The following is a 282,790-nucleotide window of genomic DNA, read 5'->3' on the forward strand; positions in this document are numbered from 1 at the left end:
TTCCTCTAAATTTCAAGATTTCAGGTCAGACTTCGGGATTTCACGTCGGATTTCGCGATTATGCAATTTAAAGATTTCACGTCGGATTTCGAGATTTCCCCGCGGATTTCTGAATTTCTTGCCGCACTTCGAGATTTTACGTCGGACTTCGGAATTTCTCTATTTCTCCTCGATTTCGCGATTTTGCAAATTTCTTGTCGGATTTCGAGGTTTTGAAAAAATCTCAAGATTTTGAAGAAATCCAGGCTGAATTTCGGATTTCTTGGAAAGTTTAAGGGATTTCTTTGAATGTCCGACACCTCGGACCAGGCTCTGGGCCATGTTTTGGCCTATGCAAAATAGACAATTTTTTCTAATGCTAAGTTTATTTTCAGATCTATATGCGGTTGTGTAGCAAGGGTGCACATGCCCCCCTCGAAACGTATCCCCCCTCCCAAAACAAAATACTGACTACGCCACTGCCTGTATGCCCATATAAATTACGCGTCAATAGGCTGATAGTATATTTAAACGAAGAACAGAAAATGCTTTATTCTAAACAAATGTCCTATTAACTTACTCGTGGGTCCCATGTTATCTTAAAATCCATTATGTCCGCAGGTATTTCGTTAATTTTTTTTTATTCAAGGAAGAAAGGGCTGATTGAGTCTGAGAAGACCGCGAGCCCGGCGAAACACCATCTGATTAATCAGGGCGAGATACGTGTAACGGCCACGCCAACGGGGGGATACGTGGGGACAGGGGTGGGGACACCCTTGGCGGAAGTATTCCGACCACCCGTTGGGGAATTGGTAGTCGTCCTCAGACGACCATCCACAAACTCTGCCTCCCGGAAGGTATTTCGTTAATAAACTGTATACGAAAGATATGCAATTCCACCTAATTTCCCAACAGATATTGTCCTCCGTCAGTCACAAATCAGAAAATGTATTGTTAAACAATTCCATAAATTATGCCAATATAATTTACTAATTTTGTTAAACCAAATTTATAATGAAAATAAAGTAATTTTAAAGTTTAAAAATGTTAAATATTTAAATTATTTATATCATATAGTAACAGATTAAAATTGTTGATAGTATTTTAATAAAATTTATATTAAAATTGAATTATTACTACTATAAGAAAAAAATATTTTTCGATTTAGAATATACTCCCAATAAAGCAGGATTGGACAAAATCGTTTTTTTTACGGAAGAAATAACAAAATCCGATTTATACTATAATTATCCGATTATTTTATAATTATCCGATTTTTTAAAAAATAACAAATCGGCGCCTTTTTAACGATGTTAATTGTCAAATTTCAAATATAAATAAAAATGACACTTTGAACTTTTAATCATCACTCTGAAATGAGACTAATTACATAGCAAAAAACTTAAAAATTGATAATATTCAATTTTGATAGTTGTAAGTATAAATACTGCTGTATATACTTCTTACAACCGGTAAGTTAGTATTGCTTTAAAATTAAACTCGTACTGCAAAATCCAACTCAACATGTGTGTCGCAAACTTTTGAATTTGATAATTATCATGATTTTTTCATCGGATAATTATCGATAATTATCATGATAATTATCAACCAATCCTGCAATAAAGGTTTATGTGACATATAAATAACATAAAATACTCAATTGATTTATATATATCACCCTCTGGTTGCACTTGAGCCCGAGAAGCTAAAAATCTGATAAAACGTAATTGTCTTACGACCATTAGGAGGTAATTAGATGAAAGCCCGCACGTCCGGATGGTAATATTACCCCAGGGTATTAAATAATACCCCGTATAAAATGAGGAGGCTTGCAAATAGGAAGGGGGGGGGGAACTGAGTACACGGTTTATGGCGCCATTTGGGGTTCTATTCGGGGCCAGCTAATCCCCCAATAAATCGTGTAATCCCCTTTTCGCGCGGGACCCCACTCTCGCTCGGCACCCCTCCGCTAAATTCCGGGCGCAATAAAAGCATATTTACACCCCGACTTGCCGCTTTAATAACAATGGCATTGATGAACCAGGGGTGGTGCGCCCCTAGAACCTCCTGTCCCCTTCCGTTTAACCCGGCGCGTGAAATGACTTTACAATAGGTCTAGATCCTATAAAAAATGGTAGTGGATTAAGAAGAAAACTTTGGAAGACTGCCGCGCACCTGTTCCTTTCAATGAGTATGCTACGTTATTAGAAGAGATGACATTTTGCTTCTCAAATGATAAACTACGTTTTGATACTAGGATTTTCGCTATTGAGATTTTCCAATGACCTTATACACTTGCAAATCCATAAGCGTGACAGTTTTTTTGGGAAGGGTAGATATTTATTTTTCTTGTAATACCCCAATATGAAAAAATATGGTTTTGGACTAGTGTTGTTAATTTTCAGGAAAAATAAAATGCGGAAAAATTTCCAGAACATTTTCCGAAAATCGGAAAAATAAAAAATTTAAACATAAATTACTTTTTAAAGGCCTAGGTTATCTTCTACCTGTCACCCTTTAAATTTATTTTCCTTCCAACGTGTTCTGCTGTTGGCCTACCACCAGGGTATTTGTTTGGAAGGAAAGTAAATTTATAGGGTGACAAGCAGACGAAAACCTACGCCTTTAAGGGTTTTTAATGTTTTTTAAATTTTTATCGATATAAAATGTCTAATAACCGTAAACATACTACAAAACATTAATAGTGTTACATTGTTAATCAGTTTAAACTAGTCTAGATTTTTAGTTTTACTTTTAGATTTGAAAAAATGATGCGAAAATGCCGCTTTATATATATATATAATCATGGAAATAATTTTTTTTCGGAAAAATTTCCAGAAATGCCTTGGTCATTATCCGGAAAATTTCCCGACTTACAACACTAGTTTGGACAGTGGCGTAACTAAGGACTCTTGCCGAATGAAAATGTTTAGGAAATATCCGTTAATGGAAAACAACGGTAAAAATGTTACTTCTCAAACTTTTTATCACGAACGCCATGATCTATCTCTAGCTTAAACCTCAGATGAGAATACGTCGTGGGAAAATACTCCGGCCCAAAAACCTGTCACGATGGCCAATTTACAACCCTCGTCATCGGGGCGCTCGGTCAAGGTTATCTCGAAATTGGGCCAATTATTACGGACGTGACCTTGGGAAAGGGACGCTTTCTTGACCATCACTTGGGGGATCGTCTGAAGACGCCGCGAAAGTGTTTTCCGGGATGCTGGTGACTGGCGCCTTGACTCCGGCGGGATGCGCTTCGAAAGGATTATCGGCAGGTAACTCTCTTTCTCGCTTTTCCCAGAGAGACCACATTATCGAAACAAAACCGACCTCGAGCAATCCGCTTCTGTTGGGAATTACAGTTTTTTCCAGCGGACACGATGAAAGCCTATTATCGCTGATACTCTGACCTTCGCGACCAATGTGTCCCCCTCTCCCTCGTGTTTAAGAAACAGAAGTTAAATCGGTTTTATTGCGAAAACAAGTTGGAAAAACAGATAGTGTCATTTCACTTCTGAGCTATGGCTATACACAGAAAAAAAAACATTCAAATATTATAACCGTCGAAAACTGGGTATAGAGGAAATCTTACAAGGAGACATCCCGAAGTGTAACCCACCGATTTTGTTCAAACTCGGGGGATTGGTAGACCTTCATGTATCATGAAAAATCCTAATTTGAATTTATTCAATGGGCAACCGTATTGCCATGGCAACGAAAAATGTTTTTGACAACACAAAATATTAAATTTTCCCATTGAAAACAACATGGGATTTTGACCTCAAATTGATCAAAAGTTGATCAATTTTGATGTTTTTTTGTCAGTTTTTATCTATTTTTTCTATTTTTGGCATTTTCGAAATTTTGAAATTTCTTAAAATCGGTCAGAATCCCATGTTATTTTCAATGGGAAAATTTCCATTTGTTGTTGTCAAAAAAATTTTCGTTGCCATGGCAAAACGGTTGCCCATTGAATAAATTCCCTTTAGGATTTTTCAAGTTACATGAAGGTCTACCAATCCCCCGAGTTTGAACAAAACGGTGGGTTACACTTCGGGATGTCTCCTTGTTAGAGGGAAGGGCCACCGTGATTGGTTTGCTTTAGATCGTAGTACACGCATGCGCATTTAAGATTTTTATGTTTTTATTTAATTAAACATGTTCTGGTAGCCCTGTCGATGAAAAGCTGTCTTCCATACAGTACCTACTATCCTACTGTTAACTCTATTAGTTTAAAAAAATAGTTGATCACTTTTAGGGCTTTGTGATTTACCATTCATTTCCTTAGTATTTCAGAGGACACAAATATTAAAGGTAAGCTTCATTAGTTTTTATGTTTTATGAGTTAAAAGCTTTAAAGGATCAAAATTAGGAAAAGTACACGGGCTAAAATGGCAAGGCTTAGAATCTACAATCGCTCAAGTGGTCTCTATGCCTCTGCTACAATGTAATCAGCTGGGATTCCCCTGGGAGGAAATATTCTTTTTTCATCCTACTGAAAGCTAGGAATATAATACTGCGTATTTCCATCCTCCCAGCTGAAAGATCCTACTAAAGGTGATATTGGGGGGGTTACCCAACATAGTCAAGGTGACTTTGGGGCGGGAAAATAATAAAAATAGTAGCCCCCAGTGGCCCAGTCAAAAGCGCCGCAAATTATCTATTCAGTCATCGGTGTTTTTTAACTGAAGGTGGCCATTTTCAAGTAGTAATTATAATTAAATCATTCTATTCATAATTTCATCGATATAATAGCAATCATCGATGTAAGAAAATTTGCTTTTTTAAACAATGTATTCATCCGCGTTTTACCGCCTAAATCCATGAAAATGACGCCTTGTCAAAGCCGCCTTGAAGGTGCGTGAAATTTCATTTCAATAGGTGGGGTAGTTTCTGAGGAACAGCGTTGCAGACATTAGGGATGCACCGATATATCGGTAACCGATATATCGGCCGATATATCGGCTAATTTTTCAAATATCGGTATCGGCCAATATCGGCTTAAGCGAGGCCGATATTAGCCGATATTTCTGGTATTAGAAAAACATTTTCTAGTGTTTCTTTTTGATCGCTGTTGTAGGAAATAATTATTCGCGTCCAAAACGGTCAGGAATCATAAGTGGTTTTTAGACTCCAAAAGCCTTAGATCATATCATTTTTTAACAGGTGGTTACGAGAGTAAACAAAAAAGCATAATATTGTGATAGGTAACTTTGTTAATATCGGCCGATATATCGGCTATCCTAGACCGATATATCGGCCGATATTATCGGCCACGATTAGCCGATATATCGGCCGGCCGATATATCGGCTGTACCCATATCGGTGCATCCCTAGCAGACATACAGACATTTGACTCACTATAGAGAGGGAGCTTCGACAAAACACTTGTCAATTTTTTTGCAAGTTGTAATTAACGAACAAAATTGGGGTATTTTGGATGTGAACGAAAGGTTGGTTTTTAACGAAAAAATCTTTACGTTATAGTAGTTTTCGTTATTAATTAGTGTTTACGAAATTACAACGAAATCGATAACTTTTTAGATTTTACTTTAACTTATTTTGTAGGGTTTCTTCAGTTTATCTACTTTTGGTCCTGCATCACTTTTGGTAGTTTGACAGATTTGTTTTAGTCAATTTCCATTGATTTAAGACGATTCTAGTCGAAACTTATTTATTTTAAGTGAATACTGCTCTTTTTATCCAATTTTGTTCATTGTCAATACAATTAATTCAACACGATTCTAGTCGATTTCATTTATTTAGCCCAAATTCCGGTTTTTTAACCAAATTTCATTCATTTTATTCAATTTCAATCATTTTTAGCCACGTTTTTGGCTGTTTTACCCAAATTGTCTTTTTACCCAAATTTTATCATTTTACCAAATTGTAGCCGATATTAGTTGTTTTAACACAATTTTACTCAATTTTGGTCATTTGGACGAATTTTGATTATTTTACTCAATTTTATTAATTTTTCGCTGGTTTACTCAATTTTATCACTTTACCCCAAAATTTTATCATTTTACAACATTTTAGACGATATTAGTTGGTTTAACACGATTTTACCCAATTTCGGTCTTTTTACCCAATTTTGGTCAATTTATCCAATTTTGGTCGATTTAAAAAAAAAATATTTGACAATACCCTATTTCGGTAAAATTTTGCAAATATTCCTTTATTTATCAAATTCATTGAAATTTTCTCGATTTTACCCAAACTTGATGAATTTCACCCAAAACAGTTCAAATTTAGCGTTTTAGATGAGATTTGAAATTTTAATTTTGTTTTATTTTTCGAAAAATTTCCCAGTTAAGTACTCTGTGAAACCGAGAAAATCCCATGCTTTTTTAAAAGTAGATTTTTTCAATTTAAGTTGTCAAAAACATTTTTGGTTGCCATAGCAAAACGGAAGACCAGCGTAACTTTTCCCTTGGTGAAAATTCATGTTACCCCAAGGTCTACATACCCCCCGAGTTTCATCAAAATCGGTGATTAACACCTCGGATACACTCCTCGTAAGTAAAGTAAGTTTAAGAACCATTTATTTGTAAAGTCAAAATTAAAGACACAATTTGGATATAGTAGCGCTCACCAAAAATTAAAACTAAAAAATAAACTACCTTTGAAAGGAATAAAAACAGCAGTGTCGTTAAGCGAATCACTCGCGTTGAATATTGAAAAATTAATAAATAAATAAATTATTTCGCAAACAAATTACAGAATTTTCTGATATTAAATAATTTGGAGACCCATATATTAAATTTCGGAGGCCCCTTAAGACGACTTTTGGAGGCCCCTACCAAAATTTCAAGCAGGCCTGTTGCTGGCGCCGCTACTGGTCATATCCCACGAACAATATTTATTAAAGAAAATGTTTTTATGGCATGCTTATGAATTGTTAAGTTACATATGGTATAGGTAAAAATTGTATAATTAATATAAAAAGTATTTTGTAACTATCATATTCAGTCTAAATTGTATTTTGTAACTATATATCATATTCAGTGTAAATTGTATTTTGTAACTATATATCATATTCAGTGTAAATTGTATTTTGTAACTATATATCATATTCAGTGTAAATTGTATTTTGTAACTATCATATTCAGTGTAAATTGTATTTTGTAACTATCATATTCAGTGTAAATTGTATTTTGTAACTATCATATTCAACGTAAATTGTTTATAGTTTTGTAATATCCGGTGTAAATATATTATACTTATTAGTTGAAGACAGTGTTGGGCCCCGCTCCTCTCATTGTAGGCGGATTTGTTATTATGAGCGAAAATGAGCGGTAACATATCTTTTTAAAAGTGCGCAAAACCCAAATGAGAGGAGCGCCAATTTTACCGCTCAAAAAAGAAGAGCTGAAAGAGAGGAGCGAAAATTTTACCTCTCAAGAAAGAGCGGAAAAGAGTATCGAAAATTTTACTGCTCAAAAAAGAGCGGAAAGAGAGGAGCGAAAATTTTACTGCTCAAAAAAGAGCGGAAAGAGAGGAGCGAAAATTTTACTGCTCAAAAAAGAGCGGAAAGAGAGGAGCGAAAATTTTACCTCTCAAGAAAGAGCGGAAAAAGAGTATCGAAAATTTTATTGCTCAAAAAAGAGCGGAAAGAGAGGAGCGAAAATTTTACTGCTCAAAAAAGAGCGGAAAGAGAGGAGCGAAAAATTTACTGCTCAAAAAAGAGCGGAAAGAGAGGAGCGAAAATTTTACTGCTCAAAAAAGAGCTGAATGAGAGGAGTGAAAATTTTGCTGCTCAAAAAAGAGCTGAAAGAGAGGAGCGAAAATTTTACCGCTCACAAAACAGAGAAAAGAGAGGAGCTCTTATTTTACCGCTCAAAAAGTAGCGAAAAAGAGATGAGCACCAATGTTACCGCTCACAAAAGAGAGCTGATATTCAAATGAGCTAAAATCGAAAAAAGCGCTCCTAAAAATTTTGATTTTTTATACTTACGAAATTACGACGTTAGATATAAAGATTTCAATAAATAAAGTGGCTAAAATGCATACAGTTCTTTTAAAATAAATTGAACTTACCGTATTTTGAACCAAGGGAGTTTTATTGAAAATAAACTACATTCAAGGTTATTAAAGGGAAGGGCTATATGTTATTGATAACTAAAACACTTCGTTTTTTGTTCAATATAATACTCTTTTTATTAATTCCCGAAAGAGGTGTGTTACATGATGTTTCGGGCCTTTTCCGCGATGGCGTTTACGCCGCCATTCTCAAACGCGTATTACAAATTAAAATTTGTTATTTGATTTGTAATACGAGTTGGAGAATGGTGACGTAATCGCCATTAAAAATCTTAACCAGTATTTTATTGTAACATTTTTAAATAAATATTATTTTAGTTCACTTTACTCCTACGTTATTTCGCGATAAGACTGTGTATATTCGAAAAAAAATCAGCATTAGCAGAATAAATTAAATAAATAATTAAATTTGACAAACACCCCAAAAACATTTTCTTCATCCTAATAAAACAAAACTAGAAAAATCGAACAGCCTAACAAACAAAGTACGATTTCAGCACCTCCGTCGTTCTCGGACCTAACTCGGCGACTCCAAAAACTCCGTCGCGTTAGCCGAAAAGTCGAGCTCGCTCGCTGGGGGTCCCGGGCCAGTAAAAATCTTATTATATGGCGATTAGCGTCCAGTTTTCCCAAATTTTAATGGCCAACGAGAAGAAAAGAAAACGTAAAAGTGCCTGGAGCAAGTGGCGCCGGGGAGATCAAACGAGCAGCCAGAGAGAGCGGCGAGTGTCCCGGGGAAAGATGGCCGAGTGTCCCCAGAGAGGACATCACTCACGCCACGGATGATGGCGAAGAAGGTCCCAGTTAACGAGTTTGTGCCTAAGAGAGCAATTTCCACCAAACGGCCAATAAGGGGTCGGAGCCATTTTTCACAACGGGACAATGACGACTGCCGAATGGGTAAATGGCATCGATAACAACCTTCAATCGCGATACTAAAAGTTTCGTTCTGCCTCAGCGCGGGGACGCGATCATCGCCAAAACGAAAATCCTATTCGCAAGAAACGAAAAGCGATTAGAAGTATAAACAGAAGTATAGAATCAAAAGTATATAGTGTAAGTCTTCCAAGATAAGTGTCTATCTAGCTATCCGGGCAGTGGTGTAGCCGGGGGGGGGGCACATTGAACAACGTCCCACCCCTAGTAACGTATGATTATACCAAAGAATATAAGGCCCCAAGAATGGAAGGTGTAGCTCCGTCTAGTGGAGCTTTTGTGCCTCTCGTTTTTAAAGAGAGACCGGGTTGCCTTAACCGTTTCCGGTTACTCTGATTTGCTTTGCCGGAAGTTTCTATGGCAGCCAAAACACGCGGCCAATAATGTCAATCCTTCCATTCCTGGGGCTTTATATTCTTTGATTATACGTACAAATCGTTTTATTTTTTTACTTTTTTTCAATAGTGTATTTCCCCTTCCCCCGAACCAAAATCCAGGTTCCATATCAAATCACGAAATCCAAAATATTTTTTTAAATATATGAAATAAGGCCGTAACTTTGAACCGGGAATTAAAGGGAATATAACCTCAGATATTTGGTGTGGAACACCAACGTTTGCCGCTCTAGCTGCTCTTGCCTTTGGCTTTAAAAATGTTTTGGCGCCACTGTACAGGCTAGGAATATAAAAATGTTTTGGTGCCACGGTACAGGGAAATTTGAAAAATTGAAGGGGTCTTCCATAAAGATTGCTTTGCGGGTTATATACTCTATTTAAATTACCCTGTACAGTGGCGCTAAATTCTTTTAGAGCCAAAGGCAAGAGCGGCCAGAGCTGCAAACGTTGGTGTTCCACATTAAATATCTGAGGTTATATTCCCTTTAATTCCCTTGAGGTATCCTCCTTTAAATTTTAAACTAAAGACAAGTTTATCCGTCTTTTTTAAGATATAGTTAATATATGTAGTTAATTTTTGAATTTATTTGGTCGTAGTGAGGGCCATTGGGTATTAGCCTAGCTGATTATTGTTATAATTAGTATTATTATTATGTTACTCTTGATTCTAGTCAGCGTTACCAAATGTACGATAATTATCGTACACGTCGATAATTTCGAACTAATATTTGGGCCGAAAATTTTAATCGCGAACTTCATATTACGCATTTCACTATTTCCACCAAATTCAAATTGACCACCAGTTTTCAGGCGTACCAGGGATGTGGGTGTTGAAAAAAATTCAAATATTTTAAAGGGAATATAACCTGCAAAGCAATCTTTATGAAAGACCCCTTCAATTTTTCGAATTTCCCTGTACAGTGGCGCCAAAAATTTTTAAAGCCAAAGGCAAGAGCGGCCAGAGCTGCAAACGATGGTGTTCCACACCAAATAGAAATCTTTCCAATACTTAGAAGTGAAGAGAAGCACATTGTGAAAAACTAGAGGTCGGGGACGGTTAATCATTATCCATGATTAAATTGATTTTTTTCGGGAAAAGAATGTAAACAAAGAAATTTACCGGTTAATATTTCGGAAAATATTTAAAAAAACATGTATTATTCGTAAAATTTGAGCTTTTTATCGAAAAAAACGTCGTTTTTCCGATTAATTTTACAAATTTATCAAAAAATTAATCGGATAATACAGAAATATAAATTATTTGATCAAAACGTTTTACGAATAATTTTGAGAGCTTTATCTATTGAATAAAAGTTAACCATCCCCGACCTCTATGAAAAACTAAATGAAAAGAGACTTAAAACGGTTGTAAAAATTCCAGAAGAAGGAGGAAGAGTTCCTCCAAAACGTTGGATTTTTAAATAAATAAATTGTGAATTTTAAAACCGTTTTAAGTCTCTTTTCATTTTCCGATACTTGACAAAATGGCTCTACAAGCGGCGCTGCCGTAAAGCACCAAGCGCGCAATTTGGTTTCGGGTCCAGTAATTATTCGTCCAAGGTCAAACATTCATAAGGGCTACAAAGCCACGCCCACGACATTAAAACTATATTAATTTATAATAATTTATTAAGTCAAAAGTCAGTCAACCATCTCCCTAAAATCTACTATTTTTTAATATTTTACTTTAGTTTCTCTCCCCTCCCCCCGAAAAAAATCCCGGGTACGCCACTGAGGCGTACGATAGAATTTTTTTCCTGTAAGCGATAATTTTTTGTCTCTGAATCTCGCAATTCTGATTCTAGTAGACACATTGTAGAAGGTAAATGAAAAACTCCGGGCAAACCGAGCTTTACAGTTTAAATCCCACAGATAGTTACGGTATAATCGAAAAACATTTTATCGCGATGAATTTGTCTCGAGCCAAACAAACGCGCGGAAAAGATAAAATTATCTGAGACGGAACTCCAAACAAAGATTCTCGTTTTATTGGAAGGATTATTATGGAGAAATTTGCTTCGCTGTTATTCCGTTATATCGAGGAAAAAGCTTTCTTCCCGAAAGAGGATTTGCAAATTCTCTACGTTTACCCGCACGATTTTATTACCAAATCAAAGACGGCGAGAAACCCGAAGGTGGCGCCCAATAGCGATCCCCTGTCGGTCCAACCAAACGGGTACAGCCTGCTCCACCTTATACGGGCCAATCCTTTATAACTTTACGACCTTTAAATCCCTTAAGGCCTTTCTGTTTTTCCTTATAAAAAACGTCCTACGAAGACAGTTTTTTGTCGCTTTTCATAAAATTAATTATCTAATCATTAGGTACCTTAATTCAAAGCTGATATACATTTTCTTTTAAGAATAAAAATTCAGTTTCGAGTTCGACGAAAAAAAACGTTGTGCTAAAAATATAACAGGCGCGGTTGTAAAAAATGATCTCTCAAAAACGTTTTTACGACGGTGGTCTTAAAAACATTTAATTTAATATTAATTTCATTCTCAATTTTAATTTAATATTAATTTCATTCTCAATTTTAATTTAATATTAATTTCATTCTCAATTTTAATTTAATATTAATTTCATTCTCAATTTTAATTTAATATTAATTTCATTCTCAATTTTAATTTAATATTAATTTCATTCTCAATTTTAATTTAATATTAATTTCATTCTCAATTTTAATTTAATATTAATTTCATTCTCAATTTTAATTTAATATTCATTTCATTCTCAATTTTAATTTAATATTCATTTCATTCTCAATTTTAATTTAATATTCATTTCATTCTCAATTTTAATGTAATATTCATTTCATTCTCAATTTTCATTTAATACTCATTTCATTCTTAATTTTCAATTAATATTCATTTCATTCTCAATTTTCATTTAATATTCATTTCATTCTTAATTTTAATATATTCATTTCATTCTCAATTTTCATTTAATATTCATTTCATTCTTAATTTTAATATATTCATTTCATTCTTAATTTTCATTTAATACTCATTTCATTCTTAATTTTCAATTAATATTCATTTCATTCTCAATTTTCATTTAATACTCATTTCATTCTTAATTTTAATATATTCATTTCATTCTCAATTTTCATTTAATATTCATTTCATTCTTAATTTTAATATATTCATTTCATTCTTAATTTTCATTTAATACTCATTTCATTCTTAATTTTCATTTAATACTCATTTCATTCTTAATTTTCATTTAATACTCATTTCATTCTTAATTTTCAATTAATATTCATTTCATTCTCAATTTGCATTTAATATTCATTATCTAATCATTAGGTACCTTAATCCAAAGCTGATATATTATCTTTTAAGAATAAAAATTCAGTTTCGAGTTCGACGAAAAAAAACGTTGTGCTAAAAATATAACAGGCGCGGTTGTAAAAAATGATCTCTCAAAAACGTTTTTACGACGGTGGTCTTAAAAACTTTGCTACAACGAAATACCAAAAATGGACAAAAATATGGAGACTATTTCTCAAATATTCCGCACAATGCATCGAGGAAGATAGAGCAATTATATTTTTTTTCTCCACTAGAGGGCTATAGAGACAGCTTCCTTTTATAATAGATAAAAATGTTTTCCTTTTATATTGTTAAAAAAAGTTTTGACTGAGTATTTTTTTGTCCCTCGTGAATTATGATCGTTTTACCGTTCTTTTATGCCCTCGTCTTCAAAAAGGCAAGAAGCTGTCAAAACGTTTTTAAAACGGCAATTATAGCGCCATGTGACTGCCCCCGCTAAAACGAATACGAGGAAGATTTATCCTAATTTATGATCAGTGGCCGAAAATGCTGTTTCAAAAGTGATTTTGTCGCGTTCTTTTATCGATTCGAAGAAGGTCGTTTTTTTGCCCATTTTCGAGGATAGTTTTGGAACTTGGAAGTGGATAGCTAGCTCGAAGATAGGTACAGTTTGAATAGCTTCACCGCGTGATATAGATCGACAGGGAAAATCGTTTTACAGGGGTAACGCCATTAGAGGTCAACTTATAAATATCTAAAATCTTGCCAGATGGCGCCAACAGTCTGAAACGTGGAAATTCTTAATTACTTAACTCTAGGAGCAACAAAGCCTAACTGGATATATCACTCTAGCGTTCCGCGTGCATTTGCTAAGGGTTTGTTACGGGTTCTGCCTTGTAGAAGGCTACGTGTTACGGGAGTTTCGAAAATTATCCGTTAACTTCGCCGAAGCGGCGCTGCTGTCGCAAAAGCCATTTGCTGGTCAGGTTTCTTCCAAGTGATATATCCAGGTAGGCACTACTATTGTTAATCCAAGGTTAGACGCTTTAGCGCCTGCTGCCGCCGGAAGGGGGAATTCGGAAATGGTCTTCCCCCTTTCCGTAAAACGCTCAGCGGTAAGGTTCGTCCAATGAAATTTGTACACAGCCCCGCGTTAGCGTTTTTAAAGGTTAGCCGCGTTCTCCTTGTGTTTGTTGCTCCTAGCTTAAAGGTCACGAATTGTTCCCGTGTTTTTTTACAGTTGGTCTTTTGTTTATATTTTTTTTACAATAAACTTTGTTTAAAATACGGTTTTAAGTAAAATTTATTTCCTACCCGCTAAAATTGGCGCCATCTAGACTCTAGTTCGAGCCATTTTAGCCTTTCAGTAGGCCTTTGGAAAAAATTTATAATTCACCGACTATTCGGACCTTAGTAAGTTCGTAGGCTCTATATTATAGGGTCTACGAACTTACGAAAATTTTAGGAGAAATTGGTTCCCCTCGCTAAAACTCCATATTATAGGCCCTATAATATGGAGTTTTGGGGAGGGGCTAACCATGTTTAATCCATGGGCTAACCACTTCTTTAAATTTTGTTCACCGATTACGCCGGATTACGCTTAGATTAGCACTGCCAAAGGCAGGGACTTCAAAGATTACGCGTAATCCCATTAGTACAGTCAAAGGTACGGCTCTGTACACCGATTACGCGGATAAATCAGCCCCTCAAGTTTTAGGAACCAATTTCTCCTAAAATTTTCGTAGCCCCTAGGCACTTTGCCTAGTCTGCCTTATGGATAAAACGGCCCTGCACCTAGTAAACCTAAAATCATTACAATCGAAACTAAAATGGCTTCGCTCTAAATGTTTGTTTCCGTGCAATTTATGAATTGGTATATTTAATACTATGCGTGTTTAAATTCCTTACAACAATATTTATTTCCGTCGAGATGCCGGCGTTGGTTCGGAGGAAGAGAAAGCTACACCAAAAGCTATGACGTCACGCAAACGCTATATAATTAACACTGGCTCGATGGCTTTCCTACGAGTATCGAATTTCGCGACAAAAGCGTTACAAGTAGTCATAATTAAGAGGGTTTATTTTATAATAACACTCTTTAGTCTGCAGTCTGTCATTAAACGAACTGATAAAATGTAACACGCCAATCGATTGTAAAAACCGGGAAGACGGCTCTCGCTTAGAAGAGACGCAGAAACTGTCAAACAGAAGCAGAAGTTAGTCTAGGCGTGATATAATACGCCGCGGGAATATATATTACGCCCGTCCCACCCGACTTCTTCGCGACTTGGTCTTGGCAAAGACGCCGCCGTGTCGTTAAGGAGACCACGGAGCACCAGCGTAAGGAGTCGTTTTGTAAAACCATTTTGACGCGTCACTGTATGTCACTGAATTGCCAGTGGGATGACAAACAAATCGAAAAAAAGGTTTATGTTGCCATCTACATTCGTAAAACCGAACATTTGGAAATAATATTTTAATTATTAATTTAATTAATTTCACTCTCAATACAGTCCATTCTCAATTTTCAATTAATATTCATTTCATTCTCAATTTTCATTTAATATTCATTTAATTCTTAATTTGCATTTAATATTCATTTCATTCTTAATTTTATTTTAATATTCATTTAATTCTTAATTTTCAATTAATATTCATTTCATTCTTAATTTTAATTTAATATTCATTTCATTCTTAAATTTAATTTAATATTCATTTCATTCTCAATTTTCATTTAATATTCATTTAATTCTTAATTTGCATTTAATATTCATTTCATTCTTAATTTTAATTTAATATTCATTTAATTCTTAATTTTCAATTAATATTCATGTCATTCTTAATTTCAATATAATATTCATTTCATTCTTAATTTAATATAATATTCATTTCATTCTTAATTTCAATATAATATTCATTTCATTCTTAATTTCAATATAATATTCATTTCATTCTTAATTTCAATTTAATATTCATTTCATTCTTAATTTCAATATAATATTCATTTCATTCTTAATTTCAATATAATATTCATTTCATTCTTAATTTTAATTTAATATTCATTTCATTCTCAATTTTAATTTAATATTCATTTCATTCTTAATTTCAATATAATATTCATTTCATTCTTAATTTCAATATAATATTCATTTCATTCTTAATTTCAATATAATATTCATTTCATTCTTAATTTCAATATAATATTCATTTCATTCTTAATTTCAATATAATATTCATTTCCTCCTAAAATTAGTTTTTTTTAAGTTTAACCTCCAACCCCACTAGATAGAGGGCTCCATATTCCTAGAATAGACGGTGACAAAGCCCTTTACATATTGCCAGTCAGTTTGCAGATATCAACCAAAACCAAGGCTGAGTCGATAAAATTTCGATTCGGACGATTATATTGATTAAATCTAATTAAATGTTTAAATCTGATTAAAAAGGTTAGATCATGATTAAAATAATTAAATGTCGTTTAAATCGTGATTAGAGTGATTAAAACATGATTAGATTTTTAAATCTTGATAACCCTGAATTAATCACGATTACCCTGAATTAATCATTTTACTATGATTAAGACGCACCCAAAATGGAAGTGATCTGCCCCTCGGGCACTGGGTGAAAACTCGGAAAAACTTATTCCGCGTTGAGTTTGCAAGTTTTCTCCCCACTGGTGTAAGGGGTTTCCCCCGAGCTCTTAGGTTCCCCCTTCCATAAAAACTTGTTGAAGTTAACGGTAATAGTAAGTGTAGGGAGCTGTTGGCTCGCGTGGCATGCAGGGCTTGCCACCACCCTCCTACGCGTTGTAACCCGGCCACCTGAATTAAAGGCTTCAAAAGTCGCTTGATGACTTAGCCTTCTTGATTATTAAAAAAAAAACTTCTTCTGAAATGGAAGTGTAAAGGAGTAAATCGGATTTTGTCGTCTACTAGCCAGAATTAACTGTTAAAATGGCCACAGGCAGCCATTTTGGAAAAACGTTTTTACCCCGTCTCAAACAACTCTCCACCATTGAATCGGAGTAAAATGACGTCATAACGTTACTCTTCCTACCCTACTCCGAAATCAGGCGGGGGAAAAACCGTCACGCGATAGGGATGAATTAAAAGGGGGTAAGCATCGGGTAATTTTTCCGCGCTTGATGACGTAAAACGAGCATCAACTTCACTCACTCTATAGCTGTAATGATCGTCGCCTTTTTGTCAGCCCCCACACTCCCACACTCCCACACTCCCACACTCCGGCTGCTGGGTTAAAATATTTGTTTTACAAATTATCTCCACGAGATGGCTGGAGGATCGCCCCACTCTCCGACGGGTGGGCTGCATTTGGCCGACTCCTCATATGTCGGAATTCCCATTTGGCCGACTGCTCATTTGGCTGACTGCTCATTTTACCGACTGCTCGGGCAAATGTGCAGTCGGCCAAATTTGAATTCGGACATATGAGGAGTCGGCCAAATGAGCAGTCGGTAAAGTGATCAGTCGGCCAAATGAGCAGTCGGCCAAATGAGCAGTCGGCCAAATGAGCAGTCGGCCAAATGAGAAGTCGGTAAAGTGATCAGTCGGCCAAATGAGCAGTCGGCCAAATGAGGAGTCGGCCAAATGAGAAGTCGGTAAAGTGATCAGTCGGCCAAACAAGCAATCAGCCGAATGAACAGTCGGCAAAATGTACTGCTCATTTATCCGGCTGCCCATTGGTCCGACTGAGAAGTCGGCCAAATGGACAGTCGGACAAACGAAACTCTCCCTCTCCGTCTGGCGTTCTCATCCCCCCCCATTTTGTCAGCCCCCACTTACCGACTGACATAACGGGGACGCCTTAAAATACATTTCCACAGCGACTCCGGTCATTTCCTCCGCGAGATGGCGGGAGGATCGCTAAGAGGGGGCGGGGGCGGAATTGAGGCGTCGCGAAGGCGTAGACGCGGTGACATTACGCGAGGCCTTTAAACGCTTTTTATAATCATTCCGTAACAAGGCAAAGCACTTATGCCCAGATGCCGCCAGTTTATCCGCATTTGCGCCGAAACGTTATTTATCTGGCTCGTCTCCATTGACTCCGCGGAGTCACTCCCGTTATGAGAATGAAAGAGATATTTGGGATTTCGATCATGTCATCCGTTCCCGACGAAGTAGCGCCGACGGTTCCCGCGCTCGCAGACTTTACTCTAACGCCGCCCTCGCCTTTCGCTGTCCATTACCGAGTCCTTATCTTCCCCGAGAGTCGCTGGAATAACGTACCCCTATCGGACAAGTTTTCGCGCCACTTCCGGTCAACGAGATATTGTCAGTCTATTAATCGTAGCGCCGAAGAAGCTAAAAGGGAAGTACTTCGGGGAAACGTTAAAATGCTTTTGCACCCGCCCTAAACCGACGTTTGTTTCCCACATTTAAAAAAAAGATGAACACGTAGATTTGGAACTACTTTCATCCGCGGGGACTAGTATGCCCATAAGTGAATAATTATCTTTCACATAAGTGTCTTAGTTCCCTATTTTCCACGTACTTAATTTTTACTGACATTTAAAAAAAGTTGTACCCGTAGTTTTGGAACTACTTTCATCCACGGGGACTAGTACGACCATGAGTTTATAATGACAATCTCATAAGTGTGTCGGTTCCCTATTTTTCGCGTTTAATTTTATCGACATTTTAAAAATATGTACACGTAGATTTGGAACTACTTTCATCCGCGGGACTAGTACGACCATAAGTGAATAATTATTTTTCACATCTGTGTCAGTTCCCTATATTCCACGTACCCAATTTTTATTGACATTTAAAAAAAGTTGTACCCGAATTTTTTTAACTACTTTCATCCGTGGGGACTAGTACGACCATGAGTTTATAATTACATCCTCATAAGTGTGTCGGTTCCCTATTTTTCACGTGTTTAATTTTATCAACATTTTAAAAAGATGTACACGTAGATTTGGAACTACTTTCATCCGCGGGGACTAGTACGACCATGATTTTATAATTATATCCTCATAAGTGTGTCGGTTCCCTATTTCTCGCGTGTTTAATTTTACTGACATTTTAAAACGGTTTTACTCGTAGATTTGGAACTACTTTCACAGTGTATGACCATAAGTCTCAAAGTACGATCTTCATAAGTGTGTCAATTCCCTATTTTCCACATTCCTAATGTTTACAGGAAGCCATTTCTAGAATGACCAAAATGTTAAAAATATTAATTTATCGAAAAAATAACTACAAATGATAAAAACATTTCATAAAAATTATTTAATTTAATTTTAATAAACACGAAAACCAACGTAGAACATCTCCAAAAAGCTTGACATTTTAGCTGTACATAAATTGATATGTTTCTTTCGTGCATTATTATTGCTGAAAAGCCAACTTCAAGTGAAAAGGTTGAGTAAGCCAAATAACAATATATAAAACAATTATGTAACATTTTTTAGTTTAATAATAGAAGCTTATTCTTGGATTTTTCGAAAACAAACAAAATAGGTGCCTTCAAGAAACTATACACTTGGAATGTCTAAGGTTCCATTGGGACAGTGATACGAAAGCGCGTCGAGAAAAAGGCGGGGCTTAACTACGTCAAGTGTAAGACGTAACACGACATTTCAAATTCATTGGCTCGAGGTTTGACGCGAAAAGAATGCGTCGTCATGGTAACAAATAGGCGATCTTCCCGCGCAAAATAGGCTTATAAAACAATGGATTTAAAAACCTCCAGGTGTATACCTATATAGTTTCCTGGTGCCTAAATAAATAGTGTTGTTAATTTTCCTCGAAAAGTTCCGGAAAATGTTTCGATTTGCGCAAATCGGAAAAATGAAAAATTGAAACATAAATTACTTTTTAAGGGTTTTTAATGTTTTCAACTTTTTATCAATATAAAATGTCTAATATCAGTAAACATACTACAAAACTTTATTAGTGTTACATTGTTAACTAGTCTAAACTAGTCTAGAGGTTTAGTTTTACTTTTAGATTCGAAAAAATGAGGTGAAAATTCCCCTTTCTTTAAAGGACATGGCACACTTTCTATGGGATTTGGCTTTCTACGGATTTCCGTGAAATTGAAATATATTGTTAAGCTTAGTTAAAGGAGCAAAATTGTCCATGAGCACTTTTCCCTAGCGCCAACGGATTTTCCAGTATCAACGATTAAAGTTTGGTCACTTGTAGTTGGGTCTGGGATTTGCCATACCATTGTTTATAGTCTTGAAACTAATCAACCTTTAGCACGCTTTAAGTTGGTAAACGCGCTATCGATGTACCTACAGAGACCCGGGTTCGAATCTCCGAAAACCTTTTGAGATTTTTCTGGCGAGTGCTTAACAATTCGTTAAGCTGTGCGTAGGTTTAACCAATAATAATAATACTTCGAATCTCTGATTTTATTTCTTTTTGATGCTTAAAACGGTAGTTGCTTACGTAAAGATTATAAAAATAATAATATCTAATAGACACTTGCGTATCATAAAGTCAGGTTTTTGAATGCACATGGAGAATAAAGTATAGTCACTAGTGATACATGTATTATTATTATTAGGATTTTGGTTAATACTACGCAAGGATGTCGTATTTCAATTTTTAATATTGATTAAACCTACGCACAGAAGCCACAAAGGTATTATTTCATTGTTTTTATAATACAAAAAATCTCAAAAGGTTTTCAGAGATTCGAACCCGGGTCTCTGTAGGTACATCGATAACGCGTTTACAAAAAATTGAACGGGTCTTCCGTAAAGATTGCTTCGCGGGTTATATTCCCTTTAAACATTACTTGCCACAAATAGAATTGAAATTGAATCGATCTATACGACACATAATTATGATAATTGCTCGTCCCAAATAGCTGTATCATAGTTTCAAATAAATCCTAGTGTATTCAGTTATTTCAGTCTCACGTGACACGACGTCATCCATGCTTTTTCGCATAGAGAAAAAAACCGCACAAAATGGCGTCCATAGCCAAAGCTACGATGTTAAATTACTTAGAGGTCGGGGACGGTTAATCATTATCCATGATTAAATTGATTTTTTTCGGGAAAAGAATGTAAACAAAGAAATTTACCGGTTAATATTTCGGAAAATAATTAAAAAACATGTATTATTCGTAAAATTTGAGCTTTTTATCGAAAAAAACGTCGTTTTTCCGATTAATTTTACAAATTTTTCAAAAAATTAATCGGATAATACAGAAATATAAATTATTTGATCAAAATGTTTTACGAATAATTTTGAGAGCTTTATCTATTGAATAAAAGTTAACCATCCCCGACCTCTAAAATTACTCTTAGAGCATAGCGCCGATTTGGTTTGGGTCGGCGGCGGCGTTAATTTTTCGGCGGCGGCGGCGCGAAGGGGTAAAAACATCTCCCCCTTTGGAAAATTTGGAAAAAAAATCAAAATGTTTTTGAACGAAAAAAAAATAACGCTACATAGAAAAACTCAAAAACGTTTCGGTGGCGGGATCAAATTTTATCGTCGGCGGCGCGCCGAAAAATATGATTTGGCGACGGCGAAACTAGAAGTACAAGTAGGCTATTTCCATTTTTGGTTCCATGTTTCATAAATTATCTGGACGGAAAAATATTATCTACGTCCTTTGGACAGAGTTGCCAGGCTTAAGTGATGTTTCCTCCAGCACAAATGCAAATAAACTAGCCCAAAAAATCACCCACCGATTAATATTGTTCTAATTAAAAAAAAAATCCAAATTCTCAGCCATTTTTAATTGAAATACAGTACAATCTTTTAAACTAAGCCCAAATTATTACCAGAAGCATATAATATATAGCTTACGAGATAAGTCTCTATATACATGTTTCATTCTTACGTCCTAGATAAATATTTATATTGTAATATATATATACTTCTGTAATTATAAATTGGAAATTTTATCATTAGAAATATTAAAAATAGTTACTGTAATAGTTCTTTCTATAAAGTGACATGGCCTTCTTGTTTTAATTTTGCTTACTTTTACTAGGAGTAGTAAACACAACACCCCTACCACAGGAGTGTCAGCTTCGGAGAAGGTGACCGAGAGAAGGGCAGACTTATCTTATTTGTCTCCTTAAATTCAAATATTAGCCAATGAGGGCATTTGTTTATAAAATTTCTAGGCACGTGTTAGATCGGAGTTTATTTTTCGAGGTCGCGTTTTCGTGGCGTTGTTGTGAAGTTATTTATTACAAATTAGTTATTTTGTCAAGTTAGGTTTTGTATTTTCAAAAAGAATGGCGTTATTTTTTGATGAGTCGAGTAGTGACTCAATAGATGCGTGCTTATCAACTGATAGAGAATTAAAAAGACGGAATTTCTTTAGAAGAAGCCAAGGCTTAAAAGGAGGTATGTAGCCGATTGTGGTAATTTTGAAACTTTAAAAGCCCCAAAATTTCTTAAACGTTTATATTTTTTCAAGATAAATTTGAAATACTATTCAAATGAGCCTTCTTATTTGCTGTGAGAAAATTAAGCAACTTGGAAAACTTAGCTAATGACCAACAACTTAAAACCTAATTTCCCAAAATCATACGGTAGGTTTGTCCCAACAACTTAAAAAAACATTTTGAGCGTAGAAGAATAAACAGACGAAAAAATCAACCTATTAGAATCGAGAATCATTTCGATTTGAGCTTGACCAATAACAGAAGTCTGCCCTGTCTCCTGTAAAGGAGATGTTATATGCTGACACTCCTGTGGTAGGGGTGTTGTGTTTACTACTCCTAGCTTTTACAAGTCTACGAGCGCGCGCTACAGTCACCAGAGGAATTTTGGTTTTTATAGCGCGCGTGCAAATAGCTCGTGCGAAGAATATACTAATAAAGCTGTGTCTTGTGACGTAAGAGCAACGTATTATATTTTGTACTTATTATTAATTTTATTTCATAGAAATATCTATTATATTTACCCGAAAATATATAATAAGATAAAGATAATACCATAGCTATTATAATTAGCTTTTTTTCAATTTACGTAGCGCCACGTAGTGGCGAACACGTGAAGTTCATAAACTACTGGATTTGTCAGATTTGGCCTCGAAATAAGCCAAAAATCCGCTTCCCGCCCAAGCATTTTATTTCCCGCCCAATTGGGCGACAAAAGCGTGAAACTGGCAACTCTGTCACTGGGAAGATGAAATATAGGGAAAAAGCTCTTAGTTTTTGATTGACAGCTAAATACGTCGTCGGATAAAGACAGAAGAAGATGTTTAGCCGCGAAATGAGATTAGTCATTCGAACCGTGCCTGTAAGGACGAGTGGCGCTGCTATCGCCCAAGTGTCGCTAATGCTAAAACCGAGCCTCCAAAACTCAATTTTCGTTAGAAAGCATTTAGAAGTCGATTAACGTTATCTATAGTGGCTCTAATGTACAAATAAATACCGCCAAAACGCGCCGATGTTGCGTGTTCGGGGAAAAAACACCCATGTCAGCTTAGTCGGCATTACGGATGAAAGGGGGGCTTTTGGTAGGGTTTGTACCCTGAAAATAGCCTTTCACTGTCTAGTAGCCCTGTCGCTGGGGCCATACGTCTATCACCGACTGTAGGCGTAAAAAAATATATAAACAAAGTTAGGAGTACATATTCTATTACTACACAAATTGTTATTTTTTAGTTGCGTATCCTGATAGATAAGAAAACGCATTACGGCAACCATCTTTTCCTTTTAAAATGACGTCTTCAACCGATAAAAACTATTATTATCACTATTTCAACATTAAATATCTCTTTTTCAACAGTAAATATCTCTATTTCAACATTAAATATCTCTTTTTCAACAGTAAATATGTCTATTTCTACATTAAATATCTCTAATTCAACATTAAATATCTCTATTTCAACAGTAAATATCTCTATTTCAACATTAAATATCTCTTTTTCAACAGTAAATATCTCTATTTCTACATTAAATATCTCTATTTCAACATTAAATATCTCTATTTCAACAAATAATATGCCTACTTCAACATTAAATATCTCTATTTCAACATCAAATATCTCTATTTCAACATCAAATATCTCTACTTCCACATTAAATATTTCTACTTCAACATTAAATATCTCTATTTCAACATCAAATATCTCTATTTCCACATTCAATATTTCTACTTCAACATTAAATATCTCTATTTCCACATTAAATATCTCTACTTCAACATTAGAGTAATAGAAACTTAATATTTTACATAAAGGTTATTTATGCCACTTGTAATTTTGTTCTTGAGTAGACGCTTCAATAAAACATCTTCTAACCAGAACCTGAAAGTTACTGTTTATATAGTGCTTGTTGAAATAATGGAAACTTTTCACGTGTACGGTATGCAAGGAGTATTACCTTTTACCTAGGTAGCTTTTTTTTTACTTTTTAAACTTTAACAAAAACACGACGTTCTGTTTACAGGTGAAAAGTTTCCATTATTTCAACAAGCAGTAACTTGCAGGTCCTGGTTCTCGGACATATTACTTCTTGGCCATTTCCTTGAAGGTGTTTTATTTAAGCACCTATTGTCTCTTCGCTACTATCAAATTAGTGGAAAGATTACCAACTCCATAATCCGTAGATTTTGTGTTTTTTTTTATTCCCTATTAGTCATTTGGTCAGCCAAATTCAGCCAATCTAATTCTTGGAAAATGTAGACAATAGTCTTAGTCGATAATTCAAAATAACGGTCAAAAACGCCGCCGTTCAGTTTAGTAAAATATTTTCGGCGGCGTAATCGTCAGCCATTTTCGGTATGGAGATACAGGCCGGAAGGCAGGCAAGGCTGCCAGATTTCGATAGACCGAAAACGGCCAACTCTCTCAAATGTTTTCATTTTCAAAACGAAAATTTAGCCGCGTAGCTATCGACTAAGACTATGCAAACTCCCCGTGAAATTAATTTAGTTCTGAAATTAAAAAGATTGAGTGTTGATAATAATACATTTTATGTTCCGATTCTATTGTTAATTATTTTTTTGCTAAAATTAGAGTTAGATTTAATTTTTACGAGCATTTTAAAATTAGCATTTACGCTCAGATATTATCAGATCATGTGATATGGGTCAAAATGCAAAACCTGAAAAAACAGCGTTGCCAAATCAAAAATTTGGAGCCCAAAAAATTATCGATTTTCCTGGAAAATTATCGCACATTTCATTTTGGCGCTAAATTATTATTATTATTAACGGAACTTAATATGTTTAATATATTACCTCTCAACGTCAACTCCGTCGGACTCCCACGGAGAACAGCCGTAACAGCTAGGAGTAATAAATTTATTAACTCACACTCAGGACTACGCCGCACGTTCGGCAAAAAAATATGTATATCATTCATATAAAAAATTTAATTTTAGGTTTTCCAAAAAATCTAAAAAATATCGTACATTATCGTACGTTGAGGCAGAATTATCGAAATAATGGTACGCCATGATAATTATAGTACGGCCAAAAAATTTCGATGAAATTATCGCTGCCTGAAACCAATCTGAATTCATCCGAAAGCCGACAGACAAGGTGGGCCGATTTCAGATACAGGTATCGATTTGACATAGCCAACGATTACATTCTGTTCGAGATTTTTATTTTATCTTTTCTTTTATTGGTTTCCCCCAAGAAAATATATATACTAAACGTAGAAACAAAAAATGAATATTATATATATTATATATATTATATTATTATATGTGATATTATTTATTTTTCGTAGAAATCAGATAACTGTTCAGCTATCTGAATTTTATGAGGTTATTTACAGTGGCGTAGCCCTTATTTTGGTTTGGGGGGGGGGCACAGTATTGCAAAAACGAGTAAATATAAACAGATTTGTTTTTATCAAAAGTAAAAATTTTAGCCAGAGATTCCAACAGTAGACCGGTTTCGCCCTTTTGGGGCTCATCAGTACTGTGTAGGAACGGAAGCCCGAGCGTAAAAGATGTCTGCTGAATAGCGACTGCCATGCAATAATTGGTGAAGAATTTCATTATAAATTGCAATGGACTGCTCACACATAGGGAACTCTGAATGTTTATTAGATTTGTTTTTATTTAAAACAGATCAGTTCATATCGGTTACTTGTGATAAGGAATCAGGCAAGCGTAGCTTATTTTATAGAAGGGCCTTTTTGAAATAGTTCTTTTTATAAATAACTGTGGCTCTTACTTTTACAACGCTAAGAGCGCGCGCTACAGTCTCCAGAGGAATATCGCTTTTTCTAGCGCGCGTGCAAATCACTCGTGCGCAAAATATACTAATAAAGCTGAGTTTTGTGACGTAAGAGCAACATTTTAACATGCTGGGCAAGACCACGTTTTATTTTATAAAATCAACTATTAGATTGGTGGGTGAGGGGAATATTAAAGATAAACCTGATCTGACAAACTGATTATCTTCATTTGGCTTCATATATCTGAAAATTACGACCTGATCTGTTGATAAAGAATTAACAATAGGAGACGCTACATCATAGGCAGCGTTGCCAACCTGATCGAATAGAATTATCGTACCAACACCTGAAAATTATCGTATTTCAGTCCTATTTATCGTACGCTTCAAAAATACCTAGAGGTCTGACTAGCGAGTAGAAAAGGGGGGCAAAATTAAAAAGGGGAGCGGTTCTTCTCTCTCTTTAGAGCACTGATGGCGCCATATTCTATGGCAAATAAAATTACCGGCAGCGTTGCCATACGTACTATAATTATGGTACAAATAACATAATTATGACTAATATTATAAATGGTACTATTTTTTTGAGAGCGTACTATAGTTTAATTGTAAACATTTCTAAGAATAAACTTCGATACCAAACCTAGCGTCAAAACGGGTATTTTTCAACAACGTACATTACAAAAATTCATTCCTACTGAATTATCGTACAATTGTCAATATTGTACATTGTAATATCGTACATCCTACTGAATTATCGTACGATTGCCGATATCGTACGTTGTGATATCGTACATCGTACGGAAGATGAAATTAACGTACAAAACGATAATTGTCGTACAGGTTGGCAACGATTATTCATAGGAGATACCTCGGAGCTTCGGAAGAACGTGGCGCCATCTATACCCGTTTCTGTCTCGAATTATATTATCGGTAAGCTGCTACTGACAAGGAGACATCCCGAGGTGTTTCTCGGGGGTTGAGTAGACCTTCATGTATGTACCTTGAAACAGTGCCGGATTAACAAATAGGCTAAGTAGGCTACAGCCTATGGGCCCCGCGCCTTTTAGGGGCCCCGCGACAAGTTCCGATAACTGATCAATATTATAGCAATTTAGTATGAAAAAAATTGTACAATGCTTTTTTCATTTAGTGGCCACTACGTCCCCTACTTACATGTAGCTCAGTTCAAAATTATTTCTCTAAAGCGAATACACGACAAACACTATGCAACGTCGCTCTTTATACAGGATTATTAAACTTCTTAAATTACTTTGTTTTGTATCAACGACCGCTATTTTTGGTCATTTAAACCATAATTAGAGCCGCTGCCTCGATATTTCCTTTTTGCGCTTTCCCATCGGTCTAAAGGTCAAACCGCGGCTTTGGTGTTTAAAAAAAAACAAGCTCTACTCTCGCGAACTATCAACGGTATTTTCTCGCACGTAGCCAAGAAAAAGTTTCAGTTTAGGTTTAAAATTTTGTATACTAACACAATCATTTTTAAACGTAAATAAATTATAATTGTTACATTAATTTACCGTTCAAAGTATCCGCTAATGAATTTGTCTCTGAGTTGAAACCGGGTTAGAAATAGTTTTAAGCTCTTCATATACCCCAAATGTCAGCACCCAAAAAAAGTGGTACCAAAGTGGTGCAGGAAAACGAAGAAAACAGCTAGATAAATAAAAAAAGCTTAATGATGAAATAAACTAGACGCACAGTCTGCTCCAACTTGGCTTTGCATGTAAATCAACAGAGGCAGGGGCGTAGGAACGTTCTAGAAGTTGGAGGGGGCAAAGTGAAACCAAAAGGGGTCTAGAGAATGGTTTTGAATTTTTAATGGAGTGTAGCTTCTCCGAATGCATTTGTACATTTTACTACTATATACATTAGTGGGAAAAGACTAAAATTTAAACACAGTTGAGGTTCTATAAGCTTTATATGCTTTTAAAATTATAATTTGAGCCTTGCGAAGATTTCAACTGACCAAAACGTTGGAGGGGGCAGTAAGATTAGTTGCCCCTCCCAGTAAAATTCTAGGGAGGGGCATTGCCCCCCTTGCCCCCCCTGGTTCCTACGCCCCTGAATAGAGGATCAAAATGAGCGTTCCGAGGCCTCTTCGAGTACTTCTGACACTGCCAGCAACGTGATGATTATAGACCAAATTCCTGAACAGATTTCTAAAGTTGTTGATACTATCCACTTATTGGGTGCAGCTTCAACTGAATTGGAAGTTCAGTCACATCAAAATAGAGATAGCCTGGGTACAATCCGACCAGAGTATCAAAGTGACATTGGGTTGTGGCGAAACATTACCGATGAAGTGCGTAATTTTTGGTGTAATAGCGACCCTATGGAATGTCAACACTTTAATGATGATTTTTCAGGCAGTGTGAAAACCAAAAAAGAAATTTTTCTTGTTCCATGATATTCCGAAAACATGTGAGTGGTGAAAATATCAAAAGAGAATGGCTCATGTACTCTCCGTTAACAGGAAATGTGTACTGTTTCCCACGCGTTCTATTTGTTGGAACACAAATAGGCCGAACTCAATTTTCAGATAGGTTTTCAGATTGGAAAAACGCCTCGCAGCGAATGAAAATACACGAGGACGGTGCAATACATCGTATATGTGTACAGACATTGATAACTAGACGACGCGAACACGGTCGAATAGACAGCTCTTTGGAAATTCAGTTCAACAAGGAACAAGTCTAGAGTACTGGATCAGTTATCAAATTCCTTTCATCACGTGGATTAGCATTTCGCGGTGATACAGAACTCCCTGGTTCTCAACATAACGGCAACTACTTGAGTATTTTAGAGGTAATTCTTGAGTACGATCCTTTTTTAAGGTCTCATTTAGCCAAAGATGGTAATCAAGGGCGAGGAAAACCCTCTTATTTGTCATTAGGGATTGCAATTGCTGGATCCCTCATCCAGCAATCCAGCTGGATCCAGCCCCACGTGCTGGATCCAGCGATGCGGATTCGCAAGTAATTAACTTTTAAATAATTGGCAAGGGAATCGCGATTCGCGCGCCGCGAATGGCACAAAAGTGAACGTTGCTGCTTTGCTAGGTGCGCTACGGCCCTGCGTGAGACAAGACCATCAATACCATTTGTTTCTTGAGATTGTATTTACAGAAAAGTTTAAAAAAAGGCCTCTTGTATTAATGTATGTAGTTTAATATTTTTTTAAAAGTAGTTAGTTGCCAGTATTTACAATACAGTCTGGTTTATTTGTAATTGTCTGCATTATTCTTCCAAGATGTCAACAAGAATCCCCTTAACTAGTTGGTGTAGATAGATACCCCCAACCCACGTTCGTTTTCAAATTATACAAACGTGATTGATTTAATCCTTTAAAATACTTCAAGACTAATATTTTATAACTCCTACTTCTAATAAGCCTTTCCCATAACAGAGTTCCCTAGGAGGGGTTTTACAATTTTGTGGTGTGTCTGTTGGCAAAGTGTATTTACCGCGTTGGCAGTTTCATGAACTTTGGAAAAGGTTCACCAGGGCAGGTGTAACGGCTAAACTCCTCGTTACATCTGATATATTTTTTAACGTTAACGCACACCGTAACGACAGTTTTGACTTACTTGTTAGTGTAAACCAGCTTTTGAACGTTTGTATTCGAATTCGTGCTTTTGTAATGTTTTGTGTACTGCGTGTTTGTGTTCAGACATGGGTGAATGTTGTGTATGTTCTGTAAGTATGGGGCTTCTTCTCTCCAACTCCTATTTTTTTTTCATTTTGGGACGGGCCGAGTGCTTAGGGTTACGGTAAATTATGTTGCAACGATACTTATACAAACAACTTTGGGAAAAGTCCGTCTTCCTTTATGTTTTTATGAACTCATTAACGTCATTTATTCTATATTATTTATTATATATATTCATTTAATCAGCAAGATTTTTATTATTTATATTAAATTAAAATTAAATGATATAATTAAAAGTACAGTTGCGAACAGGAAACGAGCAGGAGCTATATTTTTAACAAGTGGATCTTGGGGTTCCGGGGTGGTAAATACCAGGTGGAAAATAAGCTTTAGTCCCATTCGACCGAAGACGGTTTTTGAGGTGTCCCATTCGACCGAATTCCGCCGAAACGTGCGGTTTTTATGTGTCCCATTCGACCGAACGCTTTTATGTGTCCCATTCGACCGAACGCTGCTATATAAATTGGCTTTTGCTATGTTTTCAATTTAGTAACTGAAGTCGTTTGCAATGGAGCGGATAGCTAATAAAGGAGGGTATTTATACATCAATAATAATTATTTATTCCGTTTTAATAAAAAGAAAGATACAAATTGCTATTTTTCTTGCCGAAACGCGATGTGTAAAGTAAAAATAGTAACCAACTCTAACCTAACCTAACCTAACCTAACCTAACCTAACCTAACCTAAACATGGATCTTCGATAGTACATACCTTATAAATAAAATACCAAATCACCCCGCCAATTGGGCTACATTTTAAAATTCTTTCGGTCGAATGGGATTTCGGTCGAATGGGAATAAACGGGAAAATAATGTGGCAAATGGTGGTAAATACCAGCCTGGCCAAAAATGTATTTAGTGGAAAAAAGTGGCCAATATATTTTTTATTTTATTAAGATTTCAACATTGAAGTTTTTGCATTTTGGGCTATAAAATACAAATATCTAAACATAGTTGCCAGAATTTGGGTTGGTCCAAAACTTTATTATTGATAACTAATAATTAGATTTTTAACTTATTCTCTTTTCAAAAGGCTATTTTCTTAATTAGCCATTATTAGCCACTATTTGCCAGTATTTGCCAGTATTTTCCGGTATTTTCCGGTATTTTCCGGTATTTTCCGGTATTTTCCGGTATTTTCCGGTATTTTCCGGTATTTTCCGGTATTTTCCGGTATTTTCCGGTATTTACCGGTATTTTCCAGTATTTTCCAGTATTTTCCAGTATTTGCCAGTATTTTCCAGTATTTTCCAGTATTTTCCAGTATTTGCCAGTATTTGCCAGTATTTGCCAGTATTTGCCAGTATTTTCCAGTATTTTCCAGTATTTTCCAGTATTTTCCAGTATTTTCCAGTATTTTCCAGTATTTTCCAGTATTTTCCAGTATTTTCCAGTATTTTCCAGTATTTTCCAGTATTTTCCAGTATTTTCCAGTATTTTCCAGTATTTTCCAGTATTTTCCAGTATTTTCCAGTATTTTCCAGTATTTTCCAGTATTTTCCAGTATTTTCCAGTATTTTCCGGTATTTTCCGGTATTTTCCGGTATTTTCCGGTATTTTCCGGTATTTTCCGGTATTTGCCAGTATTTTCCAGTATTTTCCAGTATTTGCCAGTATTTGCCAGTATTTTCCAGTATTTTCCAGTATTTTCCAGTATTTTCCAGTATTTTCCAGTATTTGCCAGTATTTTCCAGTATTTTCCAGTATTTTCCAGTATTTGCCAGTATTTTCCAGTATTTTCCAGTATTTTCCAGTATTTTCCAGTATTTTCCAGTATTTTCCACTGGCCAGGACAAAAATCCAAAAAGGTGGCTTTTCAGGAACACCGATCTTTTACAGCTGAGCCAATGAGAAGTTTAAATTTGTCACGCTATTTTGTAATAAGTACGACAGCCAGGTGACGCTAGCATCTCCTTTCAAAAAAACTCCGGTTAGTTCTCCATGGAAAACTTCCGAGGAGAGGTATATTTTGGGTTTCTAATTTGTTGGTCATTTTTGATAAAATTCTTTTGGTTTTTTGAAAAATATATAAATTGCTGGATCCGCGTTGGATCCAGCGGGATTGATGTCGGTCCAGCAAAAATCCAGCTGGATTGCAATCCCTATTTGTCATCCACAATTTGCGAACAACTTATCGAAATAATGGGAAATAAGGTTGGTTCTCAAAATCATTGTTAACGATATCCAAGAATCTAAGTACTTTTCTCTTAGTGTTGCTTCGACACCTGACGTATCACACATTGACCAACTGACTGTTGTTCTTAGATATGTTGGATTGTCAGATGGTGAAGTGGTAGAACGTTTTCTCACATTTATCCTCATAACCAGCCACCCTGGAAAAGCGCTTGTCGAAACTGTTTTAGCTTTCTCGCACAAATGCGGCATTGACATTAAAAACTTGAGAGAGCAGTCTTAATCAATGCAGCAAACATGTCAGGGTGCTACAATGCTCTTCAAGCGCATATTGCCAAGGTAAATAAACTCGCTTAATTTGGTTGGTGTATGTGCTGTAGAAAGCTGTGTTGGCGCAATCTCATTCTTCGGGCTTGTACAAGCAATGTTCAACTTCTTTTCAGCATCCACCTACCGTTGGGCGGTTATGCTCGAAGATCTTGAGGACAAAGATGGTGAACGTCAGCAAGGCACTGCAATAGTTTTTAAAAGATCCACTGACACAAGGTGGTGTGCAAGGGCCGATGCAACCAAGGCTTTATCTAAAGGATACACCAGCTTTCAGAAAGCTTTGCGTATCATTGCTGAAGATGTAAATCAGAAGCCAGACACAATTCACGAGGCCAAATGTCTATTAAATGACCGGTCAAAGAAGTAAAATGCCATAATGGCAGGCTTCTGGGCTGTAATCCTAGACCGAATAAACGGGGTCAGCAAATCCCTACAAATGGAAACCATAGAACTTCATACGGCCATTGAGCTTCTGAAATCATTGGTCGATTTTTTAACATCACAAAGAGAAATGTATGATGGATACGAGAGGAAGGTAAATGATTTGATCGATGTAATACACTGATGAAAGCAAGCACAAGAAAAATACATCACGAGGATGGTGACGCGGAGGAGGTTGTTCTTCGAGGAAGAGAAAAGTTCAGGATTGAAACCTACCTACCTATATTAGATAAGTTATGTGCACAGCCTACTCGTCGTATCCAATCATAAGAAGTTCATTCTTTATTTGGATTCCTCGTTGAGTTCCCTACGAAGACAGATGCCATAGTTAAAGAAGCTGCTCAAAGATTTATAGATACTTATCCTGAGGATATCGAGTTGGAGTTCGCAGAAGAAATGGTTCATTTTAAGTATTTTGTATTTCAATTAGATGATTTCAAAGCTGATGAAAATATACTAGCATCACGATCGTACAAACTCATTTCTCAAAGTATGATAAAATCCACTTTCCCAAATGTTATGACAGCGTTAAGAATTTATTGGTGTCTCATGATCACAAACGCTACTGGTGAACGAACTATTTCAAAGTTAAAACTTCTGAAAAATTTTCATCGATCTTCAATGACGAAAGAACGACTTAACTCACTTGCCATTATGGCAACTGAATACGACGTCTTACAAAAGGTAGACTGCAAAGATATCCTGAAAGATTTTACTACGGAAAAGTTAAGGAAAGTTAATATCTGAAATAGTGTTGGTTTGTAAAAATTACTGAATTTTTTGTTAAATAAAATTTTGAAATACCGTTTATTAAAGTTTAATATTTTTCTTAATAATAGCTTTAATAATTTTTCATGTTTTTATTAAAATTATCCCTATAGAAAATCAAAAAGTATTAGAATTAAGGTGACAGTGGTCGGCAGGGGCCCCGAGATTATGATAGCCTAGGGGCCCCCATAGGGCTTAATCCGGCACTGCCTTGAAAGCTCCCGAAGATAAAAGTTTCAATGGCCATTCGTTTTGCCATGGCAACCAAAAATGTTTTTAATAACTCAAATTTAAACTTTCTCTACGTAAAATTGCATGGCAAAATCACGGATTGTAAGGTCCACCTTTGACATTTTCAAAAAATTAAAAAATTAAAATAATTGGTTAAAATCGATAAAAATGGTTAAAATCGATAAAATTTCGGTCAAATCGTAAGGGTTTATGCTATTTTAAGAAGAGAAGGTTGCAGTTTTCGCCAAAGGGCAAATCACAACTGAAACACAGACCTTTGACAAGTTTTTTTATTACCTTCGAGTCACACCCCTTTCTATTTCTGAGAATACGGTAAAGACGGTTTGTTTTATTCTTTCTTAGTTGATTAATAGTTGTGTTGTAGGAGCCACATTAAACACACTGTCTTTCAGTTCAACAATTTGGATAACAAGTGTAGCTAACTTTATTAAAAAAAATAAGGCCACTAGGGCGAGTTAGTAGTAACAAAATTATAGCGTGAGACACCTGGCGACGAACTCTAGAATTAGAAGAGTAAATAGGGTAATCACTGCGTACGCAGTTTCTTAGAATCAGGGAAAAGGTTTTTCCAAAAGCGCCCTCTTTTTGTCATTGGGTGTAGTATAATTTATTAATCGGCCGGGATTCGAACCCGAGCCCTCTTGAACGACAGGTGAGCGTTCTACCGCAGACCCACGGATACTTGTTGACTTATATATTAACACGGACTTATATAGGGGAAGTGATGCAGAAGTTAAAGGGGAACGGGCAAGCTTTTCCAAATATGGCCTTAATTCAGTATCAAAAGATTAACAAGACGTTCAATATACTAACACGTACCTTTTTTTGTCTTGAAAAAATAGCTTTTGGCCCAAAAAGTTGAAACGAAAAATAACGCCAGGTGTTTGGGTTTGAATTTTCGCCGCCATCTTAGGGGCTGCCGCCAGCGCCCCTAACCCCGTATGAGCGATTTGCGAACTATCCTAACTTTTAAAATCGCGCAATTGACGGCTTAGGTCTCTTATAACTGGAACGCGCCGCGCGTGCAAAATAAATTTTTGGCGTCTTCAGCAGGGCGCGCTTTTACGTTGTTTTTCTGTCTCACCGACTTCTCACCAGGTGTCACGGCCGACGCGCGCTTTTCGATTTCCCGAAATTTCTTTATTTTATTAAAAATTAACCACTCAATATTTTTTTATGCGATTTTCGCCATAAATTTTAGTTTTTAATGGGCTATAGGGCTATCTAACCGGTTAAAGCTTGTCCGTTCCCCTTTAAGTATTGAAGTCTTACAAACAAACTTCTTGAGAAATTTGGGTTAAATTGAGCAAAATTTAGAGGTAGCTCAATGAGCTTGAAAATTCCCTATATTTTAGCATTAGAAGAAATAATGATTTTTCATTCTTATAAATATTTGGCGAAAAAGTGAGGGGTTGTGGCTACTTTCTCGAAAAAATTCCAAGTTTAATAATAAATCACTAAATTATCTAGTTTCAAACTGCCTTGTGTAATTTAGTATTAAGCCTCTTTTTCCTAGATCACTACATATTTAAAGCCAGTCTATTGGACCCATTATCATACGTAAAAAATAAGTTTGAAATTAGTGATATATTAAATTAAATTTACCTCTAAATTTTGCTCAATTTAACCCAAATTTCTCAAGAAGTTTGTTTACATACATTGAAACTAATTAAGAGGGTAAAACTTCAATATTTAAGAAATAAATAAAATAAGGAGCACCGTAATGCGGCACTGCCCCGATTAAAATTGATCCAAGTAAATCATCCAAATCAAAATTTAAAATTACATAAAATGATAAAAGCATAATTTTCATAAGTGTATTTAAACGTTAATGTTTGTCGTCATTAGTCTCTCTGTATCAAACATTTATATAAAATAGTTATTAGCTGTTACATTTCTACCTCGCGTTGTGAAGTAGGATTGATAAGTGCAATGCATACACTATAACTTTTAGAAGGTAAACGATACTAAAATGTATATGACATATATGATATTGAGTTGCTTATTCAGTTAGTAGTGGGCTCTAATGTAAGTGTTCAAATAATAAATAACTGATTCTCCCAAAACTGCTTATTTGACACCAAAGCCATAAAGTCTCCATTTATTTTTTAAATAATTGTAATTTAAATAATCATTGCCTACTTTTAAGGAACGACGTTTTCTACCACAAATTGGGGTAGGGAAAGTACCCACAGTTGTCAGTACTACGTTTTATAACGTTGTCTCTACCTTTCTATATAATTGAGTTTAAATATTAGTACTCAGATCCTTCAAACATCGTTACACTTAGATTTTTATGAATTTTAAGGGCTACATGAAATCACGCGTCAAAATATTTGGAAAAATTGTTGAATCAGTTCATTTCCAAAAATGCAAAGCGCAGTACAGTTTTTGCATTGCGCAATTAATACTATGTAATAATAAATTTTAATAATACTAAACTTTTGTAGTTTTTAGCTCTATCAATTTCTCTTAATTAGTATTATATAGGCCTATATTTTTATGCAGGATAACGCAATAAATCACACCTTCCTTGAAAGTCAACTTCAAGGTTCAATTTTAACACTTTTATTTATACCAGAAGTAAATGAACCGCAGTTATCGAAATAGCGCTCAGAATCGGAGGGCGTTTTCCTTATGAAAATGATGAGAAAATCGAGTCGAATTAAAGCTAATAAACGCTGCTTCAATAAATCATCTCCCCAAGAAATCGCCAAGAAGTAATATTTCCGAAAGCCAGGACCTGGGAGGATGATTTGTTTAAACGCCTATTTCCATCCCAGTCTTTTGTCGCGATAGATTGCGCTTGTGAATTGTGGGTATAGCTATTTCTATGTATACAAAATGGTTTCATAAAAACAAAAAGTTTTTTTCGACCTAGGCGCGCGCACATTTTCAAATTCGAGGTCAAAATATAACTTCACAAGGAAAACGCCTCCAACATGGGGATTATACGGGATTATAGCAGTCTGATAACTTTGGTTCATTTACTTTTGTTTATACTAGATCAGTGGTGCCAGATCGAGGGAAATTTTTGCACCTCGATAATTCAAAAAAGTAGAAATGGAAATCAGACCAAACATTCGCTAGAAATCTAGGGAAATTCGAGGTCGGGATGATTTTAAAGCGAAACTGTTAAAAATTCACAAGATCTGACAAAATTGATTAAATTAAAAAAATAAAAACAATAAAATTAGCCACTGATAGTGTTTCAAAGAGCCCAAATTTTGTCAAAAATTCAAAATTGGTCCCTTACAAATAATATTTAAATTTTTGTAATAATGAAATAGTTCACACACGATTTATTGTGAGCGACACGTGTAGATAACTATAATTTTTCGATTATTAGTAAACGTTCCAATTAGTCCATTTAATATTGTTTTTTAAGTTTCCCTTTGCAACCTTTGGATAAATTTGGGTTTTAAAATTTAGAAATCAATAACTAAATTCCTAGATAAAATTTGACTAGGAAGAATTGTAGCAGAAAAGTCCTACCGTTAGAATTACCACTTGATAAAACTAATTTGCACCAATAATTATCATAGAAACCATATTAAGTTAATATAAATTGTACTAGTAATCGCTAGAGGCTCCTAGAGCACCAAAAATATCAGATACCAGAAATAACTTGAACCCTTTCGAACAGAAACCAATTTTTCTCGATAAAGATAAATTTATAACATTTAAGATTATAAAATTAAATTAATAATTTTTTAATCCGCTCTCTTTTTTAAGAAAAGGCTTTCATTAAAAAGATAAAATATGTTTAAAAATATTAAAATATTTTCCCGAAAAGTTATTTTCAGAGAACTTCATTTACTTTTCATTTATATCATTCTGTAAATTAGTTTTACCCAATTTGCCTTTCTATAAAGTAAAATTGGCCTTCTTGTTTAGATGTATCGGGCGCGTCACTCGTGACGTAGAAGTGACGTTTCACTATGATAGCCAATAGACGCTAGCATTTAACTCTGCCTTATTCAACTTGTTTAAAGTTCCACGCGCGCGCCTTGATATTTTAGCGCAAATGGGCTCGAGCGATTTTGTGCGTTGAACAAGACACGACGAGTCGCCCTTTTTATAAAGATCTAAGCTTCATAACTGAACTGAACTCCTACGTATCTCGTGACGAAAGCGATGCATTAAAACAAGGTCGGCTAGCGTAATGACTTTATAGAAAGGCTTATTTATTAAAGGCCTAGTTTCACTTTGAATCTGGAAAAAAGGGTTCAGGCGGGTATGTGGCTATCCATTCATTGCCGGCTAATATAATTTATAGCCAAATATGGCGGTTTTAGCCTACCTTTTTCATAATATTCTTCAATTTTTAAAACACAACTTTCTCCAAAGGTTGCGAAGCGAAACTGAAAAAAAATATATTACACGGACTAATTGTAAAATGCGTCTCATGTAAACATGCTCCAAAATGGCCTTTTGCAACTATTAAACTAGTTGTAACTATTGTTTGAAGTGTTAATTTTTATCCACGTTCTAAATTCGCTAATATCTATCGAACGACACCAACGAAAACCCTGTGCTCCTTCAGGGAAGGTAACCTCGCCGCTAGGGGTCGTGGCTAAAAACGTTTGGTGCCGCGTCACTCTCCATTACAAGTACATATTATTTGTAATGGACCATTATTTAATTTTAGCTAAAATTCGGGCTCTTTGAAACACTGTGTGATAGCTAATAGCAACAACAAACACAACACCCCACACAAGGAGAACGCAACCCGTCAAAAGTCGTGCATTTTCTTGTGTACAGTTTTCATTGGTTAGATGCTTTAGCGCCTGCTGCCGTCGGAAGGGGAAAATTCGAAAATTGTCTCCCCCCCCACCCGTAACATGTTCGGCGTAAAGGTTCGTCCAATGAAATTTGTACACAACCCTTCGTTGGCGTGTTTAAAGGCCAGCTACGTTGTCCTTGTTATTCCTAGATAAACAGTAACTTGCAGGTCCTGGCTCTGGGAAATATTACATCGTGGCAATTTCCTTGAAGATGTTTTATTTGAGCGCCTATTAAATATGTTATATAGCATAAAATGAACCACGAAAAACTTTCTATTTTTCGCGTTTTTTCGACAATTCCAATTCTAAGTTTCAAACTGCTAACGCCATCTATTATTACTTCATGTATTTAAAAATCAGCCTCTAATGGCGTAACCCCGCGAAAAGTTCCTCTCCATTTACAAAATGGGAATCGCCCTAAATGCCATTGTAGAAATATTCCGCCGGTAAAATAACGACGTTAACGGAAAAGCCAAATAGCAGGGGCAACTTATTTTAAAACGGGCTGAACAACCATTTTAGATAGTTCAATATATCAATCTAAGTCCCGCGTGCACTAAAACGAATTTATAAATAAGTAAACAGTATCATTCCGGGCGGAGAAAAACTGCTCGATCATAGCAATTCTTATTAACGGCTCGATAAATCTTAATAAAGGCCCGCGAAACGAGAGACAGGGTCTCAGCCGTCGAATCTCGTTACCTAATAAACGGGAATCCGGGAGAAGTAGTTCCAGGTAGAGCGCACGAGGCGACGGATAAAAGGGACATTTCCCTCCCGCCAGAAGCCCGAATGAAAGGAGTTCTCGCGGGAATCCCTTCAGGGCAATATATTATTGGCTATAACGTCGCCCAGTTACGGGGGCCGTGATGAGTCCAACGATCAATTAGGGACGTAATCGTCCCAAATCCGCTTCCTCAGGAATGATTGTTTTCGACACCCTACCGCGCGATACCGAGTCGCCATCTAGCGGAGGCGAGGGGAAACTTCGTTCTTGGCGGATTCAATTCGATAGAGCCTATTGCTCGGGGGAGCTAGATTGAGCTGCCAAATGCTCCTTTTAAATCTAAAGGGGGGAGGGGTATCCCGCTGATGCGAGGGCGCTGGTGTCGTCGCGATAGATGGATCAGCGTCTACGCTCGGGCTTTATCGCCTTCGAAGTCTCATTGTCTTTTATACGCGGAGGCGCTGCCGTCTGCCGGATAAAGGCGCCAATATCGTTTTCGCGGACTCCGCTATAGACTATAGCTTTTATATAGAGTGAATAATATCCAGTTCCGAGAACGGGGCGACTAGAGGGGACAAAATCAAAATTATTTGGGATACTTGGAGGGCATCTTCCCTGCAATTTAACAAAGAAGTACCCTCGTATAATGGCGACTCGAAAAAGAGCCCGCCTTTAGAGAAATCCCCGATTCCCCCAACGAAATGTTTCAAAGGGTTAAATTGGTCAGTCCCCGACTCTTTGTCCTACGAAAGAGATAATAAAACAGTAGCCCCCCCCCCCTTCCGTTCGCATCGTCCACGAATATTGGCGCCCATTTTTAGCGATTCCAATTGGGTGGATTTAAAAGGATTTCGAAGGTATTAAGATGGAAATTAAGTTCCCGTTTGTCCCAACAGCGAAATATGGCTTTACTTTGTACCGGATCAAGCCACTGCCTACGTAATTAATCGAGACCCGCGAATGCTCGAAAAAAAATGTTTTGGTCGTTTAAATTCCCGCTAGGTGCGCGTCGAATCTACTGCTCAGGCCTTGTCTATAGCATAGGCCATGGTGATTTAAAAAGGTAGGCTACGCAGCTTCGTAGGACAGCGTCTAAAGAATAAAACTAATGCTTAAGTATTTTTTTTTATAAATCTCAATATTTATAACTATAAGTTTTAAAGTTTTGTCCTTTTATGTATTTATTTATTTATTTACTAGCTTTAATACCCGTCTTCGCCCGCGCTCTTAGTTTTAATAAATTAGATCTGATTTGTACGTAAGAAAGGTAAACGCTGTAGCAAAACGCAACACGCTGTAGCAAAACGCAACACGCGTAACAAAAAGTCCTGAACTACTTAAAAATCCCAACTAAACCTCCCCTTCTACGAATTCCTTTCTTTCACACTAACCCGTTAAAAAAGTTTAAAGGTCGGGACGGGCCTGGCTCGATAAAAATCAAAATAAATTTGGTGTGACCCGGCCCACCCGATAAATAATCAAAATAAATTTCGCCGGACCCGGCCCGCCCGAAAAATAATCACAATAAATTTGGCTCCGACACGACCCGGAATAATTCCGGCACGACCCGACTGAAATAAAAGAACTACTAAATGGTTACAATGTTGTACATTCCGATGCCCCCGCTAAATTCCAACAAACTTACCAGCTGCTATGTCTGTAAGGGTCAAACAAAAGAAAATAATATTTAATCCGTAGGCAATTAATAATTTTCAATTCGGATTTAAGCCAATTCGCGGGACTGAACAATCAGCGTATGCATTGTCGAGAGGTTTCAGTTTAGTACCAATTCATTATTAATAATTCAGCGCTATTGAAATCAACTGAAATACCCTTTTTTGGAAAAATTGTAAGATACAACAAAATGTTTATTTGAATAGGAGTTTTGCGCGTGTTGCAGCCTACTTCCAGGGGCTAGTAGGCGGCTGTAGGCCACACTAGAGGTGTGCAAATACCATTTTTTGGGGATCGAATCGAATATCAAATATTTTTTTAAGGCACGTCAAATACCAAATCGAATATTTATAACGTCAAATAATTTGGTCGAATATTTTTATAGCCAAATTTTAAGCCAGTTAACTGATCAAATACCAAATAGTATTTCGAATACCAAATAATTCGACGTATTTGGTTTAAAAATAACCAAATTGTTTGCATATTTGTCAAAAAAAATCACTGTTCACTTTACTTGCAATAGTAAAATACTAAACCAAATGTATAATTTATAGTTTATTTTATTTATTAAATTTAAACTATAAAACTAAACCTTTTCAAAAAAAACTTTTACAAACAAAATGTAAAATACACATTTTTAAAGTTTAACTACCCCAGGTCCAAGTCAGCTAGCGACTTTTATTCTTTAGTAGTAAAAACGCGAACAAGTAAAGAGATCAAGAAGTGGGGAAGAAAACTAAGCTAACTACAATTAAAATCAAAGGATCTGCTATATTTTTCATGCTTTGCAAACACTTCATTAAAATCTCGAGTTTTTAAATATATGTAAAACACGAAGGAGCAGATCTTTTATTACAAATAAAAAATAATATTTAATTTAATTTATAATAATTTTAAACCAATAATTTAGTGAACTCAAAAACTCAAAACCGAAAATTCCAAAAAGTTACTTACTTCAACCTTTCTCCCAGTTATTAGTTTTGTTTTGAACTCGGTTTACGTTAGTTTTACTTTGCTATTCTAGAAAATTCCATAACAAAGAACATGCGAATAATTTAGCCAATAGGCGCTAGAATAAACAGCTTCTGCCTTTCGCTAAAAAGTTTTAATACACACGGTATGAATAATGGACGTATAAGGTACTCTTTATATGGTCCTTGTCACTGTGGCCTAAAGAGAGGTGCCAGAAATAAGCACTAGTTTGGAAATTTCACAGCGTTCTCCTCTGATGGCTTTGAAACTCAACAAATTAGAAAAAGACCCGCGGTTATTCGACCAGTTTGCCAACTATTTGAAAATACCAAATACTTTTTTCCTATCTTTTCGAATATTCGACTATTTGATCAAGAAAAACGAATATTCGCAAACTTTACCAAGTGCTATTCGATTCGATGATTCGAATATTCGATTTGGTATTCGATCGAATTATTTGGTCTAACCAAATATTTTGCACACCCTTAGGCCTTACTTAGAAGCTCTCTCATCGTAGGAAAATAGGAAAAAAACAGGCATACTTTTCAACTCACCCACTACAACTCCTTAACATTTTTGCATAACATTTGAAACACCCTGTATAAGAGGGAAGGGGGATAAACCATAAAATTGCGCATTCGAGTTATGATGATAAGTTTCGCAATTATTTAAGTATTTCAGTGTCTTTTAGGGCCAAAACGGGGTTAAAGGGGGGTCAAACGCGATATAATCTTCGATTTCACGTCGATATACCTGGTTGCCTATCACCTGCCCGTCATAAATCTAGGATCAAAGGCTTCAAAAAACCCAAGTCAACTGAAAGAAGCAGGGGCGAAAAAAAACAGAATAAAAACCAGACTTTGCGAAAACATTTTCATGTAGGGAATCTCGTGATTTGGTATTCATTTTTATTTCGCGCACGATAATTCCTCCCGGGGATTTTGAGGCAAGGACGGGAGAGGGGGGGGCGTGAATTGGGGGCGGGGCGCGCGCGCGCAAGACTAAATAAAAGATAGACGGCGCTAAATAGGTTGCTCGCCTCCCGCTTTACGACTCGCACAATTACTTTTATTACGCGTCATGGCGCGGAGAAAAGCTCGTAGGATCTCTTTGTTGCTTGTTGCGTGTGGTCTGATTTCTCGACAATGTACGGGAAGGTCTTATACGCATTTTTAAAGCGTTCTGGGTTCAGTTTAGATGACGAGATAACCCGGACCAGTGCCATTACCATCTCGTCATTGCCCCATCGACTGCCCAATAAAATCTGTACAACAAGTTGGCCACTTGCCCATCTCTTAAACGAAATATTTTGAAAGTATAAAATGTTCAACGATATTAGGCGTAAAATGATCGTAGAACGAAACACGATTGTAGCAAAATTTATAAAAGCTTGATAAGTTACGTTATCGACTTAAAATGAACGGGAAAGTCTAGGGTTCCTCGACGCTTTGTAGACGTATTGCCAAGCTAACTTGGCAGCGCTATAGAAGAAGCTGCAGTTCCAGATGAAACTTCATAAATACTGTTGAGTAACATTTTCGTTTCTTACTCGGGTAACCAGATGGCGCTAGCAGTCTGAAACGTAGAAATTTTAAATTGTTTATAGAATTTTTTATCGTAGCGGCTCCTTACGCCTTACAACATCCGCCATGAAATAATTCTACGTCACAGATCACGAGACAAAATACCACACGAACCCGTTTGGCAAATAACCGCGTGACCACCATAGGCGTCTTAATGTCATGGCCGACACACACTCGTTACCTTGACAACGAAAATAGGCTACACACACGATAATCTTTTTACAAAATTTCAGGTAGCGTTCGTCGTGATAGCATAAGTACCATAATAACAATAAGGATGACACTTCCTATTGCTTTAATGCTAATTTTCTAACCAAACCTTTTTTCGGCACTGATACCCTCTTCACGCTGTGACTTGAACTCGCGACTTACCGTTTTGGTTGACTACGTTTTGATAAAAATTTAAGCCTAATATCGGAGAGCTCGTTCTGGAGTCGCGAGGGGCTTTGGCTTTGTTTTGAAGCCCGCGTGCGAATCACGCGTGATAAAAAAACATGAGCTCGTGGCGCCGAGAAAAACTTTTTTTAATTTTTATAATTTTAGCCTAATATTCCGCCTATCTATTGGAAACCAGATATTTCGGCTTAGCGGAAGTCTCGCGTATTTTAGACACTAGAGGGCTCTGTGCTGAGAAAACATCTTGATTACGCAATCACAATGAAAATCAGTTTGGTTGTAAATCTCGTTAATTGTCATACTTATGGTTATTATGTTACTTATGGTGATAGAAAAACGACCAATCAAATTCTGAAATTTTTTAGCCCTATTTCCGGAGAGGAACGCTTGAAACTAGAGAACATTGAAGAATTCTGTGGCCCTTTAAGCAAGCGAAATGATCAAAGGCAGACTAACGAAAAATATATCCCGAAATTTATGGCGCCGAGATGATCCTCAGGGGAATTAAATTTAATGGGATAACGAGTTTATTAAAAAGGGTTATGGCTCGTAAAACTGATAAAGACGGGGAACATTTTAATGAACGCCATTAACGGGCATAAAAACTAACTATCCTTGAGTTAAATATGGCAATTAACCGAAAAGTTGGTGTGTTCCTTTATACACCTATAAATTCCTTCGTTTGACCAGTGCCGTATGCAGGGGAAATACATTTCACCCCCTCTACTGATCAGGTCGTAATCTTCCAATATTTTAAAGCAAGTGGCGGCTCCGGTCTAGTTGCATTCGCTCGCACTAGATGTCGTTAGTGAAATAATAAAAACAAGTTGAGGAAGCATCAAAATCTAGCCTAAATCTGGCAAATTGAGAGCTTCTCGCGTTGATTGGCTTTTCGTAATTATAGGGGTTCCCCCCCCCCCCCCGAGTTCTTCCCATAAAAACTTGTAGAGGTTAATGGTAATATCATAAGTGGATAATAAACATAAGTATGGCACAGAACGAATTCGGTTAATGATTGTTTGTCGTGCAGTGATTGCGAAATAGGAAGTTTCCGAACAGGAAACTCGTCCCTTCCTACTCTTTCCGTTGGCAAAATAGTTGGCTAGTTTAATGGCGAGAAATACGAGCGTACACGCCTTTAGGTTTGAAATTCCAAAAAAACTAACTTCTGAAATGGAGCCAGTGTTTAATATAGTTATTTTTATGATTTTCCAAAAGTAAGCGTTATAAACACTTTTGAAAGCATTTAAATTTTCAATAGGCCTTGGCTGGTCCGTCGATAGGCTGACGGCGGACCGTCGCCGATTTTCCGGGCTTCCTCCAAATACTATAGCAGCAATTCGCGGAGAGTTGTCAGTCCGTCGGTAAGTAATGGTTTACGTTGTCATTGGCGAAACAGACTATCATTTAAAAATTTGCATTGGATGAATAGGAAGTGTCATACTTATGTTTATTATCCACTTATGGTAAAAGTAAGTGTAGGGAGCTGTTGGCTCGCGTGGCATGAAGGGCTTGCCACCATCCTCCTACGCATTGTAACCCCAACACCTGTTAAAAGGCATTAAAATTCGGTCGATGACTTGGGCCTAGCTGATTAATACGATACAATTAAGTTCATAGATTACAATATGGAATTTTAAAAAACAACGGTTTTTATTGTGCACAATAATGAAAATCAGTTTATTAAAAGACCGACTATAGTTTCTGCTTATCTAGGCCATCATCAGGGATACAATGCAAACGATAGAAAGGTACGTGGAAAGACATTTTATACTGTTTATTATTATTTTTGTTTTTTATATTTTTCTTTTTATTTTAATTTCTTACCGTTTCTTTTCTCGATCCAAGAGTGAGCGATATCACTCGCTGGTCCACCATCACGGTTTAAAGAACAATTTTTCGAAATAGCATGTTGAATTTTTAGAAACTCGCGTACATCAAGGTGTGAAGAATTTTTTAAACTAGTATATTTTATATCTTCAAAATTTATTTCATGGTTAATATTATTGGTCAAGTGTTCTAACAGAGGTTTTCCCGGTGTTTTATATTGTAGATCTTTCACGCGTTCGTTAACGCGTGTTTTGAAAGTTCTATTGCTTTGGCCTATATAATTACTTGAACACGAACAAGGTATTGAATAAATACCAAATTTATCTGTATCTAATAATTTATCTTACCTATGAGGTTTTGTATTTTTGGTAACGGAGTGAAGACGGGTTTACAACTTATTTTTGAAAAAATGTGGCCAATCGATTCCGTTATACCGGGGAAGTAGGGTAGAATACAACATTTTTATCTTGGAATTTTTTAGATCTAATTAGAGTTAAATTAGTGTTACTTTCTATGGAATTTTTTATTTTAGCTTTATCGATGATTTTTTGAATGAGGGGTACTGGGAAACCTCTGTCGTGACCAATATACTTAATGAAATTTAATTCGTCATTTAAATCATTATCATTATCGCAAATTTTAAAAACATAGCCCTTAAACGCGCATATTTTTCGTGACATTGGATGGCAGGATTTTTCATGAGCGGGGCACACACGCAGCAAAAGACTTACGATATACGGTGGTGCTTAAGGTATTAGAAAACGTTTTTTTAACGTGTACGTCAAGGAATGGTAACAAGTTATCTGTTTCGACCTCATTTATAGTAAATTTAATATTTTTGTGAACGGAATACTTCAATCGCCTCGTCGATAGGAACACTTGTAAATACCGCCTTTACTCGAATGTTTTTAATTTTGTCAATAAAATCATAAGAGTTTTTTACACTATAATTGTTATTTTTAGGCAAATGGCTGTAATTACCCCTCCTAGGGGACAAAGTCCCCTAGGAGGGGTTATACAACCACCGTGTCTGTCTGTCAGGCCTGCGAACGCGTTCGCATTTTCGGTGCAAAGTGTAATCACTGCGTTCGCAGTTTCTCAAAGGGTTGGCAAAACCACCGTGCGACGGTGAGCGTTAACGGATTCATTTACGGTTTGGTTTGGATGGTGTTTTTTCGCTCACCGTCGTGACGGTTTGGTGTTTTTGTAGTGTTTATACGTAGGTTGTGAGTGTTGAATTTGTTGTATTTGTGTTCTGATGATTGTGCATGTTGAGTCTGTTGTGTTTATATGGGCGTTTTCTCTCCAACTTCTTCTTAATGACTTTGGAACGGACCGAGTGCTGAGTGTAATGCTACCTCTCAACGTCCAATGGCAGGGTTTCCACCAGTTGTACACGGTATTCGTTTTAGTATCAATTTGCGATCGCATCGGGCGGGATTTGAACCCGAGACCTCCTGCTTGACAGGCGGACGTTCTACCACAGAACCACCGACACTTGTTACGCCTTATTGAAAATTAGATCTTCAGCTTTATCGGAAGCGTATTTAATAGAGTACGAAATTTTGGTTTAATTGAAATAGAATTGAAATTGAAATTATTGCATCGAAGAAATTCTAATTTAGCGTTTCTCTATTGATTAAAATAAATGCGCCACCCAGGTTTCGAACCCAGACCATACGGCTTGGCAGTCGAGCGCTCTACCACAGAACCACCGATAGCTCCTTAGGTTCACTGAAATTAAGACACGCATCGTAAGCATAATAGGTAATAAAGTCTTTTTTTATTAATGAATTTATGAAGGCCTAATCTGGTTTTTTTAAAGGTTAAATCTTGTTTTAGCGCAGTCAGCCGAGATAAGAGGGTTAAAGGGTAGACCATGTGGGTGGTCCACTTTGTTAGTTTTTTTGTTATTTATTTACGGGTATTCTTAACGACCTATATATAGTTGTGTTAATTCAAAGGAGATAATTTAACGTTAATTGCTTTAAGAGCTGGCGGTTAGTCAAGTGGCTGTCTGTGCTTTGTTGATGGTAAGGTTTTTGCTTCTTGTAAATATATTTGGTGTGGATATTTGGATATCTACGATTTCTAACGCAGTCAATGATTTCCTGGGTGTGCGAGTCATTATATGATATTGGAAATTGGACGGCATTCGTCTTTTTCATGCGGTATGTGTCACAACGTCAACTGGAAGTCTACGAGCGTTGAAATAAAATGAGCGTTAAAGATGCGGCAAGTATTTCGTAAGCGAGAAAAATACAAATACCATCTGTAGATATTTCTTTCGTTAAAATTTGCTTAGTATTATATTCAACTGATAAACATGTACTGTAAAAAGGGTTAAATTCAATTGTGCATTGTTTTAGTAAGTCTAACTCGCTGTTGTAACTACTTAATTTATAATATTCTGAATAAATTAAACTCGATTGTTTAGTCTCAATTATTTAAATTAAAATTAAAATTTTATACCGGGCAGGGTTTGAACCGAGAATACGTTTTTCGTAAATAACTCTGAATTGCGGAAATATCTTTGGGAGTCGTGTCGAGAAATTAATACCACTAGGGACCATTCTTCCGAGGAGAGATATATTTTGGCTTGCCAACTTGTTTTTAACGATGTATTGCGCAATCCTATAGCTCGACGAGTTTATATTTGAAATTATAGGCTGAAACTTTAGAGTGGGTTAGAGTGTGCAATAACTGGTGGCTTTACCGGGGAGTCGGGGTCCGGCTCTTGTAACCCATAAGGGCGGTGGCGCACTGGGAGATGTTAGCTCCGATCAAATGGTCCTATATCCACCTCCGACTTCGGTCAGGTTTGGGCTGGATACTGAGCTTCGGCTCAGGCTAACGGAGAAGGTCCGTGCAAACTGGCCGCCTCGGCGGATTGGGTAGCCTGCTGTGGGGCGGCGGGCCTCCGTATGAGGGCACGGCGGTCCTGTTTCCCGGCCTTCTGGAGTCACACCGGGATCTCCGGTGCCGGGTTACTTGGGCTGCTGTGTGCTCGTCGTTCCCCTTTAGGAGCTCTCTCCAAAGGGTTTGAATCTGTACCTACGTAGGTAGGGTGTCGGCTGGAGTTGCTACAGCATCCACTCTTAATCCCACTGCTGTGTGCGAAGTGGGGATTGGTCCACCGATTGCTGCACCTTCAGCTGGGTTGAGTGGCTCGCGTCAAAGGTGCGACCATCAGTAGTAGGGTACTGCTACCCATGCTGGATTTGTCACCTGTCCGGGCTAGGTGGACGCTGGCGTAGGGCACTATGATGATAGCTATGATAGGCCTCCGGTGGTATGGTCTCTGTTACTAGGTAAAATCGAGGCAAAATGTAGTAGGTAGGAATTAGAGCGTCTTGTTTTTTTTTCGTGAACGATAAGCAATGCCTGACAACTTTTTTCAGAGCATTGTGGACTTTGTCAATTGGGTTGCGTTTAACAATGTAATATGTGGGGTTTTTTAAACAATCAGATACACCTTGGGTGTAATCCGAGCTATCTAAGATCACAGTACATCCACCTTTGTCAGCTTTGCGTATGATAATATCCGGATTTTTAATTAGTCTAATTAAAGTCAAATTTTGTTCCGCACTTAAATTATGATTAGTTATATAATTAGCATTCGACGTGTCTAATTCGGTTTTATTCAAGATATAAGATGACTTATTCACTACTTTCGGGTTCAGAGCTAATTTTAAATGCGTATCAGAGAGGGACCCTCTTTTCCTTGGCACGGTTAGAGTTGTTTCTTCTTAAAAAATTGTACTTGGTACACAGTTTAGTTTCGTAAGCGCGAGTTGGAAATCTCGTCTATTGTCAATGGGTCAGACGGGTCGTCGAAAAGGTTTACACACGCAGGGTCACGCGGATGTAGACGATATACTTTGCTTTTCAGTATAGCCACTTAATCACATTACGAAGAATCTTGAGTTTGAATTGTTGTACTAGTTTTTTAGTACCTTGTAAGTTACAGTTGCGGTAGATGAACTTAAGGATAATACGATGATTCTTACATCTTACTAGAAATCGAAGTTGGGGGCTGTTCACAAATTACGTAACGCAGAAAAACCACTTTTTGGACTCCCCCCCCTCCCCCTCGTAACAAAGAGTAACAAATGGAAAGACCCTCTTCTTAAATTACGTAACAAATATCGACCCCCCTTAAATTATTATAGTACGTAACAACTAATATGCTGGTAATAAAGTACTATAAGATCAGGTACTAAATTTTGTTGTTTGTAATTTACATTTGAAATTACAACTGTATTTCTATGTAAACCAATGAAAATGCTTATGTTTTTAATAATTGCGACTTTTTCTGAAAGTGATGAAAATTTTATTCTACGATATTAAAAATAAGATGTGTTACGTAACATTTTAGTGAAACCTCCCTCCCCCCCACGTAACAATTCGTACCGCTTGCCAAAACCCCCCCACTTTCCAATCTCCCCTTTAGTCGAAGGAATTGGTTAGCCATTTTCCCGGTAACGGATAGATTACGATAAAATTAAGTGTAGCTACTTGTGCATAGATTACAAATTTACAATATGGAATTTTGCTGCGTGTATGCCCCGCTCATGAAAAATCCTGCCATCCAATGTCACGAAAAATATGCGCGTTTAAGGGCTATGTTTTTAAAATTTGCGATAATGATAATGATTTAAATGACGAATTAAATTTCATTAAGTATATTGGTCACGACAGAGGTTTCCCAGTACCCCTCATTCAAAAAATCATCGATAAAGCTAAAATAAAAAATTCCATAGAGAGTAACACTAATTTAACTCCAATTAGATCTAAAAAATTTCTAGATAAAAAATGTTATCTTCTACCCTACTTCCCCGGTATAACGGAATCGATTGGCCACCTTTTTTCAAATGTAAGTTGCAAACCCGTCTTCACTCCGTTACCAAAAATACAAAACCTCATAGGTAAGATAAATTATTAGATAAATTTGGTATTTATTCAATACCTTGTTCGTGTTCAAGTAATTATATAGGCCAAACCAATAGAACTTTCAAAACACGCATTAACGAACGCGTGAAAGATCTACAATATAAAACACCGGGAAAACCTCTGTTAGAACACTTGACCAATAATATTAACCATGAAATAAAATTTGAAGATATAAAATATACTAGTTTAAAAAATTCTTCACACCTTGATGTACGCGAGTTTCTAAAAATCCAACACGCTATTTCGAAAAATTGTTCTTTAAACCAGCGAGTGATATCGCTCACTCTTGGATCGAGAAAAGAAACGGTAAGAAATTACAATAAAAAGAAAAATATAAAAAACCAAAATAATAATAAACAGTATAAAATGTCTTTTCACGTACCCTTGTATCGTTTGCATTGTTCCCCTGATGATGGCCTAGATAAGCCGAAACTATAGTCGGTCTATTAATAAACTGATTTTCAATATTGTGCACAATAAAAACCGTTGTTTTTTAAAATTCCATATTGTGATTATTTATATTTATTATTATTAATAACGTGTTTATTAACTTATTACACGTAGTCTCGGGAAGCCAATAGATGGCAGACAATTCGACTTTCGCGGAAGGTGCTGCCACCTAGAAGCGCTATTAGTAGCATTTTTGTAAACTTATTTTACTTTTTTTTTTATTGAGCCGCCTCTTGCTTTCAATTCAGATCAGAACCAGAAATTTGATTCCAAATTGTATCTGATTTCCTCAAGTAACCCATCTGAAATTCTGAACTGATCACCAAAAAATAATCTCATCAGATTCAGTTAGCTGAACAGTTATTTGACTTATATGTAACTCGATTCCATCAAAGATAATTTAAACTCGTACCCTAGATTCGAATACTGAGAGCTTTCCCATTGACGGTTTTGTTACGAAGCGTTTACCCTTTTCCGGCACGTGACCTCAGAAAAATCGGGCTCCATCGGTTGCGGTAAGGCGCAAACCATGGAGCGAATTTTATCTGAGTTCCAGCGGGAAGTGGGTAAGCGCTATCGGCAACGCGCGAGAGAGTGACTTCGAATCTAGGGTACGAGTTTAAATTATCTTTGATTCCATTGAGCGCAAATTTACTTATCACGGTTCAAAATGTACAAGGGCTATTACTTCACCAAGTGGCGTAGACTGCGTAGCTAATCGCGAAAAACGTAATTATTAAGTACCAATGAGATTGCAGTATTATTTGATTTTATTAAAGCGGAGGAGCATATATAGTTTGCATCCCTACGTCATCAATGACGCAGTTCCAATAAGAACCAAGAATAAATATTTAATTTGAGCAAGAATGAACGGTTCTTTGCCGCCATTTTGAAGGTGTAGATTTCTTAGTAAAACGGGAGGGTTAACAGTTTCAATCGTCTGTTTGCGGATTTTAATTATTTTCAAATGATTAAGAAATTAGTTTCACGTTAAAAATGGTTATCTGCCTGGTTAAAAATTGTTCGAGTAGTTCAATTACCAAGGGAGAGCGAAAATTGTTTATTTTATTCGATAGCGAAGGTAATTGTAAAAAGGATGACCGCAAAGGCCTAACTTTGATAAGCTTTGTCAACTTCTTTTCGTAGATATTTCTGTCGTAATTTGATATTTTATTTAAATAACCCGGCCTTAGAATCTTATCTGGCTTTGTTTAGGGCCCATTTAAAATTTTAAAGCATAAATCTAATACGTTTTGTAGCTTTGACGAGATTACCAACAAAACGGCTACCTATTTAGTAGCTACGCGCGAAATGGTTTGAATTTTTGATCGCCCTCCCAGTTTCCTTGGAGACCATAGGCCCCTCCCTTCGGTGCAAACTATGTATACCGGGGCCCCAACGGGTGGAATTGGAAAAACGCTAAAAATAATCTCGACATATTCATTCTCCCTGAGTATAAATAAATACATTCTTGCTCTGCACAACAGCTATAAGTTTCAACCGAAAAACATTGAAATTGAAAAGTAGTCTGCTATTTCTTCACATATTTAGTTGACGGATATTAAGGTAGATGGCGCTATATTTCCTAAGCTCGAAGGCTGTTGTTTTAGACTCTTCACCTACCATTATGTTTTTCTTCCGAAACATTTTTTGAACAATCGAGGTATTCTTTTATGTGAGGAGTTTACTGTTAGAGCGCCAAAAATTGTCTCAACATTCTCGACCGAAAACTATCGCTACACCCCCTTTCGTTTGATATTGAAACCTAGATAGGTAGCGGCTAAAGCAGATGCTAATAGTTTTCCTCATCGTTATTCGTAAATTTGACTTTATAAATAAAGATACTTTAATATTATTTTTAGAAAAAACGTTCTTTTGACTTTTTAATTTGTCTGTAGCAGACGGTAGGTCATAGGCGCAGCCTCGGAGAAGCTAGCGCCGTTACGCCACCTAGACTCGTTTCGGTCGCGAATAGTCATTAGAAATAAATACATGATATTCTTGGTAAAAACTAAGGTGTCGGCTCGAACATGTGTTTATCCTCATATTCTTAAGGAATATTAAAAAAAAAGGTTTTAATACAAATCGAGGAATATATTCCTAAGAGACCAAAAAAAAAGTTATCATGTTACCAAGAATGCATTGAAGTAACGATAACATTGCCGGCATCAAATATGTTCATAGCATATTGCATAAGCCTATCATAAGGTCCCCATGAGCAAAGGTCTAGGACAAATTTTGGACGATCACATACCCGTTATTAAAGGGAATATAACCTCAGGTATTTGGTGTGGAACACCAACGCTTGCAGCTCTGGCCGCTCTTGCCTTTGGCTTTAAAAATGTTTGGCGCCACTGTACAGGGACATTTGAAAAATTGAAGGGGTCTTCCGTAAAGATTGCTTTGCAGGTTATATTCCCTTTAAGAGGGTAGGTATTCAAAATCTGCACCTCCTAGTGGCTACGTCCTCAACTATGCGTCTGAAATAAATTTCGCGAATGCGCGCAAGCCGTGCTTATTCACAATTTTATCGCTTTAAAACTTAAAATTAACACTTATCTTTGCAAAATGATTCATCAGAATCTAAGACTGGCTTTTAGAATTAAGAGAACTTGTTTCCGAAGGTATTTATTTTTCAAATTTGAGATTTAGACGCGTTTTGTGCGGCATTTATCAACTCGAGCGTGGCTGCTCTACCAAGTAAGAGAATATTTTACATGTAGAAATTTTGAAATATAATATGTCACTACTGCCCTATCGTCGTACGTTAATTTTCTTCTCGAATGGACAATGCCGTAAACATGAGATCCTATGGTAGACCTTACTTATGGGGACCTTATGAAAACGGCCTACCCATTCGCCGAAATTCACGCTATAAACCATGTTATTTCAGCGCCCCGCTCGTTTTTATATTGGCTTCAATGCAAAAACTATTCTAAAAATAATTTTCCGCTAGGGGCGCTCAACGCCGAGAGATATTTTTGTTCGTAGGTTAACATAGAAACTTCAACGAAGGGCTGGTCGCTATTGCGCGAGTGTCAAAGTTGGCCGTGATCGAGTTAACGAAAAACGCTTATCTCCTGATTGGCTCAAATGATGACGTAAAGCGCAGAAAGGCACTGCATATCTGAGCCCCAGATGATATAGATTCTACGCTAAGGGGCATCTAAACACCAGATGGTAGAAAGGGTAATGATATAGATCCTACACTAGGGGGCTCTGTGCTGAGAACTAAACCTAGATTGCGCGATAGCTCTGGATATCAGTTCGGTGATAATTTCTCCTAATTGACATACTCACTGTTATTATGTTACTTACGTTTCTTTGTAATACATTAACTATTATATTTGAGGTCCAAACTAATCCACGTCTCCAGACCCCACGTGACTGTAATGAGCTACTAGAAACATAGTATAGGTTGTCCTTCGCATTTGACTAAGCATACGCAATACGAATAGGTCAAAATGACCTTTGACCATTTGAAGAACGGAGGGTTATAAAAGTGGGCCAGCTATTGCACGGAGTCAGGCCAGAGATTCCTTGTAATAGGGGTAGACGATATAATAGGAAACAGAGATGTTATTCAGGGACAGCACCAAAATTCCAAAATACCTGAATAAGACGAATTGAATGGCGAAATATTCGAATTGGTGCCGCAGATGTACGATTTCTTTGGACATTTATTGAAGGGCGCGTGCCCTTTTCGGGTCCACGGAGGATTTATAACGTAAACCACGCGTCTCCGAATAATATGGGGGCGGGAGGGGGGTGGACGCGAAAAACCAGAGTTGTTCGACATTGTCAAGTATATATTGCGGGCTCCCCGCTTATTTAACTTCTAACCGTCTTTTCACGGATAGCTTCCGTGACGACTTTTCGCTCTTTTCTTCTGGCTGGATCTCTTCAATGTTCAGCGGGGTCTATCCACGCAGCCTATAAATTGATTTGGCCCCTCTAAATCTCCCATTTTATCCCCGCGCCTCCACTTTTACCGAGGAGCCGTTACCCTCAACGCCTCTTTGATATCTATTATACTTTGACGACCGCTATCGCTACCGCGTGGCGAGACTCCAATGAAAAGGCGCGACTTACGAAATTTATTCGATACGGGCTTCGAGAGACGCAAATCCCCTCAATGTTGACAAAACGGAGAGTTTCCAAATTGACCCTCCTTTTGCTGATCAAAAACTTTACCCACAAACATACCGTCGTCTTAAAATAAATGCATTTACAAAGTGTGCTTTTGAAATTATACTACCCGGGAAATTAATAAGCCAAAATAGTTAGTAGATACACGTTTAAGTTGTGTTTTCATAATTTCAGCGTTGACGAACGTTTGAGAAGTTTGATTTTTACGCTTTTATTTATACTAGATGATGCAAATTTTATCTTTTTGGGAAAAATTCGTCCTAATAAAAAGCTACACAAAAACTTTATTTATTTCACGCTTTTTAAATAATTTAATCTGGTAAGACGACTTCAGTCAGGTTGTTACCTTACCCTATGAATCTGTTGTAAAATTGCGCTTCTTTATTGTCAATATCTTTATATGTACAGCTGTACACTAATAAATTTTTTCTTATTATTAATAAAATTAAAAACAATTGTGAAAGAATCTCCTTCCTTGATAATTGACGCTTCAATAAATCATCCTACCAGGAAATCGCTAAGAAGTAATATTTCCGAGAACCAGGACCTGAAATATACTGTTTATAAGCTTCGTGCGTAGTTTAAACTTTGGTCAGAAGTATCGCCGCCTACCGACTGAGTTTTAAATCGAATGTGTGAAAGCTGTCTGCTCATTCAATATTATCTCGATATTCAAGTGGAATGTTTCAGTTAAAGATTCAAAGAACATTCTTTTTCAAAAGTCGTCTGCTATTTCTTCACACATTTAGTTGACAGGTATTAAAGTAGAGGGCGCTATATTTTCTAAGCTCGAAGCCTGTAATGCTTGAAATAATGGAAACTTTTGACCTGTACGGTATGCAAGAAGTGTTTCCTTTTAAAAAGGTAGCTTTTTTTTGACATATTAAGGCTTAACAAAAACACGACGTTCGGTTTACAGGTGAAAAGTTTCCATTATTTCAACATGTAGGTCCTGGCTCTCTGATGTAATACTTCTTGGCGATTATCTTGAAGATGTTCTATTTAAGCACCTAATCCTTCTCGCAGACCCAATAATAGGCGCTTAAATAAAACATCTTCAAGGAAATCGCCAAGAAGTTATATATCATAGAGCCAGGACATGCAAGTAACTGTTTATACAGGGTGTTTCAAAGGTTATGCAAAAATGTAAAGGAGTTGTAGGGGTGAGTTGAGAAGTATGCCTGTTTTTTCCCATTTTCCTAAGATGAGTTAAAAGAGCGCCAGAGAGCTTCAAAGTGTGGCATACTAGCCCCTGGAAGTAGGCTGCAACAAGCGCCAAACCAAGCAGCAGGGACTTGAAATACTGTTTAAGTTTACTTTTTTACGCTGATTACCTCGATTTGTTTACAAAGTCCTTTTTTACCTATCACACGAACCCAGGGCCGTCTTCAACCTATTGGAGGCCCTGGGCACATTAGGATAATGGGGCCCTTATTACCTTGATAGAGCACTATTTTGTTAGAATAGACAAAGAAAGTAGATAAGCAAAAGCTAATAAGCAAGTACAGTGTAGGTATTGTAGTCAGTCATTATCGTTTGATTTGTTCGAAATAAATATCGGTTATCGTTTGATGATCTGGCAGGAACTAGGGGGCCCCTATTGATCATGGGGCCCTGGGCACGTGCCCAGTGGGAAAGAGGGGCCTGCACGAACCCAAACCTTAATATTCGCGTTTCCCTGCTGCTTGGTTTTGCGCTTGTTGCCTACTTCTCAACTCACAGCTCCTTAATATTTTTGCATAACCTTTTGGAACACCCTGTATGCCTTATTACATCAATAAAAAGCTGCCTGGTTAAAAGGAAACACTTGTTACCTTATGTAGGCATTGGATGCTACGGTGGTCATACCCCATCTCATGGCACCTAGAGATATTTAGCTAGAAAGGAGGTAAAAGGAAAATGTTTCTATCACTAAAACTATTGCTACCCGTTAACTTTTTCCCTAAGCTTCTGTTTGTGTTACGCAAAAGAGCTGGCGCCATCTACGTTTCGCCTCGGGAATGTGCATGCGCTAAATGTTATAGCTTTGCATAATAAAAAGTTTTTTTTTGTATTTGTGAAAATGGTGCGGAATTGGTAGTTATGTGGAAAACATTTAAGTTTAAAAAAAAGAGCCTATAAAATAACTTTATTAAAAAACCACTATCTTTGGATGGTTTACAAAAAAAACTAAACTGTTTAGAGATAACACATTAACTGTATAAAAATATGTACATTTCACATCACGATCATGTTATTATTGAAATCCCTCAGAAACGTAATTAGGATGAACGACGAGCAACGGGTCATCAGTCTCGTCCTTTTCTTTATCTTCCAAGTTCGAAGACAAGGCTATAATGACATTGTCCTAAAATACAAAAATGCATTTGACTCGAACTGTTTTTAATGATAAATCCATACAACTCCTTACATGTTGAATAAGCCTGTCTATGACTTTCTCCACGAGCATTTTCTTACGAACCAATTCAGTTTCACTGTCAATGTCATCCTCAATTTCATGAAGATACCAATTAATTAATTCACTTTTCTTCATTCCTTCTCCTTCTTCCTCTATGAAATTTAATGACAATTGTTGATTATTAGGGTTGGCTAATATCGTAATTTAACCGATTCCGATTTTTTTACATATATGGCAAATCGGTATTCAGTATAGATATACGGATTTTCCCAATACCCAGAAAAACACGTGAGTCACCATTCATGTAACCGAAGTTTGAATTTAAAACGCGGCGCCATCTATCGCAGGTTTGAGATCGGTTTGAAATAATTGGGAAAATTCGACGCCATCTACCGCAGGTTAGAGAAAATCGGTATCCAAAGTTTTTTAATTGATAATCCGGCAAAATCGGCATTTTAGACGTGACGATTAATCGGAAAAATCGTGATATCTTTGACCAATACCGATTTCCTATCGGTTTTTTCTGTAATTTATTTGAAAAAGGAAAATTCTTTACCATCCAAACGGCTCTCAATCTTTTGAAGTTGAATGATAAGAATATTTGAAAGAGCTTTGTATTCTTCAAAAGTAATTTTTTGTTTTTGTTGGCCCGTTGCTGGGGCATCTTGCTCCATTGGAGTTCCAGTTTTTCCATCTTGCAATCCTTCAACAGCATCTAAATATAAATATTTGAAGTTATAAGAATCAAACTCGTGGATTTAAAAACCTCACCTCCTTCAGGTGGATTTTCAGAATTTTCCTCTTCTTCTTCCTCGTACAAGTGAATATCAGGCTGTTCTACTCTGATAATGGATTTATTTAACAGTCTAAATGCTTCTCGTACGTGTTTTGGTTGTACCTACAATGATAATTCTGATTAATGGAGCTCAAAAGTATAGTTTTTTACAAAATTACCAAATCAGAACAGTACATCTTGGCCATTGCTTCCGACAAACGAATCATGCTTTCAAGTTGTCTTACAGTAATCCTCCAACACGATTTTGAAAGACCAGCTGTGTCTCTTTGTCTTAAATGTTTATACTGATCAACTAAAAACTCGACAGATTCCTTGACAATTTTTGGTTTAAATTGGCGAGCGAACAAAATATAACGTAGAATATCATCCACAGAATATACTCTATCAATGGACAGCTCATTATTACTATGAGTATCAATAATACGACGGGCAATTGCGTAATCGGTAACCTATTAAAAGAAGAATTTAAAAATCACAGGCTAAACAAGTAATATGATCAGAAGTAAATGAAACAAAGTTATTGGAATTGACCGGAAAACTGAGAGGCATTTTCCTTATGGAAATCTAGTTAAAACGAAGCTGATGTATAGCGCCATCTACTTCCACGATAAATTGCACTAGAGAATTGTGGGTAGTATATTCCCTATGTAAACTCTGTATATAATTCTGCGATTTAAGCGCCCGCTCCAAAAATTATGTGAAAAATTGTGAGCGTGCATTTTGAAATTATGTAAAGACAGGCATCATTTCAATATCACGTGTTATTTTATCCATTGAAATGTAACTTAAGCCTAACAATGGGTTACAACAGTACGGTGCTTAGCTGTTTTCTCCGAGAGATGGTAGGTGGCGTTATGAAACTTAGGCTCGATAGCTACTTAGTGCGTTCATTTTAAAGGATACTTTTAACTATGAATCCTTAAGGAAAACGTCTCCAAAATGGTTAATATAGCAGTCTGATAACTTTGGTTCATTTACTTCTGATAAGATATATACCTCATTATATTCGTCAATAAGAATGAAGAAGAGATCGAAACGGGACATGATTGGCGGACTCATAGCAATGTTTTGTTTCAAAGACTTAGTTCTGTCATAAGATCCACCAATTGGGTTAGCTGCGGCGAGAATTGAAGTGCGGGCATTAAGGGTGGCTTTTACCCCCGCTTTAGTAATAGAAATAGTTTGTTGTTCCATAGCTTCGTGAATAGCAACTTGGTCCTTTAGATCCATTTTATCAAATTCATCAATACAGCATACTCCCTGCAAGGAAAAGTCATTAGATTTAATCTGCAACCATTGATCTGGAAAACAATAATAATAATACATTATCAGCCAACATAAGAGCGCCAGCTTCAATAACAAATTCGTGCGATTCTTCATCTCTCACTACAGCAGCTGTTAAACCTGCAGCACTGGATGCTTTCCCACTCGTGTAAACGGCTCTTGGTGAAAATTCTGATACTTGTCTGTAAAAAGAGCTTATTTAGTGAATTCAAACCATCATAAACAGCTAAAACCATATTTACTTCAAAATTTGACTTTTGGCTGTACTAGGATCTCCGACAATGCAAATATTTATATCCCCACGAAGGGATGTTCCTTCTATGGTCGTTTTTGGAACGCCACCAAAAAGCATTAACAAAACACCTCTTTTAATTTCATCATTTCCTGTATTTAAAGTTATTTTAATTAAGAGCAATGAAGTGCTAAACCCACATTGGAAGTTATTCATAGTGAAATCATACCGTGAATCGTAGGAAAAAGGCTGGTTATGAGATTTTGGTAAAGGTTCTTGTCTTGACTCATGGTGTAAACTTTTTCCCACTCGCTAGCTGTCATTTGCTTTCTCAGATTATCAGCTGTCATGTCCTCGGGACTAATTTCTTTACCACCAAACCTTGGGTTAGTGGGAGTAACTGTGCAAGCTAAGAAGGCTAGTCTATAAGATAGTTCTCTGACACCAAGGGCTTTCAATCCTTTGATGCCTTCAGTTTGAAAACCTTCGTTTCCCTTCGTTGAACGATTGGCATTTTCTGTTCGGACTCCAGGGGTGGCTAACTGGCGTACATCAGGTATTACTACCAGTGCCCCAGTGAAATCAGACCTATCCCCAGCTTGGGCAGTTTCCACAGCTTCAGCTCTCAAAATAACATCGACACTTCTGGGGATGCACCCTCTTGGAAGTTCAGCCTGAGTTTCTTGTATTCTCACTTTTTGAAAATCTACAAACCTTGATTTGTCAATATCAAGAACGAAACGTGATCGGTTGTTACAAATTGGATTACGACAAATTGTTGGCTATTGAGAAATTAAAATTAATTAATGTTCCACAAATACATGTTTTTTATTAATACCTGAGTGTATTTGAATTGTTGCTCTATATCTTTGATGACAGTTTGACAGTCAGCGCAAGTAAAAGTTGCAGAAACAAGTTCTGGGTGGACTGGATGTGTTCTAACAACTTGGCCACTTATTCGCAATAGTGTGCCTATTTTAGTTGTGGTTAGCTCTCTAACTTTATGCCTAGTGGGTACATCAACAAAGCTAACATAAAACTCTTTGTTTTCAACAACATCAACTCTGTCATTCACAAAATTCCTAACTGCTCGGCATAAGTACGGAAACACTCTGTATCAATATATTAAAACATTAATACATAATGGTTATTTTTTTTTTTATGAATGGCTACCTGTAGTATTCTTCTTGTATGGTAGTAGAAAGGCTTTGATTAAACTTTTCAATATCACCGAAAGAGACCTGGAGAGTATTCCTCTCTGGTTTAACCAATTCCCTAGCATCTTCAACATATTTAACTTCACCCTTTTCAGACTTAAATCTATTTAGGACGTTAAAAAATAAACAATGGGTGTATAACTTAAGAGTTAGAAACGAAAACAAAGGAAAGGTTTGTTACTCTTCAAGAAAATCTTGAAACAATTTTTGACATCTATCCCCCACGTCATCTTTAACCCTGGATTGCGTTGGTTGATCTCCGATATCCATAATTTGTTAATCAAAAGTTATTTAAACTAAAATTAAAGCGAAACGCAAAATGTACAATAGCGACGCAAAATAGCGGGAAACACGCAGCAAAACTTTACGCGGGAAATATTTTGCCGGTCATTGGCTAATAGTTGCGTCGCCTGCTACTAAATTAGACCAATGGCAGCGTAAATTGAGTTGGGAATATTAAGCAGAGAGGTCGAATAAAAATGTCAGATTTCAGTAGCTGAAAACTATTCGTGAGTTCAGGACTACGTTCAGCAGCAGTCAACGGGAAAAAACCCGATGGATTTGATATTTTTCACCGATGAGCTTTTTCGTCATAATGACGTCGTAAGTTGCTGAACGCTTTTATTCAGTCATCGGTGTTTTTTAAAATGCCGTAGCTTTTATAATAGTTTTACGTCAGAAATGACGTCAGTCATCGGAAAAACCGACTCTTCCAGCCGATGACTTCGGTGAGTAACCGATGACTATCGTGACGTCAAAACCGGAAACGCAACAAAGCGTACAGTAGGAAACCTATGTCACCGATTAGTAATCGGTGAGTCCGATGAGCTCTGCTGAACGTACCCCTGAACCGTTAAGAGAACGGCTTAGGACTAAGCTGTGACGTCACGCAAAAGTTCTGGATAGTTCAGAACGTTTGGACGAATAGTTTTGATTCGTACGATTTGACGTACGCAGCCCGATGTGCAGACGAATTTTAGAGATTTCAACCTTGAGTTCCGGCCAGTACTTGCTCTTGAGCAGGTACCATTTAGAACGGTTCCGAACGGTTCAACAAGAGGTTCTTGTCTGCGAATAGTTTGCATTTGGGTAGTTCTAGAATTTGTTTTGCCGAATAGTGCACATGGGGACTGGTTGAACGGTTCAGAACTCACGAGTCAACCAGTTGGTTCGACCTCATTTCTCCGACTCAACCTATCTCTCGAGGCTTCATTACTCCGACTTCCCATTACTTCGACTTCCCATTACTCCGACTTCCCATTACTTCGACATCCCATTTCCCCGACTTCCCATTTCTCCGAAACGTCTTTAGTTACTACGGCGGAGGGAAAACTCCATCGACTGGGATGATTGGGATCGTTCGGTCACTCATCCGCTCTCCCTGGTGTCTTAAATAGCTTTCCCTTTATATAATTATATTTATATTAATTATAGGACATATAGTTTAGTATATTTTTTTAATGTAAGTTTGTTGAAAAATGTTTTGGTAAATCTAGTTTATCTCTTCTTTATTTTTATAACTAGTTTCATAATTTAGATGGCGCAATGTTTTCGCATAAAGGCTGGTTTACACTAAGGCAAAACCGCCGTGACGGCGGGCGCTAACTTTTGAAATCCTCGTTAGGCCTAATAGAAAATTTTTGCGTTCACGCCCGCCGTCACGACGGTTTTGCGCTAGTGAAAACCAACCCTAAGTCTATTCGCTACCGAAACTTATGCTTTTGGTCGAATGTGGCATAATCACGATTTAATCAATATAATCGGTCGAATCGGGAATTTATCATTAAAATCAAAACTAAAGTACGATTTAATCATACTAATCACGATATAATTTTTAATCAGGATTTAATCATTTTAAACAGATTTTATCATTTTAATCAGATTTAATCATTTAATCATGATTAAATCAGATTTAAACATTCTAATCATGATTAAACGTGATTTGATCAACTTAATCGTGATTAAATTGAATTTGATCAACTTAATCGTGATTAAATTGAATTTGATCAACTTAATCGTGATTAAATTGAATTTTATCAACTTAATCGTGATTAAATTGAATTTGACTAAAATAATCACGATTAAATCGGATTTAATCTTTTGAGGGGTGCGTCGTTAATCAAGGAAGTGACCTGCCCTCGCTGTGAATAGGTCAAACAAACTTAACACATCAGAAGGATTGTGTGTATTCTGACCGTCGTACGTGTACGTCTTGTTTCTAATTTTAAGTGTCCGCAATCACAAGGAAAATATTGTATACTACGTCGGTAGTTTAAATCGTTTTTAAGGTATTATTGGTTTTAACATAAGTTTATGGTTTTACTAATTAAATTTACATTTAATTTTTTTCAATTGTCGTTTCGTTTGTTTACTGATTGATTTTATATATGGTAACGATATTACATTTTTAATTCAAATTCTATTTTTTACTTCATTTTTAAGAAGTGTAATAAAAAAATGTTTTTATTTTTCTGTAGGTTCACATAATAGTTTCACTGCTGTGTTAATCGTTTTTCGTACCTTCCGATCAATTGATAGCGTATAGGTGGTATTCACGAGAAGATGGCGGCCATTGCTCTAAGGTAGATAGTTATTGGGGAAAGGTGGATGACACTAGCCTTCCACTACAGTCATGATGACGTCACTAGAATACACCCTATATGGATAAAAAAAAGTGGCGTAACTAGGAAATCCGCCCCCCCCCCCCCCCGCGCAAAACGACTCGGGGCCCTTTCAAATAGCGCCGATTTTAGGCATACACATTTGGGGGGCCCCTAGTTCTCGCGGGCGCTATTTACGCCACTGCATAGAAATCAAACCTTGGGGGGAATGGTAAATTTAAGTAAACCGAGCCATTGTTAAAATCAGTTGATAAAGACTAGAGCCGCGAACTCGAAGATTACAATAAATATTTATTTTAAAATTGAACAATACTTCCATGTGCAATTCTTTTATTTTTTTTATATTTATTCTTTTAACTTTACAATCCATGGACAACAATAAGTTTACAAATATTTACTTTCATTTTTAATTTATTGGGATTTTGTTTACTTGGCAATGGAAATTCCGAATTTACATTCTCAAGGTTATAGCAATTAGAAGACGACCATAGCGAGTCAGCGACGAAGTGACTAAATATCGAACGAGTTAAACTTATCGAATGTGACTTATGGTAGTATGCTACTAACGCATTCATTTCCAAGGTCAAATTTCCTATCACGAAAAAAGACGAGGGACAATTCGCGCTTTTGAACTGTGCCGTCTTTAGCTCTAGGTCAGAAAACGCCAACTATATTCCCAGTTGTACCTTAAAAAATCTATTCTTGGCCAAATTATAAGAAAAGCCAATACCCAAGTTTCCGCGCTAACCTTTAGAATACTCTGATATCACTGTCAAGCTAAAGTGTCGAGACCACGTTTTTGTATATAAATTTGAATCGGCCTGCGAGAGAGACGCTTGGTGTGACCAGAGGAATAGTTTCATATGCGTACGTTAATTTCTATATACGAAATCAATATTTAGATAGTGGTTAAAACCAATATTGAAAGATTTTTTTGTTTGCAACCCTTACATTAAAATTGGATGTAAGAAGTAAATGTAATCTTGCATTAAATTATTTTTCATATTATTGTAGAAACCTAGCTATAGATGAATATTGATTTGCATATGTCTCCACACATTTCCAAAATAAATGTCACGACTATGTTTATGAAATTTACTTAAAGGGATCCGCAACCAGCTGCATTGCAGAAATTTGTGAAAAGTTGGGTATTGTGGGAATACGAAGTAGGCGCCGAAGCTACGCAGAGGGAATGATTAGCATATTTAGGGTACCTTAAATTCAAATATGCAACGTAAGTTGCGGATCCCTTTTAGTGTTTTTTTTTTTTGGTTTTTGCCGTAAACATTCGATTTCTTATTTAAATTTAAAACTGATTGAAAGTTATATTTTTAGCTAGTTCTTGGCACATACTACATACGGACCGGTAGAGACGATATCATTTAATTTGAATTTTTAGATAATTTTTAAGCCAGTCAGCGGGACCCCCATCGTTAATTAGGTCGGCCCTATTCGTGGTAGAAAGGAAAGTGGTGGGTTGATAGGAAATATCTAAACTTAACTACTTTTCTTAGTTTTAGATCGGCCCAGGCCAGAGGCGTATTTTTTATTAATTTTTTAAATTAATTCCAGGTGTTTTAATTTTTTTATATACATTTTTTGTACACTCATAAATAGTCATTAAAATACTAGTAAGTTATAAATGATATTTTACGTTTAATTTAACTAGTTTGTACACTCCAATTCGAATTCACCCAATTAAAAACACTTAAACGGTTAAAAGTTAAAACACGCTATTCTAATGTAGCAGACGACGTGCACTGGTCATGGTCCAGTTTATTTATTCAGGGGGTCACTGGTCACATGTCCACTTTAAAAAAAATCCTTATTTCTAACCCTGCATCAAACGTTTTACCGCGACGGACGGACGTTATTGAAAATTAACTCTGAGCTGATTTCTACCTTCGATATATTGTTTTCTAGCACCAAAAGTTTTCCGACACAACCTATTTTGTTACAATTTTTTGTAACCAAAATTCGGTATTAGAGGGGCCCGTAGGAGTATTCTGGATTTAGGAGGTATAGTTTAAAAGGCGAGTTAAGTGCTAAAACATGATGTCATATAGGGCTATGGACGTTACACAGTGTCCTAATATTCATGATTTTTGAGTTTTTTAGCAAACGAAGATGGGTCCCTGAGTTCACGCTAATTGGAAGTCTGAGCCGCCCCCTTCCTTTTTGACATTGAAAAATGGGCCATAAAGGTTTGGAGAAAGATGCGGATATGCGGCTCGTCAAAGGAGCTTAGGGGCACTTTCGTGGGACACATCGTCCCTCCTTTTAAGCAATTCTCAGAAGAAGTCGTTAAGTTGTAAAAGAAGGGGAGAACTACAATGTCATCTTCATGTATGACGGAGACTAGAGTTAAAAAAAAATAAAAAAAAAATACAAATAATTGAATATTCCTTCAGTGCTTTCAGCTATTTTATAAGGCTCCGAACACGCTTCGAAGATTTAGATTTTTTTTCTCTAGCTGAGTACTAAATATTCTAAGGATGCATTTATTTCATTGGACAAGATTTCTTTTCAGTATAAATAATGAGAAACACTTTAATATAGAATAATACACGTTTTGCTAAAATATTTTCATGTATAAATCAAACCTTTATTTAAAAATATCAGAAACAATACTACATTAGTTTAATTTGAGTAAAAAATTTGGTTTCTTATACTTTTTTTTCATTTGGCGCGAAATGTAGTTTTCGCAAAACTACGGAGATTAAATTCGTCGCGCAATTAATACCGAAAATTCACCTAATGTGAACTATAGGTTTCAGTGTATATGCATGGTAACGGCGGCGACAATAAACTTTGATATTCCCGATTAGAACCAAAATATTGAAATCTTATCTTAGAAGTCACTGAGAACCGTAAAATACTTTGCTACGTTCGAGGCTACCTTTAATAACAAAAAACATATTGAAGCGTCTAGGTAGGAGATGTAGTTGATATTTTATTAATTGAAGGCTGGTTTTTTTTTTCATTTTGTCGCGTGTTGTCTAATCATTAAAAAAAATACCAACTTTGACCACATAAGCAATGTTGTTTGTGAGTGACTGGGTTATAACGCGTTGGAGGGTAGTAATCAGTTTGAGGTTTACGTAATTTTTGAACGATTTTTTGCTAGGCATTGAATTTTAACTTCTGATTTTAATTTATAGTTTTTGTTTTCGTTGAAACCTAAGTTCTATATACCACGTCCCGAGATATAATCACAATTATAAGAAAACAATACTGATCTTCCCCCTTCCCGAAGACAGGAAGACATATTTAGTTTATAAAATATTAACGGAATAAACAAAATAACTGGTAGAATTTATCATAAATTTCGAGGCAAGTTCAATTCGAAATAGTCTAAGAGCATACAAGTCGCTCGGTAATCGGTACAAGCCAGGGATTGAGGATTAAAGTTTAATTTCATTAATTTGATCTGTTAATCATAGTTTAATTGAAATAACAACGATTTAAAATCATAGTTTAACTGAAATAACAACGATTTAAAATCATAGTTTAATTGAAATAATAACGATTTAAAATCATAGTTTAACTGAAATAACAACGATTTAAAATCATAGTTTCATTGAAATAACAACGATTTAAAATCATAGTTTAACTGAAATAACAACGATTTAAAATCATAGTTTAACTGAAATAACAACGATTTAAAATCATAGTTTAATTGAAATAACAACGATTTAAAATCATAGTTTAATTGAAATAATAATGATTTAAAATCATAGTTTAATTGAAATAATAACGATTTAAAATCATAGTTTAATTGAAATAATAACGATTTAAAATCATAGTTTAACTGAAATAATAACGATTTAAAATCATAGTTTAACTGAAATAATAACGATTTAAAATCATAGTTTCATTGAAATAACAACGATTTAAAATCATAGTTTAACTGAAATAACAACGATTTAAAATCATAGTTTAACTGAAATAACAACGATTTAAAATCATAGTTTAATTGAAATAATAATGATTTAAAATCATAGTTTAATTGAAATAATAACGATTTAAAATCATAGTTTAATTGAAATAATAACGATTTAAAATCATAGTTTAACTGAAATAATAACGATTTAAAATCATAGTTTAACTGAAATAATAACGATTTAAAATCATAGTTTCATTGAAATAACAACGATTTAAAATCATAGTTTAACTGAAATAACAACGATTTAAAATCATAGTTTAACTGAAATAACAACGATTTAAAATCATAGTTTAATTGAAATAATAATGATTTAAAATCATAGTTTAATTGAAATAATAACGATTTAAAATCATAGTTTAATTGAAATAATAACGATTTAAAATCATAGTTTAACTGAAATAATAACGATTTAAAATCATAGTTTAACTGAAATAATAACGATTTAAAATCATAGTTTCATTGAAATAACAACGATTTAAAATCATAGTTTAACTGAAATAACAACGATTTAAAATCATAGTTTAACTGAAATAACAACGATTTAAAATCATAGTTTAATTGAAATAATAATGATTTAAAATCATAGTTTAATTGAAATAATAACGATTTAAAATCATAGTTTAACTGAAATAATAACGATTTAAAATCATAGTTTAACTGAAATAATAACGATTTAAAATCATAGTTTCAATGAAATAACAACGATTTAAAATCATAGTTTAACTGAAATAACAACGATTTAAAATCATAGTTTAACTGAAATAACAACGATTTAAAATCATAGTTTAATTGAAATAATAACGATTTAAAATCATAGTTTAACTGAAATAATAACGATTTAAAATCATAGTTTAATTGAAATAATAACGATTTAAAATCATAGTTTAACTGAAATAATAACGATTTAAAATCATAGTTTAACTGAAATAATAACGATTTAAAATCATAGTTTCATTGAAATAACAACGATTTAAAATCATAGTTTAACTGAAATAATAACGATTTAAAATCATAGTTTAACTGAAATAACAACGATTTAAAATCATAGTTTAACTGAAATAACAACGATTTAAAATCATAGTTTAATTGAAATAATAATGATTTAAAATCATAGTTTCATTGAAATAACAACGATTTAAAATCATAGTTTAACTGAAATAACAACGATTTAAAATCATAGTTTAACTGAAATAACAACGATTTAAAATCATAGTTTAATTGAAATAATAACGCAGAGAGTAGAAAACTCATGGAATGCGCCCTGCCGGCTCCAATTAAGATTAAATCGACTATTTTTGCGTTTATGAGTTGGATTGACAAATTTTAAGGATGGTAATGATCACGAATTCATTCTCTTTTTAGGCCCTGAGAGTCCAATGACGCCGCCAGCAATAGGCACGAGTAGGCACGTGCCTACGTGGAAAACTAGAGGGGGCCCCAAATTTATTAAAAAAGGGGCCCTATTTTTTCATATTGGTAAATTTTCCGTAGCGGAATTAATAGAGAAATTGCTGAAAAATTTCAAACTTGTGACTATCAACTAATGCACATATTTTATGGGTTTATATTAATTCCATTTAAAAAGGATAATACCCATTGTATAATGATTTAAGGCTTGTATATAATTCTCTTCGCTATATTTTTACGACTATTATGAAATGACCGTCAGTAGCAGAGATGTAGACTCACTTTCTCTTTTTATTTCGTGCCCGCCCTATATGGGGATTGGGGGCGGGGCAAGAAATATTGCGTTTACTCAATAGTGGTACAATTAGATGGTTAGCTCCTGATATAATTATGCATAAATATGTTCACACAAAGTAAGCGTTATTTACATTTTTTAAAGCATTTCAATTTTTAATGGGCCTTGGCTGTATCACTCGTTGATTTCCAAAGACTAAGAGGAATTCGCCGAGAGTTATTAGTCTTAAGTGACATAATAATTTACGTTGTCAATGGTGAAACAGACTATTATTAAAAAAATGCATTAGGTAAATAGGTAGTGTCATACTTATGTTTATTATGTTACTTATGGTTGAAGTAAATATATTTAAAATTGGTGGGCAAGAGGGGGCCCCAAATTGTAGTGCCTACGTGGGAAAAAAACCCTGTCAAACTTTAAAATCTTATCTCCACTTGATTAATGGGCCGAAACTTGTATTGCAATGGGAGAGTCCGGCTTCTTAGAATTTAGCCAATTTGCGCGAAATAGGTAAACTTCACTGTTAGCTCTGAAATAAAAAACGCCCACCTCCCCCAACAATTCGAGTGGTTAGCCAGTGGCTAGAGGGACAGCGCGTCAGCCCTCCAGAATAAAACTGAACGTTGTCCACTTGTTCCGCAAATAAATTGTATTATACACGTCTTGAAAATCTTTTCCAACGAGATTTTGCTTTCCAGAATAGTCATGGAAATTATTACAGGTGAACAAAAAGGCAGTCGCGTGTTTAAGCAGGATGGTTATTTGTATTTAAGAAATAAAAAAAGCCCAATGGCTCCATTTACTTTCGGTGTTATTTCCAAACTAACACCGTATTAAAGTGCAAACAAACTGCAGTTTTGCGACCTGGTGCTGAGCGTTTGGAGATGTGTAATAACCATGGACACAATCACAACCCACCAGCAAGAAGAACCAAGAAAATGGAGTTCAAAAGTAAATTACGGACTTTAGCAGCCTCAAGTTTCGCCTCGTCTCAGAAGACAGTTTTCGACCGCCTTCGTATGGAGTAAGCATGATTATTTGGCCCATGGAGTAAGTAAATAATTTTCTTCCGAAAATCAGACAGTTTTGCAAAGACGATTTGAAAATGACAACGGTATATTTGATATTTAGACATGACGTCACCGACGTGACTTATACCAACATGAAAAGCATGATGGGTAGAGCAGCACGGGAAAGATTTCCGGTGAATCCCAACAGCGTTCAGGGTGCTGCAGAAAATATGGGTCCAAGTACATGGCGGACAATGTGATGCCAGAAGCAACGTCAATGTTTGTAGACGGCACATTTAAAGTTCCTAAACTCTTCAAACAGTTAGTTGTGATTCATTTGGCAGCCAACCGTACAAACTATGTAAGTTATATTTTACTTATTTTAGCAGAAGTACTGACAATAGGAACTTTAAATTGGTGCAGGTTTTCTCAGCCGTTTACGCGCTGATGACTGTAAAATCACAGCAGGCGTACAACGAACTCTTCCAGTACGTTTCACAAGAGTTTCCTGCACTATGTCCGACCGAAATAATGACTGATTATGAATTAGGCCTTCAAAACAGTCTCAGGCGTCATTTTCCCGCCGCCCAAATGAATGGGTGCTGGTTCCACTTTACGCAGGTAAATAAAAGCACCTTATACATTTTACATTGATGTCGCAGTAATTTGTGTAGTAAATTTAAAACATCCATTTTTGTAAAATAAATTAGGCTATATATCGAAAAATCCAAACCATGCATTTGATAAATATCTACAAAGTTAACGGACCAGCTAGAGACGCATTGAAAATGATTATGGCGCTTCCGCTCTTACCAGCAGCACGGATTCAGGAAGGATTGGATATCATTAGATTTAGAATGGCAGCAATGGCCTATGTGCGTAGATAAATTATTCGACTTTTCGTAATATAATAGTAATGAGTATAACGGCTACAATAACGTAATTATTTATTTAGCTACCCAACACTAAGTTTGCAGCATTAAATGGACTTGCTCAGTATGTCCAAGACTACTGGATTAGAGTTGTAACGCCGGCGGTTATATCTGTCTGGAACTTACTGAGGAGGACCAATAATGATAATGAATCGTGGAATTCAAGATTTAACAGATTAGTGAACTATCAAAATATTGGAATTTGGAAATACATTGGTATAAATTAAAACCATATTGTCGGTTCTTAATATTAACCAGTAATTTTCTGTTCTTTAGATCATCTCCAATTAACGGAAGACTCTCAAAGACGAGACCACTCCGCCGCTCTTGAAGGGATGAAAATTCGATCGACACGTAATAAGCGTTACGTACAAAATGATAAGTAAGCAATATTTTGACTTAATTCTGCTTTTAAAGGGTGTCAATTATACAAACTGTAACAATTTTGGTAGCCGAATACGAGCTCTTACCGAAGAATTTCAGAGCGAACAAATCGACATCGTTCAATTCTTAGAGCGAGCAAAGCACTTTATATGCCCTGAGAATGACGAAGATGACCAAGATTTCGGAGACCCGCAAATTCCAGGCAACCAACCACCTCCATCTCCACCACCGTTTCCACCACCATCTCCACGACAGTCTCCACCAGCTTCTCCACGGTCTCCACGACCGTCGCAACAACCATCTCCACCCCCGTCTCCAGGACAGTCTCCACAAACGTCTCCACCAGTGGCGCCTCTGGCAGTAGCCCAACAACTACTACCACCATCACCACCACCACCACCACCACAACTACCAGCAGCAGCAGCAGCAGTTGCAGCTGCTATTGAGACGGTGCGCATGAGGGTAGTGGGCGATCCAAATTCACCCCTCGGAATGAGATTAGAGCTGGTCGAAGCTCCACGAAAAGACGCCGCCTACGCTCCAGCGGTTCTTGGAATGGTTAATGGTAAGCGTAAACTAGGGACGTAGATCTGTTTTTGCAAAGTTTTTTTCATTGACATATATTCAAAATTCCGCCACAGCGCTGCCAGGACAGTCAACCACCGTAAGACCCCGGCAGATCGTCGGCGTCCGCCATGGCCTCCAAGGACCCAACCGGTCACCGTCTTCGACCGCGACAAACGCCGCAACGATAGTGAATGGTAAGCGTAAACTAGGGACGTAGGTTTGTTTTTGCCAAGTTTTTTTTGACGTATTTTCAAAAATCCGCCACAGCGCTGCCAGGACCGTCAACCACCGTAAGGCCCCGGCAGATCATCGACGCCCACCATGGCCTCCAAGGACCCATCCAGCCACCGTCTTCGACCGCGACAAACGCCGCAACGATAGTGAATGGTAAGCGTAAACTAGGGACGTAGATCTGTTTATGCAAAGTTTTTTCATTGACATATATTCAAAATTCCGCCACAGCGCTGCCAGGACAGTCAACCACCGTAAGACCCCGGCAGATCGTCGGCGTCCGCTATGGCCTCCAAGGACCCATCCGGACACCATCTTCGATCGCAACAAACGCCGCAACGATAGTGAATGGTAAGCGTAAACTAGGGACGTAGATCTGTTTATGCAAAGTTTTTTTCATTGACATATATTCAAAATTCCGCCACAGCGCTGCCAGGACATTCAACCACCGTAAGGCCCCGGCAGATCATCGACGCCCGCCATGTCCTCCAAGGACCCATCCGGACACCGTCTTCGACCGCGACAAACGCCGCAACGATAGTGAATGGAAAGCGTAAACTACTGACGTAGATCTGTTTTTGCCCAGTTTTTTTTGACGTTTTTTCCAAATTCCGCTACAGCGCTGCCAGGACAGTCAACCACCGTAAGGCCCGGCAATTCATCAACGTTCGCCATGGCCTCCAAGGACCCATCCGGACACCGTCTTCGACCGCGGCAAACCCCGCAACGATAGGGAATGGAAAGCGTAAACTAGGGACGTAGATCTGTTTTTGCCAAGTTTTTTTTGACGTTTTTTAAAAAATAATTATTGTACGGAAATATTCAAAATGTATTAAACCTTTTGGTTTTAGAACGATCAAAATGAATCTGAAGAGTGCAATATATGCTATGACAATATTACCAGCACTAGCGCAATACCATGTAGCCATAAAGCATGTTACAGGTGCTTTTCTATGCTTCAAACAAAAAACCAATGTCCGTTTTGCCGTAGGACAATAGATTATTTGATTGGCGTCTAGGTAATAAAATCCTGTTACTTTTTGTTTTGTAATCATGAAAACCAGTGTTTTAAGAAGCAATGCATCTTCCCAGCCACATAAGCAATTCTTTTTTGTGTTGAATTATAGATCTTCAACCTCATTTCTCCGACTCCACCTGAATCCATTGAATTGGGAAAAATACTGCTAGAATTACAATCACGATTTCGGTTGCCATGGTTACGCGGGACCTGTTCTGAGAAGACTACGAAATTTATCTTTATAATTAGGCGGTAGTGCCATCTATATTTTGTAAAGTTATATGGTTGAAAATAAATAATTATTAGCTAACTCACTGTAACTTGTGTTAAAAAGGATCGTGTTGACAGAATAAAATTGTTTTAAATAACTTCAAAGGTTTGTTTGTTACGATAAATCATACATTTCAATTTCGCGTCAGATTCGCCCAAAAATTCAATTGCCATATAATGACCACCACCAGAGAAAGAAGCCGCCACGGTAGAACGATCGATAAAATTGATAAAGTTTCCTTATTGAAATAAATTGGTCCCGCGTCAGCCAGATTTAGTTGTACCTCTATTTATTCCCAACTCAATGCCTGAATCATAGTGTATTTTTCTCTACTAACCTTGTGCCTGAATCTCTCGAGGCTTCATTCCTATGCCTTCTCAGTGGTGCCATTTTAGGAGACAATTTTTTAGAAAAAATCTTATAGAAAACATGCGTTTTTGTGCTATTACACCCAAAAATAAAAAAATAATATATGTATTTCAAAACCAATTAGACTCATGCTTATTGCAATTTCAAATTTGTCTGCGATTTTTCAGAAACAAGTAATGACTTAAATGGATCTTAAGGACAATTGAAGAAATAAATCATTAAACAATTGATATTCGAACTTACCCGCCTATATTAAAAACTTCCCGCTCAATAGTTTAGAATTTTCCCGACCAACAAATCCTACTACGCAGAGACAAGGGAAGTCGGAGAAATGGAAAGTCGGAGTAATGGGAAGTCGGGGTAATGGGAAACGTAAAGTCGGAGAAACGAATCAGCACCGAATAGTTTTCAGCTAATATTTCGCGAAACAAGTTTTTAAAAAATAAGAATACTGCCGTCTGGTCCCAAAATTAATGACGAGAAAACTTTATCATTCTACCCGTGGCGCCGTCTATCTCTCAATGGTTCGTTCAAATAAAAACACGAGAATGGTCTAGAGAGTGAGGAGTAAAAACGTGAACAAGTAAAGAGACCAAGAAGTGGGGGAGAAAACTACGCTTTATTGGGGAAAAATATGCGGTACTTCGGCCGATAGTTTTTCACCTTGAAGGCCTATCGACCGAAGTACCGCATATTTTCCCCCAATAAAGCGTTGTTTTCTCCCCCACTTCTTGGTCTCTTTACTTGTTCGCGTTATTACTCCTCGTTCAAATAAGACGCGTTTTCCGGCCAAAAGATTTTTTTTAAATAATGGATGGCGCCACGGGTCGTATGATAACGTTTTCTCGTCATTTTAGAGGAGACGGCACATTCATGGGCAAACTCTTGCCCATGGCACATTCATAATTTTCAAAAACTTGTTTCACAAATTCGCAGGGAGCAGATTTGATTGGATCTCTAGATTAATATTCCCAAATCAATGAGTACTTCTAGAGCCACAATTTTTATTTGATGGTAGGAGCACGTTCTTGAAATAAATTTATAAAGCAAAACCGACTATCTTGCTTATTATTCTCAACTCAATGAGCAAAACAGTTATCATTAGTCGGTGGCGTCATCTACCGCAAGTTAGCGATGAGAATAATTTCAGCCAGTGGAACTATCTACCACTAACGTGAAACGAGTAGATTACAGTATTATTTGAGCGGTCTGAGTTCAAAGCAGTATGTATTATCGTATAGAAGTATGTCGTTCTAAAATGGGTTGCATCAATATAAACTTTGGAAAAAAGTAGACAAAATTTTAAAAATACATATTTTCTTTGAAAGATAGGTGACGCCACCGACTAATGATAACTGTTTCGGTTATCGTACATGATTTCAAGGTGTTCCTCAAGATCCCAGCCACAGCAGATACAAATTGTGGTTCTAAAAGCCAAGATAGTCTTTGCTAAAACTAGTCTAGATTATCTTTGGCTAAAAGTACTATTTTCCCAACTTAATAGGCTTGGTAGCGTAGCGCTAAGCGTGGAAGCCAACTTATTAAGAGTACTTGACACTTCGTTAGGATTGTTTTCTAAATTTAATTAAATTAAAATGACAGTTAAATTAAATCTTATTGCCGCCGCTTGTAAAAATATGGGAATAGGAAATAAAGGGGATTTACCATGGAGATTAAAGTAAATTTAATAAAAACTACTATATAATTGACTTGGTCATCAAAGGTATGCCGATTGATATTGATGTAAACTTTTTGTTTAGAAATGAGATGGCTTATTTTACAAGAATTTCATCAACAACTACCTCCCCTGGTAATATTTCCCATACTTTCCTCATTATCTACTGTTATAAAGATAATTTTTTTGGTTTAGATAAAGAGAATGTTGTCATAATGGGAAGAAAGACTTGGTTCTCTATTCCACAAAAAATAAGGCCACTACCAAATAGAATTAATATCGTACTTAGCAATACAATAAGGTTAATTACGCATTAATTGTAAGATTTCAGCGTAATTAAAATATCATATTTAGTGAAGTTCCTGAAAATGCTCATTATTTGGCCAAATCATTAAATGATGCAATTAAACTAATAGAATCAGATGAACTTTCCTCAAAAGTCGATAAAATTTTCATAATAGGAGGGCAATCAGTTTACAAAGTATATTTTCAGATTATTCAAGTCAATTTAGTTTAAACATAAAACATTTTGATTTAATAGGAAGCTATGGAATCACCGTATTGTCACAGAATATATCTCACTGAAATTGATACCGAATTTGAATGCGATACATTTTTTCCAAAAATTCCAACGAACCAATTTCAACTAATAAGGTATTAAAAATTCCTCTTGTAAAAATAACACTTGATTAATAATTGGACACTATTATAGAAGTCCAGAAGTGCCAGAAGAAATTCAGGAAGAAAATGGCATAACATATAAATATGAATTGTATGAAAAATTAACAGAGCAGAATTCCTAAAGCATATTTTTTATTACAAATAACTTCATTGGTTTTTTGTATATTTTTCTCGAATAAAATTAATGTAAAAAAGATAAATATAGCCTATCAGTTACACCTTACTCTGTACCACCATTCATATCTATATTGAGTGGGCACATTTTCAAAATACCTAAAGAAGTTGCTTATTTTAACAAATGCATAACTAAATGAGAATTCTTTTCAAGGGTAAAAATTTGTGATTAAGGGGATTAACATTTAATTCAAGAATTCTGCTAATAAAAGGTACAAATTTGACCTCATCTACTAAAGATATTTCACTATTTAGTAATAAGCACAGCTAAGATATAATTAAAGTCAAAAACACTATAGGAAACATATAACTTATAATAATGGATATCTTCAGTGAGTAGAATAATACCATTATTTGGCACTGTATTAAAAATTATAAATACGGCAAGGTATGTAAAATTTTAACCCCGTGCTCTATTAGATTTTAAAAGTTTGAAAAATTATAGGTGGAGAATGTTGAAATACCAATTTATATCAAAAAGCTACTTGTGGATTTGAGTTAAGACTAAAGACCTATATTCTAAAACAGCAAAACACCAATCCCTATTTAAAAACTTAGTTGAAATTTAAGCTAGAGAAAATTGAATTAAAGACACAAAATCAAGCTCAATCTTTAAATTGAAAACAAAAAATATCAATATTCTCAAGGTTAAATTTAATGGGGTAAATTTACTTTTATAAAATCACAGACAATAATGGCGGCCCTTAAAACATTTGTGTTTGCCCTTTTGTGTTATTAATGAATACCATCACATTTAGTTAGCAATTGTAATGTTTAAATTATCCCAAAGACTAAGTTTACTGACCTACAGTGGGAAAATTACTTAAAGCAGTAGTAAAAGATGGAATATATGTGTTTATAACTTAATACAGACCAAATCTTCATTTAAATAAAATGTAAAAACTTCCTTAAATTCCGAAGTCACTGTTGTAATGAAATCTACAAATTTGATAATTGTAGTCTAGTATCAAATGTTGAAAATGTTGAAATAAAGGTACTTATATTTCAAAAACTCTTAACTGTAGCTGGGTTGAAGAGTTTGGTAATGATTGGGAGTAACTATCGTTAAACACGTTACGCTAGAAGTTCAATCGCAGCAGCCACCACGTTCTTTTTCGTTTTGTAGATTTTAGAGGAGTAATTTATCTTCTCCACTATGACTGATTGTTTCTGAGATAATACTCTCGTGTCGCTCCTTAAGAGGCGATTGGTTTGAACAATATGGAACTGGCGCTCTGGCACCTTCCCGCGATTGAATGCTGCTTAAGGAGGGAGAAGCTGGGAGGCTGTCGCTGGTGGTTCCGTAACTTCCCTCGGTCTTGTGGCCACTTGTATTGAAGTCGCTGGATTCTGCTTTGAGTTTGGCAACCTTGTTACCAAGGGGTCAAGTAGGGGCAACAGCCAAAACAATTTTACGTTACAAATAAACATTCCAAGGGCAAATTATTCACCACTGGTAATGCATGTTTGTTGGCAAAATTAGCCATTATCCAAAAAAACTACCAAGGTACCAGTGGTGAATACATGCAACTATCTCTTAAAAATAGAGGGAGGGATTCGAGCAGTAGAAATTTAGTATAGTCAAAGCTACATCCAAGGGGGTGTTTTGACAAGGAAACTCCCCCTTGTATATGCTTCCATACGCAATACCGCAGGTTAAGCATTCCAAGTAGAGGTATAGATTCCTGTGCTACTATGTATAAAATTACATAAGTAACATAATATATGTGCATGACAAAAAATTATATCAGTTTTGTCACAGACAAATTGCATAACCCTTACCTCACAAACTAGATAAATTTTACTACCAGGTTAGGTTTGATGGTGCTCAATTGGAGTGATTAGGTTTCAAATTGAAAAATTACTACTGTTAAAACATACAAAAGTGTTTATAATAGTAAAGTTTATGTTCCGATTCAATAATTTTGCCAAATTAAACCAATATTTTGAGCTTAAGAATTTTAATTCTCAAAATGAATTGGCTGACTGTAGCCAGAGAATATTCTGAAAGTTCCAAAGTCTGGAAACCACATTATGATTTATATGGTAATTAGAGAAATGACTCTATAGCTACAAATTGTAGCTGTCATACCTCATATGTTACGTTACTTATGGAAGTACTAAAAGTAACAAATATATATAAAACCTTCTTAGAGGACATTGTAAAATGATAAATTAAAGTTAATGGTCAATCAACATCGTTACTTTTGTTTCAAAATACTTGAATGAAAGGAAAAGAGGTGGGTTTTGGTAACTTAAAAACAGCAATAAAGGAAAAATTATAACAGGAGATGTACTTCACCTTGACTCCATTCCATAAGAGTTTTAATTCCCCTCGACACCAACCAATTAAAATAGTTGGGATGAGAGTTGCAGGTACCAAGTATAAGAGTGCAGGCTGAGCGATGCTCATCATATAAAGGCCAATAAAAGTGGCCACTAATCCTAATCCGTAAGCTGAAAAATGAAGTGGAGGTACTTAATATTAAACCTAAAAGTGTTAATTAATTTCAATACATACCTATGCAACCAGTAATATAGTATATTTTTCTATTGTTCAGAAACATATCTATGCCATGGCAGTAAGAAACTAGCAGACCTGAAATTTAAAAAACGGGAAAATATAAGTTTTTACTGTTAAGAAAACAGTAAGGAAGAGTACCTGGCACAAGGATATCCCCAAAGCCCAATAACGAATAAAGTGGCGAACATATTCTTAAAGGATCAGTTCGCAAATGAGGTACACGTAGAACCATAGGTAACTGCGTAAAAATGGAATTGAGTTAAAATCACAAAACTCTAATTAACCAGGCTTTTTAAAATTCACAAATAAACAATCATCATTTAAGGGAGGCAAAAGATTTAGAGATATCAACATTGATAGCTTTGAAGAACAGCGAAAAAAAGGGGTTGTTAAGAAAAATCTCATTTCCCAATTAGATTTTTTTGCAAACAAGTTTTATAATACCCTACATAAGGTCGTTTTTACCTGTTCGTTGTGAATTTCCCCCGTTGATTCAACAGGAACACTTTTGCCCCCCTAAAAGATGTCATGCCAAACAAATATTTTTACAAGAAAATAGAATGAAAAAAAAAACACAAAAATAATATATGAGATGGAAAGATTTTGGAAATTAAACTGAAAAAACAACTTTATCGCTTTAGGGTTAAAAAAATACCTGCTCCTTGGAGTTACCTCCCGTGGCTACTTCAACCATAACGCTATCGCCTTTCTGTAAAAATTTACCATTGTGTGATATCATCAAAAAAAATTTTTAGTAAACAAATAAATTTTGGTCTTACTTGAGTTAAATATGGAGTAATGAATACAAAAAATATATCATAGAAAAATAGAAGAGTTAGTAATAACGAGCAAATCTGAAATTTTAAAAGATATCGTGATAAAACTGGGAGATTAGTAATAACTTTCCAGCTAAATTATTACTTTCAAACTAGGTAGACGGATAGACTTCAACATATGAATACTAAAGGCTACACCCAAGATATCTTGCAGAATCCACGAATACCGTTCCTTTCTAGTAACTACCCATGTTACGGATAAACTAATCGCAAATGCTGCTAGTAAAATCTGTCTAAAATCCAGAGCACATCTTATACAAGCCAAGTTGAATTCAGGTAATCTACAAAATAGAGGAAGTAGTTGAACGTGTTAATTAAGCAAATAAATAAATAAGATTTGCACAAACCTGCAAAAGTTGCAATTAAATCTCAACACCAATGGTTCTAAGCAATTATATACAGATGTCATAGAGGCCGTTACAAATAAGATGATAATGGCATAAACTAAAATAAAAAAACAACCTTGAATTGCCAGTACAAAAGAAAATTTACACACCAAAAAGAAAAAATTACCTAGATAATCAAAAAAGAAATAGAGTAACAAGAGCATTCCTCCCATACACAGAACGCAGACAGTTATTAAAATGGGAGACACATTCAATGTGCTTTCTTCTTCAGGATGGGGAGATCTCTTAGTGTCTCCAGATCCAGGGGGCTGTTCAACACTGTTTTCAAGATCAGATAGCTTTCCCATCTCGTAATTATGTCTGAAATTAATGAATCATTATTAATCATGCATTTCATGAAGCGTTCTAATATTAATATATTACTCACAAGGATTGCCTGATAATCCCTGACCAATAAGCGCCTACTACAACAGTGAAAACAGCCACTGACCAAATTATCAGTAAACCGTAGTCAAGACTAAGTGAAGTAGGAGAAAACATAACTGCTTTAACCGTTAAGCCCATGTTCTGAGATGAAGAACTTTCATATTAGCTTTAATTCAACTTAAAAATAGGTGGATTCACTTACAAAAAGCCGGCTCACTGAATTTTCTGAAATTAAAGCTACAGTGATGTTGATTCCTTCTTCTTCTGTACCATTGATATTTTCTTTTGGCTAGAAAAAACCAAGTGAGAGTGAATTTACGCAAATGGTAGATTAATAATTTTGAATTACAACACCTCAGGCCCAGGTGGTGTAGCAATTAATAAAGCTTTTCCTCCAAGAGCTTTAACTACTTTTGCTTTATCAGTTAAACTACAGTTCGAAGGTAAACTTAAAATTATCTTATTTTTAAAATTCGAACTATCAATTTTCTTTTCACAAAGATCCATCGTTCGTTGATCAGCTATTTCTAGAAACTAATAAGAGTGTAAGATTATTATCTGTAAATGTTTTCAGCAAAAACTGCAGACATACATCATCAGTAATTGTTTCTGGTAAAGAAGAAAACTCCTTGTAATACATAATGCAGAAATGTTCCGTATCTTGGGAATGTTTGGCCACCAAAACTCCAAATTCAGCCGCATAAGACTACAAAAATATGCTAGTATGAAATTTTTTACATTGCAAATTCTATTGAGAAACTTTTCTTATTTTGTACTAAGAGAAATATCATCAAAATTCGACATTTGACAGGTCAGGAAGCCATTTTTAGACTTATTCACAAGGCTTAGAAAATTATACAAATTTGCGAAAAAATCAGACGTATATTCCAACACAATTAATATGCAAATAGGGCATTTTCTGTTCTCGTAAACGATATAGGCTAAGAACAGAAATAACTTACCAATTTTAAACCTAATACAGTAAATATAACTAAATACTTATAAACGAAACATTCGGCCATTTTCATTTTCAAAACAAACTCCTGGCGCGTGTTAAAACGTCACGTGAAACCCGAATTCCCCTTTTTCTCTCCCTCCCTAAAAAGGGTGGCGACCCCACCACCACATTTCATCATTTATTTATTTACTCGTTGGGTATTGGGTAGGTAATGATTGGAAAAACTGGTTTCTTTGTGAAAAAGACCCTGAGATCATGCTGAGCGAAAGGGGTGTAAACATGTGGCTATGAGGTGCTTTTATGTCATGTAAAAAAACAACCATTGGTGCTGATTCATACAATCACGAGAGTGGAGAGGAATCGAAGAGGGAAGTTATCAAAGGGTTTAGTTTGACATAGGAATGTTAGCAAATATTTCCACAATCTCTTTTAGTTTATTTTTGATAAAACTTCTGTTTATTTTATCAATTTTTAATCTTTTTTAGTGTAAGTAACATTTTTATGGCGAAAGTCTTTCAGAGTGGTACATTCAAAAAATAGAGAGAGAAAGCTATGGTGGTTTCACTAAAATCTATGATGGATTTGGAAAATTTGCAAAATAGTCAAGAACATAATGAGGTACCTCCTTGGTACATGACATATAAGGTCATTTGGTAAATTTTTGGTATTGTTTCTCGTATTATATAATGCATTATTTCATTACAGGCCAGTATAACCGTATTAGTTCGTAATCCCATAGTCCATTACTCATGGAATAATGGTCATTACACGTCTTACGCAATAAATATTGAGGTATTATTATGAAAAACATGAACGCAATGCAATCATGCAATATATAACTCATAACTTTTTTTTTAGACAAACCACATTGCTTTTACGCTAAAACATTCAGTTTCCAGAAGGAGGTATTCTGAATTTGTATATTTAAGGAAATTGCTGAAACAGCAGCACCCAACTCTGTATGTTATTCTTCTTTGAAATATGTGCATTAATGACACCTAATTTATTATATATTTTTCCAGAGTACCACCAGCTTTGCCTCCAAAAACATTTTTTAACAATGCAAGTACAAGTTTTCTGGATAAAAGACGACTAGGGTTGCAAGATTTTTTAGAAAAGTATATTTAGCATTTTAACTCTACATGTGACACTATTAGGAAATTTTTATTGTATTGTTTATAATGGACTACGTGCCTTGATTTTATCAATTTTTAGATAACCTTGTTAACCGTTATCATGGATTGTACTATATTTATAATTTTTTTTAAATATAGAGTAGTGAAGATCCCGATGTACATTTCGAATAGAGCCATGCATCTTTTTGTACAGTCATCATACCCTATGCACAAAATAGCTAATATGGTTGGCTTTGGACAAGACCATAGTGATGAAATGGAACCCCATTTAAGTCTTAGTCATTTATTTCCAGAAGAAGATCCAATGATGTAATTTTGAAATCGCTTAGTCTTATAGGTGTAGCAATTGTTAATGGGGTTTATTATTTTATCAATAGGCGTCTTTACTATGCCGATGTGCCAGATTTTGATATACTAGGATCGCTACACAACCATAATCATAATCACGGTTATAGCTCTCCACGACGTAACAGTTTTTCGCAGGCCATTTGTACTAGATGTGGACTACCACGCAGTCAATTACAACTGACACATGGTTCCCAAATTACTTTGTGCCAACCCTCTTTAACCTTTCCAGCCTCTGATATATGTGATGGCCATTCTCCTCCGGTAGAAATGGCAGATTCTGACTATAACTCGTCAGTTAATACCGCTAGTCTGAACAACGATACTCCCTGCTCTAGTACTATGGTTCACAGTTTGGAAGTGAAACATGTACCTAAGAAGAAAGTGTCCTTTTCTAGTGAGGTTACTGTAGCCCAATTTCTAAGTCATGACAATTAACAATAAAGGAAAATTTATATTGACGCTAAATTTCTCAAATTGTTAAAATGAACACGAATTAAATTAATATTGAAGTGTATTTTCGCAACGTCTTGTAAATAAACATGAAAAAAAATTTCCTGTTTCCTGTTGACTCCAAGCACCCCTTCCCCCCCTCTTTTTTTTACGAATGGACTCTTCCGTGTGTTTGTTGACGTCTTTCTAGCGGCCTTCGAATGACGTAAAAAAGGGGCAGAATCCGCGTAAGTGGAACATGGAAGAGATCGTCCTGACCGTTAATTAAAATTCAATGGATACTTACAATGCTGTGTTGCCATTCTAAATAACCTTTTACAGAACTAAATAACAATGGGTTCAATTGACGCCCAAGATATACCAGTGGCTTTAAACACTAGAGCAATAAAAATTAACGAGCTCAATTGTATGAGGTTCAATATTTCCGTAGGTTAAAATCTTATAAATATTTGATGTCGAAATTAATTTTATTATATTTAGGAAAGTGAACAACGTTTTGGAAACGAAGTCGTAAGCTGCGTTAATAAAACACTGTCATATGAAAATGAGCAACTTAAAAGGGTAGCAAAATTGTATATTCCCATGGAAGAAATTAACCGAAAAGTTGCAGAGCGGTTACAGCTTATAAAATCTAATAAAGAAATCTACTTGAAAGATTTCTTAATATTGGAGTTGTTAGACTGGTTTAAAAAGTCTTTTTTTCGGTGGGTAGATGTACCAAAATGTTCATTTTGCACTCTGCCAATGAAAAGTATTGGATACGGTGCACCTACCCCTGTTGATTTGCAGTGGGATGCCAGTAAAGTAGAACTTTACGTATGTCCCATTTGTAATTCTGGTAAGAAAACAGAACTATAGATACCACTCTCTCAAAAATATAACTAATTAGATTTTTGTTACAGGTAAAAGATTCCCAAGATATAACCACCCAGGAAAACTATTAATGACTAGGGAAGGACGGTGCGGGGAATGGGCAAATTGTTTTGCTTTATTATGCCGTAGCTTAGATTATGAAACTCGTTTCATTAATGATTGGAATGATCACGTTTGGGTAGAAGTCTATTCAGACACTCAGCAACAATGGTTGCATTGTGATCCTTGCGAAAATGTTTGTGATAAGCCCTTAGTTTATGAACAAGGCTGGGGGAAGAAATATTTGTATGTAATAGCTTTTTCTAAAGATGAAATCCAAGATGTAACCTGGCGTTACACGAGAAAATTCCAAGAGGTCATTAGCAGAAGAAAGTTATGCCGTGAAAGTTGGCTAATTAACTTGATAGATAACGTTTCAACCTTGTTACAGCGTTATTTAACGGCTAATCGTCAAAAAGTTATTTTGGATAGAAAATTGGTGGAATTGGTTAGTTTTCTATCACCCAGTAAAGATCAAAGTGAGGACTATGGGGGAAGAACATCAGGTTCTATAGAATGGCGTTTAGCTAGAGGGGAAGTATCTTTGGCTGAATCAAAATTTGTCCCGTATGTGTTCTTTCCAACCAAAATTGAACAAAGCTCCAAAGAAATTCAAATTTCATACACTCCAGTTACCGATAAATATTTAAGGATATCAGATCCAACAGATGAAAGAGTTAATTCCGCAACTGGATGGCAAAATTGTGCCTTTCAAGCTGGTACAATTACAAGGTGACAAATACCTTACTTCTCCCTTTAAAAATTGCGCTAATAAGATTGCCTTACAGAAAAGTGGAACATGACTGGAAAATGGCTTACTTAGCTCGTACGGAATCATCTTGTAGTGAAACCGCTGATCCAAGTCTAGTCAAAGGAATTGTATCCTGGAAATTTGATACGGGTGAAAGTGACTTAGTCCTGGATAGGCTCTCCTTCATTTGCCAAAGTGCCACTTTTGAAAATGGCACAGTTCTATGGAGATTATCAGATGGAGTGAAACACATCTCTTATCCAAGTGGTCAGTGGATATGGAAAAGAGCTATTGTTTTCTGTTATAATTTTCTTAAACAACAAGCAATTTTTTCATTAGGAAGTAATATGTTAAATATTCCTGACTTTTGTGGCTCAAAATCAATCAAGATAACTGCAGAGCTTTCAGGTGGAAGAGGACAGAATGCTTGGCAACATGCTCAATTATTCAGGGTCGCTCTTGAAAGTTCGGCAGATCCTTTCATTGCCAAAATTCGTCTCAAAAACAAAGTTATCTAAAGATGATAAATTGAATTTTGTATCACTGCAATAAACAAAAATATTTCCTTTTAATGAAATGTTCCTATGTGTTAAATTAAAATTGCAAATAATATTTTTTTTGGAACAATTTAATAGATCAAATATATTAAGACAAAACACTATCAGTATACAGGTATTTGAGAAGAATAATTGAATTTAGTGGTTTAAAATGAGAATTTTTTTTAAAATTTCAGCACGCAATTTTATAAGCTTAATAATGTTCAAAAAATTCAACCATATTTAAAAGCTGGAAGATCAACCAGTACAGATAGATTTCAAGATGAGAAATTGAGATAACAAGTTTCTTTTAAAGTCTTAAAACAAAATTAATACCTGTTACCAAATATTTAATACTGCAATGTTTTCTGTTTTTATAAATAATAATTACCAAATGATAATTTCAACATTTTGCCTTTTTTAAGTAATACATGCTGTTATTAGAAGCCTAGTTTTGGCGTTTTATTTTATACATTTGGGCAAGGATTTGTGCAGATCCACGTCTCACTATTTTGTTTTGGAAAATACTGGGCTCTTGGAAGTGAAAGGCCCACCCATTTCGCAAAAAAACTCACACTCTCTCTCTCTCTTTAAAATTCTTTTCCATCATATTTTAAGGCAAAAATCCTTTACAAACTGTTCCTTACAAAACAAATGCTAATATAGATTGATAGTTGTTACATCACCTCTCACAGAGAGTAAATTGCTCGTGTTTACAGGGGGAGATAGTTAGGAGCCCCGTTGTAATGATTTTCATTTTAACCAGGTTAAAACATATGCGTATGGAATGCTATTTCTTTGTAATTTCTGATAGTTACTTATATTTACATTATACACCCGTTTGATGTTTTGTTTTTATATCACTTATTATTTTCAAAATAACATCTCTAACCCCTGTGTGTAATTTTAATTACTCTCACTTTAGTTGTTTGAATTTTAATTTACATGAGCGATTGCCGTTTCAGATTTTTTTCAACCTTCCAGAAATTTAAATTATATTCTTGAAATAGATCATTTTCCCCTACATATAGAAACTATGAATTTAAGGACTAATTTCCCTAAGCTATATATTTAATAAAATCTAACGCAGCTTTGTAAAGCTTGTATTATGTTGAAACAACATCAAATTCTGAGATAATTTTTAGGGAACTTCAAAATACATTATACATTGCACTAAATTTAAGTACCGATACTACGTTTATTAGAATTAATTTAAATAAAATCAAGGAGGACTTATGTAAACGTCTTCGATATATAGTCTATAGAAAATTTTGATTTCCACAAATACTACAGTGAAAATGAGAATGCATATTTTTAGATCAGAAACTTGACTAGGCCTTATACTAATTTTTTGATATATCAGACTTCTCACAGTCGCTATAGATAAAATTTCGCTAAATAATAAGTTGGCTCGATAAAAAAATTTCCAGTAAATTTTCTATAATACATAATAAACAATAAATAAACCGTAAAACAAACTAAAATAACTATCAATTGGAAAAATCTATAATAAACCCTATTACTTTATCAAAGGATAAACAAAAACATTTATAATTATCCTCATTGTCTTTTTGTTGATTATTTTTAAGACTGGCAGCTATAGTGTGCAAAGCTTTTTTTGGGATTATTTTATATTTGCTAATCAACAAAAGAATCGTATTCGCGCCACCGCTGATCTTCCAACAATGTTGGCATGTAAGTTTCGTCATCCGTAGCCCCATAATTGACAAAGGGGTAAGGCAACTCGTTTCGTGTCAAAGGACGCCACTGATAACCCAAACTAGATGATACTTCTTCCAAAAGTGCAGATTGAGCATCTTCACCTTTGAATTGTTTAAAAATATTGCTTTAAAATGAAAGCATGATTATAACTGAATAGTATAAACGTTTTACTCGAATAATCGTAGCAAAGGTAAGATTCATCTATATTTAAATTTCCTTCTTCTACTGGCCAGTGCAAAAATGGGCTAGAAACAATGCAACAGCTTGGTATTGCCAATTTCTTTAGTTGGGTGCCTCTTAAACGGGCAATGGCAATTAAATCACTCTCTCCAACTTCAAAACCTTTTACCAAATTTCATATATTAATAATTATAATACCTCCTAAATTGTTGAAGCAATAAAGAATATTTACCAATTATGCACATTTCCTTTAATTTTTGACATCTCCAAGCAAGCATTACTAAAGGGTCTTCTTCCGGAGGCATACCACCCAAAGATGTCCAATGAGTATCATTTCTAGGTCCCTCTACCAAAGTTAATGATTGAAGTGTGCGATAATTATACGCAGTTAGCAGCTCTAAATATAATCGGTCTACTCCTTGAGTATAATATGACCTGGGATTGAGGTTTTAAGCTGTAAGATTTTGAAATCCTCCACACAAAAGCAAGAAATTTAAAACATACCTAAAAGTAACTAAAGGCATGTTATTTCTTAGAACTTCTCTTAATAGGCCAGGTGGATTATTTGCGTGAAGTAAAGTCATTGCCACTTCTAAATTTGGACTATGAGTAGTTAGTAGACTCCAGGCATTTTCGGATATGCCAGGGTGATCCTGATCAATTCCATGAATGTGAATACTTAAACTTTTTAGTGGTTGTTGACAATTTCGATAGAACAAACCAAGGAGATCATCCGTGAAGTAATCGTAATCCAAGCTCAGTGAATGGATATTTGTGAAGGGTTCAAATAATTGAGCTTGAATTTCTGGTATCATATAATGATCAGGGTTATTTTTCACAGTAGATAGATGTAAGGATTCCAAAGACTTTGGCTGACAGTGTCCTAACATTGCGAGGAATCTATCTGAGTGTTCCAATAACAATTCAACGCATCCCAAAGAAAAATGACGAAGACCAGGAGCATTGCGTATTATTTTCAGAAGTTTTTGAGTATATCTGTAAATGTAATATAATTTAGGTGCAAAAAATTAAAATAACATTTGATATAACTTTTTGAAAAAAAGGATATTACTCTTCTGGTATAGGGGTTTCTTGCATGCAGTCTGTCTTACGCCATAGAAGCCTACAACTAGTTGGTTTGAGGGTCAAAATTTGAAGATTGCAATTGCAAGCAATTGCATCCAAAATGTCAAGGGTATCTTTGACGTCCAAATAATCTCTTGTGTCAATTTCAACGGTTACATCCTTAGGAAAACGACCGCAACGTAATGCTAAAAACCGGGCACCTTCATTATGAAATTCTACATCATCAGGCCGTCTAGTCGATCCCTTTTTAGTTCGTGATGGGTTCTTGATTCTACCATCGTTTACATTTTTGCCGTTTCTGATATAGTCAACACTTCTCGTTCTTCTACATCCATGGCTATTTACTTTTAGGGTTATCTTGCGCCATAAGGAAGGATGAAAAAGGCATTCTCTCCATAATGTACAAGTAGAACTGGCATTTAATCTATCTTTCAGTGACAAATTCTTGAAAATATCTACTAGAATAATGGTGGGAATCTTATTCCATTCAGTAGAAGCCATAAAACTATTTGGCTCCCACAAAAACTTGCCCTAAATTGCGTCAACCATCATCATAATCAGCTGTTTCCCGTTAGGTCCAGCGCTGAAGGGGACGTTAGCAAAGTCTTCTACGATTCAATATTTTTTAAAAAACACTCCCTAACAAATAGAACGAAGCTAAACCGCGGGGATTACGAAAGACGATAAGGCAATCATTTTATTTCTCCATTACAAAATGATATGACTATACAATAAAATTCAGTAAATAAAATGACGCGGATTACAAATAATATAAAAATAGATTAAACAAATTCGACATATTACCCTACCCCCCTCCGAGAATTGGGTTCAATGACCATCTCTCATGTGAAAAACTGAAGATACCAGTTCGCTACTTAGTACTTTGCCATGCGATTTATCGCTGTCTTCAAGTTCATTCGAAGGAACAATACAGCTTTTACATAATTTAATTACCTAGTATGAGGTTGCGTGTTTCTCCGAAAACCCTCTCGGCTATAAAGGGTGAACCAGTATATTCAATAGCTGAAAAAGCTGCCATTTAACGACTTTGGGAGCTAGGGGTTTTTTAAGAGTAAAAGGAGACGATGCAGAAAACTAACCAAAATATAAACGTCATGAAAGGTTTTATTTTAATCCTTCTCGCCCTTCCTATTTATAAATTTGCAACGACGACCGAGTAAGTTTATTTGATAGAGAATTGTATATTGTTTAATCATCAATATTTTTATCGCTGAACAGAGATGCGAAAACATTTGACAATGTAACAACCAACCCTACAACGGAGGATAGCGTCGTTTATAGTCCAGAATTACCAAACCCCGACCAAATGGTACAGAGTCGTATGGATTTGACGAACCGCAGCGAAAACACCCTCTTGCCTAGTTTTTTCTCCTCCGGAGAAGGGTTGAATTTACTACGGGATGCTATCCACCAGGCAAAACAGTTCGCGGACAATCTCTTTGACGACTTTGAGCCCAAACTTGCGAGAAAAGGTGACATGATAACGGAATTCCACTAAATTATTCTCTAATCCTTCGAATATAATTCTTAGGCTTCATGTTAAACGAAAATGATCCTGGATTCTACGTCGCCCTCCTCTCTAAACAGAGACCAGAGGCTCATGGTATGGAACGAAATGCAATTACCGCCTTAAGAGCCACGTCAGTTTTGGGGAAACAGTTGAGTGTTTAATAGCTGGTTTCACACTCGACGGAAAATATGCCGGAAAGTAGATAATAAACGCCGAGCTGAAAATTGATTCCCATTCAATATACCGCTAACGTTCAACTTTACGCTGCTAATTTTCCGTCGAGTGTGAAACCAGCTTTTAATAATTATAGTTGGAAGACCGACGGTTAAATTTTTTGTGGTCATCTTTTCAGGCTGGATATGTCCAGGGAACAGATCAGGAATAGCCTGCAAGATCTTGACGTTAGAGGCACTGATTTGGGCCGATCATGCAGCCTTACCGAAACCTTTTGTCCTTCGAGGCATCGTCTATCGCGATATAGAACTGCGGATGGCAGTTGTAACAACCCAACACGACCAAACTGGGGTAAAAGCCTTTCGACGTTTAACAGGCTTATGCGACCCGATTACAGAGATGGTAAAAATTTCTGAAATCGAGGAAAGAGAAGTATTTTAGTAAAATAAATTGTAACTCTGACATATAGGAATTTCGGACCCACGCAGTTCGGTAAGTGGGTTAAATTTGCCCACAGCCCGTGAAGTGAGCGCCGTAATGTCTTTCTCGAGGGCTATACCGACGCACCACACAACTCTGTTGCTAATGCAATGGGGTCAAATATTGGATCACGATTTAACGCGTAGCGCTCTAAGTTCCGGTTTCCTTGGTGCCAGACCACGATGTTGCGGGATACCCATAAGATTCCGTCACCCAGCCTGTTTTACCATCGCAGTCGGCCCGCGCGATCCATTTTACGGACCTTTCAATATTTCTTGCTTGGAGTTCATCAGGTCTAGCGCCGCCCCAAGGGAACACTGTAGTTTAGGAGCTAGAGAACAACTGAACCAAGTGACGGCTTTCTTGGACGCGTCATCCGTATATGGCTCAACAGAGAGCGACATGAAACATTTAAGATCGATGCAGAGAGGTAAAAGCAAAAATTTGTCCAACTCCATAGATTCGTACTCAAATCTAAGCTAATTGAAAGGAGCCATGAAGGAGACCAGTTTTGGATACCGCAAGCCCTTGCTACCATCCTCAGCCTCGTCCGGAGCGAGACCTGGAGGTGATGACTGCGAAGATAACGCCGATCGTCTGTTGTGTTTCAGAGCTGGTGATTTGCGAGTGAATGAACAGCCCGGTTTAACGGCAATACACACACTATTAGTACGGGAACACAACCGAGTAGCTTCTAAATTATCGAGTCTAAATTCCCACTGGAATGACGAAACAACGTTTCAAGTAAGGATACTGCACGCTCGGACTGTTTTCTCAGTTTCAAACTAGAGTTATATTACGTAGGAAACTCGAAGGATAGTAGGGGCCATAATGCAACATATAACCTTCAACGAATTTCTCCCACTGTTATTGGGACCGATAGTGGATCGAATATATGACCTAACGTTGATAGATAGCGAAGGTTACTATGACGGATACAACCTCACGGTTGACCCAGGAATATATAACGTATTTTCGTCGTCCGCCTTTCGTCTTGGGCACAGCCTGGTCAGAGACTCTTTCCGGAGATTCTCTAAAGATCATAGTCCCATCAACCATGGTAAGTACTACGAAAAATACCTTTACAACAGAAACTAGAAATTGTCTTCGTAGCTCCTCAACCAAGTACACTCCATGAAGAGTTCTTCCGGCCAGCTGACATGTATAATTTTGGGGCGGTAGACAGATTACTGTTAGGCATGGTGAACGACCATGCCATGGCCGTGGACACCCACATAAGTCGAGAACTTAGCGGAAGGCTATTTCAGCGACCATCGGGACCACCAGTCGGAACCGACCTCTTTGCCATCAATATCCAACGTGGACGAGATCACGGAATTCCTGGGTACACGGCTTGGAGACGCTTCTGCGGGTTGAGGACCATAAGAACATTTCTAGACCTTTCGGGCTTGATGCCCGAAGACACGATTGACCGCTTGGAAAGGATGTACAGGTGAGGAATAAAGTACATTAGCGCTACAAAGTAGCTGAGCGTCAGTATAATAAGAAGTGGTGGAGTGGATAGCACTTTCACCTCATACTAAGAGCCGGGTTCGATAACAGCTTGTGGCACTGGGTGAAAACTCGGAACAATTCCTTCCGCGTTGAGTTTGTAAGTTCTCTCTCCACTGGTTAAAGGGGTTTCCCCTTTCCATAAAAACTTGTTGATGTTACCGGTAAAAGTTAGTTGGCTAGAATGGCATGAAGGACTTTCCACCACCCTCCTACGCACTATGACCAGGCTACCTGATTTAAAGCTGTAAGCTGACACTTAGGCCTATTGTGGTGCCTTTAGTATTAGCAAACTAATTATTATTTATTTAAAAATCGTTTTCAGGAGCGTTGACGATGTGGATTTGTTTCCGGCAGCCCTTTCCGAATTCCCCGTTGCAGAAGGAATGGTTGGTCCAACGTTTGCCTGCTTGGTCGCAACTCAATTCAGGGCGTTGAGAAAAGGTTACTTAATATATTTAAAGAGTCCTAATTTTCAAAAGAGACTAAAGTTCTATACGTTTAGGTGATAGATTCTGGTACGAAAACCAAGGTTATCCTTCCTCATTTAGCCCAAGTAAACTGCTTAAATTTCATATTTTGCGATATCATTTGTGATTAAATCCCATATTTTCCAATGAAGGGCAACTTAAAGAAATAAGGAAAACGAGTCTTTCGCGACTATTATGCGACAATTTGGACGACGTTGAGGAACTTCAAGTCAGAGCCATGGAAGTTACTCATTCAAAAAAGTAAATTGAAACTATATAAAATTGGACTACATAAACGAATCAATTTAACACGTTTTCAGTAACCCCAGAGTTCCCTGCCACAGCTTGAAAATTCCATCAATGGATCTAAAGCATTGGTTAGATTAAAATATGAAAAGTTATAAATGTAATTTCACCAGCAGAATAAAACCAATTCTAGTGTATCATACTGCATTAGGTAATCTAGAATCAGTTGCGACAGGAATCCAATGCTTATCCTGCCGTATCGCGTATGGTATGATCACGGCTTTAACTCCGCGTACAAGAGAAAAATCCGCTTTGCACGCGCTCTCCTCTCACGTTGTTGTTTGTTAAGTCAACATAGTAACGTCAAAAAAACCGTCAGCCATATGGAGACGAAAATCTGCCGCGATAAGCATTCCAAGTAGAGGTATGGAGTAACTGGTCGCGGGTATGGGAGGGGCCTTGACTGTTATTATGACGGTGGTTAACCGTAACCCGCTCGCCGTAACCGCTCAAATATAATTTTGACTGGCAAAGTTTTGAACTTGGATTAAGAATCATAGAAATCGGATAACAAACTAGAACGCTTAATCGAGTGGCTGACAAGGTACCGATTAGATTCTTGGCTAAAACGACAGTAACGCCATCTGCGCTGCCTAAAGAGGCGCGCTCACGCGTAACTTGGTTAAAAGTTTTCCCCCACCCCATTGAAATTAATGTAAAGTTGGCGATAATTAAACGTTAATTAACCTACCAAATGATATAAGAAATATTCAACTGACAATTTTTCCCGTTTATATGAACTTAAATGTAATATAAAATCGTCTTGAAAAATCGTTTATCGCTTTATAACATTCAAAAATAATATTTTTCCCGCACCATGTAGATAACCGAGCATCTGCTCGTCTAGGTAAAGTTTGTGTTGTCAACGCGCGTAATAGAAAGCAAAGTGTGATTTAAGAAAGTAGGTTGTAATTCGGAACGATATTAATACTTTTCACGAATTTTGTCATCGGTGAATTATAAATATGACTTGAAATAAGTTTCAAGGTTTATTTAAAAGCTAGTTTCATAACTTTTCATCCATTGGTTCGTTCAGAATGTATCTTTAGAGTAGACGAAAATTTTAAGGCGCGGAATCTTGCCTCGGTTTAATCTACTGCGTATTTTGAAACGGAAAAACCCGATTACTATCGTTAAATCTTGGTTAAATGATGGCGAACGCTCCTTGTAATAAGAAACAAATAACTAAATACGTTTTAAGCTTATTTAACGCCAAAAATTCCACGTATTTCGTTATTTGTTTCGTATTAAAAATATCATATTATTAATCCAAGATTTAACAATAGTAATCGGGTTATTCCGTTTCAAAATACGCGCGTTGACAACGCAAACTTATTATATTATTAATGTTAATAATTTTAATATTATTTTTGAATGTTATAAAGCAATAAACGGTTTTTCAAGACGATTTTATATTACATTTAAGTTCATATATAAACGGGAAAATTTGAATGTTGAATATTTCTTATATCATTTGGTAGGTTGATTCGCTCGCGTTCGAACAGTCTCATCGGTGTCGTGTTTTCTTTTCAAAGCATTGATACTGGTCTTTTGGATTTATTCCTTGCGGCAGTCAATATGAACTTAAATTGAAGTGCAGGCCCGGACTGGCCCGGGCGGCTAACCGGCGATCGCCGGTCTGATCGGGGCCAACTCAAATTGGGGGCCAAAGTGGAAATATTTTGCATTAATGGAAAATGGGGCCCATACGATTGCATAGCCGGTGGGGCCAACTACTAGCCAGTCCGGCCCTGTTGAAGTGACCCATTATTCCGACTTTCCCATCATTTTGTCTCACACAACCTTCACAATAGCTTCATTTTCAAGCGATTTATTGCAAAAATAACAAGAGTTAGCTGGGTGGTAAATTTTAAACGCGGTTACATGAAGAGCGGCGGATGCGATTTAAGTCAACGAAGGCGCAAAATTGTAAGACGCGTTTCGGGTACAACGTTAAAACCGCGAATACGACACAACGATTGATCGTATGTAAAATGTTCATAGAACATTTTTTGTAGGAAATAGCCGGACCCAAATGTTCATACTTGGGTTTATAGCCGTACATACAATACTAACGTAGATATTCGCGATAAACCATTACTGTGCACCGGTTTTCCCCATAACCACTGCTCGTAAAACAACTATTTCTAACAGTAACCTGTGAAAGGATATGTTTTTGTTTGAGTAATTACTCCTTAAATATTTAATTACGGAATTTTGAACCATTCTTCATTTTTTATTTAAAAAACTATCTTTCTATGATTTGAAAGAAACGCGTTTTCTAGTGCGTTCTTAGCGATTGGAAATTATGGTAAAAAGAAAACTATTTCTAACACTAACCTGTGAAAAGATGTTTTCTTTTGAGTATGTACTCTTACACGATAAGTTATTTTAAAGATGTAAAAAAAACCGCGTTAGCGTCGAGCTAAAGTCGGCCATTTAATTTTAGGTGAAATAGAGTGTTAGTTCACCAGTTTGGCAACGATAGCGTAACTTTCGTTGCCAGCCAAACGAAAAGCATGGGCCAAAGGCAGGCTTTTTTAAAAGTTCTAATCGGAACCCGCGACAAAATTTCAAAAATCGTTGTAGTTTGTTATTCGATTTTTATGTTAAGAATATGCTTACTGGATATGTTACTACGTTTTTTTGCGTCTCGCATAGTTCGCGGCAGAACCCAAGCGATACCTAGCAACGACAGGCTTAGAGGCTGCAAGCTTTTTACAGTCATGAAACTAAAATTTCCGTTGAAGAGCTTGCACCTAAGATTCCATGGTAACATTATCTCACCCGCCCTTTTGAGTGACCGACTACAGGGGGCCGTGGCCTATTCTTAATACAAGATTTTAGGGCTGTGCCACCTGTGCGAGTATTCGATCATCATCGAGTCATCGACATTTTTTTAAGGTCGATTATCGAGTATCGAAAATTTACATACTCGAATAAGCCGCCTTTGGTGAATTCGTTGGGTTATTATTTTTCCCATCACGTTCGGGTATTCGACTATTCGACGGGTATTTTACTATTTTGTGTTTCCGCCGCAATAATTTCAACGCGACGCTCTTTGATATTACTATATTGGAATAGGTCAGTGTTGCCTATGATCGGAAGTTGAAATTCCCATTGCGGGATACCAAATTTACCACGAATTCCCACACCCCGAAAACATGCAATAATTTTCAAAATATTTTGTAAATGAACTTTTTAAAATTAAGTTTCATTTGAAATTACAATTTTTAAACATTTTGTTTGTTAAGCCTATGCATTGATTGATTGTAGTATTTGGAGGCGCCTCCTTTAGCCTATATTATTTAATTTTTAGCTAATTTCTATTGATAGTCAAATAAAACAAGTTGGCAAGCCAAAATATACCTCTCCTCGGAAGAATTGTTCCTAGTGGTATTAATCTCTCGAGATAACCCGCAATTCAGAGTTATATACTAAAAACGTAATCCCGGTTCAATCCCGCACGGTTTACAATTTAATTATAATTAAAATAATTGAGACGAAACAACCAAGTTTAATTTATTCAGAATATTATAAATTAAGTAGTTACAACAGACGAACTAGAACAACGCACAATTGAATTTAACCCTATTTACAGAACAAGTTTATCAGTTAAATGTAATACGAAGCAAATTTTAATGAAAGATATATCTACAGAGGGTATTTGTATTTTTCTCGCTTACGAAATAACAACACAAAAAACTTCTTTAAACCACTTCACACGAAAAAATGATAATTAAAAGCCAACAATACCGCCCAAAAGCTCAACACAATCAAAAAATTAAAATACAAAAACCCAATCGACCAAACTTTGGAGCCAAAACGACCAATAGAAAAATATATAATAACAACCCAATCAATCAGACCAGAGCAGAGCAAAAATAATTAATATAAAAATATATAATAACAACCCAATCGATCAGGCTCAGAGCAAAAATAACGAATATAAAAATATTTTATAATATCCAAAATTATCAGGCTTCAGAGCAAAAATAACGAATAGAAAAAATTTATAGTCATATCCCAATCAATCAGACTTCAGTATCAAAATAGCTCATAGAAAAATATTATTACCCAGTCGAGTAATAAATTAATTCAAAACCTAGCAATACAAAATAGAAAATCAAGAAGCGCAACACCTCACCATTCACAAATACGAATTTTCGACGTTATTATAATGAAACCGGATAAGCTTTAAGCCACGATGTAACCACTTTAAAGGTTCCACTAAAACTGAACGATTTCGAAAAATAAGCTTAAAAACCAACAATACCCAGGAATATCTCGATCAGTAAAAATAAAACCTTTACTTTGTATGAACCCAGATACTTTTTATATTTTAAAACAAGATTTGACCTTTAAAAATTCATACGTAAAAAATGTAGACTTTAAAAATTAAACAAGCGTTCAAATCGGGAGATCGTGCTGGCCATGGATTAGTTCCTCCTTATCCTATCCACCTTAAAGGAAATGTCGCATCGAGGTGGTCTCTCACGGCACGGCTGAAATGTCGTGGCGCCCCATCGTGCAAGAACCACATCCGCTGTCTAGTCGCTAACGGAACAACTTCCTGAAGCTCTGGTAGGGCTCGCTGCAGAAATTCCAGGTACGACTCTACATTCAATCTTGGCGGAAGGAAATAGGGTCCCACTAAGTTGTCTCCAACAATGCCACACCAGACGTTTAGGCTGAATTTTTCTTGGTGAGCTGCGACCACAGTTCCGTCAGGGTGGTTTTGGCTTCACTGATGGGTATTGTGTAAATTTAGAGTACCATTTCGCGAGAAATTGGCCTCATCGCATGCTAAGATGACACTTGGGAACTGCGGATCTTCTTGCACTCTGTCCACAATCCACTGACAGAACTTGCGGTGGTGTGGATAGTCGGCTTCGCTTAAGGCTTGAACTTTCTGTAAGTGGTAAGGGTGATAACGATGACCATGAAGAATTCTCCAGACCATCACGTGATTTACACCCAGCTGTCGTCCAGCTTGACGGGTACTTGCGCAGGGGTCATCATCGAAAATTGACAGTACCTGAAACATTCCAGATGGTTTTTTCAGTGAAAACACTATGCTATAAACTACATCGCGCAAACAGAGATTTCAAATAATTACCTGTTCTTCTACGTCGAGTGGAACGTCTCGCACTCCTTCTCGAGAGGGTTGAAGTTGACCAGTTTCTCGTAAACGCCGGTCCACACTTTCGAAAGTTCGTCTATTCGGTAGTCTTCTGTTAGGGAAAGTTTCTTGGTACAATCGTCGGGCTTCATCTCCTCTTCCTTCGGCTCGTCCGTACATCAAGTGCATGTCGGCATATTCCGCGTTGGTAAAATGCGCCATCATTATCGAAAGTCCGGTGTCGAAGTAAGTACATTTCCAAATTAACACGTCGTTTTATACCGAAAATTGCAACATCACTAGAACATCATTTACGATTGAACGTACGGTTGATTAAAAAATAATTTGTAGATGTATTCACAAAACCCTCTTACTTGGCGTAGCTTTGACTGTACGAATTTTCCACCCCCGCCCCTTCCATCCCACTAATAACCCTTCCGAGTTATTTCTGGCTTCAGGTACTGCGAATTGTTTGCTCTTGCAAGTCACAGCAGCTACATGAAGGCTGCCAGTAAAGTAAACAACTTTAAGATTAAACAGTACATGGATAAAATATACTAAAAAAACTCTGTCTTTGAAAATAAACATTATAAACGAACCAATACACAGCTCCAAAGATCTACGAAATAAAACCGAGGCGTGCCTTGAAAACGAGAAATACTAGGGCGCACCAGACAAAACGGAAAAACCGTGCCTTTAAAAAATACGCCAAGGCAGCCCCGATCCGTCTAGACCTGCATGAAAACGAGAAAAGTAAAATATAATTCGACGTTTAAACACAAATATAAAAAGGAAAACTCTAATGAAGATTACTTACTCGATTTAGCAAAAAAGGGGATATCTTGTTAGAATACAAACGTCAGCACAAAGCAAGGCCGTCAGCACAAAGCAAGGCCGTCAGCACAAAGCAAGGCCGTCAGCACAAAGCAAGGCCGTCAGCACAAAGCAAGGCCGTCAGCACAAAGCAAGGCCGTCAGCACAAAGCAAGGCCGTCAGCACAAAGCAAGGCCGTCAGCACAAAGCAAGGCCGTCAGCACAAAGCAAGGCCGTCAGCACAAAGCAAGGCCGTCAGCACAAAGCAAGGCCATTCCACAAAAAGGCAAGAGTTTTAAGAAATACCTCATTAAAATTAACAATTTTTTTATAAATACATATGCTTTTATGGTACGAAAAATATGATTCTCTATAACAGGCTTCGTAACGATCCAGGGCCGTAACCAGGGGGGGGGGGGCGGTCGGGCCGTGCCCACCCGGAACCGTATGGTTGTATGTACAATTTTTTATTTATTTTTTATTTGTTTCCATTGCCTGCCCACCCTGAAATCCAATCCTGGTTACGGTGCTGTAACGATCTCGAAAAGCTTTATTCGCAAACGGCAAATCTAATTGACAATGATAATCGGTGGAATATTTATCCACAAGACCTGGTAAAAGAGTTATGCCAAATGGTTCAAAAAACGTCGTTAACCCCGTCTTACATTTTAAAAAGTTAATATTAAAGTCCCCAACAACAACCGTTGGAACCAAAGAATCGTACTTAACATCAAACAAAGGATTAAAATCTTCAAAAACAGTTCATAAACTCGCTCCGGGAGACTTGTACAACAGTATTAAAGCAATGATCTCATTATAAATGGAAACATTCAACCAACAACGTTCAACATGAGCATTTCTGAAAGGTCTATCTCTTCTCAAAACTCGGCCATCAAACTCATTTAAAATGTTTTTAGCCCTTTCCTTTAAATAAATAGACGATCCAAAAGCCTTTCTGCACGCCGTTCTTGCTAAAGATATAGCACCGACTTCCCTAAAGGACGGCACACTCATGCTATCTGTCTCTTTTTTCCATGTCTCAACGAAACATAATAATTCACTCCCTAATATTACATTGTCGGCTAAAATCTCGGCTAAATGAGCATTTAACGATTGTACGTTATGAATATAAATACACACCTTCCTTTCTAAAAAAGGCAAAGCAATACGTTTAGTTTCACGTAACCTTTTGAGTTCCAATTCAACAACATCGTTTTTAGGGGCATTTGGAACTTGAAACTTACCATCAATATACAAACCAGAAGCTGATTTTGCTCTACTACAAGCCACGTACAAGTGAGACTTTTGTAACTTTTTAGATGGCTTACAGTGCACTACAACCGACGTGTACGTATCACCTTGGCTTTTGTGTATAGTAATGGCTTCGGAAATAACGAGAGGAAATTGTTTCCTAGTCACCGAAATGTTTTGTTGCTTCCATTTCCTCGAAAACGTTTTAGTAACTTTCTCAACGGGTGTCCATAACCAGCTAAAATCATTAACTTTATACAACCCATAACTTCTTTGTCTTAGTTTTTTACCAACATCTTTGTCATCAAATTCCAACCAGACCCTAAACGGAAATTGAATTTCGTTTCTATTTCTGCCATACTCAATTTTCCTTAACCAGCCCGTTGCCCCATTCGTCAATCCGTCCGAGGTGTCAACGTTGTTAGTCATCATATATCTTACATCGCAAGCTAATGTTAAGTCCTTCGGAAGGCCGTATGTATCGGACGTAACCAGTGTAGCAACTTGGGTTAAAATATCACTTTTTACCCTAGGACTCAAATCTCCGTTGACCACATCGACTGCAAACGAAGAAGCCTTTTCAGTTTCCATCCTAGAAAGTTTCTCCGAGTTGAACCGATTTACTTCAACATTAGTGGCGAAAAGATGGATCGCATCAACTGGAGGTGTACGTTCAGCACATACCTCCAAACTATCAAAAAGTTGTACATCGTCCGAAGACATTTGACCAACTGCCATTCTGTTTAACGCTTCTGCGAAAATTTTATCGTCTTTCTGTCTCATAATTTCATCTAATTCAGAAAATTGGAATTGGTCCCAAATAGGATTATCGATCAGCGAAGTGTAGACGTTATCAAACTCATTCTGATTTTGAAATGCAAAAGAATCACACACCGGGCGAAGTTGATTAAAATCGCCAACAAGTAAAACAGACACGCCACCAAAATAGTCGGGACACCCCATAATTTCCTGCAACCCAGCGTTGACTCGATGAAAGACTTTCGACCCAACCATTGATATTTCATCTATTATTAATAATTTTAATTGACTATAAAGCAACCTACACTTGTGCAGAGTTTCACTTTCTAACCTTGAGATATTTCCTGCAAATTGACTAACAGGTAGGCTAAATGTACTATGTAAAGCTGCACCACCAATATTAAAAGCCGCTTTTCCCGTAGGAGCGCATCTAATAACCTTTGCTTCTAATGGATTAGATCCTAGTTGTTTGTTATAAAATCTAGTAACTGATTCGTAAATTGCACTTATCAAAAGGCTTTTCCCAACACCGGCACCTCCCGTTACAAACAGACGTAAAGGAGTTTCCTTCGTTTTTACATGGAACAGGACCTGGTAAAAAATCTCCCTTTGCTTGGAATTTAACTTACGAAGAATATCATAATATTCTGAATCGTCCACTAAAGTAACTGAGGGTGAAACGGTTCTGTCAGTATTACCATCAACAACCTCCCTATTGATGTCACCTACAGCATCTTGCTCCGTATTAACTAGGAAATCGAGATCAACCCCGACCACTAATTTATCCACTTCATTTTGGTGTTCTAATTCCGGTTGAATATTAGTCAAATCGGGTTCAACCAATTCATTCTCAAAATCTTCTAAAGCCTTCTCAAATGCTAACTCGTCAAACTCATTGTTAAATTCTTTTCTTACTTCGTTAATATTTTCTAAGTTTACCTCATACTCTGTTTTAAAGTCCTTCCCCAAAATATCTACATTTTCATCACGCCAAGGCACAAATAACATTATTTGCTCCCGATAAAAATTATCCGGATCTTTAATTAAACTAAAATTTCTGTGTCGGATAATTTTAGACCGACCTCGTTTTCTAACAAACCCAGAATCACCTTTTAACTTCAACCAGTTACCAAACGATACGCCATCACAACTTCCGTCAACCTCATCATCGTGAATTTGGGCAGGAGTAGGTTTACGACTTTTGGCATATTCATACCAACCCGCAAACTGCGCTAACGTCACGGCCTCCATTACATCTGGCCTCTGTACATAATGGTCCACCAAACCACAGGAAAACACATCAATACTGTCCTCCGGCAACTCACGAAGCTCCGTACTAGTTTTAAGAATGCGCACACGATTCTGTGGCAAATTCGTGTTAATGAAAATACAAGATCTACTACTCCTTGATACTGGAATTTGTAAACTACTATAAGCAGCTTCCTGCGCGCTAACTTCGTGAGCATTTAAAAACTTGTTAGCTATAATTTTTAATTTTTCCTTTACAGTACATTTATCTTTTTTCGCTTCTTTCGCAGCGTCACGTAAAAGCATTGACACTCCTCGTTGGGACTTTCCGATATATGAAACAATATACATAACACGGGCGTATGCGTCGAGAACAAACTGAACATCTATATTGGCTTGCCAAAGGCGCAAAATATCCTTATTATAGGGATTCACTCTGGTATCTTTCGGGTCTCTTTTCAATAAAACAATTTTCTTTTTTAAAGCGTATGTTACGGCTGAAATGTATTCAACCTCCGTCATTTTAAATTTTGTTAGCAGCTCCTCAAACGTATCGACCCAAAATTCGGCTTCCTTCGACTGCAAAGTATCGTAAAGCAATTTACTATTTTTTTTGCACTTGAATTCTTCTCCTGGTGCTCCAACCTTCCTAAGTTTTGTATCGTACACTACGGTACGGGGCATTGGTGGAAAGGGAATTCCAAAACGACAAACATAAATATTTTTCACTTTCTTTCTGCACGTTGTCGTGTGTCTATGCATTGGTAATTTGGTCAAAGCATTTAGATTTTCATTACCGAGATCAGCAGCGCAAACTATTATTTTATCAATAAAGTCTTCTATTTCCATCGCATTAGACAAATCGCCCTTCAGTTTCGGTGCCTCTTTTATCCATATAAGCCCATGTTGATGGGGAGAGCCTCTTTGCTGTATTTCAACCCTAAAGTAGTAATCTTCAATGACACCCAGAGGACCTAATTTCTGAAGAGCTTTGAGTAGAGCTCGAATCGAAAACGATGATCAAAATAACGAGCGCAAGTAACGGGATCTTCCTGAATTAATTTAGCTTTTTCGGCGTAAGTTAAATTTAACAGTTCGGGAACCTCTAAAATTCGTTGACCAGAAGTCACGCGCAAAACGTTTAAAAGTTCAGGCCACCTACTTTCGGCAGCAGAAAGCGTTATAAAAAGGGTTGGAATACCCAATTGTCTAATCATGGCCAACATTTCCTTCTGCCGGTGTTGCCAATAAGAAGGAGACGACTGTAACCTTTCAAGCACTCTAAAACCGTCATCCTCCTTTACAAGCGTGTCAAGAGCACCTTCACTCGCAAGATGCCCAGCTGTATAATTCGAACCATCCTTTTTTTTAGATTTCCTCATGCAAACCTGGATAGCTTGGCTCACTTTCAATGTTTCCAATTTCACAAAAGAATAAAAAAGTTTCGAAGAGTTCTTCGAGCATCTGCGATCAGAATTACGAATCTCCCACTTAACAATATCCCCATAGCTACCCTTAACTTTAAGTTATCTTTTCTGACCAACGTAAATACTTGGAAACGACAATTCTTCGGCGTCCTCATCAAACAACAGAGACATCGGTTTCTGCCCTTCTCCAGGAGCAAATTTAACATGCAAAGTACTCGTTGGCAAAAAATCAGCCGACGATACCAATAACGTATCCTGATTTCCAACTGGCACGGAATCAACAAAATCGGGTTCATTCCAGAAACCATCGCTGTCTCTATCGGTCTCACACGTCAACAAATCAGCATTACGCTCTGTTGTTTGCTGATCAATTTCATCAACAACAAAGTCAAGCTCTTCTTGAAGTGGGTCTAATATACTTCTGTTTATTGCGATTTCATGCTTCTGATACAACGGAGATGTTACTAAAACATTAAGGGCCGCCATAATTTTTTTAGGTCTAACTGTTTCATACATAAACGGCGACTTGTATTGCATTCTTCTCATAAATTCAATCTGAATAGTATCCGTGTCACGGGGCAACCTGGGTAAAACAGATACCGTAGACTCAATATTGATTGGCACATTGACAACATTCCCTTTAATTCCTCTTTGTTGATCACATCCCAACCTTCTAATTTGCATAAAAGGTATTCTTGGTGATATCATTCTTTCTTCTAAATTCGATATATCAACTAACTCGTCTGGAATGGAGTGAAACACAAAACCATTTTCAGGGCTAAATTTTCTTTACGGCCAAATTGCAAGCGCTGCACAGAAAAACCACTTCAGCCAGTTCGCGTGGTTGAATATCAGGCACAGACAAAAATATATTGGACTTTACTAAACTTCCAGATGCTCTAAAAAAAGAGTTGAACAACCTTCACATTTCCAAGTCGGTCCTTCTTTAATGGCCTTAAAATAAACGTCTTCAATATACAATGAACTAGCCCTCCTTTTTGCCGCAGAAACTCGATTTGTAGCACGTTCCGTAATCCTATGCGCAATGTCCTGCCGCTTGGCAACTTTCGCTTGACGGTTTTGAACTCGTTCTGCCTCAACGTATTCGGAGTCCTGACGCTTAGCAGCCTTCGCTTGTCGGTTTTGAACACGTTCTGCCTCAACGTATACGGGGTTCTGACGCTTAACAGCCTTCGCTTATCGGTTTTTAGCACGTTCCGCCTCAACGTATTCGGGGTTCTGACGCTTAGTAGCCATTGCTTCTCGTTTTTGAACACGTTCTGCCTCAACGTAATCGGAGTCCTGACGCTTAGCAGCCTTCGCTTGTTGGTTTTGAACACGTTCTGCCTCAACGTATACGGGGTTCTGACGCTTAACAGCCTTCGCTTATCGGTTTTTAGCACGTTCCGCCTCAACGTATTCGGGGTTCTGACGCTTAGTAGCCATGGCTTCTCGTTTTTGAACACGTTCTGCCTCAACGTAATCGGAGTCCTGACGCTTAGCAGCCTTCGCTTGTTGGTTTTGAACACGTTCTGCCTCAACGTATACGGGGTTCTGACGCTTAACAGCCTTCGCTTATCGGTTTCTAGCACGTTCCGCCTCAACGTATTCGGGGTTCTGACGCTTAGTAGCCATCGCTTCTCGTTTTTGAACACGTTCTGCCTCAACGTAATCGGAGTCCTGACGCTTAGCAGCCTTCGCTTGTCGGTTTTTAGCACGTTCCGCCTCAACGTATTCAGGGTTCTGACACTTCGCAGCTTGGCTTTCACCTACCACCGGAATTTCAACACCGTCATTTCCATCAATCGCTCTTGCAGGAATTTCTGGTATTTCATCTGCTAAAAACAATTCGTCATTTACATCAGGTACTACCTCAAGAAGATCCCCCGCGGATCCTTGAACAGACACCAAACTATTATTTTCATATGCACATAAATTAGTAAATGGGATGTTAGACACATTGGCTATTTTTTGAGCTGCTAAGAATTTCCTCCTTTCATTTTCCTTCCTCCGAAATTCGGGATCCGCCCTTCGTGCTCTCGTTCTATCTCTAGCTTTACGCTTTTTTAGTTCCTCTTTAGATAAACCCTCGTCTCCTGCCATTAAATATCTAAATTTTAGAACTTATTTTAAAATACTACACCAATTTCAATTAAAAACCTTGCGGGATAAAACAATGCAGAAATAATAACTTACCTGCCAATACAACTATTTTAAGTGCCTTCCAGGGAATGTTGCCATACACATTAATTTTCAGTGCCAGGGGCGTTGGAACCAGGGATCAGTTGAAATTTTCAAAAGGCTCAAATTATCATTTTAAAAGCATATACAGTTTATAGAACATCAACTGTGTTCAAATTTCAGTCTTTTCCCGCCAATTTACATAGTAGTAAACAGTACACATGCATTCAGAGAAGCTACACTCCATTTAAAATTAAAAACCATTCTCCAGACCCCTTTTCGTTTCTCTTTGCCCCCTCCAACTTCTAGAACGTTCCTACGCCCCTGCAGTGCCAACCAAATAACAATACCGAAAAAACCCAATATAAACTATTTCACAAAAACAAAACACAATCAAAAAATTAAAATATGCAAAAAAAAACCAATCGACCAAACTTTGGAGCCAAAACCATCAATAGAAAGATATATAATAACCCAGACTATCAGGGCTCAGAACAAAAATATGCAAAATAAAAAAAAATAATAATAACCTAATCGATTAGGCTTCAGAGGCAAAATAACGAATATAAAAATATATAATAACAAGTTGGCAAGCCAAAATATACCTCTCCTCGGAAGAATTGTCCCTAGTGGTATTAATTTCTCGAGATAACCCTTAAAGATATATCTCCGCAATTTAGAGTTATTTGTTAAAAATATTAACCCATTTCTATCCCGCCCGGTATAAAATTTTTATTATAATTAAAATAATTTAGACGAAACGACCAATTTTAATTTATTCAGAATATCATAAGTTAAGTAGTTACAACAGTAAGTTAGACGTACTATAACAATGCACAATTGAATTAAACCCTTTTACAGAACACGTTTATCAGTTAAATATAATACGAAGCAAATTTTAATGAAATATCTACAGAGGCTTTTTGGAATTACTCGCTTACGAAATACTTGCCGCATCTTTAACGCTCATTTTATTTCAACACTCACCCTTGATGAAGATACCGTAGATATCTGATAGTGGACGACTCGTTCACTTCCTGTTGACGTTGTGACGCATACCACATGAAAAAGACCAATGCCGTCCAATTTCCAATATCATATAATCACTCGCACACCCAAGAAATCATTGACTGCGTTAGAAATCGTAGATATCCAAATATCCACACCAAATGTATTTACAAGAAGCAAAAACCTTACCATCAACAAAGCACAGAGAGCCACTTGACTAACCGCCAGCTTTTAAAGCAATTAACGTTAAATTATCTCCTTTGAATTAACAGAACTATATATAGGTCGTTAAGAAAGTGGACCACCCACAGGGTCTACCCTTTAACCCTCTAATCTCGGCTGACTGCGCTAAAACAAGATTTAACCTTTAAAAAATACCAGATTAGGCCTTCATAAATTCATTAATAAAAAAAGACTTTATTACCTATTATGCTTACGATGCCTGTCTTAATTTCAGTGAATCTAAGCAGCTATCGGTGGTTCTGTGGTAGAGCGCTCGACTGCCAAGCCGAATGGTCTGGGTTCGAAACCTGGGTGGCGCATTTGTTTTTAATCAATAGAGAAACGCTAAATTAGAATTTCTTCAATGCAATAATTTCAATTTCAATTCTATTTCAATTAAACCAAAATTTCGTACTCTATTAAATACGCTTCCGATAAAGCTGAAGGTCTAATTTTCAATAAGGCGTAACAAGTGTCGGTGGTTCTGTGGTAGAACGTCCGCCTGTCAATCAGGAGGTCTCGGGTTCAAATCCCGCCCGATGCGATCGCAAATTGATACTAAGACGAATACCGTGTACAACTGGTGGAAACCCTGCCATTGGACGTTGAGAGGTAGCATTACACTCAGCACTCGGTCCGTCCCAAAGTCATTAAGAAGACGTTGGAGAGAAAACGCCCATATAAACACAACAGACTCAACATGCACATCCATCAGAACACAAACACAACAAATTCAACACTCACAACCTACGCATAAACATTACAAAAACCGTAATGCACCAAACCGTCACGACGGTGAGCGAAAAAACACCATCCAAACCAAACCGCAAATGCATCCGTTAACGCTCACCGTCACACGGTGGTTTTGCCAACCCTTTGAGAAACTGCGTACGCAGTGATTACACTTTGCACCGAAAATGCGAACGCGTTCGCAGTCCTGACAGACAGACACACCCACAGACCCACCCACAGACCCACAGACAGACACGGTCGTTGTATAACCCCTCCTAGGGGACTTTGTCCCCTCGGAGAGGTAAAAACCCAAACGATCAAGCTTCAAAGGCAAAAGAACGAATAGAAAAATATATAGTTATAACCCAATCGGTCAGGCTTCAAAACCAAAATATGGAATAGAAAAATAAATAATAAGCCAATCGATCAGACTTCAAAACCAAAATATGCAATAGAAAAATAAATAATAATAAGCCAATCGATCAGACTTCAGAACCAAAATATGCAGTAGAAAAATATATAAAAATAAGCCAATCAATCAGGCTTCAGAGCCTAAATATGCAATAGAAATTTCGACCAAGTTATAATCAAACCGCAGAAGTTGGAAAATACGACGTATACACTTTGAAGGTTCCATCAAAAATGATTCTTTCCGAAAACGTAAATGTTCTCAAAACATTAATAGACAAAAAATAAGTGATAAAAAGGTTCCTCCAAAAAAATTAACCATTTCGCGGAAGAAGTAAATAATTTTAAAAGAATAAAAGATAAAAAATGTACAACAGCAAAAAATATAAAACAGCAAAAATAAAACGTCAAATAATAGAAGAAAAAAATCTTTAACTCCATTCATTAAAAAAACACTAAACAAAAGTACCAAATTGAAATTAAGCAACTTATTATATTAAACAAAAAAATTCAAGACTTTATTAACTATTATGCTTACGATGAGTGTCTTATTGGACCTATAGCTAGTGAGTTATCGTTGGTTCTGTGGTAGAGCGCTCAACTGCCTAACTGAACGGCCCGGGTTCAAAACCTGGGTGGCGCTTTTGTTTTTAATCAATAGAGAAATCGCTAAATTAGAATTTCTTCCATGCAATAATTTAAATCTTACACGAAATCTTGTTCTATATCAATTAAACCAAAATTTCATACTCTATTAAATACGCTTCCGATAAAGCTGAAGGTCTAGTTTCGATGAAGCGTAATGAGTGTGGGTGGTTCTGTGGTAGAACGTCCGCCTGTTAAGCAGGCGGTCTCGGGTTCGAAACCTGCCCGATGCTATCGCAAATTGATACTAAGACGAATACCGTGAACAATTGGTGGAAACCCTGCCATTGGACGTTGAGAGGTTGCCATAACACTCAGCACTCAGTCCGTCCTAAAAGTCAATAAGAATGAGTTGGAAAAAAATCAACCAAACTCAACGCAATCGCAAATTTATCAGTTAACGCTTACCGTCACACGGTGGTTTTGCCAACCTTTAAACTGCTAAATCGGTTATTCGACTTGGCGTACGCAGTGATTACTCTTTGCTCCGAAAATGCGAACGCGTTCGCAGGCCTGACAGACAGACAGACACGGTGGTTGTATAACCCCTCCTAGGGTACAAAGTCCCCTCGGAGAGGTAAAAAACATAGGATAAATACACGCAAACATGAAATTCCCACAAAATCAACGTTATGAAAAACAATTACCATTTTCCCACAGAGCCAAAAGGGACACCAAAAATTCCCACAATATGGGAAATTTTTCACAATCTGAAACAATAATTGAACGCTAAAAAACGTTTCACCCCCCCTTCCATGAACTTGAGAGAAAGTACAGTCGACATTCGACAATCGTTCCGTAGTGCGGCTGCGCTATTTTGAAAATCGTCGTTCTACTAGTGTTAAGTTTTAGTTTTGGTTTTGAGCGTCACTTTGACATTTTGGCTTTTCTTCTCCAACTTAGTTAGTAGTTTCAATGTTTAATACAGTTAATCAGTGGAATTATCTAGGAATTATTAAGTTTTAAATCGTTAATTCGTTATGAATTATCATATATCAAGTTTAATACATGCAGTTATGAATAATCAAGTATACCGTTATGAATAATGAAATAAAATTACCCAGAAAAAAACTCGATCGAGTACCTAAAAGTTTTTCTTAACTACTCGACTACTCGAATAAGGAGTTCGAATAAGGCTTAATCGAGTACTCGATTACCCAACTCGACAAAAACACTACTCGACTCGATACTCGACGAAAAAAATTTCAGATACTCGGTAGTCGGCGGTATTCGGCGGTAGTCGGTACCCGACTCGATTGCCTAAAACCACTACTCGCTCAGCAAGATTCAAGATTTATTAATAGGCCCGTAAAAAATACAACTCTTTTGAAACAGAGCGGCTCACCACCATATGTGGACGCACGGCCAAAAAACCAACACTAAATTTTTAGTCGGAACTTAAAATTACAGAAATTTAAAATTTAGATTTAAAAAACTAAAGACAACAACAATTATGGTAATGGTGATAGTTCATATTAACAATTCAGCCTACGCCATTCAGCTTTGTATTTCTTCCAATAGACTAGGATATGCTTCAGCATGTTCAAATGCTCGTACTTTCCCAAAAAACCTAAGATCAAAAAATAGGCGCGAGATCTATTTCCTGATTCTCTTCAATTCTCACTCGCCATTGCAGGATGTCCTCAACCACTTCCGTCTTCGGGCGGTGAAGGATAATATGTGCCAGAGCTTCATTTTCCCAGTCACAAAGCTTACAATTTTATAAGCGCTACAAGTTATCGCAACGCCAGGTGTCCTTAGTACGTTTCCATAGACCAAGGATGGTCTTAACTTGTTCCAGATCGACATCGTCGGTGGTGAAGCCTAGCAATTCCTCCGTAGATTTCGTATAGTTAAGTGTCCGCCATTCAGTGATGTCTTCATTTATATCAAAAGCCGGACAATCTAGTAGAATGTGTCTGATATCCTCCAAATCATGTCGGCACAATTTGCAAGAAGGTGAGATATTATTCAGGAGTTCGGATTGGCGCAGGCTGGTTAGAAGAGCACCTGAACGTGCGTCAAACAATAAGCCACTAAACCACGAAACGTCATAGAACGGTTCCGGTACAGGTTTAATTACACCAAAAGGCTACGTTTTCAAGAACCTTCAACTATCCATAGTCTGTCCGCAGCATCCCGAACCTCCTTCGTTACAGTGACGCCCCATTGATGTTCTGATGTCGATGCTCCCCTCTGGGTACCCTCCCTTTCCATAGACTCTATTCAACTGGTCTACTCTCTTAAGGAACTTCGTTCCAATTCCAGCCTGTCGGAGGTTTCTGAACACTATACCAGGAAGCATGTTGGCCGGCAGCAGTAGAAGGCGTCCTAAATACTTTAATTTGTTTAGCGCTTAACGATCCCTCATTGTGCTCCAACCCATTTCTCCCTGAACAGCCGCATTAGCCGAAAAAGGTCCCGTTGATAAGGCCCTACGACCCGCTTCTCTTTGGGCATAATCCAAGGCCTTTAGCGTCGCATCCGAAAGAGCAAGAACCTCATTTGCATAAGTCACCGCAGGGATAGCAATGGTTTTCCACAAAGTACGGCACACGGAATACTTATTGTAAAAGTTGTTCGCCAGATTTCTCATCGGCCATCTTAACCGCGTGGACTTTAGGGTCAACTCCCTTTCGTGTTCATGGATATAGTTGTCTCCTACCGTAGAGAAGAGGACGCCAAGGTACGTATACTCCGTAGTAACATCAATTGGTACATTATGTAGAAAGAACTTATCACTGGTAGCTTCTTTTCCAAAAATCAAAACCTTCGATTTTGCACTTCCAAAGTGCAAACCCTGGCGATTCTCAAAAGAAGAAGAAATGTTGAGGATATTCTGGAGATCAGACGGACTAGTAGCCAAAAGAAGGACTTCATCAGGAAATAGTAGGGCAGAAACACGTAATCCATCTTCATCATTTACTTAAGCTCCGAAGCCTGAACTTTCCAGCTGATCAGTCAATGCATTGATGTAGATTGAGAACAGAACTGGGGAGAGAGGACATCCTTGGCGAAGCCCGACGGAATTTAGAATTGGTGAAGTGAAACCGTTCGGGATCCATGGAAGATGGTCACATCAGAGGTCGGGGTGACTTGCCGTCCTACATTTTTTGACGCACCACCACTTCTGGTTGGACTTCAGGGAGAGACCGTTCGAGTGCGGCAACGTTTCTGTCTTTTGAGTTCCCGGAAGCAAACTCTGGGGAGCTTTGTTTGACTCAACCCCACCACGGTCCAACGTTGCCGGGGTGCTCTACGTCTTCACTCTGTTATTGAAACGTTTATTCTTACATAGTTGAAATTTGTCGAACAGCCTTTCCTCAGTAGAGCGGTCAGAAGCAAGCCTGACCTGTCTATATTGCAGCACTTGATTTATTTCGTAGTCGATCTGACGCACTTAGAATAATTTGCCTGCTTCCAGCACTATCTAGATCAATCAAGACAGGTTTATTTATCTTCATCGTACGTCTGCCAAACCGGAAAAAACTTTTCACCAAGTTCAAGATTTTTCCTTATCCAATTTTCAGCGCCTTCAGGCGTATCCAAATCATCAAAGGCCACTCTGAAGGCCATCATATTAGAGGCTAAAGTATCCACAGTATCCGACACTTTTTTAACAAGATTAACGCTTGATTATACAAATTTCTGTGATTGTTCCGTCATTTGATCAGTAAGAGTAGCCACCTGCTGAGATAAGACTTGAAAAGACTCCCGGATTCTATCAGTCTCCGCTTTTTGATCTTGAAATTGGATAATATCGACTGATATCTGAAGCCTTTCGACTTGAATCCTCAGTTCCTTATTCATTTCTTCCTGATCATCTTGTCTTTTCTCAAGTGTATCGTATCGTGCCTGGAATATTCTGTCCCGTCATTCCAGTTCGTGAGTCGTCTCAACACTCGCCACTGTTCCAGTATGGCAAACTTCGATGCCAACATAGATTCAATGCCATTTAGCAGCACTTCAAGTGAAAAACCGACCACACCTTGTTCTTTCACGACCATAACACCTTCAGCATTATCGACATCGGCCACCTCCCCAAGCACTGGCTTCCTTGGGGTCACTACCGGGGTAGGGTTTTGTCCAATGGTGCGCGTTAAGGCGTTGCTGGTACAATCATCATCCTTTAGATACTCTATTTCGTCCGGTGAAAAGCACTTCAGACATTTAAAAGAGTCCTGAACATCTCCTGGAATTGTCCTCTCATTGTCGACCACCACACACTGTATCGAGGCACTCTCAACATGGCACCAGCTAGGAGCAACAAACACAAGGAGAACGCAGCTAGCCTTTAAACACGCTAACGAAGGGTTGTGTACGAATTTCATTGGACGAGCGTCACGAGCCTTTACGCTGAACGTTTTACGGGCGGGGGGGAAGACAATTTCCGAATTTTCCCCTTCCGACGGCAGCAGGCGCTAAAGCGTCTAGCTAATGAAAACGTACACAAGAAACTCCACGACTTTTGACGGGTTGCGTTCTCCTTGTGTGGGGTGTTGTGTTTGTTGCTCCTAGGTACCAGTACAACCACTTTTCACAGCGAATCCACAGATCCTTGAAACCAGTGCCTTTATTCAAAGTACATTCATATTTAAAACAGGTCTGGCACTTTTGTCTTCCATCCTTACGCAGAGTACGAAACTTTCGTAGAACATAGGCTTGAGACATAGCTACAAAAACCACCCTACCTCTTACCCTGTACTATGTACAGGGCGCACCGACTTGGCTACTCCGCTAAGCAGTGGCGTAGACAAGGGGGGGGGGTTCCGAGTCCAGACCCCCGTTAGGGCCTACCTATGATTGTCCTAATATTCCACCCATTTCTCGACTGACTCTTAACATTCACATTCTACGATCGGCCCCTTGTCGAATTTATGGCTACGCCACTGGCTCTCAGCCCTATAAGATTTTTAATTTTTACTATTTTTATTGCGTGAAATTTATCTTTTCGATTGAACGAAAATAGGAAATAATATTATGAATAAATACCTTTATTTGTGATTATCAACTGTTTTTTTAAGTGCCTGTATTTTTCTAAGAATTACAAGTCATTTTCATAGCCGATTAACGTTTGATTAGCTTAAGCGGTTACTTAAAAAAAAACACCGCCCAGGGGGGCTATTCTGTACATTCGAACGGGAATTCGATTTCGATACCCTATGCCATGTCGAGATCGACTTCGACAATTTGCATTGATTTATGCTTATACGAAATCTTTACCGAATACCATTCGTCGAGATCTCGAAGTTCGAAATCTAGTTTTCGATCGAAAATTGGATTTCGAATATTTACAGAATAGGCCCCCAGACCTCGGGGTCAGGGTCACTATGGATCCCCGTCTTAAATTCTCAACGCATACAAACAAAGTTACTAAACGCTTATGTTCCATTGCTGGGCTAATTCGCCGTAACTTAAATTTCCAGGCGCATAGGAACGTTTCGGTTTAAAGGGGGTACAAAAATAATTTTTGGGCTCAATTGATAAGCTTTTGGCCCCCTTTTTTTTTGGACCAATTTGGCGCTCTTTCTAATTTTAAGAGCGGTACATTCCTCCGTTCATACACCACTGTATTAAACTATTGTATAATTCCCTTGCCTTCCCACTTATCGCATTGAAACCCGGCCACCTGAATTAATGGGTTTAAAAGTCGCTTGATGACTTAGGCCTAGCTGATTATATTATATTTTTCCCCAATATGGACCCAGCTCTTAGCGACTTATCTCTCTATCTTACAAAAAGTGCAAAGCCAATAGGCGCTTAAATAAAACTTCTTCAAATAAATCGCCAAGAAGTAATATATCCGCAAGTTACTGTTTATATACTGGTGGTTGAAATAATGTAAATTTTTCACCTGTAAACAGAACGTCGTGTTTTGCTAAGCTTTAATGTGTTAAAAAAATCTACCTGGTTAAAAGGAAACACTTATTGCCTACCTTACAGGTTAAAAGTTTTTATTATTTCAACAACCACTATATAAACCGTAACTTGCAGGTCCTGGATCTTGGAAACATTACTTCTTGGCGATTTTCTTGAAGATGTTAGCCATTCGTCTGGAGAAACAACCGGCTCCTTCTAGGTTGAACTCCCTTCGAATTCAATCCATTTCTTTCGACACGGCCTAAACTTAATAATTTGTGTCTCTTGCACCAATTTCTGTTCAATGTCTTAGATCTATATCATATATTGCCAAGGCTTAATTAAAAAAATTGTGTCTAGACTACAATTCTTAAGAAAACTTCGGTGGATTGCTAATAATGAGTTGGGAAATTGCTGTTGGGAAATATAATTCATAAATACCTGAGAATTTCTTAGGATAAATAATCTACTCCAAGTCCGCCATATAGGAGATTCTTTAAAATACGAAAATACGGGAGATCACGAGTTTGTGTTAGTTTTATTGTACTGTTAAAGATAAGAGCGCGTGATATTTTTTATTTAAGAGGTCATTTCATTACAGGCCTAATTTAAAATAGGTTAAAAGGAACCACCTATGGACCAAGGTTAGTAAATTTTAGGCTATAAAAGGTTGCCTCGATACGCTGTGGTTGCTAAGGGCTAAGGTTGGTAACTTCGTTGCTAACGAACATCGTGACGTCACTGAGATGAGATCCTATTGAAAATCAATGGGATCTCATCTGGGTGACGTCAGCAACAGACGAATTTTGGAGGCAATCCAAAAATTCTTTCAAACCGTTTCTCGATCGAGACCCCGTTGCCTATGGACTACATTGTTAAGGATTATATAATAAGCGAATAAGTAGATTAGTCCATTATGAAAAGGGATAATAAAGCTAAGCCCTAAACAAATTTGAAGAAATTTAAAAATTTACTCGTGCAAAATGGCGCGAGTCAATTTATTTCTAATACAGAATTGAACAAGCAAGCGAAATACCACTTTTATACCTTGGAGCAACAAACACAACACCCCGCCCAAGGAGAACGCAACCCGTCAAAAGTCGTGGATTTTCTTGTGTACATTTTTCATTGGCTAGACGCTTTAGCGCCTGCTTCCGTCGGAAGGGGAAAATTCGGAATTTGTCTTCCCCCCGCCCATAAAACGTTCAGTGTAAAGGCTCGTGACGCTCGTCCAATGAAATTCATACACAACCCTTCGTTAGCGTGTTTAAAGGCTAGCTGCGTTCTCTTTGTGTTTGTTGCTCCTAGTTTATACGTAATTTTTAACTATATATTTAGAGCATAGATATAGAGCTTTTAGAAGGACGTCACCCTGAGGTTGCGCACTGCCCATAGATATGGGAAACGTATATAAAGGTCTAGATAAAATATTTCAAAGGGAGTGAATACGGAGGTGACAGCTAGCAGAATCGCGCAATTTCTGCAGGCTGTCCTTATAAGGCGCTATCTATCGGTAAGAAAGCTCGTGCTATCGTCGCGAGAGCCATTGTCTCCTGCTTAAAAATTATACTAAAAGTCACCAACAGATGGTGTCTAAATACTACGGCCTGCGAAAAGGTCAAGCACTTAGTACTAAGCTCACGCTCTTGGTCACGTGCCTTCATGGTGTCTGCTAGGTGCAGTGGCGTAATCGAGTGAGGAGAGCTGTCACCGAAATCAAATTATTCGATATCATTTGTTTTTGAACCAATTATCTTGGACTAACTTAGCTCTTCCAAAAAGTACCAAGGTTTATTCACACCGGCGAAATATCGCGGAACCATCACCCCCATGGCGCCGAAAATTTGATTTAGCCGTTAAAAATTAAAAATATTATAATTTTTTATTTTCAACGTCAAAACTGTGGAAAAAAGTACGCCTAATTTTGTAATTTTATTTTTAACCCGAACGGAATGCGATATGATAACAAACTTCCTCGTACACGGTCATTGAAATTTTTTTGTGTTTAACTACTGGGTAAATCCATGTCAAATCACCCAAGGTCCCCACGCCACCCCTCAGATTTTAGTGAAACTCTCACCAAATTTAAATCCCGCCTGTTTAGTAAGAAATCCAAAATTTCAGCTCTGTATGATTTTTTTTTATTTTGATAAAACAGTTGCTAGAGTCCACAAATAAGGTGTCACCAAGAATGTATTTATTTATATTTAGGAAGAATGATTATGTTGGGACAATCGCCGGGCACATTGAACGCCTTTCCCCCGTCTCGCGCGGGGGAAAGACAAAACGTCACCGGCGTTTGATTTCCATCGCGTTAGGTGACGTAAATTTTAAGCAGCCAATAAAATACCGGGACTATTCGTTTTATTTTAAGCGGAGGAGCGTACTGGGGGGACCAACGGGTGGATTGAGAGAACGGCTAAAAATCGTCTCGGCATAGACATTCTCCCTAAATATAAATAAATACATTCTTGGTGTCTCAATTGAAAATAAATGAGTATTTTATAAAAATTCTCAAAGATGCTGGATAAATCGCGGTTTTTGTTCGAGATATTTATTTAAACAATTTCCCAATTCCGAACAGTAGATATTATATTGTTAATTATGACTTGTAGTAGGTAAAAAAGGGTCGGGAAACACGAAAATAGAACAAAAATTTATATAATTCGTTAAAAACGGGATTTTTTAAAGGTTTGAAATTTTGACCGCGTCCAGTGGTAAATTTCAAAACCAGTATCTCTAGAGCTATATTGAATTATACAGAGCTGAAGTTTTGGATTTCTTACAAAACAAGCGGGAATTAAATTTGGCGGCCTAAGGGGGGGGGGCGGAGGGGGTGGTCCGCCCCGGGCGCCAGGGCAGCAGGGGGTGCCATCAGAGAAGCTCGAGGGGGGGGGGGGTGCAAATCAGAACGATTAAACTTGAAGAAGACGGACCCGTGAAAACTTCTGCACGGTCCTGGGGGGTGTCACAAAACACTGCCGCCGCCCCAGGGACCGAGCCTTCTTAAGCCGCCACTGCCTGGTGCTATGATTCAATCGGTTACAGAATAACTCCGCCCTAAAATCCGCGTGCGTCGCGCCCTAAAGGTTAAAACCGTTTCTAGTTCAAGCGCGCGCTGCACGCGGATTTTAGGGCGGAGTTATTCTGAAACCGATTAAATCATGGCCCAAGCGATGCGTTTTGTTCAACGTTCTCATACATATATACGTTCTTGGTTTCACCAAAATCGGAGGGGGTGGAGTGGGGACCTTGGGTGATTTGACATGGATTGATAGAATCGAAATAAAAGACCCTTCAATAAAACTTCTTCAAGTAAATGGATTTAATTCGAAGGGAGTTCAACCTAGAAGGAGCCGGTTGTTTCTCCAGACGAATGGCTAATTTCGAGAATTGTAATTTGGTTCTTGAGTAGACGCTTCAATAAAACATCTTCAAGAAAATCGCCAATTAAGAAGTAATATTTCCGAGAAAAGGGACCTGCAAGTTACTGCTTATATAGTGCTGGTTGAAATAATAGAAACGTTTCTCTTGTACGGTGTAGTAGGCTTTTTGATTCGCTCGGAGCACCGTTATATACATTTCTGACCACATGATTGTACGGTATGCAACAAGTGTTTCCTTTTATCCAGGTAGCTTTTTTATTGACATATCAAGGCTTAGCAAAAACACGACGTTCTGTTTAAAGGTGAAAAGTTTCCATGATTTCAACAAGCACCAAATGAGAAGTAACTTTCAGGTTCTAGATCTCGGATATATTATCTCTTGGTGATTTCCTTGAAGATGTTTTATTGAAGCGCCTATTACATAAACATTATTTGTTAGATTTGTTTCATACATTTAAATAGGTTACTTGAACGGGTAAGCCACCCCTTGAAAATGAGTAGGGGAAAGTTGTAGGAGTTCTTAAGTTGTTTAATGGCAGGCTGGATAATAGCTCTTTCTATAAAATAATTTATACGCATACATCATATGTAACATAATCACTCATAAGTATGAAATAAAAGCATTTTCGTTAATGAAACCTCGTTCACGGGATATGACGTGAATTAAGTCACTTACAACTCCGTGACGAAATACGCGTCATCAACTTTAATGATGGGAAACGGAACTTACGAGGAGACGACCCGAGGTGGTTCTCACCGATTTTGTTCAAAGTTGGGGGATTGTTAGACCTAGATGTAACATGAAACCCGTTAAAGGGAAAAGTTACGCTGGGCTTCCGTTTTGAGATGGCAACCAACCTGTGCAAAACTTCAAAAAATCAAAAACAAAATTATTTTTATAAAAATTAAAAAAATAGTAAATTTTACATTTTTGGATTACTTTGGACAAACAGGGGAAAAAAAACATTTTGGGTGAACTCGAGCTAGTTTGAATAAATAGGTCGAAATTTTAAGTATAATACAAAATATTTGTAAAACTTATGCCGTGAGAACTGCAGTCTATTTTCGCCGATAAATCTTAAAATTTCTAAATTACATTATCTGAACGATGTAAACAGATTTTTTAGATTTCGATAGAAAAACGACGCCATTTTATAAAATGGCGGATACAAATATAAATCATGGTGCAATAAGTTAGGTAATTTGTATCCGATTAACCTGAGATTTTCTACGTTACATTATCTGCCCGAATGAATTCGTACTATAGATTTTTATAGAAATCCGACACCATTTTGGAAAATGGCGGATATCAATAAAACTCATCGTGCGATAAGTTCCGTAAATATTCGTCGATTAATCAGAAATTTTCAACGTTTCATTATATGCCCGAGTTAATTAGACAATGAGTTTTCCAATAATAATACGACGCCATTTTGAAATATGGTGGACATAAAATAACTTATAATGCGATAACTGCCGAAATTATTTGTCGATTTACGTGAAATTTTCTACAGTACAATATCTGACCGAATAAATAAGCCCCTTACACTATGATAGAACTCTGACGCCATTTTACAAAATGGCAGATATCAATATCTCATAATGCGATAACTGCCGAAATTATTTGTCCATTAATTTGAAATCTGCCGTTTGCAAAGTAGCGCCTAGCAATGTTGATTGTTATTAGAAAAATTATCGGAATTTTTTTTAAATGGGGTATACAAGGTGTTTTATTGTGCTCGAAAAAGTGATTTGTTTTCAGAAACTATGTTTTGTAAAAAGTTGAAATTTGTACTGTACATTATACATGCCGAGGGACACTTTCTACCAAAATTGCATCTAAATATTAATATTTAAAAGTTTTTTGAAAATTTAAATTTTAACCGCTAGGTGCTATAAAAAAATTGTAGAGCGTCGCTAAAAACGTACAAATAGCGTTGGCGCGAAAAAATAGACGTATTTTTCACTGAAAAAATACGACTTGAAAAAGTGACAAGCTAAAATAACTTTATTTGAATTCCATTGGTAGAGTATAATAACTTTATGAAAGTCAGAAATTTGTTAATCTGGTGTTTAATGCAATTTGGCTTGCAGTAAAACTCGCATTTGGGAAATTTGACATAGGCATAAGTACCATCCTTACAGAGCGACGCTTAACAACGGCTGGATTTTTGCAACTGGTGCTAAATTCCGTGCACGACGACCCACAATTCCTCCGCAACATGCTATTCTCGGATGAATCCTCGTTTGCAAGAGACGGCCCTTACAATAACCAAAATAATCATGTTTGGGAAGACACAAATCCACACTGGGGATATGAACACCGTCACCAATTTCAATTTGGGCGCTTGAATGTTTGGATTGGTCTTGTTGGAAACCGGTTAATTGGTTCAGTATTCTTAACGCAAAATCTAAATGGCCAGAATTATTTAGATTTCATGAGAAATGAGCTAGAACAACAACGAGCAAGACAGTGTTTCAGCAAGACGGTGCCCCGCCTCATTACCACAGAGCCGTGAGAGATTACCTAAACAACGAATTTCCACAACGATGGATAGGGAGAAACGGTCCCGTACAATGAATGGCCAGCAAGGTCAGAGGATATGACTTCGTCAAGTACAAGGTGTACGCCACTCCAGTTGAGACCCTTGAAGAGCTGCGTCAACGAATTGTAAGTGCTTGCTGGGAAGTAACCCCGGAAATGATTCAAGCCTGCATCGTAGCCGAAGGTGGTATTTTCGAAACGTACTTATAAATTTTGTTTGTAAGTAGATAAATAAAATCTCTCTTTGCTTTTTCAAAAATTCGCATTTTTCCTCCTACGAAATTAAATCGTGTAATACCTTCTTCGCCATTGTCTCCTCGATTTTTCAGCGGTGTTTAAAGCATTAAACACCAGATTAACCAATTTCTGACTTTCATAAAGTTACACTACTCTCCCAATGGAATTCAAAAAAAGTTATTTTAGCTTGCCCAACTTGTTACTTTTTCAAGTCGTATTTTTTCAGTGAAAAAGACGTCTAATTTTTTCCATTCAACGCTATTTGTACGTTTTCGATAACGCTCTACAATTTTATCATTGTCAATTTTCTTATAGCACCTAGCGGTAAAAATTTAAATTAAAAAAAAAACGTGAAAACATTTTTCGATTTAGATGCAATTTTGGTAGAAAGTGTCCCCCGGCACGTTCAATGTACAGTACAAATTTCAACTTTCTAGAAATCATAGTTTTTGAATCACAGTGTAAGGGGCTTATTTATTCGGTCAGATATTGTAATGTAGAAAATTTCACATAAATCGACCAATAATTTCGGCAGTTATCACATTATAAATTATATTTATATCCACCATATTTCAAAATGGCGTCGTATTATTATTGGAAAACCCACAGGTCTAATTAACTCGGGCATATAATGAAACGTTGAAAATTTCTGATTAATCGACGAATATTTACGGAACTTATCGCACGATGAGTTTTATTGATATCCGCCATTTTCCGAAATGGTGTCGGATTTCTATAAAAATCTATAGTACGAATTCATTCGGGCAGATAATGTAACGTAGAAAATCTCAGGTTAATCGGATACAAATTACCTAACTTATTGCACCATGATTTATATTTGTATCCGCCATTTTAAATCTAAAAAATCTGTTAACATCGTTCAGATAATGTAATTTAGAAATTTTAAGATTTATCGGCGAAAATATACCGCAGTTATCACGGCATAGGTTTTACAAATATTTTGTATTATACCTAAAATTTCGACCTATTTATTCAAACTAGCTCGAGTTCACCCAAAATGGTTTTTATTCCCCCTGTTTGTCCAAAGTAATCCAAAAATGTAAAATTTACTATTTTTTTAATTTTTATAAAAATAATTTTGTTTTTGATTTTTTGTAATTTTCGCATGTTATTTTACATAGACTTTTTCTCGTTTTATGTTGTCAAAAACATTTTGGGTTGCCATAGCAAAACGGAAGCCCAGCGTAACTTTTCCCTTTAACGGGTTTCATGTTACATCTAGGTCTAACAACCCCCCAACTTTGAACAAAATCGGTGAGAACCACCTCGGGTCGTCTCCTCGTTAGTGAGAATTCCTCGCGCGTTTCTGGCTTTGCCCATGTCAAGTTTAGCTCGTGCCTCGCGATCACACGATTTCATTTCCATGGTAACCTTTTCAATAGCGCAAGGATTATAAACATTTTTGCATTTTTGGGTCCGCTCAATGTATGTTCCGCGTGAAACCAGGTCTCATTGAATTTTTTTCAATGGAAATATTATACAAAGGCATACTTATGAGTAATTGACGGATTTTGAAAAGACGTTTTAGAGCGTGACACTACAGGTACATGTCTTGGGCACACAGCCTTCTTTGCGTGCTTTTTTGACCATAACATGTAGGGGTATTTTCACGCGCAAAATGAATTTTAAAAGCCGTCAATAGGCGCTTAAATAAAACATCTTCCCAGAAATTGCCAAGAAGTAATATTTCCGACAGCCAGGACTCATAAGTTACTATTTATATAGTGCTTGTTGAAATATTAGAAAGCTGGAAACTTTCTCGAACGTAACATCAGTTTTTTGCTAAGCCTTAACATGCCAAAAAAGTTACCTGGTTAAAAGGAAACACTTGTTGCATACCGTACTGCAAAAGTAATATGTTTAGTTCTAAAGGAATGAGTTTCCATCTTTTTCCAAAAGATAATTTTATACGAAATGAATTAACTCTGCATCCATGAGAAGCTTTAAAATTGCCCGGTATTATAAAAATATTACATATAATTTTAATTATTTATACCATAAGAGGATGATAATAATAATAATATTATCTTCTTATACTTAGTTTTAGTAACATTATATAGTTTACCTTAAAATATATTATCGAAAATTAACATTAGTATGTTCCTTATACACGTGAGCCGACGCGTTTCTTATCTGACGAAAAAATCTCATGAGGGAAAAAACGCTTCTCCAATTGGCTTATATTTGACTTTTTGGCTAGCCATCCTAACCGTTTAACCGACCGACCGGAAATAGCTCCTTCCCAGAAGAATTTGGAGAGGGGAGTAGAAACCGAGTTTCTTTTATTGAAGCGTCCATTATGTTACATATGATACATGTATAAAAAGTATTATTTTTTGGAGCGCGCGCTTGTTAATATTTCCGTGTAAATGGTCTCGTTCGTTTTCGCACGAGCTCAACAAAAACCAAAAATATGCGCGCGCTCTCTAACTTTAACTGCACGAGGAACTAACGTAATCACGTGACCTCTCGCGAACGGCTTTCCTCTGAACCATTTTCCAGTTGGTGCTTGTCTGCTGCAGCTGCCGTGTGTGACCGAGGAGCGATACTCCGGGATAGGCATTACAAGAGCTGCCAACCAAGAATATATTTATTTATGCTAACAAGGAGACATCCCGAAGTGTAACCCACCGATTTTGTTCAAACTCGGGGGATTGGTAGACCTTTATATAACTTGAAAAATCCCAAAGGGAATTTATTTAATGGGCAACCGTTTTGCCATGGCAACGAAAAATGTTTTTGACAACACAAAATGGAAATTTTCCCATTGAAAATAGTATGGGTCCAGTGATTCTAACCGATTCCAAAATTTTGAAAATGTAGGCAAAAAAATTGATGGGGAACACTTTTCTAATTGGAACCAACTTTATAAAATTTTCAAAGTAGATTTCCCCCTACACACTCTATGCGACCTAAAAATTTCAAATTCGTACCTAAAATTAATTTGGAGATATTCGCCCTGCTTCATATTTTAGTGGACACCCTGTATAGATAAATTGATGGTGTATTTGAAAAAAAAAATACTTCGATTTAAGAGATCCATATGGGGATTTTTTTATTCAAATGAAATATATAGATAATTACTAAATTTTACCAAAAATCTCAAAATAGTTTAAAATAATTTTTTTTCAAAATTGATAAAATTTAATAAATTTGTAACAATTTGATCAAAAGCAGCTAGTAGTTTGGATCAAAATTGAAAGAAATTAATTGAAATTTATTAGTTAGGTAAAATTGGATATAGATAAATTGTGTTTTTTTAAAAGAATTTATTTATTTTGGTCAAACTTGATCAAAATTTAAAAAAAATCGAAATATGCAAAATATTAAAATTTTGAAAACAATTTATAAATATATTAAATTCGACAAAATATCTCAAAATTATTTGAAATAAATTATTTTTTCAAAATTAATTAATTAAATAATTTGAAATTATCTAATTTTATTTTATTTAAACTTTCTTCAATTTTATATAATTTATTTGATTTTATTTCAAATTAATTTAATTTCATTTATTTAAACTTTCTTCAATTTTATATAATTTATTTGATTTTATTTCAAATTAATTTAATTCCATTTATTTAAATTTATTGTAATTTATTTTCATTTTAAATTTTATTTTATTGTTTTTTAATATTTTAATTTAATTGAAATTTAATTTTGTATCAAAATAATTAAATTGTATATCTACAAAATATTCACTCCTATAATAATTATTGATTACAATTATATTAAGTACCTATTTAATGAATTTGCTGTACCTCGAAGATATTTTCGTTTACATTGTTTGTAATATTAATATTACTTGTCGCTTATTTACTGCACTTGCTTTTGAAAAGTTTAAATGTATTCTTACCAACTAACTCCTCTTGCAAAATATCCTCCGATAAAAATTACACATACTACCATATGTAACATATTTACTCATAAGTATGCCTCTGTATAATATTCCCATTGAAAAAAATTCAATGAGACCTTGTTTCACGCGGAACATACATAAGGGAATCGCATGAGACAACGCATTTCGCGTACGTTTCTACCCCCTGATTGAGCGGACCCAAAAATGCAAAAATGCTTAAAATACTTGCGCTATTGAAAAGGTTACCATGGAAATGAAATCATGTGATCGCGAGGCACGAGCTAAACTTGACATGGGCAAAGCCAGAAACGCGCGAGGAATTCTCACTAACTTCCGTTTCCCATCAGTAAAGTTGATGACGCGTATTTCGTCACGGAGTTGTAAGTGACGTCATGTACGTCATATCCCGTGAAGAAGGTTTCATTATCGAAAATGCTTTTATGGCATACTTATGAGTGATTATGTTACATATGATACTACTAAAATCTGCTGAGCAAAATATTTTTCATTTTCATTATATAAAGTTGAATTATTTGAACTTAAAATAATAAAATAAGAAAATTTTAATTCCGCTCTATCTTTCAAGCAATTTACAACGTTTATAGGATTAGCATCCATCTTGATACAAAAGAAATTTAAGTGTATATTGGTTACATAAAACGGAACTCGTGAATAAAATAAAGTAATTTTAGATCACTTTTACTTTTTCAAGTCAATAATATTTTTTGATATTTTTAGAACACAACCAAAACAACTATTACTAGAATTGATTTCAAACAATTTTAGATATTTTGTCGAATTTAGCATTTTTAATACATTTGTTTTCAAAATTTCAAAATTTTGCTAATTTAGATTAATTTTTTTTCCAATTTTGGTCAAGTTTGACCAAATTGACAAAAATAACTAAATTTTTTCAAAAACACAATTTACCTATACAGGGTGTCCAACTGTCCACTAAAAATGAACCAGGGCGAATATCTCAATATCTGTTATAGGTACGATTTTGAAATTATCAAGTCGTATACAAGATGTAGGGGGAACCCTACTGCGAAAATGTCGATGACCTTGAACCATGTCTTCAAGGTCATCCAAAAACTAACTCGAGAACGTTAAGTGTAAGAAAGTTGGTTCCAATTAGAAAGGTGTTCAGGTGTTCCACGTGACTTTTGAAGTGCAAATAGCTTTGACCTGATCGGATTTGACCAATAGGAAGCCGATAAATGCTAGATGAAAAACAAGAAGATCGTTAAGTTGATAAAGTGTCGAAAGCGAGGTTCGGGAGCTGATAACTCTAAAGATACTCAACACTTTTCTAATTGGAACCAATTTTGTAACACTTACGGTTCTCGAGTTAGTTTTTGAATGACCTTGAAGACATGGTTCAAGGTCATCGAGATTTTCGCAGTAGGTTTTCCCCTACATATTCTTTACGATTTGAAAATTTCAAAATCGTACCTAAAACAGATTTGGAGATATTTGCCCTGGTTCATTTTTTAGGGGACATCCTGTATATTAGTTATATTCTACACAACTAATAAATTTCAATTTTCTTTTAATGTTGATCGAAACTACGGTAACTGCTTTAGATCAAATTTGTACAAATTTATTTTGAGATTTTTTGTAAAATTTAGTCATTTTTTTAATTTAAAATTTTGCCCATTTTGATCTATTAAATCGAATGTTGATCATTGTTGACCAAATACACCAATTTATCTATATATTATTACGATATTTCACAAATAATCTATTTCAATCAATTCATATCAATTATAATCGTTTTTGATCAAACTTACTGCTTTTGATAAAGTTATTTTAATTTATTAATTTTATTCAATTTTGAAAAAATTATTTATTTCAAACAATTTCGAAATATTTTTTCAATGTTTGTACTTTTTTAAATTTTCTCTCACATTTTTCCAATTTTAGGCATTTTGGCTCATTTTCAACCATTTTGTTCAAATTGATCTAATGTTGATAAATTTATATTTTTTTCGTCAATCTTTATCTATTTTTTCTATATTTGGCATTTTCTAAATTTTGAAATTTGTTAAATTTTTTCACAAGGGAATCGGTTAGATTCCCATGTTATTTTCAATTTAAAAATTTACATTTTGTGTTGTTAAAAACATTTTTCGTTGCCATGGCAAAACGGTTGCCCATTGAATAAATTCCCTTTAGAATTTTTTAAGTTACATGAAGGTCTACCAATCCCCCGTGTTTGAACAAAATCGGTGGGTTACGCCAAGGATTCTATAAATATAGAATCCTTGGTTACACTCGGGATGTCTCTTTGTAAGTATAACCATAAGTGGATAATACACATAAGTATGACACTTCCTATTCACCCGATGCAAATTTTTTTATGATAGTCTGTTTCGCCAATGACAACGTAAACCATTACTTACCGAAATGCTTTAAATAGTGTAAAACTGTAAGTAACGCTGACTTTTGGAAAATCATGATGAATTATTGAATCAGAAGGTAAAAATAACTATTATAAACACTTGCTCCATTTCAGAAGTTAGTTTTTTTCGAATTTCAAACCTAAACGCGTGTACGCTCGTATTTCTCGCCATCAAACTAACCGACTATTTTGGCAAGTAATTAGCGAATAAGTAGATTAGTCCATTATGAAAAGGGATAATAAAGCTAAACCCTAAACAAATTTGAAGAAATTTAAAAACTTACTAATAGCTCGTACCGATAGGTCTTCGAGCGAACAAACTGATTTCCCGCACGGTACTGACGAGTCCCAAATAGGACGAAACCGGTCTACCGTTGGAATTTCTGGCTATTTAATTTAATTTAATTTAGTTTTTCACTCGAAGATCTATTTGGTCCGAGTTTCGCGTCTTTTTGTTCGCTCGAAGACCTATCAGTACGAGCTATTAGTAAGTTTTTAAATTTCTTCAAATTTGTTTAGGGTTTAGCTTTATTATCCCTTTTCATAATGGACTAATCTACTTATTCTCTAATTATATAATCCTTTACAATGCAGTCCATAGGTGGTTTCTTTTAAATTAACCTATTTTGGCAAGTGCCAACGGAAAGAGTAGGAAGGGACGAGTTTCCTGTTCGGAAACTTCCTATTTCGCAATCACTCTACGACAGACTATCATTAACCGAATTCGTTCTGTGCCATACTTATGTTTATTATCCACTTATGATATAACTAAATAAATTCTGGCTTACCGATATAACGTCAAAAATTGATTTCTTATTTCCACCTATACCTTGGTTATCTACCGTTATATTGTCTCTTATTGAAAACTTACCCATATATATCTCGGAATGTTTCTTAGCGTTTTCCATTTGATTGCTCGACCGATATTTCCTTCCAATCTGTCTCTGACGTCATAGATCTCGCCCTAATCGACTAGAGTAAACCGCAAATGGAACATCTCATTAGCATATTTCCGCGCTTTGTTGTTTTTCATCTGCTAGTAATTTGAATTTCACGTCAGTGGCGCCGATCCCATGGGGGCGGCGGGGCCGTGGCCCCCATTGAGAAAAATCAATGGGGGTTTTGCCCCCATTGGTAAAATCACCGATGTTAAAGGCCGTTTACTTTTAAGCATCCGTAGCAAGAAAGTGTTGCCAGCAGCCTCATTCCGAGTTTATTAGTGAGCTTCGGCCCCCATTGAAAAAAAAGCGATCGGCGCCACTGTTTCACGTCTTGGTCTGCCATTTTGCTAAAAATCTAAAAGGAACACGCAAAAATTTGCTCCGATCTCGATCTCGATCCTTAGATCTGTCGAAATCGGCAGATCGGTTTTGTACGAGCTCGGAGCACCCGAGAGAAATGGAACAAGTGAAACTCGATCGGATCAGATCCGAGCACGCAAATGGAACATAAAATGTTGATCAGAGTGATTTAGAGCAGTCAAATGGAAAATGGTATTTGTCATATCTAGGAGGACCGAGTTTTCATATTCCTAGGTCATATTGTCACCCACGGTGACCCACCACGATTATTATCGATATTTTAAATTATATAGACGATATTGTTAAAGTTAAAAGCTGTTTTTATTTTTAAGTTGACACTAGGTTGGTGTGGTTTTGTTATAAAAATGTTTCCTGCACTTGAGAATGGGTTTAACAATGGAGGCGCGGGAATTAGTTTAGAAAATAATTATCATGTTGTGTGGGTTCGTTTGTAAAAAAGTAACCCCTTGTAAGCTGTGGCGCTTGCTGTGAATATGTTACAGAGTTGAGGCCAGCAACGTCATTATTGAAATCATTCTGAAAGTCATAGGTCTCAACCGTCTCATCGCAATTTTGCAGAGGATCATGCAGGGTATAGGTTTCGAGCTTAGGAAACATAGCGCCATCTGTGTTATTATCCATCAACTTAATATGTGAAGAAATAGCAGATAACCTTTGATTTTCAATATTTTCGGTTGAAACTTTCAGCTGCTGTGCAAAGATAATTTTCAACGAGCAGACAGCTTTCACATATTCAATTTCAAATTCGGTCGGTAGGCGGCGATACTTGTGACCAAAATTTAAATACGCACGAAGGCTATGGAAATTGGCTGGCGTCCGAAACTGAGTAGAGCGGTAAAGACCAGCCCACTGACCACGACGACGACAAGAATTACAAGTAGCTTTGGTTGCATGAGCTCATGTCAGATCAGGCATGTTGAAGACCACAATTTCGGCATGATGATTTAGATGGCTGCTGGAACTGGAAAGAACGGTGTAATGGGCAATGTTGTATCGGAGCCCCATTCCGTGGCGATCCCCAAGATGGAGAGGTAGAGGATTGTCTCCAACCTCGTTGAGGTTGTATATAACGTGCTGGCTGTTGAGGTTGTCGTGATGTAGAGGTAGATTGAGATCCAGTCGTGCCGGGGCGGTGGTATGTGGCGTCAACCGAGACTTGAGATTGAGTACCAGGACGGACAGCATGATTTGATGACGTTTCATCGGTTTGGCAAATTGCGATAGAGTTTCGAGCATGGTTGCGTAGTTCCGTAACGAAGATATCGAAGGGTTGATGCGGCTTTTGAGCTGTGATGAGCAAAATAATCGTCAAAAGCGGTATAAATTTGCTCAAGAGTTGGGTGTTGTTGTGCCTCAATAAGGGGGATATCTAGATTATCATAAATATCTGGGCCAGCCGCGCCCAAAGTATACAGTAGCGGCGCTAAGGGTGCGCTGAAGTGGGCTTTAGCCCCCCTGCATTTCTGAGAGGGGCCACATATTTATATTAAAAGGGCCACATATTTATAATTAAAAGGCCACATATTTGAATGTATGAATTTTCTTTATCTCTAGAAATTGGTTTTATTGCCAAGAAAAGTTTTTCTGGAAAAAAAACTTTCAAAATCAATTTGTTTACTCAATAAGATAGTAGACCATTAACAGATAGATTCGGGAGGAAGGGAGCGGAAATTGAGAGAAAGTTGAACGGACAATAGAAAGAAAAGAAAGGGAATTTAGGGAAATACCCCGGACGTGCACGTGTCCCCTCCAGGTCGGATACAAGGTCATAGAGGTCCAGTAAACGCGACGAGAGCAGCACTATAAGAAATCAACCTTGCTCTTCTCGCTTCCTGGAAAATTTATAAGGGGTCACTAAATTTGTAAAATGGAGTGTAGCTACACTCCATGGTTGTAAGGGCCACAAAATTCTTAGGGGCCACAAAATAATTAGCCCACCTGTGAAAAAACCTTAGCGCCGCTACTGAAAGTATATAGAAAGCTTGAAAGCTGGGCACTTTCCGATTCTGTTGAAAGCTTTGTAACATCGGCAAAATTTTTAATCTGGCCTTGTAAGTAGCCCAAGGATCCTATATGTTAGAAGGATATGAGGGGAGGGACGAAAAATGGCAGCGCCGTCGGTGGGTCATGCGCGATAACGAATCCGTCTTTAGATTCCGTCAAGGACAAGAGCAACATTTTATTACCGCCAAAATTTGTCCTTGAGAGATAGAAACAAGCTGTCCCACGTTTAGAGTCTATCTTAATATCGACGGTGCTGCCGGCGTTTTGAAAACACGGGCGGGCCGGAGGGCTACCTATCCTTCTAACATATAGGATCCTTGAGTAGCCCATGCTGCAGCAGGATTGTCTTTTGTGAAGTCAAAATGATCAGGACCACCGTGACGGAAATTCGAAGCCATAACATATAGGCTAGGCTCAGTAGGCAGAGAAGATAATGATGTCAGATCAGGAAGTTTTTTTCGGAGCTTTAAACCTGCAAAGTGGAAACTTGTAGCAAAAAACTTTGGCTCACGACTTCTGACACCATGTTAAGTAATGAACAGACTAGATTAAAAGAAAATAAAAGTGTATTACATAACCTGAATAGTGCGTTACATTATCTTATATACTCATAATTACAAATTAGTTTTTTTCATTTGTTATCTTTCGTATTTATCAGCAGGCACTACATCGCCAATGACATCACGGCCCATATGACTAATCATGACCTGATCCTCCTTTATCAACATATATTCCTGAGTGGGTTCAGCACTGAAACTCAACTTCTCTGTTGTGTTGAGGACTGGTCCTCTGGTCTCGAGAGTGCCGGTCGTGTGGATGTACTATTCCTCGACTTCCATAAAGCCTTCGGTTCAGTGCCTCACGAACTCCTGAAAGCAAAACTCCATTCGTATGGTGTTTGAGGGAAAACCCTTGTCTGGCTCTCTGCCTACCTAGGGGGCGCCCCTGATTTCCTTCCTGCTTCTTCAGGCGTCCACCAGGGCTCAGTACTTGGCCCACTACTTTTTGTCATATATATCAATGACATCGATGATCATATTGTATCAAAACTGTACGTCTTTGGTGATGATGTGGCTCTTTCAAGAGCTGTATGCGCAATGCAGGACTGCTCTTCCCTACAAGATGACCTGGATAGAATCCATAATTGGATCATAGCTTGGAAACTTCCACTCAACGCTTCCAAGTGTGCAGTCCTGTCTCTTAGTAGATAAGGCCGGCCTATAAATAATGCCATTTACGCCCTGGATGAATCCCCGCTCAAGCAGGTTACCTCACAGCGTTACCTTGGAGTGGTCATCACTGACACTCTGGAATGGAGCACCCACATAGATCGAGTAACCTCTCAGGCTGCGAGAGCTCTTGAGATTATTCGGCGGCACCTTACGCATTGCTCCTTCGCCACCAAAACTCTAAGAGTCAAAACTTACATTCTCCCCATCTAAGTGTACTGCTCGGCAGTATGGTCCCCAACAATACCAGCGACATTAATGCTATCGAAATGATCGAATGGCGGCCTCATATGTCCGGGACTGGAATTCTCTCCCTGAAAGCTATCCCCCTTAGTTTCCAGTTCCGGAAGGAACTCGCTGTATTTCTAGATATCACTATATTTAATTATAATTTTTGTAGTAATTATGCGTGTCTCGACGTGATGGGTCTCGAACCCTTTGTCGGGCAAATTAAAGAACTTAAGAACTATGATCACATTAGTGCATTACGCGAATTATAAATACAATATTATTACAGAGTTATGGATTCCTGCTAGTATCGGTATTTATCTTACGATAAAATGGGAATTGTTAGTCAATTATGGAAACGTTTTTTTATCTCTTCATTTAGTTATTGAAACTTTAATTATTCATAAATAGAAAAATAGTTTGTAATTAATTTTCCACTTATTGTGTCATAAAATATATTTTTTAAACCAGTCACCGACGATGTCGCTGCTGTTCTGGCTCGATAAAGGGATAGACTCGTACGTTCTCTGTTACCTAAATAAGGAATTAATTTATCCATCGCGCGATGGCGCTCACTTAAGAATATCATACAAAGAATTCTTTGATTCAGTCAAAAAAAACCCTGGTCAAAACATGAATTAAAGGGACCGCGTACGTGTTTCATTTTGGCAGCCCAAAGTATAAGACGTTTCATGCTGAGAAAATAGAATATTTTGTTGTGAAACTTGAAAGTTGTACGACTGCACCATTGGCAGTCTTTTCATACAGGCCAATTGCTGACCTTTAATAAAAAAAAGTATAGTAGTAAATTAAATTATAACGCGTAGAAACCCAGAGCACAGTCAAAAGTTTTGCACTATCCACTTTTTAACTAAAATCAATGGATTTTGAGAGCCCCGACGTAGAAAAAGACTTCCCCGGCTTATATGCTTCAGAATTAGGCAAAAGAAACCAAGACAGGCACGGTAAAATGAGTACTACAAAACCGCTTTCTTTTAGAGTTCTAATGCATGTATGATCCTCAATTTCCTTTCGAATGGATGGATCATTCGCAGACAGCGATGAAGAGAAGGTATCGAGAAAGGATCTAATCATTGGGAAAAGGAGAGAGAAAAGGGATTCAAAGAAAGATAAAGGTTACGTTGCCTTTGAAGGAGAAAGTTCCGATGATGCTCCCGAAGACACGAGGTATGCTAGCAACTATGTTTATGAATAAAATTTTAAAGATAAGCCGAAACTCAAAGGTGTATTATTATCAACCTTATCTGCATCATGACAATCTGAAGGCTATACCAAATTAGATCTAAAACTATCAGTTCCTAACAACCGCATGATAGTCCTGATTAGTCAAAATGGGATAAGCCTTTAGAACAATGTCTTTTCTTAATATTCTGCTTAAGAAAGGCTCCATAAAGCAAAGACCAAAATCAAAATCATTGGATGAATATAATCTGGCTGAGAAAGAAAAGACATTGTAATAGTGATATTGTAAAATAAACAATGGATTGTTGTCCACATGTTTTTTTAATCATTTGTTTGCTCTATTAGAAGCCCTGGAAAGACTAAGAAGCTTAAAACCCCTTTCAAATTTCCTGGGAAGGACCGAAAAGACAAGCAAAGCAAGCATAAGGAAAGCAAAGAATCTAAGAAAAGCAGCCTTACTGAAAGTGAAAGTGACGCTAAACAGCAATCAGTCGTACGAAAAGAAAGATCTAAGAAAGAACCAAAGAAGAAAAAAGATAAAGAGGGTGGCAGTGGACTTGTTAAACTGGGGAAAAAAGACAAAAAGAAGAAACAACAGGAGCCCAAAGTGGAAGGTGCTTTATAACCAATATTCTGGGCTATACCAGCGATACTAAATTTGTTCTTATTAGATGAAAAACCAGTCTTTGGAGTTCCATTGAGTGTAGCGGTTGAAAGAAGCCCTAGCCATGATGGTATTGAATTACCGGCGTTTTTCAGAGAGTGTATAGATTACATTGAAGAAAATGGTATTGATTTTATACTAAATTACGTTGCATAATAGCATTCTATCCCCTATTTTTTTTATGAGATTAGGTCTGACATGTGAAGGAATATACCGAATATCTGGTATGAAATCAAAAGTTCAACAGCTTCAGACCAAATATAACAAACAAGAGAGAGTTTATCTGTATGAGTATGAGCCACATATAGTAGCGAGTCTTATTAAAATGTTCCTGAGAGAACTACCGCAGCCACTACTTGAAAATTTGGGTGGAAAGTTTGAAGACGCAATTAGTGAGTCTACATATATAATACTAAAGAAAATCCCATTCCTTAATAATAAAATTTTTCACTGATTAGCATTAAAAGACTCGTCTAAGAAGGCCGATACACTGAAAAAGCTTCTAGAGAGTTTGCCCTCTTGCAACAGAACAATGCTATCATGGGTTTTTGTTCATATGATGAATATTATAAAATTAGTAAGTTAGTAGCCAAGCTCCTTGGTATATCAAGCCTGATAATAACCATTCATTTTGACAATTTAGGAGAAGTATAACAAGATGAGTTTGCAGAATGTGACAATAGTGTTAGCACCAACAATGCAAATAAGTCATCACCTTCTGGAGGTGCTACTAAATCATTTAGACTTTTTGTTCCCTGGAGTGGAAATAAAAAAGTAAATTTCCACAACTCAATAGCTCTTTATATAAAATACGAGAGGTCACGTGATTATGTTAGATTCATCATGCAGTTAAAGTTAGATAGCGCACGCATATTTTTGTTTTTGTTGAGCTCCCGCAAAAACGCACGAGACCCTCTACACGGAAATATTAGGAAGCGTGCGCTCCAAAAAGTAACACTTTTTATACATGTATGCGTGTATATTATTTTATAGAAAGAGCTAATGATTCTAAAACCGACAATTTTTTGATATTTTGTACTTCATTTTAGATACGTACCACCAATCAGTTCCAAAGTTTCGCGTCAATCTTTAGAATTGCCAGATTCTCCTATAGAAATAGAGGAAGAACTAGCTCGACAAGAAAGCTTCCTAAACCAACTTCATTCTGAATTAAATGCGGGCTTAAGAGATAAACAGAAAGAAGAACAGCTGTGGGAAGTTCAAAGGGTTGTAACTCAATTGAAACGAAAAGTACATCACTAATGCTCTTTTTAAAATTGCAATAGCAATAACTAATGACAGAAATATTTTTCCAGCTACGATTCCTTAATAATTCCAGAAGAAAACCATCAGAGGAAGACACTGTTGACAGCAACAAAAAAACCACAGAAAATGTCACCAGCCCTTCGGAAGTAATTGATACTACACTCAGAACAGTAGATACACGAAACTCGGAAGTTAAAACCGAGTCAGCAAATAGTACAAAAGAAAAACAGCTTGAAGAGACGAAAGTTCCCGCTAAACTGGAAGAAAAGGTCTGTATAGATTTTGCCGTTGAGGTTTCAAGAATATGGAAAGATTTTTGTTTATTTCTCAGCTTCCATCAACAACTGCCGAAATTGACCAGGAAACCAAAAATGAGTTGGTAGAGAAAAAAGGACTGGTTGTAAACGAAAAAATTCCATTGGAAATACCAGAAAATACGTCTGAAATAGAACCCATTAAAACTTCGAATACCAGTACGGAACAGTCTAAAATTCCTGAAAGTAAGTTAAACTACAGGGGATCAGATTAGAAGAAAATCTTAATAATAAATTTAATAGCCAAAAGTTGTTCCCAAAAAAGTCCAACTTCTCAATCAAACAGCAAAGAAACATCACCAACCGCAAATAAAGAAGCGGGGAACCCCGAAATTAAGGTTTTATTATTAGAAGAACAAATGCTGAAATTACAAGAGGAAGAATATTTGTCTCTAAACAGAGAATTGCAAAGAAAACTGGCAGCTGAAAAACTGGAAATTGAACGACTAAGGGGGGAAATTAGCGACTACCAACAGATTTTCAAGTACGCTACCATTGTCTCTAATTGAGTTCAAGTAAAGTTCACGACTTGATGTTTTACAGATATAAACAATATTCCATTGATTCTTCAGAAAACAGCTCAAACTCTGGAAGCAGTGAAAGTGTATGCGAATAATAATAATAATATTAACAGGATTGCGTACCTAATGATATAACTGAAATGTCTTTTTGAATTTTAGCAAGAATTAGATGAAAAAGAGGAGGAGGAAGAGGAAGAAGAGGATCTTCACGAAATTTTAAGTAGTCTTATCAAACAAAATAATGAACTACAGGTAATGAAGTTTGTGCCTAAGCCAAAACGTTTCTTTAAAAATTTCACATAAAACATTTTTAGGTGAAGAATGAAGAGTTAACGACACAAATACACATTGAAAGAGAAGCGTGTATGAATATAAAGGTTCAAATCAAGATGATGCAACAAAAGGACCAAACATATCCATCTAGACTGTAACCAAAATTTAAAATTTAAGCTTAATTGTCAGTTTATTTTTTTTGTGCTGTATACAATAGACAACCTTTATAAGGAGCTAAGTGTAATATTTGAAACAAAGTTTTTAATCAATAAATTATGTCACAGATATTATATTATCTGTTTTTTCAACTTTTTTGTTTTTAAAACGTTTCTTTATTGGGTTTCCCGTTTACTTCCTGTTTCCAAATTTCGCGCATAAAAAGACACAGCAGCCATGGACTAAAAAACGTAAGGACGGTTCGCACCCGGCAATCTCCTTCCCATTGAATTGGGAATAATACTGCTAGAATTACAATTGCGATTTCGGTTGCCATGGTTACGCAGGACCTGTTCTGAGAAGACTACGAAATTCATCTTTATAATTAGGTGGTAGCGCCATCTATATTTCGTAAAGTTATATGGCTAAAAATAAATAATTATTAGCTAACTCACCGTAACTTGTCTTAAAAAGGATCGTGTTGACCGAATTAAATTATTTTAAAACATTTTCAAAGGTTTGTTTGTTACGAGAATTCATACATTTCAATTTCGCGTCAGATTCGCTCAAAAATTGAATTGCCATATAGTGGCCACCACCCGAGACAGATGCCGCCACGGTAGAATGATAAAGTTGATTAAGTTTCCTTATTGAAAGAAATTGGTCCCGCGCCAGCCAGATTTAGTTGTACCTCTATTTATTCCCAACTCAATGCTCCTTCCTATCTCGTCAGCAGGCTTGAAAATAAGGTTTATTTCTAAACTGGTCTATTTGGCCAGTGACTCCCAACTCTTGAATTATTTAAGTGGTCACGTAGACCAATTGGTTAATAATACGGTAGATAATTTGAAATTAAAGAGATAGTGTCAGAATTTTCTACGAATATGAAGTTTTTTCATAAATTATTTTAAAATATAGTAAAGAAAAATATAGCTATAAAACATTTGGTATAAATATAAATATTCACGATTAATTTCAAATTTTAAAATAGAATGATAGCGTAACTTTTTTTTATCACATACTGTCTACCTCATAGATAGGTTGATGTTTATTGGTTGCTACTAGATCGAGCTGGAAATAGAATTTTTAGGGAATTACAGGAGGAAATTTTACTCCCATCGCTTTCTTTTGATTCGAGTTTCCCGCTTTCGCACGCTTTAAGACCCTCATTTGATGGAAAGATAAGCCACTTTTGGTGTTATTATTACTGCAGGAAGGAACTGCGCAATACACTGTGGTGCTTTCGGTGGCATCTTTCCGTAGAATATAAATATTGTTATAATGACTAAGTATAAGAAATAATGATATAATTTATAAACAATACCTTGTTATCGATATTTACTTCAATTTCTACTTTGAAAATAATATTTTTACACGTTGCCGGCTCGTGAAGTCGTGATTCGAGAATCTCGAACCATGTTGTCCACGAGAAGAAAGTCAAAAAACGCGCTTACAAATCCTCTACGCGATAGTAGTAAAAGACTACTGGAAATTCCCCGCCACTCGAGCGCGCCGAAATCGACCAAACTCAAGACGTCAACAGTCTGTGAAGTTTTGCGCGGCTATTGAAATACCATTATTTTACATTAAAATATAAAACTAAATACTAATTGAAAGTGATAATATGTATATATATTCTGATTCAGGACTTAAAAATCTATCATAAAGTGTAAGCCAAAGAACAAAATTTTAAATTAATCTGAGTTGGCACTATCTCTTTAATAAACTGGACACTGGACCAGTGAACCCCTAGCTTTTGAATAAAAAAACTGGTCCGAGCAATTAATAAACTGGTCTTTGACCCAGTGACCACCACTTGTTTCCAAGCCTGCTCGTCAGAGATAGGAATATAATACTGCCAGGAGACATGACTAGGAGTTGACAGCGGTTGCCGCGGTGAATGGACCACGGCGTCGTGAACACAAAAACCCGTTTTTCCAAATAACCCCCGCTTTCTACCCACCCCTCGAATTTTCTCTCAGCCGTTCCCTTTTTTTCTCGGCCGTCGCGTGTGATACTTTACTCTCAACATTGCGCCCTCTGGGAGAAAAAAAACCCTTCTCGCGGTTGCGGGCTCACGCTGAGGCAGCCTACAAGCCGCTACAACCCAGTCAGAACTGGTTTTTTCTTCAGCGGTAGTTCCCACAATCCTCGCTAGAGAGCGTCACTAAAATATTTCATCTTGGGTCCGTCTCCGAGACCGGAGATACCACGGTTTGGGGGGTAAAAGTTAGAGAAGGGAAAGACACGTTTTTCGTTCACAGTGCGCGTTGGGAAAAGCGCCCGGCTGTGAACTCCTAGTCATGTCTCCTGATACTGCGTATTTCCATCCTCCTAGGTCAGAGTTCCGCTAAAAGTCGACCCCCTTTTTACCCCTCCGTGAATGAAGGTAGCCGAGTCAAAACGGAAAAAGGTACTGCCATCTTTCCGCGGAAAAAATATTTTATTTTTTAGTCGAGACAAATAGTCGAGTTCTTACGTTTTTTTAGGCTGGCTTTCTTTCGAAGCTCGGGCTGCTTTTTCGAATGCCTTGGCGCCCTTCTATGTCCCGCCCCCTGACGTCACGTATATTTGGCGGCGGTGTTTGAGTGCGTTGTTAGCTGAATGGCGCCTTGATTGGGATCGCTCAGTGTCAGCAAAGATAATTTAAACTCGTACCCTAGATTCGAAATCACTCTCACGCGCGATGCCGATAGCGTTTACCCACTTCCCGTCGGAACTCAGAAAAAATTCGCTCCATGGTTTGCCCCTTACCGCAACCGATGGAGCCCGATTTTTCTGAGGTCACGTGCCGGAAAAGGGTAAACGCTTCGTAACAAAACCGTCAATGGGAAAGCTCTAAGTATTCGAATCTATTGTACGAGTTTAAATTATCTTTGTTGATAGTACACGAACTACGTTGCATGGCTATACCGCACGCGTTTGAAATTGTTTTCGCTCGTTTTAACGGAAATGTTCTGCTTCTTGCTACTTCGTCGACAGAACCCGGATGTTGTGGCATGTGGTCCTCCCATTCGTTTCCCCCCCCCCCTTCTTTAACACCAATTTGTGGTGTTCCCCCCGTTCTTTAACACTAACCCCATAAAAGGGAGAAAGTTGAAAGGAGAGATAAAGAGATATGGACTTCGAGCCGGTTGAGGTAGAACAAGTCAGCCCAGGCCGTAATATTAGTTCCACATCGGTGTATTCGGGTGGACAAACCAATACATCCTTAGTAGACACAGGTAGGCAAACTAGTACAAAAGCTGTTGAGGCTACGTTATTTTTTCATCGTTTGATATATAAATTTCCATTCTAAGTTAAAGAGTGGATGCCGCCCACCATCGGGAGACCGGGTGGGCAAACTAATATAAAAGCTGTTGAACCCATGGTATTTCCTATTGTTTGATATATAATTTACCATCCTATGTTAAAGAGTGGGCACCGCCCACCCTCAGGACACGCGAGTGGGCAAACCAATATAAAACCTGTTGAGCCCATGTGATTTCCTATCGTTTGATATATAATTTACCATCCTATGTTAAAGAGTGGCCACCGCCCACCCTCAGGATACGCGGGTGGGCAAACCAATACAAAAGCTGTTGAGGCCATGTGATTTCCTATCGTTTGATATATAATTTACCATCCTATGTTAAAGAGTGGCCACCGCCCACCCTTAGGATACCCGGGTGGGCAAACCAAATTAACCAATACAAAATCTGTTGAGGCCATGTGATTTCCTATTGTTAGATAGACGGAAAGGTGAAATAGGTAAGCAAAACACGACGAACATAATTCTTTTAAATTATTGAAATTAGTGGAAATATGATTTAAAGAAATTCTTAAACTGGGATTAAAATGGGTTTATTTTTGGAAATTTATATAAAACATTTGGGTAGTTTCGGCACCAAACAACGGGGGCGCATCTCTGGAACAGGATTTCGCGCCCCTCTTACAAAAGCCAACCTTATAGTGCGTTTGTACTTACAGGAACCTTGGAATCGTTCGACATTGCAGAAAGGTCTACGGGTAACCTCTCTGAAAGAGAAGTGGCGGAGAAAACTGGAAATCAGTCACCTCGTAGCGGTCGCAAAGGTGCGCTTACTGCTCCAAATCCCAAAGAGCAGTATCGGTTAACCTATAAAAACGTTCTGCGGAGAAAACGGAGTAAATAAAGGAGGTTAGCTGCTAGTACACGTAAGCTCTCGAGAAAGGTGAATTTTCTGTTTAAAATACTAGAGAGTCCGACGAAGTGACCTCTCTGTATGACAGGTGCGGAGAAAAAGAAAATGAGAAACAGTTACCTAGTAGTGGTGACAAACTCGCACTTACTGCTCCAAATCCCAAAGAGCAGTATCGGTTAACCTATAAAAACGTTCTGCGGAGAAAACGGAGTAAATAAAGGAGGTTAGCTGCTAGTACACGTAAGCTCTCGAGAAAGGTGAATTTTCTGTTTAAAATACTAGAGAGTCCGACGAAGTGACCTCTCTGTATGACAGGTGCGGAGAAAAAGAAAATGAGAAACAGTTACCTAGTAGTGGTGACAAACTCGCACTTACAGGTTCAAATCACGCAGAGCAGTATCGGTTAACTTGAATTAGACGGCACGGAACGAGAGAGAGTGCCTGCTGCCGCCGGAAGGGGAAAATTCGGAAATTGGCTCCCCCCTTTTCGTAAAATGGCCCCGGAACTAGCCTTCTTTAAACGAAAATATGTTTACAAAATGCTAGTTCCTGGGCTTAAAGATTTTCTTTATCGTGTTTACTGTTTACTCAAAGAAAAAACAAGAATAGTTATATGATAAAAACTTGCACTGGCTAAAGCTGCAGGTAATTGATCCATGTTCAACTTTCACCTAAGAAGGATCTATCATGGATTAATCAAACGGAAATAGATCCTTCTTAGGTGAAAGTTGAACTTAGTTCTAACGCGTCGCATCGCGACGGTGGCGCCGCCTGGATTAAAAAAAAAGGAAGCTCAGCATCAATTTTAAAAACAAATGCCCTTGACAGTGTGCCTTTAAGGCTCGTCCAATGAAATGTGTACACAACACTGCGATAGCGTGTTTAAAGGCCTGGTGTGGAACTTTCTTATCGAAGTCGTGTATTTGCCAGAAGTAATAAATAAGTGTGGCACTTACTTATCGAAGCCGTGTATGGTCAGAAGTAATAAATAAGTGTGGCACTTTCTTATCGAAACCGTGTGTGGCCAGAAAAAATAAATAAGTGTGGCACTTTCTTATCGAAGTCGTTTATGTGTGGTACGAAATAATATTATCGCCTTCTTGGCGAACTTGTTATTTCTTTTATAACTAAAGCTCATATAGTGCGAGAAGCATTTTTTACGAACCTTGACTAAAGCTTGTTTTCCACAGGGAGTAAGGACAGAGGGAGGTTTCCTCTTATGTTAAACAAACGCTCCTCTCCCATGCAATGGGGGAAGGAAAGAGGGGAATTTACTAGTTCAAATCCAGCTACCGCACATGTTCGAAAAATTTCATTTCCGTGGATTTTGGTTTACTGGTTTCCTGTTTTCTGCTACGCAGCTACTGTTAAGTTCGTTAAAGCTAAGGCCCGAGTATTGCTGCACGTTATTCCCGAAATCAACATGAAAAATTGTTGTTATATCGCTTGTAGAAATGATTCGAGATCTTCTCACAAAAAATATATGAAAGGATTAACCTTTCATACGTTTCCTAAGCCAAAAACCCAGTTAGAAAAATGTAAGAGACGGATATTAGCTTGTGTTAATAGCAAATTTCCGCTAGCTTTAATCCATTTTTTACATAATTCTAGCTTTGTTTTGGGTTTAGGGAACGGTTTAAAAATTACCTTTACCATATCAGGCCTAGTTGAATATTTAGAGTTGCTAGAGCAATTTAAAAACAACACTTTTTATAATTAACCATTTCTAAAAAACCGCGGAGAACTCGAAAGAGCCAAGGCACGAAATAAGCATGGAGAAACTGAAACTCTACCAGGGAGTCCTTACTCCCTGGTACGTATTTCCAGCTAACTCCCTGGTATTTCCCGAAGAGAGATTTTTAAATTTGGCGCATGCACGCAAAGGAAACTTGACCTACCTAACTTCACTCCCCCATTTCAAGGGAGAGGGTATAAGCCGCCTATTTCCTCGACTACTCCCTCTGTCCTTACTCCCTGTTTTCCACTAGCGCGCGTCATAATGTTATTTTCTTTAAGCCTGGTTTTCACTTGGCGGTTTTTGGGCGAAAAAGCCCGGCGTCGACGGAAAATGGGCGAAAATTTCCGTCGACGCCGGGCGGAAATTCCGTCGGTTTTCGGTTTTGTGTGGCGATTTTCATTTCTATTTTTTAGCTCAGTTGGGCGATTTCGCTCTTTTTCAACCAATCAAAAACCATTTTCGAAAGGTGACTTTGACGTCAGGGGGATGGTTAATTTCCTGCTTCTTGCATCCGGAACTCGGCCACGTGCTTTTCTGTGAATTTTGGAACGTGTTTTTTTTATACCCTTGTTGCCTTCTTTTCCAGTATGTTTCTTTCACACAAACCGATCTTTCATAACTCATATTTCTTTGAACACGATAGATCATGTAAAATAACATTAAATTTAAAATGCTCAATAGTTCACTATTATGATCAGATAAATCATCCATTTTTAGGCCTAGGCTTAAATCTCCACTATCAGACGAAAACCGACGAACTCGCTGCCAGAAAGAAATTGCTTTATTTCCGCCCTAAAAAAACGCCAAGTGAAAATGCTAAAACGCCGACAGTGAGCGAAACGTCGAAAACCATATCGCCGACGTTAAACTTTCTGTCGGTGATTTTCCGCCAAGTGAAAACCAGGCTTAACGCGTATACAAACGTTTGAACGTTTCAAAGCTGAGAAACGCGTCGTTGCGCGCGCCAGTGGAAAACAAGCATAATACGCTTATTTTGACTTAATTTTATTACTGAACATAAAGCTTAAGAATGCGTAATATTTTTAAATAATTTTTAAAAGAGCAGTTTTAATAAATATTTCATTCTATAGTTTTTATGTATGGTTTATTAGTTCGCCGATAACAATTAAGCCCAGCTAAAATCTGCTAGTATCGAGTAGTATCATTCTGTAGCTTTGGGCTATGTCTGCCATTTGAGTGCAGTTTTTTATCTATGGAAAAAAAAAGGATAAGGTTTCCGCGTGGTATAAAATACTCCCTTGAAAACCAAATTACGACTTGTGGAAGAAAACCTAGTTCCAAACCAAGCGCCCCCCTACATGGCCACTTGCGTTGCCCTTTAATGGGCGCGTAGATTTTAGTTTTTAACGTTTCCTAATGACCAAACACTATTGTCGAAGGACGAACTCATCTGGATTTCGTTGGGAATTTAATCAGCGTATAATTATCAGAACCAACGACGTAATTATGTAAGGAAGAAATAAATATTTATTTTATTAATAGACAGGTTAAGCCACCACCCGAAAACGTGTAGAGGAACTTGTAAGATTGTAGACGTACATTTGTGTGTACAGACTGCACCTTCTACAAGTTCCCTCTACGCGTTTTCTAGTACTGGGTTAATTTATTCTTGTGACGTATTAGTCTAAGCCACGCCTTATACGAATGACGTTTGATGACAATGAACGAGTTGTGCCGGTGGCCATTTTGTCCAGGGGCGGCTTAAGGCCCGGGCAACCCGGGCAACTGCCCGGGGCACCGGTTTGAGAGGGGCGCCGAAATTAAGTTTTGCGCCTTTTTGGTTTACCAAGAATTGGATTTTTTTATAACTTTTTTAATGAAAGCATAACATAATTTGAAAAATCTTTAGCTAATTAGAAATACAAATCGTTTTCCCAACGAAAATGTCCACCATCGTCGATGAAAGATTTTTCGCTACTATTTAGTTTACAATAGTAAATAATCCACAAAATTGCAGTGGATAGTTCTGACGGATAAAGCATTTTCCTGGTATTTTCATTATAAACCAGCATATTTAATATTAAGAAGAAAAATGGTTGGGCGATACTACAAGAATATGTGTGTCAGAATTTTTAGCCGGGTGTACCTAGCAACAGGGGCCATACCACCGGAGGCCTATCATCATAGCGCCCTACGCCAGCGTCCCCAAGCCCGGACAGGTGACAAATCCAGCATGGGTAGTAGCGAGGGGCTAGCCAGTAAGAATTTGCCTGTACACCAATTACGTAATCATTAATGAGTACAGATGAGTACACATGATTACGATGAGTACAGAATGAATATGATGAGAACATAATGATAACGATGAGTACACAGGCAACCCAAATCTTCAAAATTGTTAACGATGAGTAATCGAGTACGGGATAATTCCAATGAATACGCGTGATTACAGATGATTACTCGCTATTAGAAATGATTACACGTGATTACAGATGAGTGCGCGTGATTTCATAATGATTACGGGTTATTACAGATGAGTACGAAGATTACAAATGATTACGGGACTTTTTTAAATGTTATAAAACTTTACTTTATGTTTATCTAATTTTAATATTGTAATTTTTTTATTTTATTTTTCTTTGTTATATGTATTATGTATTTCAAATTGTTTCCATTAATGAAATTTAACAAACAAATCGGGCTTACAAGTCAATAGTGACTTAGCCCGAAAAAACAATGTTAAAAAAACCGGAAAATATCATTAAAAATATTTGAATTTGAATTTGAAATGAGCACAAAAGATTACAGAAGAATACGTAATCCTTACAGTTAGGGTGTACACCGATTACGGGAAGTGGTTAGCCCCTCGGGTAGTAGTACCCTACTACTGATGGTCGCACTTTTGACGCAAACCACTCAACCCAGCAGAAGGTGCAGCAATGGGTGGACCAATTCTCACTTCGTAAACAGCCGTGAGATTAAGAGTGGATGCTATAGCAACTCCAGCCGACACCCTACCTACGGAGGTAAAGAGTCAAACCCTTTGGAGAGAGCTCCTCAAGGGGAACGAAGGGAACACAGCGTTCCACATAACCCGGCACAGCTGGCACCGGAGATCCCGGTGTGACTCCAAATGGCCGGGAAACAGGACCACCGTGCCCTCATACGGAGGCCCGCCGCCCCACAGCAGGCTACCCAATCCGCCGAGGTGGCCAGTTTGCACCGACCCTCTCCGTTAGCCTGAGTTGAAGCTCAGTTTCCAGCCAAACCTGGCCGAAGTCGGAGGTGGAGATAGGACCATTTGATCAGAGCTAACATCTCCCAATGCGCCACCGCCCTTATGGGTTACAAGAGCCGGACCCCGACTCCCCGGTAAAGCCACCAGTTATTGCACACTCTAACCCATTGATGGCCACAAGAATAGAAGGCCGCCTAAAGGATTACAGTACTTCAATGTACTCGCTTGCTATTATGTTGTCGTTTATACAGCTTTATGATAAAAAAAACTAGCATGCCATCTTCGAGAATTCTATTTGTTTCTTAGGCTATTATGAACCTGCATTTAATATTCTAAAATGCATTTAAATCGTTTTCGATCGCTAGTTCCAAAGCAGTCTATCGGTTCGATTTATTCTGTGTTTTCTGTCGTGTGTCCGTGGTTACAGAGTTAAGTCTCTTCTATTTTACGCGCACGCGCAGAAAGCCATTTATTAGTTTCAGATAAATAGCTTTAGTTAGATAGATATTAATTAGAGTCACGTTGAATTGAATTAAGATGTCCGAGAAAAAGAAGCATTCTGGTTCTTTTTATAAAAAAGGGGAAATGAAGAGAAGCCGTTGAAGCAGAAAAGCAAGCGACAGCTTTAAAAAAGTTTAGGCATTTAAAAAAAAAGTGTTTTAATCGAGGGGCTGATCACTCCGCCAAAAATCCCCCGGCAAGGGTGTATAAAATTTCTTGAGCCGGCCCTGATTTTGTCTAACACAATTTTGGAAGTTTAGCTGTGTTTCTAAGCCTTGGCAGATAACTGGTGAAAATGTCTAAATGTGCAATACAAGGTTGTGGTAATACCTAATTTTATCACTCCCAGAAATGCCTTCGGCATATCCAGCACAAAATTTATCCTTCTCGTTATTTAAATTCATTTTAACATTAATAGCACCACGACTAGCGACTAGGAGATATCACAGACAATATGGCCGCCCAACGTTTTTTAAAACCGTTCCGATCCGAGATGGCGGTTTTGTCTTTACCCGGGAAATTCGAAATTGGGACAAAGTCCCGCCTCGTGAATACACACTAGGCATAGGCGCTTCAATAAAACATCTTCAAGGAAATTGCCAAGAATTAAGAAATATTTCCGAGAGCCCAGACCTGTAAGTCACTCTTTATATAGTGCTTATTAGTAAGTATGGTGCTTGTTAGTAAGTATATGCGTGGCTAAGGGTTTCATTTTGTAAAATTCGGATTGCGTCTATCTATATAATCTAGGATTCTATATTTTTAGAAGGATAGGAAGTGACTAGGTTCCCCCTGTACAAACGGCATGGCGGGAAGAGCGTGGAGTTTTACAAAAGAGTGACGTCACTTTTACCGCTTTTACTCACGCCCAAGGCCAAATCGTTCAACAGCGAAATGGGCTTTGGCGCCTTCACGGTAGCGATATTTGACCTTGGCTGGGTAATGTTTGGAAGGAGCTACTGCGCAGTCGCGCGTTTTCTTTCCGGCGCGAAAGCGCCATCACTTCCTATCCTTCTAAAAATATAGACTCTTCTTTTGGAATTTTGCTGGGGGCGTTCATGTTGAGTTAACCCCCCTTAACCCCCATTCTCCATATCCTGGGACCAAAGACCCGAGCCTAGACTCCCCAACGGTGGTTCCCAGGGCCGGATTAACCCCAATATCTGCCCTAAGCAATTTAAGAATTTTGGTGCCCCCCCCCCCCCCTCATTAGTTAGTAGACGCCGGACTCAGGAAAACAAAATTATTATTTGGAATCTTCGATAATACTAATACAGATGCATTTATATTTTATTTATATTTAGTCCGTAACTTAATTTTTTAACGTGTATGAGATACATTTTTTAGGATAAATGTTTATATTTTTTAAATTAAATTTTATGGTAAATCCGCCACTGAAATAAGGCGAATCATTCGATAGAACTCTTTGACGCGGACGCAGTGCCGTTAATTTCCGCCCCCTCCGACCAACTCCCTTAAAGGGAGAGTGATCGAAAAAAACAAGTTAATAAATTCATGGGTATTTTAACTATTTTTTTATGAATTTGCGAATTTACATGACTTTTGGTGCCCAAGGTTCCTGTAAGTACAAACGATTCTCTCCCGCCTTTACGGGCACTACTCTAACCATCTACTTGTACCGCTATTGAGTAAACGCAAAATTCCGTTCCACCCCCCCCCCCCCTATAGGGCGGGCACGAAATAAAAATGATACCGGGGATCTTAATAATATATACAGGGTGTTTCAAAAGGTTATGCAAAAATTTGAAGGAGTTGTAGGGGGTGAGTTGAGAAGTATGCCTGTTTTTGTCCCATTTTCCTACGATGAGTTAAAAGAGCGCCAGAGGGCTTCAAAGTGTGTTCTACTTGGCCCTGGAAGTAGGCTGCAACAAGCGCAAACCAAGCAGCGGGGACTTTAAATACTGTTTAAGTTTACTTTTTTACTCTGGTTAGCTCGATTTGTTTTCAAAGTCCTTTTTTTCCTATCTCAAGAACCCAAACCATAATGTTCGCATTTGTAAACCACCAAATCCTACCACGAAGTTGAGTCCCGGCAACATTTATAGCTGTGCTGAAAAGTTAGTCTCAAGTTTGTGTTAACACCAGTTGTCCATTTCGAAATTACTGCTTTTTTGGAAAACTATGCGAAAAAATACATTTAATATTTGAATACAGAGCGTCAACGAGCGCAGCTTTTCGAGATAAATTCTTAGAGAGAATAATTTTATGTCAATGCGGCTTTTGGTTAAATCCCAACATTCAATGTCCGCGTGATATGACGTCCAGCCCGAAAGATAAGCCCATTGTAGGAAACGAAATACATGGCCAGTGCGAACAACGTTACCCCCGAGGGGCAGCTCACTCCAATGATTATTAGGACACCCCTCGTATGATTAAATCATGATTAGATTAGATTAAAATTAAATCTGTAGCTTTGGCTGTACAAAGATTAAAAATGATTAAATCATGACTAACTTTTTAATCATGATTATTAGGACACCTTGTAACAAAGTGATCTGTCCCTCGGTTACCCCCCTGACGTATAGCTAGACGGTTTCCCAAATCCTTCCTTCTCTCGCCGTTCCCAATTATCTCATCACATGTGGTTGACATTTGGAAATTATTTTGCGCAGCTACAAAAGATGGCGCACTAAAAGCCAGCAAACATCACGGGGATATTCTAGGAAAAAGTCGTCAAGCTTTAATCCATTTTTTATGAGGTTGTTACATTCAATTCTAAAAATTATAAATTGAGAGGTTAGCAATGCCGGATTAAGGACTAAGCCTACTAGGCACCGGAATATGGGCCCCTACCAACAGAAGGCCCCCACCTGAAATCAATGGATTTTGCATTGATTCGGTTTAAGAGAAAATCATATCAGGCTCGTTAGTTTATTACTTGAAAAATCATTATCCTCCTGAGTTTTGCGTTTTTATGCTTTCCTTACATAGTCCCCTACCAAAATCTGCCTAGGGACCCACCTTCAGTAAATCCGGTACTGGATGGCAGTCAATTCAATTTAAATCATATTGTTATTATTATTGTTGACACAGCGACGCACAGCTGACAACCAAATTTCCCTTTGATTACTATGTCCTTTTCCCCCACCGGCGAGCAACGCACCGCTGACAACCAAATTTCCCTTTGATTACTATGTCCTTTTCCCCCACCGGCGAGCAACGCACCGCTGACAACCAAATTTCCCTTTGATTACTATGTCGTTTTCCCCGCGCCGGAGAGCAACGCGCAGCTGACAACCAAATTTTCTATTGATTATTATGTCCTTTTCCCCCATCGGTAAGCAACGCACCGCTGACAACCAAATTTCCCTTTGATTACTATGTACTTTTCCCCCGCCGGAGAGCGACGCACCTCTGACAACCAAATTTCCCTTTGATTACTATGTCCTTTCTCACCCGCCGGCGAGCGACGCACACCTGACAACCAGTTTTCCTTTTGATAACTATGTCCTTTTCCCCTGCTGGCGAGCGACGCACACCTGACAACCAAATTTCCCTTTGATTACTATGTCCTTTTCCCCCACTGGCGAGCAACGCACCGCTGACAACCAAATTTCCCTTTGATTACTATGTCCTTTCTCACCCGCCGGCGAGCGACGCACAGCTGACAACCAGGTTTCTTTTTGATAACTATGTCGTTTTCCCCGCGCCAGAGAGCAACGCACAGCTGACAACCAAATTTTCTTTTGATTACTATGTCCTTTTCCCCCACCGGCGAGCAACGCACCGCTGACAACCAAATTTCCCTTTGATTACTATGTCCTTTCTCACCCGCCGGCGAGCGACGCACAGCTGACAACCAGTTTTCCTTTTGATAACTATATCCTTTTCCCCGCGCCAGAGAGCAACGCACAGCTGACAACCAAATTTTTTTTTGATTACTATGTCCTTTTCCCCCACCGGCGAGCAACGCACCGCTGACAACCAAATTTCCCTTTGATTACTATGTCCTTTCTCACCCGCCGGCGAGCGACGCACAGCTGACAACCAGTTTTCCTTTTGATAACTATATCCTTTTCCCCCGCCGGCGAGCGACACATAGCTGACAACCAGGTTTCTTTTTGATAACTATGTCGTTTTCCCCGCGCCAGAGAGCAACGCACAGCTGACAACCAGGTTTCCTTTTGATAACTATGTCCTTTTCCCCCGCCGGCGAGCGACACATAGCTGACAACCAGGTTTCTTTTTGAGAACTATGTCGTTTTCCCCGCGCCAGAGAGCAACGCACAGCTGACAACCAAATTTTCTTTTGATTACTATGTCCTTTTCCCCCACCGGCGAGCAACGCACCGCTGACCACCAAATTTCCCTTTGATTACTATGTACTTTTCCCCCGCCGGAGAGCGACGCACTGCTGACAACCAAATTTCCTTTTTACAACTATGTCCTTTTACCCCGCCGGTGAGCAACGCACAGCTGACAACCCCATTTGGTGGCAATGGTGGGTGTGGGTGGCAGAGGCGTAGTGAGGGGGGGGGGCAGGGGGGGCATACGCCCCGGGCGCCGACGGTCAGGGGGGCGCCAAAGAGGCGCCTAAAGTATTAAAGCGGATATTGGAAACATGAAAATTTAGAGGTAAACATTGGGAATGTGGCATTTTCTCGCAATTGGTAGTCAGTTTTACGGGCTTTAAAAAAATCGTTTTTTAGATCTTAAAATACAATACGTGTTCCAGGGGGGGGGGGGCAGGGGGGGGCATACGCCCCGGGCGCCGACGGTCAGGGGGCGCCAAAGAGGCGCCTAAAGTATTAAAGCGGATATTGGAAACATGAAAATTTAGAGGTAAACATTGGGAATGTGGCATTTTCTCGCAATTGGTAGTCAGTTTTACGGGCTTTAAAAAAATCGTTTTTTAGATCTTAAAATACAATACGTGTTCCAGGTTTTCTAGTCAGCCGATTTGATAGAAGGTTGATTTTAATTTGTTAAATATAAAGTAGAGTAGGTTTTCTAGGAAAAACATTTTTAAATGTCACGTGATCTTTTTAACAGTTTTATAACGTGTTTAAAGTGAACTTTGTTAGTTCAATATTTTAGAACTTGAACACGACGCTCTGTTTTTGCTGAGCTTACCTGTCGTTATATAATATTTAATATAAAAATTATCCTGCGCCACAAATCAATAGGTGATTTCGCTGAGTTGTTCTTTTTTTAGCAGAATAAAAATTAAAAATAGTAAATACTTATTTAAATTTAAATGCGACCAGGCCCATAGCCACTGAAGAGGGCATGGCCTCTTCAAAAATAATAGGTGCCCCTTAAAAAATATTATTGTGCGCCTAAATAATATAAAAGTTAACAAAATCAATAAAATATATCCTATAAACATATTTAGTTAAGTCCATCTGTACAAACTTTATTATTTCCTTTCGCGTACCTTGTTTTACTAAACTAGTTACATTTCAAAGAACGGACTTATTTAGTTTCGATCTCGTTGGGAATTTAACCAGTACATAATATTAAAATATCGGTAGAATAGAACCAACGACGTAAGAAGTAAGAAAACTCCGGACTTTGGTGTATTTTAAGCAACTTGTTTGTTGGGAAATTTGTCAAAATAATCAATTTAGAATGTAGTCTAGTCGAAAGGCCATTATGGAAATTTCTAGTTGTTTAATGAACTTTCACAAAACTAGTCTCTTACTTTTATAAAGAATATTATAACGGATTCAGTAAATAATTTCAGGTACTATTAGGCGTCAGTTTGCTGGTACTTTATATTTTAATACTTCGTAACAATCCAAACAAAACCCAATTTACCCAAATTGGAGCAATCGATTGAAAAGTAAGTGTATATATAATATTTGTGATTTTGTAACATGATTAACGTGTATTATATTTTACCAAAACTAACGTGTAAAGTTTAGTATTTATTACATTTCTAATTACTAATAAGTTTGTCACATTGAATATCATCACTTTCAAAGTGATAGGAAAGTTTATATGGATATGGCCATGTTGACCGGCCACCCCCGTTCGATTGATTCATTTTAAGGGCCATTGGCTCCAGGACCCCGTCACCCCTGCTATTTCCAAGTCATTATGATATGCATTAGACTAGAATAAATAATATATAAAAGGTTTTAAAGAAAAAACCACTATTGTACAGTTTGAGCAATTATATAATGTACATGACTTAGCCAGTTTTCTATAGTCAATACAAAATAATTTTCGGTTAATAATAGTTTTCTTAATTTAACTGCCCTGGCGAGAAAACGAGTAGGGAAGTCGCTAAAAATTACCGGGACCCAAGTAGCGATCCTATTTTAACATATTTCAAGCTTGAAAATAATACATTACAAATTTGGCCTTTGCCAGTATGCCAGGAGGTAAACTAAGTGGTGCTCAAAGGCGGAAGAGAAACAGGGAGGCAATGAAAGAAGCAGAGAAGTCGTGCCAATTAATGAACACATTTTAAAAAAAACTAAATTTGAAGCTGAAGTTGCTGGACATATTCAAAATAAAACAATGAAGCTAAAAGAAGGTAGCACTCAGCTAGAATCAAATGTTTTGGAAAAAAATGAGTATGTTGAAGATTAATTATATCAAGCAGAGAAAGAAGAGGATCATTTAAAATAAATTTTACAAAATGACAACATCCAGTCAAATGTTGCTATGGGAACACATACAGAAGCTGATAAAAACTCGGAGTCGACCCAACAAAATGATGACGGATACGAAGATGGCATTAAAGATATAAGAGATGAAGTCTCAGAATATAATTCAGATACAGATAATGCTAATGATGCTGACGTGACTAAGGTGAGTCAAACTATTCCAGCCGTACTTACGTTTCACGACCTTGGATACTTAGAATTTGATAATGTTTCAAAGTTATCAATAGTATCCCAGCAGCTGCGCACAGAAATGATAAATCGTGGACCACTCATATTTCAGAACAAAGACGTCCAGTTTGCTGTATCTGGCGAACGTTCAATAACTCAGCAATGGTTAAGCGCCGACTTGCCAGCGGGGATGAGGTTAATCGTTCATGGTTACGGTATTCACCTTTAAATGAATCCGCTTATTGTATCTGCTGCCTGCTGTTCACTTCGTCGAGTTCTCACTGTCAATCTTCTTTTGAATCAACTAACGGATTTAATAACTGGAGACACACAGAAAGAGTAAAGGATCACGAAAATAGCAGTAGTCACCGAAAATCTTTTACAATATGGAAAGAGGCTGAAAGAAGGTTCCTTCATGGGAAAGAAATTGATTCTCATCTGAAGTCATACGGTTTGTTGGTGTTGATTTCATGACGAAGAAAGTAGTCATCAAAGAGTCATTTCTAGGTTATATTGAAATACATGGCAAAGATGCGGCCTCCCTTGAAACAGTCATTGTGGAACAACTTGAATTTGACAACTTACCTCTTACCGATTGTAGATCTCAATGCTATGATAACGCCTCTGTGATGACTGGACATATATCAGGCCTTCAACAAAGGATTTATGCCAGAAATCATCGAGCATTGTTCGTTAATTGTGACAACCATAGTTTAAATTTAGCTGGAGTTCACTCAGCCAACATGATCCTCTGGTCATTACTTTTTTTTGGTACGATCGAGACTATTTATAATTTTTTCTCTCGTTCAACTCGTCGATGGGAACAACTAAAGAATGCATTTTCTATCGCAGTTAAACGTGAATGTGAAACTCGATGTAGTTCACGATCAGAAGCTGTTAAAGCCATTTATCAAGGACTCAATGAACTAGTGAAGCTGCTTGAAAAGCTATCTGATGATAAGAGCCAGACCAACGATACGCGAAATGATGCGGAAAATTTACTACAAAACATACTAAGCTTTAACTTTATAGCTTTACTATACTTTTGGCATTACTTCCTTGGAAGAATTGATCGTGTTCAGAAACGGCTACAGGATCCCACCATGAACTTCAAGGATGCAGCACTCGTTATTGAATCCCTAGAAAACAAATTTAAAAAAAATCGCGAAGACTTGTGTAGAGATGCTGTTGAGACTGCCAAGATCAGGTGTTCAGAATGGGGGATCGAAGTTGAAAGACGAATCCGGCGAAGGCGAAGAATGCCTGGGGAATTGGCACAAGACTCGGGTCTTTCAGCAGAAGAAGAGGTTGTACGTGTCATGAAATCTGTTTTAGATCGTTTCCAACAAGAAACAACAACCAGATTCACCAGGTTGAACGATCTGAACTCCAAATTTGGATTTCTGCTCGACACACAAACTCTTCTGAGGAGTGAAGATTTGGATGTCCTTCGTCAAAACTGTTTAGATTTTGGAAATTTTTATGACACTGATGTTGACGGGAGAGAACTGTACACCGAGATTTGCGATTGTAAGATGCTGCTTGATGCTAATAGAGATACCTCTCCATCGTCTCCTTTGGATCTTCTCTCTTTTATTGAGTCATATGGTGACGATGTTTTTCCAAATTTACGCATTGCCTTGCAAATCCTCCTAACAATTTCCGTATCAATTGCAAGCTGCGAACGGTCTTTCAGTAAGTTGAAACTGATCATGTCATATTTGCGCGCGTCGATGGGGCAAGACCGTTTGTGCAATCTAGCACTGCTAAGTGTAGAGAGAGAAGCATTAGAAAAAATTAACTTTGATGATGTTATCGACCAGTTTTCAGCAGTGAAGGCCAGAAAAATAAATCTTTTACAATACACAACTTGAAATATTAAACACTTCTTGCATTCTCCATATGACATAATTATTTGAAGGTTTATTTTCAAACATTATTGTTTTGTATGAATAGACTAATCTTTTAAATATTGAAATTAAATTGTAATAGATTAATATTTATTGTGTTATTGATAATGATTAGGTTTCGTTTAAAAACCAGGAATTTTATGGCGGAGATTGGGGCCGGCATATGTGGGGGGGGCGCAAATTTTTGAGTTTGGCCCTGGGCGCCAAATAACCTCACTACGCCACTGGTGGGTGGAGGAGTAACCAAATGATAATCCCACCATACAGGCATTAATTAAAAATTCAGCTTTTCATCAACTCTTTTTTTTATTTTCATGCTTCTTTGACATTTTATCAACAAAATTCAGTAGAATCAAAATCTGCCCACAATGGAAACTTGAACTCTATCATTTCGGTCCTTTTTTCAACAGCTGGCCAAATAATTTCCGCCAAATGACTGGCTCCTTGTTGGTTAAAATGAAGCCCATCCGCAAACAGCTCTTTCGTATTCTAACATAAAGTAAAATTACTGACCTTCAACTAAAATTATTATCAAATGTAAAAGAATTTCTTACTTTGTGGTTTTGAAACGAATGATAAAGATCAACCGTTTGCAAACCCAAATTTATTCCAACTTCTAAACATGCCTCGGAATATTTAACTTGATTTTCCGAGCATCTTAAATGAGCTAGAAATTATTTAAATTAATATTCTGTAATGTATTTGGCAAAATATAATAAAAGCTTTATTACTAGATTCGGGTTTAATTTTGGAATAAACATCGTGAAAATAGGGTGGGCATGTCATCAAGACAATTTTTTCTTTGCCAATACCCGCAGCCTTAGAAATTAAAATATTTTTTAAAAAGCGAGATAAAATCCAATTGTTCACAGGGAATTACCACTAAATATTTGACCATTTCCTCTAAGTTGTTGGCGTATTCATGCAGGGGGATATGCTGAATTGAATTTGCAGGAAGTGTGCAATCATTAGCGCCAAGGAATATAAAAAATGCCGCAATATCACTGCTATTTGATGCGTCATACATTTTTGGCAGTATTTTCAAGCATTGTTTTGTATTATAACCGCAAAATCCCCTCGTAACCACATCACACACTCTAAAAAATACGATGTCAAAGTTAGCATAAGTTAAGTTAGAAGAAACCACCTATGGACTCTGCGAAGGTTGAGAAAATACGCGAAAAAGTAGATTAGTCCATAATTAAAAGGGATAATATAGCTAAACCCTAAACAAGTTTGATGAAATTAAAAAATTTACTAATAACTCGTACTAATAGGTCTTCGAGCAAACAAAAACACGCGAATCTCGGATCAAATAGATCTTCGAGTAATAAACTATATAAAAACAAAATAAAATAGCCAGAAATTCCAACGGTAGACCGGTTTCGTTCTATTTGGAACTCATCAGTACCGTGCGGGAAATCACGGTAGCATAAGCCTATCATAAGGTCCCCATAAGTAAAGGTCTAGGCCAAATTTTTGACGATCCCGTTATTAAGAGGTAGGTACTCAAAATCTGCACCTCCTAGTGGCTACGTCCTCAACTATGCATTTCTGAAATAAATTTGGCGAAATGCCTTATGAATGCGCAGAAGCCGTGCGCGAACGTTTTTAAACTTAGAACCACGCGGGAGAAATCTCCGCCGCGAACGCTTAGCCCCGTAGCCAAGGCTTATTCGCAATTTTATCGCTTTAAAACTTAAAATTAACACTTATCTTTGCCAAATGGTTCATCAGAACCTAAAACTGGCTATTAGAAATAAGAGTTGCGTTTCTGAAGGTATTCATTTTTCAAATTTGAGATTTAGACGCGTTTTGTGCGGCATTTATCAACCCGAGCGTGGCTGCTCTACCAAGTAAGAGAATATTTTAGAAGGACGTTAATTTTCTTATCTCCAGGACAACGCCGTTACCATGGGCCCCTATGGTAGACCTTTACTTACGGGGACCCTATGATAGGCTTATGATGTTAGTTAATGATCTATTAAAATCACACGTAATAATATTTAGATGAGATGTCCTTTACCTTTGCAATTTATTGGCAATTACCGAAGCCCAAAAGCCAGACTCCGTGTCAAATGCACCCTGAAATGTATTTAAATAAGGGTTGATAACCATAGTTCACTTTCTAGTGCGGGTTTTGTAAAAGGTTTACCTCCGTCAGTGAATCACCGAAAAAAACCACTTTTGGCCAACCAAGTAAAGGAGAATTGTCGTTCATAGTGGAAATCTTTAAAAATTAAAAGAAAAAAAATTGATAACGTATAAAACTAATTTATTTATTTATGAAATTATGAATAGCTTGTTTCCTCGCTAAAACGGTTGTTTGAAACAATTCCAAATTATGTCACTTAACATCACTAATATTTTCTGTATCATTACTGAATAAGCTTTTTATACAGGGTCGCCGGAATTTTCAAAAAAATCGGAAAATATTTTTACGTTTTTAAAAAAAAAATATTTTTTGGTAGGAAAATGCTAGAAGAAATCCTTCAATGAGAACTTTGTAGAGAATTATCGACAATGTACAAAAAAGTTGGTTTCATTGAAAAAGACCAATTTTCACGGAGATACGAGGTGATGAAAAAACAAGCTCGTCATAGGAGGCAATAGTTTTTAGAGTTTTGTACGTAAATGTCAGAAATGGCTTGAATGGATCATTTTTACCTCTCCGAGGGGACTATGTCCCTTAGGAGGGGTTATACAATCATCGTGTCTGTCTGTGGGTCTGTCTGTCTGTGGGTCCCTATCTAGTTCCCACTGTCCCTATCTAGTGGTGTGATGGGGTCACTGGAGCCTGTGGGGGGCTCCATACCCGGCTCTCAAGGTCATGTGATCGGGGCGCTGGGTCACTGGAACCTCATGGGTGTTCCACACTCGTCATTCTGTGACCTACTAAGGAGGGTAGTTTGCAGTGGAAGAGGAAGCCACTCTAGTCCTCAGCTGTGCGAGGGTGGGTCTCGGGCAGCCCATGGTGTCGCCTTTTGTTGGGCCGTGATGAGGGCGTTTGTTTGCTATATGTGAGGCGGTCAAAATGGCTGTCTCACTGGCCGAACGTTGTTTCGCAAAGCGCACTTTTGTCCAGGGCTGGTTGTTTAAGGTGGCCGCTGTAGTGCTTAAGGCGGAGCAGCGGGGTACAAATACATATACTTATGTCTGTGGGTCTGTCTGTCTGTCTGTCAGGCCTGCGAACGCGTTCGCATTTTCGGTGCAAAGTGTAATCACTGCGTACGCAGTTTCTCGAAGGGTTGGCAAAACCACCGTGTGACGGTGAGCGTTAACGGATTCATTTGCGGTTGGGTTTGGTTGGTGTTTTTTCGCTCACCGTCGTGACGGTTTGGTGTATTACGTTTTTGTAATGTTTATGCGTAGGTTGTGAGTGTTGAGTTTGTTGTGTCTGTGTTCTGATGGTTGCGCATGTTGAGTCTGTTGTGTTTGTATGGGCGTTTTCTCTCCAACTTCTTCTTAATGACTTTGGGACGGACCGAGTGCTGAGTGTAATGCTACCTCTCAACGTCCAATGGCAGGGTTTCCACCAGTTGTACATGGTATTCGTCTTAGTATCAATTTGCGATCGCATCGGGCGGGATTTCGACCAATGCTCAGATGCACAACACCTCGAGGTTGATGGGGTGGCGCAGTATCTTCATGTTGGTACCATAGTCATCTGTAAGTGGCCAGCGGAACATCGCCGGCTACTTCGTTCTGCAAAATCTCCAAACAATTTTGTCCATTAAGCCAAATTAGCCGATAACTCGATCTCCGAGCAAACCTGCCCAAACATATAGTCTAAACTATTGTTGGAGATGGTGTGGGAAACCCCAGTGAGGAATCACACGTGGTTATTTTGTCTGTTGGAAGGCATCTCTCGCGTACGAACACTCGTTGGTCTCCAGACGTTGATTGAGGAAATTCGGGTTCTCATCAGACATGATCATTAGCCAATTACATCATATTTACGTTCCGTATCTCCTTCGTGCAGAACTTGGTAGAGGGTCGCTCGAAACCGATGGAAGTGGTGATTGCGAAGAGTGTTTTACACGTAGTACCTTGAAAAACCAAGATCGTCAATTGCGCCTCTAACGATCGTTTGAGGATCCGCGGTAAAGTAAGCCAGAACGGTATCTTCCATGTTGAGGTTTTGACGACCTGATCTACGGAACCTGGGATTGAGTCTCCGTTGCCGTTGAAGTCTCGAACAGCTCCAAGAACGGTGTAGCGGATTGTTCTTCTGTCAGGATAGCGAATACTAAACAAATCACTAACTCTATTTGCATGACGATCGGCATCTCCGAAATACAATTCTACCATAAAAGCGCGCTCTTCACAGGAATCAAGTGGCGAAATTGCTTAAACTCAATAAATGTTAGATAATGGTTTTATAACGGAAATATTTCGCATTAAATACTAATTAAAAAACCGAACTTTGTACAGAGCAAAAGGAAATGTTTTATTAGTAGTCCTAGCAATTAAAAAAATTGAGCCTTCAACTATAAAACCTCAATTAAATTTTGGATGAATAACTATATCATTTTGTTTAAAAAATTAACCATTTAAGCCATTTCTGACATTTACGTACAAAACTAAAAAGTATTGCTTGTTTTTTCATTTTAAAAATGTAGAGCGTTCCCATTTTAAAAATAATACCTTAAAAATTTCGCCTTGTGATACCATATTACACGTCTATGCTTTTGTGATAATATAATACAGCTACAAAAACAAACATTTATTTCATACGTACTTGGTCAACACCCTTTACATCAAGTATCGAGAGGCAATAGCAAGTGGGTTACCTACACTCACTTGTCAGTCGCGATTCTGTATCACAATTTTATAGAACATAATTTTTAGCCCCCTTATTCAGATTTCCACAAACAAACAGCCAATGATTGTTTAGTGTTATCTCTTAGAATTCAATGAGTCTACGAAATGGCATATATGTATCTAGGATTGTTCAATGGCTGTCAATTTCATAAATTCGAAACACATAATAGAATTAAAGTAAAACAATGCTAATAGTGAATAATGTTGAAAATAGATAAGGTTACTCACTATAAAACAGCTTTAATATTTAAATTTAAAATTTATAACAGTACCAAGAATATAATTATTTCTACGTCTACAGGAAGCATGAGATATTTTTTAGCGTTCCTCCCAGTCCCCGAATTGATGTGGTGGTCTACCGGGGGGGGGGGGGGCGGGCGCCAGGTGATACTCAGCGCCCCCAAATGAATATTTAAGCATCCCCAATCCGACAGACCCGAAAAAATCGATTGCTCAACTACCAACCAATATCTTTTGCATCGGTTACCCGTATTTTAATCAAATATTCTGTTTTAAACGAAGTCGAAATTCATAATTTAAAAATTAACAAAATATAGCCAATTTCGGTGTATTTACTAATTTCAGGAGTGAGACTTCAAAATTACGATTTTTACTATCAAGGCATTGGCGCCCCAAAAAATATTTTAGAGCCCCCGAGTTATAGCGGCTGGTTACGGGTCTGGGTTAGCAAGGACAAAAAGTGATTCTGCCCATTCCGACGATTGACCATTATTCGATTACGACGCCGATCACTCCTGCTTATACCTTTCGTCGGTGGTTCCCATTTCTAATGGCTAAGGAATATCTGTATCTGCTTTTCAAAACATAGCAGGAAAAAACACGTTCACGTACCATTTATCTTATCTAATCAATTAAAATTTATAAAAATCGGATAACCAAACCGCTAGTTGCTACAGATTTTTGAGCAATATTACTTTGTTCGAGATGAAAATAATATTATTTTCCAAAGGGTGTGCGACACATGGCGGCATTGGCCTTATCAAGCGTTATAAACAATGTCGTTCGCGATCACTCCCTGGTCTCTTGGAAGAGTGTATTCTGTTTCTCTTCGGTTTGCTTCCAAGTTCCTTTTGTGTTCGAGGGAAAACAAGTTTCTCTGACTACGTCGGTTAAAAGTAATATCAAGAGCTTCCAAGAGGGTTTATTCAATCCGTTTAGTTCGCGTAAATCAACAGCCCCGAGCCAAAAACGCGCAAAGAAAAATAGAGAAATCGGTAAGCGCGTGGCCGCTAAGCTTGACTTACGACGTGCTTAAAAGCAAACACCAGTCTGGTATAGACCACCACGATTACGCTTTCGAAGCTGCTGATTTGTCGGCCCTGCCGATCCTTAACGGGGCAGATTCCAAGGTGAAGGCCGCTGTTCCGTCCTTCCCGTCTGGTTCCGCAGGGGTCCGGATTGTTTGAAACCTCAACATTTGAAGGAGATGGTTGGCTCTGGCGCGGGTGCGGCTGGTGAAATCTTGCCGCGATCCCTAACCAATCTATGTAACCTCATGATAGCTGGCCAAGTTCCATCGGAGATTTGCACTGAAGAAGAAAGACGGTGGTATCCGTCTCATAGCCGTCGGCAACACACTTCGCCGTTTGGTAGCTAAGCTGGGGTGCGTGCATATAGCGCCAACTCTTGGGCCTAAACTTCGTCCTACGCAGTTTGGGTTTGGTACTCCGGGCGGAGCCGAAGCCGCTTCCCACGCTGTCAACCATCCGCATCAAGATCCAAAGATTCTGCTAGAAATTGATTATTTAAACGCCTTCAACATGATCCGCCGCGACCTCCTCCTTGAACGCGTTCACGACGAACTTCCGGAATTGTATTTGTTTTTGAGCCAATGCTATAAAGAGTCCTGCACTTTTTTGCCTTCTTGTGGAAAAGGTAGCATTAGAGGATAGCGCCGCCGATCGAACGCCGCCGCCGCCGATTATTTAGATAACCGGTTTTGGGCGGATGAAATTTGTGTGGTAGAGGGCTGGCCCGTTGGTTGTCTGTACGATAATGGGGCCGCCCGTAAACGTTTCTAAAAAGAGTGTATAGATAATAATACTAGTGAAATGGTAGTAAATAAGTACAGTATTGTTATTACTAGCGTAAATGTTTTAGTTTAATAGTATCATATGTAACATAGTTACTCATAAGTGTGCCTCTGTTTAACATCTCTGTATTAAAATTTAAATGAGACCTTGGGTACGTTCAGTAACAGTCAACGGAAAAAAACCCGATGTATTTGATATTTTCCACCGATGAGCTTTTTCGTCATAATGACGTCGTAAGTTGCTGAACGCTTTTATTCAGTCATCGGTGTTTTTAAAATGGCGTAGCTTTTATAGTAGTCATCGGAAAAACCGACTCTTCCAGCCGATAACTTCGTTGAGTAACCGATGACTATCGTGACGTCAAAACCGGAAACGCGAAAAAGCGTACAGTAGGAAACCGATGTCACCGATTACTAATCGGGGAGGCCGATGAGCGCTGCTGAACGTACCCCTTGTTTCACAGCTACCAAAGAAAATACAGCACTAACGTTGCGTAAAACTGGTGTACGTTAAGTTATTAAGATTTCTTGCGATCTTGCTAACTTGACGATTTTCAAAACCGGAAACAAGAACTTTTGATCTCACAAATCTCGTGAGATTCCCAAGATCGCGTTCGAGGTAGTTTTTAACAAGATTCAAGATGGCGTCGAATGCCAATGAATTATTACGGGAATAAATTATAATTTTGAGGTTTCCGCCGAAGAATTCCAACGACTTGTAAATGGTAAATATATTGGTAATTGTTTTTGTCGTTTTTTTAAATTAAAGCAACGTTTCGAACTATTATTTCCAAAAAGGCTTAAAGTTGTATTACTTATATTACAAATCCAGCTTATCGAAGAAAATTGATAGACAACTTGACACTTTTTTTTAATTATTTTAACTAAGAAATTGTCTTGCAAGAACAAAATCTTACGGTAAGATTTAGATCTCGATAACTTGACGCGCCCCTGGTTTTAACTTCCTTCCCTCCCCGCCAGAACTACTTTTGATGACGATAAAACCGTCATCGACTGGGAAGTGACGTCAGTTACGTCATATCCATGCAACAAGGTCTCATTGAGAAAAAGTTCTTTCTGGCACACTTATGATTAAATTGTATATGATAGTATGTAACCAAAGTTACCTCTTCTTGTTTTGGAAAAAAGTGGTTCCTATTTTAATAAAATACATTCCATTAATCAAGTATTTTTTTAAAATGTGTTCAACAGTTGAAGTTCTAGCGGTCTATTAAAAGGCTGGCGCTATTTCTGAGGGGGGGGGACAGTTTTTCCCCTTAGGCGCCACCGCTGCCGATTATTTTCTGCAAATAGGCGCGCCACGCCGCCGCCGTTGAAAATTAGTTCGGCGCTATGCTCTAGGTAGCATGCAGTATGAAATCCGAGTTCAACACATGGTACCTGGATGATTCGTCTTTGGGCGACCTTCCTACTGTCGTCTTGAATGATCTACTAGTTCTGCAGGAGCTTTCGTCCACCAACGGGCTTGAGGTTAACCCGTCGAAATGCGACTTCTTAATTCTGAACCCAGGTGGCTTTAACGACCACCACTTTAAATCGATGTTCGACGGGGCAGCTCCTGGAATTCAAATCGTCGCTCGCCCTAATTACACGCTTCTTGGTGCGCCCATGTCTACTGAAGCTTTTTCACTTGTTTTGCAAGTAAAACTGAGGCATAATAATAATCAGCTAGGCTAATACCCAAGGCACCACCTTAGGCCTAAGTCATCATGCGACTTTTGAAGCCCTAATTCAGGTGGCCGGGTTACAATGCGTAGGAGGGTGGTGGCAAGCCCTGCATGCCACGAGATCGAGCCAACAGCTCCCTACACTAACTATTACCGTTAACCTAGACAAGTTTTTATGGAAGGGGAAACCGAAGAACTCGGGGGAAAACCCCTTAAACTAGTGGGGAGAGAACTTGCAAACTCAACGCAGAAGGAGTTGTTCCGAGTTTTCACATTAAAGATAATGGTGGGAAACCTGGAGAAAATCTCAGCCCATCACGGTTTCTTTCTCCTCAAAAACTCTTTGGCCATCCTGTGTGGCTCTGTGACCTCGGGTCTTTCGATGAAACTCTTCGAAAGTCCCTTCAGGGCGTTACCAATACGCTTATGGATGAAGCTCCTTGGCAACAGTCGTCTCTCCCCGTAGCCAAAGGCGGCCTGGGAATACGTCACGCTTCAAAACTGGCTCTCGCAGCGTTTTTGTCGTCCATCTCCAGCGTCGCTGATTTGGTGAAAGGTATCCTCCCGGTCTATGTTTCTTCTTCTCCAGACCCGGATTTTCGCGATGCACTTCGCCACTGAGAAATTTTGACGAAGGCGGCTTTGCCTTCTCCAGACCATTGGAGTCATCAAAGAGTATGGGATTCCCCTATTATTGAAAAAACAGCGAAGCATCTTTCTGATGGCGCCTCAAGTGATCGCAATAATCTCGGCTTGTCTCGGTTGGCTCCAAGGAATCCGGTTCATGACTAAACGCGCTTCCGTCGCCTTCCCTCGGTGCCCACCTAGACGATGATTCCTTTCGGATTGCGATTGGCCTCCGTTTGGGTGCCCGCATTTGTGTGCCTCGCACATGCAATTGTGGCACCCAAGTTGACTCCTACGGGATACACGGCTCTGGTTTCAGCCTGTGTCCCATCCGTTCTGGAGCCTCCAGGTCTATCACATGACGACGGCAAGCGACTGCATGGGATGTCCCTCGTTCCGTGGACCGGTGGTAAATCATTGTTGTGGGACTTCACCCGCACTGACCCTTTGGCCCCGTCGTATTTGGCGTCTACTTCTACAGCCCCTCTCTCAGGCTGAGTCGAAGAAAAAAGCTAGGGGTGTGCAAAATATTTGGTCAGACCAAATAATTCGATCGAATACCAAATCGAATATTCGATTCGTCAAATCGAATAGCGCTTGGAAAAGTTCGCTAATAACTGAATTTTTTGGTCAAATAGTCGAATATTCGAAAAGATAGGGAAAAATTATTTGGTATTTTCAAATAGTTTGCAAACTGGTCGAATAACTGCTGGTCTTTTTCTAATTTGTTGAAGTTCATGGCCATCCCAGGAGAGCGTAGTGAAATTTCCGAACTAGTCCTTATTTCTGGCACCTCTCTTTAGGCCGCAGCGCCAAGGACCTTATAAAAGGTAGCTTGCACGTCCGTTATCCATACCGTTTGTATTAAAACTTCTTAGCGAAAGGCAGAAGCTGTTTATTCTAGCGCCTATTGTTATGGAATTTTCTAGAATAGCAAAGTAAAACTGAAATTGAGTCTAAAACGTAAATCAAGTCCAAAACAAAATTAAAAACCGGGAGGATAGTTGAAGTAAGTAACTTAATGGATTTTTCTGTTTAGAATTTTTTAATTAACTAAATTAATAATTATTGATTTAAAATTAAATAAATTCAATTTTTACCTTTCCTAGGAGGGGTTATACAACCACCGTGTCTGTCTGTGGGTCTGTCAGGCCTGCGAACGCGTTCGCATTTTCGGTGCAAAGTGTAATCACTGCGTACGCAGTTTCTCGAGATCTCTGCGTTCGCAGTTTCTCGAAGGGTTGGCAAAACCACCGTGTGACGGTGAGCGTTAGCGGATTCATTTGCGTTTTGGTTTGGATGGTGTTTTTCGCTCACCGTCGTAACGGTTTGGTGTTTTACGTTTTTGTAGTGTTTATACGTAGGTTGTGAGTGTTGAATTTGTTGTATTTGTGTTCTGATGGTTGTGCATGTTGAGTCTGTTGTGTTTATATGGGCGTTTTCTCTCCAACTTCTTCTTAATGACTTTGGGACGGACCGAATGCTGAGTGTAATGCTACCTCTCAACGTCCAATGGCAGGGTTTCCACCAGTTGTACACGGTATTCGTCTTAGTATCAATTTGCGATCGCATCGAGCGGGATTTGAACCCGAGACCTCCTGCTTGACAGGCGGACGTTCTACCACAGAACCACCGACACTTGTTACGCCTTATTGAAAATTAGACCTTCAGCTTTATCGGAAGCGTATTTAATAAAGTACGAAATTTTGGTTTAATTGAAATAGAATTGAAATTGAAATTATTGCATCGAAGAAATTCTAATTTAGCGTTTCTCTATTGATTAAAAACAAATGCGCCACCCAGGTTTCGAACCCAGACCATTCGGCTTGGTAGTCGAGCGCTCTACCACAGAACCACCGATAGCTCCTTAGGTTCACTGAAATTAAGACACGCATCGAAAGCATAATAGGTAATAAAGTCTTTTTTTATTAATGAATTTATGAAGGCCTAATCTGGTTTTTTTAAAGGTTAAATCTTGTTTTAGCGCAGTCAGCCGAGATAAGAGGGTTAAAGGGTAGACCCTGTGGGTGGCCCACTTTGTTAGTTTTTTGTTATTTATTTACGGGTATTATTAACGACCTATATATAGTTGTGTTAATTCAAAGACGATAATTTAACGTTTATTGCTTTAAGAGCTGGCGGTTAGTCAAGTGGCTCTCTGTGCTTTGTTGATGGTAAGGTTTTTGCTTCTTGTAAATATATTTGGTGTGTATATTTGGATATCTACGATTTCTAACGTAGTCAATGATTTCCTGGGTGTGCGAGTCATTATATGATATTGGAAATTGGACGGCATTGGTCTTTTTCATGCGGTATGTGTCACAACGTCAACTGGAAGTCTACGAGCGTTGAAATAAAATGAGCGTTAAAGATGCGGCAAGTATTTCGTAAGCGAGAAAAATACAAATACCATCTGTAGATATTTCTTTCATTAAAATTTGCTTAGTATTATATTCAACTGATAAACATGTACTGTAAAAAGGGTTAAATTCAATTGTGCATTGTTTTAGTAAGTCTAACTCGCTGTTGTAACTACTTAATTTATAATATTCTGAATAAATTAAACTCGATTGTTTCGTCTCAATTATTTAAATTAAAATTAAAATTTTATACCGGGCAGGGTTTGAACCGAGAATACGTTTTTCGTAAATAACTCTGAATTGCGGAGATATCTTTGGGGGTCGTGTCGAGAAATTAATACCACTAGGGACCATTCTTCCGAGGAGAGGTATATTTTGGCTTGCCAACTTGTTTAATTTGTAACAAATGATCTGCTCCCTCGCGTTTTACATATATTTAAAAACTCTGAAGTATGTAGCATGTCCTTTGATTTTAATTGCAGTTAGTAGTTACTAAAGGTTAAAAGTCGCTAGAAGACTTGGTCCTGGAGTGGTACCTAGGATATTAGCCTAGTTAATTATTATTATTATTATTATTTTGCCATGGTACCCAATTAAAATATGTATGATAATTGATAATTTGATATGCAGTATATTTTGTAGGTTACGATTAACTCATTTTTATCAAATCGAAAAAATTGTTCGAAGGAAGGTTGAAAATAAATACATTTTGTACAAAAATTAGAATTAATTTGAATGGTAAGATAGAGTTTACCACAGTGGCGTAATATAAAATTCTGGGCCCGCCTGCAGCCTGAGACACCCAGGGAACTTTGTTCTAGGCTATATTGTATTTGGTTTAATATTTTACTATTTTCAAGTAAAACGAACAGTGATTTCAATTACTTTTTTTGACAAATATGCAAAGTATTTGGCTATTTGAAAACCAACTACGTCGAATAATTTGATATTCGAAATACTATTTGGTATTTGATCAGTTAACTGGTCTAAATTTTTGCCCTCAAAATATTCGACCAATTTATTTGACGTTATAAATATTCGATTTGGTATTTGCCGTTCTTTGAAAAAAATATTTGATATTCGATTCGATCCCCAAAAAATGGTATTTGCACACTTCTAAAAAAAGCCAAATATTTTGGGCTTGAAAACCGATATCTGTTTAAAGTGGTGGCTATAGAATATCCAAAGAATATAAAGCCCCAGGAAAGGAAGGATTGATAATATTGGCCGCGTGTTTTGGTTGCGCTAGAAACTTCCGGCAAAACAAATCAGAGTAACCGGAAACGGTTAACATAACCCGCTCTCTCTTTAAAAACGAGAGGCACAAAAGTTCCACTAGACGGAGCTACACTTTCCACTCCTGGGGCTTTATATTCTTTGGAATATCTCGGGTCTTTCGCCCGCGATAGTTTGGCCTTGATCCATTCCAAAGACTATATAATGCTTCCAACCCTAGTCCAACACAATTTAAATATGCTTTCAAGCAAGTACTCATGATGACGTTGCAGTCAACTAGCGGCACTGAAAATTGTGAAAAGGACTCGAACGAGACTTTGTTTTCGTTTAAGTCATTTTCAGCAGCTGATAAATCAAGTGCATCCAGTGTTGATGTTAAAGATCCCAAAAAAACTATTTCCAAGCTGCTCGAAGCAAAAAAAACTGTCCAAGACTTTGGATCAAAAATAGATCTGAATTGTTTATCCTACGTGATAGGTAGCTCAATTCGCAAAGTTAAAGGCCAGCATGAATGCGGCTCTTCAAAAGAAATTTGTCAATTTCTAACTGAATCTGAAACGTTAGAAAGCGATACACAAATATTCACCCACTTGAAAGCATACAGTTATGAAAAAGGCAGCTTTGGCGGCTTAACTTCCCCTTCTGATGCGGTATTAAGTTTAATGCTTCATTGTGAAGAAGTTTTTCTTTGTGAATTTAATGAAAATATGCACCAACCACACATAATGCAAAATTGTATAGCAAAAGCCAAGGAAAAAAATCCAAAATCATGATATATGTGAAGGGTTTTTAAAAAAACTCTTAAAACTGTACTGCCGTATGCGTTTGTATTATGCTGTAAAATTTATAAATACAGGAGTTATTGATGAAAGAGATAAGAAAGCACGCGAAGCCACAGCAAAGAGGTTAGCCACTCTAAATAAAAACTCCGCAAATAGTACTTCTTCAGTAAACTCGAGCATAGCGCAAACAAGCCAAACTCAAACCAAGTCAAAACCAGCTATAACAAAAACATTATTAAGAATACAACACTTAGGTTGTTGATACAAAGATCCATTTTGTAAATGTTTTAACTTTTCAATGAAAGTTACTATTACTCTTTAACATGCTATGGAAAATAATAAACATGTCAGCCTAATTTAGTCGTGAAGAAATCTTGCCTACTACTTTTTACTTTGCGACCTTTAGTCCTTAAGTTCCTAAAATGCCATAGTGAACTAGTCTAAATTTGTTAAAATCATTTGAAAAATGGCCTTTAGTTCCTAAACATTGATAGTGTTTTAGATAGTATTTCCTAAAAAATTAAATTATTTAAAAGCCAAAGAGCAAGATAAAATTCTAATAATACCAAAGAAGAAATCTAACCTTGAAGACAGAGTAAAATGGTAGTTAATTCCTAAAACTGAAACAGTTTTTCTACAAATGGATTTGTAAAATGATTTTAAATTTTGATATGAATTAAATATTCATTAGATATAAATGTCTTATCATTTTCGAACATATTTTCTGTCGTAAGAGTCTCTTTCAAGTTAAATTAGGATCTAATAATATGTTATTGCAAGGGCCTACCTATATTCATAAGAAAGCTAACCTTTGAAACAACTTGCAAATTCGAAAATTCCCGCTTACCAAAGACCACAAAACCTAGCTATATAGTCTTTGTTAAGGCCCCAAAAGCTATTGCAAAAACCATTTTGACCAGCTATGAGATGGCGCCACACTCAAAATCACTAACATTTTTTTACCAGGAGACGCCTGTCTATATATTGGGCGTCGAGTTCGCGAAGCAACCGGGGACCAACGTTCGACGAAGTATTTATCTCAATGCATAGCGATCTCGAACCAACCACGAACTGTAAGTTTTAGAGGACGAGTACAGCGTAGCCTTCCCCTGTAGAATTTTGGTTTCTCTCATATTTTTTTTGTACAAATAGTAATTTCACTTGTAAAATATACTAGGACGTCACAAAACCCCAAAGGGTATTTTTGACACAGACTTGAGCGGAGCGAGCGAGACGTGAAATAAGAGCATACCGTAGGAGTAACGCCTGTTAAAACCGTAGGAGCAACGCCTGTTAAAACCGTTGGAGCAAAAACAAATCGTGCCTCGCCCCAAAACGTTGCTGCCAAAACAAATCCTACCTTCGCTACTCAATCGCCACAAACAACCAGTAACAAAATAAATTAGTAGTTAATTACCTAAAAACTAATTAAATACCTAATTAAAATATATAAAGAACTAATTAAATACCTAATTAAAATATATAAAGAACTAATTAAATACCTAATTAAAATATATAAAGAACTAATTAAATACCTAATTAAAATATATAAAGAACTAATTAAATACCTAATTAAAATATATAAAGAACTAATTAAATACCTAATTAAAATATATAAAGAACTAATTAAATACCTAATTAAAATATATAAAGAACTAATTAAATACCTAATTAAAATATATGAAGAACTAACTAAAATAAATAATTAAATAACTTATTTACAAATGTAACGATCTACAAATAATTAATTATTTCCAAAGGAGAAACCTTTTGGAGGAGCCAGCGTTCGACAGCGACGATGCATTCAACGAAATGGACAATTTCATTCCAGTTACTTTAATGTCTGGGGAATAGTTGTAAAATTAGGCAGTAGAGTCATTGAAATTGAAGTTGTGGAAACCATGAATTTCATTTTGGACAGAATTAAATTAAAAATGCATAAAAAACCGCCTTTCATTCTACTCATCTCCCTCTCTTCCGCAATGCATAAAAAAGCCTTTCAATCCCCTCCCCTCTTACACACACTTTACGCGCACTGCCAGGTTCTCTATCGAAAGTCGCCTTACACACATGCTATCTAGCGATACTAGTAGACCCAGGCTTCGGACGGTTTCTACTCTCTCGCCTTTTACGCGCGCTGGTTAAACATTGGTTTTATTCTTAAAACGCGGTCCTACGAAGCTGCGATGCAGCCAGCACCGGCCGTTGCCTACGGGATTTATCATAACGGCCGATGCCTAGCGGAAATTTGCGGCAAATATGAAAGACCAAAAAAAAAAGTGATCTAGACCTCATTATGTAGTCTTTCATTACAGTCAAACGTAGATTTAGTAGTTTCTTATGAGGTCACCTAATTATCTTAAATTGTTATTATCTCGCTTAGAATAGAATCTAAGGGCCTGTTTCAAAAACCCTAGCCAAAGTGCTAGCCCATTGAATTTATCATGTGTGATTCTAGCAAAGCAGACTGTTGCAACAGGCCCTAAGCTCGCAAATCCAGGGCTACGTTCAGTGAAGCTTAACGGTCTTATACCGTTTTAAGTTTGCGTTGATTCCGTTGAGACTTTTTATCCTGCCCTGTTGAACGCTATTTTACGATTGTTGTAATTTTTATAAAATATCGTCTGCTGTGGCGTCCGCAACTAGCTTTCCCGCGTGCTGTGACGTCACGATTCCGTTTAACAACGAAGAAACCGGCTGGAAGAGCAGGTTCAAATGTTTCAGCAACGGTTCAGCAACCCTACGTCACACCGGAAATGGAAAAAAGCGTACAGTAGAAAACCGGTTCCGAAATCCTGCAACGTTTAATTTGTTGCAAGCTACTGAACGTAGCCCAGGCATTTTTAATTCTCTCAAGCGTCGAACAGAATATAGGCACAGATTTAAAAAAAAACTTTAACCTACCTAAAGTTTAAGAATAAACAAAGGATTAATATTCAATTGGTGTCTTTCGGTACGCGCTCTGCCTGAGTGGTGAGATCACTACATAATTTGCACTTCAATTTCTAACTTCAAATGGGCCTTTGGTCGTATATCTGATAATCAAAGTCCGTGGCTGCGATTTGGAGGAGTTTTATCTCGACCTTGGGTAAGCGCTGTAGTGACGTTGCTGTCGTATCCGATTTTTGTAGCCGCAAAGATAGAGGATATATCTTTCTAAGAATAAACAAAAGATTAATTATTCGGTTAGTGTTTATAGTTTTACGGGAAGAAAAGGTTAGGGAGGGAGGTGGATTTTGGGCCGGTTTTGGTTACATACAGGGTGTATTTTTTTGGTTAAAACAAGTGATTTTTTGCTCCATATGGAGTTAATTAATTTTTTTCCGGAAGTTATATCTAGAATGTTCTCGAGTTTGCAAAAATGAGTGTGGTCACTCCGCAAACTCGGTGTACACTGTGCTAATAAGAGTTCGTGAACTCTTTAAAATCCGTACCTTTAACCACTTGTCTTTGTCTAAAGCTTAGATCGTTATTTATAGGTAACTATTTCTTAATAAAATACAAACTGTAGAATTGTCTGCTTCAGAAAGTAAGTTTTTTTGTTGAACACCAAAAAAAATTCACGGCGCCACTTATGTTCATTTTCGAAATTAGGTAAACGAAAAAAATTTGCCACCTTAGAAAAAGCTACTGCCTCCTTAAAGCACGAGTAAGCCGCGACGATTTCCCCTTAGCTTCACCACAATGCACCAAAAAAATAGTGTCGATTGCTGCTGCCATCTACCGCGTAAATGTTCAAACTGGTGGGGAAAAAAATAAGAGGGAGGGGCTATTTGGGAAGCGACGGGTGGTGGTCTGGAAGAAAGTAGGTCTACAGGTTATTTTCTTATTTTTGAGCCACGTGAATGCTGTATATAGAGAACGGTTTTTACAGAATGTATAAATAAAAAATATAATAAGACTAGCAAATTAAGTGAATCTTTTTATACCTAATTTTAGAATTTTTACCATTACAACTTTAATGTTGTTTTGGATTTTAAAATAATTCTGAATTTCTGATTTGAATATGATATCTGTTGATTATAAACGATGTCAATTTACACTCTTAAGTTATTTATTAATAATTAATAAATTTTAGTGATAAAACAAATAGCTATAATTATTAAGAATTAATAGTTTATTGGAAACTTCATAATTTCATGAGGATAATATAAAACACAGTCTTTAATTTTTTATTATAGATATCATTTTTGGATCAATAAAAATATTTTTATATGTTGAATTAATCCGCTTTCCATTGTAATATGGAATTATAATAATAATTTTTATTTCATATGATAGCAACATTTAAAAAAATAATAATCTTTATTTTACATTTCATAATCAACTTTGGAACATTTCTCAAATCTATCGATTTTTATTTGTCGTAACGCCTCCTTAGTTGGAGCGTCTATCATTCCACGATTTGGATGAACCAATTTTGAGTGATCCCCTGAAAGCGACAACTTTTGTCGCATACTTCCCTGAAAATAAAACGTTGTATGTAATAAACATAACCACTTTTAATAACAAAACTGAAGAAACAAAAGACGTGAAATGTACATCCAGTTCGAGATCCAACCCTCAACTATTTATTTTTGAAAAGAGCAATTGATTGAGAGTCAAGCGCATTGTGTTCGCAAAATTTTGGCCGAGGAAGGAAGCGACCCTATCCCCCCCCCCCCTTTGAAGAAGATATACTGGTAGCTAGACTGGGCCTGGGACAAAGAGGATTATTTAAACTCCCCTCCCCCCTCCGTGACTAATAGTTTGGGAATCTTTGACCTTCACGCGTATCCCCTCTTCTACTTGACGCAGTTACGTACAGTTTTCCCTACTTTGAGTGCATTGCTAGATGACAACTATTTCGTGAATTCCAATAACGGTTTAACTGCGCGCACTTCGCACGACGATTTATGCTAGAATGCCTTAAGCATTTTCTAACTTCAATGAATTTCGACGAATTACCGAAGCACAATTTGAAACGTAAGAATCTACAAGTTTGGGCCCTTTTTCTCCCCTGGAAAAGACGTGACCCACAATATGAGGGGGGGGGGGGGGGGGCGGGGATATATTTCCGGAGGTTTTTACGTGTGTCGTTTTTTTCGCTAATTATGGGTTTCTAATAAAAAACAATCTTTGAATCTATAGTACCTGAAACCTTTCTCTTGTCTGCAACATCTCTATCAAAAGGTCTTTTACATACAAATATGACTTCGGTTCGTAAACTGGCACTATGTACCAAGCTTTCGTCCTCTTGCTGAAACACCGCGTATCTCTAAATATATAAAAGGAAAAAAATTACAATTTTTGATTAAAATTGCTCTTTGTATCGAAATATTGGGAAATCGTGTCCAATGAATACCAACCGAGGGGTTCCATCTATAGTTTGAGCCACACGCCTATTACAATGGAAATTATGATCAATGGCAGCTAGCATTATTCTCATACTGTATCCGTCAAAGCTATAACGGGGACCAAACATTTGATTATTTGTAAATGAAGTTTGTTATGAATATCTGCAAACTTATTCACCCAAAGGCAATTCTCTTTGGAGCGTACATCAATACAAGGCTGTTAAAATTTTCTAAAAACCCCGTGTGGCGAAAATTGACAAAATATTCAATTTTTTTCATCAAATATGGCTTCATAACAATGGACCTCAAAGCGTCTAAGGCTTTACTGCCATGTTCCAGCCAAGGTCTTTCACGAATTTAATCTTGTATAAGAGGCTCGTGGTCGCATTTCATTCGGCCCGCCTTTGATACCATCCAATGGTGGGTGTTTGTGACGTGAAACAAGCAGGTGCTCCAGAGCTCCCTCAAATACTGGACACTACCGCGGCATAATTTGGCAGAATACCAAAAATGGTTTCGAATTTGGGAAGCCCAGTGTTGTAGGTCTCCATTACCTTTTAGTTTAGAGAGCTACAAGTATATAAGAAAGTGAGAGCTGGCGACAAAATTAAATCTTCTTTCAACTATTGGTAGAAACTTCTTACATCTAGAATTTTTTTAAAAATATTTTTGCCCCCATGCCAGATATCATAGGAGTGTTTTACGCTGTAAGGGAAAACTCCATTTTGTAGTCCAGATTTCTCTATACCGAAAAGCAAATTTTTGTATTGGGTACATTTATTAAATTATAATCTAGTACCATAAGTGGATCATGATCCACTTATGCTAGTACTTACTCATTTCAGCTGACACTTGAATATGAGCGTCAGTTACGATTTCCAAAACTTTGAAATTGTAAATTTCGCCAAACGTAACAATTTCATGTGCCGTTCTTCTGAACGCCAGAATTTCCATATTAGTACTTTTTCCTTTAGCGTGTCTTACATCTCTGTTATCTAGTGCTAGGATTTTTGAGTTTGAACAATTCCCCAGTATGTACGTATGATACATCGAACAGTGGCCAGGGGAATCGTTCCTGCCATCCCCCGCTAATAATAAACTTGATCATTGGAAATTTCCGCAAAGTTGTCAAGTTGAGATTTACTCCAAAAATCTTTTACCGCTGGTATAATGAAGTGCCGCTGGTACCTATAAACAAATAACGTTAGGCCTACTTATAAACCAAAACGCAACGGAAATAAAAATTATTCTAATAAAAATAACAACAAATATTTGTATCAAATTTAGTATGTCCAAAACATTCCGTAAAAGTAAAACCCCACCTAATAGATCATAAGCAGAGTCATCTTTATACATTATAAAGCCCAGGGCTAAAACTATCAGCCGTACATTTTCATATTTTATTATAATAGAGTGCGTTTTTAAAAGCTAGGAATGTTGATTGCTGTCAATGGGTTTCACAGTCACTTTAAAAATTGGGGTTCCCCGCGTTTTATCTCTTCGTCGGTTTGACTGGAGTAAAGCTCTAAAGTTAGGCACAGCTAGAATACGTGTATTTATTTTGGTCTTGATTTCCTTGAAGAAAGTGCGACGAACCAAATCCTTACGAAAATGAATAACTTTCCGGTGCTTCTAAAGAGCATAGAAAAATCATGGGAGTGTTGCTGTAGTTGCAAAACTACATGTTCTACGAGGAAATGTCAGTGCAAAGCGTTAGGAACGTTATGCTCTGAACTGTGCGATTGCGGGAGATCCGCTAAAGGAAAAGAAATCGGTTGGAGAAATAACAAAAAAGGCACAGATATATCTCTGCCGAAAGTGTCCTGGAAAACGTGCGTTACATCAGAAGTCGATTACGGTGAGATAGCGGACGAATCAGACCTAGATCCGGAAATTCTTTCAGCTTCGGAATCGGAAAATGAAGTCTCGGCGATTTCTGGATCTGGCTACTCTCCAGCAGAAAGTGAAAAAAGCGTAAGTGCAATATTATTTTTATGACGCTATTAAAATCGAAGAAGCTAAATTAAACAAATATAAAATATTTTAGGACGATTCTGAAGAATTTATACTCCAGAGGTGTAAAAGAAAACTGGGGTAAAAAACTGAAAAAACTAAAAAAGTAAGAAAAATGACTGATCTCGTTCTAAAATGGAAAACCCCAGCGGTATCCTTGAGTTAATCTAAATAATAATTAAATATTTATATAGAACGATAGTTAAAAAAAACCTAAAAGAAGTGAAATAAATGCTTCAAAAAAAGCAAAGAAAGTGAAAGTCACACGTGGAAAAAAGGAGAAATGCGACGTAATAATCGAAACGGCATTAGGTGAGCTGGGTGCAACGGCAGCATCGACTCAAAAAGTTGAGGAAGAAATGAATTCTCAGTTAATGGTAAGATAAAAAGCTTATTACAAACGGTAGCTGTTTTCTAATACTTATTTTCAATATAGAACTCTATTGAAAACCTAGACAGGGACACAGTGAACAAGTGGCTATATCGTTTAGCAAAGAGAGTACCAGAATCAACTACCATTTTAAACCAGAGTAATTCAAATACCACGGATAGCCTGTTTAACTGTTCATATGTTAATTAACCTATTATTATTTTAGTTTTAGTTGATGTTCGAAACGATGGTACTCAGTCCGATAAAGAAGTTTTAGTTCAAACGGCCTGCTGTCAATCAGAAACTGTCCTTGGGACGACCGAAACCGTCACCATCGTAACCCAAAAATCACCACCGCGAACCCAGAAAAAGACTGATATAAAAGACTGGTGTATATGCGGATATTGCGGCGAAATGCCAAAGGAAATCGAAAATGAATGTTGTGGGCATTTGGACTGCTTATCGCAGACCCCACAATTTCAATTCATGTGTTTGGACGCGGCCATTTTAGTATTAACAATGCGTCTGCGTCACGCAATCTATAATGACAGAAATCTCTTACAGTTGGCAAACAATAACATGCGATTCGCGGCCTATAGTAATCTCTGTCTTTGGCAATATGGCCGTTTAAGTCCAGGAAATCGTGAAGTTCTGCCTTCGTGTTGCGTAATCAAAATCCGAAACTTGTTCCCTTCACCAAATGGTGTTTATAAAGGGTATGAAGAAGGTATACCCTACCAAATGAATTTTTAAAAAAGCGTTCCAACATTGTTTGGCATCCCTTCGTATCCCCTCTTTGAAAACCAAGGTCGGCTCATAATTCGGATTTCATAAATGCGGACAATTTTGACAGCAGTGATAAAAAGTTCAATACAGAAGAGTGTTTTTAGTATTAAAATGGTACAAAACCAATTTTATTGTATAATACTTGAATAAAATTTGTATTTAATAATTCTATAAAACTAATGCGTATACTATATGTAGGTTTTATTCGTCTTTCACACAGGTTTCAAATATTACTAGCCATTTGATTTGCAAGTGAAGGGTTTTTGAAAGGGTTTTAACCTTAACCCAATTTCAGGGGGTCATTGTCCCCCTGAAAATTTATGACCTAATAAAGTTACCGAATAAATTGGTATCTAACTACTAGAAACGTTCTCAAGTTCTGCCCCCTACTTGTAACTCCTGAAATTACGACCCTGGAAAACGAGATAAAAAAAAGTACTTCACCCTTGCGTGACGCATCAATTTCGCTACTTTTGAATATAAATTTCCAGATATCGGAATGCAGCTGGCTATCACTAAATTGCCAGTGTATACCTTAGAGAACATTGGTTGAGTGGCCCATTTGCCCTATAGAATGTATCGAAATATACCTATTTTAAAAATACTCCAGAGTATAGGTTAATTTTAAAGATGCATAAATTACACAAACCTTTGAATGAGGGGCTCTGCAAGTAGTTGGACAAGACCACGAAAAATTAAAGCTGTACCCTGCTCTCGATAACTGTATTCTAATTTTTCATCACATTCCACACAGCTTAGTCCGTTTGCGTTTATTACTAGTTGGGTTAGAAGATTGAGGTTTACAAACACAAATGTTTCTTCCACGACTTCTTCCGCGGAAAGTGGCACTTTACTATATGAGGACGTTTTTGGTATATCTTTTTCCACGCCAATAATATCAAACTCTTCTGATATCTAGAAAAATGCAGACATTACGCGCGCGCAAAGGGATTCAATGAAATTACATATAAGCGTACACACATCTTCCAAAACTTCGTTGGCATCCGTGAAGTCGTTGGTAAAGTTCAAAGGAACGTTTTCTTCCTCATCTCTATAATTATTTAATTAATTCTTATTAAACCATATATATTAATTTAATTATTAAAAATAAAATATTAACCAGGGCGGGATTCTATTTCAATCATTGATAGTAAACGACATATAATTATCTGTTAACGATTGGACTACAACCACGGCCCGGTTATTCTTTAAAAAGAACATACTCTAAATTTTCTAATCGATCAGGTTCGAGATCATCATCGATTTCTTCATTATCAGATTCAGAATCTGAGTTTCCAAAACTTACAGGCCGCGCTCTAATACAAATCTGTAAATTAATTGTCTTCGAAACATTTTTCCAGGGCCGTGCTGAAAAGTGCCCATCAGTGAAGCTTGCGGGGGGGGGGGGGGGGGGGGAAGGTGGAAATCGAAGGGCCCGCTAGCAACTTTTTCCCCGGGGCCCCAGAGTACCTCTGCACGGCCCTGTACTTTTCTGGCATCCGTTGATAGCTACTTACATAGGGGAAGCGTCATTAAAATCTAATCTTCTTTTTCGCGCTCTTTCTGTGAAAGGAGTCGATATTCTTCTGGGATTATGCAACCGGCTTTGAAATCGCCCAGGAGTACGCGTGCACGGAGATTCAATGGCCAAGCCAAACTCCTTATACGCCGGAGGAGTATTTCCTAATGTCAAATATTTGTATACATTTCCTTTCACCTTTATTGAATTATTCTTTGTAAAATACATTAAACTTACGTTCTTTTTCTTTGAAATATGTATTACGGTTTAATTGCGAAAACTCTGTGTTTGTGCCAATTTCAATACAATTAAAATTGGTTTGAGTACTTTTTGATATTTTATGGTTTACTACCCCAAAAGCTATTGTGTATATTAATAGAAATTAGTAATGACTTTTCAAAATATAATATAAATTAAAGTAAAGCTTACTATTTATCTAGCAAAATCTTCGCAAATTCTTCATTAGATATTTTCAATTTATCTCTTTCCGATCCCCATCTTATAAAACTACCGCCAACGTGAACTCTTTGATTATAACCTGTAAACAGTCATATTTGGTTAATATACTACTTAGGGAATGCTTAAATTCCTAATCAATATAAAAAATATGTCGCTTACTTTTTTTAGGCACAGGCATTTTTGTTTTGAGAACTTTCGTATTCAAAGTACTTCAAAAAAGAATTTCCAACCTAAAAATCCGATCCGCACGTTTCCCGGCGAGCAACCGTAAAAACCCACGTGTTTCTTAGAGACATCAATCGATATGTAGGCGGGGAGTCGTACGTCAGTCAAAAAAAATAGACCAACCACTCGGTCTGACCAGACCGATATCTCCCGCATAGCTAGCGCCCTCTCTTGACAACTTTTTTTTCTTAAAAAGTTATACAGGGAAGCTAAGGGGAAATCGTCGCGGCTTACTCGTGCTTTAACGAATTTTTTTTTTGGCTACGGTCCTGCCAAACTGTAATTTTTTCTTGAAAAATAACCCAAATGCTAGACCATTTTTTCTAGCCAAATTTTAACGAAATTGAGTGGAAAATTTTATAAAAGAGATAATTTTTAGTCAAATAATTACTATGTAGAGTGTTGTTTTTTGTTCGGACAAGTAATTTTTTACGAAAACTACTTAACGACATTCCGTCCATAGCAATAGTGTCACTTCGAATATATATTCGATGTGAAACTAAAAAGGCAGAGACGTGGCAGCGAAACGTGTGGCGATTGGGGATAGAAACAATCTCATGGGGAAGGGAATTCCAGTCCTTAACAACACTACAGGAAAAATGATTTAGACGCTGAGCGGAACGAACTCTGGGCTTGGAGAGTTTGAGTGAGCGACCCCGAGTTTGGGAGGAACTAAGAGAGAAGAAATCGTCAAAATTTAGAGTTAAGTTCTTATAGAAACAATCGTCAAGCAAACAGAGATCATTAACACGGTGTCGAAGATGTACAGGATCGATGCGAAGGTACTGCGAGCGAGAGGGGGCAGGGAGAAACTAAATTTTGTGGGGAAGCTTAGCGAAGGCATTTTGAGCTTTTTGGAGAGCAAGGATATCCGATTGGAGACGAGGGCACCAGATTGGGGAACAGAAATCCAAGTGGGGAAGAATTAGGGAATTATATAGGGTACGAATTAGCCTATGAGAGCGGAAGAAAATATTGCGACTGACAACACCAGTAATAGAGCGAATTTTCTTAGAAATTTTGTTAGCGTGACTCGAGAATTTCAGAGAAGGATCCACAATAATGCCTAAATCGCGTTGAGATAGAGTATAGGGTTAATTGCGGCATCCCTAACAAAATATGTGTGATTGGGGTTATTCCTTCCTAAGTGTAAGACGGAGCATTTGTCGGTGTTGAAAGATAACCCCTTCGAGTCAGCCCAGAGAACAACAGCGTTAAGGTTAGATTGAAGACACGGACAATCGGGAGAGGATTTGATACAATGAAATAATTTAGTGTCATCCACAAAGAGCTCAATGGGCGCATCACGGACAACATCAGGGAGGGAGTTAATTAAGACGTTAAACAGAAGGGGACCAAGGACAGAACCCAGGAGGACACCACAATGGACATCAGCCCAATCAGAAACTTCACCGTGAACCACAACACGCTGTTTACGAGAAGAAAAGTAGTCCGAGAGCCAAGCAAGCGTCTCACCACAAACACCGGCGTCTTGAAGGGCGGAAAGAATAGGGACTTGGCAGTGCTACGTCACAGTTTTTTTTCAATAGTTTTTATCGTGGGGAGAAAAATATGACCACAATGGCGGCCATGGCCAAAGCTACGGAGTGCCAAGTCTCTATAGCGGCGTGGGGGAGGGAGTCGAACGCCTTTCTAAAATCCAGAACAATTACGTCGACGGTGAAGCCCTGATCAAGCCAAATTGACCAACGATTTGAAGCAGACAGGAGGTTAGAGAGACAGGATCGTTTAGGTAGAAAGCCAGGTTGGGCTGCTTGGACATTACTGAAAAATTTTGAGGAAGAGAGGAAGCTAAGCAGCCGTTCAAGAGCCAAGGTTTCAGACAATTTTGGAACCTGATTTAAAACGCAAATGGGGCGAAAGTTAGAACAATTCGAGAAGGAGAGCGAAATAAGAAGGTAAAGGGGAAAAACAAGGGAATCGGCACAATTGCGTAATAAGAGTGGATGAATACCGTCGGAGCCCGGAGACTTGTCAATTTTTAGTTTCCCAAGTAGACGATTAATATCAGCTGGCGTACAGGTAAATTTGCCAAGAGTAGAGAGAGGGGCAGCGCAAGAAGGAAACGGTACAAAGGGCAGAGGTTGAATAGCAGAGGCAAAATACTGATTAAAAACATTGGCGGCCTCCAAGGAAGAAGTCGTAGAGGAGCCATCAGATTTTTTAATTTCAATTATTTTATGGCGAGAAACGCGAATTCGATTGACGTGAAAATAGAAAACTTTAGGGTTGACCTTTACAGGACTGGAAAGAGCTGCCTCAGATTTTATCCTCAAATTACGCGAGTGATTAGTGTGGCCGTTGCGAGCCTAAAGATAAGAGGCAACATGTCCAGAGATAACTGACTGGGAAGCGTGTCGTTTTTTAGATTGATTTAGGCGACACCAGGCAATAGATTTAGCCTTTCTGCTTAAGGAAGAGCGGCGGCTAGAGTTACTGTTACGATGCTTCGGCTTACTAAATGGATAAAGGACGAAATGATGGCAGTTAAGAGGGTATGAAAGGCAACCCAAGAGTCAGCGAGGGAATCACGGGAAAGCGTCAGAGACCAATCAATACGCGAAAGAAAGTTATTAAAAGCGTCATAGTTCCCTTTGTAGAAATTAGGTTTAGGTCTTAAAATGGAAGACATACAAAACAAAGCAAAATTGAAGAAAGTAATACCGTGGTCACTAGTACCAAGGATCCTATATGTTAGAAGGATAGGTAGCCCTCCGGCCAGCCCGTGTTTTCAAAACGCTTTCAGCGCCGTCGATATTAAGAGAGCCTCTAAACGTGGGACGTCTTGTTTCTATTCCCTCAAGGCCCAATTTTGGCGGAATCTAAAGACGGATTCTCTATCGCGCCTCATATCCTTATAACATATAGGATCCTTGCAAGTACCTAAAGGAGAAAAAAGAGAAATGTTCGAAACCAGACCGGGGTCAGAGGAAAAAATTAAATCAATATTTAACACGTACTTGGGCTGTCTGCCATCCCTTTTGTCCCATGCGCCTCAGGTGTGTTCTGACCTTCTACTTCGAACGGGGCAGTCACTCACAGCTGTGACTCCCGCCATTCTCACCAATGCTCAAGGACTTACATCGGTTTATAAACACACTTAACTTGCTCTACTCCTTCGAAAGCACAGGGTTGCTTTCGCAGCCATTACCGAAAGTCACTGGTCCTCTGACCACACAGATGCTGAACATACTATTACAGGGTATTCTCTTTTCCGACAAGACCGTGGCTTAACCATCTATGGCGGTGTTGCTTTTTATATTGAAAGTTCTCTTACTGCGCGTACTCTTACTTTTGGTGATATTGCCCTTGAGAATTTTACTCCCAACATAGAAGGAATTGATATCTTAATTGTTTCCGTTACGCACCATTCCCCTCCCCCGAAGGTTACTATAATTGCTGTTTTATATCGATCTAATAACTGTAAATATGTTAACCATGGTTTGCTCTGTATTTTTCTAAAGGCTATCAATCATTATTGTGTTCGACGTAACCTGTCCCTTTTAATTGTTGGTGACTTTAATTACCCCCATATTGACTGGTCATCTCTCCTTCCTGCCCCTAGCACTTGAGGTCCCCACAAGGAATGGTGGTCCATTCTGTCGGGACAATGTTCTCGACTTGGCGTTTACTTCGGATTCTTCGCTAGCCCTTGACTCGGAGGTGCTTCCGGCCCTCGGCCGTAGTGACCACGGTGTTGTATTATTTCAGTCTATCTTGTGTGGGTCACGTCCCACTTTCATTCCTAGACCAAATTTCTTCAAAGGGACTATGAGTCCTTCAGTGCCTTTTTATCCTCTATCGATTGGTCACTAGTTCTGTGTTCCGCCAGCATCTCCGAGTCCTGGGATGCGTTTCTCACTCCCATTGCGTAAGCCCCCTTCTGATCCTAGGTCTGACCTTCGTTTGTCCCGGAGTCGAAAATTTAAGGCTGCTGCGCCTATTTCTGAGCTTATTAACTCAACTGTTTTAAATGACTTCTTTGCCTCCACTGTTAGAGCCAGCGGGGCTCCCTTAGTTTATCCCGTTCCCTTAGTTGCTCCCATTCCCTTAGTAGCTCCCGCTCCCTTAGTTGCTCCCATTCCCTTAGTTGCTCCCATTCCCTCTGTGCTTGTGAAGCGCACTCTTACATCCTTCTCCTGCGAGCCTTTAGATATTTACCGATTATTACGTCAGCTTATAGCTTCTAAATCCCCAGGGCCTGACGGTCTCCACCCTCTTCTGCTTCGGTCACTTGCTAATGAGCTGTTTTTCCGCTTGTACATACTCATTTCTCGCTCATTTGTGAACTCCCACTACCTTGGAAAGAGGCCCACATAACCCCCATACATAAAAAAGGTTCTAGATATGACCCCACAACTTACCGCCCAATTAGCAATCTCAATCAGGTTCCTAAATTTTCTGAACACCTAGTCCATGACAAAATTACTTATTTTCTGCAAAGTACAAATTTTTTCTCCCCCTCCCTGACGAACCTGCTACTTGCCACTAATACCTGGTCTCGTTGGCTTGATGAGGGCTATGGTGTCGACATAATTTTCCTAGATTTTTCCAAGGCCTTCGATTCGATTCCGCACAACATTCTACTCGAGGCGCTTCAGGTGGCAGGTATTGAGGGGACCGCCTTGTGTTGGTTAAAGAATTACCTCGTGGACCGTAAGCAAAGGGTTGTCCTGCTAGGTGAGGCTTCAACTTGGAGTACTGTGAACCAGGGTGTTCCTCAAGGGTCGGTCTTGGGTCCCCTGCTCTTTAACATTTTAATTATTTATCTGCCTGCTGTTGTGTGTGTTACCTTGGTTTTACTATTCGCTGATGACACAAAACTGTCTCACAAAATTAAACTACACTCCGATAATTTGGCACCCCAGGCTGACCTCGACGTGGTAGTTACCTGGGCTAACTATCATGGCTTATCATTCAACACAGCGAAGTGTTCGGTGCTACATCTCGGTCGTAAAAACCCAAACTATGTTGACACTATCATGGGCTCCGCTATTTCATCTACTCTTTCTGAACGTGACCTCGGTATCACATTGGATCCCAGTCTTAAATTTTCGACTCATGTCACTCATACCCACAAAATTACTAAGCGCATATGCTCCATTGCTGGTTGATGTAATAGCATAGACTAAGGACTTAGTCTATGGTAATAGTAACCCGATTAGAATAAACATAATAACACGTGCCCATAGGTGGCGCTATCACTCATCGGAAGTGAAAGAACTAAAATGGGAAAAGACGCGTACGAGGCATTGTGTATTATGTAGCCAGACAATAAAGTTCCTTCGTATTTACGAAGCTTGATTAGAGGTCGGCGTTTGAATAAGAAATTATACGATTGTTTATATTTATCCATAACCGAGAATTATTCAGAAATATTCGAAAAAATGATTAATTTTGCATGTTAAATCGTTGTTTAATCGTATAATTTATTCGTATAAAACAAATAATACTAATTTTAATGATTAATTGAAATTTTTGCGGTTAATTTATTTGTTCCGCCGACCTCTAAGCTTGATTAATCATAAAGAACCTATCTCAACATGGTGTCAGAAGTGAGATATATTTTTCGATTAGATAATTCTTTCTTTTTAAAGTTTAATCGCAATTTGCGGCTTTTAATTGATTTTATCTCAGTTTTATTTTGAGTTTATTTACAATCGCTAACCCTAATCCTGCACTCTAAGCCTAACCGACCTAATGGCCGCTACTACTGCGTTTACCGGGCCGGAGCCCTTTGTACCCGACCTCAATAATCCCGCACAATCATGGGCAGACTATAAACACAAATTTAAAATTTATGCCACGGCAACAAAATTATCAACCTCTACCGATGACATTCAAATTGCGAACTTCCTTTACTTTGCCGGTGACCATATCAACGACCTGTATCAAACTTTCACTATACCTGTACCCAATGGAGGACAACTCACTTTGGAACAAGTTTTTACTGAATTCGATAATTACTACGCACCTAGTACAAATTTGATTTCCGCTCAATTTGACCTCCTGACCACTCGACAACAGCCACATCAATCTTTTGCGGACTTTCTTACCGCAATTAAAACCAAAGCACGTCACTGTGAGCTAAATCCACTCTTCTCTGTACTATCATCGCAATGGGAATTCTCAATGACGATCTTCGTAAGAAAATTCTAACTAAACGTACGATTACATTACACCAAGTGGTTGAGTTATGTCAATCGGAAGAGGCCTCCTCCCGCCATGCTAAGACTCTTGCACCACCCAAGTCATTTCCGCACAGCATTCCCTCCACCGCTGTCTAGTTGGATGCTCTGCGGTATACACCTGCTCATCGTGGTGGTCATGCTTTTCGGGGTCGTTCTCACACGGTTGCCCAGACTTACCGTCCACCTCATCACTATTCGTCGGCACCACGTCTCCCACCGTCGACACGATTTTCGCGCCCTACTTCTGCACATGCCACACGCCCGGGTGGACTACCACGAGGTCGTCCACCTCCATCGAACACTGCTACCCCGTCTTGTCGCAACTGCGGAATTTCTCACCTACAGGGTCACTGCCCGGCTGCGAATTCTACCTGTTACTCTTGTCAACGCCGGGGCCACTGGGCGAGTTCATGCCGCTCTACTCGGTCTGCGTATGAACTAACTGTCGCCCCATACCATACGCAATATTTTGCTCAAGCCGATCATACTGTTCCCTATACATCATGGGACCCACAAGACGACCAGAGCTCCTCCTTGTGTTCAGATCTTCCAGAGCTCAACTATCAAACTGACTCTCTTACCATTTCTAGTGATCACCTTGCATCCACCAACCTAGCCGATTTTCAAGATCCCACGACACCACCTGACATGCATACCCTCTACCTACACTCTCTCACGAAGACTCTGTTTTGCGATACCACAGTGCAAATCCCACCTGCCGGCATAGAAACCCACAGTGAAGAATGGTATGATACGGTACTTCTGGGAAACTTACCAGTCTCTTTCAAGCTGGACATGGGATCACAAGTAAACATTATACCCAAAACTGTTTACGACTTGTTACCATTCCGACCAGCACTGACTCCGCCTCAATATCGTACCTCGTCCTACTCCGGACACAGTGTACCAATTCTAGGAGTTTTGACGATACACTGTGCCTCACCACTACAATCCTCCGTTTGTAGTTTCTATGTAACACCAGAGCCCACATCTCCCATTCTCGGTGCCGCTGCCACCGTGGCACTTGGATTCATTATCCGGAATCACCCTGCATCCCTCGCAGTGACGGCACCGGTACTGGTACATCACCCAACTTCTGTGAAAACAACCGTACGGGTGGACAACACAACAGCGACCACGGAATTGACAGCACGGGAAATCATAGCGGAATACCAGGATTGCTTTGACACGATTGGAAAACCTCCTGGTGTCCACCACATTCACCTGAAGCCCAACGCCATTCCCTATGCCACAGCAGCCCGGAAAGTACCTCAAGCCTATCACTTCAGGAACTACGTCGAATGGAATCAAACGGCGTCATCGCCCCTGTCTCCGAACCCACTGACTGGGTTCATGGCCTAGTAATAGTCACAAAACCAGATGATTCACTTCGCCTATGTCTGGATCCCCGTGAGTTGAACAAAGCTATAAAAAGACAAACCCATCCTTCTCCAACGGCACAGGAAATCTTTTCTTCTGCGAATGGATCTGCTTTGTTCACGGTGTTAGATGCCAAGAGTGCTTATGGGCAAATAAAGCTCGATGAAACAAGCTCGTACTTATGTACGTTCGCCACACCATTCGGTCGCGACCGTTTTCTACGGCTACCGTACGGCATTTGCACCGCTACGGAATTTTTTCAGAAAGCGATGCAGGACATCTACCCACCACACCTCTTTCCAGACATCAAGATTTCGACAGATGATTTTCTGCTGATCGCACGTACGGCCCAAGACCACTCACCACTTTTGCGTCGTGTTATCGATCGAGCCCGTCACTCAGGCTTAACGTTCAGCTCATCGAAAATGCAGTTGGCGGTGTCCACGGTTAGATACTTAGGACATATCATCACGTCCACTGGGATACATGCGGACCCTAATAAGACCAAGGCGATAGATGCCTTACCATCTCCAATTGATAAACAGGCCCTGCAACGATTTCTGGGCATGGTAAATTTCCTAATCAAGTTTTTACCAGGTCACTCTCAAGAGACTGCCCCCCTCCGTTCACTCCTCAAAAAGGACACTACATTCCATTGGGACAGCAACGCCGAAGTAGCCTTTCAACGAGTCAAGACGTTACTCACCAACGCACCAGTTCTGGCGCTATATGACCCCAAATCCCATAACACTATTTCTGTGGACGCCAGCCCTGTTGGCGTTGGAGCAGTTTTACTGCAAAACAACAAGCCGATTGAGTACACTTCCACCACCTTTAACAGTACTCAACAGCGGTACGCACAAATTGAAAAAGAGTTGGTAGGCATCATTCACTCTTGGGAACATTTTCATTATTATTTTGCGGGTACAAACTTTACAATACAGACGGACCACAAGCTCTTGACGGCCATAATCCACAAACCGCTCAGTCTCTTGTCTCCACGCCTACAACGATTGGTCCTCCGTCTCATGCGCTACAGCTTCACGATGGTGTACGTTCCGGGAACTCATCTTCCAGTGGTGGACAGTTGGACACACTCTCAAGGGCCCCTCAAACGCATATGATGATTGATACACATGAGCTAGAAGGACCATGTGCCGCTGTTCACTCGCTCACGGTACTCTCTCCTTCCAAACGATCCGCTTTTCGGCAAGCAATCGCAGAAGACAACACCTCGCAAACTCTTCTTCAATATACCCGCAACGGATGGCCAAATAATCTAAACAAGCTCCCTCCTTCACTTCGCCCTTTTTGGGCTCTAAAAAAGAACTACACGAGTCTGAAGGACTCCTCTACAGAGGTGATCGCTTGTATGTACCAGACTGTCTTCGTCACGACACAATGACCCAAATCCAAGTGGCGCATCAGGGAGTGAAAGCTTGCCTGGCTAAAGCGAAAATTAACGTATATTTGCCATCTATAACCTCCGACATCACCGAATTTGTTCGCCGCTGCACCATCTGTCGTTCCCGAGATCCTGCCAACTTGCCGCTTCAGATTCTTCCCCACACCACACCAACTTTACCGTGGGAAACTGTCGGGACGGGCCTATTCCATGTGCAACGACAGAATCGCATACTGATAGTAGACTACTACTCCGAATACGTTGAGGTGGCAGAGTTGCCTACCACCGATGCTTCATCCGTAATTAAATTTCTAAACCCTCATTTTTCTCGCCATGGAGCACCGCAAAGACTGGTTTCTGACAACGGCCCACCCTTTCCAACGGATCACATCGACCGCACATTAAAAGCTCGCCAGGATCAGATGGTGCATAACAATCAAGATCGTCGTCACCTCACGCCAGAAACCTTACAAATCGGTCAACAAGTTCTATACTATGCAGGACACCGAACCTGGAATACCAGCAACCATTACCGCACTGGCAGAGCCACCGCATTCCTACCTCATCAAAACCACCGTAGGTAAAATATTATGCCGCACCCGATATCACCTGCGACCACAACCTCTAGACGTAACTCAACCAGAGCCATCGACAGAGCAACTACTATCACCCACATTTACCACAGAATCACATCCAAGGCTCTATCAACATAACAGGCAAACCGTACAGTACGCAGTACCGAAACAAGACATAGTCCCGCATCAAATAATACCAAACACCAAACCAATCAACCAAAGACCCCAGGAAGTCTCGAAATCGCACACTCATACTATCAAAAGGCCACCACCATTAATAACATTACCGCTACAATCATCTCGACATCCGGCTACATTACCCACACCGTTTTCCTCGACAGCACCATTGCCTCAACATATCCATCCAGGGAATTCCCCCTACTCCGATCTTCTCTAACGACAACCACAGTCGGACCCCATGGTATCCGGGAATTCACAGCGCTATCCACCACCCTTTTCTCCAATACTCCGATCACCATTCCCATCATGTGCACCATTCGGACCACAACCCAGCCAGTCGAAACCTTCGCAACCCAGCCAGTCGAAACCTTCGCAACCCAGCCAGTCGAAACCTTCGCAACCCAGCCAGTCGAAACCTTCGCACCCAGCCAGTTGAAACCTTCACAACCAAGCCAAGCGATACCGTCCATTCGCTCCACTCGGGACAGAGTCGTGAAGCCTCCTATTCGGTATGGACAATCGTAAAAAAAAAAATTGATGTAATAGTAACCCGATTAGAATAAACATAATAACACGTGCCCATAGGTGGCGCTATCACTCATCGGAAGTGAAAGAACTAAATGGGAAAAGACGCGTACGAGGCATTGTGTATTATGTAGCCAGACAATAAAGTTCCTTCGTATTTACGTAGCTTGATTAATCATAAAGAACCTATCACAACACTGGTCTTATTCGCCGAAACTTAAATTTTCGATCCCCACCCCTTATTAAACAAATTATATATCTCCCTGGCTTTACCACTTATCGATTACTGTTCCCCAATTTGGACTGCACACCTCATCGAAATCTCATAGGTAACTAGAAAGCTGCCGCCTACAGCCGAGCTTGACGCCAGTTCGCCTTGAACCTTCAGCCAATGAGAGGCCGTAGAGTGGTTCCGCCAAGGATTATCCTCCTTGGATCCGCTACTACTAGGCACAAATTATAATGGTCTCGATCTACATTTCTCAGACTTTTTCACCCTCAATTCTAAATCCACTACTCGAGGTCATACCCTAAAGCTGTCCAAACCTAGGGCCCGTCTGCTACCTGCTTTTCTGGGTGAATTTTTAAAACACCGGTGGGGCCCTTGAATGACTGGAATAACCTGCCCGATGATATGGTCACGCAAAAATCTTACCCTATTTTTAAAAATATATTACTATTTCCAAGTCTGGTCCAATTGCCTAGAAAAGGAAATGTTAGGACCATGTCGCCCTCTATTTTTTTAAATCAGAAACATTTTGAAAATTATTTTTTATTTTTAATTAAATTTAAATGTCAAAAAATAGAAAAAGGAATGGCACTAAACGTTTTATACATTAATTAGAAATCAGATAGTGTAGCACTGTGTAATTACATAGATATATTTGGTTAATAGTTAAAGCTGCTTTCAATAAAAAAAATCCTATACATTTGGAGAAACATCTTCTAATAAAAGTTTTGCAGCCATATAGTCTTCATTTTCTGCTAAATCACTTTCCGTTTCCTGTTAAATAAATATTACTTCAATAAAATTACCAAATATAAGGAATTAGCATTAATAAAAATGATATACCAAAATGTTCTTTAAATCGTTATAAGCCGCGCTTAGTCTTTTTCTACAATCAGGAACCATCATTAAACTTTCTTGTAATACCTCTTGCTATAAGAAAATTTATAATTTTTGAAAAATAGCAATATCAGGGCCAAATACCTCGTGGCTACAATTTTACTTGTTTTCTGATATCATATTCATCTTTTCCCTTATCTTCTTTCATTTTTTCAACCTTTTCTTTCTGTTGTTCAGCCTCTTTTTCATACATTGCTTTCTCTTTAGACAACCTATTTTAGAAGCACATGCACAAATAAAATTATATTTTTCAACTTCTTACCAAATCTAGAGAAAGGAAGAGTTAAATTAATCCCATATAACAAAGTAAAGCAACGAACCTTTTCACTATCCCGTGCTTAATTTTAATCTGCTTTATTCTAGTATCCGCCATTGATGTTAATAAAAGTTTTAGGTTATTTAATTAAATTTAGGTTTGAAAGATGTAAAACTCCCTAAAAACTATAGAATGGAAACAGAAGTGACAGCGGCTGCGGGGGAGGTTACTTTTATGCCTCGGCTGCTCCTTGTTTCAACCACACCTTAGTCACGTGACAAAGGTTATAGTTCACAACTGTCAAACTACACGTGGTTAACGCGCGCACTATAGAAAATCAAAAAAGCTTGTGGGCAAGGGGGTTGCGATTTTGAATTAAACTACAATCAAAGATATTAAAACCAATTTTAATAACATTCATCAATCTACAATTTTTAGACTTTAAAAACAGGCCCCTCCTACCGATCTTTCGCAAAAAAATAACACAAGGTGGGAAGGAGTAGGTTATAACAATTAGTTTTGCTAAAGTTTGTGTGGGATAAATAAATTTTTATCACAAAATACAGCTCGTGGTAGAAAATCCAACAGTTTAAATATATATTGCTTTAAATTATTAAATGGTAAAAGTGAATATAACCAACATTTTTGGTTTTTTTAAATTATCACTAATAAGCTCAAGTGAAATAGAGGCAATGGGCATGATAATTGGCACAGTGAAATGTTATCCACAATTAGTTAAAAGGCACCATTTTTTAATTTTTATGATTTTGTTTTATGCTTTTATACAGGCTGCCTCAAAATAAGCGTGTGCAAGAACTAAAACATTAGGATTTAAATATCAAATTTAGTGAGATATACTTAAATTTTCTAGCTTAATCTTAATTTTTTTCTGGTAAAAGAACTTAAGCACATCAAAAACCTACGAGTTGACTAGTAATACTACTGAAACTACTGACCAAAAAGTATATGAATTAACATAAACTTTTAAATTTGTTTACCCTTAAAAATCTTCCAACAATTGGAATAGTTTAAAATTACAATAAATCTGAGCCTAAACTAAATATCACCAGAACAAGGTCCAGTTAACAATTAACCAATAAAAATAGAAGTAAATATAAAATATTTCTTTTCCTTTTTTTGCACTTTTTTTATGAGAAACGCTCTTAGGTTAAAAAGCTAGTTTCCAGTGGTTTAGTTTGAACCCGTACACCTAACATTTTTAAAATATAATTTCAAAAGCTGTTAAGAAAAAACAAATTAACGTTTTATTACAGAGCTCCCCCTGTGGCTAAAGCTGGAACCAAATTATTTTGAGATGTTGCACTCTCGTCATCGTTGACAGAGATATCAGATCTTTCGGGATTCGTTCTCCTATCACTTCTCGTCTCACGAACATCGTAAAACACTGATTTGGCTAGGTACAGAGATTGATCTTGTTTAACAGAATTTCGGTTACCAACAGGCATTTTAGCTACAGCAGCTAACATATCAGCGTCACTTTCAGTGTAAAAAGCAGAGTTTCCAGATGATATTACAATTCCATCACCGGAATTCCTCATCAGCTTTTTATTTGTAATTTCAGCTTCTTGCGCTTTCTGACTTGAGAAACAGGTTGAGCACAAATAATTTGTAGCCATAGTGCCATACATAACGCATCCAGTGTTGACGCATGGAACTGTGGGGTGAATTACATTCAATTTTCTGTTGTCTAGACCTTGCTTCTGAAAGTTCTTCTTCTCCTTTTCAAACCTTTGTTTAGCTGAACTGAGATAATTTTTGATCATTTCTTCTTGATATTCGTGACGTTTGTCAGTGTGTAGCACAGCTGCTATTAGCCCATCCACATTTTTGGTCGCATCTTCACCAGTTTGGATTTTACAGATTTTCTTATCTTTAGTCAGGGGTAAGGAAGTAGAATCTAAGTCCCCTTTAAATGAAGAGCTACGTCGTGTCAAACTATTGAAATTTTTCTTGATTTTTTTACTCACACTCCGACCTAAGCTACCAAACTGTTTCGCTACGGATTGCAACTGTTTAGCAGCTTTACTTTTAGAATGATTTTGATTGGAGGATCCAGGATTATTTGATAAACTATCTTCAGATTCGAAACTTCCTGTAGCTCTTTTTAATTCATATTCAGAATAGCCATTGGCCAAAGACCCTGTTGTAGACCTATAAGCGTCGGTGGTCAAATCGGCTCTCGTTACCGTGAATAGAGGTATTTCTATAACATCTAAATATTCATTTAGCAAGTTAAGTTTATCCTTTTCTGAAAGCGTTAATTTGGAAATCATCCAAGGATCATTATCGTCAATCCCCCAACGAACATCTTTACCGGGATCAACAGCAAACTGAATAGGAAGTATTTTACGATCTGGATCTGTTAACGGTATCGCGGCTAAATAATATACAAGGACAGAATTAATTTATTTGAAAATTAAATTTTCAATAATAGTTTCATACCGACAGTATGAGGTTCTACAGTAGCGCTGTAGCTACGCTCCATAGCTACCAGGGCAGAAAAATGCGCCGCATCATACGTTAAACATAATGGAGACCTGTGACATTCTGATGGGGTAAAAACCAAAGGGAAATAGATACCACCAAACGGTATTGGAGCAAAGGGTTCGCCAGTAACATCTGAAAAGGCAACGCAATTAAGCAGTTTGCAAAATTTATCTAATGTAAGAGAAAATTATACCTTTCAACATGGTGTCTGCAATAACAATGACTGGCCTCCTTAACACATGAGCTAAAGCTAAAACGTGAATTTCTTCAAGACTTTCGTAAACTTGAGATTGACACTCTTCCTCTAGAACTGTATCTAATCCTCTATTTAAAATCACAGACATGAATTATTATTCCAGAAAAACTATTTCAGTTGACTGAAATGATTTACCCACCCTTTGCCACCAGATGCGTATTCCCCTCTTTGATGTGACCTAGTACGGGGTTCAATAGATGCCATTTGCAAAAGATTTTTCCATTCTTTCAACTATGTGAAGAACAGAATATAAACATTGAGACTAAATCATGAAATTATTATTTTTATATTGACCCATTCATCTTCGCAGTAGACTAAACCAGATTCCTTATTTTGTAAAGTAGTTTGCCAACGCCAACGCCGATAAAAGGCCTCTGTGAAAGTACTCTTAGATAATACCGAATGTAGTGCCCTTCTGAGAGTCAACAGGCGATCGTGAAATCCCCACATGCCCAGAGATGCTGCGTGAAGTAAACAGTTCCCATCACCAGTGGTTGCGAGGGGCCATAATCTTTGGCAAGCACCCATTTCAGCCCACCAATTCAAACGACCTAAGGCAAAAATGTAAAAAAAAATTGCAATTCTAAACTTGATTTGAAGAATAACGCTATTCAAATTACCAGCTTGTTCTAAAGAAACCAATGTAGAAGTTTCTATTAAATCTCTTTCGAGAAACTCCCTGAAATCTTCAGGCTGTGTTGCCAAGTTTGGTAGTGTAAATGTATAAATTGGTGTTTCTAGTAACATATGTGACGGACTACTTTCCCTGCCTTCGGATTTAAAGTCTTGGGCAAATTCACTCCTGGCTTTTGAAACTAAATTGACATTGTCAGTCGCTCTTGATATTCCTCTAGTTAGTTTTTTATCTATTTCAACAAAGACATAATTAATCACACATACCCATTAATGGCAGTAATACGCATACTTGCTCCATCGTCAATTTCAAAAGCATCAGCTTTTAACAAGGGTGGTTTTGACGGGGATGAAAATGACTCGGGACATTTAAATAGTTCTTTTGGTTTTTCCAAATCTTTTAAAATTTCAATATTTTCCACAGGAGTTGGAAGTTGAGACTCAAAATGAAATTGTGTTTCAGGTTCAGAAGAGATTCCTTTCATAATGTAGTAAGCTGATACAGCTTTTTGAAGATCCCAATCATGACCTTAAACAGTATAAATATTGAAGCATATACGGTTTCATCTTTCTCTTGAGAGATCAAAAGTATTAACCTTCTAGTAAGTCTACAGCCAGCCCAGGCTCTGCAGATGTTCGTGCAATGAATTCGGATAAAATTGTATCCATAATTTAAGATATCTGAAAAATATATGGCAATTAAACGGTAAAACAATAAAAATTAGAGGATCATAATTAAGACTAAACATGGAATCATTATCCAAATAGTTTAAGTATGACATTCATGCAAATAATGCGAATCCAAGATTTGAACGTCAACTAGTAAACGTGGCAAAGGCCTAAATACTTGCCATTCCAAACCCTTTAAATTGAATTAATATCGAAAAGGGAATGCAAATTTTTAGTATTTACCTGTATTACTTCTTTAAATATATATCGGCCTTTACTTATTAAAAAGATACGTCATGTTCTAGGCTTTTTAACCTAACTTTGAACTTTCGCATAAGTTGTGGAAAAGGGTACAAACGAAATCCTACTATCGGGCCTGTCTAAAAAAATAGATTAGAATAAATCCGAAAAAAGTTCTATCCTACTATTATGCTAGAGACGCCAAGTGTGCCAGATAAGACGATATTTTTTATATTATTATTAGGAATTAAACTAAGAGATTCTTTAAAAAATTTGTAATTATTAAATAAAAGTTGTTCAATTAAAGGTAAATAAAATGTTTCTTTATTCGAGGCTTATATCGAGAGAATCAAAACTTTACTCGAACCTAAATAAAATAGCAAGGGAATCTAAATACCCTAAGCGTTTTCCATTTGACTGCTCTCAAGCGCTCTAGATGGCTCTGATCCAAGCACGTATATAAGGGGGGGGTTAGGGGGTTTAACCCCCCCCCCCTTAGGACTCGATTCCCTTCTTACGAAAGGAGCGCAACATTAAATGTATTAAAAAACTTCGTTTGATACACGTGCGGAAATGTCATTGTCACTCGTCCCGAGTCTAGCCAGTACTTTAAATTTGCGTTATTGCTAACGAAAAATTTCGCGCTTGCTACGCTCGCGATTTCATCTGGTTGTGTTATAACCCGTGCCCCCCCTTAGACTTTCTATACCTACGTGCTTGCTCTGATCAACATTTTATGTTCCCTTTGCGTGCTCCGATCAAGTTTCCGCATATTCCATTTGCTGCTCTCGGGTGCTCCGATCTCGAGATCGGAGAAACTTTTTGCGTGTTCTTTTTGATTTTTTGACAAAATGGCAGACCAAGAAGCGAAAATTCAAATAACTGGTAGACGAAAAACAACAAAGCGCGGGAATATGATAATGGAATGTTCCATTTGCGGTTTTACTCTAGTCGATTGGGGCGAGAACTATGATGTCAGAGATCGATTCGGAGCTAATCTCTGGAATTTTTTTATATGTCGTCACGAAGACCCTGAAAAGGGGTACAAAAGGTGCTAGATTCGTTAATTTCCACTAGACCGTTTAAAAAATACTGCCCATTTATTATTTTTATTTTAAAGCGTTTATCGAAATTCGAATGGCGTTTTATCATATCCGCGTTTCTTCGTATTTCGAATTTATTCTATCGGTTTTCGTTGCTTCCTTTTCGAATACCTGAATTTTTTATGTCGTACAAATCATGATAGTTTCCTTAATTTCCACGCGACGGTTTTAAATATATTGCCCATTTATTCTATTTATTTGAACGAATTTTGGGTAGTGGTTTTGTCATACAGTCATGCGTTTTTCCAATCCACTACACGGCGATATGGTTTCCAAGAACAGAGATTTCATTCTGTGGCGGTTTATTCGAATTATTTTTCAATACCTATTCCAACCTTTTAGTAAGGGAACTAGACTTCATATTATTTGAGACGGTTTCTAGGTTTATTCGAGATTTATAGTAAGGGAACCTTATAATATATATTCTACTTTCAAAGTGAAGTAAAACCATGAGTTTTAGAGGTTTTCTTAGAATTATAGCTTTACCTATAATATAGATTGCTACACGTGGTATTTTGGGGCGTTGCCATTCTGAGAAATATAATATAATCTTATAAATCCTCTATAAATTCTTGGTAAAACCCATTTATCCTAATCGATTTCTTCGTTTATTTTACACGCATTTATTCTAGCCTTTTCATTGTATATTATCTGCGTAATTTTATTTCTTATTCCTTCGTAGATCACCCTCAGAAGGGGTGACACTTTCGTTATAATAAATGTATTTATCCCTTATATTTTATTAATGCTGCTTTACGGTTAGCAGTGACGTTGCCAGATATTCGTCAAAGCAAGAACGTATATACGTATAAGAACGTTGAACGATCAAATTGGCGCCTGGTGCCATGATGCAATCGGTTACAGAATAACTCCGCCCAAAAAAACCGCGTGCGGCTCGAGCTAAAGGTTATAACCGTTTCCTGTTCAAGCGCGTGCTGCACGCGGATTTTAGGGCGGAGTTATTCTGAAACCGATTAAATCATGGTCCAAGCGATGTCTTTTGTTCAACGTTCTTATACATATATACGTTCTTGGTCAAAGGGAAGGTCAGACTTTGTAAAAGTCGGAGAAGAGTCGAGAATGAGTAAGAATTTAGAACAGTTGAAGGTACACCGAAGGGAGCTAGGACACAAAAATAAACCCTAGATCTACGTCACTGACGGTTAGATAATAATACGGCAGTGGTGACACTGCCCTTAGTGGCAATAGACTAGCGTAACAGACGAACCATCTCTAGAATATACGCGCGTTACAATTTACGGAGAGCTCTTACTTCGAGAGTGAAAATCTACCTATTTTGTAGTAATGGCCCAAAGACTGACGGAAACGAAAACGGGGAGGTCAGAAAAGAAGGATCCCAGATGAGGAAGAATGTGTCGGCGAAGACGTAAGACCACCACGTGTAAGACTAGCTCTGACCCCGATTTTGACGATTTGGGAGAGTTGAACGTTAAAGATCATTGGGCTTCTTCTTCGGAATGCCGTCAAGGTCTTGAAAGTAAAGAATTTTCTACTCTCAAACCTGGAGAGTACATTTACGATGTCATAGTGAATCAGCGATAGCGCTTTGTTTAAAGATTAAGGTTTTGTTTATAGATTCAGGTGTATACTCGTTGTCCGCGAGTGTACAAAGTAACTTCGGGAATGTAGAACAATTCGTTTTAGTCGCGACAAATATTTGATCTCATTGGTTGCTAGGGGTTATTGTTAAATACAAGAAAGCGATAGTCATTTGGGACTAGTCCCCCGACTGATAATCTTCAATTACCGGAGAATTAAGGAAAACGTGAAATATTGATATATTACCGCCAAACCCTTGAGAAAATAGCTAGATGCGCTTTTCCTGATCATACGGGTAATTGGAAATACCACTATCGTACTCAAGTCCCTACTCAATGGAACGTTTATGATTGCAGACAGGAATCGATACCTCTACTTGGAATGCTTATCGCGCCAGATTTTCGTTTCAATGAGGCTGACGGTTTTTTTTTGACACAATTTGCGACGGAGCGCGCGCAAAGAGGATTTTTTCACTCGTAGGCGGGGCCAAAGCCATCAGAGTTATCTTACCATACGTGATACGCCAGGATAAGCATTCCAAGTAAGGTATGGATTCCTGCTGCGGACTATACGAAGTTGCCAATCTCTAATGCATATTTAAATGATCCACTTTACGCCCAATGTATAGCTACATTGATTATATTATTGTTTAAATTATTCTGCCCTGAAATTTCCTCATCTTCAGAAGAACTAGAATCAATAATTTGCGTTTCGAAGTTAGTATTACTTAGGTCACTTTCAGACATGTTTTACTTTTTTATTGCAAAATAATTACAAAAATACGTATTTACAGTATTTCTTACTCAAGGTCCAGTTTTAAGTACATAAATATTCCTACAGGGATATTTACGAGGGCTATTTGGCGCTCGTTTTTTTTTACAAATAACCAGACAATGGTTTATGAGTAAAATATTTCAGAGAAACATACACAACTGTAAAATTTATTAGGGCTGTGTTACAATTATTGTAAGACCCAAATTTTATTTATTTACCTTTTTGTGCTCAGTTCAATGTTTGAGCAAACACCAACAATTAGTACAAATTTGCTACGGGTATATAACAAACCTGTTTTGGATCAATTAATCAAGTTTCCAAAAAAAAAATTGGAACCTACTTAATTAAATTTTAATAGTTTAGAATAACACAGTAACTATACGAACCAGAAGCTACAGATTTTGGGAAAATGTTTACACCAAACTGTTAAATGGGCTCCAAAGTTCGGTGGCAAAAAAAAAGAAAATTGAGCATGCTTTTCATTACCCCCAACCTCTCACTCGGCCTTGGCAGAGGCAACCGTAAATTTCACACTTTACTGACTTCACACACATTTTGCCACGGAACTTTGAAGCCCCTTTAAGGCAACCGATCATAGAACTGTACTCTACTACCCCTAACAATTGTAAGCGAGGAGTGAAATAGTCCCCTAGGAGGGGTTATACAATCACCGTGTCTGTCTGTCCGTCTGTTCTGCATTATCCGTGCAAAGGTTAATCATTGCGTACGCAGTTTCTCGAAATTTCTGCGTTCGCAGTTTCTCGAATGGTTCGTTATTGTAATGTTTATGTGTAGGGTGCGAATGTTGAGTTTATGTAATGACGGTTGTGGGTGTTGAGTCTGTTGTGTTTGTATGAACTTTTTCTTAATGACTTTGGAACGGATCGAGTGCTGTGTGTTATGCAACCTCTCAACGTCCAATGGCAGGGTTTCCACCAATTGTACACGGTATTCGTCTTAGTATCAACTTGCGATTCATTGGCGCCGGCCGGGAATCGAACCCGGGTCTGCCTCGTGCAAGAGACGTACTCTAACCACTCAGCCACCAACGCTTGTTGAGTTGCGGTGTTTTTCTAAAAAACAGCTTTGGCGAATGTCCTTTACAAAGTTATAACGTTAGGTACTATAATTTATTCTACATCATTTTAAATATTTATAAATTATATTAATATTATATTTAATTAAATATTTATAAATTATATTAATCTTATATTTAATTAAATATTTATAAATTATATTAATCTTTTATTTAATTAAATATTTATAAATTATATTAATCTTATATTTAATTAAATATTTTAGTATTTTTATGTAAAATTTGATCGTAATCACGAATTGAACTCGGGTCGCATTGCTACAATGCAGATAGTTCACCGCCGAGCCATTGACTTCCTTAGGGAAAATATTAATGTAAAGGAACCATTATGAGAAGGCGGGTTTTTTTTACTAACGGATGAATACAATATCTGTATATATTGTTTATTGAACTTTGTTTTTTAATTTTTGTGAACTTGTTAAAGTCTAAATATTTTACGTTTGAAAATTTAAAGGTCAAATCTTGTTTTAGCGCAGTCAGCAGATAAAAAGGTTAAAGGGTATAACCCGTTAGTTTTTTGTAATTTATTTCGTTTTTTTTCAGTCTTTTTTTATCTAGCGTATTAGTTTTCAAGGGTAATTCAATTGTGCATTGTTTTAGTACGTCTAACTCGCTGTTGTAACTACTTAATTTATATTATTCTGAATAAATAAAACTCGGTTGTTTCGTCTCAATTATTTTACAATTAAAATTTTATACCGGGCGGGATTACGTTTTTAGTAAATAACTCTGAATTGCGGAGATATCTTTAAGGGACGTCTCGAGAATTTAATACCACTAAGGACAATGCTTCCGAGGAGAGGTATATTTTGGCTTGCTAACTGGTCTTAAATTACCTAAGGCGGCTAGGTGAGTGCATGGTTGGGAAAATTTTAATAAATGTTACGGTGAGGGAGTTCGCTAAATTGTTACGTATGAAATTTTATTTTAACATAGGGAAATAAATCTTAAGATTATTTTTCAGAAGCAGTCGCAATTATTAGACCATAATATTTTATTTGACTTTACCGTGCTTAAAGGGATCCATCACTCACAACAGGGGAAGGCATAGGGGTCACAAAAAAACTGGTTTTGAAGCACACTGCAAGTCTGGATTTTAAGTTACCCGTATGTCTCCCCCTGCTGTGAGTGATGGATCCCTTTAAGAGAATTTCATATGACCTTCATCTACATTTTAGGCTATTTCCTTACGTTCAGAGTGGATATAGGTGTGATAACGCTTACAATTGTTAGTTCGAAAATGACAAGCTATTGTGAAAGTCGCGAATTTTTATTTCTAGCTGCTTTGGTTTTCTACTGTGTTTTAAAGCGCTCTTACAATGTTAGTAAATTGGACAAAAGAGCGCTATTTACATCGTTTTAGTTTTTCCTTAAGCATTGTTTTAGTTGCACTTCGATATTATAATTACAATCTTTCGGTTAAATACTGCCTTTTTACCTCTATAATTAGCACGGATCTAACCTTGGATTAATAATAGTAGTTCCTACCTGGATATATCACTCTAGCGTTCCGCGTTCATTTCCTAATTGTTTGTTACGGGCGGCTCGGTTACGGGTTTCTTGTAGAATGCTACCTGTTATGGGAGTTTCGGAAATTCTCCGTTAACTTCGCCGAAGCGGCACTGTTGTCGCAAAAGTCATTTGCTTTTTCCAAGTTATATATCCAGGTAGGAACTACTATTATTAATCCAAGATCCAGGTCCGGACTGGGACCTAAAACCGGCCCACAAAAACCCTACATTGTCATGCTGGCTAGACGGCCTCACGGTCCTTTGACCACACCGGCCCATCGGGCATTTGCCCGATCTACCCTATGGCCAGTCCGCGCCTGCCAAGATCTAACGGTTCTAACCATGAGTTTTTAGGGGTCTCACAAAATTACAGCCTCTTTACCTAAAGGTTCATTATAGAGGTTTTTTTAGGTTTCGCTAAATAATAGCCTTAATAATTTGAAATTGATATTCAGAAAGTATGTATGATGTTGATTTAACCATGATTAACCAAATAAAAATTTAAAAGTGTAATTTTTGGAACAATATTGCTAAAGAGGTGAAAGATTCTAAAAACTCGAAGAAACAAGCTTTCTCAAATAGAAAATTCCATAGCACCCCGTAAAGTGGAAATTTCAGGCAGAGTTAATTCAACACAAGTGGTAAATGTTTTACAGAACGCTGAAAGCATTCCCGATGTTGTAAACAAACTGATCTGGCAAACGAAATTCCCTAAAAAATACCTTTAACGAAATTAAGTAGGAAATATGTTAAAGCAGCAATCTCCAGCAAAAAGCGTAAGTCATTTAATTGTATATGACACCTGGGAGCAACAAACACAAGGAGAACGCAGCTAGCCTTTAACAACGCTAACTCAGTGTCGTGTACAAATTTCATTGGACGAACCTTTACGCTGAACGTTTTACAGGCGGGGGGGTGAAGACAATTTCCGAATTTTCCCCTTCCGACGGCAGCAGGCGCTAAAGCGTCTAACCAATGAAAACTGTACGCAAGAAAATACACGACTTTTGACGGGTTGCGTTCTCCTTGCGTGGGGTGCTGTGTTTGTTGCTCCTAGATGCCACGAATCTTCTGTAGGACGTGACTGCGCCGAGTGCATGGTATACAAAAACGTATATCACGTACATACATCGGCGGCTCCGACCTCCAGTCTCCAGTCCTCCGACCCAGTGATGTTCCGAGCGATTTCGGGAACGTACTTCCCAGTGGCGTAACTAGGAACTCTGGGGCCGGGGGCCCCCGCGAAAAACGACTCGAGGCCCTTTGAAAAAGCACCGATTTTAATCATAAACGCGCGGGGTCTGCGGGGGCGCTATTTACGCCACTGGTATTTCTTCCAATCACAGAACGTATTTTCGAAGCATTTTTTGGGGAAAAACGTACTTTTCGATTTTCAACTTAAAGAGATAGTCGTATAAGTTAAAATTTTTATTTACCATGGTTTAAAATATTAATTTAAGAGTTGTTTAAAGCATGACTGATACTTCATGGTATTTTTGATTTTATTAAAAACAGTTAAAATTTACATGTAGGACATAACGGACATAATTTAAAAAATTCATACGACTTAGTTATGAAATTGAAAGAGTGTTCTATAAATGAAGATTTGGATTTATGCAGCTTGGATGTAAAAAGTTTATATACGAAAGTACCAGTGGATAAAACTCTTATTATATTGAAGAAAGAACTAGAAGAAGACCTGTCATTAAAAGCCAGAACCACATTAAACATAGATACTATTTTAAAACTTAGTGAAATATGCCTATAGAATACATTTTTTAATTTTAATGGACAATTTTACAAACAAAAGGAAGGCTTAGCAATGAGAAACCCACTTTTAGGCTTTATTGCCAATCTATATATGGAAAAGGTCGAAATCCAAATTATAAACCACCCAGATATCATAAATAACAATCAATTTTGGTATAGATTTATGGATGACATATTATGTTTAAAAAAGAAATCTCTATTGATTGAAAAATTAACTGAAATAGCAAATTCTGTTGATGAAAACATACAATTCACAAATGAATCAGAAATAAACCAAACCCTTTCTTTCTTAGACATAAAAATTAAAAGAGAAAAAAATGATTTCCAACTTTCGATATATCAAAAACCTACACACTCTAAAAATTATTTAAATTACAAGTCATCCCACCCAAATATCATAAAATTAAGCATTCTAAAAAGTCTAAAACACAAAATTGAAACAATATCACATAACCCCATAAAAGATAAAGAAATATATTCAAAACAATTAGAAAATGTGCATACCCAAAAAATCTAATCGAAGATATCTTTAATACACACATAATAAAACAACCTAAAATACCTAAAAATTATGTAAAAGGAATAACAGAAAAAAACAAATATACAATTAAAAAATATAAATATAAATTTAAAAAGTAAAAAATCAGAAACAATACAGTCAATCCTTATCAAGAATAAACCTAAAATAGATAAAAATTACGAAACCGGTATTATATATAAATTAACTTGCGAATGTAAAAAATCTTACATAGGCCAACCTAAAAGAAAGTTTAAAATAAGAAAGGATGAACATAAAAAATGTATAAAAATGGGTGACAAATATAACGGAATTGCAAACCATATATGGGCGACAAAAGGGCATAATATGGATTTTGATAACGGTGATATTGTTTTTAAATAACAACATTATTTTAAAAGAGATTTTAAAGAGGCAGTAGCGATTAAAAATATGGGAGAATTAAATTTAGACAAGGGTAAAATTTGTATTAAAAATTGGGGAGACCAAAAAATTAAATCATAAAAAACTTATTGTATGAGCAATGTTAATCTCTGTATCGAAAATTCCACAATTTGTAATTCAATCTGTAAAATTATTCAGTTTTCAAAATACCGCTTGACGAGGGGTCTCGAACCCGAATGCTTCGGAAACATGTAAATTTTAACTGTTTTTAATAAAATCAAAAATACCATGCTTTAAACAACTATTAAATTAAAGAGATAGTGTCAGAATTTTCTACGCATATGAAGTTTTTTCATCAATTATTTAAAAATAAAGTAAAGAAAAATATAGCTATAAAACATTTGGTATAAATATAAATATTCACGATTAAATTCAAATTTTAAAATAGAAAGATAGCGTAACTTTTTTTATCACATACTGTCTACGTCATAGATAGGTTGATGTTTATTGGTTGCTACTAGAGCGAGCTGGAAATAGAATTTTTAGGGGATTACAGGAGGAAATTTTACTCCCATCGCTTTCTTTTGATCCGAGTTTCCCGCTTTCGCACGCTTTAAGACCCTCATTCGATGGAAAGTAATGGAAAGATAAGCCACTTTTGTTGTTATTATTACTGCAGGAAGGAACTGCACAATACACTGCCACGCCCACGGTCTTCGGTGCTTTCGGTGGCATCTTTCCGTAGAATATAAATATTGTTATAATGACTAAGTATAAGAAATAATGATATAATTTATAAACAATACCTTGTTATCGATTTTTTTTTCAATTTGTACTTTGAAAATAATATTTTTACACGTAGCCGGCTCGTGAAGTCGTGATTCGAACCGCGAGAAGAAAGTCAAAACACGCGCTTACAAATCCTCTACACGATAGTATAAAAAGAGTACTGGAAATTCCCCGCCGCTCGAGCGCGCCGAAATCAAAGATAATCTAGACCAAACTCATGACGTCTACAATCTGTGAAGTTTTGCGCAGCTATTGAAATACCATAATTTTACATTAAAATATAAAACTAAATACTAATTGAAAGTGCTAATATATATATATATTCTGATTCAGGACTTAAAAATCTATCATAACGTGTAAGCCAAAGAACAAAATTTTAAATTAATCTGAGTTGGCACTATCTCTTTAAAGTGTTGGTTGCACGAAATTTTAGCTATGGCTAATTAATGGTTTATTAGAAAGAGCAAACATTTTATAGCAAGTACAGAAAATTTCATCAAAATCGGTTAAGTGGTCTTTGAATTATTATAAAAAGAAGTCGAAATGGTGGAAATCGAGTTTTTCGGCGAATATCCAGAGTTCTAAAATTCTTCTCGGCACCCATGACGTCAGTAAATGCGAAGCGTATTATTGGCTAATTGTCTGTAATACATTTCTTTACATCTGGGATTAAAAGCAGGTTGATTTAACACGTAGTAGAAAACGATATGAAACCATGGACACTATCTCTAACCGGACGGGAAAAGCAGCCTAAAAGAGGTACCCCTCACTGTCCGTTTGCGTCCTACTTCGTATTAGAAATAGTCGGCCGTACTCGATTCGCAGGGCCGTCAAGGTCATTCGGAAGAATGTAAACCCCCATTTCAAACGGAACGTTTTGTCGACCACGTGACGAATTATATGACCTTGACAGCCCGAAACTTTCAAAATTCTTGAACCTCCCCCCTTTACAGAGAGATGGTGGCGGCGGCAGGTGATTTTGTCTGGTGGAAGCTACAGCTTTTCCCGTCCGGTTTGAGATACAGTGTCCATGATGAAACCGAAGGCTCCTTGTAAATTCTTCTTAAAGCGTCGGGCTTATTATCGAAATAAGCCTAATATTATGATTAAAATTTAAAAACCTCTGGTTTGAAAACTTCTACAAGTAAACAGAATCCCTCCACTTCAGCTCCTTCTTTTTTAGGAATAAAACTACATTTTTGATTTACCCCAAATTACCGAAAATTTCAGGATTTTGGGGAGCGAAAAAGGTCAGTTTCGGACTCAAAGTTAATACACTTAGGCTTGGAAATTTGTTTCGACAATGACATTTTTGGAAAGAGAACGTCCTGGGCTTCGAAACAAGCCCGCATTCATTCGTTTTTATTACTATCGATTTTTCGTGCATTCAACACTTGAATACGCTATCTATGAAACAAAATTCTTCCGTTTTTAAACGTCAAAAGATTGAATCCGGCATTGTAACTGCCGAGGTAACTGTTGTCAACAATTACAATGCCCTTGGAAACCGCGGTTGAATGTCGCTTTCAACAGTGGCGGCGCCAGGAATTTTCACCAGGGTAGGCAAACCAAATGGGCACTCGAACCCCCTCCCCCCCCCCTTTTTTTTCAACGAAATGCTTGAATAAAAAATAACTATTAAAACCTTTTAGTATACTTGGTTCTTGGAATAAATTTTACAATGAAAGACTCAAATATCACTTTTTCATTATACATTTTATATAAGGAATTAATGAGATTCGCCTATTGCCTCTTTAAGCGAATTTTATCTCTTGGGAGAATTTTTAAGCCCTTTCTAGATCAATTTATAGGATGATTTGGGGCCCCCTTGAAATTTGAAGGTAGTCAGTGGCCTACCTGGTCTACCCCCTAGTGCCGCAAGAGGAATTCGGATAAAGCCAGCCGCTTTGGTGGTGAAATTAGACCACATTATTTATAAAACTTTCAACGAACCCCAAAAAGTTTAAACGTACTAAATATATGCCAAAAAATATCAAAACGTATTTTCGTATCGTAAATTTTTCCAAACGTACTAAATACGATTAATTAAATCCAAAACGTATTTTTGTACTAAAAATTTGTAAACGTATTAAAAAAGTACAAATGTACCGCTCGGAGTCCGACCTCTGATCCCGGAGACTCAATATTCCTGCGGAGACTGGAGGCTGGGAGACCCCATACTCGCTTCGGAGATTGGAGACGGCCCTAACCGCGGCGGAAAATTGTCGTCTGCCATCTCATTCCTCAATCTGAAGTCGCTGCTTCTCACTCATATAGAAGAGTGAACAATTTAATGATGCGGTAGCTTCAACATACGTCGATGTAAAGAATATCAGAAATTTATAAGATGCGTCTACGACAAAAGTCACATGTTGTTAATTTAAAAAATTTAGACCACCATCCTATAGCTAAGATCGTAAATCACATACTCCAATGGACGCCTAGTGATTGGAAACCAGATCTTGCAGTGAAGAATGGAGACCGGAGACCGAATCTTCCAGTGGAAGCTGGAGACCAGAACTGAATCTTCCAGTGGAGGCGGGAGGACTGGAGACTGGATCTTCCACTTTAGGCGGGAGGACTGGAGACTGGATCTTCTACTTTAGGCTGGAGGACTGGAGACCAGACCGAATCTTCCACTGGAGGCTGGAGGCCTGGAAACCGGAGACTGGATCTTCCAGTGGATGCTGGAGGCCTGGAAACCAGAGACCGAATATTCCAGTGGACGCTGGAGGACTGGAGACCGGAGACCGAATCTTCCAGTGGAGGCTGGAGGCTTGGAGACTGGATCTTCCAGTGGATTATGGAGGACTTTAGACCGTAGACCGAATCTTCCAGTGGAGGCTGGAGGCCTGGAGAAAGGAGACCGAATCTTCCAGTGGAGGCTGGAGGCCTGGAGAAAGGAGACCGAATCTTCCAGTGGAGGCTGGAGGCCTGGAGAAAGGAGACCAAATCTTCCAGTGGAGGCTGGAGGCCTGGAGAAAGGAGACAATATCTTCCAGTGGAGGCTGGAGGCCTGGAGAAAGGAGACCAAATCTTCCAGTGGAGGCTGGAGGCCTGGAGAAAGGAGACCAAATCTTCCAGTGGAGGCTGGAGGCCTGGAGAAAGGAGACCAAATCTTCCAGTGGAGGCTGGATGACAGGAGAAAGGAGACCAAATCTTCCAGTGGAGGCTGGAGGACAGAAGGCTTGAGACCAAAAGTCTTGCCGACCTATAGAATCACTTGGATTGTATGTATTTACCAAACATGAAAAACGAAAGATTAAAAACTCAACGTTTACTTTGTCAAATGGCTATCTTCTACTTTCAAGCCGCTTTGGAGGTAAATTTAATTCCGGTAGAAAATGTCCGCAATGAAGCATTCAAAGGTTTCTTGCCGGAGATTGGGCGCAAAACGCCCGACGTTGTTGGTGAAGAAGTGAGAAGAATATTGGGTACCATTTAGTGTAAGGCGAACTCATTGACCTTCGGAGCCCAACACGATCCCACAGAATTTTACCAGTTACTTCTTCGAATGGAAATTACAGACGATGTACAAACGCAAATGAATGTATGTATTGGCTTACTCACGACTACGAAACGATGGGGGGAAAACGATTTGTTTTCTGGCGTTTTCACGGTAAACTAGATGCTATAGTCAGTTGCAGGCTAAGAAAGACAAAATATATAGTACAGTCGGCGCAAGGATACCTCAGATCGTTTCCGGTCATTCCACCGCGCGAAATTTGAATTTGGCCATTTTACGGTCAAATTCGAATTTTGCTCTTTTTGTCGTCTTTTAGCGCCATCTAGAGACCGAAATTGGAATCTTTATTTTTTAATTTCATAATTGTGGTGGCGAGCAAATTTAAAAGATAAGGCCAGTCGACCGCGCGTAATTTAAATTTGACCACTTTACGGTCAATTTCAAATTTCGTGAGTTTCATCGTTTTTTCGCGCCATCTAGGAACCGAAATAGGAATCTATTTTTTAATTTCATGTTGTCATGAGTTTCATTACTGAATGCAGCTAAAGAAGGTTCGATAATTGAAGCTCAAAATATTTTAAATAGCCCAAGAGGTTTCTATAAAAAGCATGATAAAGGTTTATTGTTAACAGGTAAAGATAAAAATATAATTTTAAACGTCTATAGCTCATTAAGACAACGTTACCCCCAAGAAAGCGTGGTAACTATTTTAAAAGAAACTGCCGATTTAACTGGTAAGACGTAGAAATAAATTTACAAAATTAAATAATTATACATACTATTTTAAATTTAAGAATGATAGGAATGCCTTATCTTTTAAATTTGCTCGCCACCACAATTATGAAATTAAAAAATAAAGATTCCAATTTCGGTCTCTAGATGGCGCTAAAAGACGACAAAAAGAGCAAAATTCGAATTTGACCGTAAAATGGCCAAATTCAAATTTCGCGCGGTGGAATGACCGGAAACGATCTGAGGCATCCTTGCGCCGATTGTACTATATATTTTGTCTTTCTTAGCCTGCAACTCACTATAGTCAGAGAGTGTAAAGTCGCTTCGCTACAGAGAGGCGCCTCTTCCTATCCCCGTAATGTTAAAATTTCGTGGTACGTTTTTTCCCCATGAGAGCGTTGAAGAAGCAGACGACGGTGTTTGCAATTCCCGGACACACGATGGCACTGTAAAATTGCTTATCAAAGAAAAATAAATTTTGCTCTCAATAGGTTAAAGTTGAATTCAGCTCAGTCAGCTGTGATGTTGAATTATTTTAACTATTTAAGTAAAACAGTTGATTTCGTAAGAAATATAAAAGTAAGTTTATTATCAACTGTACTTTTTTAATATATCAAAAGAAATTCGTGGAATCTAAAGTGGAATATTTTATGGGCTGGCCAAGTCTTAATTAAATATACCAAAACCATGGTAGAACATGTGTTTTGAATAGCAGCGGTGAATTAAATATTCTGAAATATAATTAAGAACATTTTCTTTTAGAAGGTTTGGACTTTCAATGGCTTTGCAAATTTCTAAATCTTCGTCAGTGAATTGTCCTTTACCTTGCAAAACCCAATGGTTATCATATTTGGACAATTCTTCATGGTCCAGGAGCTGGTACTTTAAACGAGTCTGTTTAAAATAAAGTCATCCAAATTGTCAATTCAATATGAATCTGATGGCTTTAAGAGGCTATTGACTGATGCAGCTCTGTACGCTGCCTGGTATTGTTGAGGATTTGGATGATCTCAATTGTCTCCTTATTGGCGAATGGAACCAAAGTAGTTTTCTAAAAATCTTTGACTAATTCTTCCAGTTACTAAGAACTTAAAACCAAAATTATCCTTTATATCATTCCTTTCCAATTTTTCTTTCAGCATTGGTATGTGGATGGATTGATCAGTCATTGCTCTCTTACAGTGTGTTTCATTGTTTAATGTCCTGCTATTGCAGCAATCAAAAAGGCCATTCATGTGTAAGAGGAACTCTGCTGTGTATGTGCTTTCAATTGTTAACTCTCCTAATCCCAGTGAACAGGCCATTTGAATTAGAAACACTTTGACTGCAAATTTGGGCAGCTAAACTGACTTTCATGTTAGAAAATGCTGGTAACTTGATATGTTTACGTTTCAGCTTATGTGTGCTTTGAAACTTACCAATTTCTTGGTCTATTTTGAAAAAATGTTCTAGGACTGCCCAAGAAACTAGATTGCCTTCCACTATTATGGGATACCGTTTGAAATTGTTCCTCACACTTTTCAAGAGATGTGGAGGATCAATTTCAATGAATGGCTTTTCCACTGATATCCCCATACTTTTGAACAAATTTTGATTGCCTGTTCCTTGGTCACAGACTACAGCTTTGGCCAATACGTTTTAGGCGAGTTACGCAATCATGAAGCAATATCTTCAAAGTCTGTTCGTGACAAGCATCTTTTGTGAGGAAGTAACCAATTGGTAGTTTGAATTTCAGTTTTATGTCATTCACCATGAACACTAGGGCCTGATTTGCGTACTATTTTGACCTTCCATATGGACCGAAGTCTACGAAACCTTCAATGTTATCGTTTTCATTATTGTCAAAATGTTTAGTTGAATGGCTATAATTATGTTCAGTACAAATATATTTAAATGGAATAGAATTCAATAGATAGTTCTGGGTTTAAATTCATAGGAATTGACTTTATCCACTGTAAAAAAAAATTTCATTTAAAGCTAGTGTTCATCATTGTGAATATTTTATATAAATTATCATTTTCTTCGTTGAATTGATTTTGGAGGGCATAATTTGGCATTTGTAGTGCGGCGTTTACCTTACACCATGTTGTAGTTGTAACATGATCTTCAGGTGCATTTTCATTTGCTACTATTTGAATTAATTATAAATGAACATAAGGCAGTAAGAGACCATGGCGGGATATGTTTTTGCCTTCAGTTTACCTAGGGAAAACCGTGGTTTCATTGGAATTTTCCAAAAAAAATAGTAGGTGTAGCTAATGGTGTAAGCCTGTTTTTGGTTTTGATATTCATAAAACAATCGTCAGTGAAATGAAGCCCGCAAAATACGTGATTAAAGTGTAAGTAATCTGTAGTTTTATTTTGGAGCTTTTCACTGTTTACATTTTGCAGCCACTGCAGAACTATTAAGTTTTAAGAAATGTTAATGTATTAGAATAGGCTTATTAAATTAAAACGCGTATTCACCGGTCTTTATCCCTTGGAAACTTGAAAGAAAAAGACAGACACGTGGTTACCTTTATATTCGATTTACAATTTTTAGCCGAACAAGACATTTCAAAATAAATTAAACTCGCAAAAATACCTAAAACACTTTCTTTTTTGCGTCTTCTCAAACTCTAATCTAACACGCGCCGGAGATACTACTAGCGCCATCAAACGCCCGGGAATTGTGGACATTCTCGGCGAATAAAATCGTACCACGGATTTTTTAAAGAGAGGCGCCTCTCTGTAGCGAAGCGACTTTACACTCTCTGCTATAGTCAACGAACTCTGTCGGAACAGACCACTTATCTAATAAATGGAGAAACTGAAGATTAAATTTGTACAAAAATTACTATCATAAAAGCCAGCCCTAACAGAGTCGTTATGGTTTATTGTCAAAGAAATACCAATATGGATACTAGCTACTTAAAGGGGCTCCAAAGTTCGGTGGCAAAATGTGTGTTAAGTCAGTAAAGTGCGAAATTTACGGTCAACTCTGCCCGCCTCTGCCAAGCGAGTGAGGGGTTGGGGGGAAGGAAAAGCATGCTCAATTTTTTTTTTGCCACCGAACTTTGGAGCTCCTTTAATAACAAATAAAGAAAGGTGTGTTTTAAATAATGAAATGAATGTTTTGACTAAAAAATAATTTCTAAAAATCTGTGTTGTAAGGAAAGGATATCCAGCTAAATTTGGACATTTTATAGCCTTCACAAAAAAGGTGACTGTTGGATTTGCTATGATGACGCTTTCGTTACGATGGAAAAGGAATTTATATTAAAAAAAACAATTTTATGAAATTGCAGTCTGATCTACAACGGCTTGGAAACTTCAAAAGGTTTTTTTTAAAATAACTGCATGAGTTTGCAAATATACAGATCACGGGCTGGGTATTTTATCATAAGATTAAGACTACAACGTTAAAGGCTTCGTTGCAAATAAAAAAAAAATATCAATTCCCCCTGATGCGTGTAAAAGTTAAATTGGAAATGAAGTTTTAATATTAATAAACAGTTAGGCTAATACCCTTGGTACCACTTGACTCCCAAGTCAGTTAGCGACCTTTAATGTTATTTAGGTGGACCGGGTAAACTGCGTAGGAGGGTGGTAGCAAGCCCTTCGTGCCACGGGAACCAAAACATACAGTGGAAGGCCGCCACCCATCCATCCCGTCCCTCCCGTCCCTCCGAGGTGGCGCTGGTGGTGCTAGTGGTTAGAGGCCTGCGCCGATTTGATATGGGTCGGCGGCGGCGTTTGATACAAAATATACCGGCGGCGTTTGATACAAAATATACCGGCGGCGGCGTCTTCGGCTTGGCCAAAATGACCAGCGGCGCCAGCGTACGCCGGCGTTTGTATAAATTTTAGAGCTATTTCTTGTAGCGACAGTTTAAAAAACACGTGACCAGAAGGGCACGGGCAAATACCAACTCGTACTAGTCCTTCCATGGACTACTTAATGTACTTCGCACAGGGATGCCCCGTTCCCGAATATTTGCTTCGGGCGATTGTTAAATGTGCGCTCTGGCGGCGGAGTTAGGAACTAACTAACTAATGATAACCGGGGAAGAAAGAAAAGGGGTGAGGGGAGGGAAACAACAAATGTAGCTCAGCAGCTGGAAAACACGTGGGACTGGCTCAATTTGTTAAACGTTTGTTTTAATGTTTTAATGTGCGAAGTACATTAATTAGTCCATGGTCTTTCCGAGGTAGGCCACTGGCCTGACGTCAAACGACATCCAAAATTATTTGCAGCTATGCCGGGTCGAAATTCGGATGAAGGCTTGATATTGGCTTTTTATTTTTTTGGTGGTGCTCCACGGTAACGCTCTACAGTGGGGTAGACAAGGAGGGTTCAATGTGAACCCCCTGGGCCTACCTTGACTATACTAAATTGACACCTCCTTCTCGACACCAGTCTTAATATTAACATTCTTGGACCCCCTTTGACGAAATTCTGTCTACGCCCTTGACGCTCTGAGCCTTCCAATCAGAAGTTACGAATAACATCATTTTTTCTGAAGAAGGTTAACATCGCACGGTGAACATACATATTGCTATTTTGATATGTTATTTTCCATTTAAATATAATTTAAGGTATCATGATGTGATTTTATAAACGTATTGGACGTCTAAAATGCAGTATATCAAATGCTTCATTTATTGAATTTAAATTAAAAAATTAATATCAGTCTCGGATTGGCCATAGAGGTAACCTGCCCGCGATGGCGTGGATCCCATGGACCGTTCATGAAGTGTGCCTCCGTAAACATGGTAGCGTTATAGTTGTTAAAGCTGGGACCCATAGTCTCCTAGCAACCAAAAAATATTAGACCCAGTCCGCCACTGCTTATTATAATGCAATTTTCGAAAACATATCGATAAACCAAGCAACATTTAAATTTAAAGATAATTAAAATGTGGATAAGCCTTGGTTATATTAGTGAATCTCTCTATAGCCAAGATAGCAATGCTGATTCTCCAAACACGGTCACAAAACCTTCTATTGTCGACGGTGTCTAAAAAGGAGTAATTCCGAAAACATTATCAAAGACCACATGCGTGACTGTAATGTTCACCAACCACAACGCGTGGAGATGCCAACCAAAGAACCAATTTTAAAATTCAAAAATTTTGGTTGGAGTCAAATGGTAAATAATTTAATACTTCTTTTAAAGGGAATATAACCTGCAAAGTAATCTTTATGGAAGACCCCTTCAATTTTTCAAATTTCCCTGTACAGTGGCGCCAAACATTTCTAAAGTCAAAGGCAAGAGTGGCTAGAGCTGCAAACGTTGGTGTTCCACACCAAATACCTGAGGTTATATTCCCTTTAAATTCGAAATATTTATTTATTTGTTTCATATAGGTTCCTTACACCATTTTCGCCGATTTCGAGTCGATAATGTCAAAAATAGCGACATGTTTGCCAGACGCAACATTATCATTGACCACGACCCTAGCCGTACATGTCACGTGCGGATTTTCATACGCAATTGTCAGTCCCACTGGTACGTTTGATCACTTGAAATTCTTTTAATCCTTTATCTAATATTTATTTACTATGTAGGAAATCTCGTAAAGCACGAGACCTACAGGGGACAAGACGGTGCGTTGAAGTTTTTGAATATGCTTTTGGACGAGTCTACGGCTATATCGGAAGCGTTGAAGGAAAACATCCCTATGCAACTTTCTGAAGCTGAAGAAACATCATACCAAACCGCAACTCATTGTTACGTCTGCGAAGAAGCATTCACGAAAACTTCAATTAAAACACGTGACCATGACCATTATACAGGAGCGTATAGTGGCTGCGCGTGTCAGAACTGCAATTTGAAAATGAAGGCGCCAAAATTCATCCCGGTTTTCCTTCATAATCTGAGCAGGTAAATTAATTGTCTATATTTTTAAGGTATTTTTACTTATGACATAAAACATTTGTAGATATGACGCCCACCTCATTATGCAACAAATCGCAAAGATCAAAAATAAGAATATAGACTATATCGCTACCAACAACGAAACATACATTTCTTTCACCTTGGGTAAACTACGGTTTGTTGACAGCATCCGATTCTTGCCAGCCTCTCTCGAGACCCTCGTCGGAAATTTATCGAAAGGTGGGGCTGACAAGTTTCCACTCTTAAACTCGGTTTTCACGTCGGAAGAGGTTAATTTGCTTCTGCGAAAAGGAGTTTATCCGTATTCCTACATGGATTCGGAAGATCGTTTTAAAGAAACACAACTTCCACCTATCGAGTGTTTCTTCAACCATTTAACCGATGAGCCTCTCTGCGAAGCCGATTACGAGCTTTCGAAAAACGTCTGGAAAACTTTCAACTTCGGAAATTTGGGTATGAACACTATTAAAATAATAAATATGTGTAATCTCTAATTGAAACTTTTATTTTTAAAGGACGGTATCACGACATTTATGTTTTGTCTGACACATTACTTCTGGCAGACGTCTTTCAAAATTTCCGTCAGATGTGCGTGAATTCGTATAGTCTAGACCCTGCACATTCGTACACAGGCCCGGGTTTTGCGTGGCAAGCGGCCCTTTTTATGACGAAAGTGCGCTTGGACTCATTTCTAGATGAGGACATGCATTTGTTCATGGAAAAGGGTATTCGAGGTGGTGTATCAATGATAAGTCATCGTTTCGCTCATGCGAACAACAAATACCTCGAATCACATGACCCCTCCAAACCCGATAAATATATTTGCTATCTCGGTAAGAATAATCAAAATTTTAATGAAAAATTTAATTATAAAAAAATAAAACAAAAATTAATTTAAATTTTTATTTTTATTTATTTTTTTAATTAAATTATAAAAAAATTAATTATAATGATAATTTTAATCAACAGACGCAAATAACTTATATGGAACAGTCATGTGCGACGCCTTACCCATGAAAATTTTCAAATGGATTGATGCGTCCTCTGACAGTGAACGGGAAATTCTAAGATGTCCCGACAATAGTTCTTTTTATAAACTAACGTGGCCTTATTGTTTAAATGTTGCTCTTACGTCACAGTCTCTTACTTTCACAAGCCTACTAGCGCCCGCTACAGTCACGAGGAATATAGGTTTTTTTAGCGCGCGTGCAAATCACTCGTGCGCAAAATATACTAATAAAGCTGTGTCTTGTGACGTAAGAGCAACATGTTAACAAGTTGAGCAAGACCACTTTTTATTTTATAAAATCAACTATTCTCCGGAAGAATTTATTGTCGAAGTAGACCTAGAAAATCCCGGCGCATTACACGATGTCCATAATAGGTGATTATGAAAAATATCGGTGGTCACGTGATTTGTTAAGTACTACCAAGTTGAAATTATCAAAATTGGCCCTTTTTGTAAATTCGTCTGGCTAGTTGAGCAAGGGTTAGCGAGATTTTTATAACTTCATTGTTCAATCAAAGAGTATAAAAACTACGTAACCTAGAGATATAATGGCGGTCGAAAGCAGTAAAGGAAGTTGTAGCAACCGGGGGGGAAGGCACTCAGTGAATTTGCACTTCAAATTTCGGTACCGCAGCGCCACTACGGCAGTATTTAGTACAATAAATAATAAAACCGGAGAAAAATGGCAGTTACGGTGTTGCGGAGATGCTAAATTTGGCATTTTGGATATTTAATTGTCTAATATCTGTCAATTCAAAAAGTGACAGTACTTGGTTACTGTTTCGTGATTTTTTTAGTTAGAATTTGTGGATTCGTTGTTTCGGTGTTTATTTTAAAAAAGTGAAGAATAAGGCGTTTGATCTCTAACGTTGCCCAGTCCTAAAGGTAACCAATTCCTTAAGGAATTTTCAAGAATGTTGAACTAAATCAAAATGATTGCCACTCAAAACTGCCGTAGTGGCGCTGCGGTACCGAAATTTGAAGCGCAAATTCACTGAGTGACTTCCCCCCCGGTTGCTACAACTTCCTTTACTGCTTTCGACCGTCATTATATCTCTAGGTTACGTAGTTTTTATACTCTTTGGTTCAATCGAAAGGATTTTTCGTTTTTCGTTTGAGAGAAGTTTGCAAAGTCGTTAAATTAAGGTAATTGATTTATTAAATGAAATATTTTTTAATTCTATCCACTACAACATTATGTGAATATTTACTAGGGCTAAGCATCCTATTATACAAGATGTTCATAATTAGAAACATAAATAATGGCAACATGTATGAAAATATAACCTTGTGTCTTCTATTAAAATTGGGCTTGTTTCTTTATAAATACTTGGTCTAGAACTATACGAAATAAAAAAAATATATAATAAATTTGTATTTTTAATAATTTTAGAAAAATACTAACTTTTCAAACAATCAATCCATGGTTGGTGCTTTTTACTAAACGCGGACGACCGCGGGCCTCGGTAGGTGCAGACGAATTTAAGCAGCCGACGATTTGTCAAAAAATAACCAACTCCCGTGAGCCTCTGCGTGCAATTCTTTTTCATAATCACCTATTGCACGGCCAACTTAGATCTGTTCTCGCTGTACTTGTGCGAGTACAGCGAGAACAGATCTAAGTTGGCCGTGCCTATTGCTACCCACTGGCAGTGCCGGATTAAGAACTAGGCACACTAGGCACGTGCCTAGGGTCCCCGAGGGTCTGGGGGGCCCGAAAGATCCCACGTCAATTCGCTAGTTCAAAGAAACAATTATTTGAAGAAAAAAAACATTAAGCTTATTTAAGTTTAATAAGAGTTTTACCCCATGCTTTTTCAAAATGAAAACAATCAATAACTTTGAAACTATATTGATTATATTTTTAAAATTTATAGTATAAACGAAATATGAATTACTCTTTCGAAAAACACTGAAAAACGAATTCGAGTAAGTCGAAATAAGGTACCGCGTAGACTCTATTTAGTTTTACGGTGATCTATAAAACCGTACCAAAACGACTACCTTGTAACCTTGCATAACCCATCTCTTGTCCACTCTGACTCCGTGTCAGCCGCTCAGCAAAGAGGGGTTTGCCCCACCCCTGTTCATTTTGTTTGGTCCCAACATAGTATTTCATATAAGATTTGAATTGACAACATTTTCCCAGCATTAAACAAATTTGAATAGTCGAACGATAATTTGGATAATCATGGTCCAGTTATTTCTTCCTTTAAGTGGGTGTTCTGGCATTTTTTTGTTGGTTTTAGTTACGTTGTGAATTGTCACTTATGGAAATCAGGAACGTATGTATTTAAAGGGAATATAACCTCAGGTATTTGATGTGGAACACCAACGCTTGCAGCTCTGACCGCTCTTGCCTTTCACTTTAAAAATGTTTGGCGCCACTGTACAGCGAAATTTGAAAAATTGAAGGGGTCTTCCATAAGGATTGCTTTGCAGGTTATATTCCCTTTAGAGGGATAGGGCGAAAAGTTAGGTTTTTGCCTAGTCAAATAGAAAAAGGTTGGTTTTTGGTTTCAAACAGAGTTCAAATAGAGAGGAGCATCCAGTGGCATAGCCAGATGGGTGGACCAAGGGGCAAGTCCACCCCCCAAAACTTATGGCTTTTTATTTTTTTTGCCCATTGTATGCTCCCTCCGAAATAAAATCCAGGCTACGCTTCTGAGAGCATGGACGCCAGCAGCAATTATTTCAAGGGGGGAGTCATATAGCGAACTCGGTCGATGGTAAATACAACATTTACACATAAAACGATCCGATAAATGAACGAGCTATAGCTAAATCTTAATAGGAATCGAGGGGGTAACCACTTCGTGTAGTAGGTGTACACTTCTATTTGTATTACGAATAAATACTACAAATTACTTGGTAATACAGCGTAGTATTTTAATATGGTGAATTATTGTGTAATATTGTGTAATATCGCGTAATATCAAGTAAAATTGTGCGTAGTAAGTGTAGTACGTTGTCTATTAAGATGTAATATTACATAATACAGTGCATTATTGCATAATATTTTAAACTCATGTATTACCAAATGATTTTGTGTAATACCTAAATAATATTGGAAATATAGAGGCAAATAGTTTTCAAATTCGATTTAGGAAAGACAGAAGGAACGAGTGGAACTCTGAGGCAAGGGCGAAGGTGAAATTCCAGGCGAAAGTGAAGAGGGAACGGTGTGGGGCGGACGACGGCGTTTACTCGCACAGCCCGAGAGGGGAAATCACCGATGGTCGAGCCGATGGTATGACGTTGTTTATGCCTCGGCTTAAGCGTGCAACAAGTTCCGACAACAACCCATCATCCCCCATTTTATGGAAAATAAATTGGAAATGGCTTTTTCTCGTTGTTTTTCTTCAAAGAAGCTGAGAGCGTAAGTCGAGCGAAGGTATCGTTGTTTCGTCCGATCGCAGTAATGTAAGCTGTAAACTCAGTAAGTTATAATTAATGTTATTTCCTTGGGTCAATTCCGGTCCATTCGCTCGGGTTAATCCGAGGCTCGGGGTCACTCTCGGGGTCCTTTTCAGGCGTCATTCGGTGGGTATTAGTTATCTCTATCTATCAATGCCAGTGCTGAGCCGCGGATGTTAATCAAAGGGGTATTTCTCTCCCCGATTGGGAATATCGGCGTATAGGTTGGACTTGCTAGCATTGCTATTTTGATAAAATGTTATTTTAAATAACGATAGTGGTAAAATTAGGTCTTAAAAGGAAGAGGCTACTATTTTGGCTGTGATAACATTATTTACTTCTGGTATTACCAATAATGTAATTATTTATATTTAGGAAGAATGACTATGTCGCTATAATCGGAGGGCACGTTGACCGCCATACTGTGTAGTAGCTGTAATACTGCGTAGTACCGTGTAATACAAAGTGTAATATATGGCAGTACGGGGAAATAATTGGTAATACAATCAATATTCAGTAATACGTGTAGTATAAGTAATATTTCTGTAGTCCGGTGTACACTAAAAAACCTAATGGTTACCCACTCGGTATGAATAGGGATAAAAGTTTCCCGTAATTGATGTAACACACATTTCAAGTAACTGGATTATTCTTCTCCGTCACTGCACTCCCCAAAAAGTTCGACAGAAAAATACCGGGCAAGGCCCGATTCGGGGGGGGGGGGTTAAGAGGTATGGCTAATGAAAGGGGCGGTGGAGCAATTTCTCCGTCTGCCCACTTCAGCAGGCGCCCATGGGAAAAAACTATTTCCCATTTTTAAAATGGTCATTGTGTCAACTCTAGAAAAAGTTGGTTTGGGTAGCTACCCTCTTACTCAATCATTGAGTCCTCTTTCTGTATTAAATGGGCCTCGATAACCTAGTGCCTAGAGGCCCCCAAGGGTGTTAATCTGGCACTGCCCACTGACACCAGAATCGATGAAAATTAAACCAGAAAATTTGCAGAGGTGGGTTTTTTATGAAATGGTTCGTTTTGAAAAAATTTCGCTCACTGAATCTGAAGCGCATTAAACCGTTTTACGGCAGTCGTTCGCGAGCGAGAACTGATTTACAACGGGGATTTCCGAACAAGAGCAAACGTCTCTATAGAACGAGCTTCGGAATAAAAGTTCGTTAAGCAAACGTCTCTAGAAGGAGTTTTGGAAAAATAGTTCGAGAAGCGAACATGCCTCTAGAATGAGTTTTGAGTAATAGTTCGGTAAGCGAACGTCTCTAGAATGAATTTTGGAAGAGTAGTTCGAGAAGCGAACTTGTCTCTAGAAGGAGTTTTGGAAGAATAGTTCGATAAGCGAACTTGCCTCTAGAATGAGTTTTGAGTAATAGTTCGGTAAGCGAACGTCTCTAGAATGAATTTTGGAAGAGTAGTTCGAGAAGCGAACTTGTCTCTAGAAGGAGTTTTGGAAGAATAGTTCGAGAAGCGAACTTGCCTCTAGAATGAGTTTTGAGTAATAGTTCGGTAAGCGAACGTCTCTAGAATGAATTTTGGAAGAATAGTTCGAGAAGCGAACTTGTCTCTAGAAGGAGTTTTGGAAGAATAGTTCGAGAAGCGAACTTGCCTCTAGAATGAGTTTTGAGTAATAGTTCGGTAAGCGAACGTCTCTAGAATGAATTTTGGAAGAGTAGTTCGAGAAGCGAACTTGTCTCTAGAAGGAGTTTTGGAAGAATAGTTCGAGAAGCGAACTTGCCTCTAGAATGAGTTTTGAGTAATAGTTCGGTAAGCGAACGTCTCTAGAATGAATTTTGGAAGAATAGTTCGGTAAGCGAACGTCTCTAGAATGAATTTTGGAAGAATAGTTCGAGAAGCGAACTTGCCTCTAGAATGAGTTTTGAGTAATAGTTCGGTAAGCGAACGTCTCTAGAATGAATTTTGGAAGAATAGTTCGAGAAGCGAACTTGTCTCTAGAAGGAGTTTTGGAAGAATAGTTCGAAAAGCGAACTTGTCTCTAGAAGGAGTTTTGGAAGAATAGTTCGAGAAGCGAACTTGTCTCTAGAAGGAGTTTTGGAAGAATAGTTCGAGAAGCGAACTTGTCTCTAGAAGGAGTTTTGGAAGAATAGTTCGAGAAGCGAACTTGTCTCTAGAAGGAGTTTTGGAAGAATAGTTCGAGAAGCGAACTTGTCTCTAGAAGGAGTTTTGGAAGTATAGTTCGAGAAGCGAACTTGTCTCTAGAAGGAGTTTTGGAAGAATAGTTCGAGAAGCTAACTTGCCTCTAGAATGAGTTTTGAGTAATAGTTCGGTAAGCGAACGTCTCTAGAATGAATTTTGGAAGAGTAGTTCGAGAAGCGAACTTGTCTCTAGAAGGAGTTTTGGAAGAATAGTTCGAGAAGCGAACTTGCCTCTAGAATGAGTTTTGAGTAATAGTTCGGTAAGCGAACGTCTCTAGAATGAATTTTGGAAGAATAGTTCGAGAAGCGAACTTGTCTCTAGAAGGAGTTTTGGAAGAATAGTTCGAGAAGCGAACTTGCCTCTAGAATGAGTTTTGAGTAATAGTTCGGTAAGCGAACGTCTCTAGAATGAATTTTGGAAGAATAGTTCGAGAAGCGAACTTGTCTCTAGAAGGAGTTTTGGAAGAATAGTTCGAGAAGCGAACTTGCCTCTAGAATGAGTTTTGAGTAATAGTTCGGTAAGCGAACGTCTCTAGAATGAATTTTGGAAGAGTAGTTCGAGAAGCGAACTTGTCTCTAGAAGGAGTTTTGGAAGAATAGTTCGAGAAGCGAACTTGCCTCTAGAATGAGTTTTGAGTAATAGTTCGGTAAGCGAACGTCTCTAGAATGAATTTTGGAAGAATAGTTCGAGAAGCGAACTTGTCTCTAGAAGGAGTTTTGGAAGAATAGTTCGAAAAGCGAACTTGTCTCTAGAAGGAGTTTTGGAAGAATAGTTCGAGAAGCGAACTTGTCTCTAGAAGGAGTTTTGGAAGAATAGTTCGAGAAGCGAACTTGTCTCTAGAAGGAGTTTTGGAAGAATAGTTCGAGAAGCGAACTTGTCTCTAGGAGTTTTGGAAGAATAGTTCGAGAAGCGAACTTGTCTCTAGAAGGAGTTTTGGAAGAATAGTTCGAGAAGCGAACTTGTCTCTAGAAGGAGTTTTGGAAGAATAGTTCGAGAAGCGAACTTGTCTCTAGAAGGAGTTTTGGAAGAATAGTTCGAGAAGCGAACTTGCCTCTAGAATGAGTTTTGAGTAATAGTTGTGTAAGCGAACGTCTCTAGAATGAATTTTGGAAGAATAGTTCGAGAAGCGAACTTGTCTCTAGAAGGAGTTTTGGAAGAATAGTTCGAGAAGCGAACTTGCCTCTAGAATGAGTTTTGAGTAATAGTTGTGTAAGCGAACGTCTCTAGAATGAATTTTGGAAGAATAGTTCGAGAAGCGAACTTGTCTCTAGAAGGAGTTTTGGAAGAATAGTTCGAGAAGCGAACTTGCCTCTAGAATGAGTTTTGAGCCTAACCAAAGATAATATAACTACGTACCCTAGATTCGAAATCAAGCACTTTCACGTAAACGCAGGCTCTTACTGAGTTCCCGGCGGAAGTCGGGAAAAATGGCCTCCATGGAGCTGTCACGGCTACCGACATCTAGTTAAAACGTAAAGTTTTAGTGAAAATTGCGCTGTGGTTTTTGACTTGAGATTTTCAAGATACCAGATATTTTTACGTTATATTGTTTTAAAACTATAATGGATCAAGCCTGTAGCTCTAAAAATGTTTTTAAACGAAAGAAAACTAAAGGCGAGTAATATAATCTTGGGTTATCTATTGAAATTCCTTATTTCTCACCCTGCTCTGGAGCCCGATTTTTCCGACTTCTGGCGCGAACTCCGTAAAAGCCTCACGAGAAAACGGGCTATCGAGAAACGCCGAGATTTCGAATCTAGGGTACGTAGTTATATTATCTTTGACCTAACCTAACCTAAACCTAAATTATTGAAAAAAAAATGACAAATAGAAAACATTTTATAAGATAATAAGAAACAAAAATCTTAGTTTAGTCTACAACTATTAATACAATCGTCGCGTACCCTACGTGACCCAAAACTAGTATTGGGGCAGATGTAAACTACAATCAAATAACCACTTATTTTCTCTTTACTAGAGGAAGAGGCTAATAAAGCTACTCCCTAAAATGCATAGGTGGCAACAATGCCTTTTAAATAGTGATTCCGCTCCTTGGTTTACTTGCTATAGTAGAAATGTTTACGGTAGAAAATAGATCTATGCCGGAACTATGCCAACTATGCCACCTATGCATTTTAGGGAGTATCGCGAATAGCGATAATCTATGGGGCGCCAAACCAGAAAAAACTAAACAAGATAGTTCTAGATATATTTCAGTTTTCTAGGAATATTTCAAGCGTTCTAGACACATTTCAAGCGTTCTAGACCCATTTCAGTTTTCTAGGCACATTTCAGTTTTCTAGACACATTTTAGTTTTCTAGACACATTTCAGTTTTCTAGACACATTTCAGTTTTATCTGAGATGAATTTATCAGTCACCGCGACGACGCGTTCTTTGAGTAAGCGCGATCGTTCAGTTGAATACGCGGTTGAAACCAAGGTTTGTAGAGAAATGCACTATAGAGGTTGGCTCTTGTCAGAGTGTCGGAAAACGAAATTTCAAGCAGCTGGGTTAGAAGGGGGGGAAGACAGTGGCGATGGAGAAAGAAAACGAAACAAGACGCCGCGTCACTCGCGTCTAACCACTGCCTTCTATAATATTATAGAAGGCAGTGGTCTAACAGTCTCGGTTAGCTAAATTGGATGAGGGACGAGGGGCTTTTTACAGATGGAATTAATTTCTAGGTAAGCTTTTAATATACAATAATTATGTTGAAAAGCACGTCGTTATCCTCTTTTTTTTATTTAATATGCATGTAGGCTTTTTCTTGAAATTATTTCTGCTGGCTGCGCCGCTGTCCTGCTGAGCCTCCTGCAGTGGCAGGCTGCATGCCTGCATCTCACTTTCTAGGCCTTGGTTGATTAAGAGCGGGCTAAAAACATTTTTCAAAAGTTTTTAAACTTGTTGAAATTTTAAATGAGGGTAGTCAAGGTACTGTAAAGCTCTACAATCCATGTTTTCAATTGTTTAGCTAACTATTAATTATTTTTTTTATAGCTATGGCTCCACATAAATGCGCTGTAATTGACTGTAAAAATTATTTCACATCAAATTCGCAAGTATCATCGCATAGATTCCCTTCAAATGGAAATATAAGAGCTCTCTGGTTAGCAAGATGTGAGGGAAGTTATGCTAAAAAGAGTATCAATCCAAAATATGCTAGAATATGTTCGGAACATTTTTCCCCTGAAAATTTTGAAACGGATCTCAGGGAAGATCTCTTAAATCAAAAAAATCGAAAGAAGTTAAAAAATAACGCTATTCCTGATTTAAAACTCCCGTCCATTGCAATAACTCAAACAGTGAGAGAGTCAAGAAGTAAACCTGTGATAAATTTGCCAATGACCTCCAAAAATGGCACGAAAACAATGCCAGAAGTCCCTGATGGGATTGAAAAACTTTCCGGATGCCATGCAATGCCACATACCCCCAATTCTAGGCCAAGCATTTTAAAAGCAACTGAAACGTCCAAAGCTGCAATAAACTTTCCAGACACATTTGAATCATTAACCACTTTCCAAAACACTGCGGAACCGCCAAACGCTGTGATTAACTTTCCAGCAGTACCTGAATTGTCAACCACCATCCAAAAAACACCGGAACTATCCAATGCTGTGATCAACTTTCCACCCACACCTGAAACACCAACATCCTTCCAAAAATATCTGAAACCATCCAACGCTGTGATCAACTTTCCACCCTCACCTGAAACACCAACGAGCTTCCAAAAATCTCTGGAACCATCAAACGCTGATATCAACTTTCCAGCCACACCTGAAACACCGAGCATACAAAAAACTATGAAACCATCCAAAGCTGTGATAAACGTGCCAAATACCTCCAAAAATGGCATGAAAACAATGACAGAAGTCCCTGATGGGATTGAAAAACTTTCCGGATGCCATGCAATGCCACAAACCCCCAATTCTAAGCCAATGATTTTAAAAGGAATTGAAACGTCCAAAGCTGCAATAAACTTTCCAGACACATCTGAATCGTTAACCACCTTCCAAAAAACTGCGGAACCGCCAAACGCTGTGATCAACTTTCCACCCTCACCTGAAACACCAACGAGCTTCCAAAAATCTCCGGAACCATCAAACGCTGAGATCAACATTCCAGCCACACCTGAAACATCGAGCTTACAAAAAATTATGAAACCATCCAAAGCTGTGATAAACGTGCCAAAAGACATTACAAATAACTGTAGCACCCCCAAATTCAAAGGTTGCGGTTTAAAAACTAGGAAAAAGTCATGCAAATGTGATTTGCAAGAAGTAATTAAAAAGAATTGCAAACTTGAAGATAAAATTAAAAAGAGCAAGCTGACAGTTAGTAAGATATGTGTAAAACTGATTAAAAAAAGCAAAAGAATTGAGAGTTTTAGATATAAAGTAGCAGCTTCAGAAATTTTGAATAGAAAACTCAAAAAAGATGTGAAACGCTTGCAAAGAGAAAACACTAAACTTTCAAATCTTAACCATGAATATCAAAGCATGTTATCTAAATGTTTCACGCCAATACAAGTTAAGCGGTTAAAGGGTAAAAAGAAATTAGAATGGGGGGATGAGGACCTGGCTAAGGCTTTTGCTTTAAGATATTTAAGTAAGAGGGCTTATAATTATTTCAGAGAAAAATTAAACTACCCTTTGCCCCATATTTCCACGCTTAAGCGTCATGCTGCCAAATTAGACTTCAGTCAAGGGCTTCTATTTGATATTTTAAAAATAATGAAAGCTAATGCTCAAAATATGTCCGAGATTGATAAGCTAGTTTGTTTGACGTATGATGAGGTTAAAGTGAGACCCTTATTGGAGTATGATCCAAAAAATGACCAAATAATAGGAGAACACCAGCAGTTGCAGGTGATAATGGCACGTGGGTTATTTAGTAATTGGAAACAACCAATTTATTTGGGGTTCGATAAGAGTATGACAAAAGATATACTATTTTCAGCGATAAATCAACTACATCAGTCAGGTTTTAAAGTTCTAGCTTGTGTAAGCGATATGGGGGCCAGTAATCAGGGTTTGTGGAGATCGTTGGGAATTTCAATTAATAGAACATTTATAGAAAATCCATCAAACCCAGATTTAAAACTATTTTTCTTCGCCGACACCCCTCACCTTTTGAAATTAATTAGGAATTGGTTTTTAGATCACGGTTTTGAGCATGATGGGTGTATAATAAACAAGGATCCAATTTTAGAAATATTTAAAAAAGATGGTGGTGAGCTTAAATCGTTATACAAGCTTACAAAACTTCATTTAGAGTGTCAAAAGACTCAACGACAAAATGTTAGACTGGCAGCAGAATTGTTATCCCATAGTGTTGCGACTGCTGTTAGGAGAACAAACTCAGCCCCCGAAGCCGCGGACTTTTTAGAATTAACCAATCAATGGTTTGATTGTTTGAACAGTTATGTTCGCAGGGATAAATCAGTTCTGAAGTGTGGGTTTGGGGAACATTTACACGATCAAGTCAAAGTTCTGAAAGATATGATAAGTTTTATGAAGTCTATGACTGTAGTTGGCAAAAAAACTATGCAGCAATTCCAAAAAGGCATTATCATTACTTCCGAATCAATGATAGCTTTATATTTTTACCTAAGAGATACCTTCAATGTAAAATATATATTAACTCATAGGATCAATCAAGATTGTTTGGAGAATTTTTTCTCCCAATTAAGAACGCGTGGGGGTCTTGATGACCATCCAACTCCCCTCAACGCATTATACAGAATCAGAATGATAATACTTGGAAAAAACCCAGGGGTTGTAAAGTCGAATACCAACACAGTTCCTCAATCAGATGATGAGTACTTCATCACAAATGTATTAAGGCAGTGTGACATATCTATTGACGCAACTGACGTTGAAGATTCTACCCAATTAGATACGAACTTAGATGAGCTTTTAGGATTATCGTGTAATGACATGGATGACCAAAATACCGTTCCTTTTAAAACTCCCACAAATTCCCCTTTAAAAAAGATAGCCAAAGTAATAAATAGGCCAGCCTTAGTAATTATTAGAAAAATAACCAGTCCTCAACCTCTTATTGAAAACAAACTACCCGCCCAATTATCTTTAAGTTTGCCATCTACCAGTTCTATCTCTGATAAAGAAAATGAAAAAATATTAACGGCTCAAGAAGAGGGTGGAATGGAGTATCTCGCAGGATGGGTAGCCAAAAAGTTCTACAAAAAATACCCAAATTTGAATTTAAAATCAAATCGTAATGAACATGATTACAGTGTGCCTTCCTGGGTGGAACACCTTAGTTACGATGGTATTATTGTTCCATCTCTATCCTTCTTGAAGGATTTGAAAATAGTCGAATTAGAGTTTTCAGAATTTCACAAAGTTAAATCTTCTAAAGACATAACTCTAAATAAAGAAATGGGAGTTACCAAAAATTTAGCAACGATAATTTCTGGAAAACTTTTAAACTACCCAAAAGAAATTATATTATCGTATGTGAAAATGAGAACCATAATACGGATGAAATATTTGAATTCTAAGTTTATTTCTGACGCGCAAAACAGAAGACAAGCCAAAAAAATTACAAAGTACATTAAAAGCAAAAACCCTTAAGTTCCCCTGATATATTTTCATAGTCGAAAATAGTATGAAAATTGTTTTACAAGAACTAAGGTGATAAATAGTTTTAACCATTACGTTCCTTTTAAACTAATAAGAAATAAGCTCTCCTGATGTATTAACATAGTTTATATATATGTTAAACTACCTCACTGTGATTACCATTGTTTTACAAGAACTAAGGTGATAAATGGTTTTAACTATTACGTTCCTATTAAACTAATAAAAAAAATAGCTCTACTGATGTATTAACTTAGTTTATATATATGTTAAACTACCTCACTGTGATTACCATTGTTTTATAAGAAATAAAGTGATAAATGGTTTTAACTATTACGTTCCTATTAAACTAATAAAAAATTTGCTCTCCTGATGTATTAATTAACTTAGTTTATATATATGTTAAACTACCTCACTGTGATTGCCATTGCTTTACAAGAACTAAAGTGATAAACTGTTTTGTTTTTAATTTCTTTTTAAAATAATTGAAAGTATTACTTTAATTTCAATCTACCTCTCTCTGAAAAACACTTTTTAAAAGGACTAGTTAACAAATAAAGTTTTTACCTTTTATAAACATGTGGATTATTTATTATCACTTTATTACAACTAAGTGATATTTTTTTCGAAAGCAATAAAAACCTTGCTGTTAAAAAAAACTGTAAAACGTCCCTATTTTCAGCTACCAGCTGATCGCATTAAAAAGACACACATAGATAGTGACAAACGTAAGTACCCCCGTAACTCGCTCCTTTTGAAATCTAACCAGTGACGTCACTGGTGAGATAGACTGATACCGTCTCCTGCGCCGTTTCGACTTTCTCTCGAAAAACCAGTTCCAGAGATGCGCCCCCGTTGGGTTGAAACCGCTGAATGCAGTTTTCCCTCTCTCTCACTGGCGAAGGCGAAAATTTTCGAAGTCCCTAAGCCTAAAATACATAGAAAACGTCGCGTAAAATACCTAGAGAGATTCGTAAAATGTGTCTAGAAAACTGAAATGGGTCTAGAAAACTGAAATGTGTCTAGAACGCTTGAAATGTGTCTAGAACGCTTGAAATGTGTCTAGAACGCTTGAAATGTGTCTAGAACGCTTGAAATATATCTAGAACTATCTTGTTTAGTTTTTTTTCGGTTTAGCGCCCCATAATAATCCGTCTCAACCGGAAAAACCTTCTATTGGTCAGCCAAATTTTAACACTCACGCAAGCTCTCCTCCCACATTAAATAATCAGAATTACGATTCAACTCGAAACCTTAAAGATAATTGGCACGTACTACTTTCGGATCAAGAAGAAGATCACTCTCGCGAATTTACTCCTACGCCAATTTCCGAGGTTGAGAGTTGGAAATACACAGCTTCCCCCTTTGTCACCGCAAATCTATCTGGACATACCGGACGCGATGACTATAGCGAAAGCGAGTTAAACGTGGATAGAGAAGAAGTAGAATTTCTAATATCCGAGGGTTTCGTGGACGCAAATAGCCGATAAGCGCGCGTACAAAGAAGAGTTAGCTAATATTCTAGAAATTCATAGTCCTACATGCCTATGGTACGTTCGGTACAAATACTACCCCCAGAATTCCGTTCGCGATATAGTTTTCACTTGCCAAATGTATCGCGGTCTAATTCGTAATTATGGAAAGGCGGGCTCAGAAGGCAAAACCTTAAGGACAAATATGTAAACAGTAAAATACTTAGGACTATCACCTAAACAAGCTTTATTTGATTTAAATAGTAAGAGTTCGGTTCAATATTTTTAAATAGGAAATTTAAGGAAAACTGTAGTCAATCCCAAAGTGCTTAAACAAGTTAGGTACGAAGCTCTGTGTAAAGCCTTGCGCTTCGACAATGACGTCATTTTGAGCTTGAACAAAATGGCCGACGATACAGAGCTTAAACAGTACATTCGGCAAATTACCACCAAACCTTTTTGAGTAATTTACTTGTGGAAAGATACTTCAGTTATCCTCTTAAGGTACACTGTAGAAGAGATGTTCTGTTTATCGACGCGACAGGAGAACGACCTCGTCCCTTCCTTATAGTACGTGTTTCCGCACATGGCTGCAAAACGGGCTTTTCTTGGGCTTATCAAAATTCGACGCTCTACTAACTCGCATTATAGTTATTCCGCTCGTATTGATCGGACCCCGAAACAACTAGCTGACTATCGCCGTGCCTTAGAAGAACTACATAGCCGTGTTGCCAGAGGTGAATCTGGCCTAGTTATTCGAAATAATACTGTCGTGAATTTGTCTCCTTCTCGTGACTCTTTCTCTACGCAACCGAGTGGCAGGACTTCAGTCAAGTCATTAGCCACCAGCACGCCCCCACATTCCTCGGCGGCCAACTACACGTACCAACCACCTTCATTTCCTCCGCCAGGTTATGGTCTCCCCTATCCGCCTAATGCGATCTATAACTCATCAACGCATAGACCTCCATGCTCCGATAGTACTCGGCTTCCTTCAAAAAACTCTTTTCAGCCGCACTCTCGTTAAGTAATCCTGTGCGGCTTCCCACGTCTGTGCTCCCTTCAACTTCAATCGCACCTTACTCCCATCCAACTCATCGCCCTGTGGCGCTATCGGTTTTAAATCCTGGCGCCTCTCCGGTCAGTGCCCCCGCCAGCAGTAGGCACAAGTAGGCACGTGCCTATGTTCAAAAATTTTAGGCCTATTTTAGGGGCCTCTAAAAGTTTAAAAAAATTGCCTCCAAGTGTGATTTTTAAATTTTATTTATTTTTAAAAATTGGTCATCTAGCCCCCTAAAAAAAGAACTCCCATTCAATTCCAATTTCCAAGAGTCCTAAATGGCCCTAACAAAAGGTTCTCTTTTGAACCACCTATACTCGAAATCAATATTACTTGAGTACACAAACAAAGGCAGCGAACTCTGTGGTTTCTGCTTTTGGTAGTGTACTCTGTTAACATTGATATAGACAAAAGACTGGCCCGGGACGGGGAAGTCCGTCGTGCAAAGAAAGCAGCCAAAAAAAAACCACCGGTTCGCCTCAGTGATAACTTAGCTCCAACCAACACAATAAACATAAGCTTAGTTTCTAGTGAGAAACTGGATTTCTTTAATACGACTTAAACCGTTGCAACGCTTAAACGAAGGGAAATCCCAGCGGAGCTGAAGTCGAAGCGTAAAGCATCGTACCAGTCACTACTTTGAATAGAGAGCGTCCTGGGGATTAGGGTTTTTTCTTTTTTACTCCTTGTCCCTTTTGCGAAATCACGTGATATCAGTGACCACTGATCGTAGAGAAAGGACCTATACCTTCGGTGGTCGGACTTGTCCCAGATAACGCGCGTTTCTTCATTTCATTTTCTGCTCCTGAACAAATAGTTAGTTCTCAATTTCGATTCTCTCCCAGTCAAATTTTTTCTAAGTCACTTCCGAGACTAACTTTGCCAATACAGCCTTTTTAAAGGCTATTTAGCTGTTTTAAGCTAATTTTTGAACAGCCTTTTTCAAAGCTAATTAGCTATTCTAGCTAAATTATTCAAAAAGCCCTTTTCAAAGCTAATTAGCTATTCTAGCTAAATTATTCAAAAAGCCTTTTTCAAGGCTAATTAGCTATTCTAGAAAAAATATTCAAACCGCTTTTTTCAGGGCTTTGATATAGCTGGTATTATTAAAAAGTCTGTTTGAAGACTACATAGCTTTAACTAAGCTTAATTTTCTTAAACCGTCTCAATTTGCTCGATCAGACCATTTTTCTCAAAATGCATTTATGCTAGGGTTCTGAAATTTTCAGGGTTTATTTGTTAGGTATGGAAGGCTTTGGTTACTAAATTTCAGAAAAATCGAACGATTTTGTGCCGTTTTGGAAAATTTATTTTTTCACCGGTAGGTGTCACGCAAAATGTTTCAATAGAAAAGTTTTAGGACATAGTCTAAAGTGTAAAAATTATTTTGGTTCGGTTGAAAAAGACCTTTTTTTCACTGAGTTTGGAGGTCGGGGGAAAAAACAAGTTGTACTAGCAGGCAATAGCCTTTAACGAATTGTAGGTAACATGCATTTCAGTTATAAGATTTCGAAAAATAAACAAATAATAATTAGCCCAAGTGACAAATGTTTTTTAATGACTTCTACAAAATGCTTTCAAAAATGCCACCTTCTGATGCAATGCACAAATATGCACGATGTTGCATATTGAGAAATGCTCCCCGAACCATTTCTGGAGTCACCCGGCGACATGCTTTGATGATTCTTTGTCGTAAATCTTCAACGCTCGTCACAGGTGTTTGGTATACGTAGTCCTTTACGAATCCCCAAAGAAAAAAGTCGAGTGGTGTTAGATCAGGGGATCTTGCAGGCCAACGAACAGTACCAGTTCTTCCGATCCATCTTCCAGGAAACTCGTCGTTTGGATATGCAACCACGTCACGATATTGGTGAGGTGGCGCCCCATCTGGCTGGAACCAGATGCGTCTGTACTCGGCCAGAGGAATGTCGTCCAACACATTGGATATTTCATTTTGAAGGAACTCCAAGTAGTTTTGACCGTTCAGACGATTTGGCAGGAAGAACGGGCCAATAATTCTGTCACCTAACAGACCAGCCCACACATTTAAGCGAAACTGCACTTGGTGGCGGTGAGGAAATCCCCAGTGTGGATTATCGTAGTCCCACATATGTTGGTTTTGACGGTTGAAAGGCCCATCTCTTCCGAATGAACATTCGTCGGACATCAGTAGTTGATCGTGAAAATCCTGGTGTGCGTCAGCCATGAGGCAAAACCAATTGCAGAGTCGAGTCTGTTATGTCTTAACTTTGTTTGAAATAACTCAAAACTATCACACAAGTTAAATTGAGAACATAGTAAAGTTTAATAACTGAAGAGATAACAACAATGTGGTAAATCCTTGTTCCCGCGTGCCGTCTGCCCGATTACCTCTACCTTCTAGCGCCCTCATGCGGCCAATTGATTAACTATAGCTATACAGTTCTTACATATACAACAATTACCCTTTTTGTTAATTTTTTTAAACAGTTTTCGGTATAAAAAAGTCACTTTTGAGTTAAACTAAATTTCATTGATGAGACGTCTCGGGGGGCGTCTATCACGACGGAGGTTGTACCGTGGTAATGAAGGGGGCGCACCAGCAGCATTTGGCGCTTGAATCGCTCGTGGGTAATTATCATCAGTGTCATCAGAATCAGTGTCATTCAATGTGCCACCATCATAGCGTTTGAAATGGGACACGTTTCGCGTTATACGGCGATCTTTATTCTGAGCAGTGATCATCGTTCCTTTCACTTGAGTGATTGTCATCGGCTTAGGATCAAATTTTGTCGTCAATTGGTGTTGTTTTTCTTGTTTCACGAGCACCGAATCACCAACCTTCAACTGTGATTGCTGAGCTCGTCGTTTTTGATCAGTATAGATCTTGGCTTTTTCCTTTTTAGTAGCGTCTTTTTCTCGGAGGGTTTTGGTATTTGGTACCGTCGTAGGTACACGAGCGTCAGGTATTTTTGACCGAATTGATCGACCAAAGAGTAATTCTGCCGGGGCAACTTCCGTGGTGGAATGTGGGGTTGAACGATAGTTCAAAAGGAATGTGTGAATGTCGCTCTTCCAATCAGTGCCTTCCACGCGAGACGTTTGGAGAACCTTACCCAATGATCGCATAAAACGTTCAACCATCCCATTGGCTTTGGGCCATCTCGGCGTTATCTTCTTATGACGGAAACCTATTTCTCTTGAAAAGTTGGAGAATTCGTGGCCATTGTAAGGTGGACCGTTGTCTGTTTTGCACACTTCTGGTATGAAGGTCGTGAAGGTTTTAAGTAATATGGGATGAGCAGCCACGAAAGATGTCGACGAGACTCGTTCGACGACTGGAAATCGGGAATATTCGTCAGTCATTACAAGTAGATAGCTTGCGTCAGGTAACGGACCATGATAATCAAGAGATATACATTGCCAAGCATATTTTGGTAGTTCAGAAGGGACCAGAGGCGCAACTGGAGGTGAAGTTCCGGTGATTTGACATGGCAAACAATTTCGAAACCAAACTTTTTACGAACCATCGACTTGGTTTTAACTATCCCTTGATGCCCTTCATGAGCGAGTCTCAAGATACGATCCTGGAGCGGAGGAGCGATGACCAGTTTCTGATCCTTAAGCATTACTCCATTTTTCTCATTTAGCTGGTTCCTGACTTTCATCAGTGCCACCAGGAATTCAATATCAATTCCAGCCGTTTTCCTAGCTGTAGATACATCCCAGCAATTAGTTTGGATATATTTCAAGGCAAGTTGCATGGTGTTATCCGTAGTGTTTACTTTAAGGATGTCGTCTATGGTTAAGCCGTGTGGCGTTGTGAGAGCGCACACTTGTGAAACAAAATTTTCGGCAACCTTACTGAGGCGCAGAGGTTTGGTGGCGTCAACTTCGATAGGATGGCGCGAAAGAAAGTCCGCAGGATTATCACAACCCTTCCGATACTGTACTTGAAAATCATAACGCTGTAGACGGAGACCCCAACGCTCTATTCTGGCAGGAGGTTTAGACAGCGGATTATTAAAAATTATTCCAACGCTTTGTGGTCGGTGATCGCTGTAAACTTTGCGCCAAATAGATATAAGTGGAAGTGTTCCACTCCCCAAACTAGAGCGAGCGCCTCCTTTTCAACCTGAGAATACCGTGTCTCTACATCTGTGAGTGCTTTGCTTGCATAGGAAACAATAGACACGTTCCCGTCGGAATCTTCCTGTGACAAGATTGCGCCAAGTCCAACAGGGCTGGCGTCCACTGTCAGATATGTACTTAACTCCGGATTGAAATACCTAAGGATTGGGTTATTCGTAATAGCTTTCTTAGCCGCATTGAAGGCTGACTCTTCCGAGCTGTTCCACCGAAATAATGTCTTTTTCCTGGTAAGTAATCGAAGGGGCTCAACGATGGTGGTCAAGTTAGGAATGTAGCGAGAGCAGTAGTTGAGCATTCCGAGAAAACTCCGGACATCCTTGGCGCAAGTTGGCGGCGACGCATCGCGAATGGCTTTAACTTTCCGATCTTCGGGGGCGCATCCGTTTTGGCCAAATGTGTGGCCGAAGAACGTTATACTTGTTTTTCCAAATTCACACTTTCGTTTATTGAGGGTAAATCCATACTCTTTCAAACGATTTAAAACTTGTTTTAGAGCCGAATCGTGCTCTTCTGGGGTCACTCCAAAGACGATGAGGTCGTCACTTACATTTTCGGCATTCTCGATATCGCTGATAACTTGTTCGATTACATTTTGGAAAATCTCGGCGGCTGAACAAACTCCAAAGTTCAAACGCTTATACCGGTATAGCCCTTTGTGGGTCGAAAATGTAGTAATGCTTCGGCTATCAGGATGAAGCTCCAGTTGGTGATAGCCATTTTTAAGATCAATTTTGGAAAAATATTTAGCGCCACAGAGTTTGATAAAGATATCTTCGAATATCGGCGTGACGTGTCTTTCTCGAGCAATTGCTTTATTGGAACAGCGCATGTCGATGCATAATCGAAGTGCACCCGGCTTGTCAGCTTTAGGGCGAGGGACAAGAACCGGTGGAGATACCCAAGGTGTTGGCCCAGTAGCTGTTTCAATCACATCTTGGTCCACGAGAGACTGTAACTCCTCTTCGAGCGGTTTCCGCATGTGTAAAGGTATACGTCGATGACGTTGAGCCACTGGCTTAACCGCTGGATTGATGTGCAATTTAACTTGAAAATTTTTCATTTTACCGATGCCAATGAAAAGCTCTTTGTATTCCTCAAAAATATGAGAATCAGCGTTAATTGTGTTAATCGTTTGCAAAAGGTGAAGATCTGAGCTAGTTGTATAGCTTAATACTGGTAAAGGTTGTCCGTGTCTGGAATTCATGACATAAACATCTGCTTTAAGACGTGTCGTGTTAAACTGAAGGGTAGCTTCGAACTTGCCATCTAATTTCAAGGGCACATCAGAGCCATAAGTGAAAACTCTCTTAGATGTGTTCTTAAGGTTCGGCAGTGGGTCTATTTTCAGAAAACTTGCTTTAGGTAAAAGGTTGATATCAGCTCCAGAATCAATGAGGCACGTAACAACGGTGTCATTAATTTTTATATCGACCTGAGGTCTACCACTAGGTGACGTGGACAGCGTAGACAACGTAAACGTAGAAGAATCTGAATCACTACTCTCTTTTGTGCGAGTGTTCGACTTTAACTCGGTACTGCTGACGGTGGAGCCTTTTTTCTCGGCTTTAGTCTTATCCCACCTGTTAGCCTTGTGTCTACGGCGACCATTTCGGTTACGACCTCGATTGTCGTTTTTGTTGCCCTGATTATTACCGCTAGCATCCGAATGTTTTTTCTTCCCGCACAGTTTTCCGTAGTGGCCCTTAAGACCGCAAAAATTACAATGCCAGTTTTTCGCTGGACATTCGCCATCGTGTGGGTATGGATTGCCACAATTGTAACAGGAACGGGAAATGTGTCCAGATTGAGTTTGTACTCTGTTCACGATAGGGTGTGATATTGGGTTAGTTGCGTGCGGTGTATGAAGTTTCAGTGACTGTATTTGTTTCTCCATCGAAGCGGCATGGGCATCTGCCAAGGACAAAGATCGAGCTAAATCAAGTAGACCAGTTAACGTGAGGGTTGGATCACGAAGAGCTCGGCGTGGAAGAGAGGAGTATCGGCAACTTTGTATTATATGCGCTTTAAGTTCAGCATCCAAATCAGTAAACGAGCAGTCGGTAGCTAATATACGTAAACGTGTGCAATAATCATCTATTGCCTCATTTTCATTTTGTACGGCTTGCCGAAATACAAATATAGCGTGATTGACATTTACCAACGGCGTAAAATACTTGTTGAGTGCCGCTTTAGCCTTTGCATATTCCGCAGCAGTGCCAGTATCAGGCAATGTATCAAAAATATCGCATACCTCTTCTCCAGCATAGTGCAATAGGGCTGCACGTTTCACGGAATCGTCGTTGACAGCCACTACGATGAGAAAACGCTCAAAACGAGTGAGCCACTTCTTCCAACGAAGACCAACGTTAAGCGGCTCCGAGTGGACCGAAAACGGGGGAAATGTTTGCAGGGCGAACGCCATTAAAATAGCGAGACGGACCAAGGCTTCAACGTGAGAAAAGAGAAATAACTTCTAAGTAAAATACCGTCTCGTAAATGAGGTGAAAAGAATCTCCGTCGCCAGTGTTATGTCTTAACTTTGTTTGAAATAACTCAAAACTATCACACAAGTTAAATTGAGAACATAGTAAAGTTTAATAACTGAAGAGATAACAACTATGTGGTGAATCCTTGTTCCCGCGTGCCGTCTGCCCGACTACCTCTACCTTCTAGCGCCCTCATGCGGCCAATTGATTAACTATAGCTATACAGTGCTTACATATACAACAGAGTCGGCGCTGTCCTTGGTGAAGTGTCGCTCGATAAGAATGAAAATGGTGTCTTTTGAGTGTTCTCCAAACGTAGTTTCGATCCAACCCTAAGTAAAAGCTGGCAGTCCTGACGCTCGCTCGAGGATAGGCGACGAAGTAGGCAAGTATGGTGTTTTCCATGTCGATGTCCTGGAGACCACGACCACGAAACCTCGAATTGATATTACCCCAGTTGTCGAAGTCGCGGACCACTCTAAGAACCGTCGTATGACTTGGTCTGCAATTGGGAAATCTTCGTCTAAATAACTGACTTACTAGAGTAGCATTACGACGACCTTCTCCGTAAGATAATTCTAGCATATGAGCGCGCTGATCTCGAGTGTAAAGAGGCATACTGGACAACAATCGGCCAAGCTGAGATAATGTTTTAACTTTGAAATGTAAACGCTTTAAATACTACTCGGATAATTGATATTTCACGTTAAAAAACAACAAAAGAAAAATAAGCGTAATTTTTGGTCTACAAATCTTTGTTTGATGATCTTACTCGTAACCACGTCGAAATGGAAGACGCGGTCTTTGTCTACTTTGTCTAATTAGGCGTTGAACGTAATAATTTTCTTTAACAATAACTTTTTGCAGATCTGATTATTAACTACATAGCTGAAAGCATAAGTTCCCTAAAATAAATGTACATGTGTTTTGTGATTATGTACGATTGTTTACGTTAAAGGCTATTTCCTGCTAGTACAACTTGTTTTTCCCCCGACCTCCAAACTCAGTGAAAAATAGGTCTTTTTCAACCGAACCAAAATTATTTTTACACTTTCGACTATGCCCTACAACTTTTCTATTGACACCTACCGGTGAAAAAATAAATTTTCCAAAACGGCACAAAATAGTTCGATTTTTCTGAAATTTAGTAACCAAAGCCTTCCATACCTAACAAATAAACCCTGAAAATTTCAGAACCCTAGCATAAATACATTTTGAGAAAAATGGCTTGATCGAGCAAATTGAAACACCCTGTATAATAGTAGCATTTTCAAATATGAGTACCAGCAAATTTTTATCTGGGTCCCAAAAATGAGAAAAATGGAAAAGGGAAGATAGTTTCGTTAGTAATCAGAAAGGTGCAATGGCACGTTTTTTAAAATCGTCGGCGCAAAGCCATAACTATAGTTCTGAGAAAAACCTAGTCAAAGAATTGGGAAAGGGTTTAGAATCCTTGGAGACTGATAACAGTCACTGTTTTAGTAATACTGCTGAAGTTCTTCCAAACGTCAGTACTGATATGGAAATGGAACTGACTCATGAAGGAGAAATTGCAGAAGTAATTGCAAACCCCAACTCTAACCATGCACAAAATACATCAAACAACGTGTCCAATTCAAAATAAATGGGCTTACACGCGTTGAATAACTTGGATATTAGTCTAGATAAAGATTGCCTTCCAGTTCAGCCTAAACTAAATCCTTTTCCTAAAAGATTAATTGGTGGTAAAAATCGAGGTTTCAATTCTTCTTGGTATGACAAATATCAAATGATTGAATATTCAGTTGCAAAGGATGCAGTGTATTGTTTTTGTTTCTGTCATTTTTTAGGCAGTAGAAACACTGCATTTCTAAAGGGATTTTCGGATTGGAAAAACATGGGGACACAATTCGAAGAACACTTCACTTCCAACAAATCTTCTCACCAACTAGCCTACAAAATGTACTTAGACTACATGGAATCCAAATCCCGTGGATCAATAGTTTGCCAGGTTAACGACCACCATAGACTAGACGTTATTAGAAACAGAGAGGTCCTATCTACACACGTGGAAGTGATTATTTTACTTCAGGGGAACACTTACACATCCGCCGACAATATTGGGAATAGGGGAAACTTTATTGCAATATTAGATATTTAAAAAAAATGTCATGATTTAAAAGCAAGTTTAGTGAGAAAATTATTGTTCAAGAGGTCAACTACTATAGGGTAGTTTGGGCGCTTGCCCAACGTGTTTAGCTCCGGGGGTCCAAATTAAAACGTAATAATTAGATTACTTTGAAATTTAAAATTGTCAAAATTATTTTAAGCACTAAACAAGAGGCTGTTTTACACATCAATATTAATTTCATAAGTTAAAACACAACAATAAAACAGTTCAGCTTGAAATAGCGCGAAACTAGACAATGGCCACTGTAGTCTTCCCCCTTAACAATGGGGGAGATAAGCCTAAATAAGTAGTTGATGAATTTGGGTAAAGAGGTAATCGTAGGGTGGAATTCTTCGATTAAAAGTAAAGTTGGTAATATTTATTTGTAAATAATATACTTAATAATAAAAATTTATTAATTTAATAATAATAAAACTTTTATTAATTTAATAATAATAACAGTTTTATTAATTTAATAATGATAAAAATTTTATTAATTTAATAATAATAACATTTTTATTAATTTAATAATGATAACATTTTTATTAATTTAATAATAATAAATTTTTTATTAATTTAATAATAATAAAAATTTTATTGATTTAATAATAATAAAATTTTTAAATAATTATATACAATTTGGCTAGTTAAAGAACAACAAAAATTACAAAGGAGTTTTTTATGGGGGCCTCTTAATCACGCAGTGCCTACTCGCGAAAACATCCTGGCGGGGCTACTGTCTCCGTTCATCCCTACAACTAGTGGATCTTTGAACATTCTCTCCACGAACACTGGCTCGTTGCTGAGCAAACTATCCGAACTACGCTTACTCGCCTGGGAACGTGTCCCTGATCTCATAGCTATCATTGAAACTTGGCGTCGGAAAGATATGGGCCCTGAACTTTTTCATATCGATGGTTACGACGCGTTTAGAGTTGACTGTGACCAAATGTGGTGGATGTATATTGTACTGCCATCCGTGGCTCGCTGTTTCTCTCAATCGCTCCCTTACCTCCCCGAATATCTTAGCTTGGAAATTTAAAATTGCTTCCTCCTTAATTCTTATGTTGTGTTGTTACCGTAGTCCCAACTCATCGCCTGACTTTTTCAAGAAACTTGTGGGAACGGTCGAGAGAGCCAGCAAGTTAGCGGACCGCCTTATTGTGTTAGGCGATTTTGATGCTCCGGCTATTGATTGGCCTTCCTTCACTACTAGCAAAGGTGTGCGTTCTATTGAGGCTCGTCTTCTCAACACTGTATCAAGTTGTAAATTGCGCCAACATATTACTAGTCCTACCCGCCACCGTGGTAATAATGTCCCCTCCCTCCTAGATGTAATTCTCACGTTTGATTGGGATATTCCCCGTAATATCTCTAACCTTCCCCCTTTCGGTAATAGCGACCACGACATCCTTTCCTTTTCCCTCGATTGTGTATGCTCTGCCCCCTTACCGCGTCCGCCTCCTCCACGGTACGCCTATGGTCGCGGCGACTATGATGTTTACCGCGCGGCATTGCAAACTAAGGACTGGTCTAGTATCCGGCAGGTTCCCTCTCTCGATTCCAAGGTCAATTTGTTTTTACGCCTTGTTTTTGAAGCGCGACAGGAAAGTGTCCCCCTAATAACTGTCCGACCCTCACGTCGTTCGGCGCTCCGTAAAGAACCATGGTGGACGTCAGATACTGAGTCTCTCATTTGGGCCAAGCGTACAGCGTTCCGGGCATTTCGTGCTTCCCCTACTATAGCACTTCGCCATGAGTTTGCTACTCGCCGTAATGCTCTTACCAAGCATATTCGTGCGTCAAAATTCAAATACGAAGCTCGTCTCATTGATAAGATTCCCAGCAATCCAAAGGCCTTATATTCTCACGTCTCGCATTCCCTTAAACCAAAAAAGCCTCTGTTTCTAGTCGAGACTCTCGAAGGCGATACACTCCGTGAGCCTGAGGCAATAGTTGAGGCACTTAATGACTTCTTTAAATCCGTTTTTACACCTGAACCCCACTTGGAAGCCGTCTACCTCGGAGACTTTGCTTCAGGGATTGATCTAAATGAGTCTCTAAACAGCGTAGATTTTTCTCTATCTCACTTTGGTGTCCCTTATAGCTCTGTTCACCGTTACCTTTACCGTTTACCTATTCACAAGTCTCCTGGCCCTGAAAACCTTCATCCACGTCTATTACGCGAAGGCGCATCCATCATAGCTTCTCCCCTCATGGAAATATATCGCCACTCGCTCCAATCTGGTAGGCTACCCATCATTTTGAAACAGGCCAATTTTACCGCTCTCCGTAAATCCCCCACTTCCTTCTCAGTTGACACATTTTGGGGTATAAGTTTGCCGTGTATTCCTTGTAAACAGTTAGAGACGCACGTTAGAGATTCTCTTGTTTCTTTTTTATCTTCTCGTGGTTTTTTTTCTCCGGACCAGCATGGGTTTCTTCGGCGACGTTCGTGCTTTACGAATCTTTTAGCCACTTTAGATCTCGTCAATAAATCCATAGAGCTTGGTGAATCTGTAGACCTGATATATCTCGATCTGCGTAAAGCCTTCGACACCGTTCCTCATTCCCTCCTTATCCGTAAATTAGAATTACTCGATGTCCCCCCCTTTGCTGGATTGCTAATTTTCTTACCGAGAGGGTTCAACGCGTGACATTAGGGGATGTCGTTTCCTCCTGGTGCCCCGTTAATAGTAGTGTTCCTCAGGGTTCGGTGTTACATTGTTCGTCATATATATCAATGATCTCCCGTTAGCTATTCGGGAATCTTTTATTAGGCTGTTTGCTGATGACTCCAAGCTTGGGCGCGAAATCAAAGTATCCCACGATTGTCTATTGTTGTAAAGTGACTTACACGCTTGGGACTCCTGGGCCGCAACAAATGGGATGAGGTTTAACCCTGATAAATCAACGGTCCTCCATTGTGGTCCTAACAATCCCCTTTTCCAGTACCGGTTGGGTGCTCGGGTCATCAAGGCCAGCGAAATTGTTCGTGACCTTGGCGTCATGTTGGATGGAAAAATGTTGGGCACCACTCACAGTCGGGTGGCTTCTGCCCGCGGCTTATGTGCCCTGTATGTTTTAAAACGTTCGTTTTCCTATTTCTCTATCAAGTCCTTTAAGGTGTTATATCAATCTTATGTCCGTCCACATCTCGATTATTGCTCGAATATTTAGTCCACTCACCTGGTAAAGGAAATTGAGAGGCTTGAGAGAGTGCAACGTAAGGCCACCAAGATGGTCTCTGGCCTTCGTTCTCTGTCTTACCCTGAACGTCTTGCGCGCCTTTCGAATAGGCGTCTGAGAAATGATTTTTTTGAGGCCTTCAAACTAATATATGAGTTGTATGACGTCCCGGCCACCTCCTTCTTTACCATTCGCTGGACGGGTAGGAAAGCTCCTACGATATGTAATGCTTGTACCTCGCGCCGTGTCTTCTTCACCCAATTAAGATTAAATCCTCTAGTTCTGCCTTTAAGTGTCGGCTTGACAAGTTTTACGGGTGGTAAATATCTTTTTTGTATATAATTGTATAAAACGAAAAAAAATTATTTATATTTTACTTTTCCTAACTGTACCTTTTGCCATATCCATCGCCATTCCTTTGTCATTGCTGTTATTTCATTCATATTTTGTGTAACTTTCATGGTATTTTATATTATCTCCATTCCCTACTAAAGCAGGGTGCAATAAGTGTAAACTTTCTTTTCCTGTTTAATAAACTTTATTATAGGGTCTGTAGCTCAAAAGATAGGCGGTAAGTCCTTCGTGTATTACTCTATTGTTACGCGACACCCCAGCATAGGCAAAACAACATCAACTTCACTTCACTCGCTGAGCTTGTAACCATAGTTGTAACTATAACGATCAACGCGAAAGCGCAATTTCTAGCTTTCTCTGGGCCTTTACGAAGGCTCAGAAATGCGCCCCAAAGGACGCGAGAACACCAGTTGTCATTTCGCGTTATCGTAGTTTATTGTTAATAAATGCAGTGTTAAAGCAATTTAATATGGAGGATCTAAAAGCCTATTTGGTGAGGGCTTATAGGATATTGAAAGGGGAAGCGACCGGGGGTACGTTCAGCAGAGCTCATCGGACTCACCGATTAGTAATCGATGACATCGGTTTCCTACTGTACGCTTTGTCGCGTTTCCGGTTTTGACGTCACGATAGTCATCGGTTACTCACCGAAGTCATCGGCTGGAAGAGTCGGTTTTTCCGATGACTGACGTCATTTCTGACGTAAAACTACTATAAAAGCTACGGCATTTTAAAAAACACCGATGACTGAATAAAAGCGTTCAGCAACTTACGACGTCATTATGACGAAAAAGCTCATCGGTGGAAAATATCAAATCCATCGGGTTTTTTTCCGTTGACTGCTGCTGAACGTAGCCCGGGAAAGAGTTCAATAAAACCATTATTCATTGTGGTACTTGTCACATGATGAAGGACGTCAACCGGACAGTTAAAAAATTTACAAAGAAAAGGATCCTTCGGACTGTTCGCGTTTAGCGTTCTACTTAATAGCGTGTCTTTAGATGAATTCAGAGATAGATTACAGGGCCGTCTTAAGGCATGGGCTAAGTGGGCTACAGCCCAGGGCCCCAGCCAGTTTTGGGGCCCCGGACAGGCCAGCCATACAGCCTCTACTCTAGGGTTAAATATTATAAATGTTCATTTAATATTATATTATTTATATATCTTTAAGTTACGTCTAAAGTAAATTGACTTATTGCCACATCATACGGTACCTACCATTTCTAAAACCTAACAGCGAGTCACTGTCAGTAAAAATCTTATTTTCAGTAGACCTATGTTATACTTTTGAAATTAAAAGTTTTGGTTTGAATTGTGTGGTTGAATTTAGACAACTGACATACAAAGGCTGACCGTTGTGGATCGCAAAGGTCTTAAGAAATAATTTAGCCTCTAGCCCCAAAGGTCTTAAGACGGGCCTGATAGGTTATACCATGAACATATCTAGCTAGATATATTCATGGTTATACATTTTAGCGGTTTTAATTTTAACCGTAAAGCGAAACACGTTTTATGAGCCATATTTCGCTAATACAGAAACTTTTTATATTTCCTAAATGAAATCTACTAGTAAAGGAGTTCTTTAGGGTTCAGCGCACTTTGAACATCAAAGCAGACAATGCGGAAAACGATGCCAAAAATTAAAATTACACATTGTTATTTTTATTCATACTGTAATCAAAAATGTTACCATAAAATAAATAAATATTTAAATGCGAACAGGAATTAATCATTTATATCCATCCGCTTTTGTGAATAACTAACCATATCCTTGCTAATTTGTAAATATTACGTAAATAATTTGCTCAAGTTAAATTCAAGTTAAATCAATTTATAATTAATCTTGTGTAAATCTTGGGAAATTGAACATGAAACATTAAGTTTTCCTCCTTAATATGATGGAAGTTGGGATTTCCACTTCATTATTTGTACTAGAACCAACTTACTTTAAATAACTGGTGGTAGTCTGAATACGATCTACCGTGTCATATTTAAATCAATCAGGTAATATCACACCCGAAACGAAATAATCTGGTTAGGTTTAATCTTTAATATTTCATCTTGTATAAATAAATCTGGTTTAAATACCACACCCGAAACGTCTTAGACACCATTGACGCGGAATAATCTGGTTATGTTTAATCTTTAATATTTCATCTTTTATAAGACGTCCGTCCACCCAAATTAATTGATCATTATACTTATAATATTAAAATAATATTAATTTCAATCACTTTTCCTATTCATTTAATTAAACACATATTGTAGTATCATTGACGTTAATTCCAATAAAATTATTTTTATTTCAATCACATTTTTTTATGTAAAATTTTAGTAAATTAAAGGAAAATTTAAAAAACACGGTCGAAAAATATAAGACACCGGTAGAAGGTTATTTAATCCATGCCGGTAGGGCCATCTGTTTTAGTTTTGTTTGTTATTTATATTTTCCTCGTATTTTTAGATAACTCTGACTTTTTTGCTTATTAATAATATTAAACAAGGTTTTTAGTGCGTCAAACAATTTTTCGTAATGTTATTAAAGTTTAAAGCAGTTTCTAATGTTTTACACCGCAGATATTACCGTAGCTTAATTCGGAAGTGGATTAGTCCATTATGAAAAGGGATAATAAAGCTAAACCCTAAACAAATTTGAAGAAATTTAAAAACTTACTAAAAGCTCGTATAAATTTGTTTAGGGTTTAGCTTTATTATCCCTTTTCATAATGGACTAATCTACTTATTCGCTAATTTTATCATCCTTAACAATGCAGTCCATAGGTGGTTCTTTTTAACTTAACATCGTCGGGTACTCTACCGCACCGTATATATTATCTTTTCCAAGTTTCAGAATTCTGGCAGATTGACCTCGGTAAAATTACACTATAACGTTTGCGAGTTGATGTAATAATTTATAGGTAATTACCACTTAATTTTTACATCTTCGTAAACGATAGCGTATATTTCTAATGATAAAAATTTAGAAACGTTACAATCATGACCGATAAAAGTTCCGTAAATAGCTCTCCAACTCATGGTGTAGAAAAACCAAGCCCATTTGTCTTTTGGGCTCAAACAGAAAGCGTTGTATCATTAAGAGTAGACCTTCTAAATGCCAAAGTACGAATTGCATGTTGAAATTTTCTGGCACTTATTAATAAACCTTTTTTTTTAAATATTTACAATTACAGTCACCGAATGTCAAATTAACATCAAATGGTTTGGATTTTTCTGCACATGGTATAGGAGCGCGTGGTGATCATGAATACTCTTTTACATTGAATTTCTTTGGTGAAATTGTAGAAAATGTACTTAAGAATATGGAAATGCTCAATTTGAAATAAACATGTAATAAACTATATATTTTATATATTTAGGAAAGTAAATATCGAGCTTCGGACCGACAAATTGATTTTCATATTAGGAAAAATGAAAATTCAATGTGGCCCAGATTGACTTCTAGTCAGAAAAAACCAGCATGGTTGAAATTTGATTTTGATAAATTTCAAACTGAGGATGACGATGATGAAGAACTTGACGATGACGAAGAAATTCAAAATTATAATAACTCTCAACAAGCTGTGAGTGTTACCCCAAATAGCGTAAAAATCATTTCTAATATTTTTTTCGTGTTACATTATTTAGAATAACTATAATAAACTACTTCAAGATATAACAAAAAACCGAAAACGAAAAGAGAGAAGAAGTAAGTTCAGTGAACTGTTAATGTTAAATATAGTAATTAAATGTATCCTTCCCTTCTTTCATATAGTTGAAGAATTTAGGAAAATATATTTGCTTCTGTACAACTTTTTCCAATTAGTTGGATTTCTTTATATTGTGGTTGTTTTAACTATAAGATACGCAAAAGAAGGACCAGGTAAAATATTTACATAATCTAATTTGTGTATTTAATTAATTTAAATTCTTTTTTTTTCAGCATCAATGGAAGGAACTTACGCAGCAGTTGGCAAAGCATTTAAGTTCTGTCATTTACTTCAATTATTAGAAATAATCCATCCATTATTAGGCTATACGGCTGGAAGCCCCTTATTTCCATTTTTGCAAGTAAATATTACATTTTATCATATTTTTAATGATTCAATTTAATCATTTGAATTTAAAGATATTTGGCAGACTGATAATTATATTCCCCCTGATTGAGTACGAAGAACGAATGCACACAAAACCAGTAGTTTTTTACATTATTTTAATATATTCACTAGCAGACATTATACGGTGTGTATATTATTGAAACACTATGTAAAATTATCCATTAATTATAATTAATCTTTTGAAAGGTATCCTTACTACATGCTCAGAATTTATGATGCCAAAGTTGGGTTTATAACGTGGCTTCGTTATTCAGTTTGGACAGTGTTATATCCTCTTGGTTTTCTGTGTGAAGGTCTGCTATTTAAAATAATACACGTTTCGTAACCATTTGTAAACAAGGTTTTCGTTAAACACAGGCATTATAATCCTACGAAACATTCCATATTATGAAGAAACTGGTGGACTATCTATAAGTCTACCAAACAAATGGAATGTTTCATTTTATTTCCCGACTGTCTTGAGGGTTTATCTCTTGATTGGTTTTTTCCCCAGTAAGTCACGGCCACGTACCTAATTATTACAATAGAATTATAATTTTCCTCATTTCAATTTTCAGTGATGTATTTCATGATGACTTACTTGTACCGTCAAAGAGTAAAAATTCTGGGGCCCAAAAGTGCAAATGAGAAGGGAGATTAAATTCATTGTGGGTAACAATAATTTTAACTCGCACAAAATGTTTATTATGTCAGATTTTGATATGTTTATAAGAATTTTTGTTAAGGCCAAAGGGTACCAAAAATTGACAAAGATCAAACTTTCCTCGAGTGCTTTTCACTAGTTATGGTAAATTTCCAAAACTATTTTAAGCACTAAAGCAAAAATATTTCAAATTTGAAAAATAAGGTAAAGGTCAGGGTAACCCTTCCCTTTAAAAGTTATTATACACAAATGTATTAGAAATGAGTCTCATTTTTTCAATCATATGCAAATCATGTGTGTAAATTTAAAGTTATTAAAATCAGATTATCAATGAGCAATAGGCCTGGAGATTTAATAAAAAAATGTATGGTTTTTCACATTGAAATAAAAGTCATTTCTTTAAAATAATCTCAACTTTGTGTTAAAATATACCACTCAATATTATTACTTTTTATAATTAGTCAATCAAGTGTGACTAAATAAACCCTTTTGAAGGGGAGTAGGGGTTATAAATTATAACTCGATTTTAGTGTTGTTATAAATGGAGGAAATGGTTCTCTAATATGTCCCCTAAACTCCAATTTCCATATTATAATTGAACCAAAAGTTGATAAGACTTTAAAAGTATATATACTATTTTGGGAATAACCCTCTAATGAGCACTGGTGCTCTATGTTTCCTTCTCAATATAATCCAAATTAATATAATTATAATTTCTTTAGCAGCCCAGCGGGGTCTCCGACTTCCTCCCCTTTCGATACCCCCAGCATATTGAGAGGAATAAACGTCCCTCTCATCATCCCTTGGGATCCTGCAAAGAGCGTCTTCGAACGAGTCGGGGAAGACATAAACGATGGTGGGGAGGGCCGAAAAGAAGTTACGGGCGGCTGAACCCGGGATTATATACAATATTTATAAAATAGCGTATATACTGCAAATACATGTTCCGTATAGGAGGAATATATTTCACATATAAATCGGAGGAGGGTGGGAAAAGGGGCCCAACATCAAGGGGGAAAAGTGGGGGATAGAGGAAAGTTTTTGTACGGTTGGTCCAGTTCAAAAAACGTCCCGAATGGCTGAAGGAAGGCGTGGAACATCGGTTTGCGTATTTTTATTCGTTAAAGAACGAAGACCGTTAACAATATTTTAATATTAGGTAACGAACGTGAAATTCCCGATAACAATGGGACATACATGGTCTAGTCGCGAAATTCCCCCGTAATCGAACTCTTCACATTAGATGACTGCCGATTGACATACCTGAAAGGTACGAGACTAATTATTTTTCTCTGTTATTGTTCAGTTTAATTGTACTTGGTATTCAATTTCTTTCGGTCGTATAATATTTTTAAAAGATTAAAAAATATCGTTCATTTGGCATTAGGAGAACGCGAGTGATTTTTTTAGGTTCAATTTTATCTTATTGAATACGTTTAAACAGTGTCATTAAATCACAAATATTTAATCAAAGGAAAACTACACTGAATATTTTCGTTGTGTGTTTAAAATGGTAAGTTAAATTCACGATTAATATTCATAGTCTCAAAATATTCGGTAATGCGCCACATGAAATTCTTTTTGAATTCTTCAAATCGAAATAATATTTCGGATGGCCGGGAAGGGAGTTGAACGTATTCGAAAAATCGTTTGGCCCGAGGCATCACCGAAGAGAGCAAGAGTTTTAGAACTACTTACGACCGGCTTTAGACTTACAAATTTCAACGCACAAAAGAATGTCATTCGCGAAAAAATTCAAAGAATCAAGGGTATTTAAAATAACCCTTTGAGATCAATAATTTAATATAATTAGCAATACTAAAGAAATCAAATGTCTTAGTAACGATAATCTAAAATGCATATTTATAGGAAAAAAAGGTATGCGATCCGCTAATAAAGACCAGATGCTCTACGAAATGTAAACTAATAAAAATTCGCGTAAACCATTTTCGAACAAACTTTCTTCTAGATTTAGAAATAAGTAGTTGAAAGCGAATGGGAAAAAAACCACACATCCGTGAGAAAACAAAAACTTTACGATCTTTTTTCTCTCGATGGAAACGCGTTCAACAAGTGTCGGGTGCGATCAAGGTGGGGGGGGGCTTAGTGTAGACCCAGAGAAAGAATTGTAAGCATTTTAGGGGTGGAATTGTAGACGTGTTTACGACAAAACAGGCCTACGCATTCGACCTCTCTCGGGAACTTTCATTCAAAAAGAAAACCGTGAACGAGATTTCTAGCCGCCGCCCAGCATTATTCCAACATTGGCGTTAAAATTGTAAAAATTGACCAGCCGGGGGAGTCCGAAAGGGTGTAAATAAGTCCCTAATTACTTTTGGAGCTCACGCGAATGTTTCGCGAATATGGTCTTCAACAAAACGTCGTTGTGACCGGAGAAAGGGAAATCATTGTTTGCGAAAAAAGGAAAAGCAATAAACTCTTATTATCTATAGTTAGCGACAATTGGAGCGGAAACTTTCGAAAGACATCGTCCCAGTCTCTGCACGGATAGAAGACAATGGATAAGTCTTCTTCCACCCCTTCTTAAACGCGAAGGGGCTATTCTAAGCGCGAAATAGAAACGGGGTTAGGGATTCCAATAAAGAAACCAATCTGAAATTGTCATTAATAGCCCGTTAACTTATAGGTTTCGCGAACGTTTCCTGGAAATATGGTTTCCTAATTCAAAATCTTGGGATAAAAACTGGGTGAATAAATTATATAGACGTGAGGTCAATTAAGGTATAGGCATTTCTGTTAGTATAGTCGTAGACGATAAAAAGTCCGTTCTTTTACTTATTTGAACGGAAATGAACCGGATCGGAATTAGAAAAAGTATCTTTTCCTTCTAGTACGATGATCCCCCATCCTTGACACTTCGGGTATCTGTTACGCTTAATAAATTAGACGAACAGCGATCCCACAGAGTTGCGCGGGTTAGTTTATAATTGGCGTCACGAACAAACCCTGCTGCAGACTTCGGAGACGCAAATTTTTTGTCGTTTCTTTATGTGGTAATTCTCTTATCCGTTTTTTTAGACAACAGAGTCGTATTGCCGCTGACGTTTTATCTCGAAGTCCAGAGAGGGAGACGCAACCCAGAGAAGCCTCCGAACGGATATTAACTCAATAAGGAAGGATTAAAAAACAGTCATAGATTAGACCGTTGGGGACCCAAATGGTCCACCCCTAACTTCAAGGGCTTCGTCGCCAGCGTTTCGACAAAGATTGAAATCACGCGAAATCGAGAAGGCCTTCGCCAAAAAATTGGCTTCCGGGTGCGAGACGATGTTTAAAACAATGGACGTCTCGAGTTGCAAGTCGCTTTGGATGGATTTTCCAAATCCGATAAAAGCGAGATTAAGATATCATTCTTGAAATTAGACCCCCCCATTTCATCGTGGACTGAAATAACGCTATTATAGATTTTTGAGCGACACGGCGAAAACTAAGTACAGACAAACATTGCCAAGAAGTTGGTTCGGAGCAAGCGCCACCATCGATGGTTTTCCGTCAATGTCTCTATCGCTGAGTTTGAACGCGTCCACAAAGACGCCGACGCCACCAACAAGTGCCAAAATGAACGGTTCAGCCGTCTCACCCCCGCTCGGAAGGCATCAAACGAACCACTTGGGTCACAACCCCAATCAGCTCTACCAAACCACTCCACCCCTAAATCATCGCTCCAACAATACCACCACCTCGGGTGGTAACGTGACCCCAGCCCTGATGAGCGTGAGTGCCACACCAATCCCCGCGAATCTGACCATGAATAGCACCAAACCATTGCTGGATTTGTCGAGGGGCAGCATTCACGTTCCACCTATGAGCTCAACCAACTCTACAAGACGACAACCGTTGATTTTGTCGGGATCTCCCACGACGCTAAATGGTGGAATTCGTGGGTTGCACGATGACAATCGCGATCAGGACCTGTTGGGATTATCACCTACGTCGACCTATCCACTGAACCCGTCAAGCCCTGGTAGGAGGGCCGTTATGCACGCTTCCGGATCGGAAGAAGCTAACGACACGGGGATATACCAGACATTAGCTTCGCTAGCCTTGCTGTGTTTATTGTCTCTGTTAATGTCCTTCTTGGCACTTTTCTTTCTACAAAAAGTCGGCCCTCCGGTCGTACCGGCGCAATTAGCGCGCACCACAAGCCATTCTTCAGACGGTCAAGTTGAGAAACGAACTAGTACACGAATCCTGTCGGGAAATGGCAACAGCAACAACGTGTTGCAACCAAAGACATCCGGTTTTCGAGTAGTGATAAGTTCTGAGGAATATTTTCCAGTGTATCAGGTGTCAGTGGCTCTAAGTACATTAACTGTTGCGCTTGATCTCTGCTGTTTGTTTGTCTGTTGCATCCAATTTCTTTTCGCCATCAAATTGCTAAAAACGCCAAATGGTGAACAAAGGTACAAAGATGAACTCCCCCAACATTTATTTACTGTTTAAATCCTAAAAACTATTATTTTCAGAACTAACAAGTTTCTCAAACGCAGCTCCACAACCAGAGTCATATCCATTGGAGGTTTCTTCTTGTCAATACCCATATTTTTCACGGGTTAGTGCTTTTTTATACACTACAGCAACGTTTTCATAGATTTAAAAAGGTTTTTTTCTCTCAAAGGCGTCATACTGTTCACTTTCATCCATTTTCAAGAAGTCCCAGCTATAGCCACCAGTATTGCTATTGGAATAGGCATTGTTTTTTGCGGAGTAGCCTCAGTACAAAATGTCTATTTGTGGCAATGGGAAAAGACACGGGCAAGTCGAGAAATTTTGAGTACAAAACATACGTGTAACAGCAGCAGACTTCACGAATCTACATGTTCAACAACAGCACCTGATGTAACTGTCCACACTATGGAGTTATCAACATTAGTTTAACTTAAAAAAACGCCCCTACCAAATTATGACCCTCATCTTTGATATTAGAAACAATGAGCTTTTCATAGATATTTATTTTTTTACGTGGCCTTCTAAATTTTTAAATTATAATTATCTGGTCAAGTTTTCAATTAGGGTGAGATTTTTTCACAAGATTTAAAAGAAATGCTTATTTATTATTTTTTTAAGTATTGGGTGTATTTTTAAATATCAGAATTTCTATATATTGCGCTACTTTTCAAATAAATGTTTGTTACAAAGGTGTAATTTAAATTACCACCAAAGACAATTTTAGTTTTTACTATTTAGAGAGAATCAGGTTCTAGATAAAATTCATTTCAACAGAGTCCAATTTCAATGTTATTTACTGTCTATTAAATTGTACTAAATGTTGAATAGATAAAGTGGTATTTTGAATTTTTGTGAAGTAATTAGCAAGTACATTTTTAAAAGTATGCCAAAGCATATTCAGCAATAATGTTTTATTTAAAAGAAAATAAAACACATTATTATTTATACATGTCAAAATCATTTTTTTTTTTCTGTGTAGTGCTAGATATTAATCGATGATTTTATACTTTATTCTCTCTAAAGCGTAGCATACTGTCAGCACCTCCTGGCCAATTTGTGCTACGGAATCCATATTAAAGACGGCTTGTTCAGCAATTTCATCATTTGGTAATATAACATAAGCAAAGGTGCTAAATATTCAAAATTCAGTAAGTATTCATTAAAATCATACTGATTACAGTCAATTTGATTTCATACGCATCATGTACATATCGTGACAAGATTGAATACAATATTTTAAAATGAGCAACATACTAATGGAAATTTTGCTCAGCAGAATTAACCATAACCATTATTTTGACAGGATCATAATCCTCAAAGAGAGTGTATAAATCATCCTAAGAATAATCAAAGGAAATTATTACTAGGGATTTATAGCTAAATGCGAGGGGCAGGTCACTTGATTAACGACGCATCCCTCAAAATATTGAATTCGGTTTAGTCGGGATTATTTTGATTAAATTCAATTTAATCACAATTTTGTTGATTAAATCACATTTAATCATGATTAGAATGATTAAATCTGATTTAATCATGATCAAATGATTTTATCATGATCAAATGATTAAATTGATTTAAATGATTAAATTGCGATAAGAAATTAGAACGAGAATCAGAATTATTATATTGGTGATTGGAATGATTATAATTGTACGTGATTAGAACAAGCGGATTAGAATAATTTTATATGAAGATAATATTAGTTCCTTTTACAATTTTACCTTAATTAATGTGATAACTTGTTACAAAGCTGTGATGTTTTCGGATGTTTTAAAGAAAATGTGATGTTATTTTTTCAATCATTTCAATCAAACACAAATGCGATAGAACCATCAATATTAATAATTAATATTAAATTATCGTACTTTAGAAGTGAAGAGAAGCACATTGTGAAAAAGTAAATTAAAAGAGACTTAAAACGGTTTAAAAATTCACAATTTATTTATTTAAAAAACCTACATTTCGGAGGAACAGTTCCTCCGAAACGTCGGATTTTTAAATAAATAAATTGTGAATTTTAAAACCGTTTTAAGTCTCTTTTCATTTATCGTACTTTAGTTTGGATTTTATTTATAAAATCTTGATTTGACTGATTAAAATGATTAAATCCTGATTAAAAAGATTAGATCCTGATTAGAATGATTAAATATTGTTTAAATTGTGATTAAATTTTTTAATCTTGATAACCCCGATTTAATCACGATTACCCTGATTTAATCATAATACTATGATTAAGACGCATCCAAAATGGAAATGACCTGCCCCTCGCTAAATGGAAAATATAATTACCTCCTCAGTACCAAAAGGAAAGTTGGCAACCAATAAGGTTACAAACCTTTCGGTATTAGAATGACCAGGTTTAATTACACCTTTAAACAGAAATACCATTACCTTTGTATAAATAAATAAAAACTGTTTGTTTATCTTATTCAGTTTAAAAACATTTACCGGCATTTGGCATAACAACAGGCTCTAAAGGAGGAATAACTTCTCCTTTGGCTGGTCCTTTATTTCCCTTAAAACCTCCATTTTGGTACATATTACCCCTCTGATAAAAAATTAATTTAAATTATAGGCTCAAAAGCACATGGGGAGGAGGAAAGTTCGTCGCATTCTTTCTTAAGAAAAATATCGGCGCAGTGGCGCCAGCTATATTCAATTCTGAGAAATATTGGAGCGAATTACCATGGCAACTAGCTCTGTTAACCCTCGTTCGCCTTTTCAAGTGTCAATCGCGTACATTTTGTTATGGCGGTGATTTCAAGTTGGGATTTAAAAGTTATAAAGAGTGATTTGCGTCTAGCGTATTTAAAATGCTCACAACGAGGGCTATTACACAGTACAAAATGGTAATTATATTATTAAGCAGTGTATTGAACAGGTGAAACTTATCAAAAAATCCATTAACACTACAGGGCTGCAGAACTTTGCTACGCATTATCAAATGTAGAAATTGCTGAAGATATTGCTCCATTGGTATTATTCATTATTTAGTAATGTTTTTACCATGCATAATTGAAATTTGAAACTTACAGAAACCAGAATATGAATCTGAATACGACCAATATGTTTTGGCCAAAAGTTATTTTGATTTGAAGGAATATGATCGAGCGGCTTATTTCACAGCTAATAGCAAATCACCGCAGGGAAAATTTTTACACTGGTATTCACGATATCAGGTGATATGAAATTCTCACACCTCAAACGAAACACAGAAACATTACTCTTGTTTCCTTCCAGTCTGGTGAAAAGAAAAAGTTAGATGATGCTGTGGACCCAATTGCCCCTTCAGAAAAGGCTCAAAATACAGTATTAAGAACATTAAGAGTAGAATTTGAGAGAGCCCATGTTGATAAAAAATTGGATGGATACTGCCTTTACCTGTATGATTAACCATTTATATAAATTGGTAAATGACGATAAAAATTATACTTTTTCATTTTAAGGTACGGCGTAGTTTTAAAAAGGCTGCAATTGCATTCTAAAGCTTTGGAAATTTTACAAGAAGCAATACATTTAGAACCAAGTCACTGGGGTGCTTGGTTAGAGCTCGCAGCTCTAGTAACAGATCGCGAAGCTGTAAGAAATCAGTCTTACCTTAAAAAATCAGAATATGAAATAATAAAGAGATCTTTTCAGTTAAAAAAGCTATCTTTGCCAAACCACTGGATGAATGAATTTTTCCAAGCACACACATGCCTGGAATTACAATTAAACGAAGAAGCCCTGCAAATTTACATCCAATTAAAGGAACACGGGTTTCAGTCAAGCACGTACATAATGGCGCAAGTGGCAATAGCTTACCATAACATGAGGGGTATTTTATCCACCTCCTATTTACCATTAACAAGACTGTAGCATTTATCGTATTATTTCCGCAGATGTGGACGAAGCGATACTAGGATTTCAAGCCTTACAGAAGGCAGATCCATATAGATTAGACAATATGGATATTTTCTCAAATCTCTTATACGTTAAAGTTAGCTTGTTTTTTAAATTAATTGTGTATTTTGATAAATAACTTTTGGTTTCAAATTCAAAGGAATTGAGAGTGGAACTGAGTTACTTAGCACATCATTCGTGTGAAATTGACAAATATAGAGTGGAAACGTGTTGTGTTATTGGAAATTTCTACAGCTTGCGCTCCCAGCACGAAAAAGCGGTACTATATTTTCAGAGGGCTCTTAGACTAAATCCAAACTACCTCTCGGCGTGGACGCTAATGGGGCACGAATATATGGAGATGAAAAACACATCAGCGGCCATTCAGTCTTACAGACAAGCAATTGGTAATAATTAATTTAATTATATGATTGATTATAAAGTTGGAAAATGCAACTTTATTTTTGTGGATCTTAGAGGTCAATCGGCGAGATTATAGAGCCTGGTATGGCTTAGGACAAACGTACGAAATTTTGAAAATGCCATTTTACTGTTTATATTACTACCGTCAAGCCCAGCAATTAAGGTTAACAAGAATATTTTCAAATCTGCCAAAATTAGATTTTTTTTTAACACCTTTATTAATTATTGAATAGACCAAATGATTCTCGAATGATGGTAGCTTTGGGAGAAGCTTATGAAAAGCTTGATAAGCATTTAGAAGCTAAAAAGTGCTTTTGGAAAGCTCATGCTGTTGGTGATATTGAAGGAATAGCATTGATTAAACTTGCAAAATGTTACGAAAAGTTGGGGGAGGAAGAACAAGCTGCCACAACTTATTCAGATTACATTCTGGAAGCTGAAACTAGAGGGGTGCGTACTCGGAATGTTGAATTAAACTTATCATTACATATATTTTTTTACAGGTGCCTGACAGAGATGAAAAATGTTGTGCTTATAGATTTATGGCAAATTATGTGTTTAATAAGGGAAAATTAGATGAGGCCCATGAATATGCTCAAAAATGCACAGACTATCCTGAAGTAATGAAAAAAAAATCATATTCCAATTTTTTTATGCAATTACAAGAATTTTTGCATTTCTAGACGAGGGAAGAAGGCAAATCCTTAATTAAACAAATCGCCTTAGCAAGAACTACTCATGAAAAATCTGTCGCTAAAGTGAGATATTAAATATTTTATATTGTGCTTTTATTGGGTTCAATAATGTAATATTCATTACAAATTGTTAATTTAAGGCTGAAACATCACAAATGGACACCACTCCTGACCATTCACTTCCAATAAATTTATCATATACGCCTTAAAAATATTTGTTATGTAGAAAAGTTTTGTTTTGATAATAAAGTGTATTAATCTTCCAAGTATTCGTCCCATTTACTTTTTTTGAGTTTTTCTTCCATGGGGCTATCAACCCTGACAAATTTATCAATCTTCGTTTTTTTAGTTTCCAATTGTTCTACAAATTGAAGATCCCCATCTGTAGGGTCATCATGATTTAAATGGGCCGCCTGTCCGCCGTCTCCCATCTGCTCTTCTTTAGCTTGGGCCTTTTTCAAATTGAGTTTTTGAACCGCGAACGGCAATCAGCGGCAGATGGACTTTTCAAGTAAACTAGACTCCTTGATTGCTTTTCCCCACACATTTTGCAGCTCCATTTATTTATTTTCTTTACTATTTGCACTTGATACATTTCGCATTTATAGCAACGCAAAACCTCAAACTCTTGCGGCATTTTGCAAAGTACTAAAATGTCAAAATGCACTAAAATATCGCGCCAAAATGAGAGACTTGATTATTATTTCCGTTTCCGATTGGATAACGGCGTCTGATACGAGGTCTGAGCTTCATCTTCAGCGCATCCCTGGACGAGATCTTTTTCCCCCAAAGATTTTAGGGGTTTCTTAGTAACATGTAATTGAGAAACGCACGCTGTAAAGCTTCCAAACCTGTTTGATTGTTTAAAGTAGCCCAAAAAAATTCGCATTGAGAAAGCGAGGATTTCACGCTAAATGTGTCGATCTCGTTCACGATTGCGTTACATCAAAAGTGGTTACATGTATTTCGTTTCGAAAATTTACGTTTTACTCAACTAACGGACCGAATTAAAATTTAGCATTTACAAGCGTAAATATCAGTCTTTTTATATTAATTAAACCTAGCGTAATAGAATGTCGGTTAAAAATTGGGAACAATTTTACATCGAAAATCCTCCCCCCAAAAACCACGACGAAATTTCGAAGAAAATCGAAGATTTTGTTAAAAAGCACAAATCAAACGATACAAGAGTCGCGCTAGTTACAGTAAGTACTTATTTAACGAGTTAATTAAATAGCAGAATCTAAAATAAACATTTATAGTCAGGAGGTACTACCGTTCCTTTAGAACACAATACAGTTCGTTTTGTGGATAATTTTAGCGCAGGGACTAGGGGTTCAGCATCAGCCGAGTATTTACATTTCAACTATTATAATTCGAATTAAAAATCTCTAAAGCACATAATTCTTACAGGTATTTCCTAAAGCACGGATATGCGGTGATATTTTTACACCGAAATAAATCTTTGGAACCGTTTAGCAGACATTTTCCGTCATCCAGCCTCTTGGATAGTTTGAAAATTACCCAAGAAGAAGGAAAAACAAGCGTAGAAAGTAGGCTTACGCGATTTCCATAATCCTCCCGCGTAATATCCACGTCAGTAAATTCCTAAAATGGGCACAAATTTCCAGTTGCTCAAAATAAAGTTGGAGATATTTTACCAATATTAAACGCCCGCAATGACGCAACGAAACATGGTAAGTTACTAATGGTACCGTTTACAACGCTGCCAGAATACATGCACCTTCTAAGAACCAGTTCCCAAATACTGTCAATTTTGGACAAACAAGCGTTGCTTTACTTGGCGGCGGCTGTTTCGGATTTCTACGTACCATCTTCTCAAATGGTATGACGTCCCCCACCCTGAAAACACTATAAAACCACTTACTTTTATTACCTCTAAAGGTGACCCACAAGATCCAATCGATGAATGGCCCTTTGAATTTGCAATTACAGCTGGTTCCGAAGATGTTACAACCTTTAGTTTGTCATTGGGTTCCTAACGCTTTTGTCGTTTCGTTTAAGGTAGGAATTCCAAATAGCCGATGTCGGGACAATAACCGATTTTCTTTTCAGCTTGAAACGGAAGAAAGTCTCTTAATACCAAAGTCCAAAGCGGCTTTAGAAAATTACGGCCATAGTGTAAAACATTTTCGAAATTTTTATAGAAGTCGGAAAGGGACTAAATTATTTTATTTAACTATAGGTTGTGGTCGCTAACGAACTTCACACTCGCAAATATAAAGTGATCATTGTCGAAAAAGAATCGGAATACGAGCTCAAATTAACAAAAGACGAAATAGAGAAGGGCGTTGAAATTGAAGATAACATTGTCCAATATCTCATTAAACATCACAATAAACACATTGATGGTTAAAACGGTAAAAATGATATAAAATATGTAGGATTTCATAAAAGTATTTTTGTACGGTCTTACAATAAAATAAAATAACATTTCTCAATTGTGAAAAATGGTAATATCTTTATTTAAATATTTAAATTTTCATACAAAAAAATCTGTCAAAAACATCACTCCGCGAGAAAAATACATTAGACGAGAAGAAGAGGGGTGGAGGGCTGGAAAAACCGGTGGTTCCATCACCAGAGACCATAGGAACACCTGGTCCTGAAGAGATCTTCGGGAAGTTTTTCAGCATGATCAAGGAAGGGGGGGGGGGGTTCGAAACTAAATAGGGCTTCCTCGCTATAAAATCTTTGGTCCCTTTTCACGTAGGTATAATATAAGGGAGCGGTATTCCCCCCTCCCATTTCAAAGATCGCGAAAAAATCCCCCCATTTCGAAATGGCCGCCTTGCTCGGTTCAAAGTTATTACGCGTGTCCACGCTCCATCGCGGCACAGTGACGCCAGCTGCCTTCCGCGAAAGTAGACAATTTGAACCCCCCCCCCCCCCTCTCTTACAAACTACTATTCCAACGGCTATCTATAGGGCCGGCTTACCTACAATCGGAACGGTTTGGGAGGATTCGCTAAGACGGTTGGATTTATTATTATAATAATGTAGCCTTTCATAAAAGTCATCTGCCTTCCGAGACCCCAGCTGAGCCGACTTATCGAAAACCTATTTGATGTAATATTCTCGAGTACATTAATCAAAAATCGGGTAAAAATTAATGGGAAGACCGCCCCTTAACTTTAGCAACGAGTTAATAAAGCGCCCGCGGGTTCAGCTGGCGCCGATTTCCAAAAGCGAATTATCCCGAAAAGTTGATGATGATCGTTCGGCTCAAGAGAGGCCGGGACGAGTGCAATATTTAGCAAATATCAGCAATACTGACACCCATCCAGACCGATCCTAGGCAAACCAAGTTTCTCCGAGACATCGTCTTCGCTTCGACGAAAACAGAATCTGTAAAACTAACGAAATAACTCTCGCGAATTCGAGCGTCTCCCAAAAAACGAAAATAACGAGGGTTCTTTCGTACCTGCAAAAACGCCATTCTCCAAATAAAAAACTGTTCACAAAAGAGAAAACGTCCATAGTCCTTTTTCGCGGGGGAACGTGTTCATCTTGGTCATCCGCGAGCTTTTCACATCTCTTCCAAGTTCGAGATTGAAAATGATTCTTTGTCGAGAACTTGAAAAATACGAAGGGGGGGTAATACCTTTAGGGGGTCAAAGAGTGAGGAGATGTCACAATAGGGCCAGGACCATTGTGCCACCGTCCTCCGAGCTTTAGTCGTAAATTGCTCTTCCCTAAAAATGGGAGGGGGTTGACCGATATCGACAGCTCCGCGAAAGTATCTTCGCCACGTTGACCCCTTACCCCGTAAAAGTGGGGTTGGTCCGTAAGTAGCTATTAACAAAAGCAATCCCCGGTTTTACCCTAAAAGCTGTAAAATCTTCGCACCTGTAGAAGACTTTTCCCCGCGATCATAGCCTAATTACAAAAGACGCGAAATACGGGAGGTCCTTTTCCCAAGAAAAAACCACTCCTAACCATAGCTAAGAAAGTACCTTTCTAAATATCGTAACGACGAACAATATTACCGCGGGAAAAATATTGAAAATCCGATAGATAGAACATACCAGAGAAACGAGAATGCTCCATCCATTTCCGTGGTCGACTTTCCGGCCTCTAAACTTTCAAAGGCATCGTCCCCCACTCGCTCGGAAGAAGTGGCGAGGATCCCCCTTTTGACACCCCTGCCGCGATATATTTGAAATAGGGGTAGTTAACCATAGAATTCCGCTGAAAAAAGGGTTCAGAGGGAATATTTCGCATTTCACGGTCAAATCCCGGGGAAGGGAAAAATGGAGCGGGGAGGGGGAATGAAGGGGGGGGGGAAGGGTTTCGCGGGAACACGAAAGGATCACGGTGCGGAGTTAGAAAATGAAAATAGCCCCGAGATTTTTGGGGACCTTTGCAATTTACAAAGGAGGGACCATTCCCTATACCACCTTTGAAAGCGAACAAAGAGGGGAGGAGGGCTTGAATTTCGAAACCAGGTAAACGGAGGAAAGAAAAAAGTTCGTAAGGTCACGGAGAAAATTTATTGAATGGGTACCGAAAAATAGGCCTAATCCGATTTACCTTTCCAGGCCACTGCAAACGAAATGAGCACGAGAAAAAACACCTTTTTTAGGAGCATAACATACGCGTATTTCATTCAGTTACGAAATACCGAAAATAATAAAAGAAGTTCCATTAGCTTTCTAAAGACACGCCGTCAAACGTGGGCTTTTCTTTCTTATCTATTCTATAAAATTACACTCGTACACACAGTAGTTCGTTACGAAGTTTTCCGATGATTATCCCCCCTAAAAAACTATACACTATATACCTATAATAGAAAATGTAATCCAATTATTAAAAGCTTTACATTTTAAAGGGCGAAACTGAAAGTTTTAAATTATTTTGATACCTGTAAACACCGGGAATGGCGAAGTTTCAAGTCTGAGATAAGCCAATCCGCCTCCGCAGATAACGGCATATAAAACTACAGCCACTCTTATCTAACCCGGTTCGGGCTCGTCATTTACCGCTACGTGTGAACTGACTACGCTAAAATAAAATTGACAAAAATTTGGACTACTTTCGTTATAATCGCTATTCGAAAACGCTTATTTCCTCTTTTACGACGAAAAAATTAGTGGAGGAATTTCCACGCGTATATTCAGCCCACACTTCCTGTTCCGCTTTAAAAACCGCTTACACTTCCCCTTAAAACGTAGCGTCGTCGTACAGAAATTCGGGAAAAAATAAAATGTACCAAAATAATACTAACAGTTATTAATATTTAAAGGGAAACTACTAAATTACGAAAGCGTACCAGAATTATCCGGCGGTTGGTTTCGCAATAACCGGTCAAAACAACCGTTGGGAAATATTTCTATAGCGAAAGGGGCAAAGGACGGCTGAAGAAAGGACAAGGCTTAGCTAACTGCGGTGGGATCAGAATTCAAAACGAGAGCCCAAATGCTACGGAAAGGAGAGGCCCCCGTTTCGGAAAAGTTTGCTCACCAAATTTGCGCGCTCCCTGCCACCTTTGAACTCGTGCTCTTTTATCCTTCAGTGCCTCGTGATTTTTGCCGGCGGGAGGAGAAAGGTTGACTGAACGGAAACACGAGCTACAGACCATCTGCTCCGATTTCGCGGGCTTATTTTTTTCATTTTCTTCTCAATTTTTTCTTTAGTCGCCCCTTCGAAAAACCCCCTTTTCGGCTCTATCTTTCTTCATCGCGCGACCCCCTTTTTACAAACCCTCATTTATAAAAGGTAGACCTATCCTATATACTCCCCCCCCCCAAAAAACGGACAAAAGGAAAGCCCTATTCTCCTCCCCTCCCTCCCGTCACTCTGATTCCAACACCGGGGCACAAACCGGCTTTTTTAGAAGGAAGAACTTTTACCTATAAAATTTACGATAATTTTTTTCTTTCTATTTTTACCTAAAGAGCGAATAACTGAAGCTAATTTTTTCGATATAAAACGGTACTGTGGTACGAAAACCGATATTTCATTGAACGCCGAAAGTTGAAAAATAAAAATGTACCAACCGGAAGATACCGATTAGGAGAAAAGTTGAAAAACATATGGTGTGTCCACCGCGGAACCAACTTACATCTACTCGCTCGCCCGGCTAATTTATCTCCCATTCCCACTAATAATGAAAATATACCCAGAAAAAAACAGGAAATGCGGTTATTGGGCAGTATTTTGGGAGTGTTAAGCTAGCCAAACTATTAAAAAAAAAAAATTTATTATCATATTCAAGCTACGGTCCCGGAGGATGTAAAGTCAGAAAAAAAGCAGAATAATTGTTGCATGGATGAAGAGATAATCAACGGAAACAAGAACCCGAGCATGCGCGTTTCAGCTGCCCACCTGCCCTTAATATTAGCTATATATTATAGTGTACCAAAGGTAGAGGGGAATTTTTTTTTCTTCGCCTTTTCAAACTAGGGAGAGATACCCTCAAAAAAAGGCGGAAGTTTGAATCCGCCCTAAAGAGCCATCCATAAAAATACCTTTGACGTCATAAAAAGTTTTAAACATTTATTCATCCTAAAAGAGAGAGGTCATAGAACCGATGTTAATCATACAGCTACTCTAGCGGTTGTTTTACTTACAAAAATTACTCAATTGAGCTTTGATACTGAACGGCAATTTCGAAAAATGTTTAGAATTGAAAGGTTTCGAGTAACGCGATTTCCCCCTACCTTCGTGACTAACTAGCCGCGAAAGTGAAGTTAAAAAAACTACCCCTAGCTGAAATTCAAATATGAAGACTATTAGACCGAGACTGAAGCAGTTCAACAAGTTGTATATACGTATAAAAAGCTTGCGAAAGTTTGGCGCTCATGTATCTAGGTCATACGCGCTTTCTTCAGTTTCCCATTACTGCCTATATCCTGTCTCTCTCTCTCCTAACTTCAAAATCCGGATTTTCACAAGATTACTTAATTTCTTAACACTAGGCCACCCTCGTAGCAAATATTATCAAGCGTGCGAGCCGCTACGGGGGATTCTCCCAACTAAAAATTCCAGCGTTTAATTTTAACGAAACATGCAAATATTGCAACGACTTGTAGAAGAGCTACGATAAATGTCAACAATTCAGTCTATTTATACTTACACATTCTTTCGATGAAAAGTTGAAAATATAGCTATATATAAAACATTAAATCTGTCTTGACGTCTAATTAATTAACTGTCGTGCATGGAATAAATTACGTCCAGTAACTTAATCCGTGTATTGACAAAGACTAAATGACAAACATGGCCTAGGCATAACCCGCGCGGCCGAAACGAGTAACTGTACGATAGCGAGTCGCTGCGAGGAGTGATTTAAATGAAGCGGCAGCATGTTCCGTAGGGACAGTAGATGGTGAGCATCTCCCTTCGCGATAAACGTGCGCGAAATAGACCACTTCTCTAACGGCCTTGAGCATTTAAATCAAAAAGGGCGGGTGTACCACTTGGGGAGGGGCGGAAAAAGAAGCCCGGTAGGCCAGTCCGTGGTTTGGTCAAAACCCAAGCTACCCACTATCGCCATCTATATCGCGGATGATCGAAAACTTTCAGCCCCGCCGACAGTGCCATCTTTACAAAGCAATTGAAAAATTCACACCGAATTACCGATCTCATTGTACCCATGAAATGATGCAAGCACCAAAATTAAATTAACAAACATGGAACTTAAATTATGGGGACCCCACAGAAGTTTGCCTAGCATAGATTGCGATTGTTTACGAGCAATGGTAACGTTATTTATTTCTATAATAGGTAGATCTAAATATTTAATTTACAACCTACCCACAGTCTTATGCCAAATTTTGTGGAGCACCAGTCAATAACACTGAATGTAACAATCCATGGATTTCACCAAATGGTCAATTACCAGTTTTTACACACGGTCCTAAAGTTAAGATAACTTCATTCTCCGATTTTAAGTCACACCTTAGAAAGCAGGTATAATTTCAAAATTGAAAAATATCATATTTCAGCTAACTCTTTGGTTTTCACATAACAGAATTTTAGCGCTGATGTTTCCCTTACAAATAATCAAATAGCAGATATTGTTGCTTATGAAGCTTTACTAAAGAATAAGCTAAAGCCAGCTTTGGTAATTTTGTATTATGTTTGTTAAAAACTGGAATATAATAACACCAAAACTTTTCTTGAAGATGTACATTTTGTGGTGTGATCCTAGGAACTATGTTGAATTTATTAGACCCTGGTATGCGAAACATTTATCCTTTCCTTTAAATTACTTTATTCCTGGCCAAATGCAAAGACTGGCTCAAGAAGTAATAGGCTCTCTCCATGATTACAAAGACCTAGAAGAGCAACAAATTGAAAATTATGTAAAAAAAACCCCTTTAAAAACATTTTGCCATTATGGGTGAAGTAAACAAGCCAAAAATAAAAACAACCATGCCGCTGTAGTTTACTTCTCCCATAATTTTTATAATATTGAAAACTTTTTTTTTAAGGTTTATAAAAATGCCCAAGAATGCCTCTCACTTTTGTCAGAAAGATTAGGAGACAAAGATTTCTTTTTTGGCAAAAGGTAGAAAGATTTTAAAACACCTTTTGGGCAATATAAGAAAAACTTTGAAATTGCAGCCCATGCTCCTTGGACGCTACTGTTTTTGGCTATTTAGCACCGATATTTAAACTCGATGAACTGCCAAATGCCGCCCTCTGCAACCACTTGAAATTGTACCCAAATTTGGTTCAGTTTATTGCTAGAATTTTACAACGTTATTTTTCCCAACACAGTAAGATTTTTAAAATTCAATCAAAAACCGAGCTCTCTCAATTAAGAGTAAAATCTTTCCAGATTCTTCCACACGAAATGCTTTTAATGAAAATCAAAATGCAACCTTCGAGAATGAAAAACCCTGGGAAAATTCTACAAAAGACGAATTTCCTCATAAATGGAGAAATATTTTTTTATCAGGAATGTTTTCTCTGTCAGCTATGGCAGTATATGCTTTAACCACAGGCATAATACAGGTACGGGTTCAGAAAGTCATATTTCAGACTGAGTTTAAAATATTTTTCCAATTTAGGTCAGTTACGTAGCTGCTGAGGATAATTTTGAAGATGAAGATGAGCAAGAAAATAGATGAAAATTAGAAATGTTGCCTTTAATGAATAAAGTTAAAAATTTTATAGATTACTTTGTAGAGTTCTGTTACTATTTTACCATCCCAAATAAATTCTTAGCCACTATTTATAAAGTCTGCTGACAGCATGACACTAATTCATGAAACTGTAGCAGGTGTTATTTTATATAACACACTCCATGAGGCTTTGAAACCTATACAGTACATGTGTGTACCTCATCAAAAGGGGCAGAAAATGGTACTTGTTTGAACTGATGTTTTAGTTATTTCCATGCCAATCTGCTTAATAAAATCAAAATGGCAGAGAAATTGGAAAATGGAACGAACCAAATAAAACCTCATAATTCACAAAGGTTGCTAAATTCTACCAATAGTTAATAGACATATGTCTATTGTCTATTTACTTATATTGAAATACTACTATAAAACTTAATCATCAATAATTTTTCCTAGTGACATGGATTTAATTGAAGTTATGGAATATGATTTTGGGTCGAATAGTTTGAGCTATGAAAATGACCCTATGATACACCTTATCAGTCGAAGAAGTTTAATTTACAGTATATTAGGATGTTGTCTAGCTGTATTTTTGTTTTTTGGAGCGTACTCTTCAACATTTGCTCTTCAAAGTAGTTTGCACATCCAAGGAGGACTGGGAACTATTTCCCTGAGTGTTTTATATGCAATTTCTCTACTTAGCTACCCATGGCTACCATCTTTAACCATTCGTACACTGGGATTAAAGAAAACTATGGCCATGTGTGTTGCGTTTGGTTCATTATTTGTCGTGTCTAATTTTTACCCTACGTGGACCACTGTTTTAATATCATGTGCTATATCGGGAGTAGCAATGTCTACTTTGTGGACGAGTATTCCAGCTTATCTAACACGAGCAGCTTTATTATACTGCCGTATAAGTGATTTTAAGAATTTAAAAATTCGGTACAGCGATTCGAATGATCTATCAATTAAGAAAAGGGTGAAAGAACGGGAAGAATGCGTAACATCTAGAGTTTTTGGTTTCTTTTATTTCAGTTTCCAATGCTCAATGCTGTTAGGAAATATTTTGGCTTATATGATTCTAAATCCACGGATTACAGATCGGGAAGCAATGAATGAAACTATAATAAGTAACAATATATCAGTGAGTTTATATTGTGGAGCAAATTTTTGTGAGTCTGACGGTGGTCTTATATCAAAACCCGAAGAATGGAGATTACTTTCACTCTGCACAGTCTACGTATGCTGTTTTATAGGGGCATTTTTTGCAATAGCAATTGCCATGGAGCCTTTATATTACACCGAAAATGACTTAAGTAATATAAGAAAAGAGAAGAAAGAAAATAAGAATGTACGTAACTATTGACTCTTGTTTTTTAGCATTTAGTAAAGATAAAAGCAAACGAAAGAAATTCCAGGAGATATTGAGATACACAAGCAAAGAAATAGCATTAAGTTTAAAAGCTACATGTAGTTTCATGGGAAATGCTAAGTTAATGCCTTTAGCCATTATCACCCTATATCAAGGATTAGAAAACGCATTTGTATCAGGAGAATTTACAAAAGTACAACCAAATTTTTACAAATTCAAGAGAGACTATCAAGCTAAGGCCATTTTTGTTTAGGCATTCGTCTCGTGCATTTGTGGTGTGGATTGCATCAATTACATTTTAATATGCTACAGTGTAACATATATTATGGGATCTTTAGCCTGGTCTTGCTTGATAAAATGGACTGGTAGAGGACTGGTTTTGTTTTCATCTTTTGCATTGATACTTTTCAATGCTATATTGCTTCTCTTATGGGTGCCAGAAGTTGAAGAGCCACCAATTATGCTCTTTTTCATGTCTGCTGTATTTGGTTTGGCTGACTGTGGTATGCAACCACAAATCATGGGTAATATATTCTAATACATTTAACCCCAAGTTTTACTTTTGCTAATTTTTTAACTGTTTTTTATAAGCTCTGTATAGTTTGACATTTCGTGACAAGAAAGCTGAGGTTTTTGCAGCTGTAGGCTGTGCCGATTGCTTAGGGGGACTGTTGGGATTCACATTTGGAACTCTTTTTTGCTTAAGGACAAAAATTTACATATTAGTAACAGCACTGTGCGCAGCATTTATTGGCTACGTAATTTCAGAGTTTAGCATTTACAAAAATAAAAATAAATCATAGCTTCGTATGTTTCTCAAATACGTTTTTTTTTTTCAACTAAATTATTAAATTTAAAATGTAATTTACAGAATTATCTCACAGATGTCATTTAAATCGTATTTGTACACAAACATCGGTGTCGACCCGAGGCCTTAGACACCAGCACACACACAATAACTGATTAATCAGGGTGAGATATGTGTAACGGCCACGCCAACGGGGGGATACGTGGGGACAGAGGTGGGGACACCCGTGGGGGAAGTATCCCAACTACCCGTTGGGGGATTGGTAGTCGTCCTCACACGGCCTTCCACAAACTCTGCCTCCCGGACGCCTGGGATTACAGGATTGAGCCACTACTCCCGGCTCAAGGTTCAAGGTTTTGACTTGTACAAGTTAGAGTAACCCATAGATATAAGAAATGGACCTTTATATACGTTTCCTATGGAGTAACCCCTTTAAAACAGGGCGGCATCACCAAAATTGGAGCACAGTCGAAGAAAAAAAAACGAAAAAAACACACACAGAACAATTCTTAACTTTACAGAGTTAAAAACACTTATATAATAAAATAATAATAAAAATAATAAGTATCATCATAAACATGGAACATTTTTATATATAGTAACTTTGGTGAAAGGTGATCCAAAACTAACGCAGGGAAATCAGCAATATCCTGAATATTAAGTGGCACGAGCTTGTCGACGACACTTGTCAGTATTAATTTTCCAGAGAGCTAGGATGTCACATAAATCTGTTTTCGGGGTGCTTACTCTCCAAATAAACACTTCCTCGTCAGCCTCAAGAGCTGGACAGTATACAGTGATTTCAGTATCACGTGGCACGACGTCACCTATGCTTTTTCCCACAGAGAAAAAATCCCGCACAAAATGGCGGCCATAGCCAAAGCTACGAACTGAAACTACTCTTATAGAGTAGCAAAACATGTTCAAGGTTTTCCATTGGTGAGCCACAAAGCTTGCATATGGGGGAAGTACCACAAAGCCGCTGCTGGTGCTCACCCGTTAGCAGAGCCCCTGACCTTGCATCAAACTAATACGGTCTACCACGATTTGTCTGATGGAAGTTGGCCGTGTCGAGTGATAGCAATTTAGCAAACTCTTCTGGGCTTTGGATTTAGTGCTGACACTGTTTGCCAGTTCAAGAAGCTATATACTGACAGTTCGTATGTGTATAGAGCCCAAGGGATTAAAACTTACCCTATATTCAGCCGTATTGGCCTACACCAGGGATGCCCGTTGTCGCCAGTTTTCTTCATAGCATATATTAACAGCTTAGCTAATGAGTTGTTCGCCTCTGGGAAGGGAGCTGATCTACATGAGACTAGTCACAGAGTTGAAGAAATTATATATATCCCATGTTTATTCTTTGCGGATGACATTCTGCTACTTGTTAAATCACCTTCTGACTTACAAAGTCTGCTTGGCCAGTGTTCCAAGTTCTTCACAGACAGAGGCCTCCGGTTTAGTGCTGAGAAATCAAAAGTACTCCTCTTTGGTTTACAAGATGAACCGTCCTGTATCGATTACCAGTCTGTACTGCCGGGGGCTGATATTGAAATTGTGGATGAATATTCATACCTGGGAGTCACCTTCTGCAATAGGGAAAATAACTTGGAGGTCCATGTGAAAAAGCTAATGAACAAGATGAGGAGCTTAAAGTGGGCTGTGAGGAATATGGCTAGGAACTCCTATAATAAATACACAGTTGCAAGAACATTGTGGAAATCTGTACCGGTGCCTGCCATAACCTATGCCTAAGGGACTGATTACAGCTTTGGATTCAGCCCAAAGAAAAGTTGTACGCCCTGCGCTCTCATCTGGGCCTTTTTCCGCCAATGCAGCTATCAAGGGAGAGATGGTTTGGAGCAGTATGGAAGACCGAGAGGCGGCTAGCAAAATCAAGTACCTTGGTCGCCTCCTGCTGATGCCACACTCTATGCTACCAAACGTTGTCTTCAGGTATCTGAGACACGAAGGTCTTCAAACCCGTCTTTTTAAAAGAATAGATCAACTGGATCATATATATGGTAAGGCATCTAAGCGCAACATTGCATGAAATGAGACCCGGTGGGCTGCCATTGTGGCAACCGAGGTTACTGATGCAGCTCAAAATCTTTGGCGTAATTCTGTCAATTCTAAGGAAAGCTTGACACTATACAAAGTCAAACCTAAACCTCAAGCTGAAAACTTCTACGATGGTTCCTGGCCCAGCGGCTCGCTTTTTGGTGCAAGGTCAGGGGCTCTGCTAACGGGTGAGCGCCAGCAGTGGCTTTTTTTAACTTCCCCCATGTGTAAGCTTTGTGGATCACCAATGGAAAACCTTGAACATGTTTTGCTATACTGTCCAGCTCTTGAGGCTGATGAGGAAGTGTTTATGTGGAGAGTAAGCATCCCGAAAACAGATTTATGTGACATCCTGGGGTTCTCTGGAAACTATGATGACCTCTACATTGTTAAACACATCCTAGCTCTCTGGAAAATTAATACTGACAAGTGTCGTCGACAAGCTCGTGCCACTTAATATTCAGGGTGTTGCTGATTTGCCCATAGAAATCGGATGTTATTTGCCTGCGTTAGTTTTGGATCACCTTTCACCAAAGAAAACTGTATATATAAAAATGTTCCATGTTTATGATGATACTTTTTATTTTTATTATTATTTTATTATATAAGTGTTTTATACTTATTATTTTTATTATTATTTTATTATATAAGTGTTTTATACTTATTATTTTTATTATTATTTTATTATATAAGTGTTTTTAACTCTGTCAAGTTAAGAATTGTTTTGTGTGTTTTTTTTTGTTTTTTTTTTCTTCGACTGTGCTCCCATTTTGGTGATGCCGCTCCCGTGTACAAGTCAAAAATAAAACCTTGAACCTTGAACCTTGATAGCAATCGTTAAACATTCTTGTCTGCTAATTCAACATGCATTTTTATTTCATTTATTATTAGAAGTGTATAAAATGTTACTAATTAAAATTAAAGGCCGGTATTGGCATTTGATATTACTACTTTGGATATTCCTAATTTACGCAAATGGCATTTTTAACTTCAGTAATAGTTTTCTTCTGTCAAAACTAACCGTTGAAAATATCAGCCAATGCCTTAATGACCAAAATAAGCAGTTGAAACCATTAGAATTTGTCTCATTGAAAGACTACAATAATTCAAAAGAATGTTGGATTCCACCTTCATTTTCTAAAGCAATAATTCTTCTTATTGACGGGCTAAGATTCGATTTCGCTTATACATCTCAAAACAAATCTACGAATAGCCCCTACTTAGACAAAATGCCCATTTTTGAAAATACGTTGCTAAAGCGCAAGCAGAACTCATTTCTGGCTCCTTTCATAGCAGATCCACCCACAACTACTTTACAAAGACTACAAGGTTTGACAACAGGAACCCTTCCAACCTTCATAGACATTAGTTCCAACTTTGGAGGGGAAGCTATTATCGAAGACAATATCATCAAACAAATGATGCTCCATAAAAAGAAAACCATTTTTATGGGGGATGACACATGGAAAAATTTATTTCCAAATCATTTTGATAAAGCCCATTTCTATCCCTCTTTCAATGTAAAGGTAAATTCCCTGATATTTTTATATCTAACCATTAGGACATAAATAATTCCCAGTCTCCTATATTAATAGGATTTATACACCGTTGATGATGGAATTCAAACTCATTTACTCCCACAAATTAAAAAGGAAAATGAATGGGACATTCTAATAGCTCATTTTTTAGGAGTTGACCATTGCGGTCATCGATATGGGCCCTCTCACCCGGAAATGACTAAAAAGCTTCTAGAAATGGATGAAGTTGTAAGGAAAGTAATTGAAAATTTACCAGAGGACACAATTTTGTACATTATTGGTGATCATGGAATGACTCAAACAGGAGATCACGGAGGCGATAGCCAAATGGAAGTAAATTCAACCCTATTCGTCTATAGCAAGAGAATTCTTCATAAACAAAAAATTAATATTGTAATTTTTTTTTTATTATCACTGTAATACAATAATTTTTATTATAAACTAACAGATTTTTCCTTATCAGAATTTCCATGGAGTTCCCCAAGTGAATATCGTGCCTACAATTTCTCTTCATTTGGGTCTTCCAATCCCCTTTTCAAATTTAGGATCAGTGGTCCCAGAATTGTTTAACATACACCCCCAGAGCACCACCAGCGATGCTGGAAACACATCAAATCTCGAAATACTGAACTACCTTTTTAATTTACAAGCTTTGGGGCAAAATGCTAATCAAATCAGAAGCTATCTTCAAACTTACAACCAAGTATCACCAACTTTAAATTCTCACAAATTTGAAATATTGGAAAAGTTGTGGATTAATTCCATCGAACAGAGAGACACTTTCCTTCGAAATTTCAAGGGCAGGGACCTACAGTCGGGAGATATTCGGGCCATAAATGAAATCAAAAAGTTACATTTAGCCTACCTCAACGGAATGTTAAAAGCCTTTTCAGAAAAATGGGCCAAATTTGACCTAACTGGGATGATTGGAGGGCTTTTCTTAGTAATTACCGCAACCGTTATTGTTGCCATGCTTCTTATAGAAGCCAGTCAACGAAAGCTACAGATACGGAGAATAGGGAACATTGTGATTCTTTCAACTATTTCAACAGTGCCTTTAACAGTGGTGTATTGCCTAATGAGGAATGTATCTGACACGGACAAAATATTTAAATGCGGATTTAATTTGGCTTCCATTTTTAGCCTTACTTTTGTATTCATCTATTTATGTTGGTCAGTTTTTAGAACGCGAGTTGATACCGTCGAAACGGATAGTTCGGGAAAACTAAATGTGATATTCAATCTAATTTGCCCAATTCTACACGCTTGCGGGCTATTTTCCAATAGCTTCGTTATTAATGAAGACATAGCAAGCTCATTTTTATTGCAATCACTACTTTTAACAAATATAGTGAATATAATTGCTCAATCAGTTGCAACGAAACAACTCAATCCCAAAAACCTATTTTTTAACTTGAAACTGAAATCAGTTGGCATTTGGATCTTGACCATTGTTGTGTCACTTTTATTAGTGCGAAGTGGCGATCTCTTTAGGAAGTGTCGTGAAGAGAATGGAACTTTTTGCGAAAGTTCAAATTTTTTGCTTTCAATAGCAACTATACCGGAAAACTGGCAAACTTATCGTCTATTTCGTTTTTTAGTAGCATTTAGTCTACTCTCAGCAATAGGAATTGTGTTCTCTGTAACTTGGAAATGGGGAAAAAAACTTTACAAGCACAATCTAACAGCTTTATCTGTTAATTATAGTCTCTTAATTGCTATTCTCTGCCTCATTACTACTTGGATTTTAGATTTTGCTTCGAAAGAAACTGTTAAGAAGTTTCTGCCAAATAAACAAGTATGTTTTTCTTATAGACTTTATAGTTTTGAAAGGAATTTGGCGTTTTTTCTAACGTATGACTTAAATTTAACAGGAGCTTCCAGCCCAAACTGCGCTGATTGCCAGTCTGGCGATACCCACTGCCATTTTTGCATTCCCTATCATCATAAACTACGATGTTACTCGCATAAAACACAAACTGTTCCAATTTCATTCTACTATAATAATTAACAGCAGTCCAATTTTAATTTCATTGGCACTCATTGCATTCTTACTGTCTGGAGATGGAATAGCCTTATCCATAATTCTATGTATTACTTGCATTTTGATTTGGGCCGCTACATGGGCTATTAATTCCCAACACGCTTCAATCAATACGGGTAACTATTCAATGCAATTACCTTTAGAAAATATCATACATAATGTAACAAGTAATTTCTATTTCAGAGGAAGACCACGGAAGTCTGTTCGCAATGGCAGTCACTTTGTCAGCTTATGGTTCTCATTTATTCTTTTCAACTGGTCATCAAGCAGCTTTTTCAGCTATACACTGGAACGCCGCCTTTGTTATTTCCTCAGGCAATAACAACGCAAAAATTAGTCCCGCTTTGGCTGTTATATATGAAACTTTCTTTTGCCAGGTAGATATCATATTTATTTTAAGAAGAAGTTAAATATTTACAAAGCCATTTCCAATTAGGTATTTATCATTGGTTTCCTATTCATCACCATTCCATTACGAGAAATATTCATTAAAAAAGAGCGAGTATCCCTTGACCCAGAAAGTATAGCCAACACGACTGTTAGAGGTCTTCTTCCGAGCTCAAACCTAAAAGCTTCTCTAAACATTGGTCACCTTAGCCGATATGAGAATTCGTTGTTGTGCTTACAACTTTCTTTCATATTTACGCAAGCAATTAGAGTAAGGCATTCCGTTAAAAATATTTAATCAAGTTATTAATGCGAGTTTTCATTTCAGTTACTTAGTGCAATGGCTACGTCATTTGTCTTACGGAGACACTTAATGGTTTGGAAGATTTTTGCGCCTAGATTAATATTTGAAGAAATTTCTTTCCTAGTGAATGCCATAGCGTTTCTCTTTTTTCAATTGTTAAATATTAAAATAATGAAGATATTAGATAAATTCTAATTTTGTTTTAGCCATTTTATATGATGTGATGGATATGAAATCCCTTGTTACATTGACCGTGTTTGACACTAGCCTTTAACATAGGGTTAGTTGAACTTCCCAAGTTGCCACTGAAACAATCTGGTAAAAAAAAAATACCATTCCAAGTTAGGCGCATAAGGGAATAGATTGTCATGTTAAAAACTCCACCATTAAATAATTTGTATCTTCATTAAACCGTAGTTGGCTTTAATTCGGCACTCAGAAACGTCGCACATCGCGTTTGAATGAAAAGTTGACAAGTTCCGAAACAAAAGCACGAGAAAATCCCGTGGGGCTCAGCAGCGCCTTCCTGCAACGGAAACCGCCAACGGAAAAGAACCCGCTAAATTTAAATCGCTTTTAGGAAAGACCCGATTTTACGATTAGTTTTTAACCTTATTTTACCTACAAAAAAATGGTAACCATTATAACCAAGATTGTTTATCAGAAAACAAGTTATTTAAACGAATAATAAGAAAGTAAATACAGAAAAAATCGAGTAAAGTTTCAGAGTTTTGTTAAGTTTTTGTCATAAATAAAGAATGTTAAAAGGAAGGTAGAACTTTATTACGAAAAATACGCGGTACTTTAACCGACCATTAAAGGAGCTATAATGTACTAATTAATTACAAACGAATATCAATCTAGCTTGACGAGCTTTCGGATTTTTCCCACCTAACTACACGAAGCGTAAAATTCATTCATGTATGAAGGGTATGAAAGAAGAAAATGTGTAAAAACATCTAAGTTACAGACACTCTCCCGCTAAAGAAAAATAAGCGTAAGCCGCACTTCTTTTTCTTTAACGCAGTGAGCTTCTCTAATAGAGTCACTATTTTTTTCGCTTCTCTTTCTCTCTCCCACCCGAAGCAAGGTTGAGTGCTTTCAAAGAAGGCCAAAAGTTCTTTTCGTTCGTTACATCTCAGTTGTCGCGTCTACAGAGAGCGGGGGCCGTTCGCCGAAAACATTCTTACCGATCGCTAGGAAAAAGAAAATCTCTTGAAAAGTATTTTTCAAAGAGCCGCCATTTCACTATGTAACCCCTCTCGACTTTTGTCGCCCCCTGTTGGTACGAAAAGAACGGGGGAGGGGAGCGGGCACGATACGGGCGGGGTTTCGGACTTTACCCACCCTACATCTTTTTCCTCTTCGCCATCATGTTAGATTGTTCGCCGGAGGATGCCAGAAGAGACGGAGGGATGAAAAAGGGAGGGAATTACAAATAAATGAGAGAGAGAAAAAACGGGGGTCTCGCGAAGGGAACTCGGCAGCGCGCGATCCAGAGTTGCCGCCGTCTGCTGCGAAACGCATTTAGAAGTCGCTCTCTCATCGAGACGCGTGGACGCGAGCTTCTTCTTAGATCCGCGGCACTCGTTTATACCCCGACACCGGAAACGCTAATAGCAGAAACCCCGATACGCGAGCTAGTGGAAGATGAGATTAACGTCGTTAGAAATTCTATATTTAATTTAATAGAAAGACACGCCGGTTACCAGCACCGGATAATGTTATTGGAAAGCTGTCCGTGCTCAAAAAGGTCGAGATCGACAGAAGTAGCATGTCCATTACGAGTCCGCCGTCTTGGCTTTTCGGCATCCTCCTTTGCGTGATTTTAGAGCGGAACGGCGTCGGCACGTCAACCATTCCCCCTTCGGTGCAAGATGGCACTTGCGGCTTGGCCCGCGTCAAGTGCGCTTATCGAGTCGGTTGCGGAGCCGCCTTGCACGAGTACATGGTGCAATGCGCCGACGTCATTGCCGGACGGACCACCAAGTGCAAGGTTCACTGCCAAAGAGCGCTGATCGCTTTGACGAGTACCGAGGAAGGCAAATCCCTGATGGCCTGCAACTGCAACGGCTCCCAATTCTGCGAAGTCAGCAAACAACGGGTGGAGGTGTGCCGGCCCGAGGTTAGTCTGGCAGTGGCCGAGGGCTCCGTCGTGTCGTGTTCGGTGGCGCAGTGGATCTGCACGGCTGACCACTTGTGCGCCACCGCTTTGGACTACTACCATCAATTCTGCCGGTCCATGTTCCACGGGCATCGCTGTAGGCGCCGCTGCAACAATAGCATCGCCATCCTAGACCGCCAAGAGAAAGCCGCCAAACTAAGGACTTGTTTCTGCGACGGCACCGAAGAGTTCCCCTGCAAAACGATCCGCCGAAACACCAACAGGTTGTGCTTCGGACGCGAAACGGGAGGCCAAATCGGTGGTCATCTGACTCCCGCGCGTGACGATGACACGGAACCGGACAACGACGAAGACTCGGAAGAAGGAAGCAGTGGGGCGGGAGGTCATCCGGACCCCGCAGACATCGACGACAACGGAATTTTCGGCATGGACGCCGAGGACGATAGGGATGACCGCGAGAAAGACCACCGCCGGAAAAAACCGGCCACTTCCGGAGCTCAACGTCACGCCATTCCCTACAATTTCGCCACAACGTGCGCAGTGGTCGCCGTTACCCTAGTTAGTAATTACGAGTGGCTCAGGACACGGTGATTCCTAAATACAATTTAACCAATGTAAATAAACTCCAAAGATCAAATAGATAAACAAATTCTCTACCTCCGAGAGCGCGTACGTTTCGAGTAAAAACAAGATACAAAACAGTATTATTATAATTACCACAGGAAGCGACGCTCAATCTAAATGGATCGGTGAGTATACGACATAGCGTCGATTGAAACGTTTCCCTTAATTGGCCTTTAAACCCCAACCAAATTCGAAGAGGGTCCAAATAGGGGGATAGAAAAGTTGTAGAATTTCGGTATCTCCCCGAGGAACAACAAATCATTCTTGTCGGGCAATTGGGGGGGCTATTTTCCTCTAAGGCCCCTCCCAGCTATCCGGAAAAGGGGCATGGAACGCGGTTGCCGTGCCCACGCATCCAGCACGAGAAAGAGAGACTGTTTGGTTGGGCGTAAAGAAAACCTTTTTATTGCCAATGCGAGCGGAGATAATAAAGCACCAAAATTAAACCGTGCTCTTTTTCTTCTTCTTTATATATAAATCTCCTTCGCCGTCCGGGAAAGAAAAAAGCCATAAATAAAAACTGAAGACTCGCTGGAAATAAAAAAAAGCGAAGACACGGCCTCGTCGGGGACCCCTCGTATAATAAGAAGGAAAAATTGTCCCGCACGGAACATCTGCCGTGACAATTCGGTGCCGGAAAATGTTGACGACGGCGGAGGAGGGAACGGCGCTATTTTTTGTTTCTCTCTCGGAATAAGAGTTCCTTTCTCCGGGTATTTGACAAGCCTTATACGCTCAGATCCATCATTTCCCGCTCCCCCGAAAACCAAAAAGTCACTCTTCTTTCTCCACTCCCCGAATCCTCCTCGATCCCGGGTCTCTTTTCGCCAATCCCCCGAGTCTAGCGGGAATCTGGAGGTTTTTTTTAAAAGGGATCGAGCGCCAAACTTAAACAGGAACAGAAATCTCCGTAATTCGAACCCCATTTGAACCCTGGATGGAAGAAGGGCGAACGTGTCAAACCTATAAACTGTCTTCGGTTGTCAGTTACCCAAAACAGAGACGCGAAATCGAAAATAAAAACATGGCCGCGTCCAAATTTTACGAAATGGGAGAGAGGATAAAATAAAAATTCCCAAAAGGCTAGTTTTCATTAGGGCCAAAACGCCACGACGGCGAACTTCGACGCGAAAATATAGCATTAGGCCTAACGGGGATTTTTCGCGTCGCGGCGTTTTGGCCCTAGTGAAGACCAGCCTTTAAACGTAGTTCGTGCCGCGGCTTAATAAACAGGGCCCATTCGTTGATTCCGGCGGTAGACTTTCGAATAACATTATAAAAACCGAGGGGGAGGGTGGCGTTCGTAAGTGGTCCTATCTTCCGCGTATGACAGCTTTCTCCCTACAACGGAGATATCTTCATTTCGCGGCGAGGTGGGGCGGACAAAAGGGGGTTGGGTAATGGATCTTCGGAAATCTGTCCGGAGGTTTTTGGTGCGCGTATGGTGGGACTGGTGGGTGCTTGATGCCAGGCCTTGTAATAGAGCACTTAAAATAAGATACTCCAGCTCGGGATCGTGCTTAAATGTACTTCGTGCCAGATTATATCTTCGCCGTGTTTTTATCGACTTTTTCTCATCGCCGAAAAGTTTCATTTTGATCGAGTCAGCAAATTTGTATCTTAAATTCTAAATAAAATGCAAAATCCAAACACGCAAATGCTTAAACGGCGGAGTTTTTAAGTTTCGACAAAAAGATGAGAGGTATTAGAAATAACCTTCAATTCTGAACGAGATTTTGGTATCGATATTAGCAGAAGTTAATAAATATATATCTTACGAAAGAAGTACCCGTCTAAGCCATTAAAACTATCGCAACGCCCCCTTTGGTTCGTCATTGAAACCTAGATAGGTAGCGGCTAAAGCAGACGTTAATAGTTTTTCCTCATCGTTATTCGTAAAATTTACTATATAACGATACTTGCATTCTAATAAAAAAATATAGGGATACACCGACATATCGGCCTATTATACTTATATCGGTATCGGCCAATATCGGGTTAAGCGATACCGGAATTATTATCGATTCACTAACTAATGATAATATTTTATTTTATTGGCCGCGCCACGTACCCCAGACTTCAGAAGCTCATACCTTTTTTAGACAGGGGTTACGAATGTAAACAAATTAAAAACGATTTGTGATAGTAAATATGTATCACCAGGAAACTATAGGGGTACATGCACTTGGAATGTTTAAGGTTCCATTGGGACGGTGATACGAAAGCGCGTCGAGAAAAAGGCAGGGCTTAACTACGTCAAGTGTAAGACGTAACACGACATTTCTAATTCATTGGTGAAAAGAATACGTCGTCATGGTAACAAATAGGCGATCTTCCCGCGAAAAAAAGTCTTATATAAAACAATGGATTTAAAAACCTCAATTTGTTATCGTACTTAATATTTCATCACGGCCGTAAAAATCTTCCTTAGACTCCAAGTGTGTACCTATATAGTTTCCTGGTATCACGTAAAATGAAAAGAAACATATTCTGAAATGCTCTTGCAAACTTTTTTTCATGAAATATTAGAATAAAATGATATGACCATGTACTGAACAGTCTTTTACCAAGATTTTATAATATACACTACTGTTATGTTAGATAACTTTAATATCGTCCGATATTTCCCCCGATATTATCGGCCAAGAATAGCCGATTTATCGTCTGTACCCATATCGGTGCATCCCTATTTTGGCATCGTCTGATTATATTTTGATAAGGTTATTTAAGAGAAAAAGTTCTTTAATTTGTCTATAATAGACGGTAATCTGATCATAGGCACTACCTCGAGAAGCTAGAGCCGTTACGCCACCTAGAATACTTATCAAAATATAAGCACACGATACAAACATTATATTAAAATTCAAGTATCATTATTTATGAAGTCAAAATTACGAATATAACGATGAGTAAAAACTAATAGCGTCTGCTTTAGCCGCTACCTATCTAGCTTTCAATGGCGAACCAAAGGGGGCGTAGCGATAGTTTTCGGTCGCGAATTAGCTCGCCTAAAAGTGTAAAAATTACACCTCGTAGCAGTGCCGTAACTAGAGCAGTGCCCAGGCACAGGGCGCAGACATGACCAGACCAGGACCAAGTTTTGGGCCATGCTTGGTAGTTAGTAGCAGTTATAGAAGCTCGTATCGGGCGCGTAAAAGGCTAGTGACGGTAGTGTTGCGTAGGGATATTTATAAACTATATTTTAAGGATGAAATATTAGAAAATCCATATATGACAGTCTTCAGCCCTGCATGTTTCACGCGAATAACATTAGCAGGATAGCTATAGGATATACTTCCAACGATGTAAAAAGTTCAAATTAGCCAGCTTAGGGCTATACATTTATACTAACATCAGTGGCGTAGCTGACGGTCCGCAGGGCCCGCGGCGCGGCGGGGCCCCGAGCTTCGGGGGCCCCCGCTAACCATAAAAAAAAATTAAAAAGGGGGCCCCACAGAGATTTTTGCGGGAGGGGGGCTCTGAGTTCTCAGCTTCGCCACTGGTATACTTATATAACTTGACGACGGCGGCAAAGTTGTAAAAGCTCCATAGATGGCTCTGATAAACAGGCGACATCAAAACGAATTTCAGATAAATTTATAAACCATACTTTCTCGATGTAATAGTTTTAGAAAATCTCTATATGAAAATCTAAGTATCAGGGTCGCCAAGGGTCAAGGAAATCAGGGATAATTAATTTTAAGAATTTGTAAAAGTCAGGGTAAGTAAATTTATCTCGAAACGTTTATGAAAGCAATAGTTGATTTTATAAAATGTCTTTACGCTTGCCCAACTTGTTGAAATGTTGCCCTGGAATAGTTCAGCCAATGCCTACGAATGAGTTCATAAGCTCTTTAGTGGGAGAGAAAACGGATCCACAGCTGAAGCGGGGAGGCAACATTTCAACAAGATGGCCAAGGTTATTTTATAAAAAGAACTATTTTACTACATTTCAGTGATAAATTCTGTTTCTATTACCAGAAGTATATAGATATCGCTTATGAGAGAAGTATTTATCTAGCTACCCTGCTAATGTTATTCACTTAAATCATGTAACATAGCAGGCTCCCGTTGAATTTTCAAAACACGTTTGGGAAGAAAAATAGTGCGCGACGAAGACCGTCGTATATTGATTTTCTGTTACTATTTAATCGACAAAATATGGTGTCTCAATAGGTAAATATCCCTACGCGGCAAGGTTGACAAAAAACCGGCTTTTTAAAAAAAATTTAAAAATCCAGTACGGTTAAAACCGTGGCTTAAGCCGGTTAAAACCATTAATAAAAATTCTCTAATTGCTCGATTTCAAAATTACGGTTTTGCGCGTGACAGTACCTTTACACATGGAGGAATAGTATTCCTCCATGCTTTACATTGTGAGGTATAGCAGACTTATTTACCCGCTTTTATACCCTAACATGGCGGCGTATTTTCACACGCGAAATGAATTTTAAGATCCCCTATTTGCTTATATCTAGCTCTCATTACTTACGACAAAAAGTTAAGTTTTAGTTTTTTTCAATATTACTAATTTACAAAAAAAATAGTGGTTTTAACCATGGATTTTGTTTGGTGGTTAAATCCGGTTTAAACAAGTATGGCTGGTTCTTGCAAACCCTACTACGCGGTGTAATTTCAGCATTTTTCACCTTTAAAGGGAATATAACCTCTGGTACTTTTGTCGCCCTCCGAGGGTTCCAATATTGTCCGCTGCCTGCCTTGGCTTTTCACACCTGCGGCGCTGATAATCGGTGATTGTGAAGGGAATAAAGGAAATTGATGGGGTCTTCCATAAAGAACGCGTTGGAGGTTCTATTCCCTTTAAAGGGAATATAACCTGCAAAGCAATCTTTATGGAAGACCCCTTCAATTTTTCTAATTTCCCTGTACAGTGGCGCCAAACATTTCTAAAGCGAAAGGCAAGAGCGGCCAGAGCTGCAAGCGTTGGTGTTCCACACCAAATACCTGAGGTTATATTCCCTTTAAGCGGAGTAATAGACGCGGTAATGCCGTGTACACATTCGCGATTTGGCGGGAATTCGCTCCGAACCGAATCCGCATCGATCCTGTGAAGGGCAGATCACTTGAAAGCCGCGTTCACACTTACCCCTTAAATCGCTTCGTTTAGATAACTAGTTTCCAAAACCAGCGTGAGAAATCGCTTCGTGTTGGTTCGGGAAGCAACTCGTCCAAGTCGGTTCGCTTAGAATCGCTTTCAGAACGATAAGGCGGGCAAGTAAAATTGCTCGTAATTTCCAAAATAATGGGAATACAATTCTAAATAATGTCAAATAATATTACAGTATCTATAGTAAACATGATTAACCAATTGTTTTGGGATACATTTTAGTATTTTCAAAATTATAGTCATAATTTGAAATGGCGTTAAGCCTTGGCTATAAGCGACCCGGGGTGAAGCGATTTTGCACGTGTGAACCAAGAATTATCGTCGGCGGTCAAAACTGGCATTCAAACCCAGTTTAGGTCGGTTTGAATGCCAGTTTTGACCGCCGACGATAATTCCTCGTTCACACTTGCAAAATCGCTCCCCCCCCCCCCCCGGTTCACTTATA

At 37.9% G+C, this 282,790-nt stretch overlaps 26 protein-coding genes and 1 long non-coding RNA gene across 40 annotated transcripts in view; 16 read left to right on the forward strand and 11 right to left on the reverse strand.

The window, feature by feature from the left end:
* Nucleotides 1-57,061: 57,061 nt before the first annotated feature.
* On the reverse strand, nucleotides 57,062-61,289 carry Mcm6 (minichromosome maintenance 6). The gene is made up of 12 exons (XM_090163073.1): nucleotides 61,059-61,289; nucleotides 60,834-60,980; nucleotides 60,499-60,772; nucleotides 59,890-60,442; nucleotides 59,671-59,812; nucleotides 59,469-59,610; nucleotides 59,141-59,404; nucleotides 58,303-58,593; nucleotides 58,120-58,246; nucleotides 57,905-58,063; nucleotides 57,361-57,500; nucleotides 57,062-57,297 (listed from the first exon to the last, which is right to left on the reverse strand). The coding sequence occupies exons 1-12, from the start codon at nucleotides 61,145-61,147 to the stop codon at nucleotides 57,187-57,189; spliced, it is 2,439 nt and encodes an 812-aa protein (XP_090019199.1). The 5' UTR covers nucleotides 61,148-61,289; the 3' UTR covers nucleotides 57,062-57,186.
* Nucleotides 61,290-75,240: 13,951 nt separating this feature from the next.
* On the forward strand, nucleotides 75,241-76,478 carry Dhfr (dihydrofolate reductase). The gene is made up of 6 exons (XM_090163061.1): nucleotides 75,241-75,606; nucleotides 75,689-75,738; nucleotides 75,799-75,904; nucleotides 75,958-76,084; nucleotides 76,145-76,257; nucleotides 76,316-76,478. Exons 1-6 carry the CDS (start codon nucleotides 75,524-75,526, stop codon nucleotides 76,404-76,406), a joined length of 570 nt encoding a protein of 189 aa, XP_090019187.1. The 5' UTR covers nucleotides 75,241-75,523; the 3' UTR covers nucleotides 76,407-76,478.
* On the reverse strand, nucleotides 76,337-81,715 carry LOC149923187 (signal peptide peptidase-like 2B). 2 transcript variants are annotated; one of them, XM_090163055.1, is made up of 15 exons: nucleotides 81,554-81,715; nucleotides 81,184-81,297; nucleotides 80,946-81,125; nucleotides 80,794-80,880; nucleotides 80,593-80,732; nucleotides 80,332-80,525; nucleotides 80,166-80,262; nucleotides 79,904-80,099; nucleotides 79,762-79,836; nucleotides 79,638-79,691; nucleotides 79,448-79,498; nucleotides 79,121-79,220; nucleotides 78,980-79,057; nucleotides 78,761-78,915; nucleotides 76,338-77,827 (listed from the first exon to the last, which is right to left on the reverse strand). In XM_090163055.1, the coding sequence occupies exons 1-15, from the start codon at nucleotides 81,617-81,619 to the stop codon at nucleotides 77,588-77,590; spliced, it is 1,827 nt and encodes a 608-aa protein (XP_090019181.1). In that variant the 5' UTR covers nucleotides 81,620-81,715; the 3' UTR covers nucleotides 76,338-77,587. The 2 variants fall into 2 exon arrangements, with proteins under 2 accessions (XP_090019182.1, XP_090019181.1); XM_090163056.1 differs by lacking the exon at nucleotides 79,448-79,498 and having other exon boundaries at nucleotides 76,337-77,827.
* On the forward strand, nucleotides 81,679-83,498 carry LOC149923188 (uncharacterized). Of its 2 annotated transcripts, none has more exons than XM_090163059.1 (7): nucleotides 81,679-81,952; nucleotides 82,035-82,194; nucleotides 82,255-82,341; nucleotides 82,408-82,508; nucleotides 82,572-82,667; nucleotides 82,824-82,994; nucleotides 83,063-83,498. In XM_090163059.1, exons 2-7 carry the CDS (start codon nucleotides 82,102-82,104, stop codon nucleotides 83,466-83,468), a joined length of 954 nt encoding a protein of 317 aa, XP_090019185.1. In that variant the 5' UTR covers nucleotides 81,679-81,952; nucleotides 82,035-82,101; the 3' UTR covers nucleotides 83,469-83,498. The 2 variants fall into 2 exon arrangements, with proteins under 2 accessions (XP_090019185.1, XP_090019186.1); XM_090163060.1 differs by having other exon boundaries at nucleotides 81,680-81,952; nucleotides 82,035-82,167.
* Nucleotides 83,499-83,798: 300 nt separating this feature from the next.
* Pngl (N-glycanase Pngl) lies at nucleotides 83,799-85,758 on the forward strand. Its single transcript, XM_090163057.1, has 5 exons — nucleotides 83,799-83,909; nucleotides 83,964-84,321; nucleotides 84,386-85,127; nucleotides 85,184-85,413; nucleotides 85,486-85,758. Exons 1-5 carry the CDS (start codon nucleotides 83,817-83,819, stop codon nucleotides 85,662-85,664), a joined length of 1,602 nt encoding a protein of 533 aa, XP_090019183.1. The 5' UTR covers nucleotides 83,799-83,816; the 3' UTR covers nucleotides 85,665-85,758.
* Nucleotides 85,759-86,119: 361 nt separating this feature from the next.
* LOC149923190 (F-box only protein 33) lies at nucleotides 86,120-89,710 on the reverse strand. The gene is made up of 5 exons (XM_090163058.1): nucleotides 88,657-89,710; nucleotides 88,089-88,580; nucleotides 87,817-88,019; nucleotides 87,576-87,746; nucleotides 86,120-87,505 (listed from the first exon to the last, which is right to left on the reverse strand). Exons 1-5 carry the CDS (start codon nucleotides 89,169-89,171, stop codon nucleotides 87,321-87,323), a joined length of 1,566 nt encoding a protein of 521 aa, XP_090019184.1. The 5' UTR covers nucleotides 89,172-89,710; the 3' UTR covers nucleotides 86,120-87,320.
* LOC149923191 (salivary peroxidase/catechol oxidase-like) lies at nucleotides 89,620-93,253 on the forward strand. Of its 2 annotated transcripts, none has more exons than XM_090163053.1 (12): nucleotides 89,620-89,847; nucleotides 89,910-90,163; nucleotides 90,223-90,349; nucleotides 90,554-90,777; nucleotides 90,845-91,285; nucleotides 91,346-91,599; nucleotides 91,660-91,915; nucleotides 91,969-92,308; nucleotides 92,693-92,811; nucleotides 92,873-92,923; nucleotides 92,990-93,098; nucleotides 93,158-93,253. In XM_090163053.1, the coding sequence occupies exons 1-12, from the start codon at nucleotides 89,756-89,758 to the stop codon at nucleotides 93,222-93,224; spliced, it is 2,334 nt and encodes a 777-aa protein (XP_090019179.1). In that variant the 5' UTR covers nucleotides 89,620-89,755; the 3' UTR covers nucleotides 93,225-93,253. The 2 variants fall into 2 exon arrangements, with proteins under 2 accessions (XP_090019179.1, XP_090019180.1); XM_090163054.1 differs by having other exon boundaries at nucleotides 93,002-93,098.
* Nucleotides 93,254-97,887: 4,634 nt separating this feature from the next.
* LOC149923192 (uncharacterized) lies at nucleotides 97,888-98,532 on the reverse strand. Its single transcript, XM_090162363.1, has 2 exons — nucleotides 98,263-98,532; nucleotides 97,888-98,181 (listed from the first exon to the last, which is right to left on the reverse strand). Exons 1-2 carry the CDS (start codon nucleotides 98,488-98,490, stop codon nucleotides 97,888-97,890), a joined length of 522 nt encoding a protein of 173 aa, XP_090018489.1. The 5' UTR covers nucleotides 98,491-98,532.
* Nucleotides 98,533-99,840: 1,308 nt separating this feature from the next.
* LOC149923193 (uncharacterized) lies at nucleotides 99,841-111,555 on the reverse strand. The gene is made up of 9 exons (XM_090162364.1): nucleotides 111,342-111,555; nucleotides 111,105-111,290; nucleotides 110,724-110,969; nucleotides 105,512-105,859; nucleotides 103,881-104,506; nucleotides 103,725-103,800; nucleotides 103,499-103,678; nucleotides 103,367-103,441; nucleotides 99,841-103,325 (listed from the first exon to the last, which is right to left on the reverse strand). Exons 1-9 carry the CDS (start codon nucleotides 111,553-111,555, stop codon nucleotides 99,841-99,843), a joined length of 5,436 nt encoding a protein of 1,811 aa, XP_090018490.1.
* Nucleotides 111,556-128,925: 17,370 nt separating this feature from the next.
* On the reverse strand, nucleotides 128,926-132,428 carry LOC149923194 (uncharacterized). Its single transcript, XM_090162808.1, has 4 exons — nucleotides 131,529-132,428; nucleotides 131,215-131,465; nucleotides 130,970-131,139; nucleotides 128,926-129,879 (listed from the first exon to the last, which is right to left on the reverse strand). The coding sequence occupies exons 3-4, from the start codon at nucleotides 130,997-130,999 to the stop codon at nucleotides 129,490-129,492; spliced, it is 420 nt and encodes a 139-aa protein (XP_090018934.1). The 5' UTR covers nucleotides 131,000-131,139; nucleotides 131,215-131,465; nucleotides 131,529-132,428; the 3' UTR covers nucleotides 128,926-129,489.
* A 262-nt stretch (nucleotides 132,429-132,690) lies between these two features.
* Nucleotides 132,691-136,586, forward strand: Rlip (Ral interacting protein). Of its 4 annotated transcripts, none has more exons than XM_090162804.1 (14): nucleotides 132,691-133,018; nucleotides 133,109-133,241; nucleotides 133,602-133,870; nucleotides 133,928-134,044; nucleotides 134,112-134,312; nucleotides 134,379-134,497; nucleotides 134,564-134,694; nucleotides 134,970-135,171; nucleotides 135,237-135,455; nucleotides 135,518-135,686; nucleotides 135,744-135,984; nucleotides 136,044-136,104; nucleotides 136,181-136,273; nucleotides 136,336-136,586. In XM_090162804.1, the coding sequence occupies exons 1-14, from the start codon at nucleotides 132,934-132,936 to the stop codon at nucleotides 136,450-136,452; spliced, it is 2,157 nt and encodes a 718-aa protein (XP_090018930.1). In that variant the 5' UTR covers nucleotides 132,691-132,933; the 3' UTR covers nucleotides 136,453-136,586. The 4 variants fall into 4 exon arrangements, with proteins under 4 accessions (XP_090018930.1, XP_090018931.1, XP_090018932.1 ...); XM_090162805.1 differs by having other exon boundaries at nucleotides 132,691-132,994; nucleotides 133,053-133,241; XM_090162806.1 differs by having other exon boundaries at nucleotides 132,694-132,849; nucleotides 133,053-133,241.
* Nucleotides 136,587-153,327: 16,741 nt separating this feature from the next.
* Nucleotides 153,328-154,731, forward strand: LOC149923196 (zinc finger MYM-type protein 1-like). The gene has a single exon (XM_090162365.1). The coding sequence runs from the start codon at nucleotides 153,328-153,330 to the stop codon at nucleotides 154,729-154,731; it is 1,404 nt and encodes a 467-aa protein (XP_090018491.1).
* Nucleotides 154,732-155,054: 323 nt separating this feature from the next.
* On the reverse strand, nucleotides 155,055-171,479 carry LOC149923197 (isoamyl acetate-hydrolyzing esterase 1 homolog). Of its 2 annotated transcripts, none has more exons than XM_090163317.1 (7): nucleotides 171,242-171,479; nucleotides 156,923-156,997; nucleotides 156,794-156,852; nucleotides 155,648-155,864; nucleotides 155,499-155,586; nucleotides 155,322-155,434; nucleotides 155,055-155,256 (listed from the first exon to the last, which is right to left on the reverse strand). In XM_090163317.1, the coding sequence occupies exons 2-7, from the start codon at nucleotides 156,986-156,988 to the stop codon at nucleotides 155,101-155,103; spliced, it is 699 nt and encodes a 232-aa protein (XP_090019443.1). In that variant the 5' UTR covers nucleotides 156,989-156,997; nucleotides 171,242-171,479; the 3' UTR covers nucleotides 155,055-155,100. The 2 variants fall into 2 exon arrangements, with proteins under 2 accessions (XP_090019443.1, XP_090019444.1); XM_090163318.1 differs by lacking the exon at nucleotides 171,242-171,479 and adding an exon at nucleotides 159,509-159,664.
* A 1,168-nt stretch (nucleotides 171,480-172,647) lies between these two features.
* On the reverse strand, nucleotides 172,648-177,893 carry LOC149923198 (uncharacterized). The gene is made up of 9 exons (XM_090162366.1): nucleotides 177,824-177,893; nucleotides 177,492-177,757; nucleotides 177,287-177,409; nucleotides 174,510-174,861; nucleotides 174,318-174,415; nucleotides 173,852-174,243; nucleotides 173,686-173,781; nucleotides 173,471-173,594; nucleotides 172,648-172,800 (listed from the first exon to the last, which is right to left on the reverse strand). The coding sequence occupies exons 6-9, from the start codon at nucleotides 173,965-173,967 to the stop codon at nucleotides 172,648-172,650; spliced, it is 489 nt and encodes a 162-aa protein (XP_090018492.1). The 5' UTR covers nucleotides 173,968-174,243; nucleotides 174,318-174,415; nucleotides 174,510-174,861; nucleotides 177,287-177,409; nucleotides 177,492-177,757; nucleotides 177,824-177,893.
* LOC149923199 (P2X purinoceptor 7-like) lies at nucleotides 175,908-176,809 on the forward strand. The gene is made up of 3 exons (XM_090162367.1): nucleotides 175,908-176,063; nucleotides 176,123-176,216; nucleotides 176,283-176,809. Exons 1-3 carry the CDS (start codon nucleotides 176,046-176,048, stop codon nucleotides 176,807-176,809), a joined length of 639 nt encoding a protein of 212 aa, XP_090018493.1. The 5' UTR covers nucleotides 175,908-176,045.
* Nucleotides 177,894-190,135: 12,242 nt separating the features above from the next.
* Tbca (Tubulin binding cofactor A) lies at nucleotides 190,136-190,972 on the reverse strand. Its single transcript, XM_090162797.1, has 4 exons — nucleotides 190,769-190,972; nucleotides 190,552-190,660; nucleotides 190,395-190,481; nucleotides 190,136-190,325 (listed from the first exon to the last, which is right to left on the reverse strand). The coding sequence occupies exons 1-4, from the start codon at nucleotides 190,819-190,821 to the stop codon at nucleotides 190,245-190,247; spliced, it is 330 nt and encodes a 109-aa protein (XP_090018923.1). The 5' UTR covers nucleotides 190,822-190,972; the 3' UTR covers nucleotides 190,136-190,244.
* Nucleotides 190,973-191,095: 123 nt separating this feature from the next.
* Nucleotides 191,096-195,140, reverse strand: LOC149923201 (OTU domain-containing protein 7B-like). Its single transcript, XM_090162796.1, has 9 exons — nucleotides 195,014-195,140; nucleotides 194,698-194,782; nucleotides 194,394-194,630; nucleotides 194,089-194,334; nucleotides 193,763-194,019; nucleotides 193,608-193,699; nucleotides 193,406-193,536; nucleotides 193,168-193,344; nucleotides 191,096-193,102 (listed from the first exon to the last, which is right to left on the reverse strand). Exons 2-9 carry the CDS (start codon nucleotides 194,768-194,770, stop codon nucleotides 191,973-191,975), a joined length of 2,343 nt encoding a protein of 780 aa, XP_090018922.1. The 5' UTR covers nucleotides 194,771-194,782; nucleotides 195,014-195,140; the 3' UTR covers nucleotides 191,096-191,972.
* A 13,893-nt stretch (nucleotides 195,141-209,033) lies between these two features.
* Nucleotides 209,034-211,050, forward strand: LOC149923202 (uncharacterized). Of its 4 annotated transcripts, none has more exons than XR_016477279.1 (5): nucleotides 209,034-209,291; nucleotides 209,475-209,591; nucleotides 209,664-209,755; nucleotides 209,852-209,968; nucleotides 210,328-211,050. It is a non-coding gene; the product is annotated as an uncharacterized LOC149923202 (long non-coding RNA). The 4 variants fall into 4 exon arrangements; XR_016477281.1 differs by having other exon boundaries at nucleotides 210,355-211,050; XR_016477282.1 differs by having other exon boundaries at nucleotides 209,664-210,082; nucleotides 210,165-211,050.
* Nucleotides 211,051-245,458: 34,408 nt separating this feature from the next.
* On the forward strand, nucleotides 245,459-247,753 carry Hacd2 (3-hydroxyacyl-CoA dehydratase 2). The gene is made up of 11 exons (XM_090162973.1): nucleotides 245,459-245,546; nucleotides 245,613-245,748; nucleotides 245,820-245,936; nucleotides 246,006-246,209; nucleotides 246,274-246,334; nucleotides 246,401-246,508; nucleotides 246,569-246,696; nucleotides 246,755-246,867; nucleotides 246,930-247,036; nucleotides 247,101-247,235; nucleotides 247,301-247,753. The coding sequence occupies exons 2-11, from the start codon at nucleotides 245,626-245,628 to the stop codon at nucleotides 247,381-247,383; spliced, it is 1,179 nt and encodes a 392-aa protein (XP_090019099.1). The 5' UTR covers nucleotides 245,459-245,546; nucleotides 245,613-245,625; the 3' UTR covers nucleotides 247,384-247,753.
* Nucleotides 247,754-248,471: 718 nt separating this feature from the next.
* On the forward strand, nucleotides 248,472-252,535 carry LOC149923204 (uncharacterized). The gene is made up of 4 exons (XM_090162828.1): nucleotides 248,472-248,656; nucleotides 250,426-251,810; nucleotides 251,874-251,959; nucleotides 252,026-252,535. Exons 2-4 carry the CDS (start codon nucleotides 250,903-250,905, stop codon nucleotides 252,283-252,285), a joined length of 1,254 nt encoding a protein of 417 aa, XP_090018954.1. The 5' UTR covers nucleotides 248,472-248,656; nucleotides 250,426-250,902; the 3' UTR covers nucleotides 252,286-252,535.
* Nucleotides 252,536-252,728: 193 nt separating this feature from the next.
* LOC149923205 (uncharacterized) lies at nucleotides 252,729-254,466 on the reverse strand. Its single transcript, XM_090162673.1, has 4 exons — nucleotides 254,305-254,466; nucleotides 254,146-254,225; nucleotides 253,111-253,193; nucleotides 252,729-252,986 (listed from the first exon to the last, which is right to left on the reverse strand). The coding sequence occupies exons 1-4, from the start codon at nucleotides 254,393-254,395 to the stop codon at nucleotides 252,845-252,847; spliced, it is 396 nt and encodes a 131-aa protein (XP_090018799.1). The 5' UTR covers nucleotides 254,396-254,466; the 3' UTR covers nucleotides 252,729-252,844.
* Nucleotides 254,460-257,122, forward strand: Cdc23 (cell division cycle protein 23). Its single transcript, XM_090162670.1, has 13 exons — nucleotides 254,460-254,705; nucleotides 254,772-254,832; nucleotides 254,892-255,035; nucleotides 255,097-255,239; nucleotides 255,303-255,435; nucleotides 255,496-255,673; nucleotides 255,738-255,835; nucleotides 255,899-256,145; nucleotides 256,216-256,324; nucleotides 256,395-256,611; nucleotides 256,665-256,781; nucleotides 256,845-256,919; nucleotides 256,997-257,122. Exons 1-13 carry the CDS (start codon nucleotides 254,605-254,607, stop codon nucleotides 257,063-257,065), a joined length of 1,692 nt encoding a protein of 563 aa, XP_090018796.1. The 5' UTR covers nucleotides 254,460-254,604; the 3' UTR covers nucleotides 257,066-257,122.
* Nucleotides 257,123-257,581: 459 nt separating this feature from the next.
* Ppcs (phosphopantothenoylcysteine synthetase) lies at nucleotides 257,582-259,302 on the forward strand. Of its 2 annotated transcripts, XM_090162671.1 has the most exons (7): nucleotides 257,586-258,061; nucleotides 258,119-258,207; nucleotides 258,270-258,409; nucleotides 258,488-258,702; nucleotides 258,762-258,881; nucleotides 258,933-258,998; nucleotides 259,063-259,300. In XM_090162671.1, the coding sequence occupies exons 1-7, from the start codon at nucleotides 257,930-257,932 to the stop codon at nucleotides 259,231-259,233; spliced, it is 933 nt and encodes a 310-aa protein (XP_090018797.1). In that variant the 5' UTR covers nucleotides 257,586-257,929; the 3' UTR covers nucleotides 259,234-259,300. The 2 variants fall into 2 exon arrangements, with proteins under 2 accessions (XP_090018798.1, XP_090018797.1); XM_090162672.1 differs by lacking the exon at nucleotides 258,762-258,881 and having other exon boundaries at nucleotides 257,582-258,061; nucleotides 258,488-258,553; nucleotides 258,886-258,998; nucleotides 259,063-259,302.
* A 5,045-nt stretch (nucleotides 259,303-264,347) lies between these two features.
* Nucleotides 264,348-266,007, forward strand: LOC149923208 (metaxin-1). Of its 2 annotated transcripts, XM_090163050.1 has the most exons (8): nucleotides 264,349-264,580; nucleotides 264,642-264,791; nucleotides 264,853-264,945; nucleotides 265,007-265,186; nucleotides 265,316-265,392; nucleotides 265,449-265,603; nucleotides 265,666-265,841; nucleotides 265,898-266,007. In XM_090163050.1, the coding sequence occupies exons 1-8, from the start codon at nucleotides 264,512-264,514 to the stop codon at nucleotides 265,955-265,957; spliced, it is 960 nt and encodes a 319-aa protein (XP_090019176.1). In that variant the 5' UTR covers nucleotides 264,349-264,511; the 3' UTR covers nucleotides 265,958-266,007. The 2 variants fall into 2 exon arrangements, with proteins under 2 accessions (XP_090019177.1, XP_090019176.1); XM_090163051.1 differs by lacking the exon at nucleotides 265,007-265,186 and having other exon boundaries at nucleotides 264,348-264,580.
* A 404-nt stretch (nucleotides 266,008-266,411) lies between these two features.
* Nucleotides 266,412-267,579, forward strand: LOC149923209 (UNC93-like protein). The gene is made up of 2 exons (XM_090162368.1): nucleotides 266,412-267,270; nucleotides 267,335-267,579. Exons 1-2 carry the CDS (start codon nucleotides 266,412-266,414, stop codon nucleotides 267,577-267,579), a joined length of 1,104 nt encoding a protein of 367 aa, XP_090018494.1.
* A 3,480-nt stretch (nucleotides 267,580-271,059) lies between these two features.
* PIG-O (phosphatidylinositol glycan anchor biosynthesis class O) lies at nucleotides 271,060-275,232 on the forward strand. 2 transcript variants are annotated; one of them, XM_090163401.1, is made up of 7 exons: nucleotides 271,060-271,721; nucleotides 271,791-272,126; nucleotides 272,197-273,531; nucleotides 273,608-273,893; nucleotides 273,961-274,154; nucleotides 274,214-274,435; nucleotides 274,493-275,232. In XM_090163401.1, the coding sequence occupies exons 1-7, from the start codon at nucleotides 271,098-271,100 to the stop codon at nucleotides 274,661-274,663; spliced, it is 3,168 nt and encodes a 1,055-aa protein (XP_090019527.1). In that variant the 5' UTR covers nucleotides 271,060-271,097; the 3' UTR covers nucleotides 274,664-275,232. The 2 variants fall into 2 exon arrangements, with proteins under 2 accessions (XP_090019527.1, XP_090019528.1); XM_090163402.1 differs by having other exon boundaries at nucleotides 271,060-271,715.
* A 781-nt stretch (nucleotides 275,233-276,013) lies between these two features.
* LOC149923211 (growth arrest-specific protein 1-like) overlaps nucleotides 276,014-282,790 on the forward strand; it is a 9,612-nt gene continuing 2,835 nt past the window's right edge. Inside the window, exon 1 of the mRNA XM_090163335.1 lies at nucleotides 276,014-277,342. Within this exon, the coding sequence (XP_090019461.1) occupies nucleotides 276,243-277,184 (942 nt within the window). The 5' untranslated portion in view covers nucleotides 276,014-276,242 and the 3' untranslated portion in view covers nucleotides 277,185-277,342. The remainder of the gene's footprint in view (nucleotides 277,343-282,790) is intronic.

The sequence above is a fragment of the Leiobunum rupestre genome, chromosome 11 (assembly GCF_980474605.1).
Source record: "Leiobunum rupestre chromosome 11, qqLeiRupe1.1.hap1, whole genome shotgun sequence".
Classification (NCBI taxonomy): domain Eukaryota; kingdom Metazoa; phylum Arthropoda; class Arachnida; order Opiliones; family Sclerosomatidae; genus Leiobunum; species Leiobunum rupestre.

Excerpts from the sequence above, each read along its gene's own strand:
- LOC149923191 (XM_090163053.1), top strand. The coding sequence starts at position 89,756 with ATGCAGAAAACTAACCAAAATATAAACGTCATGAAAGGTTTTATTTTA. Across the intron at positions 90,778-90,844 it reads GCGACCCGATTACAGAGATG|GAATTTCGGACCCACGCAGT; the intron begins GTAAAAATTTCT and ends TCTGACATATAG. Across the intron at positions 92,812-92,872 it reads ATTCAGGGCGTTGAGAAAAG|GTGATAGATTCTGGTACGAA; the intron begins GTTACTTAATAT and ends CTATACGTTTAG.
- Tbca (XM_090162797.1), bottom strand. The coding sequence starts at position 190,821 with ATGGCGGATACTAGAATAAAGCAGATTAAAATTAAGCACGGGATAGTG. Across the intron at positions 190,661-190,768 it reads AAGCACGGGATAGTGAAAAG|GTTGTCTAAAGAGAAAGCAA; the intron begins GTTCGTTGCTTT and ends CTTCTAAAATAG. Across the intron at positions 190,482-190,551 it reads AATATGATATCAGAAAACAA|CAAGAGGTATTACAAGAAAG; the intron begins GTAAAATTGTAG and ends ATTTTCTTATAG.
- Pngl (XM_090163057.1), top strand. The coding sequence starts at position 83,817 with ATGGGTTCAATTGACGCCCAAGATATACCAGTGGCTTTAAACACTAGA. Across the intron at positions 83,910-83,963 it reads GTATGAGGTTCAATATTTCC|GAAAGTGAACAACGTTTTGG; the intron begins GTAGGTTAAAAT and ends TATTATATTTAG. Across the intron at positions 84,322-84,385 it reads ATGTCCCATTTGTAATTCTG|GTAAAAGATTCCCAAGATAT; the intron begins GTAAGAAAACAG and ends TTTTTGTTACAG.
- LOC149923199 (XM_090162367.1), top strand. Across the intron at positions 176,217-176,282 it reads AACTACCATTTTAAACCAGA|TTTTAGTTGATGTTCGAAAC; the intron begins GTAATTCAAATA and ends TTATTATTTTAG.
- LOC149923192 (XM_090162363.1), bottom strand. The coding sequence starts at position 98,490 with ATGATGGCGCATTTTACCAACGCGGAATATGCCGACATGCACTTGATG. Across the intron at positions 98,182-98,262 it reads CACTCGACGTAGAAGAACAG|GTACTGTCAATTTTCGATGA; the intron begins GTAATTATTTGA and ends GGAATGTTTCAG.
- Rlip (XM_090162804.1), top strand. The coding sequence starts at position 132,934 with ATGGATTTTGAGAGCCCCGACGTAGAAAAAGACTTCCCCGGCTTATAT. Across the intron at positions 134,313-134,378 it reads AAAGTTTGAAGACGCAATTA|CATTAAAAGACTCGTCTAAG; the intron begins GTGAGTCTACAT and ends TTCACTGATTAG. Across the intron at positions 136,105-136,180 it reads ACTCTGGAAGCAGTGAAAGT|CAAGAATTAGATGAAAAAGA; the intron begins GTATGCGAATAA and ends TTTGAATTTTAG.
- LOC149923204 (XM_090162828.1), top strand. The coding sequence starts at position 250,903 with ATGTCTCTATCGCTGAGTTTGAACGCGTCCACAAAGACGCCGACGCCA. Across the intron at positions 251,811-251,873 it reads ACGCCAAATGGTGAACAAAG|AACTAACAAGTTTCTCAAAC; the intron begins GTACAAAGATGA and ends TATTATTTTCAG. Across the intron at positions 251,960-252,025 it reads AATACCCATATTTTTCACGG|GCGTCATACTGTTCACTTTC; the intron begins GTTAGTGCTTTT and ends TTTCTCTCAAAG.
- Cdc23 (XM_090162670.1), top strand. The coding sequence starts at position 254,605 with ATGGCGGTGATTTCAAGTTGGGATTTAAAAGTTATAAAGAGTGATTTG. Across the intron at positions 255,240-255,302 it reads GATGGATACTGCCTTTACCT|GTACGGCGTAGTTTTAAAAA; the intron begins GTATGATTAACC and ends TTTCATTTTAAG. Across the intron at positions 256,612-256,664 it reads TGGAAGCTGAAACTAGAGGG|GTGCCTGACAGAGATGAAAA; the intron begins GTGCGTACTCGG and ends ATTTTTTTACAG.
- PIG-O (XM_090163401.1), top strand. The coding sequence starts at position 271,098 with ATGTTACTAATTAAAATTAAAGGCCGGTATTGGCATTTGATATTACTA. Across the intron at positions 273,894-273,960 it reads ACACGCTTCAATCAATACGG|AGGAAGACCACGGAAGTCTG; the intron begins GTAACTATTCAA and ends TTTCTATTTCAG. Across the intron at positions 274,155-274,213 it reads ATGAAACTTTCTTTTGCCAG|GTATTTATCATTGGTTTCCT; the intron begins GTAGATATCATA and ends ATTTCCAATTAG.
- LOC149923198 (XM_090162366.1), bottom strand. The coding sequence starts at position 173,967 with ATGAAGCCATATTTGATGAAAAAAATTGAATATTTTGTCAATTTTCGC. Across the intron at positions 173,782-173,851 it reads CCAAAGAGAATTGCCTTTGG|CTTTGACGGATACAGTATGA; the intron begins GTGAATAAGTTT and ends TCCCCGTTATAG. Across the intron at positions 172,801-173,470 it reads AGACAAGAGAAAGGTTTCAG|GGAAGTATGCGACAAAAGTT; the intron begins GTACTATAGATT and ends TTTTATTTTCAG.
- LOC149923193 (XM_090162364.1), bottom strand. The coding sequence starts at position 111,555 with ATGAGAAATCTGGCGAACAACTTTTACAATAAGTATTCCGTGTGCCGT. Across the intron at positions 110,970-111,104 it reads GCGTCACTGTAACGAAGGAG|GTGCTCTTCTAACCAGCCTG; the intron begins GTTCGGGATGCT and ends ACGCACGTTCAG. Across the intron at positions 103,801-103,880 it reads TGTCGTTTCCAAGTATTTAC|ATGCTCGAAGAACTCTTCGA; the intron begins GTTGGTCAGAAA and ends TTCTGATCGCAG.
- LOC149923209 (XM_090162368.1), top strand. The coding sequence starts at position 266,412 with ATGGATTTAATTGAAGTTATGGAATATGATTTTGGGTCGAATAGTTTG. Across the intron at positions 267,271-267,334 it reads TTACACCGAAAATGACTTAA|CATTTAGTAAAGATAAAAGC; the intron begins GTAATATAAGAA and ends CTTGTTTTTTAG.
- LOC149923201 (XM_090162796.1), bottom strand. The coding sequence starts at position 194,770 with ATGGATACAATTTTATCCGAATTCATTGCACGAACATCTGCAGAGCCT. Across the intron at positions 193,700-193,762 it reads TCTACTGCGAAGATGAATGG|TTGAAAGAATGGAAAAATCT; the intron begins GTCAATATAAAA and ends TTCTTCACATAG. Across the intron at positions 193,103-193,167 it reads TGTAGAACCTCATACTGTCG|CCGCGATACCGTTAACAGAT; the intron begins GTATGAAACTAT and ends TATATTATTTAG.
- Mcm6 (XM_090163073.1), bottom strand. The coding sequence starts at position 61,147 with ATGGATATCGGAGATCAACCAACGCAATCCAGGGTTAAAGATGACGTG. Across the intron at positions 59,611-59,670 it reads GCCAAAAGTCAAATTTTGAA|ACAAGTATCAGAATTTTCAC; the intron begins GTAAATATGGTT and ends CTCTTTTTACAG. Across the intron at positions 57,298-57,360 it reads TAGACAGGCTTATTCAACAT|GACAATGTCATTATAGCCTT; the intron begins GTAAGGAGTTGT and ends TTTGTATTTTAG.
- LOC149923196 (XM_090162365.1), top strand. The coding sequence starts at position 153,328 with ATGACGAAGAAAGTAGTCATCAAAGAGTCATTTCTAGGTTATATTGAA.
- LOC149923190 (XM_090163058.1), bottom strand. The coding sequence starts at position 89,171 with ATGGCTTCTACTGAATGGAATAAGATTCCCACCATTATTCTAGTAGAT. Across the intron at positions 88,581-88,656 it reads GAAACCCCTATACCAGAAGA|ATATACTCAAAAACTTCTGA; the intron begins GTAATATCCTTT and ends TTACATTTACAG. Across the intron at positions 87,747-87,816 it reads AAAGGAAATGTGCATAATTG|GTTTTGAAGTTGGAGAGAGT; the intron begins GTAAATATTCTT and ends ATTTGGTAAAAG.
- Dhfr (XM_090163061.1), top strand. The coding sequence starts at position 75,524 with ATGACAGTTAAATTAAATCTTATTGCCGCCGCTTGTAAAAATATGGGA. Across the intron at positions 75,739-75,798 it reads ATCAACAACTACCTCCCCTG|ATAAAGAGAATGTTGTCATA; the intron begins GTAATATTTCCC and ends TTTTTGGTTTAG. Across the intron at positions 75,905-75,957 it reads GTACTTAGCAATACAATAAG|TGAAGTTCCTGAAAATGCTC; the intron begins GTTAATTACGCA and ends TATCATATTTAG.
- LOC149923197 (XM_090163317.1), bottom strand. The coding sequence starts at position 156,988 with ATGAACGACAATTCTCCTTTACTTGGTTGGCCAAAAGTGGTTTTTTTC. Across the intron at positions 155,865-156,793 it reads ATTGCCAATAAATTGCAAAG|AGTGTGTGATGTGGTTACGA; the intron begins GTAAAGGACATC and ends CGTATTTTTTAG. Across the intron at positions 155,587-155,647 it reads AAATGGTCAAATATTTAGTG|GCTGCGGGTATTGGCAAAGA; the intron begins GTAATTCCCTGT and ends TTAATTTCTAAG.
- LOC149923187 (XM_090163055.1), bottom strand. The coding sequence starts at position 81,619 with ATGAAAATGGCCGAATGTTTCGTTTATAAGTATTTAGTTATATTTACT. Across the intron at positions 81,298-81,553 it reads CTGTATTAGGTTTAAAATTG|TCTTATGCGGCTGAATTTGG; the intron begins GTAAGTTATTTC and ends ATATTTTTGTAG. Across the intron at positions 77,828-78,760 it reads TCTTATGGAATGGAGTCAAG|GTTGCCAAACTCAAAGCAGA; the intron begins GTGAAGTACATC and ends CTTGGTAACAAG.
- Ppcs (XM_090162671.1), top strand. The coding sequence starts at position 257,930 with ATGTCGGTTAAAAATTGGGAACAATTTTACATCGAAAATCCTCCCCCC. Across the intron at positions 258,882-258,932 it reads CTTTTGTCGTTTCGTTTAAG|CTTGAAACGGAAGAAAGTCT; the intron begins GTAGGAATTCCA and ends TTTTCTTTTCAG. Across the intron at positions 258,999-259,062 it reads TAGAAAATTACGGCCATAGT|GTTGTGGTCGCTAACGAACT; the intron begins GTAAAACATTTT and ends ATTTAACTATAG.
- Hacd2 (XM_090162973.1), top strand. The coding sequence starts at position 245,626 with ATGACCGATAAAAGTTCCGTAAATAGCTCTCCAACTCATGGTGTAGAA. Across the intron at positions 245,937-246,005 it reads TTGGTGAAATTGTAGAAAAT|GAAAGTAAATATCGAGCTTC; the intron begins GTACTTAAGAAT and ends TTATATATTTAG. Across the intron at positions 246,210-246,273 it reads ATAATAACTCTCAACAAGCT|AATAACTATAATAAACTACT; the intron begins GTGAGTGTTACC and ends TACATTATTTAG.
- LOC149923194 (XM_090162808.1), bottom strand. The coding sequence starts at position 130,999 with ATGTTATGGCTTCGAATTTCCGTCACGGTG. Across the intron at positions 129,880-130,969 it reads TTCGAATTTCCGTCACGGTG|CTCAAAAGCCGCATCAACCC; the intron begins GTCCTGATCATT and ends TGCTCATCACAG.
- LOC149923188 (XM_090163059.1), top strand. The coding sequence starts at position 82,102 with ATGGTGGTTTCACTAAAATCTATGATGGATTTGGAAAATTTGCAAAAT. Across the intron at positions 82,342-82,407 it reads CTTACGCAATAAATATTGAG|ACAAACCACATTGCTTTTAC; the intron begins GTATTATTATGA and ends CTTTTTTTTTAG. Across the intron at positions 82,509-82,571 it reads AAACAGCAGCACCCAACTCT|AGTACCACCAGCTTTGCCTC; the intron begins GTATGTTATTCT and ends ATATTTTTCCAG.
- LOC149923205 (XM_090162673.1), bottom strand. The coding sequence starts at position 254,395 with ATGTACCAAAATGGAGGTTTTAAGGGAAATAAAGGACCAGCCAAAGGA. Across the intron at positions 254,226-254,304 it reads TGTTGTTATGCCAAATGCCG|GTGTAATTAAACCTGGTCAT; the intron begins GTAAATGTTTTT and ends TTCTGTTTAAAG. Across the intron at positions 253,194-254,145 it reads TTCCTTTTGGTACTGAGGAG|GATGATTTATACACTCTCTT; the intron begins GTAATTATATTT and ends GATTATTCTTAG.
- LOC149923208 (XM_090163050.1), top strand. The coding sequence starts at position 264,512 with ATGGAACTTAAATTATGGGGACCCCACAGAAGTTTGCCTAGCATAGAT. Across the intron at positions 265,604-265,665 it reads ACGTTATTTTTCCCAACACA|ATTCTTCCACACGAAATGCT; the intron begins GTAAGATTTTTA and ends AAATCTTTCCAG. Across the intron at positions 265,842-265,897 it reads TAACCACAGGCATAATACAG|GTCAGTTACGTAGCTGCTGA; the intron begins GTACGGGTTCAG and ends TTTCCAATTTAG.